General features: G+C 42.1%; 1 protein-coding gene across 5 annotated transcripts; it reads right to left on the bottom strand.

The window, feature by feature from the left end:
* Positions 1-47467: 47467 nt before the first annotated feature.
* On the bottom strand, positions 47468-282590 carry SIPA1L2 (signal induced proliferation associated 1 like 2). 5 transcript variants are annotated; one of them, XM_034949112.3, is made up of 24 exons: positions 282454-282586; positions 225369-225417; positions 184730-184969; positions 165261-167012; positions 144916-145049; positions 142264-142452; positions 135188-135362; positions 131009-131112; positions 122737-122894; positions 116187-116763; positions 112234-112508; positions 96882-97139; positions 94957-95040; positions 93109-93209; positions 92632-92735; positions 90451-90839; positions 83584-83808; positions 79749-79902; positions 76933-77152; positions 64987-65118; positions 53637-53690; positions 52960-53083; positions 51904-51985; positions 47468-48776 (listed from the first exon to the last, which is right to left on the bottom strand). In XM_034949112.3, exons 4-24 carry the CDS (start codon positions 166741-166743, stop codon positions 48630-48632), a joined length of 5169 nt encoding a protein of 1722 aa, XP_034805003.3. In that variant the 5' UTR covers positions 166744-167012; positions 184730-184969; positions 225369-225417; positions 282454-282586; the 3' UTR covers positions 47468-48629. The 5 variants fall into 5 exon arrangements, with proteins under 5 accessions (XP_034805003.3, XP_063452598.1, XP_034805002.3 ...); XM_063596528.1 differs by lacking the exon at positions 184730-184969 and adding an exon at positions 261472-261548 and having other exon boundaries at positions 282454-282543; XM_034949111.3 differs by lacking the exon at positions 184730-184969.
* Positions 282591-288358: the final 5768 nt, after the last annotated feature.

The raw sequence follows: 288358 nt of genomic DNA, 5'->3' as shown, positions 1-288358 counted from the left end.
TGTAAAAATGTTTATAATTTTTTAATTCAGTTAACAAACTGAAATATTAAATATGTTTTTCCCCTATTTGACAATTTTTCTTTCAAGATGGCCTGGCCTTAGAAGAAAATATAGGCATGACCTTAGATCAGGCAATGGTTTCTCAGATGTGATACCAAAAGCACAAACAACAAAAGAAAAAAATAGGTAAATTGGACACTGTCAGAATTAAAAACTTTTGTGTTTCAAAGGACACCATCAAAAAAGTGAAAAGACACGTCACAGAATGGGAGAAAATATTTGCAAATCATATACTAGGTAAGAATCTAGTATCCAGAATATATACGGATCTCCCACAACTCAACAATTAAAACATAACCCAGTTTTTTAAATGGGCAAAGGATTGGAATAGATACTTCTACAAAGAAAATATTCAAATTACCGAAAAGCACATGAAAAAGTGCTCAGCGTCATTGGTCATTAAGGAAATGCAAACAAAACCACAGTGAGATACCATTGCATATCCAGTAGGATAGTTTCAATCAAAATGACAGACAATAACCAGTGTTGGCCAGGATGTAGAGAAACCGGACGCCTAACGCACTGCTGGTAGGAATGAAAAGTATGGCACAGTCACAGTGGAAAAGAGTCTAGCAGTTCCTCAAAAGTTAAACTTAGAATTACCACGACCCAGCCATTCCACTCCTAGGTATGTACCAAGACAACTGAAGACATGTGTTCACCTAAAAACTAGTGAACATTCATAGTAGCATTGTTCGTAATTACCAAAAAGTGTGAATAACCCAAATGTCCATCAATGAATGAGTGGATAACGAAAATGTGGTACAGTGGAATATTATTCAGCCACTATTGAAGTATTGATACATGTTACAACATGAATGAATCTTAAAAACATTATGCTGAGTGAAAGAAACCAGACCCAAAATATGACGTATTGTATAACTCCATTTGTATGAAATGTCCAGAATGAGCAACTCTATAAAGATGGAAAGATTGCCAGGAGGGTGAGTACTAATTGGTATGGGTTATTTTTTTAAGGGGATGGTGATGAAGTATTATGGAATTAGATAGTCATTATAGTTGTGCAATCTTGTGAATATACTAAAAAGTATTGAATTGAACACTTCAAAAGGGTAAATTTTATGGTATGTGAGTTAAGTCCTAATTTTAAAATGACTTGGAAGATCAGGTTCAAATTTAGAATTTCATCCTTCCCATCCCCTGGTCACCAGCCCCAATTCTCTTCCCACACTTGGCTCTTTCTGCCTCACGAGTGTGCTCCCATGCCCCCACGTGAACCCCCCTGCCCTCATGGCCAGGCTGTGTCTACGCCCCCAAAGCAGCCACCCTTAGCTCCTCTCACACCTGGAGGTGAGCACGCAGGCAGCAGTAAGACATTCCTGAGCATGAGGTCCAGGCAAGCCATAAAAGTGGACTCAGGGACATTTGAGCAGGGAATTCTTCAGGGTGGTGCTGGTGGGAGCTGGCTCAGGGTCCTCTAGGCAGTTCTCTTGGCCTTGCAGATTCCTTCCCTGTTTAGAGAGCACAGTTGGAGAATGGCCCCAGAGAGGCCCTCTGGAGTGTGTCAGGAGATCATCCTTGCCCAACCGGCTGTGGAGGAGTAAGGGCAGTGTCTGTGCACTTAATAATATGGCAGCAAGGGAAGTGGCTGATGCATAGTTCTTAGAAATATGGATCAGGGAGGATAGCCACTCTCCAAGACAGTCTACCATAGTTATGCCTGAAGGACAGAGCAAAGCACATCCTGAAGCCCTGGAAGAAGGAAAGAACATCCTTGCAAATAAATTGGGAGCGTCCAAGGGCTCAGGAAGGCAGGCCCAGAGCAGCAGCAAGGAGGTGGCGGACAGTAGGCCTAGGACCGGAAGGCATGGCTAGAGCTTTGCGGGAAAACAGAGGGATGTGAGCCTGGGCCTCCGGATTTAAAACATGTGGCATTCGCCTCTAGTCATGTTGGCTCCCTGGGGACACCATCCTTTGACACCTCCTCTTTCTTTCACAGATGTCCTTCCTACCTGCTGCCTGATAAAAGGCTCAGACAGCAATCAGTTTCCCTGGTGAGATAGGAACTGGTGAATAAGATTGAAGTCAGAGGCAAGATACCCTTATCAACACTGCCCATGCGCTTGCAGCAGGCATGATGGCAATCACCTTCTAGAACATCACAGACCTGTTATTTTGAGCAGAAGACTTAGGGAGAAAAGAGATAAGCAAAATCTCCTGCCTGAGGTATCATTTTTCTCCCCACTTGTAGAGCATTTACAGTGCAAATGTAAACTTCAGCATGGCCCCTGTGTAATAGCAAATGAGTTTGCCGGGCCTGGGAGGGGCAGACTCCACAAGGACCATGGCAGCCCTTCCTGTTAAAGAGGAGCCCAGCATTGTCCCAGTGGATGGACGGCTCAGTGCTTTCGCTCTGCCTTCTGTCTACTTTTGCAGCCACTGAGCTGGCCAGAGAAAGAGCAAGCTGAACGACCGTCAGAGGTTTGTCTTTGGCTCCACTGCTGAGAGGAGCAGCCTGGAAATGCTCCAAACCACGGAATGGAGTGGGCTCCTCTGCTGTGTTGGATGTCCCACTTCTCTTCCATCCTAGTGGTGTGGTCTTCCATTGATGTTGATGATTCATGAGATGCACTTTAGCATCTGACCATCTTCAGTTTGGATTCCAGCCATGTGTCTTAGCCTCAATTTCTTCATCCTTAAAAGCAAGAGCTTTAAGTGGGATTCTACATATAAATCTCTTAGCATAATCTCTGGAACACATTAAATGCTGGGAAATTGATGATAAGTATGACTGATTGAACGGGGCTGGGACTCTTTGGTTCAGTCCTTGCTGGATGGCCACAAGCAAAGGGGAAGGAATGAGGGGCTTCCCAAATCTCATCCACTGGAAATGTGCTGGCTGTAATTATTTGCTGACAGAAAAGTTTACATTTCAAAGGAAAAAGTAATCCTTCCTTTCAAATATAAATAAGATTCTGAGGGTGGGGAGGTGGATTTTAAAGTATCTACTCTGGAGAGCGGTTTCCAAGTATTTATTTCTAAATAATGAGTTAAAACTCTAATCACTCAATGAGTTCTGAAAAGACCTGGAATGGGGGAGAGCTATATAGTCATTGCTTTAAAAAGCTTTCTTGTCTAAGTATTTTTGCCTTTAAGGCTTTGTGAAAGCATCAAACCCTCTCCTCTTCCTTTCCCCCTCCTCTCCCGCCCCCCTTGCTAGCTTTGGAAGTGTTACAGCTCAGCTCTGGGCTGCCCACCAATACCAAACACCTGCCACCTACCCTCTCAACACCCCCTACACCCTACAATAGAAGCGGAAGGTGATCTTGGGTTTTCTGGCTAGAATGCCTTGTGCAGGGCAGAAATAGAGGAATGTAAGAGTGAGATTAACCCACATTCAGCTTCGCCACTAAATATCAGGAAAAGGTTCCCCCTCCCTCCCAGGTCTGTTACCCTTGGCCTTTTTGTGTCCATGCAGGGCAAAGACACCTGCAATTGGTGGTGAGGGTGGAGAGGACACTACAGAAAATTCCAGAATTCAGAGAGTTTCACGTTTTGCTATTATTTTGAAACTGCTATCTCCCATTCAAATGTTGGGCCAATTGCTATTTTTGTAGCACTTAGCATGAAATGGGAATGATAAATTGTTTGGTGCCAGGGACGTAAAATAAAGAAGGACAATGTAGGTAAAAATACTGCTGCTGTGATTTATGAAGCTTCTTGATGCTTTTCTTCTCCTTCCTATGGATATTCTTCCAACTCGATCTCCCTGATCTCCAATCTTGTTTCTCACTTCCAGCACTCAGTCTTTCCTTTCCCTTTTCAGGTTTGTTTTATAATAAATAATTTTCCCTCCAATGGCATGCTCTTAACAAGCCAATGGTGATTCATTTAGCCGGATTTCTCCAGCACCTTCTATGCATCGAGCACTATGTGGGAATCAAAGATGAGGCAATAGCGGTCCAGGGCTAGGCAGTCCATCCAGGCGCAGGGGACACAGGCTGTGTAAGTGACCTGGGATCCAGGTAGGAAGCTCCCTTACTCCTACCTGAAACAGAAGAATGCAAGCACAAACCAAAGCTGAGCTAGCATTGGACCAGACTTCCCGAGAACCCCTCAGGTGGCTGGGGCAAATCATCCTGTCTTAGTAGAGGATCCTCAGTCCAGCACCCTGCAACGGGTGTTTGGGAGTAGGGAAGTGTCTTTGGAAACCAGGCTACCTGGGTTCGAATCTCAACTCTGCCGCATGCCAAGTGGGTGACCTGGGGTTTAACCTTACTTATGTCCCTAAATTCCAGATTTCTCCTCAATAAAATGGGAATGATAACAGTACCCATCTCACAGAGTAACTGTGAAAATTATTGGAAATACTGTATGGAAAGTGCTTCACAAAATTGGCTGCTATAATAACAACAACAACAAGAATGTTGTTATAACGATAACAATAACTCAGGCCCAATCCAGGATGAGGTCTGTGGTCCAGAATGCTTTCCAGGAGGAGAGAATTTTGGAAAGCTTTTAGTTAGTGCAGACCTCAGAATTAGAGACAGTGGAGCAAGTGTCAGCCCAGGGAGAAAAGGAAGCAAGGGCACCACTAGATTTGGGTGAGGAAGTTAGGTCATTTGGCTGATGGATTGGTGTGCAGATGTGGGTATTCTATTCTCAGAATGGTTGTGAGATTGGACCAGACACTGAGCACATGACTAGAAGACAGACACTTAAGCCAGTGGCCCAAGCAGAAGGACCAGATAAGCTAACGAGCTACTCACAGTGGTCTGGAGCAGGGAGGCCAAGCTGGCTGCTCAGTGTTCAAAGGCACTGCCAAGAAGGATGAACAGAAGAAAAGGCCATGGCTCGTGTTCTGCAGTGCCCTGCGTGGGGCTGTCATTGGACCAGGGTCAGGGAGAGGCTATATCTGCAGGTGTTGAGTGGCATTGCGATGGTTAGGGAAGAAGGAGCTGAGGCAAGCCAGGGCTTAGTCATAGTCAACAAACACATCCAGCAAAGACTGTACTCTCAGGAGGTGTACATTCCATGGAGAAGACAGAAACTAAACACAGTCACTGTTTACAAGAAACCACCAGACTCTCTCCCTTGTGAAAATCCATAGTGTCTTAAATTTGTGACCTGATAACATTAGGACGGCTGTATAGCATTATGGTGATGAACTTGGCCTCTGGACTTAGCTTGTCTGGAATCAAAAACATCTCAGCCATTTACCAGTCAGGTGACCTTGGGCAAGGTCCTTGGCTTCTCTGCACTTGCATTCCTTTGTCTGTAAAATCCGGAGGATAGCGGTAGCCACACTGTTTTTAAAAGGACTAAATATGAGAGTAAACTGCTTGGCACACAGATTATTGAAACCAATCAAATAAAAGAGATCTGCTTCATCCCTTCAACCAGTCATTCATTTTTTTGAATAGATATTTACTGGAAAATATTTATTCTAGTAGCCCTACCCTATGCTTGTTACTGTTCCAGGGTCTAATAAACTAGTGTCAGACAAAAGAGACAAAGTTGGCATGGGGCATGTTTGCCAGTGGAAGAGACACAAACATGATACAATGACGGGTAACAGCAAGTTATCCGAGTAAAAGCAAAGCCAGGTAAGGCAGTGGAGAAGGAGCTGGCAACAATCTCTGCAAAACAAAATGTAAGCAGAGACCAGAACAAGGTGAGCATCCAGGCCATGCTGAGTGCTGGGGGAAAGCCTTCTAGGCAGAAGGAACAGCAAAAGCAGAAAACCCTAGGTGAGACAATGTGGGTTAGGAACAGCTAAGAGGCGTTGAAGCCGTCTTCACAGGGTTAACAAGAATTCTGGACAGAAATAGAGTTATAATGAAGCATTAATCAGGCTGCACTTTAACCATTTTCTTGTAACTAAAAGTCATAAAGCATTAGATATTAACCATTCAAATCCCCATTTTTCCTATGGATAAAATTCCTGGCATTAGAATTAGAAGGTTTTTGTTTAAGAATTGCTTAAGCAGATCCTGAATTTCAGCAGAACACCTGGCAACTACCCGTTTAAAGACTTTCACAGGGGAACTGAATCAGCACGAGAATACAGTTTCTTCATCTCCTTTTCCCATGACTTCACCCTGCACTTTTTGACCAATCAACAATCTCCATACTTTGGTCCACTCCAAAACTTGTAAAAACCCTAAGCCCAAATTCCTGGAGGAGACAAATTTGAGGTTTCTTCTTGTATCCTCGTTTGGTGGTCCTACCATTAAATCTCTTCCTCTGCTGCAACCCAGCGTCTCAGTGTATTGACCTGCTATGTGCACTGGGCAATGAACCTATTATAGTTACAGCATGTGGGGCTGGAAGTGGCGAACAAGAGAGTGATAAATGAAGTCAAAGGTGGCTGGGCCATATCTGTTTTCATTCTCATGGCAGTGGGAAGGCACTGGAAGATTTGAACAGGGAGAATGCCATGAGCAGACTCTTAGAAAGATCACTTTGGCTTCTGTGTAGGAAATAAACCACTGAGAGCAAAATTAAATGAGACAAACCAGTTAGTCATTCACAGCAGCAGTCAAGACTTAAGATGATTGTGGCCCAACCGGGGTGGCTGCAGTGGAGGTGGTGAGGCGTGGGTAAATTCGGAATATATTTAGAGTGAGGACTCAACAGGGAATATTGATAGAAGCAAAAAAGAACCAGGGAAGCATGGCTCTATAATTTATTATGCAAACCAAGATTTTTGGCAGTTAAAGGGGATGGTTAAAGACTGACAGTGTAAACTGGGATACACAGTCACCTTAATCAGGGACTTTTATTGTTGTTGTTTAACTGGGAAGACGCTATGGCAGTTTCCTGAGATGAAGAACAGGGGAGGAAGAATAGTTGCTGAAGCCAGGGGGTTGGGGAATCAAATAATTTGTATTGAGTGTGTAAAGATGCCTACTAGACACAGCTTAAGTGTTCATCAGAAGTTCGTGAAGAGGTGGGGTCACACATTCGGAATTTATGGTTCTGATGAAAGTTTTATGTAAATGGAGACGAGAAGAGCCCCAAGGACAGAACTTGGGGACACTCCAACATTCCGAGGTCAGGAAAGGGAGAGGAATCCAGAAAAATGATGCTGTGAGGAAGTAGGTAAAGTAGAAGAAAACCAAGAAGGTGGAATGTTCCAGAAACCAAGTAAAAAATCAGAAAAGAAGAAGACTCGAGACTCAACTATGGGATTTGCATGTGTGAAGATTGTTGGTAGCGTTGGTCATAACTTCAGAGCACTGGTGGGGACAACAACCTCATACAAGTGGGTTCTAAAGAGAATGAGAGAACAGTGAATATAGACAAATTTCTCCAGAGTGATTCAGTGGGGGCAGTTGCTGGAAAGGAGCTCTTTTTAAAGATGGGAGAAAGGATAGTGATTGTCTGCTGATGGGAATGAGACAGCAGGTGGGAGAGCTTTGATGCAGGAGAGAAAAGAGTTGATTGCATAAGCAAAGAACAGGCCAGAGGGGACAGGAACCAGTGCACAAGCTCAGGGTCTGGCTTCACGAGGGGCAGGCACAGCTGTCCACCAGGCAGGGTACCCCATCAGAGACAGGTAAATTGGTGGATGTGGCTGTAGAGTGACGTTTTCTTCCAATTGTGTCTACATTCTCAGTAAAATAGGAAGCAAGATCATTGGCTGAGAATAAAGGTGGGAACGAGGTGTTAGAGGTTGAAGGAGAGAATGGAAGGTCCCAGGGAGTGAGAAAGTGAATTGACTGGGGGCTGGGTTGCTCAACAGTCCTGAGGGACTCATCTTGATGTCTGGCCATAAACTTGAGTTGATCCCAGTTTATCCAGTTATTCTTTCACTCTGGCCTAGTCAACCACTCAGATGCAGACTCAGTACACCTGAATTTAACTGTTTCTTTTTTTTCAAGGATTCTATGATAGAAAGACACGATTGTTGAGGCTGTATGTACAGGAGTGATTAAAGGGATGGACTGTAGGCTGAGAAAAAAGGAAAGTGAGAAAATGATGGGGATTCAAGGTGGTAGGGGTACTGATTGGTGGTCCTAATGGGCAAAGAATTGTTAGATTCAGGCCATGAGAGGGAGTGACCTGGATAGATAGGAGGTAGCAGTCAGAAAGCAGAGTGTTTGAAATGAGTATTTTGGAGTTGCTGTGGTTAAGGGCAGTGGAGGGGTTGGCTGGGGTGGGATGGAGGACGAGGTCACTGGCAAGGATGAGGATGTCAGATGAAGTGTGTATGTGGCTTTGAAATTGCCAGGAATGATGACAGTGAGTCAGTGCTCAAACCTTTGATGAATGAGGCAAAGAGTCTATAAATGATTACAACTGGGAGTAGGGGAGCTGGGGTGTTTTATGGAGGAGAAGAACCAATGCTAATAAATAGCAAAGATCCCCCGCCCTCAAACACACACACACACACACACACACACACACACACAACGATAGCCAGGCATAGTAGAAAGGCTGTGGAGAACAGCCAACTTGAAACATGTAGCAGAAACAGGGTCCCCAGGAAGGGCCAGGTCTGCTTCACAGTGGGAGAATGAAGGGACCATCCAGCAGGAGCTGATGTTGGGGGAGGAGGTGCTGGTGGTGACCATGATTTCCAGAGCACAGGCTTTGGATGTCAGAAGCCTGGGAGCTTGAATCAGATTGGAGAATTGACCTAGCCACAATGGGACAGTGGTCCTGAGAAGGGATGGCCAGAGAAGCTAGGGCTTCCTGTGGAAACTGCAGCAGACTTAAGAGCTAAGAGGCAGACTGGGAATCCCACTGTGATCCTTAGGAGTGGGTGGGTCACCTGCTGTAGGTTTATCCTCCTTCTTGGCACTGGTCACTTTGCAAAGGGAAGGAGAGATTTAGGGCAGCAGAGCCACAGAAAGAAAGGGAGGCTCGGTGTCCTTATCAGGAGAAGGAGCAGCCATGTAAACCTCCCTCCACGCAGGAATGGTGCCCTCTTATCAAGACAACGGGAGCTCCATCAGTTCAGCAGCGACTTGCTGAGGGACAGGAATGCAAAAGTCCAGAGAGGGGTCAAGCTGGGCTAGGTCAAGGAAAAGCCAAAGATTCCACAGGTTCCTGCCTGGGGAACACCTAGACCACTGTGCATCTCAATAGGAAGGAGTCCTGAGAGCCTCTGTCACGACCCCAGGAGCTGGGGTGCTGCCTGTCACCCACAGATGTTTTTACACATGTTAAAGGAGCAGAGCTAGCAATGGCTTTCCTGTAACGTCCGTACTGCTGCACCCGTCTTCACATTGAAAACGGCAATGAATTAAGGACAAAAGATTAATGTTGTTGGCCTGGTGTATTATATACTCAACTTCCATGGAAACCCAGCAGGTAGTAAATCAACCAAAACCCATATTTAATAACTCCTAGTAAAACCCAATTTACTCACCTGCCAACCATGGAAAAGTTGATTGCTTTGTCAGAGGAACCCCATTCATTGTAGACTCTTGGAACTGCCCTAGACATAAGAATCACATTTACCTTTTTCGGATGGAGATAATGCATTCAAAATGAGCCATAAAATAGCCTAGGAGCAACATACCTGCTGTTAATAATAGTGCTAGATTACTTTATTTGTCATATACTCCAGATCTGTCTACCTTCGTATCTGGCATTGTTCCTGAATTTTTAACAAGCGCCCTTATAAGGCAGTGAGAAAAGGCAAATAACCATGGACTTGAAAAGGAAGACACGAAGAGCAATACCCTTCCTTCCTGGCTGTTTCAAACAAGTCATTTGGCCTTAGCCTTTAGGGAAGATATTAGCTTTCTGAATCACATCTTATCATTTGGTAATTGTACTGTTCGGTTTCCTGGGGATCTTTCTACTTCATGACCTCCGGCTCCGGTGATTGGATTGATCAGAAGGAAATGATGGGAAGCTTTCCTTCCCATCTCACTTATTCTGGCTCTCTATTGTCTGCCTAGCATTTTCTCCAGCTTTGCTCTCCTTCATCAACAAGCTACTTGTTCCTGAGAAAATTCCCAGTGCTCTCCAGCTGCCTCCTGGATGCAAGTGCACTTCAGTACAAAAAGTCTGAACCAGGCGAGCTGATCACCGGAAAGGAGGCAAAGGACGCTGTTTGCTGGATAATTTAGTGCTTGTTCGCCTGCCTGTTACTTCTTTTTCTTTGATCTATAAGCATCAATTGTTCCAAGGGGGGTAAAATGCTTTCTGCTTTTGATCGGATTTAAGTTATATGGCTGGTATAACTTAAAAGTACCCATATCTCTTAGGTGACAAAGAACTTGAAAGTTTGCATAGAAAAGAATTTGGGATCCAGGACTGCAATGAAAGACAAGGAATCTGGGCTCTGCTTCTAACTCCAAAACAAGCATCTGTGGCCTGAAATCCATATTTTTCCCTCAGGCTCTGAATTTATGTCAATACTGAGCTTGAGCTCATGTCTGCAAATAGGCAATAATTCATAATCAATCCACTAATTAGAGTTATACATGTTTGATTGTGGTGATCTAAAATAGTCTCCTTGGCTTAACCATGTCTCTTTAGAATTTTCTCACATTTATAAACAAGAGGGTGTGAATTATACAAGCCTCTCTATTAATAGTAGGAGCCAAGGCTCACTCAATATTTTAACAGATAACCGTTCTTTGCAGGAAGTACTAGAGTGCAATATTTCTCAATTTAGCCTGGATGGATAGATTCCCAGGGATCAGAATGTTTACAAATGCATTCTTTTAAATTTGTATTACCATTTTGCTAATACTATAAAAATATATGTGTATTCTGAGATCATCAGTTCCTAACTACAGCCTGGTTTCTGTGTTTTCATTTGGTTTACAGTTTCTATACTAGCACAACATACCGATTTGTTTAACTCTACACCAGGCGATACCAGTCTACATATTTTTTAATGCATGTACTCATTTTATCTTCACAGGAACCCTACAAGGTAGATTCTATTAGCATATGTATTTTATAGATGATGAAGCAGGCACAGAGACATCAAGTGTCATGCTTCATTTTACAAAGCTGGAACATGCTGGAGTCAGAACCCAACCAGGCAGTCTTGCTTCAGAGTAAGTAGCTCTTAACTACTTTGCTATTTTGCTCCTCCAACTGGTAGCACTTCACTTCTAATGTGGTATTTTACCAATTTGGCTCCACAGAATCTAGGAGATTCATGGAGTATGCTCAAGAATTATGGAAGGTTATTTTTCTCAAAATAAATCTGGGCATTTCTTAAGTTTTCAAAAGCATAGGCTTTGGAATAATATCATTTGGGGTCAAATCTAGAGAAGGTTCCTATTGGTAAAGTAACATAAGGGGTGTTTCTTTTCTGCTTCTGTTATAATGGGATATTGGTCTCCTTTGTGGGTTATTGTCAGAGTGTGATGACGCGACATATGTTCACTGCTTGGCATACCATATTCAGTGAGGTTGCTCCTTCTTCCTTTCCAATTCCCCATTCCCCATCTTCCTCTTGTCAGGTGGGTACAAGGTGCGTGCTAACAAAGGTAGCTAAACTGGTAGAACTACAAAGAGAAGCACAATCATTAGGTTCACTAATTACTGCTCTCTATCTGCCAAATAGACCATTTACTTAGAAGTGATAGCATTCTGTATGTGGACTGGATCATTCAAAAGAGACAAATGTTTGTAGACAGATGCAGAGATGTGCTGAGAATAAACACAAGAGAAAGAAAGAATATTATATTCTTCTGGCAGACAAAAGACAAATGATTCTAATTTTGATTCTGCTATAAACTTGTGCTGTGTTCTGGGACAAGTCTGAGCTTCCATTTTTATGCCTAAAATTAAGGCATTTTAGTAGATCAACAGTTTTAATTTTTTTTAGACATAGAATCATTTCATCAATAAAACATATACCCAAAAAAGCAAATTAGTTTCAGGAAGCATGACAACTTTGACCAATTCACAGTGACTCTCTGGGGCCTAATGTGGAGAAGGATTTTACAATGAGAGAAATCTGTGATTGATTAGCAATGTCTGCCAGGGTCACAAAAAGCAGACAGGCCTCCCTGTGAAGACCATCCTGTCCAGAAGACAAATATGATAAGCAGATAAAGAGGAATATTTCAGGCTGAACCAGGAGAGATGCCTAAGCCTGGTTTACTCTCTTCAGCAAGCCATCCTACTATAGAAAATTCCGCCTAGCCTTTCTTAGTCTCTATGTTTCTAAATCTTGGAGGTAATATACTTTTTAAAAACTATCCAATAGCTAAGACCGTGAGAAGAATTTGATATATAATTACTAAAATTATTCCAATCAAACTCAGCAGATAAAGCAAGAGTAATATATTTTATATTGTCATTAGACCCAGCCACTACAATAACATTTTTGCCTAAAGCCTGATTTTAATTAAGAGACAAGAAATAAATTAGGCTTCCTGGAAACAGGGGTTAGTACCAGCTCATCATATTTGGCTGTGGGATATTTAGTCTTCTCTTAGAGACACCTGCTCCATGTAATTTACTGTCTTGTGGGATGTTTTAATAGCCTTTTTCTAAGGGATGAATAATGTCCCACTGTATTGTTCAGGAGCAAAAAATGGCCACAGCTGGGTGAGATGCTTAGCAACTTTTACTATGTCAAAGAGATTTTCCAAACTCAGCAATCTGAGGCGGTAGAAATTCATCATTGCATTCATCAGGTGCCTCAGTACCACATAGCACAGGGAATCTGCTCCAGCAGATAAAGAAACAACCCTCATTAAAGTCCTAGGGAGACATCTGCCTTAATGCCCACCAAGCCTCCGACACTTGGCACTCTCAGAACTCAGCACCAAGTTCCTTGCCCTGCATACAAAATGTTTGTTTAAGAGAACAAGAAAAAGATGAAAGGGAAGTAACACTTAATAGCTATACTCATAGTTGCAAATCATATTTTAAGAGAAAGTAAGGGAAACAAAGCCCACGGGTGAAGGACATTTAACAACATAAATGAATAGTTTATACATATACCTGAAACTTAACTTTAGAGAATGGTACCTCCTTCATTAAGTTATTTTCAATGTTTATCCTTAAAAAGTAGCTTCAGGCCGGGCATGGTGGCTCACACCTGTAATCCCAGCACTTTGGGAGGCCAAGGCGGGCGTATCATGAGGTCAGGAGTTTGAGAACAGACTGGCCACGATAGTGAAACCCCATCTCTACTAAAAATACAAAAAATTAGCAGGCATGGTGGTGGGCATCTATAATCCCAGCTACTTGAGAGGCTGAGTCAGGAGAATCGCTTGAACCTGGGAGGCAGATGTTGCAGGAAGCTGAGATCGCGCCACTACACACCAGCGGGTGTAACAGTGTGAGACTCCGTCTCAAAATAAAAAACAAAAAACAAAGTAGCTTCAAACCCATCAAACCACTTATCTGAGGTTTGTTAGACTGGAGAAATTTAACTATCTTATAAAAGTATCTGGGAACTTAAGACATTATTTTTTAAAAAGAGAGAAAGATTCTAACATTGGTGGTATCCTTCTTGAAAATTCAATATGTTGGGCAAGTCACTTCAACAAAACTGGGATTTTAGTATTTATCTGACATGTAGGCAATGGCAAATAAAAATGAGTTGAGGCCAGGTGCAGTGGTTCATACCTGTAATCCTAGCACTTTGGGAGACCAAGGTAGGTGGATCTCTTGAGGCCAGGAGTTTGAGATCAGCCTGTGCAACATAGTGAGACCCCTGTCTCTACAAAAAAAAAAAAAAACAAAAAAAACAAAACCAAGGCTGGACATGGCGTGGGTGCCTATAGTGCTAGCTACTCAAGAGGCTGAGGTGGGAGGATCACTTGAGCCCAGGAGTTTGAGGCTGCAGTGAGCTATGATTGTACCACTGCACTCCAGCCTTGGCAACAGAACAAGGCTCAGTCTCAAAAAAAAGAGAGAGAGTCAAAATATTTAAGTCAGTGTTTTCAAATATTTAGGTTACAAGAGTATAAGCGAAAGGTCCACAAGTATGTTGTGAAGACTAAAAATAGGCCTGCCTTATTCCTCCATGACAAGTAAATGCTGCTGCAGTTAAGCAGGTATGAAAGTCATCAGGGAACCCACGCTTCTGTGTCATGCATCTCCACAACCCAAGTGTTTGAACTCTTTCATCTGATGCATACATCTCATTTACTCAATCAGCATATAAAAAGATAACTCAGTGCCATCAGTCATGCGCAAATAAAAACCACAATGAAATGCCATTTTACACTCACTAAGATGGCTATAATAAAAAAAGACAACAACAAATGTTGTCCAGGATGTGACAAAATCAAAACCCTCATACAGTACTGGTAGGATTGTAAAATGGTGCAGCTGCTGTGAAAACCAGTCTGGCAGTTCCTCAAAATGAGGTTAAACATAGAGTTACCATATAACCCAGAAATTCCACTCATAGGCATATATATCCAAGAGAAGTAAAAATACATGTCCACAAGTACATGAATGCTCACAGCAGCATTATTCATAGTAGTCAAAAGCTGGAAACTACCCAAATGTTCATCAACTGAGGTATGGCTAAGTTAGAATATGGTATATCCATAAAATGCAATATTAGATGACAATAAAAATAAATGATGTTTACTAAAAGAAAAAAGGGAGTATCTATAGCAGGCCTGAACCTTGAACATATGCTAAATGAAAGAACCCGTTCATAAAGAACCATAGAGTGTATGATTCCATTTTTATGATATATCCAGAATAGGAAATCCGTAGAGAAAAAAAGGAGAATAGTTATTGCCTAGAACCTGTGAGCCTGGGGAGAAATGGAGAATGAGTATGATAGCTATTGGGTACAGGGTTTCTTTCGGGGGTGATGAAATGTCCTAAAATTGATTATGTTGATGGTTGCACAAATCTGTGAATATAATACAAACCATTGAATTATACCCTTTAGATGGACGGAGTGTATGACATGTGAATTATATCTCCATAAAACTATAATAAAAGAAGAAATAACAAGGAAAAATCCCAGAATATTCATAGTCCAGATTAGCCAAATAGGACAATGAATCCATGCATCAAAAGAGAGAGAAGAAACATATTAATTCAGTATGTGGTAAAATTCGCATTTCCAATCAGCAGAAAAGTTATGAAATTATTTCATCGATTAGTTCAACACATTGTGACAGAAAAGTTGGCTACTCATCTGTGAAAGAAGAATAAAGTTAGAAACTATGCTCACATATATATAAAAACAAATTCCAAATTGGCCTAAGATGTAAATGGGCAAAATAAGTTTTATAAAAATAAGCAAATAATCTTATAACTTTGGCATGCAGAAGTTCTTTCTAAACAAGAAGTAAGACCTAAATGTTCTAAAGGAAGTGGTAGACAATTGTGTTTACCTGAAAATCAAAACAATTTACGACAAAAATGATATAAAGTTTAAAAATGAGCAAGACTATAAAAATATAGTCTTATATATTAGAAATATATAAGAAATACGTATTATATATATTATATAACATATATTCATAATATACAGAAAAAATTCTTAATGCACAAACTACAGAAGGAGTTCTTACAAGACCAAAAGTTAAAAAATAGTCAATTTTATTATTGATTTTGCATATGCTTTTTAAGGGAAAAAGATATGAACAAGTAATTAACAGATAAAGAAATTCATATGGCCAATAAACACTTGAAAATATACTAATGGAAATTCAATATAAGCAATATAATTTCTTTTTTATCTACTTGATTAACAAAAATTAAAAACATTGTAAACATCTAATGTTGGCAGGAAAAGACATTCACTCTCATTCGATGTTGGTAGAAGATAAATTGGTATATCCTTTTGGGATCAAAATTTGGCAGTGTCGGCCAGGCATGGTGGCTCACGCCTGTAATCCCAGCACTTTGGGAGGCCGAGGTGGGCAGATCACGAGATCAGGAGATTGAGACCATCCTGGCTAACATGGTGAAACCCCGTCTCTACTAAAAATACAAAGAATTAGCCGGGCGTGGTGGCGGGTGCCTGTAGTCCCAGCTACTCAGGAGGCTGAGGCAGGAGAATGGCGTGAACCCGGGAGGCGGAGCTTGCAGTGAGCCGAGATGGTGCCACTGCACTCCAGCCTGGGTGACAGAGCAAGACTCCGTCTCAAAAAAAAAAAAAAGACAAAAAACAAAATTTGGCAGTGTTTATGTAATTTTATATTCATATGATCTTTGCGGTTCCAATTCAGGAAACTAACCTTAAAAAATACCTGCACAGGTGCACAAAAATTTAAGTAAACATTATTTATGGAAGCACTGTTTGTAATAGTAAGAAACTGGGAAAACCCCAAAAAGTCTGTTCCTGGGAGATTATCACCTGAACTGCAGAACAGTCCTACCATGCAGTCATACGCAATTGTTAAAATAATACACACTGACATAGAAAGACCTCCAAGATCTATTCTTAAGGAATAAAAAATAAGTCTCAAAATAATAAACATGGAAAGATCCCATTTATATAAGACTTCTATATAAATATAGATGATGATCCACAGACACCATTACTATGGGGCATGTGATGAAAGATGGAAAGTTCCTCTTATTCTACAGCTGTTTGGTGTTTTTCAATGAGTAGGTTTCTATGTATGATTTCATAAATTTTAATTGATGCTTAAAATGATAAAGGACACAGTGTAGATTAATTCTAAGTTCCTTTCCAGCTCTCCACATCTATGACTCTGTAACCATCAGTAGCTACTGCCTCCATCTGCTTTCATCACTGCAGAGGCAGACAACAACACCCTGCAAGATAGTTGACTTTCAGACTTGAAGCCACATCCGTTCTGCTAAAATGCACAGGTGTTTAGCTCTGTTTCTTTAACCAATGACATGATCATATTACACTAAGCTTATCTTGGTGTCAAAAGCAAAGCTTGGGTTTGATGGCATGAATCAGGAGATGGCCAACAATGCGGTGCTTGAAGGCTGAAGAGAGTGCTGACTCAGAGTCTCCTTAGCTAGACTGACTGCAAAACTGAATACACAAGGGACTTGCAGAGAGGAAAACAGGGGCAGAGGAATGCAAGGTGCTCCGTGGTTTCCCCACCTGTCCTTTGACCCTTTGCTGTTTAGGAGAACAGGTGAGTTAGCAGAGAACCCAGGGTGGCCGTCAGAGTGTTTGCTGTGTCTTAGGAAACAGATCCTGGATAGTCGTGCTCTGGTGAATAAACTGTTCAGTTATTTAAATTTATGGCTAAGCATGGTAGGATATCTTCTTCCAGTTTGGGTTGCAGCTATGGCGTCACCAGAAATCTACGTAAGACTCAGAAAAACTGGGCCCAAAATGTACACAATCTTCGTTAGGAATTGTTGATGTAAAACAGCAGAAAATCTCTCAAGCTATAATTTCCCACACTTTCCAGTAAAAAAAATTCATCTATAAATATATATCATTTATATATAAATGATATATATTATTTTAATAATATATCTTTTATAATATTTATAAATTACTTATATATATTTTCTATTATATATATTTTGTATTATATATAATATACAATATATTTTCTATTATATATATTTTGTATTATATATAATATACAATATATTTTCTATTATATATAATATATTTTGTATTATATATTACAATATATATTGTATTATATATTATATATAATATATAGTATTATATATAATATATAATATATATTGTATTATATATAATATATAATACAATATATATTATATATCTAATATATTGTATTATATATTATATATAAGATTATATATTGTATTATATATTATATATAAGATTATATATTATATATTGTATGATATATTATATATAATACAATATACAATATATTTTGTATGATATATAATATATAATACAATATACAATATATTTTGTATTACATATTATATATAATACAATATACAATATATTTTGTATTACATATTATATATAATACAATATACAATATATTTTGTATTACATATTATATATAATACAATATACAATATATTTTGTATTACATGTTATATATAATACAATATACAATATATTTTGTATTACATATTATATATAATACAATATACAATATATTTTGTATTACATATTATATATAATACAATATACAATATATTTTGTATTACATATTATATATAATACAATATACAATATATTTTGTATTACATATTATATATAATACAATATACAATATATTTTGTATTATATATTATATATAATACAATATACAATATATTTTGTATTATATATAATATTAATATATTTTGTATTATATATTTATATTTTATATTATAATTATGTTTTGCATTATATATTTCATATTATATATACCATATTTATATACATCATATTTATATTATATAATAGTATATAATATATATAACAGTAATATAATTATAGTTATAGCCACACAGAGAATAAAACTGGATAAAACTGGAACATGAAAGCTAGGAATTGGGACTTTCCCCTCTCCTTTCCCCCTCCTCTTGCTCCTCCTCTTTCTTCTCTCTTTCTGTCTCTCTGTCTCTCTCTCTCTCTCTCTAACACACACACATACCCCTCTTACTACTTCTCAAGGTCCAAATGTTATGTCCTTCACTTCCTCATGTTTACTTCTTCCTGCCTCCTGTCTGTCCATCCATCTATACATCTCTCTCTGTCTCTGTCTCTTTCTCTCTCACTCAGCTAGCTTCCCTCTCATTTTTACCTCTTCCTGCCTTCTGTCTGTCCATCCATACATCTCTCTCTCTGTCTCACTCAGCTGGCTTCCTCTGCGTTCAAAAGTCCAAAATGACCTTTATTTCAAATATGCACTGTTCTCTAACGGCCTCATCTTTCGATATCCAAACGCTAAACTAGAAAGACAAATGTCCAGTTGTGTCAGACCAGCCCAGGAGGTGGTTTCCTAGTTCTGATGGTTTGCTCTTCATCTTAACAGAAAGAAAACCAGAAGAGAGACAGCAGCAAGAGCTGCAGGCGGGGCTGGGCATGGATTCCAGGGGAAGGAGATAACAGTGGGAGGAATGGCCATCATTCCAAAAGGGCTGGATTGCACAGCAGGGCAGCATCGCAAGAGTAGGAAGGGCTGTTCAACAATGCGGCCTCCCCTGCAAGAGTCACACCTGTTATTCAGCCTCTGCTTCAGCGTTCCAGAGACGAGGCTCCCTGCTGTGGCAAATCCCAGTGCTGGACAGCTCTGAGCAGATGATGGTTCTTCTTGGTGTTGGTTCTGAACCCTGCCCCTCTATGTCCACCAGCCTTTCATTCTAGAAGACACAACCGTCGACTCTGGGAAGACTCGGCAGGGGGCATATTTCTGAAAGTTCTATTTCCACAGATGGTGTGAAATCAGCAAAGGAAAATGCTGCTTCTGTCCAGACAGCTCTTCCACTCTTTATTCTCACTCTATGAGTCACTGGGTTGACTGTTGATTTCGTTGCTGAACTGGGATTCCTTAACTTGCACATTCATTTATTCAATAAATATTTGTTTCATGTTTACAAAATAGTAAGTACTACACTCAACACTGGGCCTTCAGTGTGACAAGAGGCATAGTCTCTGTCCTCAGGGACCTTGTGGCTTAATGGGATATTATAAAAATAGTCACACATGTGATTATCACTGTGATGAAAGTGTGTGGGAGAAAATACAGGGAGCTATGTGATTGTAGGAGACCAGCCTGGCCTGGGTGATGAGGAATGTCTCTTCTTGGGAAGTGACACAGAAGCTGGAGGACAGGAGCACGAGGGATCAGTCCAAGTGGGCAGCGACGCTACATCATCAGAGCAAGGAGCACCCCCAAGTCCAGGAGGCAGGAGGGCCTCCGACCAGGTTGAGAAACAGAGGACGCCAGCCTGGCTGTGGGTTTAGTGAGCAGCGCAGATTGCAGAGGGCGAGGAGGTTGCAATCACAGCGTCAGAGCATGACCCGAAGAACAAAGGGGAGACATTTAAAGATTTAAAGCAGGCCAGTGACATTACCATGTTTTTATTTTTAAAAGATTACTCTGCTGGGTGTGGTGGCTCACACCTTTAATTCTGGCACTTTGGGAGGCCAAGGCGGAAGGATCACTTGAGCTAAGAGTTCAAGACCAGCCTGGGCAACATGGAGAAACCCCGTCTCTACCAAACAAAATACAAAAAAACGGTTAGTGAGGTATGGTGATCCACACCTGTAATCCCAGCTACTGGGGGAGGCTGAGGCAAGAAAACCACTTGAACCCGGGAGGTGGAGGTTGCAGTGAGCCAAGATCGTGCCACTTCACTCCAGCCTGGGCAACAGAGTGAGATGCTGTCTTAAAAAAAAATAAAATAAAATAAATTACTCTGTCTGCTCTATAGACAGTAGGTCAGGGGAAAGGAAGAGTGAATGGGAAGAAACCAGGTAGGAAGTACCTTCAAACTCCGAAAGACAGACCGTGGCAATTTGGACTAGAGTGGGAAAGTTGGGCAGCAGATTTGGAAAGAAACTGACACATTTTAAGTCTATTTTAGGCAGAATTAGAAGACTCTGTGATTATATGGAAGGGAGTATGAGAGGTGATTCTTTGCAAGACATATTTATGGAAATGGAGAGCCATAGCACTGGAGAAATGTAGTGACTTCAGTGTGCCATCCAGTACGTAAGCGACTCACAGACATCCAAATGGAGACGTCAGGACTCTAAATGGGGAAAATGCTGAAGGCCAACGTCTGGAGCACAGTCACGCATCACTTAATGACAAGAATATATTCTGAGAGATGTATCATTAAGTGATTCTGTTACTGTGTGAGCATCATAGAGTGTACTTGCCCAAGCCAAGATGGTATAAGCTGATGCACACCTAGGCTGTGTGGTACAGCCTATTGCTCCTAAGCTACACATCTTTGCAGCACATTACTGTACAGAATACTGCAGGCAATTGTAGCACAATGGTATTTGTGTATCTAAACATAGGAAAGGTACAGTAAAAATATGGTATTACAATCTTATAGAACCATCATCATATACGGGGTCCGTCACTGACCAAAATGTTATGCGACGCACAACTGTCATTCTAAATAGAATCTTCTGGGCATCCATTATCTAATTCCTCAAAAGCAAACTGTCTTCTATCAAGACTCTCATAGCGAGTCTAGTTCTTTGCTCTTCTGTAACCAGGGAAATGTGATCATCAAAACACAAACCAACATTTTGTGAAGAAAGGATCTTGAATAAATATGTGTATCTTTGGTGTTTTTTGAAATCGAGACAGTGTCACAACTCAGCCATCATTTTTCACCCTGACATGACAATTTGATTATACTTTCCTCCCTGCTCATCTTTTTGTTTGTTGTAATCTCTCCACATGAGCAAGTTGATGGTGGGCTCTAGAGCCTATCGAGGGAGTATGTGGTCGTTGTGTGATAGCTTCAGCAGGACACACTTACAATTAGGGTCCAATCTAGGAATTATGATGCATGCAAGCATTGCTCTGATAATAAATAGTAAGTGACACTTGCAAAAATAGTTGATCAGAAACCATCTGCTCAGAGCCGCAGTGGAGCAGAAGCCCAGGGCGAGGCGCGGTCCTCGGAGCATGTGACTGTTGGCCGAGGAACCCAAAGCCCTTGGAGGCAGAGCAGAAAGGACAAAAACAGGACAGGACAGAGGCAGGCATGAGTTCAAGCCTTCTGAATTCCAGATCACTTACCTTGTACACCCCAGCCCCTCCTTTCACTTCATCGAAGCCCACAAAAGAGCTTCCCTCTGTTCAGCAGCCAATCTTGAGGGTCTAAGAACACCCTGGAGTTGGTTCAACCTGCAGATTCCCACCTTTTCGTCACCCGCAGGATGCTTGGAGTCAGCCACCTGGGGTGCGCTGGGGAGTCTGCACTCACAATGACTGAAGGTGATTTGGATGCAGGTGATTCTAGATGTTTGGTCTTGACTTGAGCATCTATTTTTCCTTTGTGATGCTAGTTTTGACTGACTGCCAAGATTTAGATGAGCTGTCAAACTCTCTCAGGCCCCCGCTCCCCGGTGCCCCCGTTTACCCCTTTTAATTGATTGGTCTGAAGGTCCCTGGCCTCTGGAAACTTTTGACTCGTCTTTATCCAAGCTCTGACAGGCCTCTCTATGGGATGAGCAGCTTCTCCAAATGGCCGCAGATCTTTGTTTAGGTGCACCCAGGCTGCTGCAAGTGAACCCACAGCCGCGGCGGGGGGCATGGGGGCTGGGCCGTAGGTCAGCTTCACAGGGACAGTGGAACTCAGAAGGGGGCTTCCAAGGCCACCTGCTAGTAAGGGTGGACATCGGGGCAGAAGTGTGACTGCAGGTGGAGGCCGGGGCGGGAGGGCAGGAGGTGGGCTGGGGTGTCCGTTGGTACAGGGCAGATGGCTCCCTCCCCCTAGACTTTCTGCAGGGGGCACCCTGTCCTTCGACGCTCCATGACTTTACCCAGTGACTCCATTACTGCGCCCCAGTGACGACAGCATTGACTCATCGCAGAGACAAAGTAGCTTCTGTTTTGAGGCTCCAGTTTGCTGCAAACAGCCTGGGGGAGAAGCTTTCCAGTCACCTGGGGAGATCGCATGTTGCCTCTGGCCCAGGGTTGGCCTTGATGTTGTTGCTGGAAGACAAAAGGGCCTTCCGAGACACAGGGGCCAGTGGAGAGCCGTGGTCAGCTTTCGTTCTGGCTCCGGATTTCTAAGTCCTTTCATTGCTCTTCTCTGGAAAGAGTGACTGTTCTGGGGACATCTGCGTGTCTGAGGTTTTTCCTGCTAGTCAGACTTTCATTTGGAAATGTCAGCTGGAGCAACTTCCAGGTGCAAGAGTCTGGTTCCCAGGCTGGCTTCTCCCCGGGTGCCTGGGCGTCTGCCTGTGTCTCAGGCACACACAGCTCCGGACACACAGAGGAGTCAGCAGGAACCGGCTTCTGTGCATCAATCAGATCCAAACCCTGGTGTAGAGGAAAGGCCACATCCAGGCAGAGAGGACAGGGGCAGGCAGGCAGTCATGCAGACTAGTCCCTTCAAAGTGTTATTGGGCTGGTGAATGGGCCAGTTGACCACTATCTGAAGTCTGGCCCCCATCTTGCTGCTTCAGGGACCAAAAGCCCTTTGGACTGGTGATGTTGACTCACCCTAGCAAAACTCACTAGAAAATAAGAATGGTGTTTTCTTTTTCTTTTCTTTTTTTTTTAGAATGAGAAATTTAACTGTCAGGTGGACCAGATGTTCACATCGGCCTGACACTTTCCCTCCCTGTGGGCAAGCTATATGGGGAGCTAAATACGGAAATGCCTTTTGGAGGGACTGGAACTAGAGAACAGAGAGCTATGTTTTAAGGGAACCTGGGATTTGTTTTACTTAGGGATGGTGAGACACACAGAAATGGAAATGACTGTCATGAAGGAAAAAGTTCATACTCACAGGTCCTTAGAAACAGGAAGCACAGCACGCAGGGCCAAGCGGGAAGCACCAGGGTCGGTCCGAAAGCAGAGCAGGAAGGAGGGAAGTGTGAGCGGGAGCCTTTATTGTTGTTTCCAAGGGAAGGAGAGGGTAAGACAACGTAAGCTGGCTTAGGATGGGCTAGTTTGAATATTTCAGGACTCTGGGTTGTAGGAGCTGTTCCTGGTTGTCTGGTACCTGGCCCTGGGATGATTAGGGTAGGGGATAGTGGTGCACAGTGTGAGAGCCCCACAGAGGGGGTGGTTGGGAGTGTGGGCTCTGGATGGGTTGGTTTGTATTTGAAAGGCATGATTGTGGGTGAGTTGTTATCTATCCCCAGAAATTGACGAACCCTAAAAGGGGCAGTCCCTCCAGGATCAGCAAGAACCCCAGATGTCAAAGCATCAAAAATACAGAATAAAAAGACACAAGGGATTCATACAATACATAACTTCTGTATTTATATGCGTATATGAAAGATTTGAATGTTAAAAGAGTCAATGAGTTCATTCCACAAACACTCATCAAATACCTACATTGCATGAGGCCCTGTGAACAAGTTAGATATATTGTTCCTGCTTTCTTGGAGCTCAGAGTTTAGCATCAGTCTCCAAAATCCCAGGAAGTCTCACCTTCAAAATAAGGATATACCTGACAGGTGGATCTGACGCACTGTTGCCATGCAGAGCCCTTCCTGATGAGCACTGCCCATGTGTGACTGTCTCTCCTTCCTCCAGCTTTCCATTCTTGTTCATCCATTTCTGAAGGACATAGTCCTTGCTTACATGGGTTGATACAACCGATTAAGTCGTAGACCACCCTTTCTGGCCTGGTAGTCTTTCAAGTTCTTTGAGTGACTTTCCTATCGCAGTTCTGATCGGTCCTGCGCCAATTTCATGGTTTCAAGGACATTTTTACAAGAACTGTCTTCAGGCTGGTTTCACACAGCCTAAGAAAGAAAAATTGGGAAACTGATTGCAATGTATGATTTCTTAGGTGAAGATGTCCCAGAATCACACCAATTCCCACTGTCCCAGGGAGTAAATCCTCGTCACTCTCCCCAAGTATGGCTTTCTGAGGGTACAAGAGAGAAAGACTGGAATAAAATCTCCATCTTCAGCCACTGTGGATTTGGAGACTATCCCGGGGAGGCTGTGTGTCTTCAAGAACCTCTGACAGACACATTTTTTTATATACACAGCCCCATTATCTAAAGAGAGGGCCAACATTAGCACAGTGCAATATGCAGATTATTTTAGCCTTTGACATCTCACAGATCCAGTTCTACAAGGTGGTTTTTAGGTATTTTGTAGCTCAAAATACAGTTTTCCCTAAGAACACTGTTATAAAATATGGGCTCCCAGGCTGGTTCCCCAGAAACTACTTTACTTTCCCAAGGAAATCCAAATTTGGAGGTGAGAATCTTAAGCAAGAAGTATGCAATTACCTGAGATGAAAATCCCAGTACAGAGCCAAGCAGCCAGGGGAGTGAGGCCATCAGCACAGAAACATCCAGGACCACATCAGGGAAGGCCCCTGGATCACACAGCGAGGAGGTGTCACCACGTGCCACTATCTGCAAACTGGGAGTCTGATGATGTAAAAACATGAAACACGGGTATCTTCCATGGGGCCAGTCCTACCACAAGGAGGCAAGTCTTGTTTTTAGCACTTACCATCAATATTCCCCATCAGCATCACAGTATTCTTCCCTGGGCTCTCCACTCCCTGCTAAATATCCGTTATCGTGTCAGCTAGGATTGCATTTGGGCTCTACAAGATAGAAAATCTCAGATAAGCTTAAATAACACAATAAGGCTTCTTTCTCCCCCATGTAAAAAAGCAATTATCGTGGCCAGAAGTGCAGAGCAATCATGGTTCCAGGAAATCCACCAGCCCCCAGACTCCTCTTCTATCCAGAGCTTGCGACCCTCGTTCCCGTCTTCCAGGGAAGTCACCGCAGCTCTGGCCATCAGCAGGGTGCCCTGGGCAGCAGGGGGAGTGGCAAGAACAAAGGTACCCTCTTCTCCCAGGTGGTCCACTCTTTCTATTTATGTCTCATTGGCCACAACTAACAACAAGAGAAAGTTGGAGATAATCTTTTAGCCGAGCACCTTGTCCACCAAGTCCAATTAGGGCTCTGTCACTTAGGAGGAAGGAGAGAACGGTCGTTGATGTGGACAACCAGTAGTCTCTGCCACAGGGAACATGTGAGTACGATTTCTTATGTTGGCCGGGTGTGGTGGCTCACATCTCTAATCCCAGCACTTTGGGAGGCCGAGGCAGGTGGATCACGAGGTCAGGAGTTCAAGACCAGCCTGGCCAAGAGGTGAAATCCCGTCTCTACTAAAAATATAAAAATTAGCCGGGTGTTGGTGGCAGGTGCCTGTAATCCCAGCTACTTGGGAGGCTGAGGCAGAGAACTGCTTGAACCTGGGAGACAGAGGTTGCAGTGATCCAAGATCGCGCCATTGCACTCCAGCCTGGGCGACAGAGCGAGACTCTGTCTCAAAAAAAAAAAGAAAAACATTATTATGTTAATGTCATCAGCTACAGCTGGGGTAAGAGTAACAGCTACCATTTATTACTTACTCTGCTTGTACAGGGTACAAAACTAAGCATTTCAAATACATTCTTTTTTAATTCTCATAGGGATTCTATGAATCAGGCAATTATGATCCCAGGTTAGTGATGTGGAAACTGGGGCCCATAGTACACACAAGTAGATGGTAGAGCTGGGATGTGAATTCCGTGAATCTCACCTTCTCTGAGACCTGTGAATGTCTATAACTGTGATGGCGGCAGCCATTGTGTTTCCCAAGATTCAGGCCTGCCTGTGCAGGACGGGGGCTGTCGTGGCTGGTGGCAGGAGATGTGCGAGCTTCCTATGGCTGAACGTGGGCGTCACCTTGTTCCACCCTTGACTGGAGCTTGCCTTCCTGCCGGGGCAGGGCTCAGTGGAGAATCTGACTCTCTGCAATCCCCTTGCCATGGTTTGGCTCTCATGGGCTCACATGGTGCCAGCTTGTCAATCCTGTTTTCTTTCTGTGTCTGCCATTGGTGGTTCCAATTACATCGTTCTTGTCCTGGGCAGAGAAAAGGACACGAACAGCAGCCCTTGCCAAATTAGAAATGTGCTGCTTTGCTAGCAGAGGTCATAGATCAGAGCCAAAAATGGTGAACAGGAAATGGAGCTGGGGTGGAGACCAGGAGGGGAGCCCATAGACGGGGGATGCCACGTCCTTGGTTATAATGTTCACACACCAGCACAACACCTAGTGAGGGACTCCAAGGTGGTGTTGGAGGTGACCTAATCCAACACCAGCCCTGGCCAATGGGTGAAATTATTATGACTATACCTACCTTGCAGACAGGAGCCTCAGATCAAAGAGATGCAGTCACTTACCGAAATCCATTCAAGTTAAAACATGTGTGGGCTGGATTATTTCTACCACTCCAGAGATCAGGAGCAAGATCTGGAGTGAGGATCAGAGCCAAGCCTGGGGTCATAGAGGCGCAAACCCACTAGTGCAGCAAAGTAGAAACCAACAGACAAGGTCAGTTCACGAGTTGGTTTACCTCTGTATTCTCCAGAATATCCAGCCCAGGCCTAGGCACTTAGAATACAATGGATATTGTGTTCTAATCATACCATTTTTCTGTGACCTTTGGCTTCACTGAGCTTTCACTGATCTTCATTGCCAAATGGAAAAGGAGTGAGTCAGCCTTCCTTTCCCCCCTGACAATGTTAACACAATGATCCTAACAGACTCAAATAAAAGCTATGAGCCTGCTGGGAAATTATACCCAATGAGCTCTTACAACTGGCCAGACATTTGAAATGCAGTCTATAATTTCATCCTCAGCAGAACACCATGAATTTTATATGATTATATAAACTTTACCAATGAAGGGCCAGTAGCTCTGAAAGGTTAAGCAATTTGTCTAAAGACACATAGCAGAATTCGACTCAAAATAGTTTTTACACTAAAGTCCACATATTTCTCTTTTTTCCTCTTTCCCTTATTATTATTTTCCTTATTATTATTAAAATAATAATGCTAAAATAATAGCATTATTATTTTAGTTCACAACAAACCTTGACTGAGCATCTAGCATATTCTAAGCACTGTAGATACAGTGGTCAATAAGATACAATCCCTCCCCTTAAAATAAGATTGTTTATGGATTCATGCAAAGAAGAATAGCTTGCGCAGGGCATGGTGACTCACATTTGTAGTCCCAGCACTTTGGGATGCCCAGGGGGGAGGATTGCTTGAGTCCAGGAGTTCAAGGCTGCAGTGAGCTATGATGGTTCCACTGCACTCCAGCCTGGGTGACAGAGTGAGACCCTGTCTCAAAAAAAAAAAAAAAGTTTAAGTAAACATGATACAGTTTTATGAGTGCTGGCCAATGTGTGATCAAGCATGACGGTCTCTGGAAGTTCTCCCTTCACTAAAGGGAGAACTTACATGACCCATGAGTAAAAACAAGCAGCAAATCCCCGTGCCTCTTGTAGGGTGCAGGGCCAGTTTACAGGCTGGATTTTGCAGACAGAAGGTTGATCTGAAGTGAATATGTTTGCACAGTTGCCTTGGAAAGGTGCCTGGGGCACTGGCTCTGCCCGGAGCTGGCTGGTGGAAGGAAGAGCGTGCACAAGCTCCCTGTCCCTTCCTTCCCACATCCTCTGCTGTCTTGTCAAACCACACAGCCAGCCTGTGAGGAGGAGGGGGGGACACATCAGGGAGCCTGAGGCCTCACCTGAGGGCCCACTGCTCCTGCTAACCCGAGTCAGGTACACTTGGCCTGCACAGCCTCTGAAACCTGAGAACTGCAAAGTCAAAGCAGCTTATGTCAAGAAGATTCCGTTTTGCTTCTCAAAGGAATAGCAGGGCTGTCTTTGACTCCTCTGTTGGGCTCCAGGCCCAAGGGTGAGGCCCAGCTCCTTCAGGGACCAGGCAGGGGGCTGCCTGTGGGAACCACTTTTCCAGAGGCCCTGCTGGGCTTCCCAGGGAAGGCAGCCTACCTGAGCGCTCCTAGGAGCCGGCATTTACTCCCAGCCAGGGCCTGGTAGGGAGGGGCGACAGTATCTGTGCAGTTGTTATTCCTTGAGGCATTTCCCATCGTTTCAAACGTTACCCAGGGTGTTCTTTTACAGAACAAATAGCAACTGGTCTCATACGTGAGCTGGGGAGGGCAGTTGAGAAGGAAATCTGAGTCAGGGTTTTAGCTCACAAAATTAAACCGGAAGAAATCATCAGCTTGTTGCCAAGCCATTTTATCGAGCCCAAGACCTAGTTGCTAAGTGGCCGGACCCATGGAGCTTTGCCACCTCCTCTCCCCACTCCTCCCTCTTTATGCAGTGGCCACTCTCACGACCCCTCAGAGCTGCGTGGAGACTCTGACAACAAGGAAGTCAACTCCCAGCCTGGGAATGAGCGCTGGGGAGAGGGGGTAGCGGGGAGGGTTGTAGGAGACAACGTACAGCCAGGAGGGACGCGCAGGACAAACCAGATAGTACCAAGGGGATGGTCATTCCATCTCCCAGCTGCCCAGGCTGACTCTGCAATGTGGGAGGCTCCTAGGGACAGCTGCACTCTTGTAGGGGCTGGGACCTTGGAGAGTTGGGCTCCGTTTGCCCCTCTCAGCCTCGCTTTTGGAAGATTGTTCCCTTTTTCAGACTTGGCCACATTCATCTGTCCCAGGGGCCAGCCATGTCTTTAGGTGGATGAACAAGACCTTGAAAGGGAACCACTTTGAAGGGAAGAAGAAACGGCCAATTTCAAGCCATCAATAGGACAACAATTGGCTTGCAAAAGTTCCAAATATTTATTAGTTGGCACACAGAGGGAGAGGCAGGCACCCAGGGCATTGTGAGATTCACAGTTCCTTCCTGGAGGAGAAAGTGGATCTGTCATGGTAAACAGCAGGGTCAGCCTTTTGGCCATGTAACCACTGCAACAGCACAGGAGTTTCATGCCGTGTGGTTGCAGGCCTGCAATTCGTAATGATTGTCGTTTAGGACCTGTGTTTTGTGAGTGAAAGCTCATGGAACCGTGCAGCATGCACAGGGGCTTGCTTGGCCCCCTGTGGTCCTTCTGCTGCTGCCTCCCTGGGATGCCTCCTTTGGTGCTGGCTCCCCTTTTCCCTGGCACCATGTCCCATTTGGCTTCCCTTTTCCCCTCTCTCCCAGCAACCTTGGCCATCTTCCTGCCCAGTGGGGGCCTGAGGCAGGTGTGGGGACAGGAAAGGCCGGCAGACATGTTCCATATACCTTGGCCCAGGACATGGAGGTGTCTGTCCCCAGTTCAAGATGGTAGCTGCTGGTGACCCAGCACAGGGGAGCTTCTGGTTTACCCCTTATCCAGAAAGTGATCTTGGTCTTGGCCCACAGGTGTCATCCCTTGGGAGGAACCATGAACTGGAGTTCTGGTCCTATGGGAAGGGGAGAGTGCCTGCCTTGCCCCAGCTCAGGGATGGTACGTCAATGTGATGGCTGGGAGAAGGGCGCCCCCTCCTAGTAGCAGGATGGGGTCCACAGGAGCCTGAGATGATCTGTGCCCACAGGGCGACATCCCTGTCTCCATGAAGAAGATTTTAATGTCCTCTTCTAATGTCTTAATTGGCTATTTAATAGCCAATTAAAAAAAAAAAAACCACCATGGCAAGTAAAGAGAAAAAGAGAGAGACAGAGGGAGATAGGAAACGATCTGTGTCGTAGTATCTATAACAGCACTCATTTTCTGCTTTTTGAGCAAGGAGCCCTGAATTTTCACTTCACACTGGGCTACAAATTATGCAGCCGGCCCTGGTGAGCACGGCCTTGGGGACCTTGACCAACAAAGCTGGCCTTGCCACTTCATCTTATTCTCTTTTAACAAAATGGTTATGGTCAAACTATGCACTCAGAGCAGCAGCCAGCCAACCCTGGTGACTGACCTGGTGCCTAGTAGAAAGCACAGACACGCTTCCTTCCCAGATTTTTTCCTGTCTCCAGAAGTTGCCTGTGAGATGCTTCGGGGAGCAGAAACACTGCAGTGAACATTGGCCAATGGCTTCTTTCAAGATGATCATTTTAAGTCGAGACCCTGATTTTGCTTTCTGAATGGAGGTTGGTAGAGAGGCAAAGGACTAAACTCCTTCAAGTAGTGGGTAAGAAGGTTCTACACCAACTGCCTGAGCTCAGCCACGGTGGAGCGGGGAGGCACCCATCATGGGCCAGAATCAAGCACAACTCTTACTGGTAATATCTCCTGGATTATCAGCAGCAGTGGAAGACGAGGGAGTAGGGGAGACAGAGTAGATAAACAATGCTTTGATCTGAGTCCATAAAAATGCATGGAATCTTTCAGGCTGAACTTCTTTCCTTTCTTTCTCTTTTAATGGACCTCAGGTGCACAGCATTGACTTGACCACACTCCTACATTCAAAGCAAACTTAGACCCATGAAAAGCCCTTCTTTTGCCTTCTTTTATTTTACTTTTCTCCTCTTTAGTTCTAACCCTCCACCCCACACACCCCACCCCACCCACCCTTCGGCACTTTGCCACATTCATGAGGTGGCTATCATCCATCCCCTCATGTATGAATTGATACATATTTATATTTACAGAAAATATGCTTTGTTCTTTTGTGGTTTGTTGTTTCAAATAATGTCAACATAGCATTACAATATCAATCTCTTCCTTTTACTCACTTTCGCACTTAACAGTATGTTTTTGAGGCGTAATCATTGGCTCTCTGCAGACAGAGTTTCTGGCTTCCGATTGCTGCAAGAAATCTGGTGCTGTTAAGAGCTCACATTGACTGTCCCTCTAGTGAGGACACCTCGGCCACCCAGCAGAAGCGGCGCCATGATGAATATCCTGAGACATGCTCCTTTGTGCACAGAGGTGCATATTTCTTTTGATATACACACATATACATATATATAGATATGCAAAGATGTGTAATATGATATTTCTCTCCTGAATTTCACTTAACACTGCCTGGCTGCTTTCCAAATGGCTGCACTAGTCCACACACCAACGAGCTCCCATTCCTCCCACATCCTCACCACCAATTGCTTTTTCTCCAGCATTCTAGCTCCAGCCAACTGGTGCGGGGAATTTGTATTTCTCTGATATTTTAATCTGTACTGCTCTCATTGCTGGTGAGGTTGAGAATCTCTTCATATGCTCATTAGCCTTTGAGCTTCTCCCTCTGTGACAGGCCTGCTTGTACGCATCGCCTATTTTTCTATTGTATTTATCTTCTTTCTCTGTGTGATTTACAAAAGTTCTTTATGGTTTCTGAATACCAGGCTTTTGTCAGGTATAGAAAGCGCCTGGAATCCCAGCACTTTGGGAGGCTGAGGTTGGTGGATCACGAGGTCAGGAGATTGAGACCATCCTGGCTAACACAGTGAAACCCCATCTCTACTAAAAATACAAAAAATTAGCCAGGCGTGGTGGCACGCACCTGTAGTCCCAGCTACTTGGGAAGCTGAGGCAGGAGAATCACTTGAACCCGGGAGGCAGAGGTTGCAGTGAGCTGAGATCACACCACTGCACTCCAGCCTGGGCGACAGAGTAAGACTCGGTCCTCAAAAAAAAAAAAAAAAGAAAAGAAAAAGAAAAAGAAAATGGATATGTTTTCTCCTGTCTGTTCATCCAGTCTCTGTTGCTAGTTACTGAACAGAAATCTTTAGTAAAGCCAGTGACATCATTTTTCTTGTGTTTTTTTTTGTACTTTTTTTAATAAAGATTTTCCCCATCAAGACTCTAAAGATATTCTTCTGCATTTTCTTCCAGTTTTATAGTTTTAAAGCTTTCTTCTAGCTTTATAACTTTGCCTTTATAGTTAGGTGTGTAATGAATTGGGAGTCTTAAAAATTTTAATTTTGTGGAGTACTGGATTGGGTTTCTGTGATTCTATTTCACACCAACAGAAAAAGTGGGAATGAATCACCAGGGAAAGGGCTGGGACGTGGCCACTGCCCCAGAGTTTAGTGTGCAACCCCTCGTCCAGCTCAGAGGCTCCGGAGCCTCTCCCCTCAGTCACGCAAATGTGCTACGTGTCAAATGGCTCATGTGTTTGGGAAGCCAGTGGGTGTGTGAGGAGGGAGGTAGCACAGAGGAGATGGTGCTGAGCTATAGGAGGAAGGCATGGCTGGACCTTATTTTGAGGCAGAGGATAGCACCAGAAGCCGTTTTATTTATTTATTTATTTATTTATTTATTTATTTATTTATTTTTGAGAGGGAGTCTCACTCTGTTGCCCAGGCTGGAGTGCAGTGGTACAATCTCGGCTCACTGTAACCCCCGCCTCCTGGGTTCAAGTGATTCTCCTGCCTCAGCCTCCCAAGTAGCTCAGATTACAGGTGTCCATCATCCTGGCTGGCTAATTTTTGTATTTTAGTAGAGATGGGGTTTCACCATGTTGGTCAGGCTGGTCTCAAACTCCTGACCTCAAATGATCCACCTGCCTTGGCTTCCCAAAGTGCTGGGATTACAGGTGTGAGCCACCACGCCCGGCCTCCAGAAGCATTTTAATCAGGAGCTTGGCAAGGAAGGATGTGTCACAGCGCCCTGGTGCCGGCAGCGTGGTATGGGGGTGGCTGGGTTGGGGGAAATGGATAGTTCAGGAGACCACTCAGGAGTTAGGTGCTGTGTTCAGGTGGGCACTGGTGAGGGCTTGAAAGAAAGGGTGAAAGCTGGAGGACACAATTTCATGGTATTTGGGAAGTGAGAGCACCACCACCACCAACAGTGTATCTTGGCAATGAACTCGATGCAGACAGTGAGGGAGAGGCCGTGACCTAGGCTGACTCAGAGATTCCTGGGCAGGGCACCTGGTAGATGGCTGCCACCCACCGCTATGGAGATGAGAACGCAGAACATGAACCATTTTGGAAGTGGGTGGAGGATATTGCTGGGTTTCTGTCTTGGTCTGTCTGGTTGAGCTGCTGTCACAAATGTGCCAAAGCCCGAGTGGCTTAAGCAACACACATTTATTGCTCACAGTTCTGGGGGCTGGACATCCCAAGTCAAGGTGCAGCAGATCTGGTGTCTGGTGGGGGTGCACTTCCCGGTTTACAGAGGGCACCTTCTTACTGCGTCCTTATACGGCATAGAGAGCAAGCCCTTGGCTCTTCATCCCTTTATGGGGAACCACTCCCATCACGAGGGATCCACTCCCACGACCTTATCCAAACACAATTACCTCCCAAAGGCCCTGCCTCCAAATGCCACTACATTAGGGCCTTAATATACGAATTTGGGGGTGGGGAGAAGAAGCCTTCAGTCCCGGGCAGTGTCCTACCTAGCACAGATTCTCTCCTCCCAGCACTGATTCTCTCCTACCTAGCACGGATTCTCTTCTACCCTTCAGAACAGTCCTCACATTCTAGTCTGGGTAGTCACCTTGTCCACTATGCTCCCTATGCTTTGGGGAAGCTGACTCCAGGTCCAAGTTTCAAGGGGGCCTCTCAGAGTCTTCAGTGACTCCTCCATCCCTGCCTGCTGTGATGAGCTCATGAGGGCGTGGTCTAAGTCGGCGCAATCAGAGAAGACCTTAGGACTTCTGCTTGACTCTTGAAGCAGAAACATGAGCTCGTTCTCATGCTCTGTTATCTCTTCCTCTCCTTTTCTCTCTGTCTCTCCTCCCTCTCCCTTCTTCTCTCTCCTCCCCTCTCTCTCCCCACCCCCACCTCTCTGTCTTTCTGTCTCTGTGTTTTCTCTCTCCTTCTCTTTTTTTTTTTCTCTTCTCTCTTCTCTCTCTCTCTGGAGGTGGAGAAGAAAGGAGGTCCATCCTGGATAGCCATCCTGGGAGCAGGCAGAGAGCCAGCCTGAGGATGAGGCTGAGGTCATCGAAGACACAACAGATAAGTGGCAGAAACCAGGGCTTTGGGAGCATGATTATCCTACCAGAGGAAACCAGCTCTGAAGCCTGCTGATCTCCAGTTCCTGTTCTGTAAGCCAAAAATCCCCCTTAGAATTCAAATTTGTTTGAACTGAGTGTCTGTTAATTGCTACTGGAAGCATACTATCTGACACAGAGGAGGAGAATTCTGGTTTTGAAATCATGAGCATGAACTGGGACACTGAAGTAGAGACAGTGGTCCAGGTAATACAAAATTTCCACGACAGAGGGAAGAGAAGCGTGCCAACTCTTACCAGCAGACGGTGGTTTGTACAAGTGGCTTCAAAACCTTAGGAGCAGGCTGCAGGAGTGACTCCTGGAGCAAGTCCACAGAGCCAGTGTAGAAAAGGAGGTGCAGGGTACCCCAGTCAGGGAGCTGGAGTCACGCAGCCCGCCTGACCACTGGCTCCAGCGTCTCCACCCTTAGCTATGATTCAGGGACCATGGGGTCCAGCATCCTGCCTGCCACACCTACAGCAACCAGTGGATACTTCCTGCACTGCTACCTTTTGTCCACATGACTGAGCTCCGAATTGCATTGCGTGGGGACTGATTGGTAGCATTTAAGTTGTATCTGCAACTCTCGCTGCTGAGGATGCAGTGTTGGGTGTTCTGCCTGTGCAGTACAGAGAAGCTCTTCTCAGGAGGTGGTGAGTCAGCCCATCTGCACTTCCCGCATGGCTGTGGGAGAGTTAGGGCAAAGAGCTGGGACTAGCAGGGCCCTGGGCAGGAATGAGCACACCCCACGCAGAGACTGTGGGAGGCCACAAACACAGAGAGAGGCCAACTTCGGCAGAGTGGCCAAAGGAGAGGTGCAGGGAAGGCGGCAGGCAAGAGTGGGCAGAGCCACGCACTGCCAAGTGTCCTGGGATGGGGGGGGCACCACGTTTCCAGGAGGGACTATGTCACCCTGCCAAGGCCGTGGGAGGGCAAGGAGAAGGTCTGAAAAATTCAACTTCATCAGTACCACATGCCAGTGCATGGAGATGTATAGTGAAAGCTATTGCACTCTATTTTTTTTTTTTTTTTTTTTTTGAGACGGAGTCTTACTCTGTCACCCAGGCTGGAGTGCAGTGGTGCGATCTCGGCTCACTGCAACCTCTGACTCCCTGGTTCAAGCAATTCTCCTGTCTCAGCCTCCCGAGTAGCTGGGATTACAGGCACGTGCCACCAAGCCCAGCTAATTTTTTTTGTATTTTTAGTAGAGACAGGGTTTCACCATGTTGGCCAGGATGATCTGGATCTCCTGATCTCGTGATCCGCCTGCCTCAGCCTCCCAACGTGCTGGGATTACAGGCGTGAGCCACGGCACCTGGCCCTTGCACTCTATTTTTATGGAAATTCCATGTCTATTTGTTTTAGCAGCTGGTAGGCTTCTGGTGGCCCTCATCAGAACCCTCAGGCTTAGGTGAGTGGTAGAAATAGAGGCTGGTTACTGGGTGCCTCAGGTGGGCATGCAGGCAGTGTAGACAGCAGGTGTAGACAGTGTGGAAATGAGTGGGTGGAGAGGGAGCCACAGAGGACATCACACATTCGGTGCCTACTTCTAAGTGTGAGAGAAGCTCCCTTGGAGAGATGCCTGCATCCCTAGGGCTCAGGGCCCCGGCGACATTTGCCAGTGCTCTGGTGTTTCGAACGTCCATGGTGCAGACTAAGACCGTATGTGGCACAGGAGACGCCACCCTGAGTGAGGAGAGGAAAGAAGGTCACGGCCTGGGGTTCCTCAGTCTGACAGGACTGAGGTCACACCTGTCCCTGGAGCCAAGTGCAGCTTTTCACTCGGCCACACAGCACATTCTCTGGGAGGGGATCATGGGATCACTGTCAGCTGTCAAAGCAGCAACGCCTGCTCAAGGCTCAGCCCTCTCCAGATCACTGTTCCTGTCTTGCTTTCCCAAGTCTGGCCAATCAACCTCAAAACAGTGCACTGTTAGGGCCCAGCCTAGCTAATGGTAGATCCCACTTGGAGGGGTGAAAAGAACCAGGAGCCCATGCCAGGAAACTCTCAGTTGCTCGTGATATCCCTTCTACTACTCAGGTGAGCATGGACTCTCAGCAGGGCCAGCACTTTCAGCTCCTTCTAGCAGAAGTGACTCTGTGGAAGATGGCTGAACACATCCGACTGGGAACCCCTGTGGGATATTGGGTCACCCTGGCTGGCTCAGGCTGCCTGGGTGTGAATGTGACTGAGTGTGGTGCAGGAGGCGGGGCAAACAGAAAACAGCGGCCAGGGAAACCCTTTACAGACACCTGCATAAATCAGGCACAGGCCCACAGATTGCTTTTATTTGCCAGGTTGAAAAATTTAAAACTTGGAGAGGGGAAAATGTTTCTTCTGTGGGCATTTACACTGGGAAAAGAGACGGGCTAGCATCCTTTAAAAGGAGTTGGTCCCCATGTTGGGCTCCTCTGTGCCTCTTTTCAGGGCTCTGAGGATGCTCTAGCTGTCTGCCTAGCTGAGGTTAGCAAGGTCCCGGAAGCCGGGTCTCTTCTGAGGTCCTGGCTTTTCTAGGGGCAGAGCAAGGGCTGGCCATCTGGAGTCTGTCCTGTGCCCCCCTCAAAGGTCCAGCTCCTCTCATCTGACCTGGCCTTTATGACCCGGCAGGGCAGGGGCTGCAGACACACAGGGGGCAGCCCAAGTTGGATCCACCTGCCCAGGTGCACTTTGCCATGCCCTGGGGTTCTCAGCTTAAACTCGTGTCTAGCCTGCCTTCCACAGTCACACTGGGTTTCTGCTGATGATGCCCAGCATGCCCCAGCAGACACACACATGACCTGACTCCGGACCATCTGCTTGGCCAATGGTTTCCACCAGTGCTGGAAACCAGGCACTTGTGGATTTCAACAGTCGTATTAGTCCATTGCCTTTGTGCACTTGGGCAGAAAACAAAAATGCTTTTTCTAAGTTATTAGCTGTATTACATTCCTTTGATTCCTGGCAACCACAGAGTTAGATGGTATCAACACCTCTTCGTTTCTTTCCTATCACACCTGGAAAGAGGTCCTGGTCCTTTTACTTCTTAGCAACATGGCTGTAGTGGAGACGAAGACTAGATAAGCTGTAGAGTTAAGACACAGGCATATGGCCGGGCGCGGTGGCTCACGCCTGTAATCTCAGCACTTTGGGAGGCCGAGGCAGACAGATTGCCTGAGGTCAGGAATTTGAGACCAGCCTGACCAACATGGTGAAACCCAGTCTGTACTAAAAATACAAAAATTAGCTGGGCATGGTGGTGCGTGCCTGTAGTCCTAGCTACTTGGGAGGCTGAGGAAGGAGAATTGCTTGAACCCAGGAGGCCGAGGTTACAGTGAGCCGAGATGGCGCCACTGCACTCCAGCCTGGTGACAGAGTGAGACTCTGTCTCAAAAGTAAATAAATAAAAATGAAAGACACAGGCATGTTTGCCTTTTAGTACCCGGCTCTGGTACTCCTTCCTCTCTGCAGCCCCTCTCCATACCCACTCGCTGCTCCCCTGCTGCTTGTGTTACTTTGCACTCCAAGACAAATGGTGATGCCCCTGTTGATAAAGTCTTCTCCTTCACCCACTACCGCCTCCTTAGAGGCTGTCTCATGCTGTATTCCCAATGCCCTGCACAGTGTCTGCCCCATAACAGGTATTCACCATAGTCTCTGGGGAGAAAGAGGAGGAGGGGAAGGAAGTGAGCGTTATAATTTGGGGCTAGGAGTTACATTGCAGTGTAATATAACCAACAAATGTCAGTTATGGGACAAAGCTCTGGTGAGTTCTAAAACAGTACTTGAGAATACTGTTTGTAAATGATCTCTTCTTAGAGAAAAAGAATCTTCAAAGATGATCTTAGATATCCCAATTCTGCTGAGTAAGGAAAAATAAAGTCCTGACAGCAGATTTTCCTTCTAGGATTTTCACGTAATTGACAATAAATTATAGGCCCAATGGTCACTCCTGAAAAGCTTAGGCTGCAGCCATGTGGCTGCTCACGGCCACCGTGCAAATGGAAAATGGGCACAGGGCACCTGTAGCAAGCATAGACTCCTTCTCAGTCTTCTTTCTCTCCAGCCGGACCCTGTCCCTTCTCCTAACCTCAACATCGGGACACTTGGCAAAGGACAGCAAGGATCTGTGGGGTTCTAGACCCTGTTCAGGAGCCATCTAAGACAGTTTACCTCCTCACTTCAAAACAGATTCATGGCCTCAGCAGCGGGGTCAGCGGGGATCAGTGAGCACTCAGTCCATCCTCCCTTTCTGCCAAGGCTGGCCAGCTGAAAGGAGGCAGCTTTGTAGGAAGTGCACATCCACCCTGTCTCTATAGCACTCAAGGGTCCCAATCACCTGGGCATGGCGGCTCATGCCCATAATCCCAGAGCTTTACAAACCCAAGGCAAGAGTATCTTTTGAGCCCAGGAGTTCAAGACCAGCCTAGGCAACATAATGAAACCCCATTTCTACAAAATAATTTAAAAATTAGTCTGGTATGGTGGTGCGTGCCTGTAGCCGCAGCTACTTGGGAGGCTGAGGGAGGAGGATGGCCTGAGCCCAGAAGTCTAAGGCTGCAGTGAGCTATGATTGTGCCACTGCACTCCAGCCTTGGTGACAAGTTGAGACCCTGTCTCTTAAAAAAAAAAAAAAAAAAGGCACTGGCCAGGGCGCTGTGGCTCAGGCCTATAATCCCAACACTTTGGGAGGCTGAGGAGGGTGGATCACCTGAGGTCAGGAGTTCGAGACCAGCCTGGCCAACATGGTGAAACCCCGTCTCTACTAAAAATACAAAAACTAGCCGGGCGTGGTGGTGAATGCCTGTAATCCCAGCTACTAGGGAGCCTGAGGCAGCAGAATTGCTTGAACCCGGGAGGTGGAGGTTGCATTGAGCTGAGATAACGCCACTGGACAGAGTGAGACTCCATCTCCAAAAAAAAAAGCACCAACGCACACTTCCTGGTTCCCTAATAGCAAGCATAGGCTAGCATGAGCTCACAGACATTCTGTGAAGGCACAGAAAGGCGACTCAATTAGCCTTTTGAAAAGCGCGCATGGCACTGGTTAAACATGACCTTTCCAGGTAAAGGTGCACAGGAGTTGGGCAAGTCAACATGAAGTTCCAAGAGGCTGAATGGGAGTAACTGAGCCCGGATCCAGTGTCCTCCATAAGCACAAATTCGATCTGCCTTCTCACTGGGCAGTCAGCTGCATGCATGCTGACCTGGATATTTCTCCCTTCTGAAGGCCAGAAAGGTGGGCAATGTCCCAGCACCTCTGAAATGGTCACGTGGGGCCACGGAGAGTCTTAAGTCTCACCTGTTCTACACTTGTACCTTGCGTATGCTCTGGTGTTCAATGACCAGGGGAGATATTACTATGGGAGCCAGGCTGTAGGCAGGTCCAATAAAGTTGGGTTAATGGCAAAAGTTAGGTTTTCCTCAATAATTCCTCCTCTTAAAGGTATTCAATGATGCTTTCTTCTTTTCACTTGTAGGTCTTGATTGTTCTGACTTGACTGAGATTAATAAAATCTTGAGTGCAGATATCCTTATCCAAATTGCAAACAGCGTCCTATATTCACAAATACAATACTTCCTTTGATTCAACCAAAAAATAACTATCGGGGACCATGTTATAGATTTGATCTCACCTCTTTAACCATATATCTAGAACTTAGTCTTCTATAAAGTGAAGGGATTGGTCTCCTCCAACTCTGTGGTTCTTCTTTCTTCCAGTGGGTACCAGGACTTCTCATAATGGCCTTTGTCTTTTCTTCTTTCCAAGCACTTTCTTCCCCACTGTGTCCAAGCTTCCCAATCCTCAAGCACCCCTGAAGCTATTCATATTTAATCTCTTCTCCTGCTGTCCTGGTGTCTGATCTCATTCTTTAGCTCATCCAACCTCAGTGTCCTACCAGATGCTCCCACTGCAGAGCTAAATGTTAAAATTTAGGGCCTGGAGCAAACACTTCAGTCATTCTTCCTTTTCTACACATTAATTACCAAATTAATCACTCTTCAGAGAGAGGTCTTCTTTTCCCCTGTTGATCCTCCTGCAGGCCCCCAGAGCAGAGCTCCATGGACTGACGTCTCCTCTCTCTGAATAGATGGCAATTGATCAAAGTCTGTCTGCTCTTTAACATCCAGAGAGCACTTCAGTGGTGTTTCTATATTTTCCTGCACTTGTTCCAACAGGTCTTTGTTTTTTGTGAGATTAAGCTTCCTTGTTTCCCTGTGCTTATCCACTCCAAGTCCTCACAAACTCACTAATTCAGGCCGCATTCCTATCTTTTTAAAATAAAATTATTTACTTTTAATTGTGATGAAATAGACATAACATACAATTTACCATCTTAACCATTTAGAGTAGTACAATTCAGTGGTATGAAGTGCATTCACATTGTTCTGCAACTCTCCCCACCATCCATTTCCAGAACTCTTTTCATCTTCCCAAACTGAAACTCTGGACCCACAAAACAACTGCCCATTCCTTCTCCCCCTACCCGCTGGTGACCACCATTCTATTACCTGTCGCTATGAATCTAACTACTGTACTACCTCATATAAGTGGAATCATCCAGTATTTGTCCTTTTGTGACTGGATCATTTCACTGAGCATAACATCCTCAAAGTTCATCCACACTGTAGCACGTGTCAGATTTTCCTTCTATTTTAAGACTGAATAATATTCCATTGTATAGATAGACCGTATTTTGTTTATTCATCTACTGATGGACATCAGGGTTGCTTCCACATTTAGGCTGTTGAGAATGATGCTGCCACAACACAGGTGTACAAATACCTCTTTCCTAAATTCTCTTGGGTTCATACCCAGAGGTGGAATTGCTGGATCATATGGTCAATTCTAAGCTTAATTTTTTGAGGAATCAACATATTTTCTATAGCAGCTGCACCATTTTACATTCTCACCAACAGTGCACCAGGGTTACAATTTCTCCACGTCCTTGCTAACACTTACCACATCCCTATCCTTTTCATTTAAAATACAATTCATCACAAGCCATAATTCAGGAGGGAACAAGGCCATGCAAGATGAAGTCTCAGGGAAGAATAAAGGCAACAGGTTTCTATAAGAACCAACAGTTAGGCCGGGCGTGGTGGCTCACCCCTGTAATCCTAGCACTTTGGAAAGCTGAAGCAGGCAGATCACCTGAGGTCAGGAGTTCGAGACCAGCCTGGCCAACATGGTGAAACCCCGTCTGTACCAAAAATACAAAAGAAAATTCAGCTGGGCGTAGTGGCAGGCACCTGTATTCCCAGCTACTCGGGAGGCTGAGGCAGAAGAATTGCTTGATCCTGGGAGATGGAGGTTGCAGTAAGCCGAGACTGTGCCACTGAACTCCAGCCTGGCCAACAGAGCGAGGCTCTGTCTCGAAAAATAAATAAATAAATAAATAAAATAAAGAATGAAGAGTTATTTTGGCAGGGCAGGGCAAGTCAAATTTTCCAACAGAAATATTAAAGATATTCTGTTGGAATATTCTGTATGTATTGGCAGCTACTTTTATAAATAAAATGTGTGTCTATAAATACACAAGTTTGACGTTCACATCCGTTAATGTAATGCATTTTTATGGCAGAACCACTTCACGCATCTGAGCACAATTCACAATTGCAAAAATATTATGGAACCAACCTAAATGTCCATCAGCCATTTAGGGGATAAAGAAAATGTGTTATATATACACCATGGACTACTACTCAGCCATGAAATGGAACAAAATGGCCTTTACAGTGACTTGGATGAAGTTGGAGGTCATTATGCTAAGTGAAGTAACTTAGGAATGGAAAACCAAATATCATATGTTCTCATTTATAAGTGGGAGCTAAGCTGTGAGGAGGCAAAAGTGTAAGAATAATCTAATGGACTCTGGGGACTCAGGGGGAAGGGTGGAGGATAAAAGACTACACATTCATGCAGTGTACACTGCTCGGGTGATGGATGCACCAAACTCCCAGAAATCACCACTAAAGAACTTATCCGTGTACCCAGAAACCACCTGTTCACTAAAACCTATTGAAATTAAAATAAAAAAAATAAATTGTTTATTTGGACAAGTGAAGGTGGGATTCCTTCAGAACCTTTCCTTATACAGCTACATTTTTGGATCTTAATACAATTTTTCTTTTGGAAATCAGTGTCAGTGACAAGAATAATCCCTACCCAATGGGACAGTAAACAATGACAGTAGACAAGACTCCCAGAAAATCTCAATTTTACTTTTCAGGACAAATCACTTAGGTGGCTCTTGCTTTGAAAGAACAGAACAAGAACCTGTTAAATTAGGGAGAAAAACTTGGTTTTGAAGCTCCCATCTACCTTGGAATTCACATAAACAGTGTAGTCTATAGATGCCAGTGTCATTAACTGGGTCACTACCAGGGCTCTCTCTACTCCCTCCCCTCCTCCCCCTTCACGATCATCTGAAGTCAAATAGTTTTAAGATGATGCTGGCAGAGCTACAGCCTTACAGTTCAAGAGTAACAATGAAAAATGATCAAGTAGGAGTTGAGGAGTTAAACCCACTGACTTCTGTGCACTTCCTCTCCTGAGTAGTGCTATTTGCGTTCTTAAGTATTTAATTTAAAATGATACAGAATGCCCATTCTGGGAATTTTATATTCATGGAAGTGGGGACTGTGGGCTGTAGCCTGCTGTTTGGCAAGCCCTCAGCCCAGATGGGGTTCTACAAGGTGTTTAATCAGATCCTAGAGCAGCACACGACTGCCATGTTTAATTACTCTAATTTAATGGAGCATTCAGCAAGATCCGCTTGGTTTGGCATCAATGATTATGGTCGTGGGGAAGAGGGGCAAGGGCCCAGACGCCCAGTCCCAGCTTGTTTCATACACAGCGATGGAGGAGACTCTGCCAGGGCCTGAAGTCTCCATCTGCAGATGTGTATTTATAGCCAGCCCTGATTTAGTTGAGGCAATTTACTGAAATGCTACCACTCTGAAGCCCTCTCCTGCACACAGCCTTCCTCATGGCTTTCACTGGGTCACAGGAAGGCTGGGAGAGCAGCTCTTTATTACAAGTCTTCCAACACCACTGCCTAATAGCCTGATTGATGGGTACTGATGGCCAGGACACTGGAAGTCTTACCCTTCATTTTGTTTTTTCACTAACTCAGCTCCAGCTTTGCAGCCAAAGGGTATTTTTGCATGTCAAGGGGGCTCATTATTTTTCATTTGTTCTACTTAAAAAACAGGCTGCTCTGCAAATTTTAGGCAGATCCCTGATATTAAGAGATGAAAAACAGAGATAAATGTTTTTAGAGTCTGCAGATGCTAAAATTTAATCAAAACATTGTAAGGATTTAAGAGGGCAGTACACTTTTTGGTATTAACATGAACTAGAGAGGACTTGCAGGATTTATGTTTTTGTGTTTTTTAAAAGCAACTTAAAGGTCCCCAAATCTCGTGTGTCAAAATGCAAGAATGTGACATTTGGGGGTGATGCCCATTTAAACCTTTTATAAAATACATGAGGAGATACTTCCTTTGTACTTGTTTCTGCCTAATTCCTATTACTGAAAGTCAGGAAACTTGCTCTTTGGTTTAATTTGGTTTAATTTATAGGTCAGAAATCAAATGCATTCCTTGGGTCTTGGCAGGTCTCTTACCATTTTCTCTTCTGTTGGTCATAAATAAATACAGTTTCCTCCTACCTGCCCCTAACTGGTGTTAAATAGAACCCATTTAGTTCTATTTTCTTTTTTGGGAGTGAGTAGTATGCCTGACTTGCTTACACTAGAGCTAGGGAAGTGGTTTTAAATGTGTTAAGCACAAAATCCACAGACACTCCATGAACTGAAATTGTTTCTTACTAACCAGTAATTCAAAGGAGAAAAGTGGCAAAAATCTTTATTACTTCTTCCCAGCCCCATACTCAACTTGGAAATTCTAAAGAATAAACACTGGTGTGATTTCAGGGGATCTGAGGCTATTTAATGATTCCCAGAGTTTGACCTGAAAGTAGTGGGCCTTTGTCTCTTAGAAAGATTCACACAAATGTATTTCTTGGTGGGGCAGTGATTGTCATGGTCAAGAGGGTGGCTCTGCCTCAGATGGTGGCTTGTTTCTTGTGACACAAACGTTCCATCCGGTAGAAAACAGTAGAGTTAACTCTTAAAGAGGTTATGTTCACAGCTTCTCCACAACTAGAGAATTCATTTGTTGATGAGTCTAAATTGTATGTCAATTCTTTCTCTAAAACACAGATCTAGGTTTCTCAGGCCAATTATTTTATACAAGGAGCAGGTGATTTTCCTATTCAAGCACTCGTCTATTATCATCATTACAGGTCTTTATTATTAATGTTTTTATAGTTATTTTTTTTTTGGATGTGCCAATAAGAAGCTATGTTTTATGGCTTCATGACTTTGAAGGCTAAAAATAATAGGTGATCAAATTCTGCAGTTTAGTGGACTCCCAGAACAGACTCAAAAGATAATTGTCAGCAGCAAAGGCAAAACTGTACTATCAGTCCCCTCAACTGTAACTTAGGTTTCTAATCATAAGCCTTCTCCTAGCTATAGAGAATAGCAGGATAAAAGCCTAAATAACTTTGTCACATACTAAAATGGCCTTAATACATAATAGTTCACTCCATATGGTTAGAAAAACCTGCTTATTCTAAAATAATTTTTTTAGCAGATATATTCCACAAAATATTTGGTTTGTATCCAGTAAGTCATAGCAAGTCAATATGTTTAGTTTTTAAGGGGTACATTTTGTAACAGTGTTCACCAGGACACCAAGTTGTTCAAAACTACATGTACTATGGGAGCACGTAGTTGGTTGGTTGTTGACTGGAAACATGTTTGAAAGAGCTTAACAGACCCAAATCATTTTGGCCCTGTTTTTTGGCAAGGCACTTTGGAGATGGACTTGAGAGAGACTATTCATTCCTTTGCTAGTATAGACTGAGAACTGTGTTTTCAAGAAATGTCTTCTGGTTTTGCCATCATGCCTTTGGAAGATGGAATGGCTTTCCATTCAGCTAGGTTTTGGTCAGATTCCTTTATTTTCTCTAAATGATGTCCACCTTTCCATCTGATTAGTTGCTCTAAAGCAAATGCATACACCCTTGATCAAATACGCAGGAGAGCTGTATTCCAGGCCCTTGCCAGGAGCATAACTGTTTGTTGTTAAGCCTTTACTAAAGGCAAGAGATATTTCTGGAAAACCATCTGATGAACATGCAGTTCATGGATTCCTTTGAAGTCTAGGGCGTATCCCTGGATCCAACCCTTCCAACTCATCTCCAACCCAGTTCTGTGGGCTCTACCTCCAAATACATTCTCATGTGTAGCCTACCTACTTCTCTCCACTTTCACTGCCTTACCACAGGCCATGCCAACACCATCTCTTACCTAGACTGGTCTTCCTCGTGTACTTTGCCTTATGCCTGGCATTGGTAAATTATACTCGTGAGTGGCCTGTTTTTGTGTGGTCTTGCAAGCTAAGAATGACTCTTACCATCTTTAAAGGGTATTAAATAGAAATTTGAAAATATGCAACAGAGGCAGTCAGTGACTCCCAAGGCCTCCAATCGTTCGTTTGCAGAAAAAGCCCCATACAGAAAGTTTGAAGACCTACATGGTCCATTCTGCTTTAGAAGTCAGAATAATCCATTTAAAATAGAGCTCTCATCAGGCATCTTTCCTGCTTCAATGGCTTCTTTTTGACTTGGAACAAAATCCAAAGTCTAGCATGGCCTCCAGTTCCTTCATGGTGTGGCTTTTGCTGATCTCTTCAAGCACATCTCCCTCCACTCTACCCTCCCTGTTACGTCCTGGCTTCTGCTAGACTTCTTGAATACACTAACCTTAGGGACTTTGAACCTCATGTGCCCTCGTCTACCCATGGACCACCCTATCTAGGTCCTGATTCCTCATCTTTAAAAAGGGGAGTGATGATGGCACCTACCTCACATGGCTGCTAGGTAGGTAACACAAAGCTCAACAGGACCTGGCACCCAGGAGCTATTCAAACAGCAGTGTTTATAATAATTACTTAAGGTAGCCTGTTGCAGGTACTTTTATTTCTGTCTTTCATGTTTTGAAGTGATCTTATGTCTGTCTCCCCATATTAGATTGTATGCCTGTGCACACAGGGGCCCTGACCGGTTGATCGCTGTTGGATTTTCAGCTCCTAGCATGCTGCCTGGTTCACACTGATGGGAAAGAAAAAAAAGGGAAGGAGGGAGGAAGGACAGTATCTATGTGGCCCATAAGGTCCTTATTCCCTGAAAATCTCCAGTCCCTGGCTGCAAATTTTGGATGTGCACCTGTGCATTTCATAGAGGGCAGCTGCATGAAACAGCCTTAGGAAGCCTACTGCTACATCCACTGTGAGAATGTTAATTGTTCAATATGCCTCTCATGTGAAGCCCATATGGAAAATTCCTTTTGGGGCCAATTCTAAGAGTCAGTTTGCTTCCTCTGAATTCTTGATATGCTTTCTGTTCTTCAAAGGTTGAGAAGAACGGACCTTACAGTGTTTCCCTTCACACCTGGATCCATGTTTTGTGTCTTCTGTCTTACATTGGATTCAAATTTAGTTTACCTCTTCCTGATAATTTTTCAAACTCTTACTGTTTTTGTTTGTTTTTTGAGAAGGAGTTTCGCTCTTGCTGCCCAGGCTGGAGTGCAATGGCACTATCTTGGCTCATCGCAACCTCTGCTTCTCGGGTTCAAGGGATTCTCCTGCCTTAGCCTCCCGAGTAGCTGGGATTACAGGCATGTGCCACCATGCCTGGCTAATTTTGTACTTTTAGTACAGACAGGATTTCTCCATGTTGGTCAGGCTGGTCTTCAACTCCCAACCTCAGGTGATCCACCCGCCTTGGCCTCTCAAAGTGCTGGCAACACCAAAGTGTTATTTTATTTTATTTTTTTAAAGGCAATCTTGCGTAAATTACTTCACTTGACCCACAGTTCATGTGGTTGTAAATGGGAACCCCACCTCCTACCTATGAAGGATAGATACCATTGGGGTTAAATGAGATGGATGAAAAGTTCAGAGAATAGTGTCCGCCACACAGCAGCTATTAAAAACTGCTAGGTACTCCTTCCTGAAATCGATCTGGGATTCTATGAGAAGGCAGCTGAACAGTATTTAATACAAATCAAGGTTCTAAATGACCTGAAATAAATTCACATACAGTCAGACTGTTGACATGTTAGATCACAAAAAATCTACAGTCACCTGACAACACCATTTCTTATGTGGACTTCTTTTAAACATTTATTAAAAAAGCAAAATGTATGTTCATCTCAAATCTAACAGTTAAAAATGGTGAAGCAATACAAACAATGTGTTACTAGCAGCATCCAGTCGTTAGAATCTCTCACCCTGCTTCTCGGTCTGATCTGTGCAAGCTCAGTCTCTTCTGAGCCTGCAGCTACCTCCATCCCTCATCGTAGTGCAGGCCAAACCAAATTTTATAAAATTAACAATTTAAGGTTAAATAAGCTTAAATAAGGGTGTTAAATACAAGACACTTCATCAAAGCTTCTGTACAAAGATAAACAAATCTGGCATTGTACAAGTGGTTCCGCTGGCTCACAGTACACAGGGAAGTTCTAGTGAGTAAGCAGATTCACTCTCATTTCTTTCCAGCAGAGCAACTATACAAAAGTGAACTAAGAGTTGAAGTGACTACTGACCACTCGGTGAGCCATTTACAAGGCATATGTATCTTTTTTTTTGTTTTTAATCAGAACACTGTTAATATTCAGGCACCATTTGTTCCTGCAAATAAATAAGTCTCTAAGGTAACTGCATCTGAACTAGTGTTAAACACAACAGTGCTTTTTTTTTTTTTAATCACCCCACAAAGCTTTTCCAACTATGTACTATGCCTCCTTTCTTATTGCTATGGTAATGTGGCTGTGGAAATAAAACTACTGTACATCCAAAAAAATAGAGCACCTTTAACATTAAAGTATATGTCTGATTATTTGTTCTCATGTTTATTTTACAATACTAAAGCCCAAACTATGGTAAATTGCTTTACATCTCTACCAGGTCACCTGATATACAGGAAATAAAACTCAACTATCTTCCCTCTTGAGGTAAGCCCAAGCCAGAGCATTGTTTTAGCAGAGTCTAAAAGAAAAAGGTCTCAACTGTCGCCAGGGTTTACATTCATCTTCACACCAGGAGTTACATTCACTCATCTTCACATCGGCGCTGCTCTCTGCCGTGGTTACCGAGAAAGAGTCGAGGCTCCCTATCCTGCTGTGGTGAATGGTGCTACACAGAATGGAACAGCAAAAACATCTACGATTGGTTGAAAGCACACAGAAAAACCACATGTTTGTGACTTCAAAGGGACAAGGGGCATTTCCCAGTGGTCCCTTGATGAGGTGCGGATTGGCTAAGATTTTTTGTCGATGGTGGTGAAAAACCATTCTGTGAATTTCCGCAGCTGAGCTGTCGCGGTCTGGGACTCCTCCTGCAGCCTCATGTTGTCCTGTCTCAGGTGCTGCACTTCTGCTTGGAGAACGGCCTTGTCTTGTTTTTCCTGGTCAGAGTAGAAATAAACTGAGTCATGGAGACTGATCGATACATTCATTCCTCCTAAGCTGGGCTACGAGAATCTTTGATTCTTATTTTTACTTATGTACTTTTTGAGGGGAGAAGGGGTGACTTTCTTTAGTGAGGGGACTTTTCTGATCCTGATTCCTGCTGATGACAAAGGGATGGGAATGAACACTCCACACACCCTGTTCTTTCATCCCACTCTGCTCCCATGGGGTGCTAAGATATCGCCTTTATATAGGAAGGGTGTTCATCATAGTTTATATTACCCTCTATCCAAAAAAGGGAGACTACAGGGAGGTTAAAGGTAATACCCTTTTGACAAATGCACAAAACTTTCTAAGTAGAAAATTGGAATTAGCAGAGCTGTTACATATGTTTATAATAAAATATGTACTTAGGTCTTTCATTCCATCAAGCTTCCCTGCTATACTATATTTCCATAATGACCCTTAAAGTCTGCCATTAAAAACTGTGTAAAAATAATCAAGACTTTCAGAAGAATCACATCTGGAGTTTCCAACATGTAGCAATAAAAAAATGTATAGCAGCAGTTTCAGCTCCCCCCCTGCTGAAAGGGATGCCTTGCCCTAAATGAATAGAGGGGTCACTGTCAGATTGTAACAATCGGTATTTCTGTAACGGGATCTAACTCAACCACTACAGCCACCACATGCCACCCCCAGCACTGTGCAGGAGCACTGAGTGAGGTGAGTGGACGCCCCCACCCTTGGCATGTCTGGTCCTGCCCTCAGGGCTTCCTCGTTTCCTGAGCCCTTCCAAGGCCCTCCTCAATACCACCTGCCTGGTCACTGGCCCAAAAGACACTGGTCCTCAGAGGAGGCCTGAATCAGAGCTGACCACTCACTTTGCTGTAAGGAGCAACTGCACCCCACCCTGGATAGATTCACTTCACTCTAAGAAGCAACTGCAGCCCACCCTGGATACTGACTCTCCCCGGACATTCCTCGCCACGACGCTCAGTCCCAAGACAGTCTGAGTCCCACAGCTCAGCACATCTCTGCTGCGACTCGGCTGCCCACCTCTCCACATCCCTGCAAACCTTTTATTGTGATCCATGGAACTTGGATTCTGCCATGAAGACCTTGTGCACACTCAGTCTCTCCTGAAATTCCTTTCGTCTTTGTGCTCTAAGTGAATCCTGGCTCCCTCCCAAGGACACCGTCCCCAGCAGCTCACTATGGGGGTAGGGCAGGCAGACAGTGCATCCTCTATTGTTCAGGCCAGATCTCCACTCCTTCCTACAATTCCAGCTCCTCTAAAAAACGTGCCATTAGGTCATGAGACCTGCTACCCCTCCTGGCTGCAATTATCTACTGTATCCCCAGTTCCAACCATCATTACGGGAAGATTCTAGAACCTGGTTTGCTCTTTTCTCCCCATCCCACTCCTGTCATCTGTGTTGATGATTTCGAATCCACTGAGATATTCCATCTGACACTCTGGCCGTTCAGCCTCTCCATCGCTTTCTCTCAGTGATCTTCAAACTCCACCCTCCTCAACCCCCACTCCCATGACCACATCCTATACCATGCTATTGTCAATGACTGCACCTCTTCCTAAAAGTTTCAAGTTCCTACTTCTTGACCACCACCTCCAGTCTTTTAAAAATAATTTCTTCAGTATCCACTCCTCCAGTAATGATAGACTCCATCAATCTTATCAATCTTACTCTTATTTTCACTGTCCACCAACACCTCCAACCCAGCCATTCCCCAGCAGTGACATTATTTCTCTTCAACCAGCCTGGACTCCAGGTTCTTTGGTTTATTCATGCCCTGTACACGCCCCAGGGTCCTTGTCTCTCTCTCTCTCTCTCTCTCTCTCTCGTCTTGATTTCCTGTCTAAACTTTAATATTGGCTAAATTCAACTCTCCAACGATTCTACACTTGCAGCTGGAGATAAGGTGACCAGCCATCCCAGCTTGCATGGGACTTTGCCGGTTCTAATATGGAAACTTCCACATCCTAGAAAACTTCTCCATCCCGGGCAAACTGGGACAGCTGGTCACCCAAACTGGGGAAAAAACACACAACCAGGAAAACAGGTATCGCTTTAATTTATGCTCCAAATTCAAATGTGCTTTAGCTTTTTTTTGGCAAGTCTCCCAAATATACCCAGTTGGTTTACACGCTGTGGTACACCCATATCCTCTATCCACAAAGCTCTTATACTCCTTCCCACCACTCTTAGCTCATGACTAGAAAAAAAAGAAACAATCAGAGAAATTTGCCAACATCTCTGTCTGGACCCTGTGTATGTGAATGAACGTGTGCATATATGAACACACGCATGTGCACACATACTCTGCTCCACTCTGGTAACTATGTATGAGCTGTCCCTACTCCTATCCAAGGCCAGCTCCCTCCTTGTGACTAGATCAGAACTCCACCCACTTGCTCTTCACCCTCATCATAATTTCCCTCCCAACTGAATCCTTTCCTCAACATTCTCACCAGCTACAATTTCTCCCTTCTTCATAAGCCAAACCAAACCATCACAACAAAAACCTTCCTGTGATGCCCTCCCGCTTGCTACCGCACCCCATTCCGTTTCCCTGGACAGCCAACTGGCTCTCCAGCACAGGGCTGATGGAACAGGGCTCAGCCAAGTATTTGTGGGATACAGAATTTAATTTCTTTTGAGGACAGACCATGTGCAGGTTGATGTGTACAGCAGAAGTTCTAAGGGCTGTGAAGCTGATTCAAGACAGGGGACAGGACTCAGAGAGACCAGGCTTTCTGGCAGCAATGGACTCCTCTGAGGTCAGCTCATACACAGTTGGCGCAACTGATAACTCACTGAACTAAAAAATGCTGGCTCACCATGCTTCTACTACACACTGAAGATTAGCCACACCAAGGGCTCATCCTCATTTACTCATATCCATTGAGATCCCTGCATCCCAAAATACATCAGCTGCAGGTCAGCAGATGGAGTGAGACCTCAGGAGCACCTGTTTGTATTTATCATTGGTTTTTGTGTAAGGCAGTTTTCTTTCCTGAGTGTCTTCAATTTATCTGTAGTAGTTATAAGGGGCTGATTTTATAAGAGAAACAGTTCTGATTATGCTCTTCCAATTGATTACCTTCCGAAGGTCAGTCTGGAGTTGTCGAAGAATTAATTCCAGCTGATTGACTTTCCCGGTCAGTGGTGATGGAGAACGCTCCCTAGCAAATAAGGATAGAATTAGAAAGATTCAAGAGAGTCAATTGAGCATTTTTGTTGGTCAAGTTTTCACTCGAAAAAATTATTTCATGTGCTTAGAGCCCAGCAAGCAGATACATTATATTATGTCAGAATGGGAAAGTGTCCACATTGCTGATCTAGTGGAAAGCCCATTCTGGGACTTTACTGATTTAAAAAGAGATGCAGAAACGCTATAGATAAATGAGTTGGTAGGAAAACAAAAGATATATTATTTAAGTTGGTTTATCCAATGGAGACAAGGAAGACCCAAATGAAGTCCTGGGAACCAGTCAATTTCCCCAATTTGCCTTTCCCTATGATAACAATATTATGAAGCTCGTTACCAATGTGAACATGCAAGTTAATGAAGTTGATTCCAAGTTCTATATTCAGCTCACATAGAAGCTGGAATTAAGAATGGATGACACAGGTAAAGAATACACATTTCACAGGGAATGAACATGTCATGAATATCGGGGAAAGAGTGGGGTGTTCCCAACATATTTCAGTGGAAGGCATGAGGCCGGATCAAGGACCAGGTTCTGGGAGGGGCCATGCCCTGGGCTGGTGAGCATGTGCAGTCTGGCAGGTGGAAGGCCAATTGGCGAGTTATCCCTGCATGGTGCTGTTGCAGTAATTCGGCAGCAGACGCTGACCTTGAGGCCTCTTCTTGCCCTCTCTGACAATGAGGCTCGTCACCGTGGGCACAGGGTCACAAGTCTTGGCAGGCAGGGTGTGCCCATGGAGCAGAGTGGTCATGCAGCCAAGAGCGGTCTCCCACAGCAGGGCAGGGAGCCAAGTAGTCCCACTCAGTCCCTTCTCTGGATTCTTCAGGACTGGGAAAGGGCACGGTGCAATATGGTCGCCCGCCTGGCTCAGGTTTAGTCGGTTAGCCGAATCTTGGCTAATCATGCCTGGAATAGCAGGAGGGAGGGGTCCACAGGGGCTCACATACCCAGTTGTGTCCATGAACTCTTTGCCACTGCCTGGATCTACACATAAGGGCAGCTCTTGGGCCCCTTCCAGGTCCTGCCCATGCTGCATATCTGTCAGGGTGCAGAAGGATGCCACCCTCTGGTCTGGGGAGGGGAGAAACACACACAGAAAGAAGGGTTAGTAATCAATGCAAGGCAATGTTTCTTTGTGGAAATGCAATAGCTAAATAAAATCTTCTCCCCCCTTCAAACCAGTTACTGCCTTGTTTTGGAGCAAAACAAAGAAAAACAAATTCAGGCAAGCTTCTGAGAAGGAGAAAGCATGGAGATTGGCTGTCCTCCTACTGGGCTGTATGGCCTATGCACATAACAGCCATGGGGACAATTAGCAGACACTGGATTTGCTACAGCCAATTTGCTTTCTTCTTTCCACATCCCAAGAAATGCCAAAGCTGCTGGCTATGCATGAAATAATAGTTGGATAATGACTCGACTGACAGAACCAAGGAGAGGGACCTCTCTCTCAAGTTCTCCCCAAACCCGGAGAAGGTTCTGGAGACAGAACAGCCAGGACACATGTCCTGCTGTGCACCCCCAACCCTCAGGGCGTGAATAACCATGCAGACGTGCAGACACATGAAATATACAGAAAAGGTTACAGGATATCAGGAGCCAACGAGCAGCCCCAGACAATCACCTAGATAGGACGTGTGGTGACAGAGCAGCCCCAGTTCTTCATCTGAGTCAAGACCTGAAATAAGATTTAGAATTTTCCTATGAACAGGAGTATCTCTCTATACTTGAGAATCTCGGGGGCCCATAAAATGCGGTTGTGTGAAGTACAGTGTGTGTGTGTGATGGACCAGCGGAAACCCTTGAGAGCCAATATCATGTAACTCCAATGCAATGAGATGACACATTTCATGTTTTCACTGTTGGTTGGAAGCGGGGCTGTAGGGTACAACAAAGACATGTGGTATGCCATATACACATGGATCCAACCATGAGCATACACAACTGTGGGCTTACTTAAATGACTCACTCCACAAATCCAAAGAGAGTGGTGGTAAGAGAGATTAGCTAAGTAATCTCACTAGAAACCCTTAAAGGAAGATCTGAGGGGCTCAGTATGTATAGCAGTAGCACCAATGATCAGTATGACTACAATGCCTTATCTTAGCACAAGGACATTTTTATTCTTGGCACTAGGAACTTAACATTCAATGTTTTAAGAGGTCGGAAGGAAAGGGAATAGAATAGTCTTAAGAATGGGTGCCAGACTGGCCCGGCTCCGGGGGCTGAGCACTGACCAAGAACAGCAATCCAGAAATGCTGAATGGCATGCAGGAAAATATTCTGTTTTTGAACCACGTGGAAGTGAGAACCTCACAATCTATTCCATGATCACTTCACCCTCATTCCCTGGAGTCTCTCTGCTTGGTTTCTGAGCACACGTATGTATCTACAGTAGGAATCTGAGGTATACAGCAGGCGTGTTAGTGCTGTGGCAGTCCTTTTCCTATGAATTGGTTAATGCTGGAGAGACTGCACTTGGATCCGTGTCGGGGGTGCTCCGCTCTTAATTTACCCCACTCTGCCTCCCTCTGGCTGCTGGACAAGCCTCCTAATGAGGCTACCTGCTTGTTTGCTTCATGGCAGGTCATACACTTCCAGTTAATTAAAAAGGATGGTCACATTGAAGCTGCCAGGAACATATGAAGGAAAGCCAAGGCTGTAGGCTGTGGCCATGGTGCTGAAAGCACCGTCAGTGCCCTGACAGAGGCCTGGGCCCTCCTGAGTGCACCCAGCTACTGACTGCATTAAGAGTTTTCCATCCATGTGGCTCCATTTGCTAACACACCTGCCCTAGGCAGGCAGATGTCTTTCAACTAGTTCTGTAAAGCTCCACACATCGAATCTTCCATAAGATGATAAACATTCTATAACTATACATTCCTGAGCATCATGTTACCAATTTGGTACTGCATAGTAGGCTTTTTGCATAAAGTAATTTGCTATTTAATTAAGATCAACAACATAATTGGGGCCCTGCCAACTTCTACATATGATGTGACGTGCACAGCAGAGCTGGGGGCAGAATCCTGGCTGGGCTTGAGCTGCTCTAGGGGCTGGGTGGGCAGGTCTGGGCTGCAGTGGTGTCCAACATAACCCTCTGTTCTGTAAAGAGCCCAGAATATGGGAACACATCACATTTTAAAAAATCTTTAGGAGATATATTTTTATTCCATAGTGACTTTACTGACCAGAAAAGGAATGGAAAAGAAAATGGATAAAAATTTGTCTAACTCTTTAGGAGTTTCATTGACTCATCCTCGTTTTATGCAAGCCAGTGATAATTCAGTTACGTTTCTTTCTCAATGTATTTGGGTCTGGTGGTGAAGTCTAAATACATGGATGAACATGCCTTAGCTTCCTTCAACTGTTTTTACCTTAATTGATAAAATACCCACATATTTAACAGAAACAGAATTTCCTACAGGCAGTCATTCAGACATCCCCTAGGGAGAAACAGGGTCCTACTGGTCAGGAGGCAAGAAGCCAAAACTAGAGTTTTGCCAGCAATGTAATTTCACAAACAGGATTTCACTTTCGAATTGAAAAGCCTGGGAGGCTGAAATGCAAAGAGGATGCTATTTGATTAAGTACAGACACCAAACTACTTTATAAAATAGCTAATCTTAGAGACAGTTTCCAGTGGAAGCTTTATGCCCCTTCAGCTTATTTCTGATGATAAATATTCAATAATCAAGCAATTACTGAGATAGAATCAAATGGCACCAACAAAACCATCAGAAAAGACAGGCGCAAGAGTAGGAGCTTCATGTACGTGGTCACGGTTGGTACAGATCCAATCACCCACACTCCACACGTGGAGCCTCTTCGGTTTTCTTTCCCGTGAGAGCAGATCTGGCTAAGGTGGAACGCTGGGCATGGCTGACACACAAAACAATCCATCCTTTAAAATAATCTTTTAAAAAACCTTATTTCAATGTCAGTTTCTTATTTTTAGTGCATTTAGCACTAAACAAGAAGATGAATAGTCAACAGGCTATTCCAAATCCTAGAGCCAAGATGGCAAAACAGATGACTGCAAGTCACTCCCATGACCCCGTCTAGGATGCCTGCAGCACCAGGAACATAAGGCCAAGGCTGGATTGGCGGGGGTGAATGGTCTGATCAACATGTCATGTCTATTGAACATAAGGCCAAGGCTGGATTGGTGGGGGTGAATGGTCTGATCAACGTGTTATGTCTGTCCAACATAAGGCCAAGGCTGGACTGGTGGGGGTGAATGGTCTGATCAATGCGTCATGTCTGTTGAGGGTGAGGAATAGGACAATAGTGCCTGCCCCAGATACATGCCAAATGGGACATCCAAGTAGGAGGCTAGTTGAAATTAAACCTATTTCCACAAATAAAGCTGTTCCAATATGTCTTTGTTAGAACTGCAAACTAAAGACAAAGTAAGGTTTTGTAGCTACATGTAGAAAATCAAAAGTTTTGATTCTGACACCTGTGCTTATTGCATTGCAGAAAACTGACTTAACTGGCCACTAGAAAAGGAAAAAAGGCTGCACTGTACTGTTTTCCACCTAAAATTCTCTGGTTTAGACTTTTGGAAGCCCATCCATGCATGTAGAAAGATAATGGTCTAGTATCTGCCTATGAGTAATTAACAAGAAAAAGTCCTGAAATTATTCTTTATTTAAGAAACAACTACTGCATTGGCCTGAAACCATTTCAATTTACTTTTGAGATAATTTAAATGGATTTACTATTCCAAATTTGACTTTGCATTTTTCATCCATGTGGTAGTCATTTTTCTTTCCATTTTTTTTTTTCACTAATTATGTTACCACTAGGAGTTACTCAGTAAGTCACATTTTGTTTATACTTGCATACACACACTCTCTCATACACACAGTGGTCAAATATCAATAACTGTAACAACTTTATCAACTTTAAGCTGAAGCTTCATAACAGAAAAAGTTCTCATCATAAAAAGGGATGTTTATTATGCTCTGTTTAAGAAACCAAGGGCCTAAAGAACACAACAAATTAAAGATACAGACTTTGAATTTTTGGAAAATACGGTTATGTGGAGCATTTCATTGCCACAGTGGTGCCTGGAATGTGAATTGTTAACTCTGCATGTGTCTTTCACATTGATATTTGCACAGGAGCACACACACATCCATGCTCCCAAACAGCTATGGGAAGATGGCGATCTCTACCACCAACTGGGGAAGTCTGGAAACCTAGGAGGACAGGCCTTCGTGGGGCAGCAACATGGAATCCAGAGTCTAAGATCACTAGTTGGTGATTTTACCTCTGAAGCCTATGTTCACTGAAAACAACATTATCCATTCAACAAATGCTAAAAACACACCAACTGCCTCTTTCTGATATTCTGATGAATGAGAGCTACTCAAAATCCTAGAGCTTTTGAAGAGACTCCACTTCCCTTCCCCAGCTTCACTGTTTGACCCATAGCCAGGTTTTCTGGTCGGGTTTGTTCCCATTACCATGTTTAACGGGGGACGAAAGCCATTATATACATTATCAGGTACCCCCAAACTTGACATGATTCTACGTAACAAAGGGTATGATAAGCACTGCAGGGTGGCAGAACTATGATCTTATTACTAGACAGACCACCAATTTCACTTAGGAATTCTGACATGTAAGAAGGACATGTCTTGCCCTCCAACAAACAAAATAACTGCATACATTAAAACAAAGTCTAAAATGTGACTCCGCCAGCTTTTCAAACTTGACCTTACAGCATGGGGGAGGCACAGGGCATCCAACTTACTTTTGCCTTCTTAGACCTATGAAGGGCTGTTTGTTTTTTTTTTTAAACTGTTTGGGTAGAGATATGTTATTTGATCACTTATTAATTTTTTTAAATGCACAATATTTTTCTATTGGAAGCTTTTTAATTCTTTTTAATAACTTTCTGTCAGCAAATTCTCAGGAATTAGATTTCTGGTTAAAAGGTGGGTACAGTTTTCTGGCACTAGTAACATATTATCATATTGCTGAACAAAAAGATGGATCACTTTATAATCTTTATAATGATACCAGCTGTGAGTATTCTTCATAGCTTCCTAGAGTTATTGTATCATTTTTCATATTCAAAAAGTGTGAGCTGGTAACTCATTATTCTTTAAATTTACATGTGTGGTTGAACATTTTTCACCTTCTTATTTATTGTGCATTTGTCTTTTGTGAAATTTATATTCACATTCCTTGACCATTTGTTTACTGTGGGTTTGGTGTTTTTTTGCTGGGTAAGTTCCTTTACGTACTTTAGGTATCCTGGTTTTACCTATCACATTCTTTAGAAATCTTTTCCTAAAGTCCAATATTTCCTCTTTTATTTTAATATTCTCTTTCAGGCTCCCATAATTCTAAATATTTAAATACCTTTATCTGACCATATTACATTCTATATGTTCTCTCACTACTCCATAATTAAAGCATAATCTTGCTTCCAAAACCACAATCTTACTTTTACTTTTTCTAAAATTGACTTTTTAAATACCTAAATCCAAATGGAATACATAAATTCCTTACCCATGTAACTCTTATATTCAGATTTCTGTCTGAGCTCTTAATTTTTCTTCAAAAATTCTTATCCCTATTTTTGAATTATGCTGTTTTAATTATTATTAAGTTATAATAGATCTTTTGGTTGAATATCATTTGCCTATTTTCCAAATGGAGGCAAATTTAGTTTTTCAACTATTTTTCTTGAAATTGCATTAACTCTACAAGTTAATTCAGGAAGCACCGTCATCTTTACTATGAAGCTTTCTATCCATTTCTAGTCTTACATATTAAGACTTTTCAGATATTAAAGCGTTCCTTGGAATTCTCTCATATTTCCGATGGTTTACTTCTCAAAGAACATGTTAATTCAATCTTACTGATATTTCTAAGGTGTCTTGTGACTATTACAGTGGAAAGCTGTCTCCAAAGACAGCTGCCAACAACTCCTCCCTGTGTGCACCTGCCATCAAGAGGCAGAGGTAGAGTCTATGTTGCACCCCTGGAATACCGGCCTTGTGAACTACTTTGGCCTAAATAGAATGTGGTGAATATAATGTTCTGGGACATTCAAAACCAGGCCTTAAGACATCACAGAGCTTCTGCTTTTGCTCTTCTAATTCCTTAAGCCCCCATGTGAATAAATACAACTACTCTGCTGAAGGCAGGGGTCCCACTAGGCCTCAGCCATTCCAGACACAGACAGGTGAGTGAAATCTCCTTAATGCTCCAGATCCAGCTGAGCTGCAGCTGCATGCAGCTGCCTGAGTGACCCCAGCTAAGATCACATGGAGCAGAAGAACCACCCAGCTGAGCCTAGTCAACCCAGAGAATCATAAGAAATAATAAGCTATTGTTGTTTTTAGCCATAAATGTTGGGGGTGGTTTGTTACACAGCAATAGGTAACTGAAAAAATTAATAACACTTTGAAATTATACTTATAAAAATATATTTCAAAATATCTAATTACTTTACCTATTTTATAATCTCTAATTAAACTTCATTTTGATCTTTTGTATTTTCTATGTATAATACCCTATCTAAATTTCTTTTATCTCCAACATTTATCCCTTTTTTTCTTTGCATTCCTTGTTTAAATGTCAAAGATTCCAGTATAAAAATTAAAGGGCACGGTCTCAAAGAGTACACTTGCTTAGTTTCTGGACATAAGCAATCTGCTTATAAACATTTTCTATTAAGTACTATGTAACCATTTGAAATAAAGTAGATATTAGTCTTTGGGGGTATCTCTCAAATCTTAATTTTTGAAGAAATAGGTTCTAATTCTATTAGATATACTTTTTTGGGACAAATTGATATAGCTTTTAATTACTTCACCTACTGTAACTTTTTAATTAAAGTTTTTCTTTTATTAAACTAAACTCTTGCCAATAACAATGAATAATCTTTTCAATTTACTACTGAATTTCATCTAAGCTTTCTCATACTAATATTAAAGACTGAGATTGTCTTATAATTATCTTTCCTGTGTGTACGTGTTTATCAGGAAAGAATCCTTTCATGCAAGAAGGCTGCTTCTGAATTTCAAAATATATATATATATACGCAAGGGCATCATTACTCTTTGAAACTCTGAAAACAATTAACTGTAAACTTATTATTTTCAGGTAATATATTTGGTATTTGGGGATATTCCTGGGTGACTTTTTCAATGCCTTCCACACCTGGGCCTTTGACCGTTTCTTATGCTCCCTGCAACGTTTTCTTGCAAGAAATAATCTAAGTACCTTAACCACCAAATGTATTCCTATATAGCTACTTGACGTTCCTTAGTAATTAAAAAAATCTCTATGTCTCTTTTTTAAAATGTCACCCAGAGAACATATTAATTAGAAAATATAGAGGACTGAGATCCACTTGGGGCCAGAAGCTGGGTGGTATACCAGTATTTTGTGCAGAAGGAACCAGCCAAGTAGCCTGCCAACGTTTGCAGAAAATTAAGTGATCAAGTGCATCATCTTATACCATTAAAGACAGAAAAGAAATTTTCTGGGTAAATAAAGAGCCCCACAACTGGGATCAGCCAAGGTGGGCAGAGGCAGTGTGTATGTGCTACAGTGAATTAAGGAGGGTGTTCTGAGCTTGCATCTCTAGATTGTCCTTTGACAGGTTTCCTTCTGCCTCTACAGCTAATACTGTACATTTACATATTTAGATTTACAGGAAACCAAGTTCTTTAGTAAGGACAGGGTCTCGTCTTGACCAGATTTTATGGTTCAGGCTGGCCTGGTTTGCATTATGGTGGGGAGTGCAAGACCCCAAAAGATCACGAGGTCTCCATAATCCAAGCCAGGGAGAGGTAATAACATTCCTATCCTAGAGGTATCTGGGGTTTGAGGGGTAAGGCAGAACCCACTGTCCTCTGCAGGGAGATGGCACAGTTCTGCACAGGTCATTTTGGTCCCACTGTCTTCTTCTCATGTTAACTTAACCTCCTTTCTAACATGGTTCATTTGTACTTTTTTATATTTTGGATCAAATTTGCTACTGGTTTATCAATCTTCAAAGAAAAATTGAGGTTGTTAGTTTTATTTATAAATTGCAGTGTAATTTCAATTGCCAGTTGCTTTTTTTTTTACAACTTACTTCATTCCTTTTCTTTGTGTGTTTTTCTTTCACAGTTTTTGTGGAATCTTTTTAAGTACAGTTAAGTTAGTTAATTTTCCCTTTTCTTCCATTGAAATAAATGCTTCTGAAACATATTTTTCTTTAAAAGTTACCCTCTCTCTGGGTGTAGTCCAGATTTACAAAGCATCTTTTTCATGATCCTAAAAAAATTGCTCTTGTCATATTCATTAATTCTTCCCAGCATAATTATTATTACAGTAACATTTACAACTTTCTAAATGGTCAGATTTTTGTGTTTTGCTTCTCTTTTTCTTATTTAATTCTATTATCACTGCCTTATGGTCAGCAATGTGGTCTGGAAACACGCCTCCTTTTTGGAGGGAGCTTACTGAGTCCTTGTGCACAGAATACCTGACTCTCACCCACAACTATACTGTTTATTATGGTCCTTGCACGAATAGAGTTTAAACATTTAAGTAGTCATGATTTGACAGCTTAATTTGGTGCCTCTGCTCTAAATTGGTATAGTATAGTGGTATAGCAAAATCTAAATTCTTAAATTCGCGTCCAATGTCAACTTTAGCCCTTAAATGAAGGTGAACATATCATATGCCAAAATGTGTAGCATAAACGAGGTAGACCAATGGGGGAGAGGCAAGTCTGCCAGGGATCAATTACACTATTGGATTTTATAGGGATCATGGGATCTCAATCCAATAGGCAGGTAAATTCCATTTTCCAAGCCTATTTTCAGATATACTAACTGAAATAGGGGCACAGGATTATTCCAGGGAAGTCTGAGGCAATAAGCCTTTTGAACTGCCTTTGTTAGTTTGCAGCAATAACATAAACAAGTACATGGACATGTTTTGGGTTATCTTTTCTTTATAATGTTTACTCTAGCTCAGAAATGGCCTTGAGAACTGGTACAAAAAGATAAAGTTATGAGCAGGGCAACTGGGTTATCTACCTGAAGACATTTCTCTTTAAAAGTGCTAAGGAGATTGATCACGGTCATCACCACCATGCAACTCACGAGACAGGGGAGCAGGTCACTGGGATATAACCTGAGGCAACGCTGATACAAGGGAACCTGATTAGCCAAAGGAGGTACACATACTCAACCGAATTTTCATAAGCTGGCTACTATCTCACCATGACATGCCACCCTATGGAGCAGCATCAAAAATTAAACACAGCATTAACTCCTTCCACATTATTTTATCTATCAATGTTAGAGGTCAATGCTAACTCCTCCCACATTATTTTATCTATCAATGTTAGGGGTCAGTGGTAACTCCTTCCACATTATTTTATCAATGTTAAAGCTCAGATAACCAAAGTCTTCTCCTTTGGCAAATAGAATATTACATTATTTTCTGTTTAATTTAGGCATTCATGTACCTGAGGGCACTGGCTAGGGAGAATTTCCATGTCATACTTTTTCCCTTCTGTGCCAACTACCACCCATACTCTTACTTCAGCTTAGAAATACTTGTTGATAATGAAACCACAGAACTAGAGGTTTAGGACTAGATGAAGCTTTCCTTACAGGTTCTTTGGTTCTTCATTTTACAGATGAGAAGACTGAAGCCCAAATTAATTCAGCACATGTCCAAAAGGATTACTATTTAACATTCACCAAGTTCATATTTGTAAAAGACCTAGAAGAGTATTGGGACAAAGTGTGGATGTCATAGTAGTTAAGTGACTTGTCCAAAGGCCTATGGCCCAGAAATGGCTGAAGTTATGACCGAAATCCCTAAATTGATCATTCAGTCCATGCACCATTTTGCCTTCTCTAATCCCCTGGAAAAAAAATGCATTTTCTAGCAGTCATTCTATTCTGAAGGAACATTTGAAAGGGGTGGAAGGGAACCAAGTAAAGACATAAACAAGGGTAGATACAGAGATAAGGTGATAAATATTGTTTGAAATCTGAAAGGTGATCACAAAATGCAAAAGGATATAAGAGGTTGAGAGCTGTGCTATGAGCTGGGATAGTTCTGGGCTGTGTAAAACTGTGTGTATTGAATACCTACTTACTCCTTGTTACTAGCGCTTCTCCTTTGGTTATCTTGATATATATTTTTGATAAATACAGATAAAATAATAAAAGAGGCAGCCTTCTCTTAAGAGACAGGCATGCGAATGAAGCAGAATTCAGTGCGTTCAGTACTCTGCAGATAGTTACACAGTGAGGCCACACAGAGATCTTATCTCTGGTCTTATCTCTCCTGGGGCAGAAAGATCTGGTCAGAGTGAGAGACTGTAGTGTGTAAAGAACACCCCAGGGAAAGAGAAAATGGTGTTACCTCCCCTCTGGGTTGCTCTGGACAGAGGTAAAGACAGCGTCCCTGTGCTCTGGTGCTGGGTCATGCCCAAGAAAGTGCTAGAAGCATGGGGAGCCCAGGAAACAACTAGACCACCAGCCTGGGGCTTCTAAAATATGCAACTAACTTCTGGTAGCATCAGAGAATGAGGGTCTCCCCACAAGGCAGACAGGCAGACGGCTCTTCTGAAATTTCTACAAGGAGTGAGTGGTTTGTAAAGAAAGCAGTCTCATTCCTTCCATTTAGGGAGCAGTGAGCGCATATTCATGTTGTAGAAGCTTCCTCCTAGCAAGCTGCCTTTTACCTACTTCCCTTGTGTCCACTTGAGAGTGGATTCCAACTCCTGTTCCCAGAGGCTCAGAACCAGAGGCACTGATACCAACTGGGTAGAGTGAAGCCACCATCAGGCCTCCCTAACGTATTACGCTAGTCACAGATGAGGGGCAGTGAACCCTCAACCTTCTGCATTTTGACTTCAAATGCACCTCCCATCCTGGGAAAAGAATTTGATTTTGTTTCCTGAGGCCTGGTGTCACAGGTGATGGGGCTGTGCTAGCAGAGACTGAGAAGGGAAAAGAAATGGGGAGTGAGAAAGAGAAGGAAGGGCCCTCAGGCCTGAGAAGGCAGCAGTGGACTCGGGCACCTCCAGGATGCTGTGACTCAGTTACACCATGAGAGTCTCACAGAGCGCAGGGCATTAAACAGCCCCTACTAAAATGATCCTGCCTCCTTTGTCAGTCCTAGCTGCCAGGTTCCCCAGTGCCAGAGCCTGCCATCGTAAAAACTCACTGAAGAATGCAGCGGCAAAGGGCAAAAAGTCATAAGTCACGATCCCGAGGGCCCCAGGTTTACACAGTATCACCGTAAGGTCCTGAGGCTGCACGTGAAGCAAGCATCTTCCTTGTTTTGTCTACCTTTATCTGTGAGCTGGACAAAGGTGTTCCTGAAGGGGTAGCCTCAACCAAAAATGACAGAAGACAGTGTGGCAGCTGGATGGCTCTTAGAGATTGGCTAGCCCACCTACCCTCACTGACCCACATTTTAAGAGGAGGAAGCCGAGGCCTCGACAGGCAGAGACACTTGCATGGGTCAAGCCAATCACGCTGGAGTCTGTGTTTACGCCAGGTGAATGGACTCCTCGGCCTGTGCTCGTCCGGCGAAGCCCAGCAGCTCCCGCCTCCTAAATGTGTCCCCCACATTATACCTCAGTACGCTATGAGGAAAGACGCAAGGTGCTCTCCATACAATCACCTCTACTTTTCAGATAGGAAACAGAGGTCCCACCCAGGTCACAAATGGTGCCAGAGCTAGAATTCAGGTTTTCAGATTTCTTGCCTAGTCCTCCTTTTACTAAATGACATGATCTCCCTCAGGAAATGTCCTCACAGCCCAAGCCAGCCCCTGCTTGTTTTCATCATCCAACAAGGCAAAACATTCAAAACTTTGACCAGACGATGGGAGACAGACGGGCTCCCCTAAGATGCCGCATAGGCCCTGCAGGAAAGCACTCCCAGGATAAGGGGTGAGGCCAGAGGCTGGTGAGTCTTTACCTTCAAATGCCCGTGCAGCGTCCACGAGGTGGGTCCAATCTAACCCTGTGGCTGTGTCCGGGAGGGGCATCAGGCCGGGATCTGCGCACTTGGACTTATCTGATAAGGACCCATCGGAGAACCAGAACTCATCTGAACAGAAACAAAACCAGAGTCAGTCAGTCAGTCACAGCACAGGCACCATCCCAGAGTGAGTCAGAACACGGGCACCACTGTTCCTCCCAGAGTCAGTCAGAACACGGGCACCATTGTCCCTCCCAGAGTCAGTCAGTCAGAACACAGGCATCACTGTCCCTCCCAGAGTCAGTCAGAACAGGGGCACCACTGTCCCTCCCAGAGCCAGTCAGAACACGGGCATCACTGTCCCTCCCAGAGTCAGTCAGAACACGGGCACCACTGTCCCTCCCAGAGTCAGTCAGAACACGGGCACCACTGTCCCTCCCAGAGTCAGTCAGAACACGGGCACCACTGTCCCTCCCAGAGTCAGTCAGAACACGGGCACCACTGTCCCTCCCAGAGTCAGTCAGTCAGAACACAGGCATCACTGTCCCTCCCAGAGTCAGTCAGAACAGGGGCACCACTGTCCCTCCCAGAGCCAGTCAGAACACGGGCACCACTGTCCCTCCCAGAGTCAGTCAGAACACGGGCACCACTGTCCCTCCCAGAGTCAGTCAGAACACGGGCACCACTGTCCCTCCCAGAGTCAGTCAGAACACGGGCACCACTGTCCCTCCCAGAGTCAGTCAGAACACGGGCACCACTGTCCCTCCCAGAGTCAGTCAGAACACGGGCACCACTGTCCCTCCCAGAGTCAGTCAGAACACGGGCACCACTGTCCCTCCCAGAGTCAGTCAGAACACGGGCACCACTGTCCCTCCCAGAGTCAGTCAGAACACGGGCACCACTGTCCCTCCCAGAGTCAGTCAGAACACGGGCACCACTGTCCCTCCCAGAGTCAGTCAGAACACGGGCACCACTGTCCCTCCCAGAGTCAGTCAGAACACGGGCACCACTGTCCCTCCCAGAGTCAGTCAGAACACGGGGACCACTGCCCCCTCCCAGAGTCAGTCAGAACACGGGCACCACTGCCCCCTCCCAGAGTCAGTCAGTCAGAACACGGGCACCACTGCCCCTCCCAGAGTCAGTCAGTCAGAACATAGGCACCACTGCCCCTCCCAGAGTCAGTCAGTCAGAACACAGGCACCACTGTCCCTCCCAGAGTCAGTCAGAACACGGGCACCATTGTCCCTCCCAGAGTCAGTCAGAACACAGGCACCACTGTCCCTCCCAGAGTCAGTCAGTCAGAACACAGGCACCACTGTCCCTCCCAGAGTCAGTCAGAACACGGGCACCACTGTCCCTCCCAGAGTCAGTCAGTCAGAACATAGACACCACTGTCCCCTCCCAGAGTCGGTCAGTCAGTCAGAATACGGGCACCACTGTTCCTCCCAGAGTCAGTCAGTCAGAACACGGGCACCACTGTCCCTCCCAGAGTCAGTCAGTCAGAACATAGGCACCACTGTCCCCTCCCAGAGTCGGTCAGTCAGTCAGAATACGGGCACCACTGTTCCTCCCAGAGTCAGTCAGTCAGAACACGGGCACCACTGCCCCTCCCAGAGTCGGTCAGTCAGTCAGAATACGGGCACCACTGTCCCTCCCAGAGTCAGTCAGTCAGTCACAGCACAGGCACCATCCCAGAGTGAGTCAGAACACGGGCACCACTGTCCCTCCCAGAGTCAGTCAGAACATGGGCACCATTGTCCCTCCCAGAGTCAGTCAGTCAGAACACAGGCACCACTGTCCCTCCCAGAGTCAGTCAGAACACGGGCACCACTGTCCCTCCCAGAGTCAGTCAGAACACGGGCACCACTGCCCCTCCCAGAGTCAGTCAGTCAGAACACGGGCACCACTGCCCCTCCCAGAGTCAGTCAGTCAGAACACAGGCACCACTGTCCCTCCCAGAGTCAGTCAGTCAGAACACGGGCACCACTGTCCCTCCCAGAGTCAGTCAGTCAGAACACAGGCACCACTGTCCCTCCCAGAGTCAGTCAGAACACAGGCACCACTGTCCCTCCCAGAGTCAGTCAGTCAGAACATGGGCACCACTGCCCCCTCCCAGAGTCAGTCAGTCAGAACACAGGCACCACTGTCCCTCCCAGAGTCAGTCAGAACACAGGCACCACTGCCCCTCCCAGAGTCGGTCAGTCAGTCAGAATACGGGCACCACTGTCCCTCCCAGAGTCAGTCAGTCAGTCAGAACACGGGCACCACTGTCCCTCCCAGAGTCAGTCAGTCAGAACACAGGCACCACTGTCCCTCCCAGAGTCAGTCAGTCAGTCAGAACACGGGCACCACTGTCCCTCCCAGAGTCAGTCAGAACACGGGCACCACTGTCCCTCCCAGAGTGAGTCAGAACACGCGCACCACTGTCCCTCCCAGAGTCAGTCAGAACACGGGCACCACTGTCCCTCCCAGAGTCAGTCAGTCAGAACACAGGCACCACTGCCCCTCCCAGAGTCAGTCAGGAGTCAGTCAGTCGGAGCACAGCACAGGCAATGCCATCCCCTCCCAGTGAGTCAGTCAGCACAGGAACCACCACCCCCTCCCAAAGTGGCCAAGATAATTTTTCCTGCTCTTAATGGAAAAAGAAAACATGAGGCTGCAGTTGCCCAAAAGGGATCTAGCTGGAAAAATGGAGGTTTGTAAAAAGCAGCCGAGTCTGCACTAGTGAGAGGTTGGCCAGCATGTAAGGGCAGGGATGGCAGGAAGATTAGAATCAAGCCTCTGTACACTATTGTAATTACGCGGTTTTCTTCCAGGGGGCTTCTTTTGAGTACATCCAGGTCTGACTATTGCAAGATAAATCCTCATTTTCTTCAGGGGAGACCTTCCTCTTTTTAAAAGTGTTGCAGGGTTTACGTTGCTGTAAGAAGTATTGGAGCAATCTCCGTCCTGATTCATAAAGCTTACTGAGGAACACTTCTAAGCTGAGCACCACAAACTTGAGATGCCTCAAATACCAATTGATTACAAAAATGTAGTAAGACCAACTTTGCTTTTATCAATACATGAGACTGAGGATGCTATTTTATATACAAAGCACACACATAGTGGTTGGATTACCTTTCTGACTTAGTAAGGTAGTTTTATCAATGGCTAAAGCAGAAACCACTCACCCATCCTGTATTCAATGTTGGGTGATTTTCCTCTGGCTATGAATGGACCTTTTCCATTTCTTTTTCTCCTTAAACTCTCATCAAGGTACTTAAGTGTTTATGTCATTAATAATACTCGTTGTTAAGAACTTATTACGCATCTGAGGACAAGTTCTAAAAAGGCTTCAACTGGACTTTAATGTGCCTTTTCTGAACCTGCCCAGAACACTGCATGCAGCTGCTTGTGAACACATCTGACTAATTAGACCAATCAAAATAATGACCACCTGGCTGTCTGAGCCTGCAATTATGTTAAGTAAGGGGGCATAATTAACCAAATGCACCTGTAATTTTTATTCCCACATCCTTTTGGGTAGCTGTGAAATGCTGGCATCTGGACTAAGACAGCTAGTAAATTTGGCCTTGACGGAGACGGGCAGACTTTTGAGACTCTGGACAAATGCAGCTCTTACCCAGATCTCTAACAGTTACAGCTACGCCAATTTTCCATGCTACCTACCACCTTTAGAAGTTGGGGTAATATTCCACCTAATTATTCCCTGCCTCTATTTTGAAGGGAACCCAGTAATGGATATATTGTCCACATTGTTTCCACCCTCCCTTCTCCACATGCTCTTCTTTGAAACAACACTGGTTCTTCCTTGTTCTACTTGTTCTGTGTGTGATGTGCTTGTCCTTGCCAAGAGGTTAACCAGCAGAGGAGGGAAGCAGCAACACAGGAGTGGGAGGTGGGAAGGAGGGCACCCAGCACTCACTGTTTCCCAGGAGCATCCTTGCTCCCTACTGGGCAAAGACTGGGCTGAACTGGCTGTCGGGTCCTGTCTCAGTTGCTTAGGAAGAAAGGGTTCCAGAAAGGTAAAGAAAGACCCTCAAGTAGAAAGGTAAAGAAGCCCAGGAATCTTCCTTCACTTAAAAAACACTTCCTTCTCTCTCTGCAACTCATATGCTGCTTTGCTCAAGGCAAGTTTTCTGCACCGAGTGTAAAGAAATTAAATATGGAGGCAGCAATTACTTTTGTCACTGATTTCCACATGGCTGGGCTCTTCAGGAAATGGTGCAAGAGCGGCATAGCCCTGTGAGGGCCGCGGAGGTCAGGCAGGCTGGAATCTGGGCCCACTGCAGCACTGTCCTCCCTCCTTCCCTCACTGGAGGGGAAGCATCAGGGAGCGGAATGGAATTCTATTCAGATATACGGCCATTTCTACAGAAAGTACATTCTGTTCATCATGTTTTACTAAGAAATGCCAACTCGTGAATTTTCCTTGTGTTTATAAAGAAACAATCCTTCATTCCAGCTTCTGGCATTCTTGAAGGCTAAAATCAAGCCTAACACACATTCTATGTGCTACTTTTTCCCCTAAGACCACTATACAGCAAGATCCTTACTTGGCGATAACAGGAGACAGGAAAAGAGAAAAATAACACAGTAGACAAGAGGGGTAAAATGCAATGAGAACAGAGGGGATGGCGGCCAGTGCCCTGATTCACAAGCTGGGATGTGAGATTCATGTCCCTTGCTTCCCCTTCCCCTGGTCCCTCCTGCAGCTGTGTGCATCTTTCCCCAGTACTCAATAGCGTGGTTTCCTGACAGTCTTGAGTGAAATAAGCTCTGACAATTCCTAAGCACCTCTAAAGTTCCTGATACGTGGCCATTCATAATTTTGCCAAGGCACAAACATGAATCTTGGTGGCCCACAGTGCGTGAGTGGGCCCGGCTGCCCACGGAGCAGGCCAGCCAACCAGCTCTGAAGTTCTCTGCCTGCTACCCCCTACGCAATGCATGCAGAGACCCCACACAATGTGGCACTAATGGCTCTCGGATCTGAGATGGTTTCGGGGTGTATATTTCACAACCAAAGGCAAGCCCAGACAACCCCTCACCACTTTAAATTCGTATGGCTGGCCAAGCAGGGAGCAGAAGCAAAGGACATTTGTTGGTAACATTTTTTCTTTATTACAAAATATTGTCCCCCCTCCTCCAGTGGTGAATGGGACTTCTATTTGATACTGCAGAATTGGCAAAGAAGGTTAGCACAGATGAGATGTCTCCTTTTCTCATGAGTTTACCTGAAGCACTGTCCACTCAGCAGTCTACCACAATGTATTTGATAAGTGACTACTGCCTGCCACGTGATGGGGGCACAACAGTGGGTAAGGCAGACAAGGCCCTGCTCTCATGAAGCTTTACATCAAAGAAAAGACAATAAATGAATAAACAAGAAAATACAAGGAGTGATTAAGTCTTCTGCAGAAAGCAGAACAGGGTGATGTGACTGTGAAGCTTGGTGGCACATTTGGGGGAGGCCTGTCCAAGGAGGGGACACTTGGCTGAGACACAAATGATGAGAAGCTTCTTAATGAAGAGCATAGTTTAGGAGTAAAAGCTATGAAAATATGGGGATTTAAATCTAAAATCCATCATTTTTCCATAAGCAGGAAGACTTCCAATGGCAGTCTTGTTAGACAAAGAGGCACCTATAGATCTCCATGAATAATCAACATGAAAAACACATACATTTTCTTTTCCATTGATTAGAATATCATGTAACTGGGAAAATTACTATTCTGTTTTTGTTTTTTTGAGTCTCTGACACGGTCCGGATGTTGTCCCCTCTAAATCTCATGTTGAAATGTAATTCCCAGTGTTGAAGGTAGGGCCTCGTGGAAGGTGTTTGAGTCATGGGTGGATCCCTCATGGCTTGATGCTGTTCTCATGATAATGAGTGAGTTCTCGTGATAGTGAGTTCTCGTGAGATCTGGTTGAGTGTGGCATCTTGCCATGGACTCTGTCTTGCTCCCTCTCTTGCTATGTGACACTCCTGCTCCCCCCTCTACCTTCCACCATGACTGTAAGCTTCCTGAGGCCCTCACCAGAAGCTGATGCCAGCACTATGCTTCCTGAACAGCCTGAAGAACCAAAAGCCAATTAAATCTCTTTTCTTATAAATTACCCAGCCCCAGATATTTCTTTATAGCAATGCAAGAACAGCCTAACACAGATTCTAAACTAGCCAAAATTATATGCAATACTTTTATCACTACCCCCATCACCCAGATGATGTTTACCGAGCATCTTCTATATTCCAGGAACTACTGGGTACTACATCAGAACCTAGGGAGAGAATAACTAGTAAGACACAAGTTCTATCCTTCAAAGAGCCCTGTCAACAAACAGATGAATACTGTTGGTGTTGGTCTGAGAGGGGTTTGGAGTAGGATATGCACAGTGCTGGCTGAGCGCGGTGGCTCACACCTGTAATCCCAGCACTTTGGGAGGCCAAGGCAGGCAGATCACCTGAGGTCAGGAGTTCGAGACCAACCTGGCTAACATGGTGAAACCCCATTTCTACTAAAAATACAAAAAATTAGCTGGGTGTGGTGGTACATTCCTGTAATCCCAGTTACTCGGGAGGCTGAGGCAGGAGAATTGCTTGAACCCGGGAGGTGGTGGCTGCAGTGAGCCAAGATCACGCCACTGCACTCCAGCTTGAGCAACAAGAGCGAAACTCCGTCTCCAAACAACAACAACAACAAAAGATACACATAGTGCAGACCTGAAGGAGCAAGAGCAATTGATCACCTGTGCTTTGTGATGCCACAGTGGCTGGAACTGTCTTGTCTCCTCAGTTGTACGGTTTTATACGAAAGGCATCATTTGCCTCAGGTATCAAAGCCTGTTATTTTAAATCCAGCTCTCCCAAGCCTCAGGAGCCCGTACAACTCTTCTGGCCAATTAAGATAAGACTGTGGCTGGGCGTGGTGGCTCATGCCTGTAATCCCAGCACTTTGGGAGGCCGAGGCGGGCGGATCACGAGATCAGGAGATGGAGACCATCCTGGCTAACACGGTGAAACCCCGTCTCTACTAAAAATACAAAAAATTAGCCAGGTGCGGTGGTGGATGCCTGTAGTCCCAGCTACTCGGGAGGCTGAGGCAGGAGAATGGCGTGAACCTGGGAGGCAGAGCTTGCAGTGAGCCGAGATTGTGCCACTGCACTCCGGCCTGAGCGAAAGAGTGAGACTCCGTCTCAAAAAAAAAAAGAAAGTGCCAGCCTAGGCAAGTGGGTGGCACAAGTGTGGGGCACATTTGCAGGCTCCCCACATGAAGCACGGTGACCTCCTGGCATAACAAGTTTCTCACAGAGTTTTTCCAAATGGAAACCCGAACCAATTTTGCATATGGTATCACATACCAATGTCAAACAAGATGAGACATTTAGTGAGTAGAAAACAATAGTAACTGAATTTACTTCATACCCATAATATTTCTTGGGAGTTCTCAGGATGAGTTAAAAAACAGGAGAGAGGGGAGGACACTGTCTGAAAGCATTTTTTGGGCACAGTTGGGTAGATGCCATCCTACCTCACTTCTGGAGAAGACGCTTCTCCGTGCTCACAATTCTTACTGCCCATGTTGCATACGGACCTAAGTCAGCCTTTCAAGAGACTCACGAATTCTGAAAGGGGGGTAGTATCAGGGAACCACTGCCTGCGCACCTGCTCTGGCTTGCGACATTGATCTTGTGGCTTCCCGTCTGTTTACCCAAAACCTGAAATCACAGTAACCATCTTTACTGAGTCTGAGTTTATTGCTATTATTATAAATGCCAAGGAGCCTCTCAACAGCATTTCCTGGCGGTCAGATATCTGAGGTTTCACAATTACACTTTTCAGAAAGCAATGTTTATTACAGGGAAGACTGAGGACATTTGAAAAAAGAGAAAGAAGTATTACACTGAATAACACTGCCTAGTCAAATACTGAATAGTCAAAACCCTGTTTGCAGATGGATGGATACCTTGCCATGCCACCCTTGGCAAGGATTCTTCCTCTGGTGGTTGGTAGTCCTTATCATCTACAACACAAAACCACCGAGGCTACACATGTGGTCTGAAGCAACACATGCAAGTATTACATTATAACTAAAATACCAGTTTATTTTATTTATTCTAAGCTCTCCCACTCTCCCACTTTTTAACTTCAAGGGGCATTCTTTGTGATGTGCGTAGGTCAGAACTACAGGATTTGAAACCACACATAATATTCTCTATTTTCATTTTTGAAATCTAAGAATTCTCATCAGTCCATTCTCATAGGAAGATTTCAGAGTTTTGATCTCCGTTCCATAAAAAACCAAAAAATTATCTTTAAGCCTGTGAGCCTGCCAATGCTTGGGACTGTGCTGAATGAACCCAGGTGTCTACCTGCCAAGGAATAAAAGGAAAATATGACTGCTTTTCAGTGTCACTGGTTATGTGGCCTGTGAACTGTGTGTTCAAAAGCCCACTGTCATTTTTTTCTCATCTGGGCCCTTAAATAAATTTTCTTCTGCAATCTACCTATGACAAAAACAAAGGTCCTAAAGGCAAGGCAGAAATGTTTCAGAAATATTCTCAACTGCTCGATCAGGTGATATTTGCATACCTCCAAGTTGAAGACATAAAGATACAGCACATTGCAGTGACTTCACAGGAAATATACATGAATCATGACATGAATTACATCCAAAATGAGCTTGTTAAGTATGAAGATTAAGATCTTAGTCTCAAGAGAAGAAAGATTGAGACAGATTCAAATCTGTAACTTTTAAAAGCTAAAAATACCTGAAAGAGAAGCCTGTGACTATGATAATTACATGTAGAAAAGGTGCAGAGATTAGGTCTTCCAATATTCACTGGGAAGAGACGGGCAGTTACTGGTGCTTTGCCCTGCTACCCTCCCTCCAAATTATAAACAAAATCTGATTGAGTCTCTCCTGGTGAAAGATTCTCTTTTCCCTAGGAATGCCCTATGTTTTAAAGTTTAAAAGAAGAGTATCTGTGCTTTCTGAGTTTTCTGCCCAACTCTATCTACACAGCAATTCAAAACCATCTGGAACCAACCTCTGCTCCAAGTTTTAAAGTGAAGCTATATCTCTCTGAGAAACTAAGAGAAACTACTGGGCAACTTCAAATATTCCTCATTTCTCGCTCAAAGACATCTTCTGGGCATTAACACTCACATTTCAGCTTTTTGGGCTGCTCTAGTTTTTGACTGTCAAAACTATTCTTAAAGAGTGGTATCTTCTTAGAGAGGGTCTACAGAATGGCCAGAAACCATAGAAAGAAGAGGATTATTAAAACCTGTCTTGAGTAGATCTTAATGGTGCAAAAGTGATACATACTCGGTAGAAATCATAATTCAAATTTTGAATTTTGAACTTTTCCCTGGCTAGTGATAGGTGGTATGACACTCTGTCGCAATGCTGAACTGGCAGTGAGCCACAGCTCCCAGTCAGCCATGCACGAGATTCCATGGGTAAATAACTGATATTGTATAGTGTATTGTGTTGCAAGATGATTTTGCCCAATTAGAGGCTAATGCAAGTGTGCTGAGTATGTTTAAGGTAGGCTAGGAAATGCTATGATGTTCAGTAGGTTAGGTCACCATATACGTGGTCAACTTACAATATTTTCAACTTATGGTGGGTTTATCTAGACATGGCCCCATCGTAAGTCAAGGAGCATCTATAATCACATAGGCGATTGTGGTAGTCAGAAGGCCAGGGAACTAGAGGCCTCCAAACAATTAGATTCTGGAAGCTTAAACTTTCCATGGACAGGAGGTTGGAAATCAGAAGTTTTTAGGGGAATACACTTCAATACAAATTACCTCCAGTTTTCTGATTTACATTTTGTTAGTTCATCCATCAAGCCTAGAGAACTTTTTCCGAGTAGTTTCTTAAGTGTAGCTATTGGAGGAGATGTATCACCAAATAAGAAGGTTTCTTTAAAGAGAGCAAATGGCAAGGAAAACTCTTAGTGCTTTTTCTAGAGAAGTAAAAATGAAGACAAGTGAGGCAGTTTTCAACTAGGACAGTGAATGAACAGTATAACTTGACTGTTTCCTAATTGTGCCTTTGAACACATTAAAAAAGGATACAGTTCTCCAGTATATGACTAAACAAACTACGGTACATCTAGATGACGCAATATTATTCAGCTGTAAAAAGAAATGAGCTATCAAACCATGAAAAGACATGGAGGAAGTTGAATGCTTATTACTAAGTAGAAGAGGCCAGTCTGAAAAGGCTGCATACTGTATGATTCCAACTATACGACATTCTAGAAAAGGCAAAACAATGGAAATAGTAAAAAGATTAGTGGTTGCCAGGAGCTAGAGGGGAGGGAGGGATGAACACGCAGAGCACAGAGGATTTTTAGGGCAGTGTAACTACTCTGAATGATACTGTAATGGCGGATACATGTCATCTTACACATTTTAGAAACACACAGAATGTACAACACCAAGAACGAACCCTAATGTAAACCAGGGCCTTTGGGTGATAAGGATCTGTCCACATAGGTTCATCGATTATGACACATGTACCACTGCCACTCTTTGAGGGCAGGGGTTTGTTGACAGTGGGGAAAATGTGTTGAGGAGGTATATGGAAATCCCCTGTACTTTTTGGTGTGAACCTAAAACTGCTCTAAGAAGTCTATTTTTTTTTTAAGTGAAGCTAACAAAAAAAAAAAAAAAAAAAAAAAAAAAGGACATACATCTTTCACCTGGAAACAAAATGAAGGGTAGAATGTAAGACCAACATAACACACGTACCACAGAGAGTTCACAAGCACACTTCAAACACTGTAAATGAAATAACACTTGCAGGAAAATAGAGTTTTATTGGTTTTACAAAAGCTTTTAAGAGGACATTGAAGTTACCTTTTACAAAAAAGAGAAAACAGCTAGAGAAATATTAGGAAAGTGGCCTAGGTCTGGCTGACCTTTCACATGGTTGTCAAGAAGGCGTTTAAAGGTTTCTTCAATTTAGGTAAATGGACTCTTTATAACAGGCAGGTTATTATGTTACTTAAAGAAGTAGATTAAGAATTTTATGAGATAAGGTTCATTTCCAATTATGTTAAACATTGGAAATATTATTAGAACTTTGATTTCATTTAGCCTGGGACTTCTAAGTGTATTATGAAGTTCGAATTGGTTCTAAAGATATTTTCTGTGATGAAATGAAAAAACACTTGGCAATGAATAGATTTCTGATTAAATTCCCATTTTTTCTGTAAAAAAATAACTATGTATAAAGGAAATAAGGCTAACATAAAAAAAAGTGTCCTTAAAAACTGACATTAATGAAGACTTGACACTACATAAAAATCAAAGATTTTTAGGATTTGAAGGAAAATCATCTAGAAATCGTCAGGTTGACCTGTGACTAGTAAGTTGAAATAAGCGGGGACACAAGAGAACACACGTCATCTGCACAGGAACACAAAGCCGCCCACGGGTAAAGCCCAGTCTACAAGCCAGGTCTCCCGAGGCACACGTGCCACCTCCCCATCTCCAGGTACTGAACTGCACGAAGAAACTGAAGGCTAGAAAACCAGATGTCCCTCCTTGCTGTCACCCACTGGAAAACCCACTCCTTACATCAGTCTTTTCTTTTTTTTTTTAAATCAGGCTAAAGACATTTTTTTCCTTTATAGATATGATAGCTGAGATATGATGCAGAAGTCACTATTGGACTTGACAGAAATATCTAACATGAGTTTCTCAATTGCTTTCAAAATAGGTAGTGTTACCTAACTTTTTCAAAATGTCCACTCTGGGGCTTCTATATTTGAAAATTATTTAAAACACCAAATAATATATATTTAATAAAAACAAAAACAAACTCCTAAATCACTCCACCCTCAGAGCCCAATGAGGCAGGAGTTATGCGATCAGCCCACCCTCAGCGCTGGCCAGGGAGCAGCCAGCCCCTCGCTTACTTCTCAGGCTCCCCATGCTGGGTGCGGGGTGGGTCCGTGGAGGCAGCGTGCTGTGGTAGGGTGGGGTGGTGCTGAACAGAATGTCGTTGGGCAGGGCTTGGTCAAGCATGGAACTCCGGGAACTGCCAAAGGAGGACCCCCTCCTGTTGCTGCAGATGCTCTCGTCAGACAGCGTGCGGTAAAGCGACCTCCTTGGAGACAGGTTCCCATAGAACGAAAACTAGGGTTTAAACAAGGTGCGAGGAGGGAACAGACATTAAAAAAACGAATGCATGGGGCTTGTTGGGCTAAGTCCAGTGGTTTCACATACTATTGTGATAGCTTCTTTGAGTTTTCTCTGTTAGCTCAAGAATGCCAAACGCAGCATGCAGGTGATCAAGGCAAATCCACCAGGGCTTGGGTGTAGTTATTAGATTTTATGTTTTCCTCCTTTGACATTCTATGAAATATTATCATGAATTAGACATGCACAGCTTTATTAACTCTGAAATGTTAAATAAAACCTCCATAACCTTATAGCAGTGATAGTTCCTGGAATTATATAAGGTTGCCATTTCAGGCAATAGTTATTCAAAGCTCCACATAATACCGGTTTGATTTTAATTTGAAATGACTACATTGTAGTATTAGGCAATTTCTCTACCAATCAACTACATGTGAGGTTCAATCTAATCTAAATAATAAGACTAATTGTGAACACTGAAGCTTTGCCGGCCACATAAACACATTTCCAAAAATCAGCAGCAGTCCAATAAAGTCTTACTGTCCACTTAAAAGTGTCACTTGTGGCCGGGCACAGTGGCTCATGCCTGGAATCCCAGCACTCTGGGAGGCGGAGGCTGCTGGATCATGAGGTCAGGAGATCAAGACCATTCTGGCTAACATGGTAAAACCCTGTCTCCACTAAAAATACAAAAAATTAGCTGGGCGTGGTGGTGCGCGCCTGTAGTCCCAGCCACTAGGGAGGCTGAGGCAGGAGAATGGCATGAACCTGGGAGGCGGAGCTTGCAGTGAGCCGAGATCATGCCACTGTACTCCAGCCTGGGCAACAGAGCAAGACTCCGTCTTGGAAAAAAAAAAGTATCACTTACCAAAGTCTGTATAATTGTTGAAAATTGAGTTACAATAATGGATCATAACCAGACTTAAATGAACCATTAAAATTATTGTTGTGTTTAATTACAGATAGGGTAAGGAAAATTCTTACTAAAGAAATGAGTGGTCAAATACTCAAGAAAAGTTAAATCAAATCTGAATTTTCAACTACTTCCTTTGCATACTGAACCACATTCCTTTTAGGTAAACAATAGTAAAAGCCAGAATGTTCACATCATCAAACAAAGAAATGGCTATTTACATTTATGAATGTAGCAGTAAGTCTAAAAATATTCCTATTGTGTGTGTGTTCCTTCCATTCTGTCAAGTCTTTCCAACTGATGAATGGTAACTGGAATGTGTGTGAGTTACAAAGTTAAATTTACATCATGAAAAGAAGGTGATTTGTCTTAGAAGAAAAAACACATGTCAAGAAGTTCAACCCTCCAAAAAGAAAAGCTATTTACACTCTTTGTACAACAGTCTGCCTTTGCACCCAAGCTTATACAGTATCATGTACATGACTTGATATAAGTTTTTTAAAAAAGACTCATTATGATGGAGTTCTTATGGGATTCCCTCCTCACACACCACCAGCAGGTTCTTCAGAACTTGATTACAGGCATATCGGATTAAAGCAGCTTTGCAGTAGTGTCTAATTAGAGTGTTGTTCTAAAAACACAATTAGGTTAATTGCAGAATTGTTTTACTATAGGGAAGACAGAAGCACAAAGACCTGCAGTTTACCCTGATCATGGTCAGTATGGCAATACCTGATTTCCTTTTTCCTTTTCATATGAACAAGAGGGAGTGCTGGATTAGAAGTGAGAGACAAGGACTCAGTTGCTGACTCTGGCACCAAATATTTATGAAGAGCTCACATTTTACCATCTGGGGCCTCAGTTACTTGCTAAATGGGGTGATTGGGCTAAATCGCCTTTAAGTCCTTTTCAGTACTTTAAATTGTTTAGCAAAGTGGCTTAAGAGATTGCAATAATAATGAAACTGAAGCCAATAAGCAAGCTAACATTATCGAGTACTACATTGTGAATGACAAAGGTAGGCCACTGAACTTGGGGTTGGTTTATGAGATTTAAGCATGACCTTCCCTATGATCTCTGCATATCTCTAAATGGCAGTGTGCAAGTTCCAACCCTGTTTAAAATGCCCAGCAGTGTGCTGTCTAACTCCAGTCCAGTTCTGGAACAGGATTACATTTAAGGAGAGACAGCTTGGAGCAGAGGCTAGAGCTCTGGAACAAAAGTTAGGTGGTGTGAATTTTAACAGCTACTGTTCACGATCACTAGTTATGTCCAGGAGCTGTACTACGCTCTTCAGACATTACTTCTTATCTTCACTGTAACTTCACAATTCAATTACTATGATCTCCTTTTTTCAGATGAGAGCATTGAGGTCAAGAGGCCAAGTCACTTGCATAAAGTCATGCAGCTACCCATTGCTGGAGCCAGGATTTGAGGCTAGGCCAGCCGGACTTTTAGCTCTATCTGAGGTTTTAAAAACAGCCTTCTTAACCTCTCCCAGGCTCCCTTTACATACTGATACAATCAAAATTGGCAACGGTCAACTATGTGCAGTGAGTCGTTGGTAGGGTCATGAGAGATGAAGCATGTGGGAGTACTCTGGAAACCTCTGAGTTTCTTTAGACTTTTTTTTTTTTTTTTAGTGTTTCTGGTAACTTCAAAGCTCCCTAAGTCACTAACCTTTCTTCGCCCCTCCTCCACTAAGGGGCTGTCAGGAAGCATCAATTTCAGAAAATCTTCTTTAGACAGAACATGTTGAGTCTCTGCAACAGCATCTCCCACCACTGTCTGATGCTGAGTTGCTGTGGACATGACATCCATCTCACTATACATCCTGTTGAAAACAATCAGAATGGAAATTAAGCCTATTTGTAAAGTGCCTGTAGTGGTAAGAATTAAAACCTAGTAAACAGTTTCAACAGCCACAAACGCATACAAACACTTCTTAGGTCTTAAGTCAGTTCACTTTTGCTGCGTTTGCTCCAAATTCCCATGCCATTTCACATTTGTGAAATGAGCTTAACTACAAAGTTAGATGTCTGAATAATTCAGACACAAATCAGATCCCCAAAGCCCAGGATGAAAAAAATACACAGCCAACTTTTAAAATACGGCTGTGTTTTCCCTTTCCTAATCTGTGTCAGAAAACACAGTTTCAATAATTCATCAGAGATGATCATATGTCTTTCGAAGCAACGCTTGTGTGCTCTCGCGGCTGGACAACCAGAGCCCCGATGGCACCCAGGCAACAGAGAGGAAGCCACCCGAGGGAGCCCAGGGTTTACGAGTCATCAATTCACACGTGTGCTAAGCATGTTTTATTATGAGCAATTTCACAAAGCTGTTTGGATAAAGCAGCCGTCTCCCTTAATTATCAGTATATAAAAATGTATTGACAGACAACAAAGGAGTGTCAAGCTGAATTACTGTTTTTAGCTCCTTTACAGGGACAAAACTGGGGAATCATTCTAAAAAGGTTTACTCTGAAAATACAATCTGAGCAACCAAATATTCCTGAAGACACAGTAAACAGTCAGCGGCTGTACTGTCAGTGGAGGCAAACAGTCTTTGCCACACAACCTGAAACATAACACTCTAGGAATTCACAGCCCACAGCAACGAGCTGGAGAATGACCTGAATGTTATTGCTGTGTGCCTCTGAGATGACTCTTGATTTCAAAAGCCAGGCTATCTTATAACTGTATGACAGCTCACTGGGAAATTGCTAGAATAAGAAACATACACAAACATGCTCAAAATTAAGAAGGATTTCTCTAAAATCCTCTATGGCTTTATTCCTGAGGTAGGACAGCTTTCCCTGTACCTCTCAGTTCTTGAAGCACAAGCTACAGTTACAACATGAACAAATAGTGGCTGTAAAAAAAAAAAAAAAGAAGCATTTCATAACTTTTAAAACATTACTGAAGATTTAGTTGGTTTGTGGGATGGCATGACATAAAAATGGGAGCTACAAGAAGAAACCAAGATGCTGGAGGGCTTTTGCACAAAAGCCACATAAGGAAAACAAAACAATATAGTTTTTACAAAGACTGCATCCAAGAAGCGCCCAACATTTGATCCTGAGGTGAGTTAGGTGGTGCTCAAGAGCTCCAGGCCGTATGTGTTTTGGGAAAGATGCGGGGAAAAATCCCAGGTCCTACCAATAACTGCATGGATAAAAATATTACATCCATAATTACGATTACAATGTGCTGTTCTAGTTTCTATATGCGTTTATAGAATATGTGTTAAAATATGTGTTTATAAAAAACACTAGCTTTCTCCGCTAAACTAGTAATTTAAAGAAATTATCCAATGACGTGTCATAAATACGCTCTGAGGATTTACTCTGTGCCTGCCACCGTGAGTAGTGAAGTAAGCAGGACAGGGGGCTTGCACAGGACCTCCAGTCCGGGGGTGTGTGCATGTGGTATGTATGTGGTATATGTTCTGCAGGCTGAGATGACCAATCAAGTGCGAAGACACTGTAGGAAGTACTGAGCTAGCGGGTGCAGAGAACAATCCCCTTTGGGAGGGTGCTGGCCAGGCTCAGAAACTCACAAAGGGCATTTAGGCAGAGGGAACAGCATGAATGGGTGCACAGAAGCCTGAGACAGAACTGCTCATTCGCTGATATTATTTAAAAATGTAAGATGATATTATTAACAAAATTAACAGTAGGGCTTCCACAATATGATTTTGAGAAATAACTGGTCTATGTGAAACTTGTGGAGAGCACAACTGATTTCTTCTTCAGTGCACAATGAGACACTAAAAATATGATGTACTTGGCTGACTGTTTTCTAAGCATATCTTTCAGCAATTCGGTAAAACACTGTTTTGATAAAACTTCAAATCTAGTTAGTGCAGTCCTGTATGACTGCCTTGCCTTAGAAACACTCTGTGTTGCTGGGCAGAGCCTGGGGCACCTGTTCCATCTGCCAGGATGAGCCGGCACACTGACCAGGAGCCCTGGTCTCGAATCCCAGCACCGGCCTCTTGAGATAACCAGTTTGAGCTCAAATCCTCCCGATAAAATGCAACTTAGGACAGAAGAACTTCTACAGCCTCTCCCCTCCCAGGTATACCCAACAGCATGTGTGGGGACTGCCATTTGCCCTTCCATACCACAGGGGTCCCCAGGTGGGGAGCTCCAGCGGAGACACAATCTCAGTCTCCTCTAGTGTGCACACAACCTGCGACTCAAGAGACACAAACCCCTTTCTCACCTCATTCTGGACACTGCCTCGCTCTCACTGAGCATTAGTGCCATCAAACCAGTGCGTGGAAATGCATAAACCCTGGGCTTTTGCATGAAAACTGTCCGAATGGGCTCCTTTCACACTTCCCTGACTTTCCAAAAGAGTCCTTCGCCTAAACATAGTACTACAGCGACATATAAAATGCTTCTAAAAATATTTCACAGAACTTAAAAAAGGCTTGGAATGAATTCCCGTGAAGCACTCAGAAGACTCTTATTAGACAGAAATACCAATGTATCATTCTACCATTTTCATTTATAATAAAAAGGGCTAGTTATCACTATGAAATTCCTTCCTAAATAAGCCATTTGCAATGACTGACATGATTTTTTTAACAAAAGATTCCATGTTCAATTTAAGCACTAAAAGAATCTTTAATTTAGAAGGCAATATCATATGAGCTGTATTTAAGACACAGGATCATTTTTTTTAAGAGAAAAAAGTGATACTAGTTCACTGACAAAGTGTAAAATCTGGAGGCTCTCTCTGAAGAGCCATCCCAGTGTGGGTGCATGCCACGCTCAGCACCACACGCCTGATGACGCTATCGCAGGCAGGTACAACAGAGCACACAGACCTGATCATTTAGCACGAGTATTCTGTTAAGCTTCTTTACGAAATAAGCAAATAGTTCCTTAGCCCCAGCCAGCCTTGCTCTGCATTCTTGAAATGCAATTTATTTACCTGTCTCTTCACAGAGGCATCAGCATAGTGTTCACAAGTGTTGTAAGATGGGTTATTAGTATTTTTAAATCTTTTTCTTTTTCAAACAGATACAAAGCATCCTTCCCTACGTGCCCACCACGCCCCCCCCAACCTCAAACCTAACAACTAAAAGAAAAATTGGAAGTCATGCTAAAATTAAGAAAAATACTTTTTGTTTTAGGATGTCACTTACACGGCAACTTTAAGGAACACACAGGACTCCGTGGGAATTTGAACTGCCTTTGACCTTGTGTATTTATAGAGACTCTATACTCACACCATCAGTAGCATGTTACCATGACTTTTCTATTGCAGGCAGATTTGAATATAAAAGCGAAGAACACAGATTTCTTTTCCTTTTTTTATGTAAAAATCAAGAGAAGAATTTTATAGGGAAATATAAACATCAACATTTAAAGAGTTTAAGAAAGATGTTTTTAGATTATTCTTTTTTAGAAAATACATTTCCTTTGGGAGGAAAATACATTTGCTTAGTCAATCCCTACAGTGAAAAATGCTGACCAGAGAAGAACAGCCAACCACCTTACCCGGGACATTCAGTCATTTCAGGCTCCTCGGGCGGTGGGCTGCCCTCAGATTTCTTCCAGCCGATGACATATTTGTTCACTGCCCCTTGTCTGTGGTAGGGCTTGGACATGGACCCAGAAACCTGTTGTCCGCTGCTGTGAGACACGATGTAGACTTTGGATGAATCCAGAGACCCACTATTTTTTGAACAGTGAGCTGAAGGGCTTCCTGAATGGTGAGAACCACTGAGGAGAAAAACAGACAAAAGCTGCGATACAATCTGATTTCAGCAGTGCTGGCACACGGCCAAATTCAGAGCCACAAGGCTTTACTCAAGTCTTTCTCCGAGAGCAAAATCGGGCCCAGTGAAGCAGATGGAGCCTTCTTTCTACCATGGAGCTTGCTAAGAAGCCTCATTTTACATAGGCTAAGGTTATTCACGTGCAAGTTGTATGCCTGTGGCAGGAAGGATGTTAAAAACATGGCCGGGGAAATCTGATAGAAAAATGGGCAACATTCCTAAACTGATTCTTCAAAAGAGAACAAACTCAAATGGTGAATATGTTTGTCGGAGAAGGTGCTCAAACTCAGTTGTCTCCAGGGAAATGCCAATGCAAACCACAATGGAATATCATTACATACTCACCAGACAGGCAAAAATGGGAATGCCTGACAATACCCAGTGACCCAGTGTTAGTAAGAACTGGGGCAATAGGTACCTTCCTACTGCTGGTGGGAGTAAAAAGTGCATGAAACAGTTTGAGCATTACCTATGAAGGTGTGTGCACCTGCAGAGCTTACGATACAGCAATCCCACTCCAAGGGCGCACACACACAGCAAACCCCTACTGCACGTGCAACTGTCAACATGGAACAATGTTGATTAGAAGCACTGATTTTAAGAACTCCCCAATGGCAGCAACCCAAATCATCAGTAGTAGAAGGATATTCGATTAATAACTATGAATGAATACATGGAATACTCTACGAATGAATGGACTGAGGCTACAGACGACTTGGGCGATCTCATGAACAATGTAGAGAAGAAGCAAGTCACAAAGAATACAATGATCATGAGCCAGTTGCTTAATAAAGTTCATAAACAGGTAAAAGTAAACAACATGTCATTCAGGAAAATGTAAAGAAAATGAGGGGATGATTATCAGAAAAGCCAGGTTAGTGGCTACCTCAAGGGAGAAGAGAAGGGGTTGTAATTGGGTAGGATGCAGAGAGCTTCCAGACACAGCAATGTTCTAGTCCTTAACCTGGTGGTAGTTACAGGGGTGTTTGCTGCATTATCATATGATACAACAGCAACAATACTGAAACAGACAGAGGCCCTAAAAACAATAAAAATTTTCAAGGTTAGTAATTAAGCTAAGGCCAGAAGGACTACCCACCCCCGGCTGACTGAGAAATTAAGTGGACAGTTAACCACCACCAGAAATATCTTTTTCTTAAATTAGAAAGATCAACAATATGTTTTATGAAAAACAAATAAAAGTTACTTTATAAATATGAAAAATTTTAAGAGTTTAAATTATAGGTCTAATCTCAGCGTTCAGAAAGGCAGGTGGGCTTCACTTTCAGCAAACTTGACACGTGAGTGCAATGCGAGGATTCCGGGTCTCAACATCAGCTCTGTCCCTTACCACTGCCAGACCCTGGGCAAGTTTCTTAACCTCAGTTTTCTCATCTGTAAATTGAGGATAATAACAGTATCTACCTCCAAAGGTTTCTCTGAAGACAATCTGAGTTAATATTAGTGAAGCACTTAGAACAGTGAGTAGCATAGGGTAAGCATTATATAAATGTAGTTACAGAAAGTGACCCAGCAAAGGATTATTCACGAGTAGAAGTCCTTTCTATTGAAAGAGTTTAACACAGGGTTCCCGCGGTAGCAAGCTCCTCCAGTATGCTGTAAATATAATCTTATTCTGAAACCCCAGGTGAGCACAGACCTTTTCTGATACATGTATAAAGCAAGTATCATAAAAGACGAATAAAGTATAAAAATAAGAGTGATATTAAAATGAACTTTTTGTAGAGGTTCAAGAGGAAATAAAGAAACAAAATAAACGGACCCATTTTCAGGGTCTCTGCGTTTTGGAAAACACTGCGGTATTAAGTAAAATTAACCAACAAACAAAGCGCCTCATCTACTCCTATGAAGAAACTTAGTTGCTGGTGGCTGGTCTGGTGCCCTTGAGTATGAGTGATGGCTCCCTCTCTCTGGGTGCTAACTGTGGGTCTCGGGAAGACGCTGCACTGCCTCTACAATGACATCCACACACATGGAACACCAGGTCGGGAGAACAGTAAAGCAACATGACCAAGGTGACCTGAGGAGTAAGGCAAGCAATCAACAGGCATGAATAATAGGAGCTAATGGACTCTTCCCATTCACTGGGGTGCACGCCAGTTAGGGAGCCCTAACATGAAAACCGTGTGTCTAGACAACGAGCTCTGACGCCCTGTATGTTATTTTCCCAAGTGTATTTTGAAAAATTTCAGAGCTACAGAAAAGGGAAAGGATAGTAGCATAAACATCCACATACCATTTTTCAAGATCCACTAATTCCTCTCTGAACCATCTGAGAATTAGCTGCAAGCGTAAAGACATCATCATACTCCTATATTTCAGCATTTATTTCCCAAGAATAAGGACATCCCCCCAGTAGTTAACCAAGTGATGATCATGTACAGGACATCAGGCATTAATGCAATACTGTTATCTAACAGACAGTCCACATGCTAGTTTCCCCATTGTCCCAATAAGGCTTATGGCCTTAGTTTCCCCATCAAGAACCTGATGAAGGACTGTGCACTGCCTTCCACTACCCGTGTGTCTCATGTATTTTAAAGCCTTGGATGATCCCCGAGATGTTTCGTTGTTAAAGGCTGGGGCACTCAAAGTCATGGTCTAGTTAATACGCTGCATGTGTGTAGGTTACTCACCTTTCCCCCTTAAAATGACCAAAGCGTATAGTTTTGAAAATGTATAGGTAATGATAGCGTGATCACAAACTCTATGTATTTTTCCATTTGTTTTATAACATTTTCTAAAAATTAGATTTCATTAAAAATGTATTTTATCCCAACTGTAAGATGTTTTAAAGTTAACTTGAAGAACAAATGTACAGAATCCATTTGATGAGCAATGTGGCATAATTCCTTGTTTAGTAGCAGTCGTATCATTACAGAAGTGTTCTCTGATGCTGATAACATTCTAGAATGTTGTCCACAAACTTTTCATGAATTCTTTCCTTCTGGACTAATGCTCTTCTTTCGGAGTTATACTGCTGACGTCCAGTCATTTGTACCAGGAGAAAGGTATGGTGGCATGAATAATGATAAACAGCCCAACATCGTGTGTGCCATTTACAGGAGAATCCAGAACATGGGGTTTGTTTTTGCAGTTGATTTATTTCATTTTGCAAAGCCTTAGTTAGGCTAGCATAAATACTGCTTGGTATTCTGAGCTCCTATCTAAATGCCCTGCCCTCGAAGAAAGAAAAAAAATGTGTTTGCTAAATTAAAAGAACTGAACAGCAGGAGAAAGCAGGCTAGATATATGCTTGTTCTGCTTAATAGATGATTCCTGTTCCCCTACCCTCTTCCTCACAAGAGTGTAACTTGTCTTAAAGAGTTGTAAGTCCTCCCTTTGCCTCCTTAGTACAATCTTGGAATCGTGCCATATACACAATTCTGTACTTATTTAACTCCCGGGTGGCTGCCAAGGAATGTGCGTGTGTGTGCCTGGGGCTGGAGGAGGCTGCTATGGTGTCGGTTGTGAAAACCCAGAGTTAAAGAATTAAGAGTACACCATATACTGATTGGGGCTCCTGACACTGTGAACTGGGAATGGTGGATCCCACATTCCTCCTGCTTCCCTAGGTTACCCAGGCACTGGTTTATTAACTCCATCAATAAGCATTTATCAAGCACTTTTCCTAGTTCCTTTCTTTATCCAAAAAATATTCAGATGCCTGCCATGTGCACAGAAGCGTACTAAGTGTTGTGGATACAAGCGAACAAGATAGGCCATGACCCTATCAGCTCAAAACACGAATGCTCCAGTGAGGGGAAGGTGGCGATAAGTGGCCTTCTTGTGGGAAGGAATATGCAGTAAACACAAACAATTTTATTTAGGGGTGGGTGCTGTGAAGAAAATAACACACGGGTCAGGGGCACGGAGCACTTGGAGGCAGAAGTGTGGGTTTAGGCAGGATGGTCACCCATGTCAGTTCCTGAAAGTTTATTCTGCTCTTCTGTTACCTGGGCTACTCCCAGTCACAACCCAAGCCCTCCAGCAGTAGGCCTCGGCTTGAGGGGACTGCAAGGCTGCCTGAACTGGGACAGGAGAGGAAAGCAGGGGGGCTAAGGGAGCCTTCCTCATGGCCACCCATGCCCCAGCTGGGGTTGGCATTTCAGAGTTTGCAGAATCTTTGTGTGGCTTGATAGGTTGGTCCCTCGTCCTCTAATGAGTCACCTGCCTTTCACTCAACACACAGAAAACAAGGCAAATGCTGTAAATCCCATCCCTCCTCCTCGCCTCCTGTGCAGCTCGGGGGGCACGCAAGAGGAAGTGTTAAAAAGATTTCATTCAATGACTGAATTCCATGCTGAGCAAAAGCCTAGGATGCAAGTTGAAATGTGGCTTCAAAAGCCACCATCAACGAAGAATTACAAGAAAAGGGCAGTCAAGTGGTAAAAGATTCCACTCACTCAACATCTATCACTTATACAACAGCTGGGCCACATCCAATTTAGAGTGGCGGAAGAAAGTAAAATCAATCAGAAATCCAATCTAGCACTGTCATATACTTTCTAATAGTCTAGCCTATTAAATTTGCCAATGGTTAACGTAGTCATGAAAATCCATTACAAATACCGGTAAAAAGCCCTACCAAATATCAATAAATGAATGTACTCTGAAGGCAGTCTCCATAGAAATTTTACTTAATAATAATAATAATACAAAACTCTATTTGTGATGCCAATGACATCTGTCCAAAAAGGTGTCATGAAATCAGCTCTTTTACACATCATCTCAACTTTGAACTAGATGTTAGCAGGTTGTGCAATCCCGAGATGGTCTCCACAGTATGACCACTATTCCTGAAATTAAGCCAGGAATAATTCAGATAACCAAATTCACTGATAATCCTTAATTATTGTATTAGTTATTAGTACTAAACCTATTTTAAGTCAAATTATTAAATAGAACTGGTAAAAAAAAGTAGTAGGAACGTCTATTTTGAAAATAATCTTCATATCCTAAGCTCCCTCTGCATGGTGGACACACATGATTTCTACTCTCTGGCATCCACTCCCCCTTCTCCAGGTCAAATAATGTCCTGCTTCTCTTCTGGGGCAGTGGCTGTATTTGCCATTCCTCAGCTGTATGGCTTGGTGACAGGGACTGACCCCCAGCCCAGGCTGAGGGCCCCGAGTGCCGTAGACGATGCTACCCCCTAACCACATGATTAGAGCTAGGAACATGTGAGGAGATACGGGGGTGGTGTGGGGGCAGGGGTTGGCTTTGGAGAGGGCAGAAACCTGTTTCTTCTGCAGAAATTAGAAAAAAACCACTTTCTACCCGGGGACAGACGAGCGTGACTGTGGGAGGTCTGCAGGTGGCACAGCTGTTTTCAGCCAAGAGAAGAATGCTGAGATTTTGGGAAATGGTCATGTGGAGTGGGAAGATGGAGGCAACCTGGTCCTGGGCAGTATCATTTTGAGACGCTGGGTCAAGCAGAACCTTGAAAGTGCTAGACTTGTTGTTTACATAAGCCCCAATATGACCCTGGTGGCATGAACCAATCAGCATGGAGTTTCTTTAACTTGTAATGTAAAGGTCCCTGAATGACACTCAGTATCCCCTGGCAGTGGTGGGGTGAGGGGGGACTTTGAAGGGGAGCCTGAGGAACATAAAAAGCCTTTCACTGTGACCGCTACAGGTCTGCCTTGAGCACCATCATTTGGAGAAATGCTCCCTCATAGCACTAGGTACCTGCAAGAAATATTCCCATTCTTAGTTCATCTGACTCTGCCCTCCAGCATTGTGGGCAGGAGTCAGAGAGTAACTTGGAGCTGAATCAGGGAAGGCCTTGGAAACAAGCAGAAAAATGACAGTGGTAGTTGCTATAAATAGTTAAATTCTGTCCACAGCCAAACTGAATAAATGCATTTCTTTGTCCTTTGCCTAGTCTTTGAAAGTGAAGGCAGAAATCGCAAATTAGGTATTTTAAAACCACTGCAGAGAAGTATGTCAAACAGGAGTTTAAAACCACTCATGAGGAGATATTAAACATCTACACTTAGAGTACTTAGAATACAGTTCCTTTACACTTAGCTAGTCTTTACTGAATGAACCCCAGCTGCAGAGCTGAACACACTTTCATTGTTATACACATGATCTCAGGCCTCCCCTGCTGTCAGGGCCGTAGGAACAGGGAGGAAGTGTGTGCATGCCCTCACGGCAGGGAGCTACATGTGCTCCATGCACATGCTGCCTTCATGGCTTCCTACTACTATGGTCTGAAGATTAGTGAGTGCCACCCCTTCTCCAAAACACGTAGGGACAACAGGTTGAATTAGGAGAGAGACATAAGTGGCCTGACTAGAGCGATTAATATCTCTATTGACTTTTCACTCAAACTTAATAGGAAAAAAAAAACACCAACAAGGGACTTGTTAACATGCAAGCTTTGACATTTTCATATTGTAGAAACAAGCCCTTCCTCTGATGTCAGACAGCTAGGAAAAATTACACCAACCTACCTGATGCCCCTACTGCTTACAGTTCAGGCTTCTGCCCTATCCCAGCAGGCAGGGCCCAGGTGGCACCAGCAGGTACTACTCTGCAGTGCTGTGGGGCTCACCTGGAATGAGAGGATATCTCACTGAGATCGCCCATGCTGCCTTCCGCAGCACTGCCGGCGGAGATGGCGGACGCGTAGCCATGCACAGAATATAACTTGGCTGACTCGTCGTCAGGCCCAGAGACGTCGGCAGCATCAGCCCACTGCTCGGCCCGGCTGTGGATCAGGGACCTGCTGCCTGCCAGGTGCACAGGGCCGAGGATGGTGGCAGGCATGCACGGGGCCGTGTCGATGCCACTGTCGGTGGAGGCCCCTTTGATGTAGGTCAGCCCCAGTAATTCGGGGTCCATCAGGTCGCCAGACCCAAAGTGCTTGTCGTCACTGTTGCTGGAGGTGTTGCTGGAGAGCGTGTTGCTGCTGGAGTGACTGGAGCAACTTTTATCCCCAATCTTGAGAAGAAAGAGGAACAGAGAGTTTTCAAGTGAATCTTGAACTCAGGTGCTTCTCACCCTGACTCAGGGAGCTACAAGCCATGGGATCGCACCCAAGCCCTTTCTACTCACTCTTCAATGTGGGTAATGACAGGATTTCCTTTTTCAAAAACAACCTGGTTTTGTGCAGAAGTCTCTAATTCATACTTCTTCCCATAATTTATCTAAGTTAAATGGGTATCTTTAAGTCTTTAATTATTTGTGCATTAAGCACAAAACTATGGCCACAGTGTCACTAGCAAAGAAAATAATAAACAAAGGTGATAAACTGGGAAGAAACATGGGAAATTAATATAAGGAAGAGAAGGGCCACTTATTAAGAAAATGCTTCATGACAAATTATAGTGCCAGCCTTGAGTTCAGGGCAGAAGACTTAGGTTCCAGTCACAAAGGTAGGACTTTCTGGTTAATCACTTAACCCTCTCTGTGCTTGTAATACCGAGCTTACATGATTCCTGTGTGAAGCAAATGAGATAATATATGCAGAAGCACTTGGCTGCTGCAAAGTACATGGTAAACACGAAGTATCTCTCTGAGACAGCCCCAGTTAAAGTGCGTCCCAAGCCTTTAAGAAATGGGAGTCTATTGAGAGTAAATAGGTCTGAAAAAGAGTCAATGCTTTTGGCTGGGGTGGGGAGTCTCTGGAAGACAAAAAGCAAATAGAATAGAAGAAATGTCCCTGTCTCAACAATGTACTCATACAGACACGGCCTCTCTTCACAGTCTGGGAAAAGCAACAAGATCTGAAGCATCAGCAAAGGGCTTTGGAATCATAAGAACGAGCCAGGCCCCAGTAGATTTTAAAGTGGTTTGGCCTTATCTTTTTTTATTCCAGCCTATCAGATCCTTAAGCAAATCACCTTGACCTTTTCATCATACACTGATATTCTCAAAACTACGCCCACACCATGTATCCCTTTGCTGAAACCAATATGAGAATATTGTAAAGGTGGATTTAAATAGATACGGTGAGGCTGACTCAAGACAAGGTCGCGGTCACAGCTGAGGGAAGAAATGTCACATGTGTTTGCTAAGGGACAACTGCAAAGCTGGCTGATGACACATTAAGAAAGAAGAAAGACATAACTTAATTCAGGACCTTATAAATTATCTTCACCTGAACATTTTCAAAAATAAGCCACTTTAAAATGTTGGCTTTATTTGTAATAACCAACAATTCCTGTTTCTGCATTTCAATGGAAGTTTTGTTTCACCGGGCTACAGTCTCCCTCGAGGCTCACCTCCCAGGGTTTCTTCAAGGGGTACACATGGCAACACATGCAAAGGACTGAGAACTACCACGTGGGCGCTACTCTACCCTGACATGTGTAATGGGCAGCTGCGGCTGTGATGATTAAATCATCTATGACTGTACAGTAAATGGCTACCTATGGGCAGAGTTCCTCTGACCACACACACCGATTAGCGGTTTCTGCTTCTGTTTTGTGCCACTAAATGGATAAGTGGTTAACAGATTACAAATGGGAACATGATTTAGTAACTACTGCACTGGATATTGAGGATCAAAAGGCTGAGGATATAATTTTGGCTTTGCCACTAATTTGCTGTGCAACCTTTCTTTGAGGTCCTTTATAAATCAGGAAGATAGTTTCCTTTTTTAACCTCACCTCTAAGAGCCCTGTGAGGTAATGTGCTCTTGAGCATCCCCAGGAATCAGGCTGTACCACTGTGTGCTGAGACAGATCAGTCCTGGCTAGGCCAGTGAAGGGCTTATGAACAAAGGACTTACGTGAGAAAGCTTATTGGGGGAATCTTTGCAACTTCCATCTTTCTGCAGAGCTCTTTCTTTATAGGAACCCAGGACTTTGGAAGGTGGGCCATGCCATTTGGTTTCTGTCACATAAAAAGAGAGGAGTTGAATTTCCAATTTCCAGTATTACCAAAAGAGTAAAGAAAACCAGGAGTCAGACAAATGGTTTGGTAAACAGGAACAGGCTTGTGGTTCTGGGACTTTCTGGTCTTACCAATGGATATGCCACAAAAGTATACAGAACCACCACCATAAAGTGTTCACTTTCTGCAGGTGCCACAACCACAACCAACCATGACCACACCCCCTCCTGCATCTGGAGACCCAGCTGATCACCTCAACTTGGTGCACATAGGTTGAATGAGTGAATGAATAAAATGAAGTGATGGGAGAGGAGGGGGCAGAGAGGGGGAAAGGGGGAGCAAGGGAGGTCAATTTCCAGGAGTTCCTTATTACCCGGGTGCCTGCTTGCTTCCATGGTGTCTTCCCTCTCCCTGGCTCCGTCACATTCCAAAGGGCCTGAGCCCTGGTGTTCGAGCAGTAGAGGGGACTGGCACCTGAAAAGAACACAGAGCTGAGCCTGTCCTTTCTCAACCGTGCCACCTGCCAGCATGCACACGGGAGTGCTGGCTTCCAAGTAGGCTATGTGAGGGAAAGCCCTATCCAGGAGCTGGTTTTCTGGCAAATGAAAATGCAAATTGTCAGCTCAGCCCCGCCAGAGAAGCTAAAAGCATCTGAAATTGTGGGATCTGGTTTAACCAGAGGGTCAGAAAAAGCAGCCGGATGATAGCCATTTACAGATAAAGAAGGGCTGCTGACACCAGGAGGTTGAAGGACTGTCCAGGATCAAACAATGTACCTGCAAGCTAAGGAGGAGGTCGCATTTTTACGTTACGCTTAGAATACATGGCACTGACATCTCTTTATATTAAATTTTTCTTAAGAAAAAAAAAAAAAGGGCCGGGCACGGTGGCTCCTGCCTGTAATCCCAGCACTTTGGGAGGCCAAGGCGAGCAGATCACTAGGTCAGGAGTTGGAGACCAGCCTGGCCAACATGGTGAAACCTCGTCTCTACTAAAAATACAAAAATTAGCCAGGCGTGGTGGCGAGCGCCTGTAACCCCAGCTACCCAGGAGGCTGAGGCAGGAGAACTGCTTGAACCCGGGAGGCAGAGGTTGCAGTGAGCCAAGATCATGCCATTGCACTCCAGCCTGGGCGACAGACCGAGACTCCATCTCAAAAGAAAAACAAAAACAAAAAAAAAAAAAAAGGAAAAAAAAGATTAACTCTAGACTACATCCAAGTAGACTGTGTTTTATGAAAACCCCAAATATGAAAGAAATAAGTAGAAGAAAACTTATTGACATTACAAAGTGATCCTTATTTACAGAATTCTGGTTGAAGACCTTGGTTTACAGAAAAAGCCAGAAAAGGTTTTACTGTTTATACAAAAAAGAAAACCAAAAAAGCCAACATCAAAAAATCCTCTCTTCTCTTAAAATGCAATGTAATTTAGAAAGTTGCTTGACATACAATTTTTAAGAACTCTGTCTATCATCTAAGGGAAGGAAAACATATAACTCAGACTACATATGGAGAGAAATTTCCCAGTGCACCTGCGGGAGCAGTGATATAAGCTGCTCCTCAGAGTGGAGTCCTTCCCACTGACCGGCCATTCTCTCCTCTCAATCAGTGTGACCAGCTCCTAACTCCAACCCAAAGCAGCACCAAGTCACAGTGGCCCCAGCAGACCACTCCTCAGGAGCGCACCCTGGTGCCATGCTCCCTCTTCTCTTCCCAGAGGTGGTGGGATTGGTCAACTCAGTGTCTTTGTTCACAGAAGTCCTCAGGCTCTGCCTGAGCTGCTGGCTACTGCGGACTGGACTGCGTGGATACTACAAAGGGCAGCTCTCAGCTAGGTGTGCTGGGGCAACCTCCCAGTGCTTCTCAGACAGGAAGCAAAAAAGCCAAACGCTAAACCCACTTCTCTGATTTTGAGCGGCGTTTCCTCATCAGCAATTTAAGTCAGGAGGCAACTAAGCCCTCACATCCTTAATTTTCATGTTCTGAAAACCCTTCCTCATCAAAAAGGAAAAAACAGGCTGAGAACATAGACAAGTGAGCACTACCTACATAGAAATAATGAGCTTTCCAACCTGGACGAGTCACTTGTTAAAAGCATGTCTGGCATTATTATATTCCCCACATGGCCCCAGGTACAGAAGGCACACAGTAAATGCTTTTCAATGAGTCACAGAAAACAGGTTCCTCCCAGTGGATAACTAAGATAAAAATGAACGGTACCCGTCATAGCCCACTTGTGGTCTCCAGGGTCCGCTCCCGCCGGGTCCAGGGTCGCTGGAGGATGACTGGTTGCTGGGTGAGCTTCTGAAAGGTTGAGTAGAGTCATTAACAGGGCACTGAACTATCTGCCAAGCCCCTTGACCTGGCCTGTTTTGTTTCACAAATAAATATACTTTGAGAATGACAAAGAAAAGGAAGAAAAACATATTGCCATGTGAAACAGAATAAATCATGGAAAAATAAACTAAGAATCGGTGATGCCCAGGGATATCAGTGGTTTATGATTGGCAATTTGTCCTAGGAAAGAGGTATGACAGGACAGGCCCTCACTGTCTAAAGATTTAAAGCACAGATAATGATTCCCTCCCAGAGAAATACAGAAGAACAGCAATACAATTTCCGAGAATACAGAATTACGAAAACATTACTAATTCTTATTATGTGAAATTTAAAACAAGTCACGTTTTAGTTCTATACTTAAAACTTATGCAAAAAGAAAAACCTAAATTTGGCAAAACCATTTATTTTCACACATCTCTTGAATGTAATCCTATTTATCTTTTTTCAGACATGCAAAAATGAAAAATACTCATGAAAACTCACTTGATGAAGATGTGCTTGCCAAGTTTCCCTTTTGCTACTAGAATACTTCTGGTTTTCTCCTATAATTTACTTAAATTAGAATTACTTAAGTAAATTTTAATTTAATACAATTTACTTAAGTTATGATTATTTAAATTTACTTAAATAAGGGAGGTTCTGCAGACCCCCTTCCTTCTACATGTTGCCCCTTTTACCAGGGCTATCTATGTACATTTCTTTGAATATGGGAAAGTTATAAACTTAGCCGACTTTTGAGTTGGGAGACCCAGAGCCAAGATGATTGAATGTTAAATTAACACCTCTCCTGCATTCACTCTGGAAAGAATAAAAATTGGAGAAGGGCGAGGATGACCACAGGTTTTATCAATTAATTCTGGTTAATATTTATATAAGCTTATCAATTAATTCTGGTTAATATTTATATAAGCTGACTAAGTGCCAGGCCCAGTTCCAAGCATTTTACATACATTGACCCACTCAGTCCTCAAAATTTCCTGATGTGGTTTGTCAGATGAAGAAACTGGAGGTTCAGAGAGGATGAGTACCAGGCCCATGGTTACAGTACATCAAGTAAGTTAAGAGCTGTGATTCCAGCCTGGCTCCCAGTCCGTGGTCTATCAGACCAGAGCCTGACAAGTCATAATTGAGAAAACTCATGGCATTACCGTGCCTACATGTTACATAAAAGTTAGAATAAAAGGAGTACGAATTAACAACAATAAGAAATTTATTATTTTGTTTTGTTAAAATGATCTATGCAAATTAGGCATCTGAAAACCCTCACCAGCTTCCAATGGTACTGGATTTAACTTTTAAACAAGTGTACGCATTCTTCTTTGAAAAAATAATTTTAAACTCAACTCACTTTGCTTAAAAGGAGAAAAGCAAAGAGGAAGTCTTAATGAGCTTGGAACCTCTTCAAGTATTACTCACATTATGATGCTATTTAAGCACTGATTGTTCAGTTTTATTTATGCTCAAACCTGTTCACACTTTTCTAGAGGCTCCAGCAGAATAGTTTCTGGGGTGCCTTTCCCATCTTGGGGAAGAGAGCCAGTGGACATGGAGGAAGGATACTGGATGAAGAGGAAAAGCTGTGACCCTGGTGGGCAGAACCTGCATTTTACCAGCACCATCTTGGGGCCAGGAGAGTGCCCGACCCCAGGCACCACTGTGTCTGGGGCCTGCCTTGCTACCCTGCTTGCCAACTTGTTGTGAACAAGCTAACTCAGAAGTGATTAAGCAAAACCCTCCCTACAATGTCAAGTTCTCACCCCAGTGATTTACAAGGGCCGCCCTTGAGGAAACGGAACCAGCATTACCTCGTGCCATCGGGCAGCTTCCGGTCGAAGGAGGTGCTTCGAGGAATGGCAGCCTGGGCCTGCTGGAGCAGCTGTTGGCACGGCAGCCGGTCGGGCGTGCCGGGGATGGGGGAAGCTCTAGAGAGGGGCTGCAGGGCAGGAGTGGGCACCCGGTGCCACGTGGTGTTCCTCCTGAAGGGGGTTTTATACTCGCAGGGGGTGCCCTCGCTGTCGAGTTTATATTCCACCATAGGGATCCGGCAGAGCTCTGAACACCCTCTGTTGGGCCAAGAAGAAATGGTGAGAAGGGAAGCTCTCAGCTGAGCTGTCAGCATGGCTTACTCACAGCTGGGCCCATGAACACACATCACATGGTGTGTGCCTCTCCCGGCTCCGAGTCAATGATGCAGAGCGATCCACCCTTAGGAGCATCTCACCTATAATAAAACCACATTCCCACACTATTCAATTCCTCTTCTGCCAGCAATGACTGCGTCTAGAAATGAGAAAGGCGGTTTGTGGCTTTTTTCCTGGCTGCCGTGCAGCCACACACATCATCTATGCTGGTACCTGCTAATACAGCCGTATGGTTATTAAAATGTTCCAACTACCAGTGCGTAAGAAGCAGCTGTTCCAAGACCCCCAATACACAGCTAAAAAAAATTAACACCTGGCACAGCAGAGGCCTCCAGGACTTGTAGGTTAAATATTTTAAATATATTTCTGGAGATAACAAGTACTATCTCCGGTAATTATAAATCTAAAGTCCAGAGACATTAAACACCTTGTTCACAGTTACTCAGCAGGACCAAGACTGGGCCTCTGGTCCTCACATCCACTCCCAGGGACCGTAGAAATAAGACCCTCTAAGCAAATGTTCGTCATTTTTAGGGATGATGGAAATGTCCATTATCTTGTTTGTGGTGACTATTTCACACATGGGCCAAAACTCATCAAAATGTATGCTTTGTATACATACAGTTCATTATGCATCAACACCTCAATAAACTTGTAGAAAAAATCATACTAAATAGAAAGAGAAAAGCTTCCTTTTGTCTGATACTTTATTCTTCAAGAAAGTCTTTGGTTAAATGCAGCATAACCAGTCTTAGTGACCAAAAGAACTAGGCCATGTCTGTGTTCAGCATATGGGAGTTGGTGGATTCTAAGGTTTCTCTCTCTTTCTCTGTCTGTAGTTCCTCCTTATTACAAACTTTGTATGAGATTTATCTTCCTGAAAACTTCAATGTCTCCTTAATGCCTTTCAGGCACACCATGTGCCTAGCACTGGCTTGCCCCAGTCCCTCCATAGTCACATTGCCCACAGAGCAGACGCCAGAGGTGGCTCACAGAGCCACCCAGAGTCCTCTGAGCACCTGAAATGGACTTGTGTTTGGAGGAACACAGTGATTTCATTTTCATTAATTTGACTTTAAAAACTGATACTCTGATTCATTTTTTAAGTGTTTAGAATAACTTGGGTATGTGAATCTATGTTTTCAACTTTACATTTTACGAAATATAAACAGCAAGTACTCAGGATAAAATTTAGCATCTGATTTGAGATATGCTGTCAGTGTGAAATGTACTCCAAATTTCAAAGACATAATACAAAAAATAATGTAAACTATCTCATTAATAATCATTTAACATTTTTTAGATGTTGAGATGATAGTATTTTGGAGATATAAGGTTAAAATATATTACTAAAAATAATTTCACCTGTTTCTTTTTACTTCTTTTAATATGGCTACTGGAAAATCCAGATAAAATCTTTCTATTGGACAGCCCCCTGTAGAGGAACCTGGCCTGCCACAGCTCTCTGCATGTTGTCTATCTACCCCCAGCTGGCTGATCTGCTCCAGCCCCGCCTCCTGGCAATCGTATCTCTCAGTCTGACCCACATCTCAACTTAAATCTTGCCTTCTCCATAAGATTTGCTGACTGTGCTGCACAGTGCAAAGGATGGCAAGCCATGGTACAATTTAAAAAAGGTGTGTGCTCTGCACAGATGCCCCGACAGATACAGGCCCCTGCGCAGAGAATGGCTGAACTTCAGTGGTCCCTCACCAGGGCAGGAAGGCACCTTTCTGACACAAGCCATGCAAGTGCACGCAGTAGCCCCATTCTTGGCTATGGGGGCCTTGTCTATTTACAACCAGGATGGATCAGTATGATCCAATATTCATGGTTTTGGTTCTGGCTAGTTGATGGATATTGCTGTTAGGCATGTGATATATAAATTCTGTCTTTCCAGCTAATTAGCAAACTTCTAGGACAGAACTGATCGAACCTTTAACTAATATGCATATGTGGAATCAAGAGCATTGAACATGGGTGATAAATAAGCTTTAATAGATTAAAAATACTTCATTTATATAAGCTGAACAGATATTTTAAACTATAGTTATATTAATATAATCAGGAATCAGAGTTACAAATCACTTTTTTATTGAGTCTAAGAGAAGTGAAAAGCACAATTAGTAAAAGCTGTCACAATTCAGGGAAAACCTGAGTGTCCATCATGTGAAAGTCAGGTGTGGCTTTTAGTTACCATAGTTGCTCTCTTAAACTGGCATCACAGCTCCCTAAAAGGTCACAGGCTAGACAGCTTTCCCATGTGCTCAAGCGATTAGTCAGGTACTTAAGACTCTTTAGCCTAAAATATATGATTTAAGTCGGCTATGCCTAAGGTTCCCACCAACTGCACAGTGCAAGGCGTACTCTTAACTTGACCAAAGTCAGCCTGCGAAGCTAATTGGTGCAGTTCGGCAAGGACACGGGAAGACTAGATAAGTCTCAACTCTAGAATTCAATTTACCATGTTGGCAAAGCAGTCAGCATCCCAAGCCAGTGCCTCTCCCTAGACATTCCAGAGTCAACATAAAACAACAACAACACTTCCTAATATTTGTCCTTTGAGAAATCTATTAGAACAAGGGATCACTCTGTTAAAAAGCAGAACTCCACTGTCAGCATGGTATAGTAAAAGTTTCAGCCTTTTCAGAAAATCATCACAACAGAACAAGGAGAACAAGAAACAGAAACAACCTCAACTGCCAACTGAATTTGGAGATCCCTGAAACTCTAATACACAGTATGTAAGTTGGAGGTGAACGGAAGAAAGGTTATGGCTTAGCAGAGCAGACGAAGGTGTGCTGAGGGAAAAATCAGTAGGAAGGAAGACCACTGTCTTTGCAGAATGCCAAAATGGTGCAGGGACGGTAAGCACCAAGCACTGCAAAAGGCCAAGTGACAAGGGAGATTTAGGCATAAAAGTTACTTAGAAAGGAGGAACAGTAGTTCGGCCCTGGGCCCTGAGGTCCACACAGCGCCTGGCCTAGTCAGGCAGTAACCTATCCCCTACCACTGCGGGACAACAGCAGTGGTTTTTAGAGAACAGAAAAGATGCAGAGTCAAGGGCGTGAGGTGCAGAGGAGAACAGGGATGAAAAAGACAAGCCTAAGGCAGAGATGAGACCCAGGGTCACTTCTCCTTCCTCTAAACTTGGCCTCAGAATGCTCACCACCCCACAGAGATCAAAGAAGATGGTTGTCTAGAGAAAAGACAAGCAGATGTAAACCATCCAATCACTCTGCAGTGAAGCTCATGGAACAACTAGATCGCTGAAGAAGAGGTGGAACTTAGGAGAGTTAAAATTAAACATTAAAAAATCCAGTAAGACAGTTGTAAGGTAAACTGAGAAATTCTCTCAAACAGTTATGAGAGATAAAAACTTCAGAAAACTGGTCGGGCGCGGTGGCTCACGCCTGTAATCCCAGTGCTTTGGGGGGCCGAGGTGGGCGGATCACGAGGTCAGGAGATTGAGACCATCCTGGCTAACACGGTGAAACCCCGTCTCTACTAAAAATACAAAAAATTGGCCGGGCACGGTGGTGGGCGTCTGTGGTCCCAGCTACTCGGGAGGCTGAGGCAGGAGAATGGCGTGAACCCAAGAGGTGGAGCTTGCAGTGAGCTGAGATAGTGCCACTGCAGTCCGGCCTAGGCAAAATAGCGAGACTCCGTCTCAAAAAAAAAAAAAAAAAAATTAAGGAAACTGAAGTTCAATCTAAAAAGTCTGGCAACTACCAGACAGAGCTATCACAAAAGAGAAGAGGGAAAAAAAAAGGGGGAGAAAATTATTAAGAAATAGTATATGAACATTTCTAGAACTAAGATATGTAAAACTGGATTAAAAGGTCCAGAGAGTACCGAGCCCAATGAATAAAAAATGGTCCACATGAAAACACATCATTGAGGAATTCAGACTCCTGGGTTAAGGAAGTAAGCCTACGGTTCTGGGGACAGGGTGGGTGGGAGCCTAAGTGTCTAAGGACCTGGGCGTGGAATAGTTCCATTCTTCTCAACAACAATACTAGAAGGTACAAAATATAACAAAGGAAATCCTTGTAAAATTCTGGGTGAAAGTGATTTCTAACTTGTCAAATCCATAGTACTTGGAGCTTGGGACAGAGAAAGAGAAAAAAATAAAAAACAACATCCTAACTTTTGGCTTGGGAAACCAAATTCATGGTAGCGTTAATAGAGAAGAGTGGACTGAATACACCCTCCTGAAGAAATCTTAACACCTGCTTATAGAACATGAGGTAGTGATTTCTCTGTGCATCAGTAAAGGTTAGTTCTTATCCTTTATTTTAACTCTGTTTCCCTTCCTGAAAGTAAAATTCACCTCTCTTATTTAGTTTAAGTTACTCTGGATTTACTGAGTTTAACAGTTACATTATTGGTCAAACTGAGTAAATGCAAATTACATTGGGTTGCATCATTTTCTTATAAAATGCCAAGGCTCTATAAGTTTTGTTCATGGATTTATATTGCTTCCAAGTGTTTTCTGTTTATTAAGATACCACATCCCTAGGGCTACTGATTCATCCCCATAGCCAAAGACCTAATCAGAAATCAAAGGTCAGATATGACAGTAGACAATAAAACATGAAGAAAACCTACTTTTGTCTTCCACTCAAATCGATGCTCTAAGCGTCACTGGATGTTCAGGTGAACACCAGGCTTTGGTGTCTCACAGGTTCCAGCTGCCTGAGTAGTGCACATCAGGAACTGTAACTGACTACCATTGAAGTTACAGATCCTGGAGTTATATGTTGAATGAAAGGAACGTGAACCTTGAATCTTGTGAACCCAAAGGCATCTTTGCATTTCCAGTGCTTGTTTGGCCTTCAAGTTTGTTTGGTATGGTTTTTAAGAGGAAAAAAGAAAGAGAAGACAGATGGCTGAGTAGTGTGGCCTACTTAATTCATGCCCATAGACTGTAGTCTTTATAAGACACTATAATTTAGCTTGAGGCTTGGAAAGAAACATGTAATATAAATGCATAATCATGACTCATATTTTGAGAGAATGCTGGCAAAAATCTGTGCAATCCATTAAGTTGAAGAGAGAATCTGGGTGGAATTATTTTATCTCCAACCTTGTGCAGAAAGTCATACAGGAAAGGTCTTTTAAAATACTAAGAACTGGCATTCTTTTGCCCTAATAAAAATTAGCTATTCTCAAAAGAATGGTTTTATTTTAAAATCAAACTAATTTTGTTATTATGTGACACTTTTACAGCAACTACTCTTGTGAACTAGATTTTGCTTTGTTTACTTCTATGACTAAGGTGCCAAATTAGTACTACTGATATAAGCGATCATCAAACCTAGTCAAACTCAGTTCCGTTCCATATATATGAGAAATTCCTTAAAGGATGCATACAGAAAATTCAACCAGTGTTTAGGGAAATGGGAAAAGGCATAAAAGAAGAATGACAAATGAGCCTGGAGAAGTCCTCATGCTGCAGTGCCCATCAGAAATGGATCTGCGTCCCCCTTGGCACGCATCCTCTCCCCCACTTGGGGGGTTTTAGCAGAGGACACCAGGCAAGACACCCCAGCTCATGTGGAGTGTCAAACTGGGGGCTGCTGTGGATGGGGCACACGGCAAATATTTCGATGAGTTAAATAAAGGCTAACTGAAACCCGAACAGACCAAATGCCCAAAAACCTAGCACAAAAAGACATTTCTAAAAAAACAAGCTGCTCAACCCGTGTGTAACTGCAACATTTTTAAAGAAAAGACTTTTGCTTTCCTGCTACAGTAGAAAAATTCAGACCTCATTGATACACATGCTTGGCTTCCTCTCGATATACCAAATCAAGTCAATGGATGGAAACTGCATTTCTAGCTTCTGGCACATTCTTTACAGTTTGCTTGCCAACAGGAGATACTAAAAAACCTCAAGATAAGGCTGTGGGATCACTTTTATGTAGGCATATTGATTTCCTCTTTGCTCCATAACAAATGTACACATCATCAACTTATGCTCCTAATTACCATGCTACATAGGGATCAATACAAAGTCAGCTCCAGGTTAAAAATAAGTGCAATTTTTCACATTTCTTGTCTAGCCAATAACTTTTCTGAGTCTATTCTCTCTTCTCTCTCAAAAACATACACTGGAAGGCAAAACATTCTGTAGACCAAGAAGGTCATTGAAAATGTGTTAGTTAAAAATGTGGCATTATCAAACTGTAAGAATAACAAGTAATTCCATTAGATGGCATCCTCAGAGGATCTTTTATTTTACTGCTGTATTCTAAAAACAGTATTACTTGTCCTTTTGCACTCACCATCGTGGACTTCCTGGGATGGCTTAATCCTGTAAAAGGGACACTCATTAACTTATTCATATTCATACTCATGGGCTTTCTCCCCTGCTTCCTGATGCCTAAAGCTAAGTTTCCTACCAGAAGACTTCTTGGTTACAGCTGCCACCACTTCCCTGAACATGATCAGCAAAGAGGGGGTGTCCAATCTTGCTCACAGTTAACAGACGCCACGGTCACTGCCAAGTACTGTAGTGTATGCACTCCACAACTTCAGAGGCACCCAGGAAGGCCCCCACAGTTAACAGACACCACGGTCACTGCCAAGTACTGTAGTGTATGCACTCCACAACTTCAGAGGCACCCAGCAAGGCCCCCAAGATGGCATCCACCCACCCAGGCCCATTCCTTTCCAACAACACCTTGAGTTTCTCGGAAGAACCTTCCATTTACCATCAATAATTTGGACACTGGAAGGTGGAATCCCTGCTGGCCAGGCTATGGACTTGGTTCTAAATCATGTCTTCAAACTCTGCAGGCTGACCGTCAAGACCATCACTGTTTGAGTCTAGTCAAGCCATATGTTTTTTTCCATTTGTTCCCAACAGGAACCCTAGACACCAAACTATCTCCATTAAAGAGAGAGTTTGGGCTCTAGGCTTAAAACCCAGACATGACTATGTGTAGCTTAGAAATGTGACAACCTCTTAGACCCTCCTCTTGAAAACAGGATAGTAACAGCAGAGGGTGCATCAAGATTAAGTTACATAAAATATGTAAACTTCCTCAAGTGACAGCTTCAAAAGAAAGAAGTTCATTACAAATAGACATTATTACTTCTGTTTCCACAAAAGGGGGGAAACCAACATTAAACTGCAAACGGCACATAAAATTTTATGAAAGTTCTAGATAACAGATGTTTATAGAGTTCTGGAATTTTAAAGTTTAACTTTCAAATTGAAAAAATCTTTAAAGCTGTAAAATTCCCTTCATCTACATTCATCTGTAGAACAATATATCATTATCCCATTATTTTATTCTTTTCATCTTACATAAAAGTAGGACGCATGACTTTGTATTATGCTACTATGAAACTAAGAAAGGGGAAGAGTCCTAAGGGAATGATGAGTAGCAAAACAAAACCAAAAAACCTAGAGAACTGAGAAGGTTCAAAGGGAAGAATACATATTCTTATCAAAAAAAGAGAGGGCAGTTGACCAGTTAGTTGGACCAGGTACCACAGACTGTGCAGTCACAGCTTCATCTAATCCCATGACTGGAACTTGCATTTACTGGACTCTGAAATTCCCTATTGGTTTTACCTTACTTGGCTGCATCACAGAGAACCTTTAAGTGAACCCAATAATCTAAGGAAAAGCCTTACAAAGTACTGCAATGCTATTCTTTAATTCCAATCCACCACCTTAGCATGTGTAGCACTTTATAGTGCTCCACATACATCATCTGACTTTCACAAAAATTTGTGAGGTACAAAGAAAATCTCCATTTTTTCAGAAGAAGGGCTAGAGAGGTTGGAAAGATGATACAGCTAATCAGAGATAGGGTTCACAATGGAACTCAGGTCCTCTGACTCAAAGTTCAGGGCTCTTCCTAAAACACATGGCTTTTTTTTTTTTTGAAAACCATCCAAGAACAGTTACTGCAGCCTACACTATGTCATATTTTTCAGTAGGTGCTAAAAGAATCTTTGGAAACAAAAGCCGATCCTCTAAAACAAATTAAATGTTTTTTTAATATTATGCATTTTGTAAAAGAATCATTTTATAGCCCTAGGGATTAAAGTAATCACTGATATTTTAATCATTTTAATGTCTGTTATGCTAATAGCCTGCTAATAGCTAAAATACTCCAAATTATCCAACAAGGTGACAGGGGTAATTGATGCTCATTCGCTTGAATCACAAACTCTTTCTGGTACATAAAAAAATCAAAGGCTTCCAACAGGGAGATAACCACATAGTATAACTTACTGTAAAGGTTAGGGCAGTGACCTAAATGAAATAGTAACTTGCTTTTCAACAAATTCCTTAATTTACAGATAGAAACAGAGATACCCAGAATAGGTAGAAAAAAAGACATCTGAACCATAATCCCACTTGACCAAGCCCTCTTATAAAGGTCAGCAATTGAAAAGGTATCGTATGAAATAGGAAGTGAGGCTATGTGGCACTTACTAATTCATCAGCTTCCTTCCATCCTTTTCCTCCCTTACTAGAAGCAGACACAGGGGCAGATGGTATCTTTGTATCCCCAGTACCTGGCAGAGCACTGGACAGAAGCTCAGCACGTTCTTGTCAAAATCAACTGCTTTGTTTCTTAGAAAGCTTGAGAGCAGGAGTAACACTGCACTGTAATACTTCAAAATTATACAGAGAAGATTCTCAATAGCTAGCTATCTGATGCCTGATTTTTGACGAATGTATTTCTATGGGGGGAGAATATCCAATGGCTGTCCACTATGGAGGCCACGGTGTAACCTGTCAAGCATGAGACGGTTATCAGTCTAACACAATGCTCATGCTTTACCGCCATCCTCTGCATTCCTCTTATTGTGATGGTAATATCCCAACATTCAAAATGAAAAAACACGTGGGCACTGAAGTGTAGATTATTACTTGGAAAGGGTGACAGCATTTTCTACACTACCCTGAGACATTTATTATTAAGTAGTAAGTTGTTGCTATAGTTTGAGAAAAATCACTTTTAAATAGCCAGAATATGAATAAGTACTACTGCATTTTAGAAAGCCAGAAAGACTAAAAGGAGTCCTTGAAAGTCAGATTACATCTGTCCTATCCGTTTTAACAGCCCCAGTGCTCAGCACAGTTCCTGGCACAAGCTAGTTAAGAGTGAGTGGCTGAATGAATGAATGAATGAATGAGTGAATGCAAGGCAATCTACCTTAAATTCTATAATCCTATGTTCTTACTTTAGGGAGTGAGAGAACAATCTGAATGTTATATTGGAGGAACTGGCCAGAGGACTCAGAATAGTGATTGTACTTTAGGTTACCTTTGTTCTGTATTGTTTTCACATTTCACATCAAAATTCAATACTGGAGCGTCCATAAGACAACACTAGACATAACTAATTTTTATTATCCATACAAATAAGTTGGAACTCGAATATAAAAAGCTCACTTGAGACACACGCACGCATATGTTCACTGCAGCACTATAACAACAAAAACGTGGGATCAACCTAGATGTTCAACAGTGGTCTGGATAAAGAAAATGCGGTTGGCCGGGCGCCGTGGCTCATGCCTGTAATCCCAGCACTTTGGGAGGCTGAGGTGGGCGGATCACGAGGTCAGGAGATTGAGACCATCCTGGCTAACACAGTGAAACCCCGTCTCTACTAAAAATACAAAACATTAGCCGGGTGTGGTGGCGGGTGCCTGTAGGCCCAGCTACTCGGAAGGCTGAGGCAGGAGAATGGCATGAACCCGTGAGGCGGAGCTTGCAGCGAGCCGGAGCTTGCAGTGAGCCGAGATCGCGCCACTGCACTCCAGCCTGGGCAACAGAGCGAGACTCTGTCTCAAAAAAAAAAAAAAAAGAGAAAATTCCATATACACCATGGAATACTATACAGCCATAAAAAGAACGAAACCATGTCTTTTGCAGCAACACAGGTGGAGCTGGAGGCCATTATCCTAAGCAAATTAACACGGCAACAGAAAACCAAATGCTGTCATGTTCTTGCTTACAAGCGGGCGCTAAACATTGAGTACACATGGACACGAAGAAAGGAACAATAGACACCAGGGCTTATTGAGGGTGAAGGGTGACAGAAGGGTGAGGATGGAAAAACTGCCTGCTGGGTAGTATGCTGATTGCCTGGGTGACAAAATTATCTGTACACCAAAACCCCACGACACGTATTTTACCCACGTAACACACCTGCACATGTACCCCTTGAACCTAAAAGCTGGGAAGAAAAAAAAGTCTGCTTTGTAATGAATAATAAATGGGATAAAGCATGGAAAAAAATTTTAAAAAAAGAAAGCTCACTTGAGTCCAGATTTCAGCCCACCATTTATTTTATATATGTATGTGTGTAGATATACATCTAAAAATAAAAACTGTTAAACTGACAAAATTGAGTTTTCCTTCTATTTCCATATTCTCCTCTCTGCATACTTCAGGGAGTTGAATGATCAGGCAACAGACAGCAAAACAGGAGATGAGAACATAAAGTTTTAATTTTTATAGAATGATGAGAGAATAATAATTTAGACTCATGATAACATGAGAAAATTTCCACTGTTTTGCATTATATAGAAAAATGCCTTGGATAGTATGTCAACAAAGTATGAAAAAAATCACAAAAAAACAGATGCACTGCAGCAAGGAATTTCATTTCCATTTTTATTGGACATATTTACTAAATTCACTCACATTATATAACAACTCATGCATAATTCTGATGAGTTGTTACTTCCTTTATATCCGCCTTTTAGGTTGATATGCTTTCCTTCAAATGACACTGATAGAATGTCAGTCACCTTTGAAGGCCAGAGGCCAGGGCCATACCGGTGGCTGTAAATTATCCCTTGCAAAAACAAGACAGATCTTAATTAAGCATTTCTGGCCCCAGCAACTCTTCATCTTTGCCACAGAGACTGTCTGCTTGAGAAACACCCTGGTTCCCCTTTCAAACCTCATTTCCATTTGAAGAGTACTATTCCCAAACTGCTTCTTGCCACTCATTCCCAATGTATATGAATTCACTCCAGGATCCAATCCCAGCACGAGATCAGTTAATAAGTGTCCCTCAAGGGGGATTCTCCCTGCTCAGTGTTCCCTGCAACTCCACAAGGAAAACTAAAAATGGCTCTGACTTCCCTTCACGCTGAGGGACAAGCTAGACTGTCACCTCCCTTAGGCTGGCAAATGGGACTTCAAAACACAGGTGGCTTTAGATTGAACATAAATACTTTCATGGGAATTCAAAACACAGGTGGCTTTGGATTCAACATATTAATAAATACTTTTCCTACTAAAGACTGCATTTATTCCAGCAGCTTCTGAGTCAAAACCAAACACCTTTTGACCTGAGGACAAGAAAAACTGTCTATTAAATGACAGGCCACTCATGCTGCCCACAGGAGGAGCTGGGCTCCCATGTCAAATGATTTTCTCAGTGATGTCCTGGTAGGAAAAAACGGGAGTTGATAAATGGCAAAAATGAACTGAAGCATTTTTCACAACATTTATGAGACTAAAATATCTCATAATTCCTTAATTTGGCCATTTTTGTAGTCTTCATAGTGTTTATGTTAAAAACTACTGTAAAAATGTATATGTATATATACACACATACACACAGAAACACACACATGCATATACATGTCCATTTAAATAATATTTCTCCTCCCTCACAAGCACGAAGAGTCCATCTGAGAAAGTTGGAGGTCATTTTCCGTGCTGCAAGTCAAATGTATAGCTTTAGCTTGAGGCACATCCTGGTATGTGTTGCTATATGGTTAACAGTACTAAAGGATGTTTGATTTAAAGGGTTTGTATTTTAAATTTTAAAAGGAGTGAAGTGCTACCCATTTCCCCTTAGCCCCTCCTCTACAGTTTCTTAACAAATCTAATAATGCAGAAGGCTAAACATGCTGAGCGCGAGGGTGAAACTGAAAATGACATTTCATACTTACACTTGCGGTCTAAAGCAAAGGGCTGGTACTGCAAGGGTGGTATCTGGTTATGAGACGTTGTCTCACAACACCAAATACTTTTATCAGGGCACCCAGACAGTTGCAGGCAGAAAACAAATCAAAACTAACAAAAATATGGATTTAAAAATTTACAAATTCAGATTCCTAGAAAATTGGAAAACTGAATTGAAAGAGTTTTAAATGATACAGGCTAGGCTTAAAGCCTTCATGACCTGCAGAAATGTGGGTGATGGGTGTGCCAATTTTGGAACGTTGCTACTAGGCAAATAGCTAATTCTAATCCTTCTGGCTAAGGTTAAAAGACAGTTATTACAGATTAATTGGGAAAAAAACCCCTGTATGTTTAGGGAATGACATTAATGAGACTCCTAGGAGGCAAGGGCAAAATCTTTAAATAAATATCTTGCCTAGTTCCATTAAGAGAATTTGCATTTAAAACAAAGAATTAATTATGTGTAGACCAAGGCAGATAACTGATTCCTTAGAGGAAAAACATGTCCTTGGATAAAAAGATAACAGCTGCTGGAACTTTTAAATTGTAGTTTTTGTTTGTTTTAGCTGAAAAACAATTCAATATTTCGTAGAAAATTCTATCCTCCTAAATTATATTTCTAAATACCAAATATCATGACAACTTTACCATTTTTATTAAACAGATCTCTTGAAAGCTTTAAAAATTTCTTACTAACAGTAAACCAAAACTAAAAATAGGCAAGAAATGTTATTTTTTAACCCAAAGGAAGCGCAAGGTAACATTTTTGTCCAATTCTATAGTAATCGGCTGCTAGGACAGATAAAAGACTTGATACAAAGGCAGATAAAAGACTGATTCTTATCTTAATAATTAAAAACCTGTATTTCTACTAAGGAAGACAGAAATCTTACTGTATGAAAAAATGTCTAACAAATGCTGGAAAATTTACTATAAAAGAATTTTACATATACAGTACTTTAGCTTTTAAGGCCTAAAGGATTTGCCTTTTGTTATTTCCAAGACTCATTTTTAATAAATTAATTTTTTATTTTCTTTGGACTCATAGCAGTACATGTGATTCATGGGACTCTGGAAAAGCAGATAGATTCAACTAGGCAGAATCAGGCAAGGCAATAAGAAACATCTTAACACGGGACTGATACTCTACAGAGAAAACTTAGTTTCTTAAATCCTTATTTTATAAACACACTGGGCAAATACAGGAAACAAGGCCACAGAAAGTGAGGCTGGAGGCAAATGGTAAGATAACTAATAGAGAAAGATTTTTGCAAGATTTTGCACATTAACCATAGAGGAAGACAGTGTAAGTGGCTTTTTTTCCTAAAAGGAGATCATGGTTTAGCTGATCTATCCAATATGGCAGCCACTAGCAACACGTGGCCAATTAAATGTAAATTGATTAAAAGGAAAAATTCGTTTCCTAAGTTGCACTACAGTTCATGTACGTAATAGCCACATGTGGTTTGTGGCTACTGCTCTGAACGGTACAGACACAGATCACTGTAGAAAGTGCTAATGGAGAGTGCTGGCTTAAAGGATGAAGAAAGGAAACAGAGAAAGGAGAGAGTATGACCTAGGTTAGTAAGTCCAGAAAGTAGACCCAACAATCCTACTATCTTTGGATAATCAGAATTTATTTTTTCATATGAAAGAAATTAAAATGAATATGCTAAAGTTTTATTTATTATTATTATTTGAGATGCAGTCTCACTCTGCCACCCATGCTGGTGTACAGAAGCACGATCTCAGCTCAGTGCAGCCTCGACCTCCCAGGCTCAAGGGATCCTCCTACCTTCCCCTTCTGAGTAGCTGGGACTATAGGTGCACAGTACTGCACCTGGCTAATTTTTGTATGTTTTGAAGAGATGGGGTTTTGCCATGTTGTCCAGGCTGGTCTCAAACTCCTGGGCTCAAGCGATCTGCCCACCTCGACCTCCCAAAGTGCTGGGATTACAGGTGTGAGCCATAGCGCCCAGCCTAAAGTTTTATTTTTTTAAATTAAATGTGTGGGGTAATTACGCTAGAAGGTTCTAAGTGCTTTACATACATTACTTTATTTCATCTTCATTGAAATCATAGGAGGTAGGCAATATAATAATCCCATCTTACAGAGAGTAAGTGAGACTTAGAGAGAGTGTGTGAGTTGCCCCAGGCCACACAGCAAATTCCTGGATTCCAAGCATACTTTGTCTCTCAAAAGCCAGAGCTCTTAAGGCTGCCTGTACGAACTCCATTTGGGAATGAAGATAGAGGGAAGGTGCTCTAGATACTACCACCAGTCATGCATTAACACAAGTAGTGGGCCACAGCCTCAATAAACGGCTCCTTCTTAATTAGCATTCTTTCTCCTTTTGGCCTAATATTTTATGTTGGGCATGATTATTTTCTATTAGTAATGTAATAGTATTGCTTTCTAACCCCGTTCTTATCCCAGCCCTCCACCTATCTGCCTCTGAACCTTCCAAGTCTAGCCGTTCCTTTTCATCTATTTCTCCTGACAGTTTATGATAACGCCCTGAACCAGTTCAACATCTCTCAAGCTTCAATTGAGAATGGAGTATTTACCACACAGAGTACCTGTGCTGTTCCAACAATCTTTCATACCTACAACTATTGGTCTGTTAAATATTTTTTAAATAATCAATGGCTTCATGTTATGGGAAGAAATTTCTAACTGAATAGTTAAGTATTTAATGTGCTCAAGGCTGAGCTGTGATACAGAATTATTTCCTCTTAAATATAAGAGGTCCAGGGGAACCAGGCAGGTGCTCTTCCCCTTAGTTCAGAATAGCTCAGCTTTAATGTAGTCAATGTTCCATTAAAATGCTTAGCAAATTATTTTTTATCATCTATTACATATTTTAAAGCTCCTTTTCAATTCCTCGAATGAGTGACATCCCAACAACATTGTACAAATGAGTGACATCCCAAAACACTGTACAAAGACACACTTGACTGCATTTTCTGAGGACCTTGCAGGAGCACTGAGGACAGCCACCTGCTACAGAGGCAAAGGAGGAGTGAGCATTACTTGGGCCTCCCACACCTTACCTTCGGGGCGAGCCGTCATCATGGGGCTGGATGATGACCACCTTCACAGTCACAGAAGTACGGAGCAGGTCGATCATCTGCTCGTGGGTCAGAGTGGCCACGGCTACTTTGCAGATCTCCACGAGGCGGCTCCCTTGGCGAAGGCCAGCCTTCCAGGCAAAGCCAAAAGGTTCCACATCTGCGACAATTCCTTCAAAATTCACATGGAAGCCAAGCTGGCCCAGCCCGTTCCTCCTCAGGGTCATTTCCACAGTCTCGCAGCCTCTCGTCACTATCTAAGGGGGAAGGAGACTGTTAGAGATGCCCTTCCTGCCCAAGCTGCCATGGGGCTCTGCCAAAGGTGCACGTATGGGCCTCCATGCCAGCCCTCTCCCTTGGGCCCTCGCAGCCCAGCCTGTCTCTCTCTGCCTTTTCCTCAAACTGTCCAAGTGACAAGACAAGGACACATTTAAGTTCAGAGCTGATCACAATTAACATTTGCATCAAGTGCAAAGAAAATAACAGAAGCAAAGCAATGGTTTCATTCTTCATTCTAAGTCATATCTGTTCTTGATACAGGTGTCCTGCTTTCTTAGATGTCACTGACCCAGAGCTTGAGAGCTTCAGATGGGCTCAGATAATTCCCGTTTTTCCTTTATTAGGTAAACTGACTTGACTTTTAAGCATATAAATCCCATCGTTCTAGATGGATTTTTGCAATGGAAAACCTGTAAAGACTTTGTGGACCATTACAAGTTTCAACCAGCAAGCACTAAAAACCATGAGACAATTTATTCATCCCAAGCAAAGAAAAACACCCCAAAGCACTTGAAAGCTAACGCTTAAGAGCCCACTCTGAGGTTCAGGAAGGGCAGTGGCAGAAAGTCAGAGCTTTAGGAAAACTCTAAATGTTCTCTACGCACCAGCCCTGGGGACATACTGTGGAGTGTTCTGTCCCCTAGGGTCCTTCTCTTGAGGACAGACAACTGCCTATGCTTGCCTGAGTGGTGAGGACCATTCAGATCCATGGTGGGGGCAGGCCAGCCAGACTTCTTGGCCATCTGTTCACAAGGCAAGTGTGTAGGATGGTGCTCTGGCAGGCAGCAGACAGACCCTCTGTGCTTATGGGCTGCCTCTCCTCCACTAGGCCTGTCTCCTGGGGGCTGAGGGCAGCCCCAAGCAATGGAAGCCTCAGTGTATGTACCTTACTCAAGAGTGAGAGAGAGTCAACAGCAGTTCCACAAAAAGGAACATGAAAGAAGAATGGTGGATTGCATCCCACTTGGTACATTAAAGCACCACTAATGCAGCCCTCAAAAGCACTCACCGAGCATAGTTTACATCCAATGAAAGAAAAACATGGGCTCATTAAGTATCATCCGATGACTATGACCTCACCTATCTGTGGGAATTTCAAGTTGGGAGGTATCATACTCCTATCCCCAAAAGCCCAGAGGCAATGTATGAAGTTTCAGTTTAATGAACGCTCCATTTCTATGAAACATGCTCTGACTACATAGATACCTATTTAATAAGACCTATGACAGTAAGTACAGCTGTGGGACTGGGGCTGGTTCATGTATCACCACTGTGTCTGATGTTTCCATGGTTACCACAAGTGCACACAATGCCAATCAGCTTTTCCCAGACAGGCATGACAGTTCACGACTCAGCAAAATGCGGAAAGGGGACTGCTGGTTTTAGTTAGTGATGACGTTTTAGAATATTGACGTTTCTAAAGTCATGAACTGAAGTAACTAAAACTTGAAGAAGTAGTTCTGTAATATGCACAACACAAATCAATTTTGGTCACTTCTTTTTCAACTTTGTTCTAAGCAATCCTATCAAAAGACGACACATAAGATGTACCCAGCCTTCTTTCAAATATCAATGCGATTATCAGGTGAAGTTTATCATCCATGTATCAGGCTGAAGAGTTATTGGCTGAGCCTTTCCAGAGTCCTCCAGCTCTGGCTCTTCTGCTCATTTCCTCCAATCACCTGCCACCTCCCCTACTTTGTCTTTTTGCTATTTCTTTATCCCCTCTGTTTATTGCTTCCTAACATCCCCAAAGTCTGAAGTAAGGTGTTCTCCATGTATTTGGACTTCTTCCATGGACCCAATTATCACACGAAAATTGTAGTCTCCAAGCCAGGACTGGCTATGTAATTTGTGGGGCCACATGCAAAATCAAAATGCGAGGCTCCTTATGAAAAAATTAGTAAGAATTTCAAGATGGCAATGGCAGAGCATTCAACCAAGCACGAACTCTTCAGAGCGGGTCCCTGTGCAACTGCATGGGTTGCACATCCATGAAGTGAGCCCTGCCTGGCCCTCTAGGAACAAACTCTCATTCTGCTCCTGTACTGTTACCTGCAAGACAGACCCTTTAGTTCCACTTTCCACCACCTGAGAATGGATACTGAGTTAACCATCTGCCAAACGGGCAGGCATTCCCAACATCTCCACTAAGACTGCATTCTTCTCTTTCTTCCCATTTCTGTTACTACCACTCTGTATCAATCCTTACGATCTAATCCCTTCAACAGTCTTTGGTCTGGCTTGTTTCCAACAGCTCATGTTGCAAGTCATCCTAGACGCAGAATATAATTCCTAAAATATATTTGTAATATTGTGCATCTTGGTCACACTGACAATACACTTTTCTAGGAAAATAGGATGGAGTCCATCGAATAGCAAATGTATAAAAGCCCATGTGTAAATATCCAGGGAAAGTATATTTTTGTGGTTGGTGAAGTGGTATTTGTGTTGTATTTTCAGAAGCACAGATTATAATGATTTGGTGGATATGCTAAAAAGAAGTATTTGCAATTAGCAAAAGCAGAATGCATCCAGAGACTCACCAGTACAATTCAAGTCAATTCTCTAGGTATATAAACTAATCATTTACTTAATCACCCCAAACTCTTATCTAGGCTTGCTCACGTATACCTGATAATACTGTTGAACACACTGAGGCCCTTTACTGTAAATAGAGTCCACAAATAATGAAATTACTTTTCCAAGGCTAGCAGACACTGCCCTGATTTTACCTTCTCTTATACATGGTCTCTAATAACAAAAGGGAGGAAATATTTTTGGTGGGAGGAAAGGGGGCAAGAAATGGATATAATTTCTCCTTTTCTCATGATCCATAGTGAACTAAACCTTTTCTAATTAAAAAAAAAAAATTACATCCCTCTTGGGGGAAGATTTACACACAAGAAATTCTATTGTCAAAGCATGTTTTTTTCTTATATTTCCAAAAATAAAAACTAGAAGTAGTTTGATTTATTCTTACTACTTTATTTTATATGCTCAAACTAAAATCTGATTCTTACTTTGTTAAAATTGGGAGCAGAAACATGACTACCGAACACCATGGATGAAATATAAGGGTTTTGCACTAAAAATCACATACATGAAAATCTTTCTTAAGTCTAACTTTTCAAAAGCCTTTCTAAATTAATGCGTAATTCTGAAAAACTCCCTTAAGAAACTGTGGCTCTAAGATTAATAATATATTTAATCTGGCACATTAAACAAAAATACCTGCTGTATAAACATGCAGGGGTGAAACTGCAGATAGGACTCGTCATTCATACAGTCAACAGCAATCCTGTTGTTAATTACCCACTGGGAAGGTATGTTATGTCAGCCTCCATAAACAGACATTCTACCCAGACACTTCTGTTTTTCCTTCAAATGCTACTAAAATACATCTCAATGTTCTCTTTTGCAGGTTGGCTTAACTTTTCTTTTCCAATTGATTTATGATGGTTGCTTCTCCACCATTCATGTATTCAACAACTCCCCAAAAGGAACCAGCATTTAAAATTAAGCTCTGTATCTGTAAGAAATAGTAATGCATTCCCTAATTGGTATAATCATGGTAGCAGTTCCCCAGTGAAAGTTATTTTGAATCTGGAATTGAAAACATAAGGATGGCGGGAAAATAGAAAACATGTACTTACTACTAATCGCTGAACAATTTCCCTGATGTCTTCAGCACAGTTGTCTACCGAGGACAGGAGGACACATTCTCCTCTTTCGTAAAACACTTTGATACTCACTAATCCAGATGTCCACCCAATCACATCCCTGCAGGAACAGTTGAATACAACATTCTTGGAATCCTTTTCAATCAACATGATGAACTCATTGGAGATCCCGAGAAGACATTCGATGTCAGCAGACTGGCCGAAGTCCCGGGCTATCACGTGCCACATGATGGCCCCAATGCTAAACAAGTGGGCATCCTTCCTTGGCTTTACCTTCTCCTTTTTCTTCGCACCCAGCGTAATGAAGCTGAACTTCACAGAGGTATCCACGGTGGCGGTTGTGACAAAGTTCTCCGCCAGATCTTTCAAGTACTCCTGCCTCGTTCGAGTGGCCATTGCTCGAAACTTTTCTGATTTATGGGCTGCATTTTCTGCATTGATTACTTTGGCTAAAAGGAAGTCCCGGAACACGGCTGACTTTGGAAAAGTTACACCTTTGGGAATCGGTGGGCCAAATGGTGGCACATCTTTTGATCTGGAAACTCCAACACTGAGGAAGTAAAAACAGAAACAAAATGAGATGAGCTATGATACCATAATATGTATCTTTCCGAATTTGACATATATATATACATATATATATATATACACACACACACATATACATACACACACACACACACACACACACACACACACACACTTTCAACTTAACTGGTTTATTCTGCAAGTTCTTGTTCTCCTAATTTCTGGATACCCAGGGTTTGTTGTTATTGTTGTTTAAGCAAAATGTTTTAAACTTAGTAGACAGGAGGTGTAATGGGCTGAATTATGTCCCTCTCAAAATCCACATGTTGACAAGATAACCCATAGTTCCTGGGAATGTGACACAATCTGGAGAAAGGACCCTTAAGGAGGTGGCTGAGTTAAGTGAAACCATTCGGGTGGCCCCTAATCCAACTGACTGGTGTCCTTATAAAAGGAGAAAATTTGGGCTTACAAAGAGACACCAGGGATGTATGCACACAGAAAGAAGACCATGTGAAGACACAAGGAGAAGACGGCCATCCATAAGCCAAGGGGAGAGGTCTCAGGAGAAACCAACCCTTGCTGACACCTTGATCTTAGACTTCCAGCCTCTAGAACTCTGAGAAAATAAAAGTCTGCCGTTTAAGCCACCTAGCCTGTGGCATTAGTACGGCAGTGCTACCAAACTAATACAGGGGGTAACACATCCACAGCATGTGGAATAAGCAGGTTGGCACTCTATAACTCTGTGGGGCTGGTTATCACTGGGAAAAACAGTAACACTTCTGACCAAAGTGGGTTTAGCCCACGTTAGCTGCATGGGATTCAGTGACATGGGACAGAGTGATCATATTTACAAGAGCCAAAAGTTTTAAGTGTCACTTTTTTTAAAGGAAATGCTCACTTTACTTGATCACATTTTGAAAATCTAAATGAAGGTTTTATGGGAGCAAAGTTTTAAGGGATCTTAGGGACTGAAGAGATCAAATGCATAGTGTTAATAATGAGCACCGTAATCTATTAAAACCAATAACGCTCCCCTACACCAGAGAGTTGCTTTAGTTATCTCATATCCTTTTCTGCATAAGATAAATTATACAGTGGACTAATGAATTAACAAAGGAAGGATTGGCCAGGTGCGGTGGCTCATGCCTGTAATCCCAGCACTTTGGGAGGTCGAAGCGGGTGGATCATGAGGTCAGGAGATCGAGACCATCCTGGCTAACACGGTGAAACCCCGTCTCTATTAAAAATACAAAAAAATTAGCCGGGCGTGGTGGCGGGCGCCTGTAGTCCCAGCTACTCAGGAGGCTGAGGAAGGAGAATGGTGTGAACCTCAGGGGCGGAGCTTGCAGTGAGCCGAGATCACGCCACTGCACTCCAGCCTGGGCGACAAAGCAAGACTCCGTCTCAAAAAAACAAAAACAGAAACAAAAACAAAAAAACAAAGGAAAGATTAAGACGAGTAAGTGAATGAATGGATTCTGTATCACTGGCAGCATTGAGAGCACCCCAATTACTGAGTAGCTACCACAGACCAAGAATCTGTATTAATCCCACAGCTGCCCAGGCTGATGTTGGAGTAAAGAAAGGAAGCAATCTTTGTTTTGTTTTCATCATTGTGGAAAATTCTAAAAAAGGCAAATTAAGGAATAAAAACATTCCATCCAAATCTGTTCTGTCAGATGCAAACTCCTCTTCTGAAATGTGGTTGGTTAGACTTTAGAAAAATCGCAGGCTAACTTGTGCTTTAATCTGCAACCTCTTCAGCAGAGTTAATCACCTGTAGCGGCAAGACAGACAGGTGGCTAGATGGGTCCTTCACTGATATGAAAGGGAAGGAATGACTGCTTTGCTTTGGGACAGATACACCGAACTCATCAATAGCACCTAGTGGTGCTTTATGGTAGTATATATACTAGACCAGAGGGTATGTGTGTGTGGGAACTTGACTTACGGGCTTAAATGAAGGAAAGGTCCTTAAAAACATCACAGAGGTTGACGCTGCCAGGGATCTACATCAGGTGTGGCCCATTTTCCCCTCACCACCATCCTCAGGATGGCCATTCTAGACTGGGAATTAATTTATCCCCCACAATCCCCCATGTTAACTCTGGGACAGTGGTCCTAAAGCTACCTGTTTGGACTTGTGATTAGTCTAACCACATCCTGTGGCTTCTCTTCTCTACACTGTCAATGAGCTCAGAGGGTCTCTCTGTGCACTGCAACCTACCCTGCAAATATTGGGTACGATAAACCAGTGTATCACCGCTCCTAAATTTGGTTCTCTCTTTCAACAATGAGTACAGATTTCTAGCAGTATTTTACCCATGGAATGCTGAGGCGGCCAAATGTCATCTGGCACTCCAGTGCATTACTTCTTTGCATTAACTGTGTAGATCTCATGCTACCCTCTGAGTGCAGCTTGCATGCACTTAAGCTACAATGTCAGGGGAAATTTCTTGTTATCTAAATATGCTCCACTGTGGTGTCACATAGTAAATAAAAGAGACATGGTGACTCCATTATATATTAGAGAAATTCTTTGTGTATCCAATTATAGACCCTAATATCTAATTGCAGATTCTCTGTACAACGTATGCCATATTCTTGATCAATAAACTGTATTCTTGCACATCTCAAAGTTGTACAAGAAAAGCAGCAGAATGTAAGCATGGCTATTCCATGATTGTTATGATATTCTGGGTATGGGAATCAATTAGAGACCCTTGGTTACAAAAGCTCATAGGATCCTTAACATTTCAAGTAGGGTCAAGTTCAGAAGAAATATTCTTTTGCCAGATTCAGATAATTCCCATTGTGTGGAAACGAGATCTTACATCAGAGCTCCTTATTTCATCCAAATAACTCGATAGCATTTATTAATGATTTAGGGGCCTTAGATATTTAAGGCCCCTCCAGTGAAAGCAAACAGAAAGATAAGCATTCCTTAATATGCACATGAAAGGGTTTTAACAAGGCCTGCTGGCCAAAGGACAATAAAGAAAGGTGTGAGGAGCAAACTGGAGTCAGGTAACTCCCGGAGTCAGGGAATCCAGCTCTACCACCTCCTGAGTGACTGAGCTAACTACACTAATCCTTCAGTGCCTCCCTGCCCTCATCTGTAAAATGGACGGTAAAATAGTATCATACCCAAAAGCCCATTGTAAGGGTGATAGAAAATAATGCATGTAAAGCTTTTATTACCCAAATTGTTGCTGTTACTGTCACTATTACTATCATAGTAGTTGTGTTAATAAATGATTTAACCCTGTCACCTAATTTTTGTCAGAAGATGTTACATACTAGATTTTCTAAAAAATGGCAGTCATCATTTTCTGTAGATATCTCTCCACTTTTAATTCACTCTTAGCTACCAAGCCTTTTCTCATTCCGTTACTGAGCATTTTGCAAAGAGTTTATCTTGGAAAGTACATAAAAACATAAATCCCTGGCAGTTGGCTTAACATTAGCTACAAATTAAAGAGTCTTTTATAAAGAAATAGGCAATTTGTTACATCCGCTTTTTAAATATTTTCAGGCTAAAAGCGAGATGTTTCGTGGGGCTCTGGGGGTGTTGCCTCATTTCTCCTAGTTCCAGTGGACCCAGCATAACTGCTCGAGCATTCTGCTGCGCTCATGGGGGAGGCCTGACTCCCTCTGTAGGGTGGGAGTGTGGTCTTCTGCCCAGGCAGGTACACCTGACAGGCTGCACGATTGTCATTAGAGAAGGTGATCTCAACCGCACAACCCCTTCCGACAGCTGTAAGGCCTATGAATTGGCATTGGTACCGTGGGTCTGCGTCAGCAAGAATACGCTGCCACTCAACACCCGCAAAAAGCTCAGGAGAAAAACAGCTTTCACGGGAGCTTGCCACTCTGGATTAGGACATAGCAAAATTTAAGAAGACTGTAGAGCTGGACTATACCATTTCCTTGGAAATTATTTTAATAAATTTATTTCTCCATTGGAATATTTAGAGGAGTATCACATGAAACAGACCAATAAGGTGTTTTTAGAAAATGTGGGCATGCCAACCTTATTTCATGAGATAGAGTAAGGACAGCTTCATAAAATGTTATGGAATTCATGTGACTACAGGATTACTCAAGATTATTATTGATTCTTCGAGAAATACTAGTGATGTTTTTAAGCAAGATCAACGAAGCTGATGATGCACTTCCAAAAATGTTAGGCACTTGAACTGATGTTGCATTTGAATCTCATTAGTAAAGGTTAATTTAGTAATAACAATGTGGTTTCTTAAAAACCAATGACTCCATCTCTGAATGATTGGCATATGGTATCTTTATCACAGAAAAAATAAGGCAATGTACTTTGTTATATGTAAGAGATCTCTGTGGTGTTTTCAAAAACATTAATTAAATACGTTCAAAACATTTAATTAGATTCAAAAACATTTTTTTCTTTTAGGTTTTCTGGTTTTAATTAAACAACTCAGTTTTTTAATTAAACAGAGTTGTTTAATTAAAACCAGAAAACCTAAAAGAAATAAATTGAACAGGTATTGCCTATCTTTACAATTTTTTGTGCTAATGAATTACCTCATGATATAAGCATAAAGGTAGCAAGTAATTTAAAATACTCAATTTGACCTAAATATAGCCACCCATAAAATAACACCGAATACAATACAATAAAGCCTTATACTTCAGTTTTCCCAATCCAATTAGGAAGGTTCATTTTATTCTTCAGAATTACCATTCGCTGGATGAGCTCCCAGGAAAAAAAGGCCAAATTTTTTTTTGTACGAATATTATCTATTTTAAGCCTATCATTTGTATAGAGTAGATACTATATTCTTCCAAATATCACTTTTAAAAAGTAGTTCTGAGCATTTAGGCCAGTGGTCTTAAACCCAGATGTGCGTAAGAATGACTATGGAGGGAAGTATAGAGATGACAGGTGTACTGCATTAGAACACAGCACAGCAGAGCCATAGACTAGGGCTATGTTTAATAAGGCGACTGGGAAGTAAAATTCAGGGTAAGAATTGATGGTTTTCAGACTTTGTTCTAAGATGGCTTGGGCATCTGTAGGGTGGGATGTAAAATGGCAACTTCTCAAATACAGACTAATTTCTCTTGTGCCTTTAGGAAGCAAGCTCTGTAGTCTTCACTTTCTTACAAGGAATAGTCGTGTCTCTGTAACTAGGCCCAGTGGGCAGCTGAATTGGCAACTACTGTTTTAAGATGATAAATGAAAATAATCTTGGATGAATGTCAGGAACTCCAATAGGTGTTTTACATAATTTAAGCTATTTATTCATCATAACAACATACTGAAGTAGGTACTATCATTACCATTATCTTCAATATTAAGATGAGGAATCAAATGTTAAGAAAAATAAAGTAAGCCACACAAAGCCCTATGATAAGTGGTAAAGCTGGTTTCAAACTCTGGTCAAAGACCCATTGTTTTACCAATACCCCACATGATATGATCATTTGGCTGCAGTTATTCCCTAAGATTTCCTAAGACAGAGTCTGAGAGTAGTGGTTAAGTATAAAAGCAGGCCTTGTCAGAGCCAGTCTGGGGATTCCAAGGCACGCATGTGGCCTTTTGAAGTCACCCAACAAGTGTTAACTCCTTGTTTCAGCAGCCCTGCAAAGATCCAAGATCTTTTATGAAAAGACATGTTTTACTGCCACAATACATACTTCTCCTAGATAAGCACTTAACCAGCCACTTCATCCAACTCAGAGGAGGATACCAATTAAGCTATTGATTCTGGCTCAAGTTTTTAGGAGAAAAACAGAGGAAATGTGTAATCCACCATTTTAAAGTGCTAGGCATTTCACTTTTTCAAGGGGATAAAATGGGAAGAAGGCAATTATTTCTTACAGAAAGTGTCTGAGTAATTAGAAAATCACAAAGTTGCAAATAATAATTGGCAAACAAAGATATTTTTGGGAAAAGACGCCCTGTTGAAATAAACCTGGGAGAGTGACAGATCAGGGATGACTGACTCACCTATAACACACATTTTCGGTACATGGATTATGCACTTTGACTATGACAAAGACATGCTGAAAGTGAGACCGGATGCTTTTTGGAGTAAAAGGAAGTGCCCCAGGCTCCTGGAAGACGATGGTGACGATGTCATTTCCTATGTGCCTTTTCCTCAGTAGCTGTGGTCAAGAAAGTGAAGAGTTACAAATAAGTTTTTCTTTAAAACAAAATATATATATAATTCACTCATCTTTCAATTTGAAGGAGTGATTTTTAAAAAGCACAGTCATTCTTTGGAAGTCAGTGCTCCTAAATTTGGCATAGAAAAAGCAAAATGGGCTTCATCCAAAAGACCCGTGGAAAGAAAAGCCTAAATATTTAAGTTTATCTCTTTTATTTTAAAATTCAATTTGTACTCTCTCTCCTTTTGGTCTTTATCCAGTTCCTCTTTTTAAACCCCTAAAATAATAGCATGTTAGAGCTCACAACGCTTTGAGAAATGTTGTAGTTTAAGCTCTAGAAGACAAAGTCCAAGAGAGGGTACAGGTTTGCTGAAAAGTCCTACACTATCACCCCGGCGGGCTTCAGCTTGTATCCTGTGCTCCCACAGTAAAGTAACGTGCATTTCTGCAACAAAAATACAGAACACTGTCATTCTGGTGAGCAATAATACAAACCAATTAACTGAACCCTGGCCGTTTAAAATGCAATTCAGAAACACAGAATTCAACTGGATTAATAACCAGAAGCCCAATCATTCGTAATTTTATAAATCACAAATCTGGCAGGGGGAATGACGCTCAGAGCAGTAACACTTGACCAACGCCTTTACTTTTGATGTTCCTTCTGCCAAGAATGCCCCCTTCCCTCCAGGTTTCTCCCAGACAATGCAGTTGTCTCTGTAGACCCCACCTCATCTGAAAGAAACTTCCTATTTCCCGGGCCTATTTCTATTACACTGGTTGTTGTACTGTCTCCTAATGGTTGGTTTACTTCTTCTGCATCAGGTCATAACCTTCATGAGGGCACAGAAGTGTCATAGTGACTTTCAGTTTCCTAGTTTCTAATGGTGTGCAGGCAAAGGAGGTACCCAATACACATTTGTTTAACAAATAAATAATCCAAATATACACTTACTGACACATCACATTATGCATTAAAATTGTGACCACTTCTTTACTATGAACACATGCCAATAAATCCACATAAAGGCACTCGGTAAGCTTATGCAAGTGAAGGCATAGATTTGTGCTCTCAAAAGTTTGTGATCTTCAGTTTTAATACATACAACAATCCTTACACAACTTGGTGATGTCATTGCTGGAATGTGACAATCTCAGATAGTAAATCTCTTTTTACTAGCAATATGAAAGACCACGACCTTACCCTTAAATTTATTTGGCACCTACAGCGCATATTCCAAATAAAGACCATTAAGTTCAACTTTTAAAGCCTTTTAAACTCAGATACAAAAAGGATTTCATTGTCAGGTCCCTGACTTGTGATTTAGCATGATAAAAGGCCTGGAAAAGTGGGAATGAAATGTTCATTCTTTCAGAGTTTTCTACAGGCCAGTTAAACTGCTGATTCATATGCTGAGAAATTCCTACTTAAATCCCCATGGTCAAAGTTATAAACACACAAAAATCATCTTACTGTCTGAGTGAAGTCTGGAAACATACATTAGTACATCATAATACAGACCCAATGAGCCACCTCATTTAAATATGTAGTTTTAAAAAAGTTTGCTAGATATTTAAAATGTGCCATTTCAAATGCATGTAAATAATCAGTGAAAACTATCTTTGGCAAGGACATTCTTTACTCTTTTCTCCAAAAATTGAAATACATGATTCATAGGCATTGTAATGAGACAAGGAAAAATCAGAAATAGTTTTTTAAAATATGCCCATCATTGTGTTCAATGTATCTGTAGACTACAAAACACAGCAGTTCATACTCTACTTTATGCAGTGCCCTTGAAACACAGGAATTCTCAGACTGTCAAAAGATGGAGCTCACTTTGGCCAAGGCCAGGCAGTGAGTTCAGCGCCCCCTACTTCCTGAGTGATTGCCGGTGTGGCTTCACGTTGGCCAGCCCTCTCCATTAAACACAGGGTGCAGGGAGGGCCTTGTTAGTCAGTGCTTCATGGCTGTTGAGACTGCAACAGCAAATTGCACAGTTATTCCTGTCCAATTTCTTTTCCTCCTGAAGGAACATGTTGGGTCTGATTCTATACTTCACCACAGGACTATTTAAAGCACAAGTTAAAGCACAAGTTAAAGTCTGGTTACCTTGACAACATGCCAAACCACTGTTGTCCCTTTCTAGACACATTCTTTTGCTTTGTAAAATGGGCCAAAAAATGTTTTCAAAAGTCTAGTTAATTTAACCATGGCCACATAATGCACTTTGTAGAAAAAAATAAACGATTGGAGGCGGGAACAAGAAGATTCATTAGGAAGGTTAAAATCTAAAGCTCTTTGAAGGAGAATATAATAAGAAAAATGAACACTATCCATTAATAGGATGCTTGAATTTGCTTCAGAGACTAAAGAAAATATCTGGAAAATTAACAGAAATATTATTCATTTTTCTGTTTTAGGACTTTGTCAAACATGAAATAAGTAATTTCTTGAACTTCTTAAAGGCAAATGTTTTCTTTAGTATTTAGTTTATGCTTTTTTCTAACTGGTCAATGAAATTCTATACAATCAGAGTCTGTAAATGGGGAAAAGGGATGGCAAACCACAAACGAACGCAGGCTGGCAAAACCTGAGGGTACTATTTGTTTGAGGGAATTGTAGGAATGACATCTTCTGGGGCGAACTTCTTTCTAGGTATGTAAAGCTAATGACAATTTTCAGTGATGTCAAGAGAACCAACTTATTAGTGTCTTCAACTGCAACAGTGAGTTAATAAATATTGTATTAGATAGATTTACATAGTCATTTCTACTAAATTTCTAGCACTCGATTCCAGCTGTGAAACAGGAATAAGCTCTTGTTATGACAAGGAAAGAGAAAATGTGAGTCTTCACCCAACTCCATGGCAAAAGCATATAGATGCTACAGAAATACCATATATCCATATATGGCCATAGGTTTAGCCTCAGTTCCTTAAACAAACCGGGATCTCACAAGACCAGTTTTAACTTAGTGCAAAAATACAGTAAGATAGAAGGAGTATGTTCTAATTATTCAACAGTACAGTAGGGAAACTGTCATTAGCAGCAATTTATTGTGTATTTCAAAACAGCTGCAAAAAAATTTGAAATGTTCTCAACACAAAGGTAAGTGTTTGTGGTAACAGATATGCCAATTACTCTGATGTGATCAATACATATTGTATGCAGGTATCAAAATACAGCGTGTAACCCCAAAATATGTACAACTATTATATATCAGTAAAAAAAAAATTTCACGAGAGGAAAAAACTCAAAAAGCAAACTGAGAAGAAAAAAACCAGGAAGTGAAAATAAGTATCAGACAGCACACTTGGGTGAAAAATGAAAGCTGAATTAGACAGTATCTGCTAGCCTCTATGTATATGGGTTCATTTGTTAAATTATTATTTTAAACCCAGTAAGACAGAAACAAACTGTTTTGCACCCAATGCTGGGGGAAAGCAGGCTGTACAACATGAAAGAGAACAGCCGGGATATGATTCAGAAGCTCATAAGAGTCAGAGAAGAGGAAGGTCATCTGCAGGTCTCCAGAGAAGGTCTTTAGAAAGAAGCAAATCCATATTCTCTAAACACACACAAGTTCTCAGTCCTGGTCCTTGAGTTTGAATCTAAATCCTATTACTAAAAAGGGGGCTGACAAAGACTCCTCTGACATGACTGATCCCTTCCTACCTCTCCGACCTCATCACCTGCTCCTTACCATGTAGACAGCGTCTTGTCCCTCCTACAGAACAACTGGTTCCCACCCAAGGAACTTTGCAGTTCCTAATCTCTTGCCTGGAAAGCTCCTCCCCTTCACCCAGAGGGTTGGCTTTTCCTCTTTTAGGGAGATGGCCCTAATTTTGCACTTATACACACACATGCATGTACATAAACACACATATCCCCTCATATAAACTATACTCAAGAGTTTGCACCAGTAGTTAGAATTATGCCTTGATTTTTAAGAGGCGTATAGAGTTTCCTACGGAAAAAGTTAATGTAGAAAAGCATTCTAAATAATAACTAAGGAAGGGCAACATATACACCTTACCACATAAATACAAAAGAAAGAAAAGTCTCGCCCACCTCCTGCAAAAAAGTGAATGTTAGTGAACTGTTCTTATTTCTGATGGGCAAGAACAGGATATTACATTTAATTAATGTTTGAAGGATTTCTCACTGATTTATCATTTCATATAATTATGATATTTTACCAATAACAAGAGCAAATGTACAAACGAATTAAGAAATGTTGAACACTTTGCAAAGGAAGAAACAAAATAATCTAAGAATGCAGATCTTTAATGACATCATAACAAAGTAAAGATGATAACAGGATTATGAAGATATAAATATCTCTTTCTTCTTTCTGTCACTAGGCAATACCAACCCTCACTCTAAGCAACAATCTTTGTGATACAGTGTAAGTCTATGCTCCTACTTAGGGTCTGGGAATAAAGCTACTCATGGAAAGCTAAGTAAGCATTTTATCCTTCCAAAATATTCTATAGTATTATGTATAGGTGAACCCAAGTATAGGCAGGACCCAAGGGCTCATCGCACTTAGTGAGGCAGGTTGTTCCAGTATTTACATGAGTCCTTAGCAACACCAACTAGGGACTTAAGGAAGTACACAAACTCTTTAAGGCAGGAGCTTACAATCAGTCTACCCACTATGGAGAAAAGGGCTCCAGGCTTAGCCCAAATATAACATCATTACCTCTTTGGTGTCAAGCCCATTACTAGAGTAAGACCAGTATCCTTTAATTAGCATCTCAGAAACCTAGGGGCTTGGTCTTACTCATTAGATACCTCCACGAGGTGTCAGGTACCCCTTCCCAACACAGCAGCTAAAATGTTATGCATACATTAAAAAAGAAATAGGTTACTGTGTGCCAGGCACTGAGGCACCTCTACTTTATATGCCTACTTTGAAGAAAGAATTTCGTTGCCAAAGTGAAGTTTAAAGCTAATTTGTGAAGCTCTTCCCACTGATGACATCCCACGATGGCTTAACCATGACTTGTCTCCGGAGCAAGCAGAAGGTAAGCACACAGGGGAAGACAGCTCTGGGAAAAGTGGATGGACTGCCAGACAGATGCAGAGAGACTTGCAGGACTTAACTTCTGAAGAGAGAAAATAACTCCAAGAGCAGGGTTTCTTATCATTCTTTTGGTCTGGTGAGTTTTTCTACGCAAGAGTCAGAGACCATTCCAAAGATTAAAGCTCTTTTGCAACTGTGGTAAACTCTCTGAAGACTTTTAATACATCTTGGAATCGGCATCCAGCTTGATTTATTACAAGAAGGAACACAAGAAATTAGATCTGATGTGGACGAGTCTGGACCAGTTAAATGGTCACCAACTGTAGTGTAAGAAGCCAAGGTTACAGGCACAATTCATGTAGGGGCCAGTTAACTTTGCTAAGTCCTGTGGCTTCAAATTGCACTCATGAACCCAGCTGGTCATTTCAGACATTTCTGCCTTTGGTATTAACATAATTTGTGGGCATGGATGGCGAGGGTGAGAGAAATGGAGTCAATACAACTCATTAACAAATTTGGAAAACACATGTCCCCAGATTGCAAGTGGCATTATTTGTCCACAAACAGAACACTCTGATGACAACCTGTGATTGCAAAATATTTTATTAAATGTCAAAAAATAATTTTCTGAAATAATTGATAAATTTAGTCTCTCACTTTCTTAACCATTCAGAGTCTTACTTTTTCATAATAGATCTTTAGGACTGGAGACAGGAAAATAAAATGCAAATTAGGTCATCCAAAATATGACTGGCTCGATATCTAATGAATTATAAAATAGTAACAACTAAAACTTAGTTCCATGCCTGGAACTATTTTAAGTGCTTTACATGCATTAATTTGCCTAATTCTCTATCTCCTAAGAAAGGTTCACTCATTCATTCATTATTCATTCAACAAATGTTTGTTGACTTCTTACCATGTTCTGGATACTGTTCTGGGCACACAGGGACACTTCAGGGAACAAAACAGATACAAATCCCAGCTTTCTCGAGTTTGGAATGTATAGCCTCAACTTACAGGGACTTTTCTTTTACTTTCCAGTTGGGGAAGTTTAACACACACACATCCTCCTCTATCCCCCAGTTGCATCTACATTTTCACTGCTTTGCTGTCCTGATTTTTGCGCATACAATTTTTTCAAGGCTAGTTTCAGTGAAATGAAGTCAGGTACATAAAACTCGAATGCCTACAGATTTTGATTACGCTTCAATGAAAGGGGGTGGGAAAGCCAGTTTGGAGTTGTGGTAAAAGCAAAGACTTCAAATCTCTGGAGGTTGCCACATGTGAAATGCCAGGGCCAATTCAGCCTGAAGTCCAATGACTCAAGTAATCAGGGAACTGGAAAGGCTTTGTGGTTTGAATACTCGATGACGGGGGTCAAAAGTCACTGGCTCTATTTCTGCTAACGTACTGACAGATTTTCTTGGCTTGAGTAACCCCTATCAGTTTTCTGAGCAACAACTCCCACAGAGTTTAATTACTGAATGATTCACAAGTATTTGCTGGACAACTGTCCTGGTCTAAATTAAGCCTCTTAAGATCCAGTGAATCTGCTCGGCATTATTGCAAATAAATTTTTGAGAGCTAAAATCCCTTAGGTTAAAATATACATAAATACATACATGTGATCTAGTGATTTTAAGTCTATGCTTAAAAATACACAGATGTGTAATACAGAGATAGATTTTTTAAAGGTGGTAGGAAGAACTATGATTATTAGAAAACACTAGAAAATTCAGAAAGGACAAGGGATTGAGATAAGTATGAGATGGAAAATGGCAAGAAAATCCAGCTAGCAGTTACCATGAGAAGAGACTGGGGGTCAGAGGCCTGCTTTCTCATCCTAGCTGGAGGATCTGAGGCTAAGGGGCTTCTTCCAACTAGTGATGGGAGAAAGGGAGGTAGTTGGCTGGTTTCCTCTTTGGGAAAAAATGCAGAATTAGACTAAATTTATATACTTTTATGAGTGTTTTTTAAAAAGGAAAAATTCTCTGTGACAATTAAATTTCACTCATTTGACAAATACCTATTGAGCAATTCCTATGTAGTCCTTGGTGCTTTAACATATTTAGAGCAAATGAGTATCAGTTAAGTGACACTCAGAGAACTGTCTCCTAAATGTGAAAACAAACTTTAACTCTGGATTTAACCTAAATACAATCAAATCCCTAAAATTAAATTATGTCAATGAATCAGTTATAAGATCCTAGTAATTCACAAACCTTTCTGTAAACAAATATTCAGAAACTCAAGCAGTCAATATTCTTCAAAAAATCTTCAGCTTAACATGGGCAGAGCCCAGAAGATTCTAAACAAGATGTGAAATGGAGCCTTAGCTATCCCATAGATCGTCTATCCCAAACGTAGGTCCTTTCCTATCTCAAGTGATCCTCCAATTTTTCTCAAGCTCACAGTAGACCAAGCATTTCAACTATTTCTAGCGTAAGATAAAAATGGCCATAATTTCTAGTAATCTTTGCAAAAAAAACTTGCTTGACTCAAAGTTATACCAAAAAGTAAATTATTTTACAATGATTTATGCATCATTCAAGTTTTCAAAGGTTCTTAATTCTTACTGAGTGGCTGTAGTCAAAGCATGATGCACTCTGATTTTTTTCTCTTTAAAAAGGTCAAGAAATTTTGGCCAGTAAATCCATTTAAAACAACAAAAACGAAATGGAGAGGAACAGCTGAAAATAGCACCAGTAACAACTGCAAACAGTATTCTCTATAAATAAGCTATTTACCCACACACAAAAACCGAAGTCAGGTCAACACGGTTGGCCTTTTCGTAATTAACATATAGTTGAGACAAGTTTCTCCTGAGAAAAGATTTTGCTTAGCAAGCAATAGATCTGAGTGCAGAAGAGTTTCTAAGTTTTATATGAAAAAAGTGCAACAATACGCCCTTTAAAGCCCAAATACTTCCAAATGATCAAAGAGTCAAAGATGATTAATGCTATTCAAGAAAAACCCTCACTGATTCTTTGCAAGTTCTACATGCATCAATATCATCAGTGCGCCCACCTCAGATTTCATACTCAGCGTAAAAAGCTCCAGGCTGGGGAGGACATACCTGTTGTCTGTTGTTGGGCATGTAGGGAAGCAGGGTTGACACGTGGAACATGAGTTCGTAGTCTTTGTATGTGGTATAGAGAGAGTGCGTGCCCGTGGAATCAGCTGAAAACAAAGATGAATTACAGAAGCAAGGTAAGCCGCTACAAAATTAGTGCTTCAATATTTAAAAGGTTATTGTTGCAAAAACAAAAAACAAAAAACACCAAGCTCTACCCAACCAGTATCTGGACGCTGCCCATCCAGCTTTCATCAAGCACTGTTTCTACCACTCCCGCTCCAGGACTGTGGACTGAGAGGCTCCTTTCCTTCCCCACCGCTTTCTACTGCACCTTTAGTTTCCTCGCTTTTCTTCTCTGTTCTTGCCCTCACAGTGTGGATTTAGGTGATCCACTGAAAGCGAAGTGCTTTTGCCACCAAGTGCACAGGTGAGCAGTGGAGAAGAGAAGCTGGTCCAGGTCTGGGTGCAATTATCTGAAGGGCGTGACAAACTGGCAGATGGCCTGGCCGCATCTGTGTGTGTGTGTGCGTGTGTGTGTGTGCGTGTGTGTGTGTGCGTGTGTGTGTGTGTGTGTGTTTACAGTTAATTCTTAGTTATTCTTGGCACTTGATCTTCCAGAACCCAGAAAAATGAAATAAGATTGATTGAATATGGAAATGAGAACAAAAAATGTTATTTTGAATATGTCTTTCCCTGGATGTAATTAATTTTTTTCTTTCAACAGGAAGTACATTGATACATCACATGAATGAAGAATATGGAGAATGAATGTGATCACTTACAGAATATTATCCAGTGACATATATGTTAAAAAACGATGACATTTGAACCCCTATTAATCATGAAACTATTCATCTTTTGAAAAGGAGAATGATTCTTTGTAAATTCAAACTCCATCTGTATTATCAATAAGAGTATCTCAGGTTGAGTTTCACACATTGAAACTAACCTGCTGACTATAAAATACTTAAGTAATTTTGGAGTAAAGTTCTGAATGACTTTTTGCACATGGATAATGAAGACAAAAAGATATACAAAAAGGAAAATGTAAATGGAATTCAATTTCTTTGTCAATTCTTGATCTATACAGTCTTATTTCTCTACTTTTTAAGCAACAAGAAACAGTGTTGTTAACATCATTTATTCCATTGTGTTTGTTGGGGAAACCTCTAAGTAGTCATTTTAAGTTAATCTTTTTTTAATCTAAAAATCTAAATTTTTACTTTAAGAACACGAAAACATTCAACCTTCATGGACTTATTATTTTCTTTCTGAACCCTGTAGTATGTCTTTCTTTCTAATATTCATATCCAATTCAGAAACAGACCTGAAAACTCTCTAGAAAAAATATCCTATAGAGTTCTTAGATGCTCCGAAAGACATTCATAAAAGGCATTTTCATGAATAAGGCGAATACTTAGTGTTTACATATAGTTACCAATAAATTAATTAACAGATGGAGAGAATATTCATCCAAAAAGTTATATATAAATCAGCCCCGCCAAAAAAAAATTCCTTTTAACTATTTATTAAACACATATATGTTATTTTCAAAGGACTTCTTAGAAAGTAACATTCCATTTTAATTCTCTTGGCTCGGAACCTTGACAGTGAACGTGGCTCTGGATGTGAACAAGCACAGTTTACAGTCTCAGGGCAGGACGGATGCTCCTTCAATGAATAATGGACTCACTGATGACAAAACCAAAGGCTGGATGATGAGAAGGCCTGGTATGTTCAATGACACCCATCACAACACTGCTGTCGGGGTGGTTCAAATTCAGAAAGAGAAATGCTGACTGATATTAGGTTTCAGATTTAGGAAATTGCAAGGAAGAAAGAAAGATGCATTGCGGGGGGGGGAAAAGTACTTCTTAAAATGTGATAATAATATGTCTTTCTCAAGCCATACTAAAAGAGGAATTTCTAAAATTAAATATTCTGAAAGTTTTTATGTCAAACATCAGCAAGGTAATGGAGAATGTAGACTAACAAGGCTTGTTGTTCTGGGGTTTGCTATAAATATTTCTATTCAAAAAGGGATACAGGCTATCAATTTTATCATTCTCTGCACCTAGCTCAATAAAGGCTTTTCATGGCTGGGATTCTGTACTCTGCTCTAGTTAACACAGCACCTTAGTGGCTCAAATCCCCTATGTTCCTATCCCATTTCATTTTGTGTTCAAGAGAGAAAACCCATTTCAGAGCTGAAAGGGAAATCCCAGATATTCTAGCCCAACATCCTGAACTTTCCTTGTGAGGAATCTGAGGCCCAGATTTGACCTAAGTCTTCTAACCAGAACTAAAGTCCCCCAAATTCTTGAAGGAAGATTTTTGTCTGTTCCTCGAAAGACATAATTTTTATCTGACCATTCTCCCATACCTAATTCTTACATATCTCCTCTCTACTAAAAGAATGTCAGACTTCCTTGCCATCTCACAGAATGCCTTGCTCATAAAAATAACTTACAGATTTATTATTAAAGTCAACATATCAAACTCTAGTTGTTACGTTCTCATCTCCTTGAGCTAAGGTGCTTAATACTACATCTGCAATGTATCAAGGATAAGGCCTCTGTCATCAAAATGCAAAGCCAATGTGAATTCTACATGTAGGAAAATACTTGGATTATCTACGTTGTAGTTTTACAGATGACACAGATCAGAAATTCTTTAAATGTTTTCTCAGTCCAATTCACTGAAGAGAGACAACACACAATCACAGTAATAAGAGTTCACATCAGCAGTGGTTTTCCTGGAGGGACATCCTTAAGGACAGAATATCAGCATCTCTAGGGGGTGAATGGTTGTTTACAGAAAAGAGGAGTTTGAAAAAAAAAAAGAAAATCAGAAAAGGTCTCATTCGTCTTTCTTAAAATATATAGATATTCATATTTTGGGTACCATGAATTATGTCTGAGGCATGGGCATTATACATATAATGTAACAGTCAAACTTCAGCCCTGGCGTGTGTAGTGGACAACTAGGGGGCCCATGTGTGAGTTTACACCATCGCAGGGGCTTGTGAACTATCCTGTAACTGCTACTTTCAAAAACAGGTCTAAAAACAGAACTGACTATAGGCACCACCCTCATCCAGATGGAGTATCAGTGATAGTCCCAAGTTGAGTAGACTTGGGGACAGGGCTTGGTGACTAAGGAGAATAGAAGGCAGGAAGACACGGCATCAGGCCACCTCAGTTCCAATCCCAGCTCGGCCACACCCTGACGCTCCCACACAGAAAACTTCCACTTCACCATTCCTACTGGGAGTCGGGGCAAGAAGCTCCTTCAGATCCTCCAAGTTTAGACTATCTGTTCATCTCTTTTCATTCAAAGAGCAAGCACTTAGTTGTTTGATAATAAGCAGAATTTTCCAATATGCATCAAATTACTCTGCCTGCTATTTCAGATACTCATAGCAACTAAATAACAGCACAAAGATAAAATATATAGAACTTACAGACATCATGCGAAACAGGATTATCTATGTGTAGATATTAGACAAATTCATGCATCCTAGGAGGGCATAAAGCCCATGTTTTGGATTGGTCAGTCAATCCGCCACTGTACAGCTAGTAGGTGCCCCACTCAAGGGGATCTAAATAAAATCCTTGAAAAATAAGATGCATCAGCTTTTTTTTTTTTTTTAATTTTAGATCCAGGGGGTACATGTGCAAGTCTGTTATAAGGGGATATTGTGTGAAGATGCATTCGCTTTTTAATCACTGTTCCACCTCCCTGGTTAACATCATGAATCTGGAAATGAACAAAATAAGCCCAATAACACAGCATGAATGGATGTGTTAATATTTTGTCTCTTAGAAATAAATGCAGTGCTTGTCCTTGGTATACTGAAACAAGGGTGTAATAGAAGAGGTTAGGGTAAAAGAAAGAAGAAAATATTAAACGATTCTTCATGAAACACTGGGGAATCTCTCTGCTGGTGTTACAAAGGAAAAAGAATTGACCCTTTGAGCTTACAAGGTGAAGCACATACCTCTTGAGAAATGTGTTTCCTTTGTTCATCTGAGGAAATCTAAACTCTATTCCAAATAAGCTTTCTAGGCTGCTTCTGGGGCCAGGAACAGGAGGGCATGTGATCACTTACTTGGATTTATGAAGCATGCCTACCTTTGGAGAATTAAAAATGTGCACACACACAAACATTAAACTTACTCTTATTGTCTAGCTGAGCTCGATATTTACTAAATCCTTTCAGTCGGACTCTCTGGCCCAGAAGATCAAGGAATTCTTCAAAAGCTGGTCCCGCCGTCTCATTGTTATACATCTCTTCCTCTGTGCTCTGGCCTGCTTTGCAATAAAGGATCCCGATCTTGTGCTGAAAGCTCAGCTGAAATGGGGGAGAAATATAATTACTTGGCAAAGCATACCAGACAAGCTAACTTCCAGTAAAATTAAAACTACAGAAGCTGAGAATTGTTCTAGGAAAGCATGCCAGAACAATTCCCATAAGTGAATAAGCAAAAGAGTAGGCAACTGCCACTGTGTGAGATGCTACAAATAATAACCCAGAAACCCCAGAATACAGCTGGAGACATGTCAGAAACCCTAACAAATTAAATGTATGGCTGTGGCCATTTGGGATTTGCCAGGTTTCCAAAAAGGATAGGAAGTCAAGGTTCAAGTATCTACTTAAAAATAGAACTGTGGAAATACTTAATCTTACACACTTCATATAGTAATTAGGGTTATCGTCTAAGTCGGAAAGAAAAAAAGGCTACAAACTTTTAAGTTTTTCTCTGTAGTAATACCTTTTATTTCTTTATCTGAATTTTATATATTTCTTGTAAATATGTAAGACTGTAAGGAAAAAACAAATCAAATTAAGGTCTGGTAAGGGTAGAATTCCAATGGAAATTATGATATATGTATACAAACATTAAAATGTTTTGTTGCCATAAAAAAGTAACTCTGGCTTACAATTACATTCATTTGTTACATTTTTTACTATCTTGAAAACATCTGCTAAATATACAGTGTACCACAAAGAATCCAATAGCAATTGAGGAGCTCCTGCTGTAATCCTATCTTACAGTCAATGCCAGGTTCATGTTGGAAGCCATGGGACTTCCTCCCAAGGCCAGTAAGAAACTGGAGGCATTTTCACACCTTTCTTATGTCCCCCAAAGAGGAACTACTTCTCACTCATGCAATCAGAGCTCTTAATCTTACTACCAGCAATCTGAGCCTGAAAGGCTGACAGATTATCAGACATCGCCAATTCTCTAAAGACATCAATCCACAACACTGTTCACTTTTATTATCAAGCTGTAAAACGGAACCTTTAATCAAAATTCATAGCTATCTTAGTAAAATAAGGCAAAATGATACTCATTTCCCTTGAGCAGCAAAGTGATGACAGCAATCTCATCCATATTATTACCTAATGACAACATACTATGCAAGAAAGGCATGCAACATCTGCCTGGGTGACCTCAGCAGACATCAGGAAACATTTACCACATGCTGGATAAACTTAGAGTTGAGCAGGTAGAGTCAACTACCCATATATTCTGAATGCATTCCGATCTTGACTAAGTGCTATGAGAAGACTATAAAAGGAAATATCACCTGTTTACAATCTGACTGAATCAGCTACCTATACCGATGGATGCTATGGCATTGCAGTTCATGGGCCTTGGGACCCTGTCAAGGCCAGGAGATCCCCAACTGCATAGCGAGAAAAATGATCTGTACCTTGAGTGTGGGGATATGAGATGGTGTGCATACACTACTCAATACCTAACATTATGAATTTATTGAGCTACTACTTTAGTAGGGTCAAGAAGAAAAATTTGTATTCACCCAGAGATTGAGGAATCAATGTTTCTGATCAACTCAATTATCTAAGTCAATGAGATACCACATTTACTGAGAATAGACAATCATCTTCAAAAAAATATTAAGTACAATAAAAATGCCTAACCTCATTTTATTGTAAACATTATTTGCTCCTGAGTGACTCAGAAGACATTTCAGGGTCTTAAAGTGCATTAGAGAAACTATTATGATCACCAATTATTACACAGATGTTGGTGACATCTGTGATTGTTGGAATCTATATGAATACTAAAATGTGGCCTGAAAATGACCACTTCCCATCATGGACAACGATGTTAGTTGACTTCTCTTTCGCTGTGAGAAGAGGATTTCAGCTCCCTGGTTATTTGGCCCTGGCTGTAATTAGAGTCCACCATTAATACCGAAGAATACTAACTCACTCCAGTGCCTGTGCATCTCAGTGTCCACTGCTTCCTCTGCACCCAGTAGAGTTGCTGCACCATCATCCTCATCCTCGGAGGTCACTCTGCCCTGGTGGCTGCTGTCCCTGTTCGCCCATCCTCTACTCCTTTACCTGCTGCTCACCTGAGACCACTGCCAGTGCCATGTGCCACATCATCTGAAGGCCATCTTTGTCTCCATTGCCCCAGCACACAAAGGCAGCTTGCCTCAGTCTGCTCTGGCATCTGCAAGAGGAAACCCCTTCCTCTCCTCCCATCCAGCTCTTAAATGAGGAGTCCTGGAGTAGAGCTGTTTGGGAGCCGAGGGTGTGCATGGTATGTCAAGCAGAGCGGTCACCAGCCTGGCATACTTCCTCTCTGACTCTGAGAGCCTTGTGGGCTTGCTATTTCTTGTGAACTCTCATTCAGGCAAAGGCCAAACAACTGGACAACTGAAATTTCATGAGACCTCATTGCTGACTGTTGTACTGTCAACTTCACACCCCTCTCTTCCCAGCCATCAGACACACCAGCCTGTGTCTAGATCCTAACAGGATCTAGAACAGGATTTGCGTTTCCATCTAAGAAGCTCCTGGGCCCATGGGAATCAGTGGATGTGACTAAAGCAGATTTCAAGGCCCTCAGATGTCTTAGGACAGCTGCCATACTCTGGCTCCAAAGAAAACACCTTGCTACACACATGGAGTGGCACAAGTTTACCACTCACAGGTATTTGCCAGTCATGCCTACTTTTGATCAGTTTGCCAGGTGAAACTTAGGAGACAGAAATCTCTCCAGTGACTCACAGTAAAGAATTGTGGCTTGTTTACAACAAGGGCTGATTCCAATAAAACAATAATGAAATGAATAATGAAACAGAATGAAATGTTCAGTGAAGATATCTCTCTCACCAGAGTCTCTTTCAGAAACCTGGAAAACAACTGAAATGTGGTATCAACTAAATACTCCCCGGGTATATCAGAAGGCTAGCAACATACTTCTTCAGCTCCATCATAATATAAAGTAAAGGAGGGACTCCAGATTCCATACACTTAACATTCCTCATTCTCTCAGACCAAGGCTTCATTAAATCTCAAGCTAAGCCTAACATTTAAGTCTATTGCAGCAACCTTTATTTAACTGTTTGATAAGAGCTGTGCCAGTCCCACAGTCCTGGGATAGAACTAGGCTTGCATTTGAACATAAGCACTGCTGCAAACTAAAAATATCCACTTGTCAAAATTCCCTATGGCTTCAGTGCTGACAGCTGGACATACATACATACTGCCCAGACAGCAGAGGATCCAACCCACGTCCCATTTTCTTTCTGAGACAGGATAAAAACTGGCTGCTCGATTTCCAAGGCCAGAAGCTTTGTTATTATTGACAAGAAAATTTACATTCAAATGAAGGTGAGAGGAAAACAAAGCCTCAGAATTGTCTCGAGCATATATTTGAGTGTGCAATAAATCCCTTCCCCTCCATTCTCCTGACTCAGACTACTTGTTCTAAGCACGTAGTCTCATTTATTTAGACCTGCTTGACTTCGGTTGAAACAAATCTGATATTTGAGTAAACATATATATCTGGGGTGAGAGGACAAGAGGGGAATGGGGCAGTTGGCCTTAAGAACCAATGAATGACTCTGTTAAGGATTTCATAATATTCTAAGATAGTGAGCTGTCATAATTCATCTAAATGACACTTTGTTTACAGTCAACCTCTATAATTTTATGAGTTTACCTATTAAATACATTGGGATAGTCTTTTTAAAAAGGAAAAATGGGATTTTAGAACTGCAGAGGTGAAATTATGTAGATAAAGTAGCAAAACGTCTTGTTTAATAATTACTTTCCTGAAAATTCTCCAGTGTTTGACTCTTCCTTCTCAAAACATCTAACCAAACTGAAGGAACAGAAGGAATGATCTAAACACCCACAGTATCTCCTACTTCTGAAAACTGTCTTGCACAGAGTACATATACTCAGTGGCTACATGACAAACCAGGATGGACTGCAAACTACAAAAGAGCGGAAACTAACAATATATGTAATTAGGTTACACACACACACACACACACACACACACACACACATATTTTTTTGAGACAGAGTCTCACTCTGTCGCCCAGGCTGGAGTGCAGTGGTGTGATCTTGGCTCACTGCAACCTCTGCCTCCCGGTTCAAGTGATTCTCCTGCCTCAGCCTCCCTAGTAGCTGAGATTACAGGTGCCCACCATCACACCTGGCTAATTTTTGTATACTTAGTAGAGATGGGTTTTCACCATGCTGGCCAGGCTGGTCTTGAACTCCTGACCTCAAATGATCCACCCACCTTGGCCTTCCAAAGTGCTGAGATTACAGGCATGAGCTACCACGCCCGGCCCATTATTAGGTTGTATTTTAAATATAATTTCAAGATTAACAAACCCTTAGAGCAATAACAAAATTGCCCCATCCCTTCCTGGGAAGATTTACTATTAGGAAAATGAATAAAGAAACAGCACCGCTTGGAATAAACTCTCCACCACCCTAACAGGTTAGTGGCGATTTGTAAGGATTCTTTGGAAACTGCGATGTTAAAAAAGTTGCTCAATCTCTTTTAAAGATGAACATAAACAGTATGCTTTCCTCACGTACAATGGGAATCTGATACCATTAAGAGTTTTAGGGAGTTAAAATGGCACATTGTGCTTAAGTTTGAACATCGTTAAGAAAGTATACCAAAGTCAAACAAATATAAAATCTAAAGAAAAGCCTATGAACTACTACTAGAGATATGAAATGCGTGGTTTTATCAAAGCAGAATCCCATTTTCTAAATTCATTCATTGACATCAGACTGTAAATAGGTGTTCAGTAAAAATACTTAAAATGCCTGGTTTTTAGAGCTGCCTGGGATAGCTTCTAGATCTATCTGACTACAAAGACATTCGAAAGGAGCTTGCACTTGATTCAGAAGACAATAGAGGGCCATCGAAAGTTTTCCCTTAGGATGTGGCAGATCAGAGCTATATTTTAGGAAGATTCTTCTAGTAGAAGAAAGGTAGCCACATTCACTGATGCCTAAAATAGGCTGATGAGGATAGAGACTGATGATTACATCAGTCAACTTGTAGCTGCCATGATGTCTCTTTTCACTGCTCGGTAAAAGAAGCCCTAAATGGTGGCAGTGGCAGAGCCCTGAGGGCTTCTGGGGAACATGAACCATCTGTAAAACTTTCTAGAGCAGCCTCGGGGGACCAAATGAGAGCCTCACCCACCAGGCACCTGCTCTGTAGTACAGTGATATATTTTAAAGGGAGAACTGACATATCCTACAAAGGGATCAAGAACTACCTACCACATGGGTGGCAAGTTCTTTTCACCAACTCTCTTACAACATGCAAATGAATGCTATTGTTCTCATCAAGCCGGCCTGAACTTTAAGCACTTTCAACCCACCCCGATGTATCCTCTCTATCCCGCCATAACATGTTTTCATCAACTGTTTCATGAACACTTCATATATTGTTCATATATATGTTTCATGAACATTTCATATATTCCACATACTTTACCAGTCATAATGGTAAACCTATTCTGTGTATTACACAATTTAAAAGTCACCTGCTCAAGTTTAGAGTATGTTTTTTTTTTTTTAATATGTCAGCTTTCATTCCTGAGACAGACAGATCTCAAGATTATTCATTCTGAGTGTTACAATATCTGCTTCTTTTTGCTAATAATGCAGTGTTAACTTGTTAGACCAATTAGTTTCATTACTTTTAGAATTCTAGCCATCTGAGGTGCCAAATATTCAACTTTAACCACAGTATTATTTGGTCAACCAAGAAATACCTCATATTCCCTCTAAAACATGCAGAAGAACCCTACTTGGGAAATTCTAAAAATATACATTGTCACTGTCTTTTTAAAATCATGGCTTTACAAACAAACCCACTGATTTAAAATAAATTGCATGCACTTGAGCAGGTACTGCTCAGTTTCCTCTATGAGTTATTTTGCACCTGAAACTTAAAGACCTTTTTTCCATATTCTGAACCACCATCTCAATCCTGTTCATCATTAACTCTCTCCTGGACAATGTCAATAATCACATAATTGATCTCCACATAGCCATCAGTCTCTATCTTCGGCAGCCTATACAATTCCCTTCTACCAGAATAACCTTCCTAAAATACAGCTCTGATCACGTCACATCCTAATGGAAAACCTTCAATGGCTCCCCATTGCTTCCTGAATCAAGGGCAATCTCCTTGGCCTAGCATACCAGGTCTCATTTGTTCTAGTCTCATCTTACTTTCCCTACCCCACCCCACCTCACCACCTCTCTTCTCTTTGTAAAGAAACTAGTCATAGTTCCTAAAACAGCAACTACTCATGTCTCTCTCTTAGAATTCTATCCAAGTCCAAAGGCCTAGTTAAAATGCCACCTCTTCAGGAGAGTTGCCCAGCCAGATGTTATTTCTTCTTTCTTGGGGAAATAACTACATTTACACCCTCCAAGATCTCTTACCAGATTCTGCCTTGGAGAGGCCTTTCTGATCTTAGTCTTACTGTCCCCATAGGCCAGGGACTAGGTCTTAGTCAGCTTCAATCTTCCTAACGCTTGCTGTTCACACCCATCTGTCAGCATGATGCCTTCCACATAGTAGACAAGAATAAATGTTGGTTCAGGGAAAGGGCCATAAGAGATTTTTAAACCCTGGAAAAAAACTACTATTGACTTCTATTAATCATGCAATCAGATGCACTCTTGCAAGCTGGGACACACCAAAACCTTGGTAATAACAAAAAAAAAAATCACAACTCAGCAGGAGGTGTGTTACACTATAATGGCATCATGTTTCCAAACTAGTATAAAAACATATTTGGGAAAAACTAAAGAGAAAATGTTCTAAGGCATTTAAAATAAATGATCTTACAAGAAAAATGGATGGGAAAACTCCAAAACTTTCAGAAACAGACACAAATTCACACACAAACATATAATCTCACATTATACACACCCCTTGTTCATCAAGCTTGAGCAGCTGCTCTGAGACCTTGGGTGAGTTGGAAGCCTGTCGCAAACACTGAATGCTCAGCTCTGGAATGACGTATTCCAAAACTTCTTTGAGAGGTAGTCCTCGTGCGGTACCATGCCTAGCAGTAGAGGGTATAGCATCTTCTAAAATTGCTCCTCTCAGTGTTGTAAGCTGCAGTGACAAAACATAAGACTTCGGTTAATATTGATTCTCAATTACCTACTCACAGCCTAACTGTTTGGCTGCCTTAAGACAGGAAAAAGAGAAGCAAGGCTCTTTCTGAGTGTAGTGAAAGGGGCTACAGTGTTCCATTTAAGGAAACAAAATCAACAATCAAGGAGTCTTTAAACAGTAACAGTATACAAAGATCAGGAACAAGCCAGGTGGAATGGAAATGAGCAGATGTATGCCTAAGAATGAGAAGAAGCAAGGCAGAGCAATGCTATGAAAATTAGGACATTCCTACAACTCTGAACCCACATTAGAAGGTTCACACAGAGAGGAAACCAGACATGATGATCCTGGACCTGACCATGATCACCCTTCTTCCATCCTCCCTTTCTCCTATCTCTCCATCTTCTTTTCTTCCACTCCCTTTCTTATCTTAGATTTAATTTTCCATAATGACCATTCCCGAGGCTGAACAGAGGAGCAGCAGCCAGTGGTATCCATGGGCAGGGTGATTCAGGGCTGAGAAAATTGCCACTAAATTTTGTCTCATGACTTTTTAGATGTCCTCAAATTCACCACAGAAACATGCAATGAATATTTGGAGCACGTGCCTCAGATCTAATATGATGAGAGAGAAAACCCCAGAACCATAAATCAAGAGAACTGGTTCTAATCCAACCTCTCTCTGACTCTGGTAAGAGTCCTCAGACTACTAACACCAGGAGCTGGGGTGATGGCAGTCATAAGGATACCTAACGTTTGCATAATGTTCCATAACACTGGACAACAGAACTATCTGCAACGAGGACAATGTTCTCTATCTATACTAATACAGGAGCCCCTAGCCACATCAACTATTGAACTCTCGAAATCACTAATGTCACTAAGGAAAAGGATTTCTAATTTTGTTTAGTTATTTTAAATTTAACATTTAAATTAAATTAAGTATTTAAATTTAATTTAAGTAGCCACCTGTGGCTAGTGGCTACTGAACTGAACAGCATAGGTCTATAACTTAAAATATGTCACTTTAGGAGAGGGGCTTTATCTCACTTATACCTAGAATAGAGCCTAGGTCACTGGGACACCTACGTACTAGATAAGATGAACAGGGGTACACATGTTCATGCAGCTGGAAACTAGAAAAGGGCTCTGTGTTTTCTCTGATCTAGAAGCAGTTAACCAAAATACATATTCTGGAATATCTCCCAAATATATATCCCTCTAATTAAAATGAGCCAAAAGGATAAAACCTAAAGTGCTGGACAGATCTAATTCTTTTCTTTTTTAAGAGATAGGGTCTTGCTATATTGCCCAGGCTGGAGTGCAGGGCCTATTCACAGGTGTAACCACACTGCCCTACAGCCTCAACTCCTGAGCTCAAGCCATCCTCCCACCCCAGCCTCCTGAGTAGCTGGGACAATAGGCATGTGTCACCATGCCCAGCTTCAGACTTAATTCCTTATATAAATCAATATCTACCTATTTAGCTATACATGTTGCATAATTTATACAAGAATCTCACTTTCCACTAAAAGCAAGACAAGCAAGAATCTAACCTGGGTCCTCAGTGTAACAAAGCGTGGGTAGTAATGACTGTCCTGCTGAGTTTTGGACTTGCATGGGGCCTGTAGCCTCTTCGTTTTGGCCAATTTCTCCCATTTGGAACAGGAACATTTACCCATTCCTGTACCCCCACTGCATCTTGGAAGTAACTAACCTGTTGTTGATTTTACAGGCTCATCAACGGAAGGGACTTGCTTTGTCTCAGATGAGATTTTGTTCTGTGGACTTCTGAGTTAATGCTGGAGTGAGTTAAGACTAGGGGACTGCTGAGAAGGAATAATTGTTGCAATGTGAGAAGGAAATAAAATTTGGGAGGGGCCGGGGGCAAAATGATATGGGTTAGATTTGTGTCCCTGCCCAAATCTCATGTCAAATTGGAGAAGAGGCCTCGTAGGGGTGATTGGATCACAGAGGTGAATTTTCCCCTTGCTGTTCTCATGACAGTGAGTGAGTTCTCACAAGATCTGATGGTTTAAAAGTGTGTGGCCCTTCCCCCTTTACTCTCTCTCTGTCCTGCTCCACCATGGTAAGATGTGCTTGCTTCCACTTCACCTTCCGTCATGATTGTAAGTTTCTTGAGGCCTCCCAGTCAGGTTTCTTGTTAAGCCTGTGGAACTGTGAGTCAATTAAACCTTTTCTTCATAAATTACCCAGTCTCAGGTGGTTCTTTATAGTAGTGTGAGAATGAACTAATACAGCCACTTAATATCCATGGCATGTTTCCAAATTTTTCATTTAGAATAAAATACTGCAATGCCCTTTTTAATTATCTTAAATGTTGCAATCATTAACATTAAAAAAAAATAAATTCAGTACCCTATCTAAAACAAACTGGAGCAGTAACACCAAAGGAGGTTTAGACTTTAGCCCAATAACTACGGCAAGCAGCCCCATTACCTCACTTGTCCTGAAAGCCACCCTGTAGTTGAACTGGGATCCTTCTTTCTCCTTGGCATCTTCCACCTTCTCTCTCCGGATGCTGACTGCTACTGGACCAAGGTTTTCATCTATTCCAAAGTAGTTTTGGTGCTCTATAATGGAAGAGAGAGGGTGGCATCAAAAGAATGAAAAAGGAACAAAGAGCAGGATGGGTATCTCTTAGTTTGTGTATCAAATCTCTGAAGAAATACCACATAGCTCATACACAGTGATTTCCTTGTATCTGTTTCATCAAGTCTTCTGGTTTCCAGTTCGGATGCATGCCTACATCTCATTTTCAATTACTTCCTCCTCTCATTCTGCTTTTCACTAGTTCATGAACAGCAAAAGCCTCCCTAACCCAAAATTGTTATTTTGTGATCATGTGAATAGCATCATCAGAAAGAGGTATTGTCATTCTTAGAAACTGTCAAAAGAGGAACATGGCTACTTGTAGAATCAATATTGAAAACAGTTTCCCTCCGTCTGGGAAAGTCATCATCTTTTACTCAATGAGGGCACCAAAGGTGACCTAAGTAGCCACACAAGCCAGCCAGATTAATCTTGGTGATCAGTGGTGTAGCTAAGATCGCCTTTTCATTACAATGTCACTAAAACAGCATAATGTTTATAAAGCTTATAATGTTCATAAAGTCCAGAGCACAATTTAGCAAGAGAAAATACACAAAAGGTCAGTTAGTTTCTAAAGTCAAATTTTATCCACAAATCCTATAACTTGGGTTTAAAATGTCATCAGCTAATCATTGCTTTCACGTAAAATCACTGGGCCATCTACACGGAAAGGGTGGCACCTGAGGCCATACTGTCCATCTAACACATGGATCCCTCCAGGACATCTTTCCTAAGAGATGGTCACATTTGTCTCTTCCTCGTATGTGCCATCACTATGTGTGGGCATTGTTTCAGCCATGGGAACATGGGGAGAACATTCCAGAAAATACCCGCTACTTATGAAGCAAATACTCTATTCTGAACCTTTCAAATGACATGAAGCTTACTGCTCTGTGAGCAACTCCCTTTAGACTGCTGGTTTCTTGTCTGTGAGCTCTGTTAAAAGCAGCCAAAGTATCTCATTGCAACTTTCAAACTTTTTAAATGTTTCCTCTGAAATGACCCGAACTTAACACAACATTCAAGATATGGTCCAACACACAAAATAGTGGGAGCAATGACCCAAATGCTTATTAATGCAGCTTAAAAATTTATCTATTTTTAGCAGCCCCATCACACCAATAATTCATGTGAGCAGGTGGGAAACGCAAACCTCCAGGTGTTATTCATTTATTTCTTAATGAACTGCTGCCAGGTCCATTCTCCCAGGTGTAGCCTCAAAAAATCGATTTTTTTTCACCCTGACTTAAGGTTTTGGCTACAAAGAAACATAATACAGGGAACATCTGCAAACTTGAAGGAAACCTATAGGTATTCCAAAGGCTTTTGGTTATGCCAATGCTTGCCACAATGATTTCTGAAGGAATAAGAAATGTTGCTGAGAAAGCAGAAAACAGAAAGAGATCAGCAAAGGAAAATAGCACCTGAATCACTCAGAACACACACTATCCAAAGCCACTAATGAATACTGGCTAGACCTTCAAAAGGCAAATCATTTACCTATTTGCTGTTTGCAACCAAATGGGATTAGTACTGACATTATTTCCCTTTAGAGTCAGGGGTAGAAGCAGCAAGTAAACTATTTTAAAAGATGAAAGGTGGGGGCCGGGCACGGTGGCTCACGCCTGTAATCCCAGCACTTTGGGAGGCCGAGGCGGGCGGATCACGAGGTTAGGAGATCGAGACCATTCTGGCTAACACGGTGAAATCCCGGCTCTACTAAAAATACAAAAAAAATTAGCCAGGTGTGGTGGCAGGTGCCTGTAGTCCCAGCTACTCGGGAGGCTGAGGCAGGAGAATGGCGTGAACCTGGGAGGTGGAGCTTGCAGTGAGCCGAGATCGCCCCACTGCACTGCAGCCTGGGTGACAGAGCAAGACTCCGTCTCAAAAAAAAAAAAAAAAAAGATGAAAGGTGAATTATTGATATGGTATATAGTCCTAGACTTGCACAAAAGCAAACTAGCCTATTTGTTTTAGTGGGTAATAAATCCCTTATGCTGCATAATGCTGCTTTGGTCAGCGACGCAACACATATACCAATGGTGGTCCCATGCGATTATCATGAGGCTGAAAAACTACTATTGTCTAGTGATGTTACAGATGTCATTACATGGGAATCCAACATATTACTCAAAGCCAAAAAAAAGTTCAGAAAAGTAAATTCTTTTAAGTAGAAAAAAGCTTACAGAATGAGAAATAATAGATACAAAGAAAGCATTTTTGTACAATTGTACAATGTGTGCATTAAGCTAAGTGTTATTACAAAAGAGTAAAAAAGTTAAAAAAATAAAGTTATAAAGTAGAAAAGTTACTGTAAGCTAAGGTTAATTATTAAGTAAATTTTTTTATAAACGTAGTGTTGCCTAATGTAAAGTGTTTATAAAGTCTGCAGTAGCATAATGTCCTACATTAACTCACTACTCAATCACTGACTCACGCAGAGCAGATTTTAGTCAGTCCTGCAAGCTCCATTCATGGTAAGTGCCCTATACAGGTGTACTACTTTTGATCTTTCATACAGTATTTTTACTATACCTTTTCTATGTTTAGACACAAAAACACTTACCACTGTGTTACAACTGCCTACAGTATTCAGTACAGTAACATGCTGCGCAGGTTTGTAGCCTAGGAGTAATATGCAATACCACAGAGCCCACATGTACAGGCTATCCCATCTAGGTTTCTGTAAGCACACTCTACGGCATTTGCACAATGATGAAATTGCCTAAGGATGCATTTCTCAGAACATATCTCTGTTCTTAAGCGATGCATGGCTGTATTGTGTACTGATAATGGCTAAGGTAACTATTACAAACATAAAAAGCTCCAGTGACATTACGCATACATAAACAAAGATCTGGTTTTAAGAAGAGCTGATCCAGAAGCAGGCAAAAAAAAAAAAAAAAAAGATATTCAATGAAAACATAGACTAAAAGTTAACTGTCTACTTCAGACTACTAAACTAAGTAGTACACTGTCACTATATTAAGCTGGCATTAGTGATTACTGGACCCATGGCAGTAGATCCAATGGAAAATGCATTTTTAAACTTAAAACTAAATCATTTTGGAATACTCTCAGTTGCAGTTAGTTAACCATGCTGACAATAACTTTCGTTTTTCCCTCAATGGGCCAAATGCATCATAAGCCAAATGCATTAAGAAAAATATTCACAAAGCACACAAAAATACAACAGTCATAAGACAAAAGCTTCCTTCTTATAACACATTTCAAAAAGTTACTTGCAAAAATACTCAATTCTATATTTGGTATTTGATGAGCTCCATAACAAGATCCAAAAGAATTTCAAATTATTGTAGGGAGTACAAGAGTAAATACATAAAACTACCTTTTATGGTAAGATAGAGAGCCCCAGATTAAGAAAATCAAATCACTAATTCTAATACATGACAACATAAAATGATCATATGTTTACTGCTCTCATACTCAGCAGGTGCCACAAGGACAGAAAACAGAGCCATGGCTGCCAGGGGCTGGAAGGGAGAGCAAAGGGCCAACTACAGAGGAGGCATGGGAGAACGTTCTGAGGTCACAAAGCTATTCTACACTGATTGTGGCAATGGTAACACCATATTTACTTCTCAAAACTCTCAGAAATGCACATTTTAGAAAAGTAAATTTTACTGTACATAAAATATACCTTCAGTTTTAAAAACTGGAGGGAGGCAGAGTCAATGGGGGGAAGGGCCAGTGGTCCTTGCAAATGGACGGGGCCTTCTGCACAGACAGACGCCATGACCATTTCACTCCCCCACAGCCTGTCAGTGGGGACAGTACCTATTCCTCAAGTCATCATCCTCTCTCATTACGGTTTCCTTAATTACTATTTAATCCTCAATCTGCATCATACTTTCTGCCATGCTATAGCTCCACTCAAGGTCTTGTTGCCAAATTCAACTATCTTCCAGGTCTCCTCCTGCCGGAGCTGTCTGCTATATGACACTGGTGGCCACTCACTTCTTGGCTGGGGCCCTCTACTCCTCCACTACTATGGCATCTCCCTTCCAGGTGAGATTGCTTTCTGGTCTTTCATTCTGGGTGTCCGGCATGGCTCCTCCTCTGGCCTCTCCTTACAGCATGAGTGTTTCTCAAGACTCCAGCTTTAGACCTTTCTGATTCTGTCTCTGTCTTTATACTTATATGAATGTCTATCTTCTATCTTTCCAACTACTTGCCCATCTTCTCCTTTACATTCCTCAGTGATATCATCCCAAGCTTCCTCCAGGCTCTTCTCTCACAAATCCCCTGACTCACAAAGGTCTAGGGAAGCACACTCCACCGTTCATGGCACCAATCCTGCTCCCTCTGCCTGGAATGTCTTCCACTTTTCTTCACTTGACATTCTTCTTACTCATCATTCAAGACTCAATCCAAACATCATTTCCACTGGAAATACTCCGCTCACCTCCAAAAAGGCCAAATCCTTCCAATTTTACATCCCGAGGCCCTAGTGTTGTAGTGCCTAATAAATGACAGGTGCCTAATAAACTGTTCTTGAATCACTGAACTAAAAGTAGCCTCCTCTGGTATTGTCCAAAAGCAATGGTTATATCTGACCTCAAGCAGGAATATCGAAATAAAAACAAGGAGGTAGCTCATTTCATGCCAGGAAGTGATAAGACAGTGTGAAGCATGTTGGAGGCTGCAGCAGGCATTTCTCTCAGTGACCGGAGCAATACAATTTCTTGAAGTATTTATAAAACTGAGAACTTATATATCTATTGAAACTTACATGGCAATAGACCTATCATGTCCTACCGCTGTAACAAATTTCCAAATTTCTAATAAACTTCTGGCTTAAAACAACTCCATTTACTGCACACAGCTCTGGAGCTCAGAAGTCAGTTTCAATAAGCAAAAATCAAGGTTCTGGAGTGACTGCATTCCCCTGGGCAGCTCTAGAGGAAAAATCCATTTCCTTGCCTTCTCCAGCTTCTAGACCTACATTCCTTACGTTTCTTGGCTCATGGCCCTTCCTCCATCTTCACAGCAAGCAGCCTAGCATCTTGTTTCAGTGGTCACATTGCCTTTCTCTTCTGTAGTCAAATTTCCCTCTGTTTTCCTCCTATAAGGACACCTGTGATTGCATTTAGGTCCCAGCCAGGTCCCACCTGGATAATCCAGCATATCTCCCTATCTCAAGATCCCTAACTTAACCACAACTGCAAAGTCTCTTTTGCCATATGAGGGAGTGTACACAAATTCCAGGGATTAGGACCTGGACACCTCTGGAGGCCATTATTTAGCCTTCCAAATATACTTAATCCACTTTAATTCACTTACACAAATGTTGAACAGTGGATGTCTCAACTGTGTGCCAGAAACTGATAAATACTGGGGATACAAACATAGCCTGCTTCAAAATGTTTTAGTGCCGTGGGGGTAATAATATAGGAAAGAGACAAAAATCACACTCCTCAATTGCCCTACTTTCCCTGGAGACACAGTAACATTGAAATTAGGCCAGATAATCACCCTACAATGGCCCCTAAGAGTTAAAATGAAAGGAAGAGTCACACTTGTTTCACTCTATATGAAAAGCGAAAAACGATTATGCTTAGCGAGGAAGGCATGTCAAAAGCTGAGACAGGCTGAAAGCTAGGCCTCTTGGACCAAACAGTGAACCAAGTAGTGAATGCAAAGAAAAAGTTCTTGAAAGAAAGTAAAAGTGCTACTTCAGAGAACACACGATTAAGAAGCAAAACAGCCTTACTGCTGATATGAAGAAAGTCAGAGTGGTCTGGATAGAAGACAAAAGCAGTTACAAGTCCCTTAAGCAAAAGCCTAATCCAGAGCAAGGCCATATCGCTCTTCAATTCTATGAAGGCTGACAGAGGTGAGGAAGGTGCAGAAGAAAAATTGGAAGCTAGCAGAGGCTGGTTCATGAGGCTTAAGGTAAGAAGCTATCTCCACGAGGTAAGTGCAAGGTGAAGCAGCAAGTGCTGACGGAGTGAAGCTATACCAAGTTAGCCAGCAAGTTATTTAGGTAAGATAACAGATGACAGTGGCTACGATAAACAACACACTTTCAATACAGATGAAACAGCCTTCTAACAAAAGAAGATGCCATCTAGAATTTTCATAGCTAGACAGAGGATGTCAATGCCTAGTTTCAAAGCTTCAAAGGATAGGCTTGACTCTCTTGCTAGTGGCTAACACAGCTGGTGGCTTTAAGTTGAAGCCAATGCTTACTGATCATTTGGAAAACCCTAGGGCCCTTAAGAATTATGCCAAACTACTCTCCCTGTGCTCTATCAGCAGAACAAAGCCTAAATGACAGCACATCTGTTTATAGTATGGTTTACTGACTTTTTTTTTTTTTTGAGACGGAGTCTCGCTCTGTTGCCCAGGCTGGAGTACAGTGGCGCGATCTTGGCTCACTGCAAGCTCCGCCTCCCGGGCTGACGCCATTCTCCTGCCTCAGCCTCCCTGGTTTACTGACTATGTTAAGCCCACTGTTGAGTACTAGTTCTGAGACAAAAAACATTCCTTTCAAAATATTACTGCTTATTGACAACGCATCTCATCACCCAAGAGCTCTGACGGAAATATGTAAGGAGATTACTGTTGTTTTCATGCCTGCTAACATCACATTCATTCTGTAGCCCATGAATCAGAGTATTTCTGGCTTTTAAGTCTTATTATTTAAGAAATACATTTTGTAAGGCTATAGCCGCCATACAGAGATTCCTCTGATGGATTTGGGCAGATAAAATTGGAAACCTGGAAGGGATTCATCATTCCAGATGCCATTAAGAACATTTATGATTCATGAGAGGATGTTAAAATATAAACTTAACAGAAATTTAGAAGGTGGCTCCAACCCTCGTGGATAACTTTGAGGGATTGAAGAGTTCACTGGAGGAAGTATTGCAGATGTGGTAGAAATAGCAAGAGAACTAGAATTAGAAATTGAGCCTGAAGATCTGATTGAATTGCTATAATCTCATGATCAAACTTATACAGATGAGGAGTTGCTTTTTACGGATGAGCAAAGAAAGTGGTTTCTTTTGATGGAATCCACTCCTGGTGAAGATGCTGTGAACGTTGTTGAAATAACAACAAAGAATTTAGAATATTGCATAAACTTGGTAGATTCAACAGTGGCAGAGTTTCCAATTTTGAAAGACGTTCTACTGTGGGTCAAATGCTATCAAATAGCATCGTATGCTATGGAAAAGTCTTTCCTAAAAGAAAGATTCAATCAATGTGGCAAACTTCACTGTTGTTTTAAGAAATTGTCACAGCCACCCTAACCTTCAACACCCACCATCCTGATCAGCCAACAGCCATCAATGTGGAGGCAAGATCCTCCATCAGACGAAAGGTTGACTTGCTGAAGGCTCGGTGATTGTTAGCACTTTTTAGTAATGAAGTTTTTTTTTTTTTTTTTTTTTTGTGAGACAGAGTCTCGCTCTGTCGCCCAGGCTGGAGTGCAGTGGCGCAATCTTGGCTCACTGCAAGCTCTGCCTCCCAGGTTCACGACATTCTCCTGCCTCAGCCTCCTGAGTAGCTGGGACTACAGGCGCCCACCACCATGCCCGGCTAATGCAATGAAGCATTTTTACATTAAGATACGTACACTGTTCTTTTAGATATAGCACTATCTGCATAGTAGACTACAGTATAAACAACTTTTATATGCACCGTGAAACCAAAAACATTGTGTGACTCACTTTATTACAATATTCATCATATTGATGTGGTCTGGCACTGACCCTACTGCATCTCTGAGCTGTGCCTTGTTAGGCTGGTCAGGCAGGGTCCAGCCATAAGACAGGTGCATCTTCTTCTTGGGCCAGTGAGCGTCCCAGGGAAGGCACCTCCAGTCTCCTGTCTAGAAATATTGAGCTCAAATAATGGGGTGGGGCTGAGCACCTCACTGTGTTGACTTTCACTAAGTACCCACTTTAGTTAAGTGCCTTAGTCCTGCCCTTTGCTGGGCCTCTTGTTCCATTTCTCCAGAATAAATCTTATTTCCCACCTGAGAGAGGGGCAAATAGTAAACTGGCTACAGGGGGAGGAGAGAGAATCTGGCCTTTTATAAAGCATGTAACCAGCCCCGTTTTCACTCCCCTAAGCCCTTATCCAAGGGTGCCTGGCTCTGTGGCATGGCCTGACTCACTTCTTGATGGCCTCTACCCTCTTCCCGTGACCACCCATGATGGGGGACGCAGGAGGCTGGCTCTCTCAATCTACTAGGAGTGGTCTTGCTCTTCTACGTGCTTTCATATACCCTGCCTTCCTTCGGCTGCTTCTCCCTGGTGCTTTTTTACTTTGTGGCATTATGCCCATTTTTAAAATTCCTTCACTGTCATTTTTATTGGTATTCTGGAAGGGGAAGAGATAACATGTTTCAATTTGCCTTATTTAACCAGCAGTCTCAAACCCATTTACTGTGCAATGTTATAATTATAAAAAGCTTACTTAATGGTTGTCTAATCTGGGCTTTGATACTTATCACGTGCTTAACCTTGGGTTAGTTACAGAACCTTTCTTAACCTCAGAATCCTCCCGGCTCCTAATATATCTAATCCATATAACACCATCATTGACCTGGGAGGGGTATTATAGTTGACAGCAGGCATGTTACTGGCAAAAAAAAGAAATCAAAACAAAAGAGCGCACATAAAATAAACTGCATCATCGAGTATTTTGATTTTGAGCCCAAAACTCCGGCACAGTTCATGGGTCAGCCTGAAGGTGATTCCCACTTTTAATCTCAAAATGCTGACCCGGAATCACCTGGAGAGGTTACACTGCACTCACAGAAGTCTTTTTTAAGAAGTGGTGTATATACTTCACTGAGTAATTTCTATCGTAAATTATACTTTTAAAAGTTTGGGAATCTAAAATTTGTATATTCCCCTTTTTATCAAAGATGGCAGGTGAATTAAAAAAAAATTCCCTTCATGCCTACCTTGCCAATCCATGTCACAGACCCATTTTCCTCTCTCTCTCTCACACAGACATCCACTTTCTTATTGCAAACACAGAGATGAAGTTCCTGCTGTTTACAAGCATCACACCTGCAGACTCACAGCTTTTATGTCTCCTAACCATCTTCTAAGGGCTCACAATGCTTTTGGTTTCACCAAAGAATACAGTAGGTTACCTGGATGTGTTTCCAAAGAAATCAAAATCTTCTATTCAATAATGTAAGACGCTGCCTAGCTTTTATAAAGGGCATCTCCACATACCATTAGGACATACAGAGACTGTGCCCCCTCCCATAACCACCAGGAGGGAAATAGTTGCCCTTTTCAAATGATATCCTGCATCCCCCTTTCAGGAAAGACCTCCTTGTTTATCTGCATGGCAAGAGGCCCTTCCCATCTTGGGCAGAGGACAATGAGCAAGGCTTCCCAGGGTTGTGTGCATTCAGACCCTCACCCACCCAGAGTCTGTTCTTATTCCGGGCAGAAGATTTCCATAAAATTGCTTCAAGGGTGAATCAAATGAAATCCTTCTTTGGCAGAACAGAAGGTATGAAAAGACTGTTGAGAAGCTGAATGAAAATCCACCTATCATGCAAATACAACAGGGCAAGATAAAAAAATCAGCTAACAAGATCGCAGTGCAGGAAATGAAGATGAGATTTAGTGCATTTCTGTGGTGCATTGTAACTGTTCAGTAAAGAAATAAATAATAATTTTAGCTCACAGGGAAAAAAAATGGGGGCAGGGGTGGTACATTGGACCCTAGCCCAAAAGCTGTTTCTAGATACGGTGATATCTTAGAAGAGAGGTTTAAGTGGTAACTCACTAATGAATTGACCAGTTAAGGATCACAACTCTGCAGGGCCTCCTGAGGCCAGGTACGTAAAAGACATTCACTCACAGCTCTGCCTTACAGGATTTATCAAAGCTGTTAGCATCCAGTGACCACAGCACCATTTATAAGTACACCAAGGCCACAAACAACTGTGCACCTGTACCTTCCAGTCCTTTACTTTGTTAATATGCACAGCAGAAGCTAGCTTGCTATTTTGCCATAAAATGCATTTTAAAGGTTCTTTGTTCTCTCAACCACTAGTTGATCACTCTGCTGATCTGGGTTACATAGGCAGTTAAATGCTCTTTCAATTCCTATCTATGATGTATCTTCTTTCACCTTTCTCTCCAAACAATTATGTGTATTTTAAATCACTTCCCTTTTTTCGAACACTCTAGAGTTATTTTTTAAAAAGTGAAAAGGGGACAATAAGTAAGTAAATGAGGGCAGGGCATAGTGGCTCCGGCCTATAATCCCAGCACTTTGGGAGGCAGAAGGAGAAGGATGGCTTGAGGCCAGGAGTTTGAGATCAGTCTGGGCATCACTGCAAGGCCCAGTCTCTACAATAAACCTAAAAAATACTAATAAATAAGCTGAGTGTGGTGGTGCATGTCTGTAATCCCAGCTACTCAGGAGGCTGAGGCAGGAGAATCGCTTGAACCCGGGAGGCAGAGGTTGCAGTGAGCCAAGATTGTGTCACTGCACTCCAGCCTATGAGATGGAGTGAGACTCCGTCTCAAAACAAAAAATAACAACAACAACAACAAAAAAAAACCACAAGAGTAATTCAACAGGCCGGGAGCAGTGGCTCACACCTGCAATCCCAGCACTTTGGAAGGCCGAGGCAGGTGGATCACTTGAGGCTAGGAGCTCAAGACCAGCCTGGCCAACATGGCGAACCCCATCTCTACTAAAAATAAACGAACTAGCCAGGCATGGTGGCACATGCTTGTAGTCCCAGCTACTCGGGAGGCTGAGGCACGAGAAGTGCATGAACCTGGGAGGTGGAGGTTGCAGTGAGCCGAGATCACGCCACTGCACTCCAGCCTGGGCAACAGAGCGAGACTCCATCTCAGAAAGACAAAAAAAAAAAAAGTAACTCAACAACCTCAAGAAGTATCAAACACCTTTGTTAGTGTTTCCTGGATTAAATTACCGAATTTACCAGGAAGTTTTGAAAAACATAGATTTTTGTCATGTATATTTTTGCTCTTTTGACCCAAATTTAACCAAGGTATTTGCTAAGCTTGAAAAATCCAAGGCATTACAGTGAAGACAATAATATTAAGTATCTTTCACAAAAATAAACTCAGTTCATCCTGTCTACTTATGAGGAGGCACAACTATTCTTACAGACAACACTGAGGCAGAAAGGTTAAGTGACTCGCTCAAAGTCGCAATCTGGTGGGACAGTGAGGATGCAAACCCAGGCAGTCCGGCTCTAGTGTTCTCTCACGGAAAGCAGCTCGAGGCTAAAAAAATTCATGCAAAGGTTTAAATTACAAAAATTAATTAATACAGGAAAGTGAACACAACTTAAAGATGAGACAACAAATGTATCCTTGACATAAAAACGGTATCTTGAAAAACATGATTTCAAGGAAAGCTAGAGTGAAAAATGAAAAGACTGAAGAAGGAAGGAAGGCAGATTATTAAAGGCTTCTTTTCATAACCTGTATTGTTAGTATTTGCTCAAAAGGAAGAAGAAAACACTAGGAAAGTATGAAAGGCCTCACCACTTCAAAGAAGAGAGGTGGAGCCCACTGATAACAGGATGGCTGTCCAGCTTTTATTTTAATTAAGTGGGACAAATAGTGAAATAAATTTTGGATCTAAACAAATACAAAGTGTTTAAACTAAGTTTCTACATTCTTTAAGAACTAATGCTCCAAGACCTTTACTTCCAACTTACTGTACCAGCAGCAAAATGCCAACAAGTGTTGTCAGTTAAACGCCATGTGAGTCAAACTGTAAAGAAATGTTAAGTCTTATTCCTTTTCCCAGGGAAATAATAGGGCATTCGTTCTTCTTCCCCAGTAACTGACTGAAGACTTTTTGGGGCCAGAGAGTCAGTAGGTTTTGAAATAGCATACAGACAGCCCTTTGCGGGTTCCTGCAACACTGTGGTGTATGGGAACTGTGACTGTCCAGATACGGCACCTCTGCAAGAGAGAAAGCCCCGGTGTTTTCCACCGACGGCCACATGGAGCCCGTGTGACCACAGCCCTTGGTGCTGAATCTCATGTGTATCTGGGCAATTCCTCCCCATTAAGGGCACCCGTGGGACTCGACGGGACCTCCATTTGGGGAGGCAATACTGGCCAGGGAGAGAGGTGAAGAACTCAGTCGATTACGTCTTCAGAGGGAGGAATGTGTATCTTAGAATAGTACTATTGTTAGATGGCACTCTGTTCACCCGTATGAATTTAATAGTGTCCAACTCCCTATTAATTTTCGTCAATGACTGTATAAAATCAGAAGGAAAAAACAGCCACCAGGCATGAAATTCAAAGCAAATGCAGCCATGCATCACTCAGCAGTGAAGTTCATTTGATATGTAAAGGTGTAGGCCTGCCTACAACTGTCACATTAGTGACACTTAAGTGAGTGTGTTTGGAATGGGGTGATGGACTTCACCAGACACCTTTCCCCAGCCCTCTCTACCATATGGTTCTACTTGTTTCTCTCTTCATCTTTGAACCACTAAAAGAAAGTATTGCCCTCTAAAGCCTGTAGCAGTGGTGTGAACAATAGTTTCTTTTTAAAGGGAAAAGTCTTACACATTTATTTAAGTAACCCTGGGAAGCAGGGGGGCATGCTATTGACAAGCACTGCTCTAAGCCCTTTACAGGGGGGATTTGTATTATTATCATCCCATTTTACAGATGATTGACTAGGGCACAAAGTAGTTCAAGGATTTGCCCCAAATTGAGTTGGAATGTGAACCTCAGTGTGCACTCTGCCTTAAGTGATGTCATTTGCCCGCCATTCACAGACCTCTATTTACCAAGAGTTGACCTCCAACTATAATTAAAATGCATGGACACTTTTACCTAATGGCAGAAAGATAATTCCCCAGCCAAAAAACGGTTAAATTGGTATCAAGAGAGGTAAGAGCGTTATTACACAAATTCTAGAAGAATCTATTTGTTCATTTAGCAGGATTTACATACAACATATTATCCTTCAGTTAAAATACTAATGATAAAAATTAGCACTGGAGGAAAGGGTGGGTTTACAAAGAGCTAGGTAAGAGAGCAGTTACCAGAAACAGTGAAGTTGGCTGCTTACAAGAATTCTATGGTCGTTCAATAAAGCAACATAAAGCTTTGTTATTTATAGGAACTACTTACAAATTCTTTCTTCTTGTCTTAAAGAAATAGATCATAATTTTAAACATATGAGCACTTATGACTTACATTTGTAAAATTTTTAACTTTTTATTTCAGAATTCTTTTAGATTTCTAGAAAAGCTGTAAATAGCAGAGTTCCCTTATACCCATCTCCCAGTTTCCCAGTTGTTAACATCTTACATTATTTTGGTACATTTGTTATGATGAACGAATCAATACTGTTATGTTATTAACTAATGTCCATACTTTATTCAGATTTCCGTAGTTTTTAATGGAATGTCCTTTTTCTGTACAGGATTCCACCCAGGGTACCACATTCCATTCCATTTAGTTGTCATGTCCCCTAAGGCTCTTACGGTCTGTGATTTTTTTTTTTTTTTCTCAGACTTTCCCTGCTTTTGATGACCTGGACAGCTTTGGGTACCAGTCAGGGATTTTGCAGAATGTCCTTCATTTGGAATTTTTCTAATGTTTTCCCCTAATTGTACTGGGGTTATAGATTTGGAGAGGAAGCCTGCAGAAGAGTCATTCATACCCAGGGTACAAGCTACCCACAGGACTTACCACTGTTGATGGTGACCTTGGTGACCTAGGGAGGTAGTGTTTGCCAGGCTACTCCATTGTAAAATTATTTGCCCCTGTCTTTCCATAAGATACCTTTTGCAAGTGAGTCACTAAATGCAGCCCACATCCAAGTAGGAAGGTGGTGGGACACTGACTTAAACTCTTATAATGATAAATTACTCTTTCAAGTAAAGATTTCTTTACAAAAATGGACATTCACTAATGTATTTGGTAAGTTGTTTTGTAGAGGTATTGCATCTACAAGGGGACAGGAAATTATGCATCTTCCCCTATTACTGTGCTTCTATCAAGCTGGTAAGTTTCTCTCTCAAGTAAAGCAAACACGGTCATTAACTTATCTGCCCAGATCATGGCTGGTAAATACCTGACATCTCCTCATGCATTCAGTGCAGATAACGATAATTGATAATGGCTCTTAAAAAGCAGATGCAGTTCTACACATAATGACATGGAAGGATGATCATCAAAAGCAAGTTCCACAGTAATAGCAGGAGTAAGCTCCATTTACATAAATTTATTTGCATCAGAAAAGCCTTCAAGGATAATGACGAAATGTTAATGGTGACTATAGCTGATGAATTTGGGGAGACTTTATTTCTTGCTTCTCTACATTTTCTTATTTTCCCATAACCATCATATGACATTTATATACCACTTAAAAATTCTAAATGAAAAAAAGATATAGATTTGTCAATCTGATTCCGCATTTTCCCCCACTACATTCAGAGGAACACGCGCTCCTGTGCCAGCAGAATGGCTCTAGCAAAACAACGTTCCCGAAGGCTCAGACAATGATTTAGCCACTTTTCACTTCACTCCTGAGTCACCACGGAGGCCCAGCTTCATCCTCCCATCTGGTTTTAACCTCTCTTTACCCAAATATTACTCACTTTGCCTCCTAGAACTATTCTGGTCTCGGTGGCATAAAGTAGGGCACAGAACCATTTTAGAACTCCTGAGTAACCCACTAGGTGCACAACTTCTCAACAAGTTAAGGATTTCGTCACCAAGCGGGGGAGCCCTCACGTGTCAACACACAGTGTCTGGGCTCTGCCACACAGTTCCAGCACTAGCCCCACTGTTGGTGGCAGTGTGCAGTGCCAAGCAGGTCCAGAAGGAGGCAAAGCCTGCTGCTCTGCTACAATGGAAACCAGACTCACTGATGCTCACATGACCGACCGTGGTCAAGCACAACTAGAATCCCTATCTAAGGGACCCTTTGTCACAGCCTGTTTCACAAATGCAAAGCTCAAAGCAGCAGCAAATGGCACATTCACAATGAGTCCCATCAGAGAAACAGTAATGTGACAAACGGCACCAATGTGTCTTCATGGTTATCGCCCGTGAAAGGAAGGGACTTATTGGGCATTCACTCTACTTGCTACTATCCTCACTGCTTTTAAAAAAGCTGTTTCGGCCGGGTGCGGTGGCTCACGCCTGTAATCCCAGCACTCTGGGAGGCTGAGGTGGGTGGATCACCTAAAGACAGGCGTTTGAGACCAGCCTGGCCAACTTGGCGAAACCCCATCTCTACTAAAAATACAAAAATTAGCCGGGCGTGGTGGCACATGTCTGTAATCCCAGCTACTTGGGAGGCTGAGGCAGGAGAATTGCTTGAACCCGGGAGGCAGAGGTTGCAGTGAGCCAAGATTGCGCCACTGCACGCCAGCCTGGGCAACAGAGCGAGACTCTGTCTTCAAGAAAAAAGAAAAGCTATTTCACTGAAAGCTACAGATGGATTTGCCTGGGCAAGTGATGTTGTCACACAGTTTCCTGTGTCCTGCCACTCCCCTGCAGAAATCCTTTCACAAAGTTATTCAACAGCCTTTCAGTGATGATGTGTCACAGAAACACACCTCAGTATCAAAAGCAGACATTTCACATTAACTACCCAATAAAGAAGAAATCACATTATTAAAGTTTCGCACTTTAAACATTTGCCGTGATTGGGAGCCAGTTAATTCTCTTGAAAATGAAGTTTTACACAGAACCCTGAAGCACAGAACAAAATAAAAGCACTCTGGAAAGTATTGAAAGATAGATCCCTGAAAGTCAGTTTCCAAAGAGAAAATCCTTGAGAGAAGGGAAAAGCAAAAAAGGGAAAGAAAAAAGCTATCTCAAAAACATCGTTATCTGTGCCAGTCTGCCCAGGCCCTCTGTTTTTAAATACAATGAAGCTCACCCAACTCGTGATGTTTGCAGACAGAAGGGTCTTGCACAGCTGTGTCCAGTGGCTGAAGCGGGAATGGGAATCTACTCCCACACCATAGGAGGCCTCCACCTCACTGTACTTTTCACTTAAGAATCTGGGCTGCTGCCTCTGCCTGGAGTCCTTAACGGCTCAACAAGAGACCAGCAAGAGCAGGAGCAGATGCCATTGTAGCCAATTTCACTTTGAAGTCACACTGGACCACAGGGGAAGAGCTAAATATAGGAGGAGGCAGGACACAGTTCACAGCTGCGCTGGAGAGAGAACAGAGCAGCCGGGGCTCGGCCTTCTTCTCGCTCCTGGTGGCCGCTCCTTCCCCAGTCCCTGAGCCCATCTGTTGGCACAACAGCACCTTCCACAGCACAGAATCACAGAACACTGAAGACAAAGCGACCTCAGGGATTGCCTCCCCACTCCCTCCTTTTGTGGGCTTTGCAAAGCACAGTCATGTATCGCATAGGGATATTTCGGTCAACAATGGACCACATACATGACGGTGGTCCCATAAAATCATGATGGAGCATATATAGAAATCTGATGCATGGCACTTGATATTGGCAGTGCAGATGAATAAGGGGAAATGTCGGATATTCAGTAATGGTGCTGGGACATTTGGTTTTCCATATGAAAAATATATATATATATATGAATAAAGATATATATCATCTAGGATTGTGTAAGTACACTCTATGATGTTCACGCAATGACAAAATTGCCTAATAACACATTTCTCAGACCATATCCCTGTTGTTAACTGATGCGTGACTGTAGTCTAGAATTCTGCTTTCTGACTTGTTTATAAATCCACTGCAAAGCTCAGAACCAGAGAGTGTGCCCAACAGCACCAAAATGCCAAACGATAAGCGTACATCCACCCACAATTCACTGACAGGGTGTCTACACTCAGATTCTTCTTTGGAGCTTATTTATTTCACATTCAAACCTAAGCAGTTTGATGATGTCATTTGCAATGCTCTTGAAAAACTAAGTAGCTCATCAGAAAAGGTGGAGGAAATAAATCACTTGCAGAGGAGTCTTTAAAACTACCAAGAAGTGACAGTTGAGAATTCAAGAGAAAAACTACAAGTAGCAGTCAAGAAAACTAACAGAATCTAGCAACCTAAAATCATCTCGGGGAACAGACCCTGGGGACATTAATGAATCAAATGGTGGTGACCGGGGTGCACAAAACAACAGTTTTTCATTCCACTTACACTCAGACATGTGCAATAGCATATGAATGAGATGCTGGCACTAAGTCTTGGCATAAATATGAACATATATATAATTTTATGTTCTAGTATTTCAAAGTCTGAATCACAAACTATTTACAAAACCCAGCTAGCCAGAATGACTAATTACCTGGGGATTTCAGGGCATAATAAATCCAACAGACTTTATTTTATTAAGAATTGGCAGCCATGGCTTCATCAATAAAAATAACCTTAATTAGGAAGCCTATCTCTCCATCTCCCTTTCCAAAAATAACTAACTTCCACCTAGGGAGCATCCTTGAGCAGTGTGATATAATGTGATACCTATGCATGAACACAGGCATGAGGGTTATGAGTTATTTTCACAGCAGAGACAAAAAAGCAGGTCCAGGACTCTTTGATTCCACTGGCTGGAAGGAAGTAACTATGGTGTTAACATTGAGGCACACCTGAAGCCAAGACCGAAATTCAGGGTGGAGGAGAGGAAAGGAGACACAACAGGGGACCAAGATCTGTTGACAAAATTATTTCAGTCCTATTATGTCATCAGTATGAGGACAGAGAGACAATTCACACTAAGTGACCAGATGCAGTGTAAATATCTGTTTATTTAGCTTTATTGCATCAGATCGTTTCTCTGATACATATGTTGTCATAATGTGATTACAAAAGACATGCTAAGTCTGTTGATGCAAAAACAGGAGGGGGAATTATTAATAATCACAATTTATCTGGCAGACAAATTCTTTTAAGCCTATACTCCATGAGAAAAAGTAATAAACAGGCTTCACAGTGGTTTAACGTTATAAGGGACTAAAGTGGATAGAGTGACCTCCTAAGGTCTGTGTTACCCACCCTCCCCAACCCACTCCAATAAAACAAACTACAGTCAAAAATTACACAAATATTCTCAAGACAGAAACCAATACTGACGAAATTAAAATAAAAACCCTAGAAGAAAACCTAGGCAATACCATTCAGGACATAGGCATGGGCAAAGACTTCATGACTAAAACAGCAAAAGCAATGACAACAAAAGCCAAAATTGACAAATGGGATCTAATTAAACTGAAGAGCTTCTACACAGCAAAAGAAACTATCATCAGAGGCAACAGGCAACCTACAGAATGGGAGAAAATTTTTGCAATCTGTCCATCTGACAAAGGGCTAATATCCAGAATCTACAAGGAACTGAAACAAATTTACAAGCACAAAACAACCCCATCAAAAAGTGGGCAAAGGATATGAACAGGCACTTCTCAAAAGAAGACATTTATGCGGCCAACAAACATATGAAAAAAGCTCATCATCACTGGTCATTAAAGAAATGCAAATCAAAACCTCAATGAGATACCATCTCACGCCAATTAGAATGGCGATCATTAAAGTCAGGAAACAACAGATGCTGGAGAGGATGTGGAGAAATAGGAACGTTTTTACACTGTTGGTGGGAGTGTAAATTAGTTCAGCTATTGTGGATGACAGTGTGGCGATTCCTCAAGGATCTAGAACCAGAAATACCATTTGACCCAGCAATGTCATTACTGGGTATATACCCAAAGGATTATAAATCATTCTACTATAAAGGCACATGCACACATATGTTTATTGCAGCACTATTTACAATACCAAAGACTTGGAACCAACCCCAATGCCCATCAATGATAGACTAGATAAAGAAACTACCATACATATACACCATGGATACTATGTAGCCATAAAAAAGAATGAGCTCATGTCCTTTGCAGGGACATGGATGAAGCTGGAAACCATCATTCTCAGCAAACTAACACAGGAACAGAAAACCAAACGCTGCATGTTCTCACTCATAAGCAGGAGGGAGAGCTTTAGGACAAACACCTAATGCATTCAGGGCTTAAAACCCAGATGATGGGTTGACAGGTGCAGCAAACCACCATAGCACATGTATAACTATGTAAAAAACCTGCACGTTCAGAACATGTATCCCAGAACTTAAAGTAAAAAATAAAAATAAAAAAATAAAAGTACAGTGAGCTCCCAGTCATCTGCGCTAGAAGCAGAATAGTTTATGCACTGAGAAACAGGAGAAGGAGAGTAGCGGGGCCCACCCTCTGCCTCCTCAGGCACTCTGTGAGGTTATCCCTGGATCCCTGGGAGCAGGAAGAGGGCTGACGGGTGAAACTGAAGACAGAAAAATATAGCTCTGAAAAGTAAGCTGCACTATAATGAAGGCGTGAAGGACACCAGCTGCACCCAATAAGAAGGTGGTGAGAGGTGCCGGAGTGTTTTCCTCGGCATGTGTTACTGACACATGTGGAACCTGTTTCTCTGTAGGTCTCTAAATCAGAGAAGATTCTCCTAGCCCTGGGATAATTAGGGACACTTATTTAAAGGTTGAGGATTCAACTACATGACCTCTGAAGAACGCATCCTTCAAGCCTGAAGATATACGTAAAGCAAAAACCATTTATTTGACATAGAATTAAATATTTTATCACTTGTGTCTTAACATTTAAGCCCATCTATAGAACTACATGAAAACAAAATTTGTCTGTTGTGGTAATTCAGGCATTCTTTCAACAAAGATTTAACATGTCCAACACATACAGCAATGCTGGAGAAGCAAAGTACAGAAAGATTAGAGAGGTGAGGGAAACACAGACTTTTCCACTGTAAGCAGCATAAGAGATTATTCAGGGGAATAGGAGGAGGACAGAATTAATCAGGGAAGACTTCTTACAAGGGATGAAATCTAAATCAAGTCTGAATTTGTGATGATCACAAATTGGCAGACAAAGAATGACAGAAAGAGAAACCAAAAGGGCATTTACACATTAAGGACTATCCATCAACAAAGGCATGGGATTGCAGTTTTCTAAAGAAAAAATTAGCCTGGAAGCTATGGAGGGACCATGATGGAGAACAAGGTCAGGCCCAGTGGACTATGGCCTTGGACACTCTGAGGAAGGTGCTCCAACACAAAGCAAAACATTGTGACTGGTTCTTAAAAAACTACTCCCGAGACACATGCAAACGCCCAGGGCTCTTCCTTACCTTTCCCATAGAAGAATTTGCGGTAATAATAGGCCCCAAGGTCAATGTGTTCTATGATGTAGCGCTTCACTTTCTCCCTGTGAATGGGCTGGTTTTCTCTGGGCACCTCCAAGACCGAGACACCTGCATTTGTGCAGTGAGAGCTGAGTGACGATTCGAAAGAGCAGCTTTCCCCTGAACTGAAAGAGGATGAGTTGGCTCGAGAGAGCGCAATCCGCCTGTCGCCTTCCCCTCCAGTCTCATTTCTAAAGTAAGGACAACTAAGGACGAGGTCGTTACTTTTCCCATCACCCTCATCGGCATCCAGGTTCTCTTTGGAGTTGAGGTCCTCCTTGCTCCCTAAAGGGGACTCACAGTTGCCTGTCTGGCCCGTAGGCATCTGAGTCTGGGATGCTGCAGAAGCCCCAGTGGTTATGTTTTTCCTTTTCCCCACATTAGCCCTCGTAGCCATGGCTTCGTTGATATTAAACAAAATGCTCTGGACATCATAATGTGCAAAACATCGCTGACAATTCCAAGGGCGAATGCCCCTCTCCAGTCGGCTCTCCTCCAGCTCAGACGTGAACTTGAAAGTTTCGTGCTCACTTTTAACAGTTCGAAGCTTTCGGAAGAGAGATGTTTCCACCGACTCTGATTTCAACCTCCGTTTGAAAGGCTTGTCCCTGTCTCTCCCCAACAGGAGGGCACTGTCCACGTAATCTAATCCTGAGATGCGGACAAATTCTCCCCTAGAAATCTGTGCTGCTGCATGAAGGCTCGGAGAGATTGCAGGGTCACAGCGGAAAAATTCAGGGAACCCAAAAGGGACCATTGCTTTGTGGTCATAATTTTCTACTCGGTACCCTCTGAGCATAGCGAAAAAGTTTTCACCAGATAAGCCTTGCCTGTCGATGGATGAAGTACTTCCATACTCCCTGTGCAGGGCAGCCCCGGTGTTGGGGTTGACTGCATTTTGGTCTAAGACATCTTCGGCATCAATGTCACTGATAGTGACATCACTATTGCTCCTCTGTCTTATGGGGTGAAGTCCTCTTTGGGGGGAATGGACAAAGATGTCTCCGATTGTGTACTTGGCCTCCACGAAGTCCAGATCGAGCTGTTCATCTTGCTGACCTTCACTCTGGTCACTCTGCCCATTCTGCAGGACGGAAGTGATGCTTTCATAACTGGTCTGAGACCGGCTTTCCCACAGTGCCTTGCATGTTAGCTCCTTGGAACAGTCCTTTTTAGGAGGCCATTCAGACACCCTTGCTCTCACACCCATCTTGGGCACAGCTGGGGTACCATTAGCCGGACCACCACCGCCAGTCTCATTGGAATTTGAGGCATTTAAAGGAGTAGTGGGTCCCATGTTGCCATTAATGGCTTTAAACTTCCGAGCAAAATAATCATCTGACTGCATGATTCTAGGGGGATCCTTGAACTTTGAAGAGGCTCTGCCTAGCTTGTGCTTCTCTTCTTGTGACTGCCTTGGGTCACTCATGTCTACCGAGGAAGAGCCTCCAAGTCTCACCAGGAAGACTGATGTAAATCTAATTACATTGCTACTGACCACGCCATAATACTTGCAGATATAAAGGCTTTGTCTGTGGTTGTATTTTTTCTTTTTTTAGCCCAAAGCAAACAACATCCTCAGAATACAGTTTCTTCAAAGCCAACTTGCTTCTCTGTTGTCGTAATAATGTTGTACGCCTCTGTTCTTTTCAAAAGCATTCCTTAAGACATCTGGCTGGTCATGAGTATTTCCTTCACCTGAATTAAGAGATAGGAAGTAGCCATTAGCAATTAATATGCTTCAAGTTGAACACATTCTATGATAAATTTCGTATCTGTCTTTCCCCTCTGCTTCTGCCCACGAAGTTTCATGATCCACAGCACTGTTCGTAACACTCCTCCCTGGAACACCATTTTCCTTCTCTACATAGCTAGATAAAATTCACACCATACAATCAGGTATTAACTCATCTAAGAAACTTTCCTAGGATGTCTCCCACCCTAATTGCATCTAAGCAAAGAATGTTGTGATCCCACAGCACTCCGTCTATATCCAACAGAGTAATTTTCCTTATCTCTAATTGCTGTTTACCAACTCACTGACTTCAAGTTCCTCTAAGCCAAGAACCATGCCTTTCAGCTGTGTACCAGCATTAACTATTAAGGTAGCCTGGCTTACACTAGGGATTCATGAAGTATTTCAATGCATGAATTGGCTACAAGAGCAGCATAAGTCATGTATATAATGGGTTTCAGTATTATTAGTTTAGTTTCTTTCAAAACAGTTAAACTCAAATTGTCCCACAGCAAAATGGTCAATACAAGACATTAACAAGAGAGTTTTCATAGCGATCACTTGTAGTCAAATTAGAACTCACACAGATCCTCCTTTAAGTGGGAAGAGATCTTCAAGGATCTGGTATCTGATACATCAAATACATTGCAGTAGTGAGATACTGGGTAAGAAGCTGTTTTCTTGTACCTCAGTTGTCAGTTTTTCAGTCTCCAGGAATGGATTTGATAATAGCCTAAACTGTGTAGGAAATAACTATAATCCAGTCATCCTTGATCCTTTTAAACACAATAATTCTAAGAGAATTAGGTAAGATGCAGTCATTTATCTTATCTTTCTGAAAACCATGGGATAGTGTGTCTGTTCTGTCCTGTGCATGTCAGTATCTGGCTACTCATTTTCCCTGTTTGCCATATCCTAAAATATCATTTTATTTCCTCCATTATGGAACAGCTCTGAGAGTAGACGATACGTTGTCATCCCTAAATTTTTTTTTTTTATGGTAGGGAGAAAGCAACTGCCACCATAAGAAAAATATCTGCTATTCTAAGACATTCCCACATGCTCATCTCAAAGCCATTAGGAGTCCACTGGAAAGAGTTTTTATGCTGTTTAGCTAGTTGGGATTTTAACATTTTCAAACCGAATTACAGTTATTAATATTCCTTATGCTTTGGTGAAGGATGAAGAAAACTGGCTATATTATAGCTTTTGTTCAGAAGAGGTAAAGTGGTTCTTTCATTCTTCTGCCAATGAGTAATATAGCCTGTCATGAGTTTGGAAAATATGTAACACCTGAAAATGTTTGTGTCTAAATAAAGAAAGAATAAATTCAAAGAAAAATATTTGTAATTAAAGAGAAGAGTAATTAGATCAAGTGTCTACAAACATACGGGTAAATTGCAGTGTTTTCTATTTCCAGGGGCCTTTATTTTACAGGTCACTTGTGGCATAATGCACTAGAAAGTTGTATTCTTGTACACAACCAGTCCCCAACTAGAAATGACATTAACAAATGCATCCACGAAATGCAAAGAACCACTTTAATCGTTGCTTTGAAACTCCTTTATCCTTTTATTTATAAAATAAATGCCATCCAAATAACGAGGACAAATCCTACCTTCCTTTCTTTTCCGTGTCATGGCATATATTGAAATACCAGTATCTGTACAGCACAAGGGAGTCAAAAAGGAACATGCTCAGACTAGAGGCACAGTTAACAGACTGACCACCTTGGGCTCAACCCACCACCCAGAGGGAAGAGCAAACCGGCATCTCCTCACACTTGTAACCTATTCACCACGCTCCACAGGGAAGCTCTGAGTTTAAGCCACCAACTAATAGATGTGCAAAATTAACCAGAGAAACTATTAAATATTAAAACTAGGATTAGCGAGAATAAGATAATAATTAGTCCTGGAAAACCTGACTAGCTATTATAATTTACTGGGCTCAGATTCTTACTTGAAAATCTATCTTCTGAGCTTTCACATTCCTCTAACATTTGTAGCTTTCTCAATGTTTAAAAGATGAAATTAAAGTTACAAAATATTTATTACACATATCTTGTGAAAAAATGGAAGACACCAATATATAGTCAAAAAATAAAGATTAGCTGGGTGTGATGGCTCACACCTATAATGCCAGCACTTTGAGAAGCTGAGGCAGGAGGATCGCTTGAGCCCAGGAATTTGAGATGAGCACAGGCAACACAGCAAGAGCCTGTCTCTACAAAAGCCTATTTTTTTTTAATTAGCCCGGCGTGGCGGTACACACCTGTAGTATCAGCTACTTGGGAGGCTGAAGCAGGAGGATCCCTTGAGCCCAGGAATTAGAGGCAGCAGTGAGCTATGATCGCACCACTGCACCCCAGCATGGGCAACAAAGTGAGATCCCATCTCAAATAAAGATTTTACAATATAAATAATATACGAAATTAAAAATAGATGAATTTATGCTGAATCTTATCATTAGGTTCACTACAAAGGATGAAAACTATAGCAAACTCAGAGCATGTGAAATTCTTTCCTAAAGGTATCTCAGAATATTCCTTCTGTTGTGAATTTTGAAAACTTGTTTGTGCTAAGAACATTAGCTTTAGTGGACAGCTACTGATTTTTCCTATCTAAAATCCACTCCCCTTTCTTCTGGTAATGGTGGCTTGAATTGCTTTGGAGAATCATTTAATTTGTGTGAGGCTAACTCCACACCTAACATGTGGCCAGTTAAGAATTATTGGTCCTGGGATGCAGCCCGGATCCCATCTCCTTGTAACTCCTCCCCTGAGATTCTGCTCTACTGTAGCTTGTGGAAACTCTGTGGTTCTTTAATCTCTCTCCCTCCTCCCTTGTTTTCTACGCCCTGCCCCAGACATACCAAGCGTCTTTCAAGTCTTCAAACAGCCCACTCTCCAGGCTTGTGTCCCAGCTGTTCCCTCTAAATGGAGCATCCACTGCTTGAGCTGAACTGACAACCATTCATGATCATCTCTCTCCCCCCAACTGGGTGACTCCACAACATACTCCCATGGTGTCCTCTACTTCCCAAACACCCATTTCCATGCCTTCTAAGGACTTCCTGCTTCTCTCTGTGTGTCTCTCCCCAGGAGAAAGTTCTGTGAATTTGTTTTCTTCCCCATTTTATCTACGGTGCCTGGAGCTGTTTCTAGTATGTGGTAGATGTTTAATAAATATTATTAAATTAACAAATTACTATACAAATATATTAGGCAGTAAGTCCTTATATTAGAAAATATTTAAATGAAAAATTCTGGTGGTTATAGGAATATATTTTACAATATATTGTAACCACAAAAGTTTCATTTGATATAACTGTGTAGAAAATCACTTATTATAAAGTCAAATACCTATGAATGGTTGTTAACACTTTGCAGGACACTATTTGCTCCATGCCATTTTCCCAAATCCTTACAACAGGTAAACACAAAATTCAGCAACTACTCCACTCTGAAAAGAGAGCTTCCCACCCCCACTTCCGTACCAGCCAAAGGAGGTGATTACAGACACGTCTTCTAATTGTATACAAAGAAAAGAATGCCATACTTCATCTCCTAAGCATCTCGGCAGCTTCCTCTAGTAGACCCAAGGCCCATTCCCAAACATGGTAGTTAATAAAACGGCCAATCCTGCCACCAGTGTCTGTCCTCTTGTGAGCGCGGCTACGCGGCTGTGTGCAGAGCTCCATTTTCTGTAGGTGGCATGCAGCCAGCTTCCTGGGGCTCTGGATGCCTGCCCGTGAATGGTACCACTCCAAAACTGGATGGCACATGGAAACCGTGCAATCTAAAGACCTGGTCAAAAGACCACCTCAGCTTCGTGTCCGAGTTAGAGAAGAAGCCATATGAAGCGAGGGCCCACACATGCCTTCTTCTTCGTGAGCAGCTGTGAATCACGCCTGTCCTTCCCCCTCTGTGATTTTACATCATTTTGTCATTCTAACAGATTGTAAAAAACCAGTTATGAGAGTTTCAGACTGGCAAATGCAGAGTCCTCAAACAAAAAGGCCATGGTATTTTTCCTTAGAAAGCAAACGTGCTATGAAACGAAATATTAAAGAGATGTAGAATAAACTGGATCCTCATTGTACATGTATATGGTGAGTGCCACTGGTACCACCTGCTCCCTCCTGCCTTATTCTAATTAAAGGCACAAGGATACTAACTGCTTTCCTAAGTGAATAGTTAAATGGACTCATACTTCTAAGCTGGTACAGCTTGAGGAAAAACAAACATCAAGGAAAATCTGAGGCTCATTTAATACCTTCCCTAGAACTTTATAAAGATGACAGACTAATCTTCTATATGAGGCCTGTGACCTTGTCAGCAACACGAATATCCTCTCTTCCAGGTAATTTCCTAAACCTAGATTCTGACCATCTGGAGGGTGGTGAGAAGACAGAGTTTGCCTTCGAATGATCTAATTAAAACGGATCTCTAGATTTTGTCTACATACAGTTTTCTTTCTGTTCTTTAAGCTAATTTTTACTGTGAGGGGCACTGGTCTTCTCCCCATAGTTTCCAATTATTCTTGCATTTCATAAAATTCTATGGCTTTGCTCCCCAGTAAAAATAAATAATTATCACCAACATTCTGCAAGCACTTAAAAAACCCAGACGGAAACCCCACAGGTAGTGGGGTGCCCCCAAGTGAGGAAGGGCTAGGGAAGGCCACCGACCAAAACTGAAGAATTTTAGAGCATGAAGGAGCTGTTCTCATGCTGTCTTGGTAATAATTTTAAAGGGATAGAAAAGAAATGGAGAGCATTTGATATTTAAGCATAATTGTCTTTAAATAAGATGTTTTTCGACGTTTTCCATGAGACATCAGTGAGTCTTTAAGACCAATATTAGAGTTCTAATTGAGCCACTTATCAGGACTGCAGCTGTAGCAAATGGATTGAAAACCACAAAATGCACAAATTATGAGCCCCATTCAAGAGAAAAAATGGTTAAAATTATATAGCAGATTTATAATACAAGTATAACTATAGTAAAAAAAAATGCTTATTTTTCATGCCAGTATCCCAACAGCTCTAACACTAATATGGATAATAGGACAGGGAATAAAAGGAAGAACAAACTGATCCCACTTTTACCCTCTCTCTGTGGCCAAGAAGACAATCAATGAGCTGAGGTGCTGCTCGCACTTGAGGTCTGATCACCTAAAATGCATTTACCAAAAACTAAGCCTGGTATTAAGTGAAATTATAACCAAATGGCTATAAAACAACCCATTAACTCACATTCCTATTACAGTAGAATATGAAAATCAAAGCTATAAGACAATTTGATAAGTAGCTACTATTAAATAATAATGGTAATAAATTGATATACAAGTTCAATAATATTTTTGCCTGGTAAGTTTTTGATAGATCGGAACATGAAAATAAGTTCTTAAACATTTATCTTGAATTAAACACTGGGGTGGTACCAGAGATAAATATTTTTGAACATGAGAACATAAAAACCAGCAGAATTCTCCTCTTTGGGGTTTTATAACATAGGGGTAACCTATGATCTGCGAAGGGGAATAAAATCTTTTCTTGCTGGGAAGTTCGCACTGGTGTTAGGCCAACTAATTTTTAAAGTACTCCACGTGCTATTTGGAGGAATTTCTCAAGTGACATCCCAGAAAAGCTGATCTTGATGTAGTTAAGAATTTTTTCATTGGAGTAAAGCAGGACCTCAATAAAGAAACCCTGAAGGATTTAGTCTCCACAAGAAACCCGTATTACGAGTTTCCTTTATACTGATTTGTACTTCATAGTGAAGGAAACGGCCCAATCAAAGGTTTGTTAAATGGAGCTCTTGGGTGACTCTGTAAGTAAAGCAGCTTGGTAAACTCCATCTGGGTGGGGTCCTGGTCTGTCACAGTCACTGCTTCTACTCCCAGTCATGCCTGACACTCGGTTGACAATCGTCATTAACCTATATCCATCCATTTAAATTGAAATGACTGCAGACCAAAGTATCCCAAAGTCCTGAGTCGACACAGTATCATAACACATGCTTGGAGCACACTGATTCTCATTTGTCTCTTTTGGTCTGCTGGCTGGCTCCTCCTCCTCCTCAGGTTGTCTTTAACTGCTGATGTTTTTTAGGGTTTACCCTAGCCTGCCTTCTCTTTTAATTTTATACATTCCCTTGTGCCATCCTCATAGTCTCATATGCCATCTCTATGCTGATGACTCATAAATCCTTATCCACAAGCCCAAAGACGTCTCACAGTCGACATTTCCAAGTTGCAGGAAGATAGTCTAGGTCCTCCTGCCTACCCCTCCCTGCACCCAAATCTGCTCCTCCTCTGCCCGGCTCAGGGAAAGGCACCACCAACCACTCAGGTGCCCAACCCAAACACCCAGTGCTCATCCTGCCTTCCCTTCACAGCCCACATTCAATCCTGCCCATTTTACCTTCCAAATACTCCTCAAATCCATGTCAATTTCTCCATCTTGACTGCCACGACCAGAGTTAGAACTACTATCATAGTTCTCCTAGATTATAATGAAACCCTTCAACAGTTCCTTATTTCCCTCTGAATAAAGCTGCTTGCTTTAAGGCAGCACAAGCCACTCATGATTTGGTCCATGAGTTCCAGCCCCTTGTGCAGCTGCTGGATTTCCACCCTCCATGCTCCCATGTGTTGACCTTCATGTTCTTATCCTCTGTACATGCACTACCTCTGCCCACATCTCTTCAAGATGTATTTATTTCCTGCCTTGCTAAGAGGTGTTATCCATCACACCTCAGTTCACGTATCATGTTTTTAAAAAGCATTCTCAAACCTTAAGGTTGGGTCTAAGTGGCCCCCATAGCATTGTGCCTTTTTTTTTTTTTTTTACTCTAAGTTACACCAGACTATTCTATACCAGTTTATTGTTTGCTGCTATCCTCTTCTAAACTCTAAGCATGGGGAAGACATAGACATGTCCTGGCATATGGACCCTCGGCAAATATCCAGCTCTACCATACGCTGCTGAGATGATGGTAAAGCCATCTGTAATCTCTGAGCCTCAGTTTCCTATCTGTAAAGTGGGAATAATTGTATCTATTTCAAAGGATTATTCTAAAGATTCAATGGGATCTAAAGCCGTGAAATAGCTGAAAATGTAATATATGAGTGTATATTTATTGATAAACATACTGATTTGAAATTAAGCAAATGAATGAAACCCATAACTATTCCAAAGGAACACAGTAAAGGAAATAGTCAGGTTTACAAAATATGGGATGACTGCTCACTGATTTACACACAAAGAATAAGAGAACACAAACCAGTAACTGACTGCAGTGTTTAAGCTGATTCTCCAAGAGGCAAAGAAAAGCTTTTAGAAGCTGAGTGAGTTGCCCAAAACAATCTCCAGGGAGGCACTATTCTCTTCCCAACTACAACTTACATTTGAAATTATTTGAGAGACTTTATACTATATTAGAATATGGCTTTTGGAAAGTTTTAAACTTCCTGTATGTCAATAAGGAACAAGAACCAATTTCTGGTAGTAAACTGCTACCATGCCCATCATTCTGTAAGTCAAAAATAGAATAAACAAAGGGCTGTTTTGTTAAATAGATAATTTTGATCATGGAGTTTTTTGAAGGAGACAGAAGAACAGCTGTGAGTATTGACTGCTTCCCATTAAATCTTTTTAAATCAGAAAGAGATAAAAAGAGATAGCCCTCACCTCCTTCTCTCAGGAGGTTATTAGTTAATACATCTTTTCAGCAATGTGACCCCTGAATTACAGATGGCACAGCAGGAAATCAGTCATTCCAATTAATAATTTAAGCAGAGGCATTTGTGTCTGAGGAAAACACAGCAAAAGGAGAAAAGAATTTCTACTTAATGTCAACCAATATAGACTGTACTTATTAATTTCATTTAGAAATCATAAAAAATAATCTGTCCTATTCTTTAAATGAATGTTTAGTGACAGTGGGTAGCAAAGAAGAGAACATGAGCATTTTATAAGAAAACTGGCAGGCTGGAGCTTTAAAAAAGATACAATCCTTCCTGAAAACATTCTGTTCTCACTAATATTATTTTCCACTGAATCCACAGTGAAAACTCTTGCAAAGTATCTGTATTATGGTGTTCAACAAAACTAACATCAATCAATATTGTTAAAAATTGAACTAAACTGTACAAAGCATGTCCCATCACTGTATTCTTTATTAAAATGCAACAAATAAACACAAAGCCTTCAAATCTGAAGATGCTTCCTTTCAACTTGGCATAAAGGACATGAAAAGAAAATCCTGCCAATCCATACAACAGTCCAGTATTTGATTTTTTAAAAACAGTAATTTTAGCAGCAAATACACAACAAACTCCATTCACTACTCACACACACTGAAAGCCATCTTTGCACTGTTCCCATATTTACTTGAGTTATAAGATACTGAGTTTTGCTGAACAGTTTTATGTGGTTTATTGTCTGATATTAAAAAACCCTCTTGTTACTTCAGTAAATCAATGTATTCAGTTCTACCAGGGCACTGTACTGGATGCTGTGGGTGGGAAGAGTATGAAAGATGAATGAAAGAGCTTCCTAATCTTCAGGAAGCTTAGCTGGGTAAGACATGCACATGAATAATGAGTCATAGAAGAGATGAAGTTAAAACAATAGTATACCACTTCTGACCAAGCAAGTTACAAAAGTCCATGAGTGTGTCACACATGCATGTCACACACACAAACACACTCCCCATGCCGGTGAGGGTCTGGGGGATGCATGTCCCACATGCTACAGACAGATGCAAACTGGCAGCACTCTTTGAACACCAATAAGGTAATATATATTAAGTCCTATAAAACTGTTCAAATCCTTTGGCTCAATACTCTACATCTGAAAAAATCTACCCAAGAAAATAAGAGACTTATAATAAGAAAATTAAAAACTTATATAGAAAAATATTCATCCAAAACTACAAGAATGAAAAATCAGAAACAGTCTTAACAGTCAGTGGTCAGGGATAAACATAGTACATATATAAAATAAATAACTACACAATCCCAATTTTTTAAGAATATGCATCAACTTGAGCATTTATATAATAATATTATGTGTAAACAGCCATATACAAAAAGGTTTATATAAAGCATGAAACAAAGTACGTTAAAAATCTATATACATAAAAATACAGGAAAGAAACACCCCCATATTATGATAGTGGTTAGCTCTTACAAGTAGCCTTATGCATGCTTTCTGCTTTCTTCCTTGTATTTTTCTAATGTGTCCAAATTACGTAACTGTATATGTATGCTAACTTACATATATACAAATAAACTTTAAATTCAATAAATATAACATTTTAAAAAAATCCTTCATAAAACCAATGGATGTTTAAATTACACAGAACATATAATATTTTTCCTTGTATAAAAAGAGGACTGTTAGCTGCTTCTTCTCCCTTTTAAAGTCCCACACTAAGATACAGAAGAAAATGGATATTAACATTGACTGAACAATACCTACTGTTGATTAATTTAACGTTTTTTTTATGGCAGGTATTTACAAAAATACTGCCCTTTATTCCCATGCAACAGAAATTTTTGTTAGAATAATAATAGCTTTTTTTTTTTTTTTTTTTTTTTTTTTTGGAGACGGAGTCTTGCTCTGTCGCCCAGGCTGGAGTGCAGTGGCGCAATCTTGGCTCACTGCAACCTCCACCTCCCTGGTTCAAGCAATTCCTCTGCCTCAGCCTCCTGAGTAGCTGGGATTACAGGCACCCGCCACCAAGCCTGGCTAATTTTTTTTTTTTTTTTTTGTATTTCTAGTAGAGACGGGGTTTCACCATGTTGGCCCGACTGGTCTGGAACTTCTGACCTCAGGCAGTCTGCCCGCCTTGGCCTCCCAAAGTGCTGGGATTACAGGCATGAGTCACCACACCCGGCCAATAATATTTTATACTCAAATATATTTTCACAGGCCTTACACGCCACGAGACGCTTGGTGCACTGCAAGGCTGCTCATGTCGTAGATGGCACAAAAGATTAAGAATTAAGAGCTTTGCATCACGCCTCTGGAGACATGACTGGGACCCTCAGCAGGCCACTTACTTCAGTTTCATCTGCACAATGGGGATCATGTCTGCTTAGCACACTTAGATAACTGTTGTGGGACCAGTGAGGAAGCACACATAAGTACTCCAGAAGATTTAACACCACAGATGCAAACTATGAGTCTAATCACCACCTGACACCTGAGCAAGCAGACGCCTGGATAGGCAGGGTGGAGCGATTTACTCCCGTGCATATGTCCAGTCCTTAGCTAGTGTTCTTTCCATCTCACTGAGGAATAACTTGTGCCCAATTAAAAACAGCTTTGAGGAGCCAAGAGAGGAAGGCAAATCAGGAAGTGGGACAGACCAAGCTGCTGGCAAAACTGCAAATGAGAAAATCAATATTATCTATATAAAAGGTTGCCCTTAGGTTCTAGACCAATATTCCACTTCCTAACCTCTCTGAGAAGTGCCTAAGACTCTCCTAGTCCCTGTAGTGCCAATACTGAAAGCCAGTTAAAGTGGACTGTGCTGCAGGAAAACACAGACCCGGCCTCCCCAGGCCTGTATCTGTCATCCTACCAGGGACCCTGGTGCTTGGCAGCATCTGAGTCTAACTCCTCAAAAAGCATGCCAGATGGTGTGTACACCTCTCATGGGATCCCCTAACCCAGCGGTCCCCAACATTTTTGGCACCAGGAACCGTTTTCGTGGAAGACGATTTTTTCACAGACTGGAGTGGGGTGGGTAGGGTGGGTGGCTTGGGATGAAACTGTTCCACTTCAGATCATGAGACATTAGAGTGCTCAACCTAAATGTATGTGAAGCTCACAGTAGGGTTTGCACTCCTATGAGAATCTAATGCTGCAGCTGATCTGGCAGGAGGCGGAGCTCAGGCAGTAATGCTCGCCTGCTGCTCGCCTCCTTCTGTGCAGCCCGGTTCCTAACAGGCCATGGGCCCCTGCTGTAACCCACTGCTTGAGAGTTCTTCCAACTCCAGAATCAATATACCGTAGGCCTGTGACACATGCCCTGCCCTGAGTTGATAACCCTAAAATTAGACTTATTCTCCAAGGTGGGCCTAGGCAGCAAGTCACTCATCTGAGACTGTGCCCCCCTGACTGGTATCTGAGACAGGGAGGCCAGGGCTGTGGATTTTTACATCCTCTCACTGCAGATGTCCCTGCCCACATCAAGACTGTGCCCAGGGACTCTTCCCTCCCAGACTGAAGTGTCCTGCTAAGGGGTCAGTACAGTCCTCTTCTGAGGAGGCCTCCCCAAAGCTTCCCATACCGCCGTCTTCTTGGGGGCCTGATAGAATAAAGACAAAGTACCAGAGTGTCAGTCCAACTACTCAGGAACTGTCACCAAAATAAAGCAATTCCACACGGACAGGCCAGCACAATGATCTGGTGGGTGAAGAAAAATATTAAAAATACTGGCTCCACTGTGTCAAGTCTAAATTCTATGTCCCTCTGCTGCAATAAACTTGTCCTAAAATAAAACAAGAAACTTTGTGGTACAACTTCCAAGGTCACTAAATTAAAAAGCAGAAAAGAGGACAGGAGCAGAAGGGGCTCCATACTTTTTAATTGTCTGGTTTGACTCATAATTGTCCCAGCTTTGTTGGCCAGCTCATTGGATTCTTCAGAAAACAAAGTTTCCTGGAAACTCAAATCCAGGAGTAATGCTAGGATCAATCCTCAAGAAATGTTTTCCCATAATGTACTTCTTTAGGTTTTGCTTCCAGAGGGATACCATTTCAATTCACTAGGCACAGGGAGCAAATTCCAGGGCACCGAGGGGAAGACTCTTCTTTAAACATACTGGATTTGGAATGTTTCAAGTATGAACTGAGTGCTAAATATGAAAAGGAAACTTAAACCACTTTTAATTACAGATGCCCACTAATTAACTTGGCTTGATTATTTTTAAGAAGTTCATAACACTAAAGATCTTTACCTGAAGAAAAAAAGGAAAAAAGAATGACCACTTAATATGATATACAGCATTTTCTAAAATAACAAGAACACCAAAAACCCCATTTTCTTCTTCTTCTTTTTTTTTTTTTTTTTGAGACAGGGTCTCACTCTGTTGCCCAGGTTGGGGTGCAGAGGTGCAATCAATAGCTTACTGCAGCTCAAACTCCTGGGCTCAAGCGATCCTCCCACTTCACTCTCCCAAGCAGCTGGTATTACAAGTATGTACCACCTATGCCCAGATAATTTTTTAATTAAAAATCCCATTTTCTTATTAAAAATATGATCATGGGAAATTACTGCTTTCTTTGCATTTCCAAGTTAATGAATAAGAGTTGGATGCAGAAACTGTGGTTATCACAACTCTGAGACAAACAGAACACCCAACAGTGAAAACCAATCTCTTGTTAGCAAGTAGCAAGTTTTATATATATATATATCATCAACTTTCTAAAAACCACAGGTAGACCCAAAGAACTTGTCTGAATATTTTATTATAAAATGTTAGTATTAACATAATTACATTTATTGAAGGATTTACTATTCCCCAAACCCTTGTAGGTTCATTCGATCCATAAAAAGTCTCCGAAGAGACAAGAAAGAGACACTTCTCTCCATTAAACAGACAAGGAAAAAGTCTTAGGGCAGGAAAGTAAGCATTTGCCTGCAGTCAAATGACTGTGTTTCGAGAGAATCAGAACTAGAATCCAAGTTGCTTCATTTTTTTCTACTGTCACAGGTTCTCAAATTTACACACAGCTTTTTAAAAATTAGAAATAAAAACAAAACACAAACATTACTGGCTTCATCTGTTCAAAAGAACCCAACCTAACCCAAATTTGTTAACTTATAGACAAATTCATTAACTTCAAACATCTCTCCTGCTCCTCCTTCCTGTAACGGGCAACTCTCCTCTTCATCCTTCTTAGAGCCAGACTAAGAGTAGAATTGGACAGGCCTAGGAAAAGGCGGCAGCTCCTCCAGCCTCACATCACTGGTGAGACCCATGCACAGACCTGGCTTACAATCAAGTGTGGCACTTTCTTCCCATTTGGCTCCTGCTAGTTACCCATATAACCCAAGGAAACCTCAAATGTTTGACTGGCAGAGCAGACTGGACATGATCCCAGGCATACCACCCTCAAATAACATCAAAACTTCATACTACCACTCCCAATCACATTTTACTGACACTTTTGGTTTCTGCCTCAAAGAAACATTTTTTCTTCCCTTGTACAAAGAGCACTGTGTGGTGTTTTGGGTGTTAACCACCCACTTAGACTCACAATCAGAAAATGAGATCTTAAGGGAGATAATCTATTCTCACATCCTCACTTTATAAACCCAGAAGTTAAGTGATTTGCCTAAGGTTACAACACTAGTCAAGAGCAAAATGGGTGTCCCACTGGGGTCCCAAAATGCTAATAATTAGGTCATTGTTCTTTATACTTTTTATTTGAATGTTGTATTAATGAGAATGATCAGTTATGATACATAGGTGTCTCAGTTGGGCTGAAAATATCTACATGATCACCCTGTATGCCCCCCACCTCTATGTTTTTGCTTATGCAGTTCTCTTGCTTGGAATGTTTTTCTTCTTCCACTGGAAGTGGCAAATCTAACACACTCAAAGCCATAATCTATGACTCTTTTCCCCTCTAACTTTCCTCTAAAACTTAACCTTCAAAGTACTTTGTGTTCCTTTAATATATAACGGTATACATTATATTCATCCATTGACAATGACATGCCACTTACGTACCTATCGACCTACTAAGTATGAAGCTGGGCACAGAAGAGTGGATGACATGGCTCCTGGCTTGGGGGAGGCCAGTAAAAGCTTCCAGGTAAAACACCCTTGAGGAGCATGGGCTCAAGGGTGCCAGAATACAGCTTGGCTAAAAGAATGCCCTGCTAAGATTTCCTGCTGTTGTTCTTGGCTCATGCTAGCTAAGATAATGTCCAGAGTTGTGCACCTTCTCATCCATATTCTAGCTGCTAAGATTAAAAGCCCACACATTTGCAAAACTGGAAAGCAGCAAGGATATCACGATAGGATGGCAAATCAGACATCACAATTTCTTTCTCTCTTTCCTCAGCTAGGAGTAAACAGTTCTAAGTTTTGCTTTTATTCTTATGGAGGAAAAAAAGGTATTGCCAACTTTGGCCAACAGAAGGCAAGAGAAAGCCGTAAGAGATCTGTATTATGCTCTTGAGCACGGCCCCACCTATTGCAGAATGATGTGTCATCAGCAACCTGAAGCCTCATTTCACCATCAACCCCACAGTTTGGGAGAGAAGTGCTGGTTCCCAGACTTCAGTATGAGCAGTCACTGGTGATTAAAGCATAACTTCTCTGACCCTTGTCATTGAAGGTGAACCAACCTGTTTCCCCTGCAGTGTTTCTTGTATAACCAGAATCCTCATGATCTCTAGGGGCAGGAAGCCTCACCATTTATTCTTTTTTTTTTTTTTAGATGGAGTCTTGCTCTGTCGCCAGGCTGGAATGCAGTGGCACGGTCTTGGCTCACTGCAACCTCCACCTCCCAGGTTCAAGCGATTCCCCTGCCCCAGCCTCCCAAGCAGCTGGGACCACAGGCACACACCACCACGCCCGGCTACTTTTTTTGTATTTTTAGTAAAGACAGGGTTTCACCAAGTTGGCCAGGATGGTCTCAATCTCCTGACCTTGTGATCCACCCGCCTCGGCCTCCCAAAGTGCTGGGATTACAGGCGTGAGCCACCGTGCTGGGCCACCATTTATTCTATTTGCATTTACAACCCCTGTCACATTTTAGCCACGGAGTTTCTCCTTTAAGCACAGGCCTGAGGCCCTCCATAAAAGTGTAGTACAACTAGAAAGGGTTCTTAAGTCTTCACAACAGATTTCTGAGCAAAAAGGTAAATACTCCTTTTCGCTAAAAAAAAAAAAGTTAACAAGTTTGGGGTTGTTTTGCCCAGCGGTTCCCAAATCTGACTATACATTTTTAAAATTACCTAACAGATGTTTATACCCTGCTTCCTGGACTCTAGCCCCAGAGATTCTGGTTCAGAGGACCTGGAGCAGCCCTGGAGTCTAGAATTTTAGAAGGGAGTTGTCATGCACAAATAGGATTGGAAGCTACTGGCTTCGACATAATTCTAATAGAGGAAAACTGAAGTTAAATACATGACTCTAAAATCTCCCTGTTTTCCCCTCTCACAAGTACTGAACCATCTTCCACTTAAGCAGCTGAATGTAGTACAATTTATTTACTCACAGGGTTCTTTAGTTTTGAAGAAATGAAAATGTGAAATGGGGAACGCTCTAGAAATCATTTATATGAGTCCAAAACACTATAAATTTCTACTGTGGTAACAGTAGCCTGGGTTTGCTCTGCTGTCAAAATATACTCTAAATTGCAACATTTACTGAGCATTCTGTAGGTGCCAAGCACTTTCTAAATGCCTTTTAAGTATTTGAATTTTGATAAACTTACGTGATAAGAATTATTATTATCCCCAATTTAGAGTAAAACTTCTCAAGCCTCTAAATGCAGCATTTAAGGCCCTACCCAAATTTAGCTGCATTCTACCTATCCACCTTACCAACCAAAACCACTAAGACCACCTTAAAATCTTCTCAAATACACCTGAGCCACCCCAACCTCCCTAGCTTCCTTATTGGAGTTCCCTCCCTGCAATGTCTTTTCCATCCCCTTTCTTGTGATATTAAATATGCAGACATTGACGTAAGACCTAAGTTCAAATGCTGGCTTAGCCATGTACTCACCCTGCTCCTCTAGGCATATTTCTTAAACCCTCAGAATCTGTTTCATCATATGTAAAGGAGGTTTTATTTTTTCAACAAATACGTATATGTGACTACTACCTTCCAGGTACTAGTCTAGGATCAAAGATGCAGTAATGAAAGGCCCTGGAAAAGGTCCTGCTCTCACAGGACAAGTATTCTGGCAGAAGAAGTCATGTAATACAGAGGAACATCTTTTGGTTCTTCTTAGTAGTTGTGGTTGGTAATGTGGATAGGTAGAATGCAACTGAATTTGGGTAGGGTCTACATAACTTGTTCGAAGCGACTGCTATCATGGGACAGGATCAGAAAGGTTGGGGACATGTAGGTGCCAGTATGGGCGTTAACGGAAGGGTACGGTGGCTAAGGAAATACCTGAAGAAAAGGATGAGGAAATGAGCCACACAGATAGAAAGGAAGGGAGAGGCAGGAGGGGAAGGAGCTCCAATCAGGGACTGGAATTGAGAGCAAGCCTGGCACATGCAAAGACAGCAAGCACACAGGTTAGAAAGGTAGTGCGCTCAGATCCGGGAGGGACTGATGGGCCACAGGAAGGATTTGACTTTCATTCTGGACAGTTCTAAGCAGAGGAGTGAGATCTGACTTAGCCGTTCTGTTTGCGGTGATGAGGAAAGGCTCCAGGGAACTAAGATGGGAAGGATGGAGGTAAGGCCACTGCAATAATCCAGGCAAGAGAGGGTGATGGGGTCTTGAACCAAGTGGCAGCAGTGCAGATGGTGAGAAGCAGACTGCTTCCTGGTGGGAGGATTGAACTGGCAGCTTCGGCTGATGAATGGGCTGAGCAGGAGAACAAGAAAAGTCAAGAATGACTCCAGGATTTTTGGCGTAAGTAACTGACAGGATGAAGTTGACCTTTATTAAGATAGAGAAGATTGTAGAAGGGAGTAGCGGTTATGGTTAAATAGATCACATGTGCAAAATGCTTATGAGCACAAGGCCTGAGACACAGCAAGAACTTGATAAATACTAACAGTATTTTTGCTGTTGTCATCATCAGTCCACATGAAACCTTGAAATCTTCCAGCTCACACTGATCACTTCTTACTGTAAACTCAGCTATATGTTCAAATCATTTGGGCACATAATAAATGCTGACTTACCTTGCATTTTTGTGCAGTTTTTCAATGGGGATAAAAAAAAAATTTAGCTTCCAGAATTGTTTGTGTTTCCTGAAGGCAGCAAAGCACATCCCATAGCACTTCTTAAAACAAACTGAAATGTCTAGAGAGTCAGAATTTGTATTTTAAAAAACAAAGATCCTGAGGCTTAGCTGCTATATGACCCAATCACGGCAAATGCCCAGAGTAATATAAGCAAAAGCAAAACAAAACCCAGATTTCATGTCCTTGTTAAAAACACTGAGGTACAGCAGAGCAATGAGATGCCTACCTCTACTGCAGGAGAAATGCTAAAGAGAACTGTGGAACTAAGGTCCCTGAAATACAGAACAAGATGAGGCTGGGGTCAAGACAAAACCTGCCTTCTGTGGTACAATGCTCCATAATGACATTAGCTGTACAGATCTTTAAATCCCATCAGATTTTGAAAATGAGATTCTAGAACTGACAGAGGGCATGGGTCAGAGGTTCCCAAAGGCCCGTCTGTGGACCAGTGCCAGGTCAGTTGCTGGAGAATTAGCTGAGGAATTTGTTAAAAACACAAATTCCTTAGCCACTGTCCTAGGAATCCTGACCCATGAGATTGGGTGTGGGGCCCCCAGACAGTTTTTAACAAGTTCCTCAGGTGTTTCTAGTGTTGATTCATCTTTGAGATCCACAGGGTAAAAAAATAATTTGGAAAACATAAAACATTACCCAAGCATATGGTATGATTAAACCATTAATTCAGAAGTAGCATTAATGATTGAGTTACCTTTTAAGTCACCCTATACTTCCTTCCCTATCACCCAGTGATGATGTTTAAGACCACAGTTCTCCTCCAAGTGCTGGATCCCAGGTGGCCCACCACTGGGCGGGGCAATGATCTCTACAGAAAGGTGGACTGCAGCTATCATTGACCTGAAACTGGAGTCAGCACCTGAGTTGAATAAACTGAATGAGACGGTGGATATAAGGTTTCAGTTGGAGCAGGTGTTCTGGGCCAGTGTTCAATCTAAAAATAGGAGAGATAACAGGCAAAGTGTTGGTTAAATCACAGAGGACAAAGCTGAGGCACATACAGATGTCCAAGGAAGGCAGAAGGGGATAAAGAAAAAGGTGTCACACAGCCTCTGCTAGACCCTTGATACACAACTTACAGTGTTCCACAACTTCCATGTAAAGACAAGAACACTTTGCTCAGAGACTCCAAAGACACTTATCTAAAGCTGAACAATGAGTTAAGCAGCAGAGCAAGAATCCAGTAGCAAGTCTGTCTGGCTACCTCCAAAGGTATACTCTTGCCAACAGGGAATATATATTAAAAAATATTAGATGCAAGGCATCCAGGTTCATGAATTGAAAACTTAATACTTTTAAGATGTCAATGCCATGCAAAGCAAGCTACAGATTCAATGTAATCCCTATCAAAATCCCAATAAGGTTTTGTTGAAGTAGAAAAAAAAACTATCCTAAAATTCATATGAAACCTCAAGGGACCCCAAATAGCCAAAACAATCTTGAAAAAAAAGAATAGAGCTGGAAGTCTCACATTTTCTGAATATAAAACTTATTACAAATCTACAGTAATCAAAACACTGTGGCATCAACATGAAGACAAACATAAAGACCGATGGAATAGAAGAGAGATCCCAGAAGTAAGCCCTCACATGTATTGTCAAATGATTTTCAGCAAGGGTGCCAAACCATTCAATGGGGAAAGGACAGTCTTTTCAACAAACGGTGCTGGGAAAACTGGCTATCTATATACAAAAGCATGATGTTGGACCTTCAGCTAACGGCATATACAAAAATTAACTAAAAATGGATCAAAGGCCTAAGCATAATTACTAAAACTATAAAACTCATAGAAGAAAACACTGGAAGAACGCTTCACCACATAGATTTGGCAATGATTGCTTGAATATGACACTAAAAGTACAGGCAACAACAACAAAAATTAATGAAGTGCCCTTCATCAACACTGAAAACTTTTGTGCATCAATGGACACTATCAACCAAACAAAGTGAAAAGGCGGCCCATGGAATGGGAGAACATATTTGTAAACCATGTATCTGATAAGCAGGAGTGTCAGCAGGAGTGTCAACAGCACACTGTGTCCCACTGGCCCCAAATGCCTGCCTGAGGCTGGGATATCACCACCATGGCGGGGTCTTGCTGACTCTAGCAAGGGTGAGTCCTTTGGTGCTGGACCTCTGGGGAGACTCATCATTCCAGCATCTACATCCAGCCTCATGAATCCTCCCGTTAACACTGCTCCCCTGACACAGATCCCAGTTCTTCACAATTTCAAGCACTTCTCTCGCTATCTGAACAGTATACGAAAATAAATTATTTGCATGGAGTATCTGTTAGGCTTTGACAAATGGAATAAATCAGTTGTAACTGGTAGCTTTATACTCACAATCTAAAATGGCAATTTCTACTCATAAATGTAATACGCTATGACAGGACAGAATTACTTCCACTGACATCAGGTTTTGATCCTACAGTAATGTACAAGATACAATTCCCAATCACCAGACTCTAAGCTGTCTAAGTTCTGAGTCCACTAGTCCAAAGAAAGATAAAAGGGAATTTAATAAACGGCTGAAACATCAAGGAGCTAGGTTCCCAGTCTGCCAGAGAAAGTACGTGTATGCCTAAGAAACATCCACAACATATGTTTTTTTTTAAAGCTGTCATAATTTAAAGTCTCTCTAAACATCTACTGTTTAATCTAATTTTCCTTCATGAATGTCTGGCTTCAGCTCAAATTGAATCAACATTTCCATTATAAATCTCTATTTTCACATGTTCCTGGTTTGATTGTAAAATGTCTTTAGTCTGAAATATGACACAAACAGAAGCCGGAATTTTAATGTTCTTCATTGGCAAAATGGTTTTACTACAAAACCAAAATCGCAGTTTTCTCAAGCCAAATGTCTAGAAATTAAGCAAAAAGAAAAGTAAAATTCTCTAGAAAAGTTTTCAGTTACAAATGCTATCCCAGGTTCTAAAAGAATAATCTGCCAAGTCATTATTAATATTAATTGCTACACATCTAAAGAAATTACATTTAACTTGAATATGAATATGTACCATGAGCCTATGTCCAAATGCAACTGAATGCCAGACATTCAGTTCACATCAAATGCACCGTGCCTCACAGTAAGGAATTCTGTACTCTATCATTGATGTCTTTTAACAAGTTACTTTGTGAGGTATGTATTATGAATGTTGAAAAGCAACAAAAAATTGGCATTAGTCATTTTTATTAGGCCTACTGATTTTTTACATATTAAAACAGAAATATAAGTGAGGCAGACTGCTCATAAAAGAGATTTAATGTTCCATCAAAGTTAGAAATGTTAGAGTCTCAAGTGACTTTCTCCTTAGGGATATGTTCTGTAGCTAAAACAGGTGAGAATTCTCCGAAACTTGGATTCCAGTGGTTGACAGAGCAAAGGGCACGCACTGCCTGGGAAGGCATACTGAGGACCTGCCAAGGAATCTGGTGAGAAGAGATTTGGCTCTTAGGTCAGAGACAAGGAGACCAAGGAAGCACGACAGATCTGAGAGCGCAGGAGCTGGGAAAGGGCGAAAACAAGTCTATGTTATCTAAAAGTCAGGTTATCCCATTCCAGCTTGGGCCTGAGGCATCTCTCGCCTCTCTCCCGAAATCCTTCACTCTCTTTTGGCAATGCAGCCTCGTCTCAGTAACCATGAAGCAGAATATTCTTACCAATGTCTGGTGTATGTAGATGGTTTTCACAGGCAAAACACCTTTAAGGAAAACTGGAGGGAATCTAACTTAAGGCCTGGGAATTCAGAGATGCTCAAAGCTATATTCTAGCCGTAAGGGTCCCAACCAACCACTCTCCTGGCCTCTTGAATCATTGCTTATGAGGAACTACTTCCTTCTCACCCTGTTTCAGATGGTATGTGACACCAGTGATGCAAAGCCCAGGGACTGAGAGAAATCAGCCCACCAAATAAAGAAGCCTTTAGGCTGAAATGAAAGCCAGCCTACACCATCATTAAAAATCTGTCAACGGATTGGTGAAAAAGAGTTCTCCAAAAATGAAAAATAAAACAAACAAACAAAACGACAGAAGTTCTAAGTCTAATAAGCTCCTTCTTTTTCTCTTGTAACTGCAATATTGCTATGGATGATTTCACTATATAAGTAATAAATAAAAAGTTCTTCTGCCTAAAAAAAAAATAAGACGACTGACAGGAGGAGTAGTTGAGGTGATAAAGAGTCAAAAACCAATTTCTCTTGTGTCCAAATATTTGGGATGTCTTATGGCTGAAGATGTTTTATCTCAAAGAATGTGCTTTAATTTAGAACTATTCTTTTCTATACCACATCATGTCGTAATTACATTATGGGCCAAGCACGGTGGCTCACGTCTATAATCCTAGCACTTTGGGAGGCCACAGCAGGTGGATCGCTGAAGCTCAGGAATTCGAGACCAGCCTAGGCAACATGGTGAAACCCTGTTTGTACAAGAAATAGAAAAATTAGCCAGGTGTGGTGGTTTGCATCTGTAGTCTCAGTTACTTGGGAGGCTGAGGTGGGAGGATCACCTGAGACCTGGGAGGTTGAGGCTACAGTGAACTGTGATTGTGCCACTGCACTCCAGCCTGGGTGACAACGTGAGACCCTGTCTCAAAAATAAATAAATAATAATAATTACATTATGTATTAATTTGGTGGGACCAAGCAATTTGTAAATACAGAATGTCCTACTTCTTGGAACAAGAAATTCTGATCAATAAAATTAAGAAATATTCCTATGTACATAAGTATGCAACTAAACCAATAGTATAACAGCAAAACATTAGAGTTGCTTAAGAAGAACAATAGTAGCAATACATCGCTTTATAGTGCCCACATTAAAAATATACTAAAATTCAAAAGATAAAAAAAAAATGAAGCGACAAGGAATACTTCACAAAATAGGAAAATGATAAATTTTCTTAACTTAAAAATCCCTGAAGCTTTGGTTTTGTGTCCATCACCCTTGTTTAGCAGGAGCAATGGTGTAATAATGGCTAGTAGCACAGATGGGCTGTGGAGTCAGACGCCAAGGTCAGAACCACAGCTCTACTTACTAGACCATGTGTAGACACGCAAGTTAGCTAACCTTTGTGAGCCTCGATTCTCTCATCTGTAAAATGGAGAATTAATAGGACCTAACTCACAGGACTGCTGTGGGGATTAAATGAGCCGAGGCAGGTAAGGCTTAGAATAGTGCCTCCATACGCAAATGTGTTCCACAGTTATTATTGTTCATTCATGATCCTTAAACTATCTACATATAACCTTTCTACCTCTAACTATGATATTTAAGCTTGTCCATTTTTCATTCACTGATTACAGACTTCCTAAATGACAAAAATAACCTAAGTGTAACCCTTTCTGTAATAAACATCATTTATTTAAGTTATCTGTGACAATCTCCCAGGCAAGTTCTTACCCCATCAGTGAGGAAATGCTGGGTTCAAATCCTCATTAACACTGGTTAAACAGAAACAACAAAAAGTCTCAGTAATTTCAAAGGCAGCAGAATAAAGCTGAAATATCTCCATTTTGGCACAGGTGGGATCACGGTCAGGCCAGGATGGGGCCAGGATGGGGATCTTCTGCTGACACCTGGCTCAGCAGGCCATGGGGCTGTTGAGGGCATGCACCAGAATCACTCAGGCATGTCAGACAAGAGAAGAGGGGGTATGGGGCAGATGAGGAAGGTCTCCTAACCCTACAAACACCCACTTCTCTTCTCCAACACAGAGAACAGTAACTGGCCCTCAGCAGGGGTTATACCTCCAGAATGACTCAGAGGGAAAGAATGCCTGGTGCCTCTGCAATATCTGATCCTTTCAAAGCATCGTTCCACATGAAGGCACTCACTCTGTATGGCACCAGCTCCCTTTCCACAGAGCCCCCCAACACCACTTTCCATTAAAACCTTTTCACCACTGGCACTCAAATGGCCTATGTAAAATTACTGGTTTCAAATTATCCAAAGAGAAGTGGTACAGAGAATGCTGTCATCTCTATGCTAATTCCTACTTCATACAATCTTAAAGTCCCCCAGGCTTAGTGTTTTGTGACCCTCCCCCCCCCACTATACACACATGTGCTTGTATACACACATAACTGAGAAGAAAAACTTTCAATAATTTGATGATCACATGAAGGTACAATTTGAGTAGAGAGCTCAAAATTTCCCAACCATCAAGAATGTGACAGTGGGTGGGTGAGCTGACTCACCACTAATGAAAAAGACAAAATTTGACCTCAGCATCTAAACCTGCAAGCGTATATAGAATATCATGTTCTTTTTTCTATTTTTGTTACCTATTCAGACAGCTGACGAATATTCCCGAGATGCAAGTTTTATCTACCTTATTTTCTACTCCTCTTAATCCTGTTTTGATTGCTGGGGGAAGTAGCAGTCACATGCTCTGTTTGTGGCAACACAGAATGAAAATCCTCTCCTCAGAGTCTCCTCATCAAGCAAACAGCAAATCTGTTTATTCATCATCTTCGGTTCACAATCTCCAGCCTTCTACCAGGCTAACTACACAAACCACTGCAGGTGAAGCAGCTCAACTCCTCTGTCTAACCTGATGCCAGTTGAAACCCTTGGGGTAGGGTCTTATCTAGGGCTTCTTGGTAACTAGTGGACACCTTAGGCAAGGCCTTGAGAGGTTCAAAACAATCTGAGTCCTTCCTACTACTTCCAACAGCAAAAAGTCTAAGGGTCTGCCACTCAAAGGTCAAACTAGAACACTCAAAATCACTTAAACTTCATTTGGTCAAGAGAAATTAAGTAGTTTCCTAAAAGTCAAACAACCCTGAAAACGACCTGAACATCTTCAAGGACGGGAGAAGACATAATAAGAGATTTCCCCTTTTGCATCTTTGCCTTCAATTCTGCACTCCCCCGAGTAGATCTGGGCCCACTACCTCAGAAATTTGGTACAGAGCATCACCAGGCCAATATGCATGAAGACTGAGGTTTTAAAGGAGAGGATCTCACGCAGGTTGTACAAGAAGAGCAAACACAACTGACCTGGAGAGCAGCTCTTCTCTCATTCTGTGCTCTCCCCATTCCCCCAGGCCCACCCTCCAGAACCAGCTAGAGTTGGGATCCCAGCTGCACCCTGTGGCCAGCCTCTTTCTACCACGAGTCTGACGACAGCTCTCTTACTTCAGAAAGCCCCCCAGTGACCTGTCAATCTAGATCTGGCTCCTCTGAGCTTAATTCTACCAGTTTTCATTATTCATTTTTTCTTCTGTGTGGACTACAAGGTCAAAACAAAAATGAAAGGTCTGTGTCTAACTTGTTCCTGCAGTATGGAGAAAGCTGCATGGTGCCCAATGCCAATGCCTGCATAGCATGTAAAATAGTGTCCAGCTCCCAGGAAGTTAAAACTTCAAATAAAGGCCGGGCACGGTGGCTCACACCTGTAATCCCAGCACTTTGGGAGGCCGAGGTGGGTGGATCATAAGAGGTCAGGAGTTCGAAACCAGCCTAGCCAACATGGCTAGGCTCATCTCTACTTAAAATACAAAATTTAGCCGGGCGTGGTGGTGGGCACCTGTAATCCCAGCTACTCGAGAGGCTGAGGCAGGAGAATCACTTGAACCCGGGAGGCGGACGTTGCAGTGAGCCGAGATCGCGCCACTGCACTCCAGCCTGGGAGACAAGAATGAAACTCCATCTCAAACAACAACAACAACAAAAAAACTTCAACTAGAAAGCACCAACACTGAAAGCAAGATAGCAATGAAGTGGCACCTTCAAACTGGAGTATTCACTTCGCTGAGCCAGCCTCTGCCATGACAGCCTCTTTGCAAACCTTCATTGGTTTCGATTCTCCAACACCCGTTGCCTCCATTGCCCATCCCCTCTGAATGAGGGAAGGAATTCACAGTCTTCACAGTCAGAGGGCACTCAAGTGAGTCAGGAAAATAAGAGAGCAAAGGCCAACCAGGGGTATCTCTGGCAATTTCCATAAGTGTTAGAGGAGAGGACGGCAGAAAGATAGAATGGAAGGAAAGGGAGAAGGGCAAGCAACTGGGGAAAAAACAGAAACATGCAAGAAGAAAACTGAGCCTACGGAGAAAGAAATCAGGCAAATGCAAGAGAGAGAGAGAAAGGAAAGAATATGGATCTAGTTGGTGAAATACGGTGATAAAATTTAAAATTTGACCAGAATTATCACTATCATTATAAGCAATAGTCAATGCCTTCATCAGGCACCTTGCTATTAACTTACAGAACACTCACTGTGTGTTGTTTGTTATATCAAGTCTTTAGGAATATATCTATCATAATAAGGAAGAAGATCACGTCTTTTGCAGGGACATGGATGGAGCTGGAAGCCATTATCCTCAGCAAACTAACACAAGAACAGAAAACCAAACACCACATGTTCTCACTTATAAGTGGGAGCCGAACAATGAGAACACATGGACACAGGGAGAGGAACAACACACACTGGGGCCAATGAGAGGGGCAGGGGAAGGGAGAGTATCAGAATAAACGGCTAATGCACACCGGGCTTAAAACCTAGGTGATGGGTTGATAGGTGCAGCAAACCACTATGGCACACGTTTACCTATGTAACAAACCTGCACATGTATCACATCACATAACATTAACATAACATAACATAACATAACATAACATAACATAACATAACATAAGAGAAGATATCTTCTGGGCTTGCCATTTATTAATAATTTATTATTTTCAACAAGAAAATAGTTCAGATAGTCTACTAGGTATATTTAACAAAACACCATTTGAAAATAAAGAAGACATAAAACCTTTAACAGTAGGTTCTACGGGTTTCCTGAACTCTAAGGCCCAAGTGCAAGTAAGGCTTTCTTTGATGAACCAGATAGATAATTTATTTTTCCCCAAAAACTCCAGGTTAACTGATGCTGAACAAGTCCTAAATTCTTTTCTTGTCAATATCTGCATCTCTTAGTTAAGTCGATATTTTGGTTCTTGTACAGTAAAAGTGTTTTAAACTTAGACTTCCCCATCAACTTTATCCGCTCATTTGATGCTTTTTACTGATATTTAACAAAAAGAAAGGAAGAATGAAAGAATACATTAAGACCTTCAGAAGCCCAGTTTTCAGTACACCCTCTCAAATAAGCCCTCTCCAGGAGCATTCTTCACAAGAGTAGAGCACATTTCTACAATCTAGGCGGCAAGGACTGGCTTGATCCTACAGATTTAAAAAAAAAAAAGTAATTCATGAGGGGGAACTGGGGCAGGGAAAGAATGTTAAATCTTGGGCTGAACCTTAAATCTCTCTCTCTCTCTCTCTCTGTATAGTTTTAAAAATACCTATCTAAACCCTTAACAGAAGACAAACAGTATTTTTATTCCTGTTTTTGTACAAGATTACATCTGATACATAAAAGTATCTCTGAATATTCAGCATTTGTAGTGAATGATGTCATGATTTAAAGTTATCAGTATGATACAGACAAATAGCACTGGACTGCTACCATCTACTTATGTAACCCTGGGAAAGTCGCTTCGCGATATATACTAATTTCTCTTCTGTCTGAAAACTGATTATTTTAAATAATTATTAATTTAGTTAATCCTCAATACAATTATTTCCAGGATACTCAACATAGAGATACTGAGGTGATGGGGCACAATCGCCTGCATCTATGCCATCTATGCCATGCTTAAAGACGTGGGCATTTCATCTATCAGAAATTACTCACTTCCAGTAGCTCAAATAAGATGCATTTACTGTATGCAAAGTGCACTCTCATAGACAGTGGGTATTTATCATAAAGTTCTAAAATGCATCTACTCTAGTCTTAAGACGGGGTACCAGAATAACCTTCATAAACATATATCTGTTCATGTCCAGTCTTTCAAAACCTGCAAAAATCTTCACTTTCCCTCTGCCACAAAATAAAAAGCAAATTTCCCACCCTAGCAATCAGGGCCCTCCAAACCTGACCCCAAACAACTGTACTTCCCACTCTCCAAGACGCCAGGGACTAAGTTAAAGGAACTGAGGCCAAACCCCACAGAGTGAAGGAAAAAGAAAATGCACTTACCTCAGGCTGGCTATGCACTAGGCACTGGCAAGGTATTTGCAGTTACGCGATCTCATGTAATTCTGGTAGTCTGGGTCTTCCCACTTTGTCTCCAGGGCCCAGCTGAGCCCTGTGAGGAACTGCACATTCCTTTCGCTCATATATACTCCTCTCTGTGTGTCTGCAAATAGCCTAAGGCTATGAATGGAACATGCTTTGTTTGTACACACTGGTATTTGCACATGACAAAAATCAGGCTTTGCCACCTACTAATTCCCTCAGATTCAGAAAAACAGCTAAGTTTTCCAAGAATCCCCAAGAAGCTATTTTAAGTAAATTTTATAAATTTGTGCGCCTTCATGAGGCTTAATCTGTACTAGAAGGGTCTCTCATTGTACAGTGTATCTAACACAACCAGTCACTGTCTTCCACAGGACAGCCTGTGACTATGCTGCTATGTAAATCGAATGAAGAGACGCACAGAGCAAAGCCTTGCTACTATCCTTACTGTACTTTCACCTAGGTCTATCTAACTAGTAATCGAAATGTATCATATACAGACATTAATTTGCATAATTTACCAAAACACTTTTTGTCATGATTCAAATGAATCAATACAGCTGGCCCTTGAACACGGGTTTGCACTGCATGGGTCCACTTATACACATATTTTTTTCAGTAAGTTACACTGCGTGTGCCTGCCTCTCCTGGCCCCTTCCACCTCCTCCACCTTTTCCACCTCTGTTACCCCTTTCTCTTCCTCTTCTGCCTACTCAATGTGAAGACCTTTATAGGATCCACTTCCACTGAATGAACAGTAAATACGTTTTTACATTTTCTTTTCTCTAGCTTACTGTGATGCAAGACTATAGTATCTAATGCATACAATGGCCCAGGTGCAGTGGCTCAAGCTGCCTATAATCTCAAGGCTTTGCGAGGCTGAGGAGGGAGGACAGCCTGAGGCCAGGAGTTGAAGCCCAGCCTAGGCAACACGGCTGGCCCTGCCTTTACAAAAAGTTTTAAAAATTGGCCAGGAGTGGTGGCGCATACCTGCAGTCCTAGCTACTTGGGAGGCTGAGGTGAAAGGATCAGTGAGCCCAGGAGTTTGAGGCTACCGGGAGCTATGATTACACCACTGCACTCCAGACTGGGTGACAGAGCTCTACTCTATCTCAAAAACAAAACATATAAAATATAAAATGTTAATTAACTGTTTACATTATTGAGGATGCTTTCAAACAACAGTAAGACATTAGTAAATTTTGGAGGGAGGGGGTTGGTGCCCCTAACTCTCACATTGTTCAAGTCAACTGTACTTCAGAAAGACTGGAATTTCTAAAATAACGGTTAATATTTTCACAGCAAATGTTTTAAATATGGGCATAGGTGTACACAAAAACATGTGCATGTATTTATGTACCCCCCAACAGAAACCTTCCTTTTTTTTTATCCTCTTATTCACGGAATAAGCATTGAAATGCATGGAATAAGCACGGAACTACTTCCACATTCTGAGACGTCTTGGGACATAGGCAATGTTTTACACGATTTAATGGCTATAATGACTTTCTAATACAAAAGTGCTAGCGGCCAGGTGCAATGGCTCATGCCTGTAATCCCAGAACTTTGGGAGACCAAGGCGGGTGGATCACAAGGTCAGGAGATGGAGACTATCCTGGCTAACATAGTGAAACCTGCCTCTACTAAAAATACAAAAAATTAGCCGGGCGTGGTGGTGGGCGCCTGTAGTCCCAGCTACTCGGGAGGCTGAGGCAGGAGAATGGCGTGAACCCAGGAGGCACAGCTTGCAGTGAGCCGAGATTACGCCACTGCACTCCAGCCTGGGCGACAGAGCGAGACTTCTGTCTCAAAAAAAAAAAAAAAAAAAAGTGCTTGAATGCCAAGAATGATCTTTATCTCTCAAAAAGAGCATCTGCTCTAACATATTTGACAGAGGCTTGGTCAAAGTGATTAAGAAATGTGCTGGCAGAAGGGAAGAAAATAATACAAAGGTTCCTTGGAACATCCCTGCCCTGCAGCCACCTATTTTACTAGCAAATAAAAGATACCTAACGCACAACACAGCCAAGTCTTCTTGCACAAAAAGACAGATAAGCACCAGATGCCTAAAACTTTATCATTGTTATATCACAATCAAAAAAGCTCCGAAAGCAGATCCCCTCTTCTCTAAAGCAGGGGGTCACTGTATATGGGCACAAAGCCTACTACACTCTGAATCCAGCATATGAATTCTTTTTAAAGGCGTTAACAGGAATTATACACCTGTAAACGGGACAGGCCCAGTGACACAACTGTCTGCTCATTTTCATGCCTTTTCTTCCTGAGGAAAAAACCAGGCAAAGTGGTGGATGGTTACAGAAGTACCAGAGGAGCCAACCTCATACTAAAATAAGATTATTTCAATTTGTAAGAATATTTTTTAAAATTAAAAAAATCTGATAGCAACTTTAACGCCTTAATTTTTACCAGACTACTCAGCAATGCCGTAAGCGTAAACTCTTCTACAAGGTTCCCTGTAGCATAGCACGGAAAAAGCACAGCCTTCACATGGACTTAAACCTGGCCACAAACAAGCTACACTTACTGACTATATGATTTCTAACTTTCTATTATGCACATTACTTGTTTTTCATATCTGGCTTAAAACTTTGAATTCAAGCACTTGACTCATGTATCTAGGAGGCTCCATGTGGGCGCCTAAGCGCTCTAGAAGAACCATGGTTGGCTTTGTTTTTAATTATGAAAGTAATCTACTTACATTACAAAACTATAGGACTGAAGAATAAGTATGTAATCACACGTAATACTACCACCCTTACAGAAGCTACCAGTTTTGTCTATTTCTTCTAACCTCTTGTTCTTGGGCTGTTTTTCCTACTAACAAGCTGAAAAATTCATAGCTTTTTACTCTGATAAACATAATTGTTTTTTAAAAATTCAAACAGTCTAGAGAAGGAAAACACTTTTCTCAACCATTATTAACCGTTTGATATACACAGCCTTCTAGTTTTCTAATTTGCATATAATTCTCTTAATGTTTGTAATTTAGCAGTAATAGAATTACATAATAGTATATATGCGATAATGTTCTATAATCTTTTTTCAATTAATGTATTAATAACTTTCCCTGTCAACAAATAAAAATCTATATTACTTCTTTAAATAAGTTATAGCTTCCTTTAAGAGTTAAACATATAGATGCAGATCTTTTGCAGAATTGCTAAACAGAATGTAAATTATGTACAGACCAAGAAGTTTCTTTCTTCCCTTCTCTTTCTGGTGTCACTGACGTAGGCACAATCAGCAACCATGTTGTCATTACATTGTGTTAGGAATGTGCAGATCACAGAAAAGCATCATTTTAATCTTCTAGTACACCTGGAGTCCTGTCTAAATCTTCAGGCTAAAGAAAGCTAGAGTGATTTGGATAGATAAATTGTAATAGACTGAAGACAAGGAAAGTGCACTCTGCATTTCCTAGGCAGCCAGCCAGTTACACAGCATAACCTACGTCCCTTCACCTTCTTCTCTTCTCTAGATAAAGGATTTTTCTACTAGCCTCCATAAGAGAGAGGAAAGAAAACCCTAAAAGGCCACCATGACACCAAGACTTCACCTTTATTGACTTACCATTTTTCATCTACTTTTACAAAAGGGATTTATGGCCCACTCCTCTTTAGTAAGAGTCAATACACTTTATGAACCTCCCATTCTGTCTAGTAAAAGATTTAACAGGAAGACTGCCCAGCCGGGCAACCAATGGCACTAAATGATGGCATACAGGGTATCAGACAACATGGCACTTGACTGAGGAGATGCCTAGGGTGATCACAGACACGCTCTAACCTACTCTGCGTGGCAAACTGAACACAGTCCCACCAAAAACACACAAAGTAGTGCACTAATGAACACAGTTCATTCCGTTCATCGACTAAATGTCTAGGCTGTTTCAGGAACCGTGTAGGACCGTCGGCATTCTGGAATACAACAGCTCAGTTCCTAAAAACAAGTCTAGTAAAGGGAAGAGACATGCATTAAGACATGTTGACAGCGATATAGTGAAAGAGATAACCGCACAGCACTATGAAGGCATCAAGAAGAAAACAGCCACCTGTCAGGATGGGGCTGATCAGGACGGTTTCTCAGAAGAAACGAATACTCAGATCCTCAAATGAGGAGGATGTCTGCCAGGTGGAGAGAAGAGGCAAAGGCATTCCAGGTAGAAGGAGCGGCTGGCAAAATTAAAGCGTGACAGAGCACTGGGAAATTGTAGAATGTAAATTAGTACCTGCCTGACTATGCAAAAGAAATCTCTGAAAGGATACACAAGAAACTAGTAATACAAATAAACTGCTAATACTAGTAATACCGTAAGGAAGTGGATGGTGGGCAGAGGGTGGGAGAAAACTTTTCACTGGCTATGCTTTAGACAGTATGAATATATCTCTCCAAATAAATAGAATTATAAATAAATAATACATAAAACTAACTCTTGCCCCCTACCCCATGACAAAACAAATCCAGCATTTTTTATGCAGAACACACAGCTGGGATAAGTAACAGACAGGAGACTGGTATATACGGGTCTTCCCCAAATCATGTCTGAGTGACCCTGGGATATGGGAACGCAACCCTCACAAGATGAAATAACCCTTTCGGGGTAAGGTGGTCTCGGTGTAACAATCAGGGAAGCCCTAGGGGCAGAATCACAGGTTTCATTCTATTCAAGCAAATGGAGAATCACAGGGGCAGAATCACAGGTTTCATTCTATTCAAGCATGTTTCCAGAGCCATCGTTTTCACAGTAATCAAAATGTGCCCTAATGATCACTGTGGCCCGGGGTGGGGGCTGGGTGGGGGCTGGGGGGGGGCAGGGTGGGGCAGATAAGAGTGAGAAAAAGTAAAAAGTTTGAAAATTACCAATCTAGGGAAGAACACCAGCATTGCCATCATCCAAATCCTACGTTATTCAAAGACTTTCGGAGGCCTCTACAGTGTTTAACGAAAAAATTCCTATTGATAAGTGATTAGCCAACGTTATCTCACTTCCAAATCCCTCTCATTTCCAAATCATATCTCATTTCCAAATCCCTCAAGCTTTAAGCAGTTTTCTTCAGAATAATAAACATCTAGTAAAGATCCCTAACCTGCAGAGTGTGGCTGACTGTGAATGCAGTGACAAAGGTGCAAGAGACTGTTCTCAGTGGCAGCTTCAACATCTGTGCTGTGCAAAGGTGGCCTCCTGATACACAACAGCACACACTGTGGCCTGACACACAACTGGCTGTCCCAAAATGTGATTCACAGTCTTCTCAAATGCTAATCCCAAGAACAAGTAGAAAGCCAATTTTCTGGAGAAATAATTACATAATCCACTTTTTACAGCAGGCTCTTCTACAGAGTAATTACTTGAGTAAAAGAAAAATAAACACTAGTATGATGACTACAGTAATCATGAACATGCTGGAGGCAGAGCCCAAATCTCCAAGGGTTCTAATGGATTCTATAAAGCACAGATTCGAGAACTGTATGGCTTTCTTCTGCAGCTCCCAAGATGCAGGCTTGGTATGATAAGCAAACACAGCTGAAGAGCCACCCTGACTCCCTAGGGGATATTCTCAGACTACAAACAACCTCATTCGCCACCTCCATTTGCTTCCAACCTCCGTACGTACTTGTCTCAATTCATAATTAGTGTGAAACCCGGAGTATCTTTATTGTTTGGTATCTACCTTCCCACAATACTTAGACTCACGGAAGACAAAATATTTGTTTTACAACCTCAAACAATGGTAAGTTCAATATACTTTATTCATTTACTCTTTCAATAAATATGTACTAATAAATTCAATCAATATACTTCATTCATTTACTCCTTCAATAAATATATACTAACGCCCCTACCTGAAGGCAGATAACAAGCCCAGCACTGCAGGAGTAGTGAAAAGAGGGACACGGCAAGGCCTCCCACAGTCTTGGGGGTAGTGTAAACCCCACACTCCAACAGGAACGGCGCTCCCCTGAACAGAGGGGGCCCAGATCAACTGTGAGGACTGGACAGAACACATCACAGAAGGATGGCATGGATCCAGGCAGGGGACGCAGCCTATGCAAAGACATAAAGGGAGAACGAGCAGGATCCGTGCAAGGACAAGGGAGGAAAGCAAGTGGCAGATGAGGTACAGAAGTGGAAAGGTCAAGGCCAGCTGTGCAGGGAGGAGCAGAAGCTTCTGGAGAGCCCAAGTGGCTGGTGTACAGCCAGAGGCTTGAATAACACTGAAAAAGGGGATTCTGCAAGAAATAACCTGGGAAACAGAAGGAGGAGGAGTTTCCCCTTACTGGTCAGGATTTGCACACCAAAAGGGACATGGAGCTTTCATGCTGGGCCTGTGCCACCAGCACCCTGTCCTCCACACAACCCAAGTGAGGCCTCCCCCAACCAGAGGTGACAGGAGCAGCCAGCAAAGTCCCCACTCCACTGCCCTCACTTCCAGCCTGCCTGGACCACCTCCCAGCACACTCCTTTTAGCTGACACAGGACCCTCCTCCTTGACCAGCCACCTTTCTTCCTCTTAGGACTCGACTGCAGATGTTCCTAGCCTTACACTATCATCCTTTTCAACCTGCCTGTCACTCTTCCCAGTGGTTTTCTCTAATTAATCCCAAAGAGGAGATCTGAAAGCCAAATCCTCAAGGTTGTAGAAAAGGTATATAGAATTAAAGCTGACCACTTTAGAGTGTACGCAGTTGGTAGAGAAGAAGCCAGGTAGTATAAGAAAACTCTCAAGAATTGTTAACATGCAAAATGACTGAAATCAGCATGTTATCTGATGTTGATGGGAGCTCCTATTATGTGGGAAATTTCCGTAAGTGGGACACTTTTTCCCTAATGATTGTAAATAAGTGAGGCAGGGTACCACCATTCACCTAAAATTGGGGGAGGGAGGATTGAGGAGAGGAATCTGAGGCACAAATAAGGGAGGAAAAACTAAGCTTTTTCTGAAACTGAAAAATCTGCTGATCCAACTTACATTTCAAGTTTTGACATAAAACTCACTGGTCAATATTATTTTTCTTGATCATTTTTGTTTTGTTTATGTTGCTAATTGACTATACCACCGCTGCCTTAGATTATAATAACCAGCAGGGAAAAAGAATGGTGCTCTACAATCATTCTGAAGCCTGGTCACCCACAGGCAGAGACTCTTAATACATACAGTGTGATGGTGATAACTGTGACAGTGAATTTCTTTTTCATTTCTGTGCAGAAATAGAGAATAGCTGATCAAATGCCTGAAGAGGGATTACGCACTTAACTATCTATAAGACAGAACTCAGAATTTTTCTAAACTGTAACTACCCACATCCATTTCAGATTTTTGTTGTGGTTGCTGCATGAAATACTTATTAACAATGCTACTTCATTAGTTTACCAAATGGCATCTTGCTATATTCAAAGGAGAGTGTTCATTACTCAAAAGACCATCTGTCTAAGAGCTCAACAGAAGGTTTAAGTAATCACGATCTAGGGCAGGATGTATGGCTGCATTATATCAAGTCAAATATTTGCATTTCTCAGTATTTTAAATACGAACGTTCTTATCCAGCCACCCACCGCAAGTCAGACTTAATTACTATCTATTTTCAAACCAATACAGAAATTTCAATACAAGGATCGCTTAAACATAAGCAAACAGGATTGCCAACCACAAGAGTCTGTGCAGCCACCTTCATTTATATAAGAAATAATCCTGACAGCAGCAATATTTTCAACCAGAAAAGCAGTTAAACACCATTACACAAATCAGAAGAACATTTGGAAAAACAGCTGATTCTGCCTTTTGGAGCATTAATAATTGTGGCTGTTTTTGCTACTATGATCAAAATTAGCAGCAGCAGCAGTAGCAGCAACGTTTAATCTCACTTAAAGGTATCCAACACTACTGTCTTCTTAATGCAGACAACAGAACCAAGGCTGGCAACTCTTCTCCCCTTGGGAGGTGATGCATTTCATTGAGAAAACTTGAGAGGTGCGTGGGCTAAAACAGACAGAGACACTAAAGTCCTCTTTCCAAACTGTTATTTAAAATAGTCATGACTATTAAAATATTCAAGAATATTTTAAATGGAAAAAAGGGGGAAGAGCAACATGGAAGAGGTATTGCTAAGTCAACTCACTAGGTTCTGGCTTAAAGCAGAGTGCCATTGAGGACAATGAAACAGAAACAGTGGACTGGGAGTGAGGAGACAGGTAAAGACCAACCAGGAGTGAAAACAGCAAAGACTGGAAAAAAAATCAAGCCCGAATGGGAATCCTCCTACCACCACCTATTAACTCCTAGGTGGCCCCAGAGAAACTACCGTGCGTTTCTATGTCTGTTTTCTCATCTGTAAAGAGTTAATGAAGCAAACAGTAGGGCTGGTAGGAAGATTAGATGAGATAGCAGAATGCATGTGTTTGGGACCTAAATAGGCACTCCAAAACCAAAAAACGAAAACCACAAAACACTGGTGTAGTCCCTTCTGTCATGTTCCCCTAAAATCAGTTGTTTTTATTATATGACCCAGAACCAGCTCTTTCTCCATCTGTAAGAGAAAAGGGGTAGACCTGAAATACTACCTAAGAGAGGAGCCCTCACAACTTCAACATCCAGTATCTAAGGAACATTGGCTGCCAGCAGGTTTACTGCTCCATGCTCACTGGGGAGGCCTAATAACAAACTAGTTTAACAACAAGCTAACTGAGGATGAGCCACGAGAATTTGAAAAATTTTTTTAAAATGAAGGACAATATGTCAAACTGACAAAGCAGTAGTACTCCCAAGAAGAGCGGTGGGAATTTCCAGGAAGGAGAGAGGCCCCAGTGGGGGAGGTGAGAAGAAGGCCTGGAAAGACCCTCCAGCCTCCGCAGAAGGAAGAGGCAGAGCGCTCCAGGCTGCCCACAGCCCCACAGAGCAGGAGGGCGGAAGGGTTGCGCTGGAGCAAATGATTCAGATTCCTGTGAACTGTAAAAGCCTTTTAAAAAGCTACAGCCGGAGTGATAGTTTAGCTGATGAGTTGAGCCTTAAAAGCCAGGCCAAGGAATTTTAAATTTTCCATGAGAACAATAAGGTTATTTTTTATTTATTTATTTTCCCCATGAGAAGAAGTCTCGCTCTTGTCCCCCAGGCTGGAGTGCAATGGTGCGATCTCGGCTCACTGCAAACTCTGCTTCCTGGGTTTAAGCGATTCTCCTGCCTCAGCCTCCTAAGTAGCTGAGATTACAGGCGCCCACCCCCACACCTGGCTAATTTTTGTATTTTTAGTAGAGACAGGGTTTCACCATGTTGGCCAGGCTGGTCTCGAATTCCTGACCTCAGGCGATCCACCCACCTCGGCCTCCCAAAGTGCTGGGATTACAGGCGTGAGCCACCACACCCGGCTGAGAATAGTAAGTTTTTAAGCCAGAGAGGGTTAGATTTATATCAAATATTTAGTGTCCAGTGCCTCACAAAGAGCAAGCAGTGATTAAATATCACCTTTTATTAATACTGATAACAATATGCTTATATACTGCCTTTACCTGGCATTACAGAATTTTCTTAATTCTTAGGTAAAAGGTTGAAATCAGGAGATTGGTAGCTCTCACTGACTTATGGAACTGGTAACTTGCCTGACACAGACTAAGTAATTAGTATGTATTTGTTTTCTGCTTGTTTCTTTTTTAGAGAAAGGGTCTCCCTCTGTTGCCCAGGCTGGAGCACAGTGGTGCAATCATAGTTGAGGCTCAAGGGATCCTTCTGCCTCAGCCTCCCAAGCAGCTAGGACTACAGGCATAAGCCATCACATCGGGTTAGTTTTGTATTTTTTGTAGAGCTGGGGTCTTGCTCTGTTGCCCAGGTTGGTCTTGAACTCCCGGGCTCAAGTGATCCTTCCGCCTCAGCCTTCCAAAATGTTGGGATTATGGGCATGAACCACCACACACAGCCAATAAGTATCTGTTGAATCAAAGAATGCTTAAGTGAATGGATTATATCTAGCAAATATAGTATAAGAGAAAGAAATAACATTCATGAAATAAAAAAGCAGATTCCTGTATTTTAACACCATAAAATGGCCACTACAATTCAAACAGAAGAGCTCCCTGACCCCTTTCACTGAATGTGCAACGGGGGGTGGCACCCCTTATGGATGGGGGAGCATGCACACGGGCAGGTGCAGGAACCAGGGGGAGATCTTTTGGGCTCCAGCCACACAGTTGGATCTAGGGGTGGGTGCCTGCGACTCCCAAAGCCCCAGTGGGCATGCTTTTAGCTCTGCCATCTGCAGACGGCCTAAGTGTTAACCAGCTCAGTGCCCTCTTGGTACTCGGGTTCTTGTCTGGAGTCCAGGAAGAATCAGGTCACACACAGACTTGAAGGATGGTGAATTCAGGGGTTTTACCGAGTGGTGGAGGTGGCTCTCAGCAGGATGGATGAGGAGCTGGAGAGGAGGTAGAGTGGGAGGATCATCTTCCCCTGGAGTTTGGCCATCCAGTGGCTGATCTCCTCCCCAACCGTCCCTAGCCGAACTTCTCTGGATATTCAGATGCTCCTCCTCGTCTCTCCTTCTCTGCTGCACTGTTCTGCTGCCCTTCTCTCTTCTGTTCATCTGCCCGTCTGCTCATGGAGCCTGGGATTTGGGGTTTACATGGGTACAGGACAGGGGGGGCATAGTGGGCCAAAAGACAACATTTGGGCATGAAAACGGGAATGCCTGTTCCCACTTAGGGCCGTGGATTTCCAGGCTTGGGGGTGGGGCCTTTGTTGGAGAACTGCCCTCTTCTACCCAGTATTTCCCTGTTTCCTGTCTCTTGTCCATATCACTATGTGACACGTTGTCTCTGGCCTCAGCTACACGTGGAAAGTGGCCAGGCTGCCAGGAGGCAAGGAGCCAGCACAGGATTTAGATAGAGGAGTTAGCTGCTCGACTGTCTCCTATATTTATACTCTTACCCCTGAGCGTCCATTTAATGTTTTCTTCTCCTTATAAAATACATGTCTAAATCCTCTTCTACCATAAAACTCATTTTAAAAATCGGTCTTTTCTGTAATTTGTGAATATTTATCTCCATTATCAGACAAATTCCAAGAGTACAAACACATATTTATATTCATTACAGAGGTGAGCCATCTGTAAGTGATCAATAAAAACTTTCTCATAAAGAACATAAAAGCCATCAACAAAATGAAAATTCTGATAACCCATGTTCATTCTTTCATTTAAGCATTAAGAATTTACCAAGCAGCAAGGCCCCATGGTAGGCAATGAGAAATACCTAAGGCATGAGCCCTGACTCCAGGACGTTTATAAACTACTGCAGGAGGCAAGATTAACATACAAATCTGTCCACAACACTGGTTTCAATCTCTAAAAAGTTATTTTTTCCACCAGAGTAACTATTAAGAATCAAAATGGATACATTTGGTTTTAAATTTCTATCTTCATCTCCCGTCTGTCTCTCTCAGAGATAAATGTTAACAAGCACTAGAATTATTTAAATGCAGTCATCAGAGCAAGCCAGAAGAGAAGGACAAATGGAGAACAATCTATAGGAGAGACATAGCAGATCAGTGGCTGGACAGCCTGAAACTTCAATAACAGGACACAATACAAAGGAGAAGGGCTCCTACAGGGAAGGATATGGTGAAGTGGCTGTGCTAAAAGAAGGGATCATGAAATAAAATATTTACATTTAAAGTCCTATTTTTAACAAACTTACTTTATCCAGCCTCTCAAATTCCAAAGGCTTCAACAGGAAAAGTCTTTCCACAATGCTACCCTAAAAATAGTTCCCTTTATTCTTTCTCAGGATACCATGTAGATTTCCCTTCAGTTTGCTTTTGCAACACTGGTGTCACGAAGAATGAAACGACGACTTATTTTAACTAGAGAGCAATATTTATGTTATGCACACATATCTTGACACTGTCACACACGTGCTGATGTTTTCTTTCTAGAAATGGGATCTGCATCAGCCGTGTTTGGTGTGCGCCCTGGCCTTGCAGCTGTTGTGCCGGCAAGTTGGGTGTTGTTCCCAGGCATTCCACGGAGTTTCTTGGTTTAATTTTATCTAACAGGCTAAAAGGGGTACAATTATTTTTTATCAAAATAACAATAAGGAAATAACTTCCAACAATGAATTTCTAAGTGAAAGAATCTGCACATCATACATTTGTGTCTGTAATTAGCAAAATTAAATGTCCCTTTCTCTCCGTAAAGCATTTGGCTTGCTTCCTTACAATAACTGTCCATGGAATAAAAGCAAATAAACAAGAAATTGAGTTTACAAACTTATGGACGTTAATTATTCAATTTTGGCAGAGGCTTTTACTTGAAAATCAGTTACAATACAAACATGTGAAAAACTTCTAGGTTCTAAATCACATCACTAATCTCAGCAGTTCTGAGAAAACAAGTGACTCTTCTTTCGAACAAATGAAACCACCCAAACATTATTTATCTTTCAGCTGCACTACTCCCATGCCCAAAATTAAACAGAGAAAAGTTTTCAGACTCAACAATTCACCTCCACCAGTAATCTGAAGCCAGAGTGGGAGAGCAGGTATTTGTGGAGCCAAGTCTGAATGTAATTCTATTTACAATGCCATGCTTTGCCCCCCTAAAGCCAACCTGGAGCAGCATAACCCCACCCTGATCTTTATCACCTCCAGCTGGAGTGAGGAGTCAGGTTCCCCAAGGTGTACTTCTAACCAGAATTCCTCAAGACAGACTAACCAAATGCCTAATTAACAGAGAGAAGAACCTCCAGTTGCTCCACCATATATAGGCTCTCACTGAAGTATCACCAAGTCTAAGACAAAGCAGACAGCTGATAAACAATCCACTTTCTTCAGCCCCCTCTAAGGAAGCCTCAACAGCCAAATGTAATCTAATAATTAGCATATGTAAGAGTAAAGGTCCAGACCATGACATCAGCTTCACAGAAAAATCAGCAGATTCAAAAAAGATCCACGGAGCCTATGCAGTCTTTGGAAATTCTAAATAAATGAAAGGATGAAAGGACAGAACAGCAGGGGATAGAGAACTCTACATTCTAGGTCCTAGAAAGCACAATACAACATTTCTAAACAAAACCATTCTGCAAATTCTCTATTACAGAAAAAAATCTATCCATCACAAAGGTATTAGCTCACAAGGGTATTAACTGAAAATTTGCTTCCCTAGCATCCTCCACATTGCAACAATGTCCTTGAATAGCATTTTGCAGAGACGGCAAGCCATAGTTAACCCAGAAGACTGTCAACGGTTCAAGGATCACCTAAACTTGGTGAGAGCCATGAAGAGCTAACACAGGATTCCTTAAAGATGACATTACTGCTAAAGATAACATGAGTGCACACATTCTGAAATATCTGTAGCAAGAACTCAGGATCCACTAAGCTGTTTAAAGAAGTTTAATGTGTACACTGTGATAAAAGCTTACCTTTCTGTCTGTTACAAAACTTACAGAGGAATGAACTGAACTCAACTAAGCTTCTCTCATCAAGGGTTTTGCTGGCAGCCCCTGCCCCTCAAATTTACCCAACATCTGTCTCATCTGTTGGCATGTCAGGTTTTCTGTTGTTGCTGCTGCTGCTGTTGCTTAAGTTAAAGATAACCAAATAATTATCTCAATTACATTTTTAAAAGAAAAAGTGAACCCAAAACTTCTTCTCTTCCTTTAGCGATAAGGTATGGCCATAGCGCAGTTTAACACATCAGGTGATAATTCTACAAATGTGCTCTGATGCTGCACAGACAAGGATGGAAACAAAATCCATGCAATTCAAAAGGCAGCTATCAATGGTACATAAACCCCATTCAGATATGGAGAAACCAGACAGATAAGTGTGTCATCCGGGAAAAACAAACAGAGACAGAAACAAGATAAAACCAAAAGAAATTATGTGTCTTCGGGAGCTGTTATCAATCACACTTGAGAATCTTTGAACTTTGCTTTGTAAAACTAGGGATCTTATCCTCTCATACAAACAGTTAACAAAAAAAAATGGAAGAGCTCCAAGGTAGTGAACACTGGGGTCAGACTGAAGTCTGCAAAAAGATAAGACAATTTACCCAGGAAAAGTTAAAGCACACTTCTTTGAAAGCTCATTTAATTTCCCTCTATTTTTTAGATTCAGATATCAAAATCTCAAGGATTTTGCAGTCTTTGAGATTTTCAGGATGGAGGCAATCCGTTGGACCAGGAGACACAGGCCAGCTCTGGGACAACAGTCAAGAATGGAGAGAGAAGCCATGTGGAAGAAATCCCACACCCAACAAAAGTAAATTTTTACCTGTGTCCCGTGAGCAAAAGAGGATTAACAAAAACTCATGAAGGCAGCTCAGTAAAATACTGATAGGAGGTGAGAGGCTGACACTGCACAGCGCCTGTGCAATCCACAGTAGGTTATGGTGAAAATGTTTGTGGAGCTGGTCTCATTGCTATCACAAATTCAGCAGGCGTACAGGACAAATAGGAAGATATAACATACAGTGAACGCCTGCCAGGGGTTGGGCTCCATTTCTGGTATTCGCTTCTACCTAAGGCACCCCATAATGTGGTTATCAGTCTCTCTATTAAGATAAGCCATAACGGACTCTTGAGAGTTCAGGCGCTTTTCAATAGTGGAAGCCACATACAGCAGGGGTAGGTGTTTAACTTTGGTCAAAGGTTACAAAAAAACTCCTTGTGTGTTTCTTTCTATGCAAATCATTCACTATCTTAACCCCACAACACATCAGGCCCCACCAAACAATGACTTCAACCAGTCTTTCCATTCCCAGCCAGTGAGTTTCCTCTCTCACTCTTATTAACCCAAACTCCAGGCACTTTGAAAATTCCAATATTCCAAAGAATATTTCCTCTGCAGCTACTGTGACTTCCATGTGTTCTCACTGTCTCTGGCAAGCCACAGCTCTTGCCCTATTCCGTGTTCTGAGAGACACAACCCAACATTACCATTATTTATTTACATGCTTGTCTATCCCACTAGACTGAGGATGTAGAAATCAGAGAAACCTGGTCAATGTGGTATTGTCTCGCCCTGCCTAACAAGATGCCTGGCACAGTGAAGACACAAAAGATTGTCAGCTAAATGAAACATTGCCGGCATGTGCTGAGAAGTGTCAACAGGCTGAACATCCTGTACCAGCATGACACTGACTGTAACATATCCAGTCCATAGATAAATCATACATTTAAAACACTCAGACATTATTTTTATAAGGATCATTATTCCACATCACCAAAGCAGTGTCTGTATGGAGAGTAAGCCAAAACAAAAGCCTTGCTGGAACAAGTGACAAGTCATAGCTGCATTGTTCAGACAGAACCCTACCTGGAAAGCCAGTTGCCATAGGCTTTTATCTCACACAGTGAAACCTCCCCAGACAGCTTGAAATGAGGAGAAAAGATAACCCACTGAGATTTACACTTCAAAGAGCAAGAAGCCTCGAGGTAAGATTTGATTGTATCCTAATTAATGGCAAAACATAATTAAAGAGAGTTTTGGGCAGGAACTGGGGACATGAAAAGAGGATCCTAGAGGAAATTTTGGCATCCAGAGGAGAAGGACCCTCAGCCACTAGATGGGGAGTCCTCTCCTGGGCAGTCCTTGTCTGAAGCCATAATTGTTCAACTCACTTCTCTCCCTGGTTCTGATGGTAAATGTGCCCCACCCCCGGCCACGGTTCTGATGGCAAATGTGCTGGGCAACCTGCAGACCTCTGTCTACCTTCAGGGAGGGAATATGGCACTGAGAAAAGGCTGGCATTCAGGTTCCCACGGTGAGCATATTTAGTTTTGTACATTACTAAGTAGGCATTCTTGTCACATACTCCGCTACTGAGTTTGGTTAAAGCAACCAAGTCTGAGAGATAGATCCATTCTCAGTGCACCCCCAAACAAATTTTTTTTTTAAATTTTGCCAGCTAATGAGTTATCTCCAATAAAAGTCTTCTGGAAGAACTAACTGGCATTTCTCCTGGCTGATGCATGATCCTAAATCTTCGTTTTTATGCATATTTTCTTTAAATTTCTACACCATGTGGATCAAGTTTTATGAGGGTAATCACTTTTAGTCAATAGTAGTTTTTACCAAACAGATAACAATTTATTCAGTAAGACTCACTATCCTAGTATAAAACGATCCTCTCACCTCTCAGGGTAGAAGTGTCATGGAAACAGTTTGGTTTCACCAGTACTAAATTAATACTGCTTTTGCAGGGCTGAGGCAAAAATTTAATTTGCAAAAACCAGCCCAAGGCTACCATGATATAAAATTCACTTGATGTGTTAATTTCACACTCTAGAGTCCTCATCCCACCGGTGGGTGGGTGATCTCAATTATGTAAAGTAGAAGAATGTCTGAATTTACCCCAGCAACCCCAGACATCAGCACTCTAGGCCCAGCAGGAAGCCAGAGCTCAGCTTCCTTCCTGCCAGCCCATGGGGTAGCAGGGATTATCCTAGAAGTCAGCCAGACTGAGTAAATATTTTCACTATGCAGAGCTCAATCATAGGGCAGCAGCATCCCATTTAATAAACTTTTTCTTCTACATCTTAACACAGAAGGGATGCTTCCAATATGAACAAATAGTAACATAAACTCAATCAGCTCCAGCTAGACCCGGCACGTAGAGTGCTTTAGACTCTGCATTCACAAGCACTAAGCCTGGGAACTGCACAGGCAGGAAGAATAAACCTCCTTTTGCCCCGGTCAGTGTTCTTGAAAAGAAATATGCCAACTCCTATAAAATAAATACATGTTCTAGCATAAAAATACTATTTATAAAGACCATGAAATAATGAAATGTGCTTTAATAAAAGCACACCAAAATGTATATGCAGTATATCAACAGAATATAATACAAACATACATACACAGACATACCATGTATTTATAGAAAAAAGATGAAGAAAATTCTCCAAAATTTTGTTTTCATCATTGGGGGTTGACAATTGAGGAGATTTTATTTCCTTCTTTCTATACAAATACTATATATGTAATATATATTACTTTTAATAGGTTACCTGTATAAAACAAAGAAGCCTTGGTTCAAAATATAAGTAAATAAAGATTAGTGTGTATTACTTTAAATAAATAAATTGCTCTATTGTTAAGAGTAAGCTACAATGTTTCTACTATAGACTAATTCAATGCAGATATAAATTGACTATCTGTTCATCAAGGAAATAAAAGTTCACAAAGAGTAATAACACCTACCCATCAGCAAATCCGTCTGGAAACAAATTTCCTTCCTGTCGGTTCCCCTCAATTCATTCTTGATTTTTGATCCCTGCCTAATCTGCTCTCTCTCTCACACACAGAACTGTTGGACTTTCAGGGCCCACAAAGGAACTAACTCAGAACAGAAATAGCCCTTGGCCAGTCCTTTATTGACAGTAAAGAAACGTACTTTGTGTTTTTAAAAACAGTTTTCCCTGTGAGCTGGTGGTAGCATGGCAGCCAGCAATCCCATCTTCCTGTCCATCAGACTACTGGGATAAAATGGCTTAACCACCTCCTACCCCAAACCACATCCCCAGCTACCTGCACTACACCAAAACATTAGTAAGAAATCAGTAGTCTGGTATTAGTAATTGATTTAACCAAATAATATCACCCAAAAGAAGCTGCTATGCCCTGTTGCTCATACGCTGCACTGGTATTTAATAAGGCCCTCAGGAATAAAAAATTTAATTCAGAGTCATCTTTTTGGATCATCTGCTCATGAAGCTGAGTACTTACTAAAGATTCCTTTAATAAGGCATAATTCCTTAGATATAGGAACGTTCCCCAGTGATTGTTTAATCCTCATGGGAAGGAAAATGCTGTGTACTGGTCACCTTGCCCAGCAGGGAGGCCCTCCAGCTCTCACCTGCCTCCTCTGCATGTGGGAGGCAGGCCCAGAGGCCTCAGCCTTCATGAGCCTCAATGGCCAGACCAGGACACAGCAGCCCCAAAGCCCTGGGCCATGTACTGAGAAGTTCTAACATGAACCAGAAATCAAAGCTTCTAAGTGCATATAATTTCTCACAGTGGAACAGAATCATGAGAGGTATCACTGCTGGAAAAACGCCAAGATGTAAAACTTGGATAATAAATAAATGCAAATTATCTACTAAAGATACTGGATTTTAAGAGTCTAGATTTTCATGAAGAGGAAAAAAAAGTAAATAAAAACACTACAGTATCCTGAGCTAGAACTTTAGTAGACGTAAAAGGAGCCTTTTTCAAAGCATTAAACTTTCATTCCAATATTTATTAAGAATCTACTATGTTCCAGACAGATATATTATGACTCTTACACATTTGCTCACGTGCATAAAAAGTCATTTGGTTTAGACATTCCCACCGTCTACCAGTTCCTGGGGAGGTATACTGCAATCTCCACGTCAATTGATAAAGATAATAGAAGACAAAGTCAGTCAAACAATGTGAATTCCTAGACCTTTTTGATTAATGATACAAATGGCCACGACATCTTTCTCAACTATCTTCCCAACTCCTTATCATTATATATTCTGGTAAAAGATAACAAAGTTTCAGGTAAAGTTTCAGGAAGTCAGCTTTTGATTATTTTAAATGGGTTTGCAAATATGTATCTGTCACTATTTGACCAGAAGACTACATTTTGGACATTCTCATGCCAGATTCTGACTGGCCCCTGATTTGTACCTGCAATTAAGATAATTATTTCCATATACAAAACTACAAACTGGATCCCATTTTCATTACCTTTTGGGTTGGAGCTGGATACACAGATCACATGTTCATCCGATGTCCTTCTCTACCACAGGGGAGCCACACACAATGCCCACCCCTAGTAACAGGAAATGAAACACTAATGAGCCAAACAGCCATCTGCCTGTGCCCAGAATGAACAGTCCAATGAGCCTGTTGGTCCTTCCTTATTCTACAGATAGAAAACAAAAGCAGAGTACATGCTCTTTTACCTTTGACTGGCAGGCTGTCCAGAGTGACCCTGGAAAAGTTACTTATCATTGCCAGGCTTTGATGGGAATGGTCTTGATGAAAGAAAATTCCACTTTCCAGCCCCAGCTTATACCTACTGAGTCAAAATGCAGGAGCAGGAGAGAGGGATACACGGGGCAGCGTGTGGAATGCACCTGGGCATGGGTACTTCGGCAAAGGCCTCAGGTGACTCTTGATATGCAGGCTTAGCGATTACTAAACCTTTTCCAGGGCCAGAGGTAAAGAGGAGGCCATAAAGCCAACCACCTGATGGGTCCCACCGCGCCAGCTGCTCTGAGAGGCCCTGAGCGAGTAAATATGGCATCAAATATGGATAAGTTGCTGAGATCACCAACAAATCCCCAGGAGTTTTGGAGGGTAGAGGACACTGGAGAAGTACTGATGAGGAGAAATGGGGAAAATGACCCAAATGTAGTTAGGAAAACCAAAATGCTGCCCTTGGCAAGGCTGCCCAGGCTTGTCCTTACAGAGTGGCAGATATGTCAACTGCACATTTTGAATGCCAAGAAGGCACATGCGTCTGTAACAGCAGCAGAAAGGAGTTAAATACATTCAGTATTAATCATAAAGTTTTCAAAGATAACTTAGAGTCTATCCCCTCCCTAAGCACTGCTAAAGAAAAATCTTTACTTGGCTAATTGCCTGGATGAAAATTAGTTTGGGGATGATCTGCATAAAGATATGTGCTTTAAAAAGTCAAAGCTACATAGGAATTCTAACACACCGCCTATTAGAGCATTTTAATGGAAGGAGATAGAATAAAGGAAGAAAAGAATCATAAATAATACCCAATCTATTATATGGACACATTAAAGGCATCACATTATTTTATAATGAGAATTTTTTTCCATTGCAACTGTTAATAACCTAATACTTTTTCACCATAATGTACTGATGCGTATTTCCAAGAATGGATTCGAAGCCAACAAGATCTGATTGCCATTTTAAAAATAAATGTAAAGTAATAAATGTTTACTACTGACTCTGTTTAGTCCACTTGATAATCAGATCTGAACAAGGGGATCCCCTCAGCAAATAAAACGCATCATCAGACAGAGGACAGAGACCTACAAACAAAAAAATGCTTCACGTGTTCACTTTTTTCCCCTTAGCACCACTAACTGTGCACATTCTAGCACATTTTAAAAAGGAGAAAAAATAAAAATTAGCCACCTAACAAACACCTGCAAGCTGTGTCAAGAGAACCCAGGCATGGAAGGAGAGCTGTGTAGACATCTGGCATCACCTGTCAGATTGCCAAACCACTGTATTTTTAAGCTATTCAGATGCTGTCTGAAGAAGAAACAATAAAAATCCTACATGCCTGAACTGTGAGGTGGGGGAGCCTCGTTGTAGCTCAGCCCTTGTCAGACAGACTACAGCAGCCTCAGAAGGTTCAATAGCCTCTTTATAAACCTATTGTGTGGTGTAGTGCCTAAAAATAGTATGGTTTGGCAGGCAGATCATACCAAGGAATAATCCTACATACTCAACTCCTAAACAACAGACAAAGGAATAGAAAAGAAAACTAAATTGTATCTTCAGTCTGCACCTAAGCTCTTGTGGTCACCTCTTCACCTGGATTCCTCCAGCTTCCTCATTTTGTCTGAACACACAGCAAACCTAAATTTTAGCCCTTACAGCCTACACAAGAAAATGAGAGGAATGCGGGGGGACCTAGGCAGGCAAACAGAGGTGGGATGCATGACTGAGCCACACATTTCTATAGTATACACTGCCACGCTTAAGAGAACTTATACCCTCCCACTGAAATAGACATGAAGGTCTATTGTGATGATTACATTATAATAATTATTGAATATGGCTTTCAAGTTTCCCTTACACTGAAGTTCTCAACCCTTCCTTCATAGCTTTTAAGAATTACCTGGGGAAGTTTAGGAAAATACAGATGTTGGAAATTCAGTTTTAAACTCAGTTTTAAGTTTCTGAGGTGCACAGCTAGGGATTAGACCACTGCTTAAAACAACAAAGCTTTTTGTTTTGTTTTATGACGGAGTCTCGCTCTGTTGCCCAGGCTGGAGTGCAGTGGCATGATCAGGTCCTCTTCCTGCAGCCTCTGCCACCCGGGTTCAAGCGATTCTCCTGCCTCAGCCTCCTGAGTCACTGGGATTACAGGTGCCCGCCACCATGCCCAGCTAATTTTTGTATTTTTAGTAGAGACAAGGTTTCATCATGTTGGCCAGACTGAATGACAAAGGTTTTGTTTTTTTTTTTTCCGTATGTGTGTGTGTGTGTGTGTGTGTGTGTGTGTGTGTGATGGAGTCTTGCTCTTGTTGCCCAGGCTGGAATGCAATGGTGCGATCTCGGCTCGCTGCAACTTCTTACAGGCATCAGCCACTGCTCCTGGCCAAGGAAGGTTTCATCATGTTGGCCAGACTGAACGACAAAGGTTTTTTGTGTGTGTCTGTGTCTGTGTGTGTGTGTGTGTGTGTGTGTGTGTGTGTGTGTGTGTGTGATGGAGTTTTGCTCTTGTTGCCCAGGCTGGAGTGCAATGGTGCGATCTTGGCTCGCTGCAACTTCTTACAGGCATCAGCCACTGCTCCTGGCCAAGAAAGGTTTTTTAGATCCCATCAGGTCGACTGCTCAGGCCACAGAGGCAGAAAACAAAAACCAGGAGGGAGGGGGTCACTATCAAGCATGAAGCCTGCCTGCAAGGGATGGGCCACCAAGAGGCCAGGAGTGCCACCCTTCTAGAGAGCACTCCTGGACAGAATGAAAATCAGGCCACAATAGGCAGCTACAAGAAACCATCAGATGAGATCATAAGAAAGTACAAAGTTAAAAGCTACATGTTAACACTCCTCAAACCCCAATTTTAATTTAGCATTTACTTTTCCTTTTTTCAATATATTTATCTGAAAAGAGATTCTTACTCTGGGTTTTTATTGTGGGGACAGGATGGCAGAAGTATTACTCTTCTCCCAGAAGTATTAATAAATTAATACATATTAATATAGATGGGAGAAGTAATAAATAATAAGTGTACACATGTTCTCTCTCATAAGTGGGACCTGAACAATGAGAACACATGGACATAGGGAGGGGAACGACACACACTGAGGCCTGTCTCAGGGTGGGGGATGAGAGGAGGGAGAGCATCAGGACAAATAGCTAATGCATGCGGGGCTTAAAACCTAGATGACGGGTTGATAGGTGTAGCAAACCACCATGGCACATGTATACCTATGTAATAAACCGGCACGTTCTGTGCTTGTATCCCAGAATTTAAAGTAAATAAATTGATAATGAGTAAGTACACTAAATGAAAGATAAAAATAGTAAGTGTCTAACAGTTGACTTTTCAAATAAAAGAAAATAGCTAGATCAACAAGCATCGTCTGGATGAATCTGGATAAAAAACCTTAGATAGGTGAAGTAACTTGCCCAATGTCATATCAAGTTAATAATCTGACACCTTGGATGGCAAACCAGGTCGTTGTCTAACTCTCAGATTAAGGTTCTTCCAGGTTTTTTCACTAAATCAAACTGTTTTCACCAAGCCCAACTGCCAGAATGCTTTTCTGCAAATACATGGGTGTCAACATAGGCTCATGGCTAAGAGCCTGACACTAGAATCTCCTTCAGGCCAAAGTGCCTGCTCAACTATTGACTGTGCGACCTGGACAAGTCCCTTAGGCATCTTTGTGCCTCTGTGTGCTGCATCCACAGAGCAAGAAAGACAGCAAGAGGAGCTGCTTTATACAAATTAATAAAAGAAAGAACACCTGCAAAATGCTGACAGCAAGACTTAGAACAGGAAGTACTCAATAAATGCTAGCTATTATTATTACCAAGAATTAAATCTGAACTTAGAATGTGTTACCATTTGTTAGTAGGAAAATCAATACAGAAAATTATCACCTTTTACTGCACATACAGATTCTCTATTCCTTTCTCTCTCTAAACAAACAAACTTTTAAACTGGGTGACTGCAGGGCCTTTATTTCTATTGTGTGTGCCTTAAGGTATGAAGGGGACACAATGATCCAATATCCTGTGACTTCCTAGACCACAGAAGTATGAGGCAGAAGGAATGTTTGAGTTTGAAAGGACTCTCAAGATGGGATGGTTCCTATAGTATACACTGTCAGGGTTAAGAGAACTTTTACCCTCCCACTGAAATAGACATGAAGGTGATGATTACATTATAATAATTATTGACTATGGCTCCTTCAAGTTGCCCTTACACTGAAGTTCTCAACCCTTCTTAGCTTTTAAGAATCACCTGGGGCAGTTTAGGAAAATATAGATGTTGGAAATTCAGTTTTTAATTCAGTTTTAAATTTCTGAGGTGCACAGCTAGGGCTTAGACCACTGCTTAAAATACCAAAGATTTTTCTGTTTGTTTTGTTTTCTTTTGTTTTGAAATGGAGTCTCAGCCTCTCAGCCTCTATCAGACACATTGCTCATTACCTCAGAAAGTGCTTTCATTGAGGAAAAAGTTATCTCATTAAAGAATCAAAACCTTAACACTATCCATTGTTCCTCACTGAATTCTTCCTTTATAAAGCTTTCCACTGATATTTCCTCCAAAGAGAAATGTTTAATAAAAGCAAACAAACAAAGGAAAGAAAATAAACCATACATACTGAGACTTAACTTATAAAATCACAATGTGGTATGTGGAAAAGCCCTGCTGGATTTCAGATTCATGAACTAAGAGTGGTATTCGTCGCTTTTCACTAACGGAATATACAAAACTGTCTTTATAACATGGTACTATAAATGCTTTCCAAATAACACTGTAGAAGGCTTTTACAAAGCATGACATTGCATTTTAAACATTTGTAGGGATAATCCTTAATAGACGGACTTTCACATTTCACACTTCTTTCAGTTATCTCAACCATTTAATCTCCACTTAAGTTGAAGATTCGGCAAAACAGAAAAGAATCCAACGTTCACAACACTCAGGGTTCAGTGTGTTTTTAGAAGTCTGATTATTTCAAGCAGGGCTTTAGGCTACCAATGGGTCAATAATTTCATTTGAGTGTGAGAATATGCAGTAATTGTTTCCTATTACTCTAGTACACATTCTTGAAGTCTTATGAGGATTCAATTTGGTTTTGCACAATATCAATATGCTTATCTTTCTGCATGAACAATATATGAACATATAGAAGATAATATAATTGTACAGATGCTTCTTTTTGGTTTTTCTCCTAACTGCCTACAGAAGCAAAATAAGACCATATTCTGAAATTATGTATAAAATACGACTAATGGATGACTTGGCTGTCTCCTTAAGTCACTACCCTTGGGGCACTGCCACAGAGATCTGGTAGTTTGCTCCATTACAAATTAGCTATATGACCCTTAGGCAAATCACAAAGCCTCCCTGGGCCTTATTTTTTAAATGGAGATACCTACTTCAAAGCACTACTGAAAGGTTAAATGAAAAAGGTAAAATACTAAAATATTATCTGCCACATATTGAACAGTAAGCAAATAAAGCTGCAATAATTATTCAACAGAAGAGGAAATGGCCTGAAAATACACTGCAAATGAGAGACTGCATCTGTCACCTTCAGTCATAAAGTGTGTCTTGTGTGATCAAGTTGATCAGCATTATATTTTGGGAAACCTTACTAATAATATAATCAAGATATATAATAAATTATTGTCATTTATTCAACTAGCTATAACCTAATGGTAAGAACAGAAATTGGAAAAAGGGAAGGAAAATAAATAAATTTCTAATTAACAAGCAAAGCATATCCTCCCTTGCCAATAAAAAAAAATTTCCAAGTTATAAAGGAGTTTGTTTTGAGCCTGATTCGCATGAACTAGTCCACGAGAAACCAGCGTATTGGACTGTGATAGTGTAAAATATATATTTGAACTTCAACCCCATTTCCTGGTATACAACTCCTAAAATACTTAAAATTTCCAGTGACATCTTTTTGTATGCTAATGAGTTAATTGATGGATGGCAGCCCTGAGGTAGCTTTAGGATGGGGCTGGTCAACTGAAAGACCAAGGCCTAATCGGAGGGTTGGGACTTCCTGCCCCATCCCACAGCCTCCAGGGAGGAGAGAGGGGCTGAAGGTTAATTCGATCACCAATGGCCAATGGTTTAATCAATAATGCCTATGTAATGAAGCTTCTCTAACAGTCCAAAACGACAGGGTTCCAGAAGCTTCCAGACAGCTGAACACATGAAGGTTCCTGGAAGGTGGTATGACTGTAAAGTACATGGATGCTCTGTGTCCCTCTCCCTAACCTCAACCTATGCATTTCATCTGTAGAAGAGACATGTAACATCCTTTGTAATAAACCAGTATATCTAAGAGCTTCCCTGAGTTCAGTGGGCCACTCTAGCAAATTAATCATATCCAATGAGGGGGTTGTGGAAACCCCAATCTAGTCAATCAGAAGCACAGGGAAATCCACCTGGAGCTTGAGACTGGCACATGAAGCAGCAGAGAAAGGAAGGAGAGTCCTGGGACTGGGCCCTCAACCTGTGGGATCTGACACTATCTCCAGGTAAATAGTATCAGAACTGAGTTGAATTAGAAGACAGCCAGCTAGTGTTTGCTGCAGGATTAATTGCTTGCTTGGTGTGGGGGGAAACTGCCAAACATGTGGTCATGGAAGTCTTCTTTGTTGACTGTTGTGGTATGACAGCAGCAGAGGAAAAAACACTGCTTTTTCACTCTCATAGACCTATTGAATTAAGGACCAAATCTTACTTTGTGCAATGGGTTCAGGTGCTGCAGGAAAAAAGAGTGTTCCAAGCCTTGGGAAGAGGAGGCTAAGGAACAGACAGGGCTATCCTGGGTACAAGAGGACATGGAGTGGACCATGGGCTGGATTTCTGCTCAGCTTGCCTCAGGCCCTTGATGACCTCATCAAATCCTCAAACCCTATGAAGCCATATGCAAATCTAACACATTATCTCTTTCTATACATCTTTTTCACTCTGAATAAAGTACACCAAAATGCACATGTCTACATGTGTTCACTTATCCACCCAAACGTGTGTATTGAGTGCCTACAACATGCCAGGCGCCCTGGAGGACACACAGATCCACAGTCATCTCAGCTCACTAGTATTCTCCCAGTATTTTATCATTACAGCAACTGAACCTTTTATCGGAGCTATTATGTATATTTGCTTTTTCCCCTTTAGATTACAAACTCCTGACGGGGAAGGGCTGCCTTTTCATCATCTTGTTTCCTCCAGCAACTAACAGAGTACTGCACTTACAGAAATTATTCGGTAAATATTTACTGTATGAAATCACTCTTGAGAGCCCACAGTCTCCTTCCCCTGAGGTCTTCAGATTTTAAGACCATCTGCCTGAGGTGGCTACAGCTTTCTAAATTTGGCTGATAGTGCGATATGAAATAAAATGTTTCAAAACATAATCTGGAAAGTGTTTGTGTTTACCCACCCTGAAATTCAGATATAAGCAGCAAAAAAATTGGAATTTAGGAAGAGATATGAAATCATCTAAACATGTTATATATAGGCAACTGCATGTCCCAGTGGTCAAACACCCGAGTGAAGGATCAAGCACCAGGACCCCTGACTTGTTCTTGACAACCGGATCCTGGCAAGAGATGGCGCACATCTGCTGTAAGCAGGCAAAGGATGCTGTCGTTCCCCCTGTAGAGATCTAGTAACTAGAATGTTTTTTCAGAAACTTGGGTGGGACAACGAGAAACTCAGTCTGAGAACATTTTAAAAATCTATGAAGGCCAGGCATGGTGGCTCACACCTGTAATCCCAGCACTTTGGGAGGCTGAGGCAGGCGAATCACCTGAGGTGAGGAGTTTGAGACCAGCCTGGCCAACACAGTGAAACCCTATCTCTACTAAAAATACAAAAATTAGCTGGGCGTGGTGGCGCATGCCTGTAGTCCCAGCTACTTGGGAGGTTGAGGCAGGAGAACCGCTTGAACCCAGGAGGCGGAGGCTGCAGTGAGCCAAGATGGCACCGCTGCACTCTAGCCTGGGCAACAGAGCAAGACTCCATCTCTAAATAAATAAATAAACAAAGATAAATTACGGATCCTCTAAAGATCCATTCAAGTCTAGAATTCTACTGGCCTTACGAAACTGACCATAAAATAAAAAAGTGCAGGATCAAAAGCAAGCCTAGCACCATCCCTCCAATACTTATTTTGATTCCCAAAGGGTGAAAGGCGGAAGGTAAAGCTGAAAGCAGAGAGAAGGAACAAAATATTCCAGGCATCAAAACAGCACCTTTCTGATAAGAAAACACCTAAGGAGTTAAACATTCTTACTAGAAGTCTGAAAGCTGAAACACAGACCTCTGTAACACTACAGTGCCAGCTATCTCGGAAAATTCTATTCATCTTTGTAAGGACAAGAATTTGTAGCTCAGCCCAAACTTGTCTCAGTCACTTCTCATGATAATAATTTGATTTCTCCCACAGAACAAGTCTCCCTAATCCTCTGATAAACAAGTTTCTAAGCCTTTAAGATGGTTAAGTGAACAAATCCTAACTTCGCCAATGGGAAAATGAGGGCATCAAATGGTAAAATCATCTACGAAGAAGTATGCAACAAGTCAGTAATTAAATAAGTATGCCGTCTCCTCGGTTCTGACGCTATCACAAAATCTGTAGATTTTAAACAAGGTGCTCTTTACATATAAGTTAACTGGAGAATAAAGGTCACTGCAAAAGAAAAACTAAAAGAACCAAAGCAATTGAACTTCATTCATACTTTTTATCAACAGATATGTTGTACAGATTTGTGATGTCCCCTTTCATTAGGGTCCAATTGTAACCCATGTTAAAACAGCATTTGAAATGGATTTTCAACTGAGAAAAAAGACTACCTGGGACACAGCAGCTTATTCAAGGAAGCACACCTTTACTTTCCTCTGTGCTCTTAAAGACATCATACGGATCCAAATCAAAAGCAACTCAAACAGTAAAAATATAAATAAAATTTAATTTTAAAACAAGAGAGAATACCTGGAGTTGGACTAACAGACTGAAAAAAATTTAGATCTGGAACTCATACCACATGCAAAAATAAAGAAAAAAAGCATCATATGCAAATTTAAAACTAAAATATGGAAAGTAATTTTTATAATTGTGGAGTGGGGAAGTTTTCTCTTAGCATGAGAATCAGGCCAGAAACTATAAAAAAAAAAAAAAAAAGGAGCTAAACTTAGGGAGAGACTGAGAGACTGACATACTTGATAAAAGAGAACTCAAAACTACTCTATTGCAAAAGGTATCTCCAGAAAGCTCAAGGGCAAACTAAGAATTGGAAAAAATACTTGTTTGTTACATGTGACAAAAGACTAATATCCAGAATAGAGATTTAAAATATCAGTACATGTAAAACTCCAAAAGATAAATGAGCAAAACAAATACAAGTGGCCAATAAGCATGTAAACCTAACCTCAGTATTAATTTTTTAGAACATAAACACTAAAACGATAAAACACTTTTTTTAACATTAAAACCAGACAATGAGAAGATGTCTACAATATATTGGTAAGTGAAAATAAAGGCAATGTACAACATATCTGTGGTCAAAAATAGTACATATTGAATAATTCAATTTTTTTAAGTGTGCATGTGGATTTCTGAAAAGTCTGTTGACAGTGATTGCCTTTGGGGAATGAGACTGCAGGAGAGATTTATGCTCCATTTTATACATTTCTGTGTTACCTGAAATTAATATACTTACAAATTTAAAAACTAAAGAACTTTTGGTAAAATGAAGTTTGCCTAAAATAGTGCACACACATGATAATGGCTTGGGTATTTGCTCCCTCCAAATCTCATGTTGAAATGTGATCCCAGGGTTGGGGGTGGGGCCTAGTGAGAGATGACTGAGTCATGGAGGTGGATCCCTCATGAATGGTTTAGCACCGTCCCCTTGGGGTTAAGTGAGTTCTCCCTCAGTTAGTTCACATGAAATATGGTTGTTTAAGAGAGTCTGGGACCTCCCCCTTCTGTCTGATTCTTCCACTCTCACCACGTGACATGCTGGCTTCCGCTTCAACTTCTACCTAAAAGCTTTCTTAGGTCTCACCAGAAGCCAAGCAGATGCCAGTACCATGCTTCCCGTACAGCCTGCAGAACCGTGAATTAAACCCCTTTTCTTTGTAAATTATCCAGCCTCAGGTATTTCTTTATAGCAACACAAAAAGGGGCTAACACAATGCATCACAAATGTGCTCCCTATTGTATACGGTAGCATATTCCAGAACTTCACTCATCAAATTACCCATAAAGAAATTAATCTGGAGACCATGTCCTCTAGGTACACTTCTGTATACACCTGACTAAGGAAAATTCAGAAAGCGTGAAGTCCACACAGTGCCTATTTCCCATAGTACTCCAAAGTGCAGTAAAGGCCAGAAGGTCCCCAGCTGTGTCCGGGCAGCATGCGGTGTCCCTTAGCTGGCCAGCAGGCTAGTAACAGAAAGAACTCATCACTTAGATTCGGAGGAAACCAAGGAACTGGGAGGGACAAGGGCAGCCGTACAATGTGTTGGTTTTTCCTTAAACCTAGGTGGGAAGCACCTCCCATTTCCTTTGCTGAAAATGTTCACTATCTCCCTCGTTTCACTTCCGCATCAGAATTTACCCAGTCTCAACGGTTTTCATTAGCACTTCAGCCAAGTCTCTTGATTCCCATTAGGAGGGAACACATTCTTTTCAGGCAGAGTCTGTGTCTACTGTTGTCTCCTCCATTCCACCTCTTCTCTTGCAAGGATTTTCACAATTTCACCACTCAACATGTTTGTACTTATGTACTCACAATTTATAAGAAACTCGTAGTGGATATCCACCCCCTCCTCCAGTGGTATTCTGTCACAGTTTAAATGTTTATCCTCAAATATATATATATATATATATATGTTGTTTTTTTTTTTTTTCCTTGAGACAAAGTCTAGCTGCCCAGGCTGGAGTACAATGGCGCGATCTCAGCTCACCACAACCTCTGCCTCCCAGGTTCAAGTGATTCTCCTGCCTCAGCCTCCCAAGTAGCTGGGATTACAGGCGTGAGCCACCATGCCCGTCTAATTTTTTTGTATTTTTAGTAGAGACGGGGTTTCTCCATGTTGGTCAGGGTGGTCTCGAACTCCCCATCTCAGGTGATCCGCCCGCCTCGGCCTTCCAAAATGCTGGGATTACAGGTTTGAGTCACTGTGCCCGGCCCCTCAAATCATTTTTAAAGGCAAGCTCCCAGGCCACAGACCTCAAAATGCACCAACACGCATAAAAGACAAAGGCTGTGGAAATAAAGATTGATCAAGGGACACAGCAACTAAATGCAGCGCCTGACCCTAGAGGGACCCTATATGGAGGGGAATGATGCTACAAAGGACATTTTCAGGCAAATGGTAAAACTGGGATACAAATAATAGATTTGGTGTGAGTAAGGAATCGATATTAGCTATCTGAAGTTGATAACTAAACCTGTTACCCAAGCAAATATCTCTATCGCACTGAAGTGCTTAGGGGTAAAAGGTCATGAAGTTTGTAACCTGAAAACTGTGTGTGTGGGTGCGTGCATGTGCCATGTGCCTGTGTGCATTGTTGTGTAGACACAGACTGAGAGGAAAGGATGGGAATCCATTTTTGACAATCCAAAGCTGGAGGACAAATGTCCTGGGAGTGGTTACTTCCGACAGGCTCCTTCACAAGCCCATCTTATTTCCTGCTGCTACAGGAAATGCAGTATTTGTGCACACACACAAGTAAGGGAGCACCTCTGCCTTTATTCTGCAGCCAAGGAAGGGGTTTAGGTGACCGTGCCCCCAGCCCCGGGCAGAGCAGGCTGGACTTGCCCCACCACTTCCTTGATCACCTTCCTCACAACGGCCGCTCTCAGTGGGTCCAGGGCACATCCTATACCGGGAGAGAAGCCTTTGGCAGATCTTTACCCACCAACATGCTCACGTGTTGAGCCTCTAATATAAGGGGCGCTCCATGTAGATAACATACAAACCAATTATTAAAAGCAGATCCTTTTAAACGCATTCAAGGATGCTCACAGCAACACTTCAGTGACTCCTTTCAAAGCCTCCAGAGGCTTTGAAACTAGGCAACTCCAAAATTCAAATGAGCTTTCTTAAAACAATGCTCACCCATGTATTTGCTGTGGAAGAGTGACAAAATAAAAACATACACTCTATCAGCCTAGGGAAACCAAAACAATCTTTTAAAAAAAATTAGTGGGACACAAAACCCCAATTTAAAAAGCAACATGCCTCTCTGAAGTGAGGATGCCTTGCTTGCAGGCTTACCTGAGTGGGGAAGAGCAGCGGGCTCCTGCTCACACAGCCTGGCAAGAACCTGCAAATGAAGAAAGAGACCCATTCAGACTCCCAGAACAACTCTTGGTCAGCAGTTTCAACATGTGGTCTGAGGAATCCCCAGGGGTCCACAGGGTCAAAACCATTTTCATGTTGATACCAAGGCACTATTTATCTTTTCTACTCTTCTTCTCTCCCCAGTGTTCGATGGAGTTTTCCAGAGGTTGAGGAACATACGATAGCACAAGAGATTGAATGAAGAAGCAGGTAAGAGAATCCAGCTGTCTTCTCTTCAGCCACACATTAATGAAATTTGCAAAAGTATAAAGCAATATCATTCTGCTCATTACTTTTTCTGTTTTGAAAAATAATTATTTTCATAAAATGCTACTTATAATAAAATATAAAGGGGTTATTACCATCATTCTTAATTAATAAATATTTTCAAAATTTCTCAGTTTTAATTCTAGTATAGTAAACATCAACAGAGACAAGCCACATAATCAAAAGCTCCATGGAATTCCAATAATTTTTAAGAACCTCAAAGGAATCCTAAAACCAAAAATTTTGAAAACTCCAGGTATCCATTTTGGTACTAAATTCTGTTGAACTACATCTTCTTTTAATGATAATGGCGATGGTCAATATTAGGTATGCAGTGCTACGTACTAGACACTCTACTAAAACACTTTATATATGTTATTTCCAAACTCACCACCACATTAAAAGAAAAAAACAATTGGTCTTTTCTGCCTTCCTGGTTGAGGAAACTGGCACTCAAGAGACTGGTTATTTGCCCCAGGCGAATCAGCAAGCGCAGGATGTGAACTCAAGTCATCTGGACTCCTAAGATCATGTTTTCATCACATCATTTTTTAAAATAATCAACGTAAGAATTTCTGCAAACTCAACTACAGCCAAGCGCCCTAGGGCTCACACTCAGACCTGACACTGCATGGACTCAAAACGCAACAATGTGGAGCATACACTTCAGACAAAACTACATAAACATGGGTTTATGAAGCCAGTGTGGCTCTCTAAATGCTGCCAAGATCCAGCACTGCTTCCTAAAAAAGACAAGACAAACCCCAAGAAGGAGGGCACCCCAGAGACAGTCCCAGTTTACAAGTGTTAACCCAGCATAGCATTAACAGCGTTCCTTTCACTTTGAGAGGCGATAAACTATAAGGTCACCTACCGGGAAGGCTATGACTCATCTTAGTTTTAAAAAGCCCTCCTTTTTCAATCTGTCTCCATTTTTATGAAGGACAGAAACAGTAGATGAAAAATTACCAGTAGTCCCTCAACTGCGGCTGAATGTAAGATTTTGTGCCGTGGTTAGGATTAGGGTGGGGAAAGAAATTCTCACTGACCATTTTTGTAGCCAATGTAGACAGTTCTGAGTTTAAAAATCTGATGCATAATATAGTGGGTACCTAAAAAAAAAAATTAAACACAGCATTACCATGTAACCCAGCAATTCTACTTCTGGGCATACAGCCAAAAGAACTGAAAGCAGGATCTCGAAGATGAACTGGCACAGCCCTGTTCTCAGCAACATTATTCACAGTGGCCCAAAAGGTAGAAGCAACCCAAATGCCCATTAGATGAATACAGAAAACAACATATGGGAAATACGTGCCATGGAATATTATTCAGCCTTAAAGAGGAAGCAAAGTCTCACACAAACTACAACATAGAAGAACCCTGAAGATACCACGCTAAGCAAATAAGCCAGTCACAAAAAGGACAAATACTGTATGATTCCATTTATATGAGGTATGTAGAGTAAGTCAAATTCATAAAATCAGAAAGTACAACGGTGGCTGCCAGGGATTGGGGTGAGGGGAAATGGGGTTAAATAGATACAGAGTTTTCAAGATGAAGAGGTCTGAAAATGGATGATGGTGATGGTTGCACAACAGTCTCAATCTACGTAACATCAGTGGATGTCTAGTACCGTCAGGGACTCAGATACAGTACTAGGTATAAGGTGAACCTCATGTTACAGTGCTTTGCAAACACTGTGTCTTTTATAGACTGGAGGTTTGTGGCAACCCTGCATGGAGCAAGTCTATCGGCACCATTTTTCTGACACTAAGTGCTCATTTGGTGTTTCTGTGTCACACTGTGATTCTCACAATACTTCGAACTTCGTCATTACTTTTATGTTTGTTATGGTGACCTGTGATCAGCGATCTTGGATGGAACTAGTGTAACTGTTCTGGGGTGGCATGAGCCACATTCATATAAAACAGTGTATTTAATCCATAAATACTGTGTTCTGATGGCTCCACCGACCAGCCTCCCCCATTTCTCTCCCTCTCCTCAGACCTCCCGATTCCCTGAGACACAACAATATTGAACGTAGGCCAATTAATAACCATACAACGGCCTCTCCGTATTCAAGTAAGAGTCAAACAACTCACTTTAAATCAAAAACTAGAAGCAATTAAGCTCAATGGGGAAGACATGTCAAAAGCCAAAACAGGCCGAAAGCTAAGCCTCTTGTGCCAAACAGCCAAGTCACGAATACAAAGGAAAAGTTCTTGAAGGAAATTAAAAGTGGTACTTCAGTGAACACACAAATGATAAGAAAGCAAAACAACCTCGTTGCTGATACAGGGAAAGTTTGAGTGTTCTGGATAGAAGATGAAACCAGCCACGTTTCCTTAAGCCAAAGCCTACTTCAGAGGAAGGCCCTAATACTCTTCAATTCAATGAAGGCTGAGAGAGGTGAGGAGGCTGCAGAAGAAAGTCTGCAGGTAGCAGAGGCTGGTTTGTGAGGTACAAGGAGAGCTACACTAAACAGCAAATGTTCAATGTAAATCAAACAGCCTTCTATTAGAAGATGTCCTATAGGGCTTTCACAGCTAGAGAGGGGAAGTCAATGCCTGGATTCAAAGCTTTAAAGGACAGGCTAATTCTCTTGTTAGCAGTTAATGCAGCTGGTGACTTTTAGTTGAAACTCATGCTTAGTTACCATTCCAAAAATCTTTGGGCCCTTCAGAATTATGCTAAATCTACTCTGCCTGTGCTCTATCATTGGAACAACAAAGCCTGGATGACAGCACATCTGTTTACAGCATTGTTTACTAAATATTTTAAGTCCACATTGAAACCAAGTGCTCAGAAAAAAAGATTCCTTTCAAAATGTTACTGCTCGTTGACAATGCATCTGGTTATCCGAGACCTCTGACAGAGGTGTACAAGGAGATGAATGTTGTTTCTTGCCTGCTAACAACATCCATTCCGCAGCCCACAGATTAAAAAGTAAATCTGACTCTTAAATTTTATTATTTAAGAGGTAATTTTCGTAATGTTATAGCTATCACAGATAGCAATTCCTCTGGTGGATCTGGGCAAAGTAAACCGAAACCCTTTTAAAATCACCATTCTAGATGCCATCAAGAACATTCATGATTCATGGGTGGAGGTCAAAATATCAACAATTAACAGGAGTTTGGAAGAAGTTGACTCCAACCTTCAAGGATGACTTTGGGGCGGGGGCTCAACATTTCAATAGAGGAAGAAATAGCAAGAAAACTAGAATTATAACTGGCGCCTAAAGATCTGACTAAATTGCTACAAACTCAGGATCAAACTTGAATGGATGAGGAGTTGCTTTTTGTAGAGGAACAAAGAAACTGGTTTCTTGAGGTGGAGGTGAAGATGATATGAACATTGTTGCAAAGGATTTAGGAAATTACATAAACTTGGCAGGGTTTGAGAGGAGAGACTCCAATCTTGAAGTTCTACTGTGGGTCAAATGCTATGAAACAGCATGAAGTCTTTCATGAAAGGAAGAGCCGATTGATGTGGTAAACTTCATTGTTGTCTTATTTTAAGAAATTGCCATACCCAGCCCAACCTTCAGCCACCACCACCCTGATCAGTCAACAGCCATCAACACTGAGGCAAGATTCTCCACCCGCAAAAAGACTGACTTGCTGATGGCTCAGATAATCATTTGCATTTTTTAGCAAAAAGTATTTTTAAATTAAGGTTTGCACATTTTTTAGACATAATGCTACTGCATACCTAATAAACTCCAGTATAGCGTAACTGTAACTTTTAAATGCACTGGAAAAAAAAAAAATCTGTGTGACTTGCTACACTGCAACATTTGTTTTATTGCAGTTGTCTGGGAAATAAGCAAACCTCCGAAGTATGCCTGTACTGAAAGGCAACGTGCGGAAGCCTAGGTAAAATACATTACTGAACTATAAAAGATAAATGTTTCTTGCAAAAAAAAAAAGGCATGATATTCTACAATTTAAAAAACCTCAAAGCCTCTGAAGCATCAGTATTTTTCAAAATTTTGGGATCTCATTTTTTCTCTAAGGAAGCTTTCTACTCTCATCTATATTCTTTATGCCAATACGTTATGAAGTCCTCAACTTGAGTTTACAAAATAAGTCTTTTAAAGTCCTGTTAATGAAACAGTCTGTGTTTTGTGACTAAATATCTTATGCTTAATGTCTCTTCTCTAGGAGAGACACTTGGTGTTGTAATATCCCCAACACAATGAACAGTCTGTAAAAGGCACTTTTCCTTCCTTTGTTACAGCAAACATCCTGTAAACAATTAATGTTCCACTCTTTTAACTGACGGCTTTTGTTTACTGACAGGAAAGGAAACCACAAATTCTTCAAGTAGCAATAGGGACTGCAGAGTTTTACTTCATTTCCTACTAAGCAGGTGGTTTATATGAGGCAACTGGCTATTGTATTTTACCCTGTTTTGCCTTTAGGCAGGAAAAAAAGAAATGAGCTTTCAGCAGCACAATCTTCTCAAGCAACAGAGCTTGGGGCCAGGTGCTGTGATGCCAAGTGTGAGGGGGAAAGGTTCTCCCCTGTTCCCTGGTCTATCACTGCGAGGAGGCTCCTCACACTTCATCAGGAAGCTCTGTGTGAAAACCAGATTTGCAGACAAACAGAGGTCTGGCTCTTTGTTCTTACCAGCAGGTTCATCAGCTGTTTTCTCCGCAAAAGAAAGTTCTGAGAAAGTGAAGGCAAACATTTTCTTTCCACTGACATGAACGCAAATATTCCATCAAGCTCCGTTTCTCTACTTACTGTTAGGATGGATTTGCTAGTATCTGGGGAAAGCCAGCGCTACTTTTTGTTTTTGTTTGTGTTTGTTTTGCAGCCCCACACCACCACACCTCAGAGTTTTCCATTAGCCCCAAAACACTCCGGTCTAGACTCTAGACACCAGCAAGGTCCAGTTCATGACCACATACCCAGGACTAAGCACATGCTCTGTACTTAAAAAGCTCCCAGTACATATTTTCCAAAAGAGATGAAGAACAGAGGAGGGAGGCAGGGCATTTCCTACAGGATAAGCAAGTGTCTGCTGAAGGAAGAACACAGCCATTCCCATAAGGGAATCCATAGAATAGGTTGAACCATATAAAACCACCAATGGTTCTCTATTTTTGACCTAAAAAAGCAGCAATTTCATGCAATCTAATCTAACCTCTGATCCTCCTCAATGAGCTTCCCTATTCCATGCTATTGTAGGAGCCATGGGAAAACTTCCTCTTCACTCTCCAAGCTCGATGAAAAATCAACTAAAGGCAGATTAATAGGAGAAAAAGCAAATATATTAATATGAACAGAAGTCTCACAAAACAAAAGAACTCAAAGAAATGGCCAGATGGGTGAAGCTTTTTCTGAGGTTACAGAAAGAATGGGGGCTTGGAGTGTTACTGAAAAGGGATCCCGATCCAGACCCCAGGAGAGGGTTCTTGGATCTCACACAAGAAAGAATTTGAGGTGAATTCGTAAAGTGAAAGCAAGTTTATTAAGGAAGTAAAGAATTAAAAAATGGCTACTCCACAGGCAGAGCAGGGGCATGGCTGCTCAACTGAGTATACTTATAGTTATTTCTTGATTACATGCTAAATAAGGGGTAGATTATTCATGAGTTTTCCAGGAAAGGGGCAAGCAATCCAAGAAGTCACAGTTCCTCCCCTTTTTAGACTAAATAGTAACTTCCTGGTGTTGCCATGGCATTTGTAAACTGTCATGGCGCTGGTAGGAGTGTCTTTTAGCATGCGGATGCATTATAATTAGCATATAATGAGCAATGAGGATGACCAGAGGTCACTTTTGTCACCATCCTGGTTTTGGTGAGTTTTGGCAGCTTCTTTACCTCAACCTGTTTTATCAGCACGGTCTTTGTGACCTATATCTTGCGCTGACCTCCTGTCTCATCCTGTGACTAAGAATGTCTAACCTCCTGGGAAAGCAGCCCAGTAGGTGTCAGCCTCATTTTACTCAGCCCCTGTTCAAGATAGAATCACTCTGGTTAAAATGCCTGACAGGAGCATGGCCAAAAACAGGTTATGATGGTACCTCAAGTTATGATGACAGGACAGGTTATGGGAAGGGGAGGAGTCCTGGCTAGCAAAGGTTGCCTCAAGATGCAGATGAAACCTCACATGGGTAGCAGCCCTCAGAGAGAATGGATGGTAAATTTTTTTTCAGACCTTTATAGGTGTCAGACTCTCAGTTAATCTTGCCTAGATCAGGACAAGGGAGGGCCTTAGAGAAAGCCTGGCTGTATTAATGCACATTCCCTACAGATGCAAATCTCCCCTACAAAAGACAGCTTTTCAGCTGTTCTTGCATTTCAAGCCCAGTGAATAGCCATCTTGAAATATGTCAAAGTATATTTCAGGATAAAATACTTTGGTTCCCTTCACTCTCTTTATCATCAATCCCTTATTCTGCTACAACACTAACTTTATCCCTCTCCTTTGTGCCCTCACAGCCAACTGCCACATGAATGGCCCATAGCACCTATAACTCAACATGCAGAAGATGGAGTCTGCATCCTTCCTGACAAATCTCCTCCTCCACCCATGTTCCTGACCTGGGCTAACAGCTCCAGTCTTCTCTTACCCTCCCTCTTGTGCTGCAACCATGGCACCTAAAGTTTCTGTCCTCCTCGTGTCCCTTTCCCACATTCCGTTCTGGTTCTTGTAAGGAACCATCCCTGCCCTTGATGTCATGCTGTCCCCTGAGCTGCTCTGGGCACACCATTCCCTTAGCTCAGTGACTAGTTCAAGGATATGTGCAGGCCATGGCAAGGTCATATACGGTTTTCTCTGGGATGATGTCGGGATCTTAAGAAGTTCAGTTCTGCCAAAGGAACTAAGCTAGGAGGGTGTGGGCTGCAGCCGCTGGCCACTGTCTCATAGATCACAGAGAAAGGGCTGTTATGCAGAGCTCAACGTAGGGAAGGCAGAGCAAGGACAGAGAGAGAGAGGAAAAAAAGAGGCCTTCTGACAATGTTTGAGCCCCTGAATCCAACAATGCCTGTAGTATGCCACCCCTAAACATCCCAGTTACTTGAGCTATGCCTTTCTTTTTTTGCTTAAGTTACTTTGAGTTTCTTTGACTGATAACCAACAGCTCACACAGACACATCTGTTCAAAACTATACTATGTGTAACTTAAATCTCAAAATAACCTTCAAATAATTCCTTAATATGGCCCAAGTACCTTCGTAACTCAAATTCCCTACCTGACAGTCAGAATACACATTAAATGACCTTTCCCAGATGAGTATGCCCTAAAGGTTCCTGCCTCTGTCCCTTCTATCAAGACATCCCCTTACCCAAAATAAACAGCATCCTTTGCGCCTAAAAGCCCCATATTCCCCACAAAACTTTCTCAGACATTTCCAAGAGAAAAACTGTTAAAGAAAAACTTCCTAGATAGAAAAGTGTCTCTTCCTCTCTACTACTCACTTAGAATACTACTTGTACCTTTTGCTGGAACATTTTTCAGTCTCTTATGTAACTTCTTGATAGATATGTCTGCAACTTTCAACTGTGAATTCTTAATGGGCAGAAGCCTTACGCATAATAATAAATGGTTGGTGAAATGAATAAGCAGGCAAGCTTGTTGCATTCAAGAAACATTTGTTGATGATGATGTCATGATTAATTTCATTCACTGTCTATGCTTTTTCCATAATTTTTTTTTTCAACTTTTATTTTAGATACAGGGGGTACATGTGCAGGTTTGTTACATGGGTATATTGCACCCCGGCAGTGAGCACAGTACCCAAGAGATAGTGTTTTACCCCATCCTCTCCTTCCTTCCCTCCCTCCCTTCCTCCCTCTAGTAGTCTGCAGTATCTTATTCCCATGTTTACATCCATAGGTGCTCAATATTTAGATCCCACTTATTAATGAGAACATGTAATATTTAGTTTTCTATACCTGCATTGGTTTGCTTAGGATTATGGTTTCCAGCTCCATCCATGTTGGTATGAACGACGTGATTTCATTCTTTTCATGACTACACAGTATTCCACAGTGTATATATACCACATTTTCTTTATTTAATCCACCACTGATGGGCACCTAGGTTGATCCCATGTCTTTGCTGTTGTGAACAGCACAGTGATACACATAAGAGTGCATGTGTCTTTTTGGTATATGATCTATTTTCCTTTGGTTATATACCCAGTAATGGAATTGCTGGGTCGAATGGTAGTTCTAAGGTCTTTGAGAAATCTCCAAACTGCTTTCCACACTGGGTGAACTAATCTGCATTCCCCCCAACAGTGTATAAGGGTTCCCATAATTTTTTACATTAATTCTTCTCTGAGCTTTTAAGAATAAATAATTAAGTTATCGTGATTATTGGGATAGCCTCCATGTGGTGTTGAAAATTCTGTGGCTCTTTCAGTAATTCCCACAAACAAGATATATAAGGAAGACTCGTTGGAAACCAATACATCCCTGCTAAATTCAAGTTAAAAGCTTTAACTACTCCACAATGAACACAAAGCGCAAATTTCTAGTCAAGGCAACCAGGCCACTAGCAATATCTCCTATTTATTTTTCCAGCTTCTTGTCCTGGTGCTCTTGCTCTCACACTCAAATAGTTGTTCTTCCAACTTGCCTGGGTAAAGGGTGGAGCAGTGAAAAGTCATGATGTTGCTTGGTGAACACACACCTCTTCCACCCAATTTGTAAAACATTACAAATAATGATATCATTTTAGTATGGGAAGCAGGGACAATTTTATTAGCAGAAAAGATATAAGTTAGGAAGTAATAGGCATCACCACAAGCACGCCTATCCAGGAAAAAAACAGGACATAAAATTTAGCATATATAGCTGATACAGGTTTTTCCATCATTTACTAGTTTGCTTTTACCATCTGCTTGTAGACAAGCAAAACACTAAAAATGAGAAAATATCACTCATTAAAAGTTGTAGCTTATATTAGTTATCTTAAGAGTTGAATAGTGATACAGCCTGAAGACCATCCATGGTCAAATGGAGCACAGTGACAACCATAGTGTCCTCCATTCTCTGTGTAGGCTGAATAAAGCTCTAACTTAATGATGTTTCAATGCCATAAACATTTCAAGACTGGGGAATTCTATTATAAACCTGAAATAGTACTCATTAAATCAATAAAGAGAGGAGAGAATAAACTGTATGTGTCAAATTCAAGAATATTCTCTATTTTAAGGACAGCTACTAAAAGCAACTGTAATAAACTAAGGAAGTCTAAATTCACTCAAACAACTACAGGTGTCCATGAAAGGTAATTATGTCTCAAACTGATAACTCTGCTAATAGTACTATCTCTGTTTTCTGACACTGAAAGATGCTGGGGCTCAGAAAATGATGTAACAAAGGCCTCAAAAGGAGCTCTCTCTGCCCTCCTGTCTCTGGTCTCTCATTCTCCTTCGAAGCAAGCCACAGAAACTAGAATCCCTCTTCCCAAAGACAGATCATAGAAACTAGAATCCCTTTTGCCCAAAGCTAGCCATAAAACCTAAACGTATTAACTCTTCCCCGCTCTCTGTATAAAAACTGGCCATAAAGAAATTATCTGAACTACCATGTTTGATTGTAGATCATAAGATGCCCATTCCAAAGAGAGTCCTGCACCATACCCAGAAGGAAGGAGAACATACTCAGAGAGGCCAGGAAGAATCTAGACAGACAGGCCTTGCTGGGCTTCCCCATTCAGTCGGTTAGCAGCAATCAATCATATCCTTTTAGTCCAATCTTTTTTTTTTTTTTTTTTTAGACGGAGTCTCACTCTATCAGCAGGCTGGAGTATAGTGGTGCGATCTCTGCTCACTGCAGCCTCCGCCTCCCAGGTTCAAGCGATTCTCCTGCCTCAGCCTCCCGAGTAGATGGGACTACAGGTGCATGCCACCACGCCCAGCGAATTTTTGCATTTTTAGTAGAGACGGGCTTTCAGCATGTTGGCCAGGATGGTCTCGATAGAGACCGTGTGATCTGCCCATCTTGGCCTAGTCCAATCATATTTCTGCACAGCTGACCATACTTTGTTGAACCTAAGCATAAAAATGGACAGTTTATCCTGTATCTTTGGGTCTTCATTCTGAAGGCTCTCATGTGATATAAAAATGTGATCAAACAAATTTGTATGCCTTTCCTCTCATTAATCTACCTCTTGTCAGTGATTTTCAGTGAACCTTTCAGAGGGTGACAGGGAAGTTTTCCCTTGGCCCCTACAAAGGGAAAGTATCCATTATCAGATGAACTTCTTAAATCATACTTAAATGACTACTTATACAAAACGCTAGATGGAAACCTGTGAAGAGTTAGGTCAACCAGACAGAAGAAAAATTAAAAAGGAAAAATAAATTTGTAGAAATTTGTCTGCAATAGGCTTGAGCACTTCTGGAAGAGAATAAATAAATCCATCATTAGACGGTTATATAACTATGTTGCCATCCATATATGGGGGAGAGTGGAAGTATTGTGGCTGATTTATATCAAACATTCACTAAGTAGTAAGCTGATATTTCATTTAAGCCCCATTACTTCACAGTGTTCAGATTTAAACCATTATATACCTCCTCAATTGGGGTAGAGATCTTGATTTTTATACACCTAAAAGTAGAAACACAAAGCTAACTTCTGTAATAAATGTACAATTTGGGGAAATACAATGAAACCATTTGAAATGTAATAAAAGTGAATAATCTTTACCTATCCATTTAGGTAATTTGCTGTATTCAAGTAAACACAACTTCTATCAATTTTCTCAGCAGCAATGTATTAGAACCAAAGATGACAGTTCTATAAACATAGCAGAATATACTCTTCTGGAGGCTTACTCTTATTTTCTAGGTAAGTGCCTTTCTCCCCATAGTAAAAGAAGATATTTACAATCTCATCTATGGAAATGGTCATAGGATCACCACAGAACAATTCAGACCTCATTATATGAGCACAGATGAAGACCTACAGTGTCTAAGGGGCAGTGGGGAAAGGGACAGGCCAATGGTTAATGCATAATGGAAACTGATCCAAAGAGAATAATTTTCTTCTCTAATATTCTCTCTCCTCCTCTCTCTGTGTTTCTCATCTCCAAAACTACTTCCTACTCCAAGGAACAGCTTGATACTGGAAGCTCTGTGCACATGTAAAAGGGTAAAGTAGAACAATGAAACCATACAAAGAGAACAAAGGAGGAAGAAGGCCAATCCTGGAAGCCCCATTCTCCATAACAAGGTTCCCTTAATCTAAAAACCTACCAAGGGAGGCAAACACAGAGAAGAAGCTGCTAAGAGTGCTGATACTGAACATGCAAATCAAAGGGCTTATAGCAACAGCAGAAAGTAAAGATGGCAGGTTTGGTAATAACACAGCTACTGACTTGCAAACACTCCAAAAATGCTTGCTGAACTGAATTAAATAGTTCACAGCTTGAAGTAGGAAAAACCATGATGAGCAAGACTGGAAAAGGTGGTACCTCTAATCTGTAAAAATAATAACAGCAATAAAGAGAAAACTATGGAGGAAATAGAGTTGGAATATTTCAAAACAAAAGGCCAACACAAAAAGAAGATAATATTTACTTAGCTTGGCTTCATCAGCTAACTCAGAAAAATCCCGCATGAAAGCAAAGCACAAGACTCGGTTTCTCCTTGAGACCCTGTTTGTTAGCTCTGTCTCCGCACAGCGATACAGTTTGCACAGGGGATTCTGCCACAGTTCTGCCACAGTTCTGCCACCTGTACTCTGATATTTTCTCAGTGATCATGTGGGTCCTCTCTCTGTGTCCAGAGGACTCAATTAAAAAGACATTCATAAATTGAATGTCTAGGTTTCACACATCCACATCCTCAGAAGCAGGTGTCCACTATAATGTATTTATTAATATTTTATCAGATGTCATTTTATCTAGACAAGTTCATCATCGCCACAGTTATTACCAGTGAGTCCTACTGCAAAGGGCAGTTGAAGAGCACCTGCCTTCCTCCCAAAAGGCTCCAAAGACCGAATGACTCCAACCCGAGTGTTCGAGATTCACAGGAAGAGCTCGTCACGTAATCACACAAATCAGAAAACTGAAGAGAAAAATAAAATGGGTCAAAATATCAACTCACACAAAAACAGCTACTCTAAATGACTTAAAACTTCTTTTAATGAAGAATTTTTTAAAAGCTTCTATAGAAATGACAAGATATTCTTCTAGGCATGAAAGCTTTCTCTTCTAGAGCCACCCAACAAAAACACACTTGTGATTCTTCATACACAGAAAACAAGCAAACATCATCACTACCTAGTTACAATGAGAAATTGCTGGGAAAACAGGAGCGAAACAGGAGTCTTTGTCACAAACAGCATCAATTACATAACCAATCTGATGCTGTCCCTTCATACTGGGCACATTCCCAATCAGGGGAGAGAACACTGGTTGGCTTTTTAAGTGAATAATGATAAAGAGTGCGTCTATTATTTTTGGAGTATGTCTACACAGCTGGTGTCATGGGCCTTGATGGTAATAGGAAACAGACATACAAGGGTAGGGAGACTGAGGATGACGGTGTCAGAGGAAGGTGGGATGAGAGGGGCTGTGCAGCTGTATTTCACAACTTTATTACTTTTATAATACAAAAAGATTACCTTGACTAATCTTTATTATGAACACAAAACCCATTTGACTTTTTAAAAACTAATGAATTTATGCAGCCATTACACTTGCCCTAATTATTCAAACTGCTACATAAAGTATGAACTGATACACCAGGTACAGATTTAGATGTTCAGGACACAGGAGTCAACAGCCCCAGTGAAAGTGCCACACTCCAGGAACTCTCTTACACATCTCTCCCACATGGCCCCACACGTCTATCACCACACATATGAGGTATCTGACCCATTTCTGTAATACTAAGTTCATAACGAGTCAAGTCTAGTTCTGTCTCATTTAGCACCTTTCCTGTATGTCTTAAAGTTGTGGTTCTCAAAAAGTATGAACCACGGGCCCCTTAGGATCCCCAAGGCTCTTCAACTGGATCTGTGAGGTCAAACTAGAATTCTAAAGCTGTTATTTGCCTTTTTGTACAGCATCAACAGTACAAGAGCAACAGCATGTAAAAATGTGTGTACCTTACCACACAGCAAGGCAGTGGCCCCACACTGTACTTACTAGCTGTCATCTTACCACATAACTGCAGTTAAAATAAATGAAGAGATCAGTCACCTCACTTATTGTCCTTGATGGATGATATGATTTGGCTGTGTCCCCACCCAAATCTCATCTCGAACTGTAGCTCCCATAATTCCCTCGTGTTGTGGGAGGGACCCAGTGAGAGATAACTAAACCATGGTGGCGGTTTCCCCCATACTGTTCTTGTGGCAGTGAATAAGTCTCACAAGATCTGATGGTTTTAGAAGGGGAAACCCCTTCCACTTGGCTCTCACTCTTCTCTTGTCTGCCGCCATGTGAGACGTGCCTTTCACCTTCCACCATGATTGTGAGGCCTCCCCAGCCATGTGGTACTGTGGGTCCATTAAACCTCTTTCTTTTGTAAACTGCCCAGTCTCGGGTATGTCTTTATCAGCAGTAGGAAAACGGACTAATACAATGGAGAAGTAAAAAACTGATTTTATTACACCTTGACTCTTGAGCACATACACACTATGACTCTGTGTGAAGGAAGGGAAAGCCGTGTTGCAGCATATATTGGTGGCTGTCGCAAAGGTCAGCACCTGTGGGGTGGACCTATGAGGTGACGAGCCACTTTTCTTCATTGAACCCAACCTTGTACTTGAGAGAGCAATATATAAACAATGGTTATTCAGACAAGGCTATCTGGCAGGCATTTTATTTTTTTTTATTTTTTTTTATTTTTGTGTATAGTGTCATTCTTTATTGATGATTGTAAGTTTTTTTTTTTTTAATTTATTTTTATTGATCATTCTTGGGTGTTTCTCACAGAGGGGGATTTGGCAGGGTCATAGGACAATAGTGGAGGGAGGGTCAGCAGATAAACAAGTGAACAAAGGTCTCTGGTTTTCCTATGCAGAGGACCCTGCGCCTTCCGTAGTGTTTGTGTCCCTGGGTACTTGAGATTAGGGAGTGGTGATGACGCTTAACGAGCATGCTGCCTTCAAGCATCTGTTTAACAAAGCACATTTTGCACCACCCTTAATCCATTTAACCCTGAGTGGACACAGCACATGTTTCAGAGAGCACAGAGTTGGGGGTAAGGTCACCGATCAACAGGATCACAAGGCAGAAGAATTTTTCCTAGTACAGAACAAAATGAAAAGTCTCCCGTGTCTACCTCCCTCTACACAGACATGGCAACCATCCGATCTCTCAATCCCTTCCCCGCCTTTCCCGCCTTTCTATTCCACAAAACCGCCATTGTCATCATGGCCCATTCCCAATGAGCTGCCGGGTACACCTCCCAGACGGGGCGGTGGCCAGGCAGAGGGGCTCCTCACTTCCCAGTAGGGGTGGCCGGGCAGAGGCGCCCCTCACCTCCCGGACGGGGCGGCTGGCCGGGCAGGGGGGCTGACCCCCCCACCTCCCTCCCGGATGGGGCGGCTGGCCGGGCAGAGGGGCTCCTCACTTCCCAGTAGGGGCGGCCGGGCAGAGGCGCCCTCACCTCCCGGACGGGGCGGCTGGCCAGGCGGGGGGCTGACCCCCCCACCTCCCTCCCGGTCGGGGCGGTTGGCTTGGCGGGAGGCTGACGCCCCCACCTCCCTCCCGGACGGGGCGGCTGGCTGGGCAGAGGGGCTCCTCACTTCCCAGTAGGGGCGGCCGGGCAGAGGCGCCCCTCACCTCCCGGACAGGGCGGCCGGCCGGGCGGGGGGCTGACCCCCCCACCTCCCTCCCGGATGGGGCGGCTGGCCGGGCGGGGGGCTGACCCCCCCACCTCCTTCCCGGACAGGGCGGCTGGCCGGGCAGCGGGGCTCCTCACTTCCCAGTAGGGGTGGCCGGGCAGAGGCGCCCCTCACCTCCGGATGGGGTGGCTGGCCGGGCAGGGGGCTGACCCCCCCACCTCCCTCCCGGATGGGGCGGCTGGCCGGGCAGAGGGGCTCCTCACTTCCCAGTAGGGGCGGCCGGGCAGAGGCGCCCCTCACCTCCCGGACGGGGCGGCTGGCCTGGCGGGGGGCTGACCCCCCCCACCTCCCTCCCGGACGGGGCGACTGGCCGGGCGGGGGGCTGACTCCCCCACCTCCCTCCCGGATGGGGCGGCTGGCCAGGCGGGGGGCTGACCCCCCCACCTCCCTCCCGGACGGGGTGGCTGGCCGGGCGGGGGGCTGACCCCCCCCACCTCCTTCCCGGACGGGGCGGCTGGCTGGGCAGAGGGGCTCCTCACTTCCCAGTAGGGGCGCTGGCAGGCATTTTAAAGAAAAGAAACAAAACGAGCCCATTTTCGAGGAAAACAGTAAGATTAAGCTTTTATGAAAATTTTAGACTTTCTTAAAACTTGAATAACCACTGTGATCTTGACAATTTCCCTACACTTAAGAATTTTCTGATTCATGACAAGAATTTTTGATATTACAAGTGAAATATATAAACATTTGGGAGATTTTTCTAAGTGGCCAATGCATGATATTCAAAATAATACCTAAAACAGAGTTTTTAAAGTTCATAGATAGGGTTTCAGGATCTACATACATCTCGACCAAACTTTGAGATACCACTTCTCTAGTGTTATATCAAAGAAGATCCACTATTATCTGAAAGGAAATTCAAACACTCCCTTTTCCAACTACAAACCTGTGTGAGGCTAGGTGTTCTTTGGTTGGATGGCAACCAGAGCTACATATCACAACAGATTGAATGCAGATGCAAGGCAAGAAACCAGCTATCTTCTAATAAGCCAGATATTAAAGATATTTGCAAAAAATAACGAAGCATACTTCTCAATAAGCGTCTTAGTTTTGGAAAATAGTTATTTTTCATGAAAGTATTATTTATGTTAACATACAGGTGGGTATATTGTTATTTTAAATTCAATAATGATTTCTAAAATCCCTTTTTTATTTCTGATATGGTAGATTATGTGATTGATAGAACTCACATAAACAAAAACTCTTTGGAGTCCTCAATTATTTTCCAGAGTGTAAAAAAAAGGCATGAGACTAAAATAATTGAGAAGCACTATCTGAAAGACACATTTAGGTGGCAGTTCCCACAAGGAAACACAGGGGCACGTTTATGGAAAAGAATTTGAGACATAAAGCAGGTGAGCTAAAATTTCCTCATCATCAGGTGACAAAACGCAGTTTCATTTCAATTCATTAAGCCAAATACGTATTCATTGAGGTTTCTCTTTAGGGTCAGACAATGATTAAACCATTTAAACATTTGGATCTCCATTAATCTTCCATCAATTTCCCAAATGACTAGTCTTGTGTAACACTACGGTAACACAGTATGTAAATTCACCCAATTAGCTCACTGGTACTTGTATACTCTCCCAAATCCACTAACATTCACTACATTGTCTTTTGCCACCATTGGCTGAGAGACTTCTCACTGAATTATTGATTTTCTGCCAATTAATTACCATAGTTAAGATTCAGTTGAGCTTCTCTTCGCAGAAATTCTTTTTTCCAATCTCACTTCTCTTGTACCCTTTGGAGTCTGTTGGGGAATCAAAATAATTGGAAACCTAAGGATAAGATACTGAGTTCTAAAAATATCCTTGGCATAACTTACAAATAACTCAGTTGTCAGACACTTAAATGGGCAAAGCTCTGTTCTCCAGTGGATTCCACACTTGGATGCTTTTCAGCTGATCTTCCCTCAACTCTCTGTCAACAACTTTACTACAGGAATCTAAGACAAATCCATTTTACTGAACCCAGGGGAAAACTGATAAGTGCATTCACATATAGGCTCCTGTTTAGAAAAATGGCATGCTTGAGGTATAAGAACTATAAAAAAGAAAAAAGAATCTCCTTATCTATAGTAAGGCATATGCGTTTCAGGAAAGGAAACACAACTTCTAATTCCTGAAACAATACTTGCACAACTAAACAGACACTTCCTGCAGCAGTTCAGAAACCATCCAGCCAAGGAGGACGAATCACAGAGCAGGAAGTCATCGCTCTATCTCAAGTCAAGGGTTCCTCTGAGGGCTTCCAGAGCCCACTGGAGTGTGCCTGCAATCCAGCAACGCAATCCGGGAATTCCACCTCTCCTATCCTCTTCCCCACAAGGGAAGTCAAGTCCCCAGACACCTTGCTGGAGCACACCATGGAACAGACAGTCCTCACCTCCCCAATTCCCACAGTCTCTCACCTCCACCTCCAGGGCCCTCCCACGCAGGCTACACAAAACCCCTCAAGAGTTTATCTCAAGATGCCCCATAAAAATGACTCTTGACTTTATTTCTCTAAAAGGTGTGTGTCACCAATTGCGCAGTGAGATTCAATAAAGCTCCATTTATTTTTGTATACAACTTGAGTCTGAAGAAAGTAAATAAATTAAACCAAGCTTAATAAACTTGAAGGAGAAATAAGAAATTTAACTCAGTGATAGCACCAGCATTTTAACAAGACTGCTGGAAGAAAGTGAGCTGGAGTTCATACACACTGTTTTCTGGAAAGCAGAGGGTATGGAGGAGAAACACAGTGGACCTGATGTCACATGCTGATTCAGACCCTAGCTCTGGGGCCCTACCTACTTCCTGAACAGGAACATGGCTTAGAGAAGCACATGGCATTGGGCCTCGCCCATGCAACCAGCCACACACAAATTAGTTCCATCCCTGCATTCCTCCCAATATCTCTACCACCATAAAAAAACAAAAAAAGGAAAAAAAAAAATTGTCCTGCAGTGAAAGAATATGAGATCTTCCAACTAACAGCAGACCAAAGTCAGTCATATCAAACAGTGAATTCTTTACCATGCATTAGACAAAAGAAACTGGATTACAGAAGTGACTCTAAGAGAGAAATGAAACCCACCCCATCAACCTAAAATGCAGACAATACAAACAGGAAGGACTGTGCTTTGTAAGAGTTTCCTCAACATAGTTTACAACAAACAAAAGGGAATAAACCTTGATCAAGTTAAAGGGCTGGTTAAAGGAAAGCCGGGTAAATCAGAACACGGCTGATTTCAAGGTGTGTGCCCATTTTCCGGAGTGCAGCCAACACAGGGGAGCAGCGATGAGTGTTCACCGTCTCTCTTGGCCTTACTGACCTCCAGCACCCTATCTGAAAATAGCAGCCCACATAGGAACAATGACAAAACAGCCAAAAAGCATTTAAATGGAAAGAGTTAGTTAAACAAAAATTAGTAACTCGGCCTATTACAAAAATAGTTCACATGTGATTCCCTATTTCCTTGACCAAATTGGAAAATAATTTAGCTGTTTATATTTCAGAGAGAAGATCAACACACACAGGTACTCGAGTACTGACATTTCCATATTGGTCATGACGGGATCAGTCCTGTAAGGTTTGCTACTCATGAGTACTGTGCTGCCCATTACCTGTTCTACACCAAACCCAGCTCCTCCCTGGGTCTGCCGAGGGTGGGCAGTGGAGCCCTTGGGCCAGGAGCCCCCACCAGGGCCAGGAATGTGGCTGCCTCTGGCTGGTCTCCAGGGAGGATGAGGTTTAACCTTTAACCCAGAATGGCATAGCCGTCTGGCACCTCTGCCTTTTGTTGTGTGTTGCCTTTAAGCTCTCTCTTCAGGCCTTGTGATGCAGTTTACTGACTGGCAAGGTTTTCTCTCAGTTTTCTAGTCTCCTTAGTGAGGCCATGTTAGGGCAGAGTCTAAGAAAATCAAAAAGATGCGGTACCTTATGACAAGGAGAGAGGAAAATGCTTCCGAGCCCTTGTACCAATAAACTCCTGACCAAGGAGTCAGTGAACGGAGGTTGCTCTACTTCAAAATCCAGTTTATCCCGGCCCAAGAGGAACTCTTGTTCCTCACTTCTTATGTTCTAATTTTTAATTTACTAGAACTGGCTGAGACTCTTGCTTAAAAAAATAAGAACACAGTTGAAATGGCAACAGCCTAAGCCTGTAAGTGCCGCCTGCCATCATAAAGGGCCACTTCTATGGGTGCTTCTAGTGGGACTGAGCCCTTATGTCCCTTTTTTTCCCACTAATCACTCTTAGGAAGGGGCTACCAGAATAAGAAAAAGAAGGAAAACGTGACTGAATTATCCATTGCCACTATTTTACTACTAAAAATAAACTACCAGAGAAAAGGGAGGAAAAAAATATAAAGTTATCAATTCTTACACACACACACTTACTTAGAGGCTGTCTGAAAGCAAGAGGAATATTTAGCACAGACATTTGCAGACACTTACCGTCAGAATTAAAATGGGAAGCTGCATAGATAGAAGTCACTGAATAATTAGCCGTGAAGACAATTTTCCTCCTCTATCTGCCAGATACAATTTCTTTCACTCCATCTCCAGAGGTAAACACATCTCAACTGGTATAGCTGAATGAGACCACCTGCCACTTGGTTTGCAAAGGTTCTTAATTTGGGGTAAAATTGTAGCCACCTAAAATGTTCAGATCTAAAAATGCAAGTATTCTTTTATAAATCAAGTCTGTTGATCTTAAATTAACTCTGGTTTATATGTGAAAATAAAATAAAAAACTGATTTATCATGTAGTCTATACACTCCTGGCCCTCAGGTATTGAAAGACTAAGAAAAACTTAGTGAATCAAAGGAAGGAATGTTTACTGTTACCCCAAAACTTTGTAAACTGCTAGGTTTTCTAGAACTAAACAACAACAACAACAAATCTTTTTTAACCTTTCCATAAAGAACCTTAGAAAACTTGTAATAAAACTAATTTAATATAAAATTAAAATGAGCACTAATATTTCAAGCTTCAGTTTATCCTCTCCGAATGTTCACAGGAAAAAAAAAAGGTGAAAATGCCCTTTTCTTCTCTCCTTAAATCCTCTATCTCATAGTCTTCTGCTGTACGACTAGAAAAATGGAAGAAGGGGAAATTAGTCCCAAGTAATGAAGAGAATCAGTTCCCTGTAATTCCTGACCTCAGGAAATTCTCGGTTTTAATAGTGGTGCAGGTGCTGGACACATCCAGGTAGATCCAAATTTTTATCTGGGCTGAACACACCCAAGTAAATCCAAATGACTTAGGAAACTCAGACAGCAGCTGCAAAATGACTCTGAAGACAGCGTGTTCAAGGGCTGCATAAATTATTACATATTGTATCACATATTTACAACAAACACAAAACATCACATTTAAGAAAAACAATAATATATATTTTTCTAAAAGTCCTAAGTCAAATATTCAACTCTCTCATAGAGATATCTTTAAAATGTTAAAATGAGGTATCTGGTCAATTCCTGTTTAACAAGCATGAGTAATAATGATGGGCCACATTTCCTGAGTCCTTTCTGCAGCCTGGGAGAAAGGCTGGGGTGAGGAACCCGCTCAGCACGCACGGGCTGTGTGCTTTCAGCTTCTGCACTAACACCTTTTTCTAGATGTTCCTGAACATAAGCAGGATATTAATGGGGGCGCTTCATTTTAAGGCCTAACCTGGAGACATTACATTTTTTTAAATGTAGCTCGCAGAATGAGAATTCTGAAACCAATTTTAGTTTGGTTTCAGAATTTACCATCTCCAGGGTGCTTTTCATAAAACGATTTGTTATGGTTTTGTTCAAATGATTACATAGAAACAATCCAAACTATCTATAAAATGTCACTAAGTATCTTAGAAGTCAGAGTGGCCAGCATTTTCCAACAAGTTGTTGAAATTAAATGAAAAGATACAAATTCTCAGTAACACACACGCACACACAAAAATAAATAAATAAAAATAAAAACATCCCACTTAAATCGTGTCAAATAAGCAATATTCAAAGTAGGAACAGGTCTTTAGAAAAGTCACCTTTCAGCAAATGGTTGCACCGCCCTCACCTAAGGGGCCTCTTTATACTCCGTGGACATCCAGGGCAGACCCTGCTTGAGCAGGCACAGTCTAAATGGCCCAGCCTCAAAGCCACAAGGGCAAGCTCAGGCCCCTCAGTCAGCCCTGCTCAGCTGGCTCCTGCCCTCCTGCCCTCCTGCCCTCCTGGCCAAGCGGTGGGACCTCTGACCGTCTAGTAATCTCTAACCTGTCTCCGACAAGCCTGACCTCAGCCCCCTATTAATTCTCAAAACCCCACCCTGGCAGCATCCTCAGCACTCCCCTCCAGTCTCCTGATGACCTCGCTCTATCTGCCCAGTCCGACTAGAACAGGCTTGTAGAGCGTGACTCCTACTGATTCCATGGAACTGATAACATAAGAAGTGAAGGTAAAACATGAACAAAGGAGAGCGTTGCCACCAGAGGGGAAAGGAGACAGTGGTAGAGCTGCTACGGGCAGAGCTGGCTGTGGGGAAAAAGCAAGGAATAAAAATCAACAGCTGGTGCTAAGGAGAGAGTAAAAACAAGGGGAAAAGTTGAGTCAGAGGAGCTGGTGTCAAAGATGAGCACACAGGGGAGACGTGAGTGAACACCGAGCGGAGCCAGGGCGGGGACTCCTGCCCTCGCCTCATTTTATGCTCATCATCACCCACAGCCATCACTCTGTCTGGAGTAGCTATGGCCAGACAATTTTTATTTCTTTAGTTTCCATCCTCACTCTCCTTCTGGGAAAAACAAATACCTTGGGACCAGCGCTTAAGGGAGTCAATTTCAATGCCCCTTTACCCAGCCTCTTTCTAGCTATTCTTTTTAAGTTTTTTTTTTTTTAAATCATTAAGCTCCCTTGTTCCCACCAAAGTTTTTCCAGTTCAACAACCCTAAAAAGTCCTAGTCTCTAAATTTCATATGCTTATTCTTAGATCTAATCAGAACCTCCCCTGAAATATTCTAACACCATTTAACTTTTTTATAAAGCCTGCAGGTAATGCCCAAGCACCTCAGGTCTCAGGCAGGCCAGTGGTGTTCCACTGAGGCTACACTGTACCATCACCTGAAGATCTGCAGCGCCCACACCCAGGCTGCACCCATTCCAATTAAACCAGAAGCTCTGCAGGGGCCCAGGCATCTGTTTTTGTTGTTGTTGTCAATGCTCCCAGTGATTCCAATATGGAGCCAAGTTTGAGAGGGCACAAAAGAAACACAGCCAAGGTGCCCATTCCGAGGAACAGGAACAGCTACACAACCGTGGCTAGCTGCTAGTGATGACTTACCTTGCTTACCACTTTTCAACTGCCCCTTCCCTTAGTAATAAGTGATGTTGCTAGGTTGAAATCATTGGTCCACTGGCTAGTGAGGTCTGGCCCTCAGTGTCTTCCCAGTCACCAACTCTCTCATGCATACAAAGAATACTTACCCCCAGCTCATCTAATTTCCAGTCCAACGGGCACAAAGCCTCGGAGCAACAAAGAAGGCCTTCACTCTAATAAACTGGTTAGTAATAAAATTAAATTAAGCCATAAAAGAGAAAAATGCAAAGTCTGGGCCCCAAACTACAATTGAAGGTCTAGCAAAGGGCGGCCGGAGGTCGGAAAGCACACCACCCTTTGTGCTGGGCTGTCACTGCTGGGCTGTCACTGCTGCACCGGGCGGCTTCTGACTCCTTTCAGCTGTCACATTCCTCACAAAGGAGAGAAGGCCAGGGGTCCGGACGTTCCCCCCAGCACACTAATCTCATTCCACCCGGCTCAAACTCTGCTCTGGGTCTGCAAAAGTCATCTTTTGTGCTCCCCCAACCAAAGAGGATTTCAGATTCCTGACTTTCATATGAACTGTCTAACTTTCAATAGGGAGGGAATGGTGGACTATGTTTAGGTAGAGTCTGTGCTACAAATGACCATTTTCTTCCAATGCTCATTCGAAAATGAAACCCTTTTTAGGGTTTTAGGAACATCTGGAATTTAAGCTTTTGTTCCTTTAAATGTTTCAAAGAAATAAAACCTATTTTCATTAGGAATAGATGGAAATCATCTTTCTAATGCTAGTACAGAGGATCGAATGGGTCCAAATATGTTAACCAAATGAAAATATTGCTTTCCACAATGGTTGACAATTACCTTAGAGTTCCACTGCCCAGAGAGCTCACTGGAAAAAAAGTGAGTAACTTCCCTTGCTCTTTTCAAAACTGTTCAGCTTCATGAATGATGCCTTTGGGATGCTATTTGTAAGAGGTTTTAAGCCGAAGATGGGGGTGAGGGTGGAGGCTAGACACAAAGAAGAGGAGAAAGAAAAGAAGGTTCTAGCTTAAAACTAACCAGGATTCCGGAAAGTCAAAGGGCTAGTCTTGAAGTGGTTCTGCTGATGCCCAATTCAGGCTTACCCTGAATATACTGCATGCTCTTAGCTCACCGCTCACTCTCTCAAATCCATTTTCCCTCATGAAACAACACAAAACATACAGAACATCACACTAGAAAAGCCTCCCCAACACTCACATGCTATAAGAAAACTGCCCTATGTGTTTCCCACATGTGAAACGAATTTCAAACACACACTGCCACTGAGGCATCGTCTGCTGAAACTAACTTCACAGGAGAGCTCCATCAAAGCAGAACTGGGCCCCAAATCACCAACAAGGAAGGACCCTAACATAATTCTTTGGTTGCTGAATTTATTCATGCTATTATAAGACATTTAGAATTGCTTACAGAAAAATAAACTGTTAAATATTTCTTGTTTTATCATTTTGTCAATAAATATATTCTAAATATCAATGTTCATATGAAGGAAGGGTAAGATGTTTAGCTCCTTGAATTAAATAAATACTCTATTAAATTTCCAGTAGTTAACCTATTTGTAGAAAGAACAGCTTCTTCTTATTAATATTGAAACAATCACTACAGGGAAGAAAAGTTTTTGAGAAGCCTGTTAGTGAGAAGTGCTTCTTCCCTGCTTCGCCTGTGAGGGGATCGATGAGTTAACTCTGGGACTCTTCCACTCCTGAGAAGTGCAGGGACTTATCTGATTAGAAAATGGTTCATTCCCGGCCTCCTCCTGCTCGAGGACCAGGCCACCGTGCAGGCAACATGCCACCTGGGCCCAGTAAGTTAAATGGCCTAATCCTGAGACTCTGCTGGCAGGACCATTTGGTTTTCACAACAAGCTGTGGCCTCCAACCTTGCCTCTATCAATGTTAAATGATTATGTGGGCCTCTACTTCCACTTTCCTTACGGTTTTTAACTTTTTCAAAGCTTGGGCAGGAAGAGGGTTCTATGAGCATCCCAGAAACCCCAACATCTGTGAATGGGTAACAGTATCAATTTCACTTCCCAAAAGGGCACTTAACCTAACAATGCACCGATGAATACAGCCAAAATTAAAACGTGGCATCAATACCCCACACACACAGGCCTGCAGGCCTGGATGGCAGCCCCCAAACACAAACAATCCAGAGGAAAAGGCACAAGGTAGGGATAGTGAACTGGCAGAGGCCAGGTGACAGCAGCCTCTATGGTGGGACTCAGGGGCCTGAACATCAACCTAAAGAAGTAACAAGATTTGGCTGGGCGCGGTGGCTCACACCTGTAATCCCAGCACTTTGGGAGGCCAAGGTTGGCGGATCACAAGGTCAGGAGATCGAGACCATCCTGGCTAACACGGTGAAACCCTGTCTCTACTAAAAAATACCAAAAAAAAAAAAAAAAATTAGCCGGGCGTGATGGCGGGCGTCTGTAGTCCCAGCTACTCAGGAGGCTGAGGCAGGAGAATGGCATGAACCCAGGAGGCAGAGGTTGCAGTGAGCCGAGTTTGCGCCACTGCACTCCAGCCTGGGCGACAGAGCGAAACTCTGTCTCAAAAAAAAAAAAAAAAAAAAAAAGTAACAAGATTTGATCTGGACTCAGAAGAATCACTCAGGCCCCTACTGTGATCCAGGCGAGAGGCTGATCTTGGCCCTGTAGTGACAGTGGAGACCTGAGCAATTTCAGAGGTGGAATCAGAACCCCACACAGGAATTCCTTTTAGACAGGCTGAGTCTGAGGCACCCGAAAGAACACTTCCAAAGTGAAATACACACCTCACTTTTAAAACCTGTTCTCCACATTTTCTTAAAGGAAGGCACACCTGCAAGTGAGCCACAGACTGAATTTGAAACTAACAAAAGCTTGCCAATAATTGTGTCCTCATCCTCAGCCTGGCCATGATCTCTTAATTTTCATTATCTGGCTCCCAAAGAGAAGCTTGCTCTGCTTAGCCAATGTTCCTTTTAAAGACAACCTGTAGGCCAGGCTCTGTGGCTCATGCCTGTAATCCTGACACTTTAGGAGGCCAAGACAGGAGGATTGCTTGAGCCCAGGAGTTTGAGACTAGCCTGGGCAACATAGTGAAACCCTGTCTGTTAAAAAACAAAAAACAAAAAAATCAGCCGGGTGTGCTGGTGCGCACCTGTAGTCCCTGCTACTTGGGAAGACAAAGTGGAAGGATTGCTGATTAAGCTGAGGAGTTTGAGAGGCTGCAAGTAAGCGGTGATGGCATCAATGTACTCCAGCTGAGTGACAGAATGAAACCCTGTCTCTAAAAGAAAACCAAAAATGACAGCTTGTAGCTAACTCAAAGACACCTGTTGTCTTTTGATTCATCCATAAAGCATCAGAAATATACAAATAAATTATGCAGTGTCTTAGCCTGTTCAAGCTGCTATAACAAAAATAGCATAAGCTGGGTAGCTTATAAACCAAGAAATTTATTTCTCACAGTTCTGGAGGCTGGAAGTCCAAGATCAGGGCACTAGCACATTCAGGGTCTGGTGAGAGCCCACTTCTCTGATTCACAGAATGTCACCATCTTACATGGGTCTCTTCCTCTCTTGGGCATCTTATAGGGGCATTTATCCAATTCAACAGGTCTCAGGCCTCATGATCTAATCACCTTCCAAAGGCCCCACCTGTCAATACCATCACCTTGGAAGTGAGGATTTTCAACACATGAATTTTGGGGGAATATAAATATTCAGACCAAGCAAGTAGAGACTGGTGAGCAGACTAAGATGAACAAGACAAACAGGCCTCACCTGCAGCTCAACTCCAGTGAAACAAACCTGTTACGTATGTGACAAACCCTCTACCCCTCAAAAAACAAACAAAAAAAAAGACTTCCAAATCCTGCGATTTTTAGCCACTGCATTTAAATGTAATTCGACAGCTGCTTTAATGGAGCAATTTCCTTCATAACCCCAAATCCATTCGATTCAATAACATTAGTTCCCTTAGCAAATAATGAGCATCCATTAGGTGAACAGCAACCAGCTCTATGCTTAAACCCTATAAAGTGACAGAATGAGGGCAGGGGTTCTGGATTCAGATTACATATTTAAAAAAACAAACAAACAGTGGTGTCTGATCATCCGGAACACCGCAGCTTCTGCAAATACCACCCACTCTGCCTAGGCCAATAACAGCTTAATGAGTCTGACAGTGGAGCCTAAACCAAAAGCTTGCTCCCAACACCTGTATATTCCCCCACTGTAAGTATACCACTCAACAAGGCATCCAGGACAGCAAGATGCTGACTGCTCCTCAGCAAAGATCTGCCAGTAAGAACTGTGGCCAAGGGCAAATTTTTACCTGTTGCAGGAAGTTGCATCATCTTCTGTACACTATCAAATCAAAATGTGTTTCCAATTCCAGGAGAAACCCACCAATCCACAGTGCAGATCCCTGTGTGCCCACCCTGTGTGACTCCACAGTAGGAAGCAGCTGTGATGACCTCGAAGTTCTGGTGAGTTTTGGTGAGAGCGGCTACACGGTGGGGTAGAACTACCCTCTAAGATCGGAGATGACCAATCATGCTTCCTACTCCCCTGCTGTAGCCCCGGGCAAAGCTGTGTAAGATACATTTATGCCCACAGCTTCTTAGCAAGACCTGAGCCTCACACTAAGATGACTGCAATCACATACAGCAAGGCCAGAGGACTGCTACAACACAATCTGTCTGCTCTGCAGAAGTGCATGCTCGAAAGTATTCACGGGCACTAATCCGTTGCCAGAGTTTAGTGCCTTTCTGGAGTGGCACCCTTGGTCCTGAACTGGCTCTGAAGGCAGGACCTTCGGCTTTGCTCAGTGCTTTTTGGGGATGCTTGAGAACTTTATGCTCAGTTCTGGAAGGAGCTATAAACTGATAGCAAGTTTGCTTTTTCAAATGAAGGGGCAGTGTTGGTGACACACTTAACAAAAAAAAAATTCTTTTTCATTTCTCTGCTGTGCTATAGTAGCAGAATTAGAAAACACATTCTGAAAACAAGAATTTAAAAATCAACTCTTTTTTTCCAGCTATCCTCCCTAATAAGTTATAGCCAAAATCAATACTCCCCTTTTATTTTTCATCAGGTATTTTTAACTTATTTTAGTTACTTCAAGCTTCCAACAGCTAGAGTACCTCATGTGGACAAAGCCTTACCCGCTGAGAAATGAAAGTTATGTGTGAAGGGATGAGGGAACTGGGTTACTAGGGTGACTGAGAATCAAACTGTTGTGTCTGAAACAGGCTTTTTTGTTTGATTTTGCTTTCTGCCCAAGGGTGTCTGTTTATACAACTTCTAAAAAAGATAATAACCTAAATTAAGGAGCGTGCCTGTTGGATGACATAATGTGGTTTATCTGTGATCTAGCTGGGGAACAATGGTCACCATGCACCTTACTTCTGAAGTGGGTAGGACGCTCAGCCGGAGCGTGCCCCACCCCCTGCCCCTCAGCACTCAGTTCCAGAGCAGGAGGTGGCAGTTGCTCCAGGAAGACTCATGGAAGCCACTCATATGGAAGCCTCAGGGCACATAGGTGACAGCCAGGCAGCCTACACAGCAATGTCACCCCTGTCCTACAAAATGGGTTGTAGAACAACTGATAAAATCATGCAAGCTGCTTTAAACAGTTACTGTGTCATGACAAAAATACTTTCACTCTTCCCAAAGGTAGAATGACAGTCCCTGTTTCCTGTGGCCAGTGGTGTCTCAAGTAAACCTATAGGCAAGGGCAGGCACCAACAACAGCCCCGATGGTATCCCCTAAAGGAGAGCAAGGGTCCAGCCAGGGAGGATATGCCAAGTTAGACTAGGGAGGTGGCCTATTCAGTCAGCCCCCAGGCTGGGCCCTGGGATACAGGCAAGATGAAGACTGCCTCATCCTACAGTTGCAGTAGTCCAACAGAGACATTCAACTTTAGGGACTCAAAAAGCCTATGTGCCCAGTTCAAGGAGAGCTAATAGCTAACAGCTATGTTGCCCAGGCTAGTCTCAATCTCCTGGGCCCAAGCAATCCTCCTACGGAATCAATTTTGAGACCCTCACCTTCCCTATGTAACTCTTTCTGAAAACAGACGGGCATTCCTGTCTTTGCAACAGCTCCACTCTCCCTGAAATCTTACTATGGGGCATTCTTCCAAAGTTTAAAACACCTTAGGGCACCAAACAAAGGATAACTCAAAACACTGATCATCAAGATGTCTTCTTTGATGATTAATTATAGCCCATGGTCCCTTGAATCCATATGGCTTCCAGTTTTTATGTGTCTTCAACACATTTCTGTTATGGGTGAAATTTGGCCCATTTGGGGATGTTCTGGATTCAGAAAAACTGAAGACATACAGGTTTAATGGCATAGATGCTCTTAAATGTTTCTGAAATTCCACACCCCCAACACACCAAACGCCAAAATGTTCAAGCCAAGTTACAGAAATTTCAAAGGTAACAATTTTACTTGTATTCTTTACTTGTATTCATTTTTCAACCAGGTAGATAAAATCAATTATCTCAAATTCTATTGTAAAAGGTATATCAAACTAAGTCAATCTTCATATTATTTTCATCTCATAATATGTTTAACAATTCCTACTTGCTATTAACAAAAACATACTATTATTTATGATTTAAAATATGGGATGTCACCTTACAAGCATGTGAAGGAGTATATGTTTTTTAAAAATTATTTCAGAGGGTGCAAAGACAAAAACCTTTGAAGACCATGCCCTTGAGAAAAGCCCTCGCATGGAGAAGGTGGCCTAGTAAACAAATGCTACAAGGCAAGGAGGGGAAGTCACTACCAGAGAGAAAGTGCGGGCAAGACTGAAGACAAGGAGGTGGGCATTCCAAGCAACAAGAAGAGCTTGTGCACAGGCAGAGAAGCAGCAAAGCCAACCTGGATGAGAGGCGAGGGGCAGGAGCCTCTGAGTCTAGAGACCAAGGAGAGTGGTGTGGGAGGAGAGGAGACGCTCTGACGACCTACAGTCCATGCTGAGGGGTGCAGATTTTACTCAAGCACCCTCAGAAGGTTTTTTGTTTTGTTTTGTTTATTTAAGATGGAGTCTCACTCTGTTGCCCAAGCTGGAGTGCAGTAGTGCGATCCTGGCTCACTGCAACCTCTGCCTCCCAGGTTCAAGCTATTCTCTGCCTCGGCCTCCAGAGTAGCTGGGATTACAGGTGCACGCCACCATGCCCAGCAGATTTTTGTATTATTAGTAGAGATGGGGTTTCACCATCTTGGCCAGGCTGGTCTTGAACTCCTGACCTCGTGATCCACCCACCTCAGCCTCCCAAAGTGCTGGGACTACGGGCGTGAGCCACTGCCTCTGGCCACCCTCAGAAGGTTATTTAAGCAGGGAAGGCTCATAACTAGATGACTGTTTCCACGCAGAAAATGCTGGCAGCAATATGAAGGATGAAATGGGCAGAGTAGACAACTGGAGACGGAGAGATGAGCTAGACAGCGGTATCTACAGAAACTTCTGCAGTGATGAAAATGTTACTCCTGCAATGCCCAGTATGGCAGCTACATGGGGCCGTTGAGCACCTGAAAGGTAGCTAGTGAGAATGAGGAACTGAATTTTTATTTTTATTTAATTTTAGTTAACCTAAATTTAAATGGCCTCATGCAGTTGGTGGCTACCATATTGAACACACCAGCTAGAAAGCTATTTCAAAATTCAATGAAGGATGACATGTCCTAAGTAAGGCAGGAGCAGGGGGGATAAAAAAGACAGATTCGAAGGCATTTCTGATGCAGAATTAGCGGATGCTGGTGACCAACCAGACACGTGGTATAAGGATTGAGTTAGGGAGGACAACAAGCTTCGTCTAACTGGGCGTCCTATGTTGACAGTGACAGCACATACTAAGACAAAGAACAGAGTGCAACAGAGATCTGGGGGGAAGACAACAGATCCGGAAAGGATTTATTTACTGTGAAATGTATTGAGAAGATCCAAGGAAGACGACTAGGGACAGCTGGAGAAAGGCCAGACAGGTAAAGATCTGGAGGTCTCCTTCCAGAGGCTGTGAAAGATGCCACTTAGGGAGGTGTGATCGATCATGCAAAGTGACAATAAGATCATGAGACCCCAGTGTTTAAAAGGCATTGAGAGGTGGAGAGGCCAGCAAGGGTAGAAGAAAAACGACCAGGGGAGGGAGGAGAACGAGGCACAGAGGTAAACGTTTGAACAGCAGGGTGTTACTCAGGGTCAAGAGGAGCGGAAAGCAACAGAGGATGCGGCCTGAGGACAAGCCGTAGGATTGGCAATACCAGGACCCACAGAGCCGGGAGGGAAGGCCAGATGACGAAAGCCATGGGTGGAAGACAAGACTGGGGCAGCACCAGCAGGGTTCAGAGGTGTGGGAGAGCTGGGGGATGGTTAGGATCACAGCAGCGAGGTCATGGAAACCCACCTCTCCTTCCAGGCCCTGCCATCCACTGATGCAGGTGACCATTAGATCCACAAGGGGCACTCAGGCCCTGCTCTAACACCAGCCACATCATTATACCCCAAGTCTTTACTGAGACCATTTCTTCTAGGCCCCAGTAGAAACTATCAGAAAAGTTCAAGTTACCTATTTTTGACGACTAAGTAAAAGGGTACCCAGCAGAAAGAGACCTTCTGAAATACAGAAGTGAAGCGAGCAGGGAATTTCACAGAAGTGGACATCATATTTACTCAATCCACAATCAGACTATGCTTTTTAAGATCTGCTGAATGGCATTTTTCAAACAAATCAACCTGATTCCACCACAGGGATTAATTACATCAAGTAGAAGGATACAACGCATCCACAGACTCTTGCTTACCAGTTTAAGAATCTTCAAAAGATTCCAGCACGTGGTAAAGCATAAGGGAACTTCCCCTGTGGGAATCTACACCAACTCCCTTCAAATCAACTTTGTTTTGACTCACTATCACTAATGAGAAGAATATTAATCGTTGAATACAATTTTTGTATTTTGACTTTAAAAACCTCTTCGTTCACTAAAATTCACTCCACTTTTATAGTCTGTTGTATTCATTTCCTTTCCAGCCGCCTCCTCTCACTCTGCTCCAGTGTAGGCAGACAAGTTATTTAACACATACCAGATGTTCAATAACGCAGAAAAGTAACTATAGTTTACTGTGCACCTACTATGTGCCAAGCACTTGACAAAGCACTTTCACAAGCATTATCAGAATCTCACAACAATCTTTCACAATAGATACTCTAATCCCCATTTCAAGATGTGACAATCAAGGCTCAACTTGCCCAAGGTGGTGTATCTGTTTGGGTTTTGTTTTGGTTTGGTTTGGTTTTTTTGAGACAGAGTGATGTGGCTTGGATCTGTGTCCCCACCCAAATCTCATGTTGAATTGTAATCACCAATGTTGGAGGTGAGGCCTGGTGGGAGAGACTGGATCATGGGGGTAGTTTCTAATGGTTTAGCACCAGCCTCCTAGTACTATCTCATGATGGAGTTCTCAGGAGATGTTTGTTTAAATGTGTGTGGCACATAATCCCTCTCCTCTCTTCCTCCTGTGTGGGCCATATAAGACCTGTCTGTTTCCACTTCATCTTCCGCCATGATTATAAGTTTCCTGAGGCCTCCCCAGAAGCCAAGCAGATGGCCAGCATCATGCTTCCCGTGCAGCCTGCAGAACCGTGAGCCAATTAAACCTCTTTTCCTTATAAATTACCCAGTCTCAGGTATTTCTTTATAGCAATGCAAGAACTGACTTAATATACAGGGTCTTGCTCTGTCTCCCTTGCTGGAGTGCAGTGGCTCAATCATGGCTCACTGCAGTCTTGACCTCCTGGGCTCAAGTGATTCTCCCACCTCAGTCTCCTGAGTAGCTAGGACTATAGGCATACATCACCACACCCAGCTAATTTTTGTATCTTTTTGTACAGACGGGGTTTCTCCATGTTGCCCAGTCTGGTGTCGAACTCCTGGGCTCAAATGATCCACCTTCCTTGGCCTCCCAAAGTGCCAGGAGTATTACATGTGTGAGCCACTGTGCCCAGCCACCCAAGGTAGTACAGACTTCAGGTTCAAACCACGGAATATCACAGTGAACAAACCATGGTAGGTGTTCAAAAGACACTGAATAAAAGTTACTCCCAGCTGGGTGTGGTGGCTCATGCCTGTAATTCCAGAACTTTGGGAGGCCGAAATGGGTGGATCACTTGCGGTCAGGAATTCAACACAAGCCTGGCCAACACAGTGAAACTCTGTCTCTACTAAAAACACAAAATTAGCCGGGCATGGTGGCAGGTGCCTGTAATCCCAGCTACTTGGGAGGTTGAGGCAGGAGAATCGCTTGAACCTGGGAGGCGGAGGTTGCAGTGAGCCAAGATCGCGCCACTGCACTCCAGCCTGGGCGACAGAGCGAGATTCTGTCTTAAAAACAAAACAAAACAAAACAAAAAACAAAAAAATAAGGTACTCCAAGCCTCACATTCATTCCACTAAAATTATACTGGCTTGTGAAATACAATTTTTACATTAAGATAAAAATAAAAAATACAGGGTTTCTGATTCTCCAACAATATGATAGGACTTCTTACACACATCACACATACATGCACTGCTTGTGCCACAGTCAGACACAGTTGCTGCTTTCTGAACCATCAGACAATGCTGTAGCACACACAGCACATTCTAACCACATATTCGTATCAGTGTCTCAGACACATGATGCTACTGAGTTCAAGAAATTTCAAGTACATTAACAACAAATATATATTATAGGCATCTTTTGTAACAGCAAGAGAAAGGACCTCATAATCTATTAATACTTTTCATCTACTATCATTACAATTTGATAGATACTAAAAATTGACTTCAGAGTTGCTATTCAAACATAATTCTTAAAACATGCTTTCATAAGTCATGTAGACTAATTCACAGAGAGACAATTAGCCTTTGACACTGCACTTAATTTAATAAGCCATTTCAGAATTTTAATAGAAGCATTAACAGGCGTGAAAGAGGAATGAACTTTTTTTTGAGACCTCATAACTTACAAATTAGCTAATTTTTATTTTTAACATAAATGTCAAAAAGCATAGTACCAAAGGGCCGGCAATTATACTGCTAAAAAGACATAGAAGTTATCTGGGTCAAGGTATCTCTGCTTTCAGAAATAAGCTGAGAGCTTTAACGGTATTTTTAAAGTAAATGCCAAAATCTCTAACTTAACGTTTAGTAGCAATGCGGAAAAATATTCTCATTGTCAAGGAGAGGTACTTGTGATAATTAAATAAAACGATGTAGGTATATAAAGCAAGTCATTCTGGGCCTTACCAATGAACTATATTATTCATTTATTATATATACTATATAATTTATAATATATTATTAATACTAAAAAAGATCCTGAAACTAATTTCAATGCCTTTAAATTATACATATATACGTATTTCTTCCTATGTAATAAGTTTAAATGAAAGAAAGTTGTCAGAAGGTTAAAAAATATAATGCTTAAACTGACATATAAGACCAGCAAATAATTTTCAAAGCATACGTGAAACTAAACTTAGATGTTAGGGGCTTTTACAATAAAGAACATGTACCGAAAACATATCTATTAGACATCTATATCTAATAAACATTTGCCAATTACTTGTCTTGAAAATTTCTGTTAAGTAGAGTCTAGTAAATATTTGCTAATTACTTGCCTTGAAAACTTCTGTTAAATACAATTAAAAGAAAATAAATCCAAACTATATTGAATCAGGAAACTATTTTGAGACAGACTAATTATTTTTTAAAAATTACATATAATTCAGTCATTCAAATATTTTAACAGCATGTTTTTTCCTATTATAAAATTAATATGTTCATTTTAGAAAAGCTGGAAAACAAATGCAAAAAGAAAATGATAATTACACATAACACAACCACAAGTAATAACCATTGTAAATTTTTAATGTATCCCTGTTCCATTAATACATATGCATATTTAATATACTGCTTACCAAGAAAATGTTTTCATTTAATATTATGTGAACATTTTCCCATGTCATTAAATAGCCTTATAAAACAAGATATTTAATTGATTTAAATTACTTGATCATATGCAGTATCATAATTGAATATCTTACTATCAAATTTTTTCCAATTTTTAATAACAAATATTACATTGGGTATCCTTATACATAAATCTTTTAGACCACTTGTGATTATTTCGTGGGGTAAATTGCCCATCCCAAATCCCCATAAAATTAACTTTCTATGTTATGAAAAGTTGCACAGAGCTTAACCAAGAAGACAGGGAACGCCATGCTTGGAGCACTCAGCATTAACGAAAACTGTCCCCACTTCTCCTCGTATTTATTAATCTTTCCGCCAGTGCCATGGAAGAGAAGGGCTGCTTTGTTCAAAGTCTTCAGGCACACAGGTAGGGTTACATGGTGATGTTCCCATCTGCACTTATTTCCCATATTTCACCTCTTTAAAAAAAAAAAAAAAAACGCCGGGCACAGTATCTCATGCCTGTAATCCCAGCACTTTGGGAGGCAGAGGCAGGCGGATCACCTTAGGTCAGGAGTTTGAAACCAGCCTGACCAACACGGAGAAACCCCGTTTCTACTAAAAATACAAAATTAGCTGGGCGGGGTAGCGCATGCCTGTAATCCCAGCTACTCGGGAGGCTGAGGCAGGAAAATCACTCGAACTGGGGAGGCGGAGGTTGCGGTGAGCCGAGATCGCACTCCAGCCTGGGCAACAAGAGCGAAACTCCGTCTCAAAAAAAAAAAAAAAAACGAGTCTTACTCTGTCACCCAGGTTGGAGTGCAGTGGCGCAATCTCAGCTCACCACAACTCCCACCTCCAGACTCAAGCGACTCTCATGCCTCAGCCTCCTGAGTAGCTGGAACTACAGGCATACATCACCACACCCCACTAATTTTTTTGTATTTTTAGTAGAGACAGGGTTTCACCATGGTGGTCAGGCTGGTCTCGAACTCCTGACTTCAAGTGATCTGCCCGCCTCAACCTCCCAAAGTACTGGGATCACAGGCATGAGCCACTGCACCCAACCCCATATTTCACCTCTTGAGAGGAATGGGCAGATAATCTTTTAGGGATAGCTTCTCACAAGGGGTCAAATATCCAGTGAGGGACTGCTGCAGAGGGAAGACCACCTGCAAATGCAGTAACAACTCTCAAATAATAGAAAACAAATTAATGGGTTGGAATCAAGAGGTTGGTGCCCTCTTTTCAATGCTATCTCTTCCTCTACCCTCTGAGTACAAGCTCAGGCATTAACATGGTCCTCCTCTCTCATCAAAATAAAAAATTATTTTAGCATTTTGGTGTTGCCAAGTTACTCGAGTTACTAAAGATGTTTCTCTGTGTGCTGCACACCCATATCTCTGCATATATTACAAACACGAGGAGATCCATGCACAGTAGAAGACTGATAAGCACTCCAACTAAGGTAGAGGCACATGGGCGAGAAATACACCACAGAGGAAACCACATACAGTGGCCAAGCAAGTGCCAGGCAGGTTCACCTACCTGGGACTGTGAGATTCCATTATTCCATCTTCAACTCACAGCCCCAAAATAAATCTTCCAAAGAGTTCACAGTCTACCTACTTACTCACAATAGGCCGGTCTTCTTAAAGTCAAACGCGTATCTAACATTAACCGACATCCCCTCCTTTAGAAAAGAATTAGCTGTGAAAAAAGAAAAAAAAAAAAAGTAACCTCTTTTCTAATAGTTTGTTTTCCACAATTTAATTTTGTCTCTCTAAAAGGTAATTTGGGATAATCACCCACATCAAACTAGCCATAAACCAGTTTGGATGTTGTTGAACTTGTATGGTGAGTCACATGACTAATTAAGATCATTAGGATGGTGTTACAACAGTGATGTTTTATACTTAGTTGTCAACTTTAATACAAAAGTATACAAAATCCAGAATCCGTTTTGTTCATCAAATTAACTATTACTTAATAAAATAAACGGTTGGACCTAATCACCAATGACAGATCAAAGATAAATTTTGAAATTTATCATTTGCTTACTTTCTGGGTAAAAGTTTAAAATGAATATGCTGAAATTGCTTCACAATTTCTTCTTCCATTTCCATCAACATACTTCTCTGTGAAAGGGTGTCTCTATTATGCATATTATTAAAACAAAACAGAGAAACCATTGAGATACACATTATCCCCTAAAATAGTGTTATCAATCCAAACCTGAGTAGATAAATTATCAAGCAAGAATGAAGCAAGCGGCTGGGCATAGTGGCTCACACCTGTAATCTCAGCATTTTGGGAGGCCAAGCTGGGCAGATCACAGGGTCAGGAGTTTGAGACCAGCCTGGCCAACATAGTGAAACCCCGTCTCTACTAAAAATACAAAAAATTACCTGGGTGTGGTGGTGGATGCCTGTAATCCCAGCTACCTGGGAGGCTGAGGCAGGAGAATCACTTGTACCTGGGAGGCGGAGCTTGCAGTGAGCCAAGATCACACCACTGCACTCCAGCCCAGGCGACAGTGCGAGACTCCATCTCAAAAAAAAAAAAAAAAGAAAAGAAAAAAGAAAAAAAAGGAAGCAAACTCAGTTATCAAATTAAAATCTTAAAATAATGATATGCATGGTGTCTGTTCAAAATCTGTTATTAGCATTTAAAATGGAGACCCAATCTCTCACTTGTAACTTCAGTTATAATTGCAGAACAAAGTTATGAGAGTAACTGTGACTCACTTTATTCATCTCTGATATGCACATTTTCATGGAACAAATATAATTCTTTAACAATGCTTTTCTTTTTTCCAATGTTTATTGTGATTATATTTAAAGAAATGGAAGTTTACGTCTGTTAAATCTAACAATAAAAATTGAGGTTTAAAAATGTTGTACTGTATATCTCTTCATGTTTTTTTAATAATGAATATTATTTATATTCTCAGAACTCCAATCTGTGAGGGATTGGAAATTAAGGACACTTGAGTTCCTTCAGTTCTCTGCCACAGAGAAGGGCTGTGCTAGGTGATGTGGATGGGAACAAGTCACTGGTTGAGACCTGGACTCACTTGGAGAAACTGCCTCTGCCGATGGAAGGGCATGGTGAGGGCCCCGCCAGCACTGGGCTGGACACCAGGTTTCCAGGGCTAAAGCAAGACACAAAAACTCGGTGCTATGGAAGATGTAAAGAGGGAAATGTGCCTTACTTATTTATGTAGTGTCTAAAAATAAAATACATACAAAATTCTAAGAGATCTTGATAAACAGCAAAATATTTGTATGTTTGTCAGTTTGTCTCCAAGTCTTAAAAACTAGTAATCAGGCAAACAAGCAACCCCCTCCACATACACACATCAGCAATGACGAACTCAGGCACCTGGGCCTGACACTAGGCCGCCAGAAGAGCTCAGAGTTCAGCCTTTCTCAGTGTGGAGTGGCACCGTGTCATCTGTTCCCAAGTTGGAACTCATCAGAGGCCAGCACAGGCCTGACAGCAAGTGAAGGAGAATAAGGGTAATTAAATGGGGAGGAACACCTTAGTTCAGGTAGGGCTTTAACTCACATTTCTAAAATGAGCTTAAAAAAAGTAAAATAAAAACTCTATTTATACTAACAATAGGCCTGAAACCCAGAGGGCCACCAACGCTCTCTGACTGATATGGTTTGGCTCTGTGTCTCCATCCAAATCTCCTCTTGAATTGTACTCCCATAATTCCCAGGTGTTGTGGGAGGGACCCAGTGGGAGACAGTTTGAATCATGGGGCGGCTTCCCCCATCCTGTTCTTGTGGTAGTGAATAAGTCTCACAAGATCTGATGGTTTTATCAGGGGTTCCGCTTTTGCATCTTCCTCATTTTCTCCTGCCTCTGCCATGTAAGAACTGCCTTTTGCCTCCCGCCATGATTCTGAGGCCTCCCCAGCCATGTGTAACTCCAGTTAAACCATTTTTTCTTCCCAGTCTCAAATATATCTTTATCAGCAGCATGAAAATGGATTAATACAGTAAATTGGTACCAGTAGAGTGGGGCGTTGCTGAAAAGACACCTGAAAATGTGGGAGCGACTTTGCTGACTGTTACTTTAGTAGGTAACAGGCAGAAGTTGGAACAGTTTGGAGGGCTCAGAAGAGAGAAAAATGTGGGAAAGTTTGGAACTTGCCTGAGACTCGTTGAATGGCTTTGACCAAAAGCCTGATAGTGATATGAACAATAAGGTCCAGGCTGAGGCGATCTCAAAGGAAGATGAGGAACTTGGGAACTGGAGCAAAGGTGACTCCTGTTATGTTTCAGCAAAGAGACTAGTGGCATTTTACCCTTGCCCTAGAGATTTGTGGAACTTTGAACTTCAGACAGAGAATTTACGGTATCCGGCAGAAGAAATTTCTAAGCAGCAAAGCATTCAAGAGGTGACTTAGGTGCTGTTAACGGCATTCAGTTTTATAAGGAAAGCAGATCATAAAAGTTCAAAAAATTTGCAGCCTGACAATGTGACAGAAAAGAAAATCCTATTTTCTGAGGAGAAATCCAAGCCACCTGAAGAAATGTGCATAAATAATGAGGAGCCAACTGTTAATCCCCAAGACAATGGGGAAAATGTCTCCAGGGCATATCAGTGGCCTTCCCAGCAGCCCCTCCCATCACAGGCCCAGAAACCTAGGAGAAAATGGTTTCATGGGCCAGGCCCAGGGTTCCTGTGCCGTGTGCAGCTTACAGACTTGGTGCCCTGTGTCCCTGTCGCTCCAGCCGTAACTGAAAGGGGTCAGCGTTGAGCTGGGGCCCTGGCTTCGGAGGGGACAAGCCTCAAGCCTTGGCAGCTTCCACATGGTGTTGAGCCCACGAGTGCACAGAAGTCAAGAACTGAGGTTTGGGAACCTCAGCCTAGATTTCACAGGATGTATGCAAATACCTGGATAACCAGGCAGAAGTTTGCTGTAGGGGCAGGCACTCATGGAGAAACTCTGCTAGGGCAGTGTAAAAGGGAAATGTGTGGTGGAGTCCCCACACAGAGTCCCTACTGGGGCACTGCCTAGTGGAGCTGTGAGAAGAGGGCCACTGTCCTCCAGACCCCAGAATGGTAGATCCACCAACAGCTTGCACCGTTCGCCTGGAAAAGCTGCAGACACTCAATGCCAGCCCATGAAAGCAGCTGGGAGGGAGGCTGTACCCTGCAAAGCCACAGGGGTGGAGCTGCCCAAGACCATGGGAACCCACCTCTTGCATCAGCATGACCTGGATGTGAGACCTGGAGTCAAAGGAGATCATTTTGGAGTTTTAACATTTGACTGCCCCGCTGAATTTCAGACTTGCATGGGCCCTGTAACCCCTTTGTTTTGGTCAGTTTCTCCCATTTGGAAGAGCTGTATTTACTCATACCTATATCCCCATTATATCTAAGAAGTAATTGGCTTGCTTTTGATTTCACAGGCTCATAGGTGGAAGGAACTTGTCTTGTCTCAGATGAGACTTTGGACTGTTAACTTTTGGGTTACTGCTGAAATGAGTAGACATTGGGGGACTGTTGGGAAGGCATGATTGGTTTTGAAATGTCAGGACATGAGATTTGGAGAGGCCAGAGGTGCAATGATATGGTTTAGTTCTGTGTCCTCACCCAAATCTTATCTTGAATTGTACTCCCATAATTCCTACACGTTGTGGGAGGGAGGGACCTGGTGGAAGATAGTTTGAATCATGGGGGCAGTTTCCCCCATACTGTTCTCGTGGTAGTGAATAAGTCTCACGAGATCTGATGGTTTTCATCAAGTGTTTCCGCTTTTACATCTTCCTCATTTTCCCTTGCTGCCGCCATGTAAGAAATGCCTTTCACCTCCTGCCATGATTCTGAGGCCTCCGCAGCCATGTGAAACTGTAAGTCCAATTAAACCTCTTTTTCTTGCCAGTCTCGGGTATGTCTTTTATCAGCAGCATGACTAATACACTGACCTTCAGCTTATTCGTCACCTCTTCATTTTGAGTGGGTGGAAAACTGAGCAGTACTTTTTCAATGGACTTCACAATGTCTCTACCCAGAAAGATGTAACTTAAAATATTAGTGTTTCCACAAGACCCTTTATACTAGACTTTTTAGAAGGCATCCTGGTGGTAAAGCTGTACAAAGGCCCAGGCAAGAAGGAAAACGCAAAGTTACAGGTGGTCTTTAGCAAACCACCCACTTTTATTATGGAGTCAAGGGAACCTTCTCCAGGTGTTAACAGCATTCTATACATTCTCTGAAGGTATCCAACACGGAACTGTCTTCCAGCAATTCTGGAAGTTACTAGGAATCTAAACACTTAGAAGAATAGAGCAAGGATTAAAAGCTGTGAACAAAATACAGATACTACCATAAAGACAAGATTAGAAGGATCCAGTTTTTAGAAGCTTCCAATTAAGTTAAAATTCAAGAACAAAATTATATGTGTGTGCGTGTGTGTGTGTGGATAATGCCAAAAATGTTGTAATGTAGGTCAAATTAGTTCATCTCAATTTAGGGAGCACAGAATATGACCTTTCAGGTGCTATGTGCTTTCTAGCCCACAGAACACACCCAGTATCTGAGCAACAGGAAGCTAGGATGGGTTTGAACACAAAAATGTAAGAATCGCCCACAGGATTTGAGGCAGAGTCCAGCAAGTCTTTATTCCGAGTCCAACAATAACAGAACACTTAGCAGGAGGGCACTGTGCAGAAACCACTTATCTGAGGATTATTAGTATATTTGCAATTTCTTTGGCATCTCCTCCCACTCTTCCCACGAAGACATGAACTCTGAGAAACCTTCACCCTCCTGTAGAAGGCTTCCCTTTTTCCTCCAAAATCCCCAACCAACAGACTACACTAACTTACTGTCATGAAAAGCATAGGCTCACGCTCCACACAGGGATTGCCAGATACTTCGTGTAACAGCGTAAGAAGAGAAAGATAAAGGGTTTTGGCTGATGGAATAACTCATTATTCCATCAGCCAAGGCCTGTGTAAATGTTTACCCATTAATGGAAAGTCAAAGCACACACATTTTAGAGGCATGTTAATGTAGGATTTCATCAGGCACCATAAATCAGCAGGCCAGTTTTCCTCACACACAAGTTTCGTATTTCAGTTCAGATAGAGTAGAAACACCGTCCTCAGAATTTATATACATTTGATCTAACTGATTAAGTTCCACACTTCTCTTTTGTTCACTATAAACAAAAAGATGTAAAAAGAATTCCCAAACTGCCACAGCATGAATTGAAAACATACCATCTGCAGCTGCTTAGCCGCAGCTACTGCCCCCAAATCAAATGAAAGGCTCAAGAAATGCTCAGCTGTGTTCTTATTGCTCGGGAGGTTCCCGGAATCCTTCCATGATTAAGTTATTGGCAAAAATTAGCAATATATGCATAGCCCATCTATAATACACCTCGAGCAGACAGCAGCATTCAAAAGGAAAGGAATGCAACTTTCGAATTATCAAAATGCCATGATGCTCCTGTTAAAAACCATTTAGCCTTTCCATCTTACAAAAATTTGAAATGTCATTTATTTTAACCAAGAGTTTTCTGCCTCTTTTTCTAATTTGATAGTGGAAAGTGACAAATGCATCCTTATCACTAAGTTTTCATTCTTTTGCATGTCTTCATTCAAGAACATGAACACTCCAATCTCTAGGAGAAAATTCCAGTCCAAAGCTGGATATAATCCCTTAACTTAGAGCAAACAAGTGTAAGCCTCTACTCTCAAACATTCTGAGAGGAATAAGCTCATGTTCATAGTACACTGTGGATGTTATGAGGTGACCCTCTGGAAAGAATATTTATGTCTGGTATCATCAGAATTACTGCTACACATCCTTGGAAACCACAAGATAACTCTAGAGACACAAAACTCAAGAGCCCAAGAATGGTGGCCACACTCCATCTCCTGCCCCTGACACCATGGTGCACTGACCACAGCACTTGCTGCCCTTGAGCTTGGACACAGGCTCGGAATCTACTACACACGGTCTCCAAAGTGGCCACTAAAATCGATCAGAATCGTCACTTCAAGAGTTTTTCAAGGTGCTAGCCAGCAGTCTGCTGAAGGTCCTTTCAGGCTAAAGCAGCACAACGTGAGCTCATTAGAGAAGGAGAAAATCACACGCACAACTGCTTCCTTACTATTTGCCCCGACCCCATCCCAGCTCCTCAGAGTATGAGATGGCCCCTGGACTCCAGTGGAACTTCCTCTGAATCACAGGCAAGCCAGAGGGCCCTGCAGTCATTCGAAAGGTTTTTGCTCCCAAGAAACCCTCTGGCTCCTGAATAAGTGATTACCATTATTCCATTCATCAAGTGTCTCTTAAGCCTTCTATTATGAGTCTGAATTTTAAACAGGGACTAGGTCTTTTATTACATCCCCTGATCCATGTCTCCAGTAACATTTCTTTCGAATTTATAGAATCTGTCAACAATCTAATTATTAGACTTTACCCTCCCTTCCTCCACCCAGAACTAAACTACTTCCAATGAGGGGGGGTGGGGAGGACTCTATCTTGAGAAATATTATTAGAAAATCTACTGTACTTCCAGAATAAGAGCACCACAAGGGCAACACCCTGTCTGCCTTACTTACCACCATAACCTGAGTCCCTAGAACTGTGTCTGGTAAAAAAAGAACACGTAATAAATAGCTGACGAATGAATACATCTGAGCACCAGCTATACGATAGGCAGCTTTTCTCGATAAATCCTCTCCATAATACTATGACACAGACTGAATTTTTTGCACTTACAGGTTCAGAAATGGGGACTTTGAGAGAGGAAGCCGCTGACTGACATACAGGCCCCATAGCCATGGAGATGGCCCCTCAGTCTTAGCCCATGTCTGATCTATCCAAAATGCGTTCTGTATCTTGGGAGTACAGTATAGCAAAAAGAGCTCAAGATCACAAGGACTTTTATCCTACAGTAGAGAGGAATACTAACTAGGGAAGCCCCCAACACAAGAGTTCTAACATCCAGCATCACACAAAGCATCATAAAACCCGCTGGGCAAAGCAGAACCAAACAATTGAAAATGCTAATTCCACAAGACTAGAACAGAAGCCCAGGGATAACCAGCTACACGACATTCCCTAGCATCCCCTGAAGTTAGGTCAGGTCATAGTAAGAGCTCCAGAAGAATGAGAGTGGAAGGGATGGAGGAGACCCTTCTGGGCCAGCCCTTTAGGTGATGCACACCTGGGTGCCCCTTCCCCCTCAACAAGCCTCAGCGCAGACCACTCAGGGCAATGCAGTGAGGCTGGGCCCTATGGTGGCAGAAACAGATGGAAGGAACTTGAATCCACACGTGTCAGGTGGAGGAGAGCAGCCTACCTGTCCGGACTTTGGGCTGTCACCCTAGAAAGAAATCAGCTTTTCCACTGCCAGAGCATTTTGTAGTGTCTCTTAGAGCAGGCAGAGCTACCTTAACCAATACAGCCCTAAGGAAAAGTCTTCCCACCTTGATGGCACATTCCACATGCAAAACCACCATTAACCCGGTACAGCTGATGAAAACGTTTTAGTACTTTCATTTATGTTTGGAGAGGTTTAGCAACTCAGAACTTCAGTAGTAGAAGAAATAGAAAAGCGGGTGGTTAATTAAGTCTAGAATTTTATTTTTTAGGTCAACTAGGTTTTCATTTTGCCAGCCAGTATCTCTTCAGCATAAGTGATTGAAAATCTGTATTTTTTCAGGGCTAATTGATTAGTCTCCTTCATATATTATCATAAAACTGAACTCAGGAAATTTTTTTAGTTTTAATAATTGTTGCATTTGAAATAATTGGAAATAATTTGAATTAATTAGAAATAATTCCTCAGTTTTGCAAAGATAAACAGATTTATTTCCATTCACCTAAAATTTTCTAAGTATCAGATACAAATAAACCAGTAATATGTCAGGATCTATCTCTTCAGAAGCAAAGTTGCTCAGCTCAGTGCTGTGAGCTGGCCTGAGCCAGGCCTGCAGCAAGTGTCAGCCAACTAACAAAAGAAGCACCTCATCTCCAGAATGAATGGGTGGGATGTAAGATGAGACCCAGTGGGGAAACTGCCAAATCAGATAGGAAAATCACACCCCTGTAAGGAAAAGGGAAGTTGAGACGTGACTGAAGATAAATACATAAATATCTGACAGAAATTGCTCCTAAAATCATTTGACAAATGGATATGACCTCTGAAAAGGTCATGTGATCAAGATGAAGGCAAAGAAAACCCAGTGTGGTCATATAAAGTATACAACAAAGTAAAAATAAATAAATTATGCTGAATTTTGAAAGAAGCTTTATACACAAGAGTGCATACTGCATGATTCCATTTACATCACGTGCAAGAACATGCAAAACTTATCAATGGCCCTAAAAAAAAAAGGAACAAAGATTGCCTCAGATAAAGGTGGGAAACAAAAGAGTAAGTTGACTGGGCAGGGACATCAGAGAACTTTCGGAAGTGAGAGAAACATTTCACATCCTAATAGAAGTATGGGCCATATGGGTGTATGCATTTATCAAAACTCACAGAATGATACACTTAAGATTTGTGCATTTCACTCTATACCTTTTACTTCAAAAAATGTAAAAGTTTTTAACTCGTTTACAATATACATGCCGAAATGTTTAGTGAGAAAGTGCAAAAAGTGTGCAACTTACTCTGAAATGCATCCAAAAAATAAAATGGATTGATGGATGGGTAGAAGACGGAGAGACATGTATAAAGCAAATAAAACCAGACCTAACAACTGTGGGATCCAGGAGGTGGGTACAGAGGTGTCCACTACGCCACACAATATTTTCAGCTTTTCTGTAAGATTGCAAATTTGCATGATAAAACGTTGGGGGAAAGTATATGGTGATTACACTGAGATTTATTGGTTTAAATAAATCTCATAAGTTTAAAGCAGAACGCAAATCTTACCCAGCACTTACTGTTAGTTCATGAGACATAAGATAGGAAGTGGACTGAAGGAAGGGAGCATCAGCAGCAAACGAACAACACCCCAGAGACCTGGGGGCGGAAGGGATGCTCAGGCGAGGCGAGCTCTTTTTGTCCACAGACATCCTTCCTAATGTCGCCTCAGTTTAAAACTCTTGTGGCTGGGTGCAGTGGCTCACACCTGTAATCCCAGCACTTTAGGAGGCCAAGGCGGGTGGATCACAAGGTCAGGAGTTCGAGACCAGCCTGACCAAGATGGTGAAACCCCCGTCTCTACTAAAAATACAAAAATTAGCTGGGCGTGGTGGTGTGCGCCGGTAATCCCAGTTAATCAGGAGGCTGAGGCAGGAGAATCGCTTCAACCCAGGAGTCGGACGGAGGTTGCAGTGAGCCAAGATTGCACCACTGCACCCCAGCCTGAGGGACAGAGTGAGACTCCATCTCAAAAAAAAAAAAAAAAAAAAAAAAACCTCTTGTTACTCAGCATAATTTTAAAATAAATCACTTCAGTGTATCAATTATCAAGTTATATATTCCTAAGTATAAAGTCTCAAAACAAAACACATGACCTTGAGTTGCAAATATAATACTATGTGTATATTCTGTCAACTAACTGAAATGAATTCAGTAATTTTATACCAAAACATCATTTATATCTCTGTATATCCAAAATAATTTTTCCTTTAGTTTTATGACACAGTCTATAACCTTTAGTAAATTACAATGAGGAAAAAAAACATCATGACCATCTTACATGATAGACAAAGTAATTATCACCACTTTGAAAATACTGTCCGTCACTTCTCCTTAATGTTGCTTTTGTTAATAAAATCCATTTCTGGAGTTGCAAAACCTAAACCAGGCAAAAAGATGAGTTTGTATTTAAGCAGATCATTTTAATAGAGATAGTACTGTGATCAAAGGAACAACTGAGAGTGTTCTGTATGTATCTTCTGGTCTTGGAGAGGGCCTACAGTTTCCTTGCACACAAGAGGCCCTCAACAAAAACTCAAATCCTAACCATTTTCCAAAGCTTAACTCAAATTCTATCTTCCTTGAATGTTTTCCTAACCATGCAAACCCACCTTATTCTCAGCTAACCACACAGTCTTTCATCTGAAAGAAGCTGTAGTGCCCATCTATCATATGGTCTCATTTACACAGGAATCTTTTTCTAATACACCTGACACATAGCCATCAACTCTGCCCAAGTTAGTTAGTTCATCACCTAAGAAGGCAGTGCATTCATCACCTAATAAGGTAGCCCATGCTACTACACGATAGCTCTAGTGATTAAATCATGCCCTCTGATAGTTCTGAATCAGTAACAAAAGGAAGTTTAACTAGAAGAACACTCAAAGTCCCTCCGAGGACTAAATTCTAAGAGTCAGTTAATTTGCTGACTCTGCCTGACAGCTACCCAGGACGGGATGGACGGGATGGAAGGACAAGATCCCTGTCCTCAGGGGTCTCACACCCTAGGGTGCCCCTGTTAACTTGGAAATCTTAGAATGCCAGCATTTAAAAAGACTTCAAGATGGCATGGTCCCACATCCTTATTTTAAAATTGGATTATAGTCACTGCCCCAGAAAGCTGAGGGAGTTAGACAAGGCCACAGAAGAACCCCTTATCCCACTTGTATCATCTGCAATAGCAGGATATTCTACTCTGCTCTTAAATGCTCCAAATAGATTTATTTTTAAGATGGAGTCTTGCTCTCTCACCAGGCTGGAGTGCAGCGGCGCGATCTCAGCTCACTGCAACCTCCGCCTCCCGAGTTCAAGAGTTTCTCCCGCCTCAGCCTCCTGAGTAGCTGGGATTACAGGCACGCGCTGCCAAGCCTGGCTAATTTTTGTATTTTTAGTAGAGACGGGGTTTCACCATGTTGGTCAGGCTGGTCTCGAACTCCTGAACTCATGATCCGCCCGCCTCAGCCTCCCAAAGTGCTGGGATTATGGGCATGAGCCACCACGCCCGGCCAGATTTTTTTAAATTACCGTTTTTCTCCATAGTTTTACCTGTTCCAAAAAGGAAGAAGGTAAAAGTTCACTTTTAAACACACTAATGCTTGCAGGGATGACAAGGAAAGCAAGTGCATATTGCCAGAACCCTGCTCCATGAAGGCAGGTGTCTCGATGTACACTTCTCTCCACCTTCCTCAACACCTCCCAGGGTGCTACAGCAAGGGAAGTACAGATGTGCTAAGCCTTTGCTATTGGAATAACAAAGAGCGTAGTAAGATTAAAGCAGTGTCTCTTGAAACTCTCCTAGGGCCTTGTTCCTCATTCCATGCACATATCCTGTGCCGACTCAACATCCCCTCTGCTCCACAGCTTATCTCAGAAAGAACTAAGTTACGGTGCCAAGCTAAGAGGATGAATTTAGAAAGCTCCACATAACCAGACGCACAGCGACAGCAGCCATCAGACATCACCCAGATTTAACTGCCCTAAAATTAGCAGTCAGAGCAAAGTAGTTACTGCAATGATTGCGTCAGAGCTATTCTGACTGGCGAACTGCCAGTTTTAAACAAATTGTCCTGCTTTCTCTACCAGGGAAACAATATTTTGGAACAGAGCCAGCCATGCATTTCAGTGAATGTTCAAATTCTAGCTTCGCTATTAATGTTGTATAATTCAATGACAAGGTGAACAAAGTCTATATAGGCTGCATCTGCAAGGGTGTTATTTTCTTTGTTGTAAGCACTTATTCTTTGGGTGAGTAAAGTACTGTGGATGAATCCTTTTAAATATTTAAATGCCTGAAATTTATTTAGGGATTCACATTCAACTGGCTTAAACAAAGATTATGCAAATCTAGCAAAGTATAAATGCAAAACAAAAATTGTTTTCCTCTTATATTTCTTTTAATCTTGGCCAAGACTCAGGGGCTAAAAAAAATGTTCTCTGCATGATCACAGAAGGACCCACTCACTTCCCAACAAAGAATATATAACCTGATTCAATCAGTAAAACTGCTACCTCACCACAAATTACAAAATTTCTAGTTAATAACAGACAATTCACTGGCTGAGAGAACAGGGCAGTTTTTAGACCAGAACAATGAGCTCATTAGCCCAACCCTCAGCCTCCACTTCCACCTTTCAGTGAAAGTGAGTCGGTAATTCCGCCATTCTTACATGCACACACCTTCTTTAGTCCCTCCCTCTCTCCCTTCTTCCTTTCTGTCTTTTCATTCTTTCCTTTTATCATGATTTATTGAAACCTACCATACCTTACAAGTGAGCTGTAGAATAAAGAACACTATAGCTGGAACCAAGAGAAATGGGTTTAAAATATAAGGACTCAGATTCAGAAAACCACACTTTCATGAAACCTTAGTTTTTGTATCTGTAAAAGGGAAAAAAATCCCACCAGCCTTATAAGGTTCTCGTTAAGTATACATGAGAGAACACAAATGAAAGTTCAAGCACGATAACATTTTACACTCGCCTTTAAGAATATCTCTCCCCAATTCTTTATTCTCTTCATAAATCAACATTAGTCTCCTTCACTTATTCTTGTCATTTAAAACATTTTTTGTGTGTGTGACAGGGTCTCACTCTGTCACACAGGTTGGGGTCCACTGGCACGATCAGCCCACTGTAACCTCGAACGCCTGGGCTCAAGGGATCGGCCCTCCTCAGGCTCCCCAGCGGCTAGGTCGACAGGTGTGCACCACCACACTCGGCTCATTTTAAAATTTTCTGTAGAGATGAGGCCTTGCTTTGCAGTCCAGGCTAGTCTCAAACTCCTGGGCTCAAGCAATCCTTGCCTCAGCCTCCCAAAGCACTGGGATTACAGGCATGAGCCACTATGCCCAAATTAAAACATTTTAAATGGGAAAAATGACCTATTATTCCAAACAAATGAGTTACAACGATCCTCAAATAAAATTGGTTGATAAATTGGATGCTTCTACTATCATGTACGCCTTGCTTACAGCACTTATCACAGCATACCTTATACACAAATGTAAACAAATAGGAGTTAGAATGACATCCCTCTAATGTCATATTACAAGAACTAGCACTACATTAAGATATTAAAGATAAAAGACTTTTACCATGTAAAATTAAGACTATGGCCACCGAGCACCTACCACATTTAAGGCATAAATAATATCCTCATGTACTGAGTCAACAAAAGATGCACTATACACTACTGATGGGGTTTTTAAACATCATGATTTCCTGTAGAAATGAACCCTGCTAATAGACTGAGAGCTAAAGGACTACAGACAGTACTACACAACTCAGAAATCCTTTCTGTTCAGTAAGCTTGATTAAGCCCCAGCCAGGGCTTTTAAGTCAACCGCAGCCTCATGGGATTCAAACAGGGCTAGGCAGGCATCAGCACAGATGAGACTTTGAAACCTGGGAAAGGTGTAAATCATACTCTCTCATGAAAGGCGGCCACCTAAGGGTGCCCAGGCTCCCAGGAACCACACCCCTCTGAATGGGGCTATAAAGTTCTTGATGTAACAGATGGAACACAGTCCCTCTTCAGAAACTTCCACATTTTTACCAGTTCCATATCAGAGTTCAATCACAGGTCATTTCAAACGACCCAGGAAAGGCATAAATGAGGTATAAATTGTTGTTCAAGATAGATCATGTACAATAGAAATAATGATTAGAACTTGCTCAACAGTATTTAGTTCAACAAAAGCCAAGATAAAGGAAGTTCTTTTATGTTCAACCCACAACTCCCAATCATTTCTTTAACAAATATTTGTTTACTGTGAGCCTATTATGTGGCAAAAACCACCTAAGTGCAGGGAATACAGCAGTAAACCAGAAATGTCCCTGCCTGTTTGCTGCTTACGTTCCATTATTAAAATCGCACAGGAGGATGGGAGGGGGTGGATGGTGCTCGTTTAGCTGGAAGTTACTGGAGATACAAGAGCAGGGCTCCCTGCTGTCTCTCCTCACTCATTCCCAACCCACTAATGGCTGGGAAGTCAGGCATTCCTTGCACTACGGGTGGCTGTGTGCTACAGTTCTGGCCAATCACATACAGACAGAGCTAGGCTATCAATCTGAACTTTTAATATACCCTGATCCTGGGAATGGTTTTGTCTGAGTGTGATAGTATGATGCTTCTTAAACAGCTGAGTTCAGGCCAGGCACAGTGGCTCACGCCTGTAATCCCAGCACTCTGGGAGGCCGAGGCGGGCAGATCAGGAGGTCAGGAGATCGAGACCATCCTGGCTAACATGGTGAAACCCCGTCTCTACTAAAAATAAAAAAAAAAATTAGCTAGGCATGGTGACAGGCACCTGTAGTCCCAGCTACTCGGGAGGCTGAGGCAGGAGAATGGCAGGAACCCAGGAGACAGAGCTTGCAGTGAGCCAAGATCGCACCACTGCACTCCAGCCTGGGCGACAGTGCGAGACTCTGTCTCAAAAAACAAAACAAAACAAAACAAAAAAAACCACTGAGTTCAATTAGAAACTTTCTAAGGAGAATAGCATCGCCATTACATTAACCTCCTACCCCTCAATAAATGAAACCCCAAACCAAGACCCACAAGCAATTCTGGAAGAAAACAGACCAAAGTCAGAAATGTCTTCGGGAAAAAGAATAAATACACAGTAAATATAAGGCCCATCAAGAGTGGAGTTTGTCTTCCGCTTGCCTCACAAGACCCTACAGGCTCCCTAGAAATTCCATTTCTCAACTGCTATAAACTCTAACCAGTGATAGTACAACAGTGGTCTCTACACAGGGGCCACACATTTCAAAGATACAAATGCCCTTGAGATGCAGAGAAAATACTTCTACATCGATTTATTTTTAATATTAATCTTCTTAAAATGTACATTTGTTTTATGTCCATAATATCTTAGCACAGTAAAGTATATGTTTATACATACAGATATCTTATACATATACACACACACAAACGTGCATGCAGATATGTATACATGTATACGCATACATACATGAACACTTAGACAATTGTGTATATAGATGGGATGCACGTTGAAAAAAGTTTGAGAACCTTGAGAACCAACTAAAAAGAAACCACTGTTTCTTGCATTAGGCCATTTAAACACCTGAAACAGGTAGCATTTGCCCTGTACAAAGAATCAAAACTATAATTCCTAAAATTACTTATTAGAAACTTCAATACAGAGAGGACAGTATCCCAAAGCCATTCCTGAACAATGTGAATACCCACTGTTCAACAAGGAACCAAATGTGTTATCAAAACCACCTCCAGAAGACAGTGAAAGTAGTTATGCTGACTTCACAGGACACTACGCCTTAAGCATTAACCAGAACTTTCTTTTAAAACTCCACACAATAGTTCATCTCAGCAGACATAATCTTTTATTCACCCAGGAGTTCTTACTTTCCACAGTAACAATTTTTAACACTGGCTCTTTACCTAGATATTTTTACTTAAGAGTTTGAATATACTACCAGATAGCTTACTTCGGACTGTTCTGATTTCCTGAGCAACTCAACTAAATGGGGTATTTCTCAGCAGATTAAGCAAATATGCAGAAGTGAAAAATATGGAGTAATCTAATGGGCAGAGTTCAAGACACTCCTTCTGGCTAAATGTTTATTAGTAAAATAGGAAGAGAAGTATATCAACCAATTAAAACAAAACCGGAAGAGACTGTGGTGTTCTTCCCCACTATCTGAAAGCAATTCAACACAAGAGAATACCAAACCAAAAAATAAGCTGAAGAAAGTCCAACAAGATTCTGATTTTTCCTACAAGCATTGCAGTTCCTAAGGCCTCCAGAGGTCACAGATCACAGTGTGACCCTAGTGTCTCAATCCAGTCAGTCATTTAACACATTTTTTTAATCATATGCAGAAGAGAGTGCTCGTTACTAGGGACACACTGAAAATGAACTCATTATTACTCAGCATAACTTGGTCAGTAGAACCAGCAAAGGAGGTTTGACACACTCTTTCAGGATATCCATGTGGAAAGGTGGAGCTATATGGGCTAGTTATAAGATATTAAGAGCATTAGTAGTTAACTATAACCGAGAGTGTGACTCCTTGTAAGCCTCGAGGGAAGCTTCCAGAGACACACTTCGTGTTGTTCAGCCAGTTTAACAATTTCATCACCGGCTTAAGTAAAGATATAAAAGAGTCTGATCTAATAATGTACAGACAGCTTTCTTTGGGAGGACAGGTAAAGGTGCCAAATAATATAATCAAATTCTAAAAAGCATGATGGAAAGAATCAGCTAAAATAAAGCAAAACCACAGCGCAATAAATGTTAGGTTTTGCAGTGACATCAGCGCAAGATGGAAAGACGAGGTTCGATGGCAGCATGTGATTAACGGCTCGGCGGGTTTTAGCGAAAAGGAAACTCGTTGAGTCTGGCCACCAGAAAAGTAAATGCAAACTTGGACTACATCAGTGCAAGCAACATGCAACCTATGACAAGACACTCCTGCTGTACTCTACACGGGTCATGTTCACGGGTCACGTTACACCAAGAGCCCAACTCTGACAGAGACTGAAGGATTTGTTCTGTAGGCCACCAAGGCAGTAGAATTTGAATAAACAAGCAGAATCAGATTTCAATTCTATAGGCCAAAAAACTGTCTAGTACTCAAAACCATTAAAAGGTGGAAATCACCACCCGTTACTTGCAATGTTCAGGTATTACCAGAAGACCACTTACAGAGATTATATAAAAGGATCCAAATATCAAAGAAGGGTTAGTTGAGCTACTCAGTGATTTCCAAACCCCGGTCCTTAGTGAATTTTTCATTGACCCATGCAAAAGAAAAAAGTGTCTGTGTGGGGATAGATATAAATCCACGAGAGGGGTAATTTTAACACAGCTCCTCTCTGGATAGGAAGAACTCTCCTTTAAGTCTGACAGCATACATATTCTTCCCCCTTTCCCCACCTTTTCTCTTTTTTGGTACATCAAAAGGATTTTGACGAAATGCATTGACAATAGGTAGTAACTGCTGTTGTCAATTTTAAACACATTTATGTAGCAACATTAAATGCTGACATATCTGACAATCCCTAATATTTGCTTTTTTTTTTTTTTTTTTCATTTTACAGGTAGACGAAAACAAAAGGTATAGGAACAACATGACGAGACAATCTTTAAGGTCCTTTCTGGTCCAAAGGAGCTATGACAACTAGACTCGACTTGCTGCATATTTTCTTCCTTCCTACCACCCAACTTGGCTATCTAGTACTGGGGGAGAAGAACGAACCAAGGAATTGGGTTGCACTAAATATGAAATCTCTCAAGAAGCAGAACCTCAACAGTGAGTCAAGATCTGGCTCCCTTCTACAGCTGCTGTTCTTTGGAACCAAAGTTTATGAATCCAGTTCAGAAAGGATCAAAATAATCTATGTCTAAAGTTGGGAAGCTTTTAAATTCCTACCACATTGTTACCACACTTTTAAAAGGAGTCACAGCTACATGCAACTGGAACACAAAAAGCAATTTCTGAATCATTGATTTCAAGGTAAACCAAGTAGCTATGACCCTCATGGAAAGCATTCACATACAAACTTACTATAGGCCAAGGCAAAGAAATGACATAATCATGAAAAATATAAACATCCCAGTCAGACAGGCATTTTCATTACTCTAATGCGTTTGTCTTAAACCTTAAAGAAACCCCAAATTTTGGTGCTGAAAGGGATCATGAAAATAGTTTCATCCAAATTCATTTGTGACAGGTGGTAGAGGCAGGAAGTTCAAGGTTCCTGTCTGTGCCTAAAGCTTTTTCTACTCTTACTCTGCAAATGAATTAGGCACATTAACAGAAGCAGAAAACCTAGAACACGGTTCACTATTCTCTAGGACTGTACTTTGTATTTCATTGAAGTTCAAAACAGAAAGAAAAAAAAAAGCAGCTTTTCAATTAACAATACCCTAGTCTAAATTTTCTTCAAATTCAGTGTGTCTTTAAAAGGATTTGTAATCCTAAACAACCACCATAAATTGATCAGAAGTTCAAAAACTCAATGCCTTCCTCAATCTCAAAAAATAACCCTGCATTTACCAATTATGGTTGGGGGCAAGGGGCTGTATCCACATAAACACATAGTTCTTTGCAAAGTATGCAGGAAACACAATCCCTTTAAACTAGTTTCGATGCCCAAACACAGTGCTTTTAAACCAGTTTCAATTACCAAACAACTGGTTTTTCAGGGTAGCTAGTATTTCCTTACTTTCAGAAATAGACTGCTAATTTCAAAATAATAACCCGCTTCTCCTTTGCCTCAGGTAAAAAGATCCCCAAGGTGGACAAGTGTTTACTAAGCTCAGGTATCAAGGAACCCTTCAAAACACCATCCCAGTCTTGGGGGGTGAGGGGGAGAAAAAAAAACACCTTCCAAATCCATATTACACAGCTTTAACTACAGTAAGCATCATAGAAGCCAAATCATGATCTGATAATTCCCTTATTAGACTAAAAGTTACATTCCATACAATTAAAGCTCTTTGAGAAAATCTATGATTTAAAAACATAAAAAGCATTTAATGAAAAACATATACTTAAAGCAACTGGGTAAAATCTGTGGCCCATACTAAAAGCCAGAAGCTCCACCCCCATACCTGTGATCTAGCTCTTGCTTTATTTTCCGGATCAAGTGCTTACACTGCTTCTTATCCAAGTTCATTTCACCCCATCTATAGGTAGAATGTGGGTACTGATAAAAGCTGTTTCTGATTTCATTTCCTACTTCCCAGATGTTTGCTCTGTAGTTTTTCTTCTTTTTCCTTCAGCTATTTATGAATACACTCTAATTTAGAACAAATTCAATATGTCTTATTTTAAGCTGGGCAAGGCACACAATAAATGATAGCTACAAAGATAATTTCAAGATATTTACCCAGCGTATAAATAAGTTTGCCTACCTAGGCAAGATTTGGACAGGCTGCCATGATCTTGCTTTAGAATAAAAGTGCTTAAAAAAACATAACTGGGAGCCTGCTGCTGCTGCTGCTGCTGCTGTTACTGCTGAAACTACGGGCTATTGTGCTTGTCATAAAAGAGCTTGTGCTTAGAAATGAAAAAATCAAACATCCTCTGGGGAGATGTCCCTAACACAATCCCTGGTATGAATCATGCAGATACTTTAACTGCATCTCTTCCCAAAATGGATCAATGGAATCTTTTAGGAAGAATCAATGTGATTTATACCCAAAACTTAAGAAAGACTGCATTTTTCTCATGAATAATACTCTCTTATAACTCGGAATCAAGCAGTGAAATTCAATCAAGCGGTAAACATCTTTTAACTGGAAATATTGTCTAAACAGAATGACAAAACTAACAGAACTCTGAATTCTTTAAATAAGTCCAAACATGAAACAGGCATTCTTAAATGATGTAACTAAATACAGTAACCAAGTTGTCTCTTGAAATTCAACTTTGGGAATGCCAAAAATAATAGGCCACCTCTCAATATCCGCAAAAATATCAGTATACGTGTAGGTTTTCTAGGAAAGTAATAAAAAGCAACAGTTTGGGAGATCTTTTTTCTTCAATTACTAATTGTAACACTAGAAAAATTACAACCTAGGCTGCACACAAACGCAACTCAAATGGGCAGTTTACTAAATGTCTGTCATAAGAAAGCCATCTAGTGTTAACGTTTAGAATGGAGACTGCAGACAAAAGAGGCAAAGAAAAGAAAAATCTGTGCGACTATTTTGAACTTACTGGGCAAAGACATGAGAATCACCAAGATTCTTTGAGGGTTTTTTTCCTTGTTTTTTTTTAAAAAAGCCATCCTTGTCAAAACCCAGTCTCAATCTAACCAATATCCAAAATGTCTACAATTTTGTTTTGACCAAAATCATGTTTTGGTGAGCACAATTGCGTAACCAATGCACTTGATTTTTTCTAATACTCAGGCCAGAGTCATCTTGGGCTGAATTAATTTAACTCAAGCAGGTTAATGATGACAAATATCTCCCACAGGGGTAATGCCAAGTTGTTCTCTCTTTCCGAGAAGCCTCGGCTCTCTCTTGCAGATGATGAGCCGAAATTGATTCTTTGGGTTTGCGGCACGGCTGAAAATTAATCTGTAGGTGTTCCTAGGGATATTCCCAGGACGTGGGCAAACTACCCTCACTGACACGGGAAGACCCGGAGAGGCCCAGGAGCTGGCAAAGTGGGAAGAAAGGTCGCGGCGAGTGAGAAGAGCGCTCGCCGGAGGCTCACGGTCTTACAAAGAGGGATCCGTCCCGGTGAGGGCGCGCGCTCCGGGCGCACCCCCTCTAGAAGGGGAATGAGCCCCGCAGCAAGTTCGGCGTCAGCCGGCCAAGCGCGCCGGGGAAGCTGCGTCGGGCAACCGCGAGCCCTTCCAGAGAGCGTTAGTCAGAGCGGAGTTCTGGGCACCTGGAGGAGATCCTCCTCAGTGCCTGTGTCGCCGAGACGGGAATAACCTTTCAGCCGATCGATAACTTGGAGAGAACAGGCGGCGGCGGCTCCTCTTCCAGCCGGGGATCGGGAGCGCGGGCGCATCTGCGTCTACAAGCCGGACCCTGCGCCGCGCCCCTCGCACCCCCGCGCCCCTCGCACCCCTCGCCGCCGTCAGCCCCCCAAAGCGCCCCGAAGGGCATCCCCTTCCCCTTCGGGACAGTCCCCGCCTGGCCGCAGGCATCCCGAACCGACCTTCGCCACGCTGCCCGTCGGATTCCCCGACACGAACCTTCGCAACGCCGTCCGCCGGGACCTGCTACAGCCTGTGCGCGCCGGGCGGCGCGTACCCGGGCTGCCGCCTCGCCGCCCGCCGCTGCCCCGGGCTGCCCATCGGCCCGGACTCTCCCCGCGCCGGGCTCCGGCGGAGGCGGCCCGGACCCGCCGGCTGCGGCTGGAGCTCTCGGCCTGCGCTCGGGCGGCCGGCGGGGGCGCGGTGCTCCTCCTCCGTCCTCCTCCTCCTCTCGCTCCGCCAGCTCCTCCCGGGCTCCCAGTCTGCCGCGCCGGCTCCCGATGCCACCGCCCGCCCGCCCAGCGGCACCGCCCCCCGCCCGCTCTGCGGGCTCCCATTGGTAGCTGCCTGCAGGCCCCCTCGGCCCCGCCCCACGATTGGGCGCGGACGCCGTCAGTCTCACCGTCCGCCCGGCTCCGGGCGCAGCCGGTGCGCTGTTCCCAGGCCCCGCGGCGCGCGGGAGCTGCGCGTCCAGGAGGGGCCCGGACGCCCTTCTTGGGGAGGGGGCTGCGGGGCGCATCATGAGCCGCGCTGGGCGAGCTCGAGGGCCGGGCAGCCTACCTGGACCCTGGCTTCTAGAGAGCCGTCGCCGTCCTTGTCGGGACTCGCTTTCGCCCCTCTGAGGAATAAGTTAAAAACCGCGAGTCTGGTTCTGAGCCGCCCCCTGGCGCAGGCGCGACCCCACCCGGCCCTCCCGTCTCCCAACTTGGGACAGACGCGGCGGCCGGGCGGTCGGATCCGTGAGCCTCGGCCGCTGGGGCTACATACACAGCCCAGGACGCCACAGAATCGCCGAGGCCCCGCGAACGCCCAAACGGCCGCAAGTCGAAGTGATCCCATCTGAAGAAGACAGCGCGAGGAAGCGAGACCCTGCTGTGTGCCGGCCCCCGGAGGGCGCCCCGGGCCCTGTGGGTCGGAGGGTGGGGAAGCACAGAGAAACACGCAGGCAGTAAAACGTTAGGAGGACAGGGGGTGCCAGCGTGCAGGAAATGCTGCTAAGAGACCTTTAGGAGCCAGGGGGAAAACGGAGAGATTGGCAGTTCCAGGCACCCACATCCCAGCGCGGTCCGCTCACCCCTTCCTCCCTGCCCTCCAGGCAGCGCTCAGCCCACGGTAGAAATGTCTTGCATCTTTTTTCCGACGAGGAAGAATTGAACTTTTTATACCCAAGTTTTCTGCTTTCTTAGAAATGTTGACTCACCTGTGAGGAAGCATTATTTGAAACTATTATTGTAAATTGCTTGACATTTGAATTAGATGCTGAAAGATTAAAGGGTCTCAGAAGAATCTTTTAAGCTAGACTGGAATTGACTCTGCCTAAATGGACAGCAACAGTCATCTATACGCAGGAATAATAAAGCAGGTGGAGGCAGCCTCTTAACTTACTTTCCAGCCACACCGTAGAATTTCCTGAGCAGGCTTTTTTGTCAGAGTTTTGAGCTGGGTTCCCTGAGACTGGATTGGGGCTTTCAGTTTCTCCCCTTCTAGAGTCAGACTTCTTCCTGAAGAAAAAGTGTTCTCTCTACTTCCCTATCACAAACACTTCCTAGAACACAGCCCTGTTAAAAGGTAAATAGAGGCGGTCCCTCCAACACTATATTTCTCTGTGATCTGAAGCATGTACACATTATACAATCTTTCGTATCTTTTTAAATTATAGGTATAATCTGTGGGATTAGGTATGACTAAACAGGTCAAGAAGCAATCCTGTGACATAATACAATTCCTGAGCACTCCAGGTTTTGATGAGTTTCCCAATTGTCACCCCATTATCAGCATTTACAAGATTGTCATGTATTCATTTAACAAACATTTATGAAGCCGGGCGCGGTGGCTCAAGCCTGTAATCCCAGCACTTTGGGAGGCTGAGGCGGGAGGATCACAAGGTCAGGAGATCAGGATCTTCCTGGCTAACACGGTGAAACCCAGTCTCTACTAAAAATACAAAAAATAGCCGGGCGTGGTGGCAGGCGCCTGTGGTGGCAGGCGCCTGTAGTCCCAGCTACTCGGGTGGCTGAGGCAAGAGGATGGTGTGAACCCGGGATGTGGAGCTCGCAGTGAGCCGGGATCATGCCACTGCACGCCAGCCTGGGTGACAGAGTGAGACTCCGTCTCAAAAAACAAAACAAAACAAAAACAAAAACAGATTTATGGAGATCCTCTGATGTTCCAGACCATGCTAGGTGCTGGGAATATAAAATGCACAGGACTTAAGGCTCGGCTTTTCAAGAGCTCACCAACTCACAGGTGTATCCTCATACGTTGTAGATACTCTACAAGAGGTATCAACATTATCTCCTGTGTACTCAACAAAACCCTGCGGGAGGAGCAGCCGTGAAGGAACTTTTCCTGGGAGTGCCTAGGGAGGACATGATCACATTTCACCTTATTGCGTGTTTCATTGTCTATAAGGGCCTTGAGGAGAAGAACCACATCTCCTCCAGCATTTTGATCCCTAAGGCACAAATCCACTACAGTCCGGAGCAGATCCTGGGTCAGTGGGTTGTCATTGAGGTGGGTCTTAACTGCTGCAGCTACAAATGTACACTGTCTAATAGATGAAGAGGAACCCATCCCTTTGATGTGTTCCTTAATATCCAATACATAATGATCATATATGGAAGGAAGTCTGACCAGACACTCTTCGATGACGGTGTTAGCCACAATTCTCACTCTCTCACCTTCCCATCCCACTTTTTGTGCTTTCCAAACTAAAATTGAAATATCCTAAGCCCCACTACCAAGGTTGGCAGTATTTTTTTGTAATGCCTGTAATTGATTGTGCAGAGTAAATATTTGTGTACATTTATGAAGGTCCGTGGGAGTTTCTTACTTTCCCAGAACTCCACTTCACATGAGGCTGGCCTTCATCGGAATGTTCCTGCTTTCAACAAACAGGTCCTGAGTGAGCCCCTTTGCTGTGCAGAACAATGGTGATACGTACAGGCGAGAGCAAAACCCACAAGGTGTCCACCTCACGGCCGACCACAAGAGATCCTCAAGAGACACATCTCAGGAATGATTCTGAACCTTCTTCACCAAATAAAATATTCCAGAAATAGTATTAGATTTAATGTGTGTGTCCTTCCTTGCTGGTCTTCCTAGCAGCAGCCCTCTTGTTTGTTGCCTTTTTAGGCAAACAGCCTGAAACTTAGCACAGACGGTGGAATTGCAGCACCTATGAAGATATCAGTGCATCCTTTTTGCCTCAGGACATCTTACTGAAAATCATTCTATGTTAAAGCTATACATTTTGCTGAAATTTTAAAGACAAACATCAATGGTGAATTATAAAATTTTATTTGCCTAAAGGCTAGTGTGAACTTATCACTTTCGCCTTCCCCCAGGCCAAGATTTTCCCTCCCCTTGTTGCCCAAGCCTCACTTTCTATCCCTCAAAATTCTTCTTTCTTCTGTGAATTGCATCGTGTTCTAGGGGTTCCCAAAGAAACAAACTAAAGGGATTAATTCTTTTTTTTTTCTTTTTTCTTTTTTTGGCAGGGGATGGAGTCGCTCTGTCACCGAGGCTGGAGTGTGGTGGCATGATCTTGGCTCACTACAACCTCTGCCTCCCAGGTGCCAGTGATTCTCCTGCCTCAGCCTCCCAAGTAGCTGGGATTACAGGCACGCACCATCAAGCCCTGCTAATTTTTCTATTTTTAGTAGACATGGGGTTTCGACACGTTGGCCAGGCTGGTCTGGAACTCCTGACCTCAAGTGATCCACCCATCTCGGCCTCCCAAAGTGCTGGGATTACAGGCGTGAGCCACCGCGCCCGGCCTAATTCTTTTTACAGTTTTCATCCAGCACATCCACGCCTGAAATAATTCCAACATCAGTCTTACCTATTTTTCTCTAAGTGTAAGGAGAGCTGGAGTTCAAAGACATACCAGCTGTCTACCCTGTTCCAAGGTTTTGCACTTCTTGGCTGACCTTGCCTGGTACTTCTAGCTATTTACGTTTGAATTTAGCAAAACAGGAGTTTTATTTTCTTGACACACTGCAGCAAGATTCTACCTACAGATGAAATGTGTACACTGTAATAAACCCGAATACCTAAGTTAAATAAGGGTTTACACTCCTATCCTTATTTCCTCCTTCCCTTTTCTATTACTAACCATCTTTTAATAAGTATTTCTTTTATGTCAAATGAAGATGTATAATTTGCAACAAATAGGCGTTGAATGCGTATTACATTCAGGGTATTATATTGGACTCTAAGGACCCAAAGGGCAATATTTATTAGAGTATATGAATTTTATGACGAGGAGAAGAACTTGAGAGCAGGTGCTTGTGATCACCAATGAGTGGTGCCCACAGAGAGAGCAGGAGAGCCAGCCATCTGGCTTGGGCCAACCAGCAAAGGCCTGACCAAGGATGTGAAACTGGCCAGGTGAGAAGGAGAGAAGAGAGCACTCTACCCCTGGCAAGAGGAAGCACTGTGGGCGAAGACACAGGAGCTGCCTGTGCCAGGCATGTTTGAGAAACAGCGGTGCCCTTTGGCCAAGCACAGGCTTATTCACTTGTGTAACAAACACTTACATGGCACTTCATCCATGCCAGGTTCTGTTTTCCTCTTAGAAGGGAAGTCCTCACAGACAGACAAGCACATGGGTGCTGCTTCAACTTTTCTTTTCTTTCTTTCTTTTTTTTTTTTTAAAGAAAACCTCTTACAACAGAAACATGTTTGAATATGGTCTTGTGAGGTAAATTAAGAAATACAAAGTTCTGCTGCAATTTTAAAAGAAATGGTTCAGCTGCAGCTCAGAAAGCTGGGTTACTGGCTTTAGTGTACTACCAGTCATGATAAAAAACAAAGCACATGTTTATCTTAAAATGAAAACCACTAGAATAACATAAAACCAATAGGACAACATAAATGATGTGCTAAGTACCCTATACTGTCCATAATAGCCTTAGAAGAAACCCATCTAATATAAAAGTCTCAGTTCTGTGGATATCTACGGAGGCCTACTCTGTGTTCAGTTCTGCTCTGGGGGATGTGGATTATTACAGATAAATAATGAGACGATCCTCAAGGAAATAAAATACTACCTAGCTGGGAGTTTCACAGAGGAAGCAATTTTCAGATTACTGCAAAGACAACACATTTAAAATGCCAACTTGAATTTAATGTTGTATAGATGTGTGACATGGAGATCTGGAATGGCCAATCTTGGATTGCGTGATTAAAGATCACTGACAAATATCCTTCAGAAGCGAAAAGTTTCTTGTGTTCTTAATCGCATGTTTCAGAAATTTAAAATCCAATTTTTGTCTTTGCTGCAATGTGTCCAATCTAATATATCTCCAAGAATCTTCTAAGACAGGTGGGTTATTTCTTTTCTGATGATTCAAACTCTTGGCCGTAGCTATTTTACATTTTATACCCCTTGTTATCTCTTTCACTTTCTCTAGTCTCAGACCCACAGGTTAACAACTTGTACTAACTTTATCACTATGAGAGTTGTCTTCTGCCTCTTGCCTCACTTGGAAGGAAGGAGAGGGGAAGGAAGGAAAGGAAGGAAAGAAAAGAAAGAAAGAAGGAGGGAAGGAGGAAGAGATGGGGGAGAGAGAGGGGAGGGAGGAAGGAGGGAGGAAGGAAGGAGGGAGGGAGGACAGAAGGGAGGGAAGGAAAAATAAAAGAGAGGAAAGGAAGGAGAAGAGGAGGGAAGGAGAGGGAGAGAAGGAGAGAGGGAGGGAAGAAGAGAGGGAGGAAGGAAGCAAAACAGCTGAAGACACAGTAGGTCATCAGTGTTTGCCACTTGCTGCTGTCCTTCAAGGAGGAGACTGGAACTTTATATCCAGCACCTCACACAGAACCTGGCAAAAGACGTGGTCTTGATCGATATCTGATGAATGAATAGGGAGTGGGTGGATGGATTGCACTGAGAGAAAGTACTGTA

Source organism: Pan paniscus, chromosome 1 (genome assembly GCF_029289425.2).
Source record: "Pan paniscus chromosome 1, NHGRI_mPanPan1-v2.0_pri, whole genome shotgun sequence".
Taxonomy (NCBI): domain Eukaryota; kingdom Metazoa; phylum Chordata; class Mammalia; order Primates; family Hominidae; genus Pan; species Pan paniscus.
This window is presented reverse-complemented; position numbering and strand designations above follow the sequence as displayed.

Bases quoted from the DNA above. Each gene is read 5' to 3' on its own strand.
- SIPA1L2 (XM_034949114.3), bottom strand. From the start codon at position 166,743: ATGAGTGACCCAAGGCAGTCACAAGAAGAGAAGCACAAGCTAGGCAGA. The intron at 116,764-122,736 runs GTGAGTCAGTCA...TTACTTCCTCAG, and splicing joins ACCGAAAATGTGTGTTATAG to TGTTGGAGTTTCCAGATCAA. The intron at 93,210-94,956 runs GTACCGTTCATT...TGTTCTTTTCAG, and splicing joins CCACAAGTGGGCTATGACGG to GTGCCAGTCCCCTCTACTGC.